The sequence below is a fragment of the Myotis nattereri genome, assembly GCF_964212035.1.
Source record: "Myotis nattereri genome assembly, chromosome: 2".
Classification (NCBI taxonomy): Eukaryota; Metazoa; Chordata; class Mammalia; order Chiroptera; family Vespertilionidae; genus Myotis; species Myotis nattereri.
In genome coordinates, this window is record NC_138076.1 from 40,182,598 (window position 1) to 40,470,955 (window position 288,358).

General features: G+C 41.5%; 3 protein-coding genes and 3 pseudogenes across 6 annotated transcripts; 4 read left to right on the forward strand and 2 right to left on the reverse strand.

The window, feature by feature from the left end:
• Positions 1–242: 242 nt before the first annotated feature.
• On the reverse strand, positions 243–187,335 carry UBAC2 (UBA domain containing 2). The gene is made up of 9 exons (XM_081115129.1): positions 187,275–187,335; positions 153,784–153,911; positions 149,925–150,044; positions 148,586–148,695; positions 73,190–73,313; positions 69,574–69,621; positions 49,223–49,468; positions 16,416–16,538; positions 243–1,425 (listed from the first exon to the last, which is right to left on the reverse strand). Exons 1-9 carry the CDS (start codon positions 187,303–187,305, stop codon positions 1,318–1,320), a joined length of 1,038 nt encoding a protein of 345 aa, XP_080971255.1. The 5' UTR covers positions 187,306–187,335; the 3' UTR covers positions 243–1,317.
• Positions 46,533–49,029, reverse strand: LOC308514660 (cap-specific mRNA (nucleoside-2'-O-)-methyltransferase 1-like; annotated as a pseudogene). The gene has a single exon. The product of its transcript is annotated as a cap-specific mRNA (nucleoside-2'-O-)-methyltransferase 1-like (transcript).
• Positions 78,822–91,864, forward strand: GPR183 (G protein-coupled receptor 183). The gene is made up of 3 exons (XM_081082458.1): positions 78,822–78,850; positions 81,618–81,780; positions 89,988–91,864. The coding sequence occupies exon 3, from the start codon at positions 90,006–90,008 to the stop codon at positions 91,089–91,091; it is 1,086 nt and encodes a 361-aa protein (XP_080938584.1). The 5' UTR covers positions 78,822–78,850; positions 81,618–81,780; positions 89,988–90,005; the 3' UTR covers positions 91,092–91,864.
• GPR18 (G protein-coupled receptor 18) lies at positions 140,598–143,067 on the forward strand. The gene has a single exon (XM_081115419.1). The coding sequence runs from the start codon at positions 141,684–141,686 to the stop codon at positions 142,785–142,787; it is 1,104 nt and encodes a 367-aa protein (XP_080971545.1). The 5' UTR covers positions 140,598–141,683; the 3' UTR covers positions 142,788–143,067.
• LOC308512799 (protein SET-like) lies at positions 180,083–180,986 on the forward strand (annotated as a pseudogene). The gene has a single exon. The product of its transcript is annotated as a protein SET-like (transcript).
• A 33,461-nt stretch (positions 187,336–220,796) lies between the features above and the next one.
• On the forward strand, positions 220,797–221,277 carry LOC308514426 (large ribosomal subunit protein uL23-like; annotated as a pseudogene). The gene has a single exon. The product of its transcript is annotated as a large ribosomal subunit protein uL23-like (transcript).
• Positions 221,278–288,358: the final 67,081 nt, after the last annotated feature.

Below are 288,358 nucleotides of genomic sequence, written 5' to 3' on the forward strand. Positions count from 1 at the left end.
GACGCGTGGGGGTCCGTCACCTCAGCCCCCTCCGAGCAGCCGACGCCCCGACAGGCCTAAGCACGGGGCCTCTCGGGCAGTCCTCCCGGCAGGAACAAAGGGCTTCTCACTGCAGAGCAGCACCCAGACCTTCTGAAGAAAGATGAGCAGTCGGGCAATTTTTTTAGGGGAGTGAGGTGGCATGTAGTATAGCCTAGAACAAAGTTTTATTTAGGTAGGTCTAATAAAAAATACCCCAAAGTAATGCACGTTAAAAACTTTATTGTAAGTATCATACATGTCCAAATTTACATCAATTTGATACATTTCTGCTCATTTTGCAGAACACAATTGTGCAATTTCCTTAAACCTTGAGCCACCTGTGTTAGGTCTCTTCAGCCTCGCCCCCTCCGGCCTCCCACCATCTCCACGGCGATGACATACCCCTCAGGTGACTGCCTGGAGCCCAGGTCCCAGTCTGCCCTGGGCCAGGAGCGCCTGCCCTATTGGCCCAGCCTGCCCACCGTTCTGTTTCCTCTCTGACCCACTCCCCCCTAACCTGGGTGGATAACTGTGGAGACTCTAAGCAAAGTTCACTCCAGGTAAGTGTCATGGAGTATTCCAGAACCTAGAGTCAATAACTGACTATCAGGAGGTGGGGAGAAGGAGTTGGGAAAAATTCCCTGGACAGGAAAGGGCTGGGCCAGGGTAGGAGTTAGTTCTCCGTGTCTCCCTCATCACCTAGGCCTGGCCAATACTGCGGGCAGCAGACAGGTACCCCTAGGAAGTGTGGCCAATGAATAGCCACTAGGGCTTGAAAACAAATTTGAGGGGAAAAAAACAGCAATGAAAAAAGTCCCTAAGGGATAACCTGACATGTCCTTTCTGAATAGCATTCCCCTTTCTCCTTTTACAGCATTTATGATGAGATATAACGTAGGATGATACCTTACAAGAAAAAGGATAATATTACAATAGCAGTAATTTCCCATCTGGAGTGCTATTCAACTGCTTGCAGACAGCTGCAATTTTAATGCATTTTAAACACATTAGGAATGAGTGATGATGCTCCAAACTAAGGAAAACACCCAATAAAAAAGTAAAGACAGAAAATACATGCTAATTTAATGGCAAACTTACTTTAGAGTACTGAAACTGATTTTCCATACCCGAACAGTAACGACCTTGAATTAGGGAGGGAGCAGCGGGACCCGCCCTTCGCCGGAGAAGATCCTCAGAACATCACTGGACGCAGGAGCCTCTGGCTGACGCGGGAGCAGGGATGGTGCCCGCTGTGGTCAGCGGCTCGGCCAGTCCCAGTGTTGTCTGCGGGGATGGTCAGTGCTGCAGCAGGAAGTTGGTGGCCACATTAAGGTCATTATTCGAAGCTCTCAGGGCTTCCAAAGCATCGCCTCTGGAAAATCCCATCTCCATGAGCCGGGCCACCTGAACAGAAACAAGACCAGAGATCGGGTGAGGCTGACGGCACTGTCCCTGGTCCACCAGCCCCAAGTGCTCTTCACGTGAAGGACTGGCTGACCCCCACACCCAGGAAAAAAAAACAACCCAAAAAACGAATTTTCGTTTCAGTGTGAAATCTGAGGTTCAACAAATCCTCACAGGCACATTTTAAAGTGCTTAGTACATAGAGCCGATAGATATGCATTCGCCCATGGAGTCCTCCTTTTAGAGATGAGGGATGGCGCACCCACGGGCCCAGCGACCTGCCAGCATGAGCAGAGGGCGGCTGGGCCCGGGGCTGGAGAGCAGGTCTGTGGAAGCAGCCACAGTTCACCACACTCCTCAGTGTCAGATCTGACTCGGGAGGAATGACGGCTCAGCTGCACGTCCTTACGCAGGTGAACAACTGTTTAGCTGGAGGCTTATTCCCGATGCTGGCGGACACCGACCATGAAAATGCCTTCCCGTTCTCGGGGTCACCCTGTGGAGCACGTCCTGTGCATGCCCACACGGTGCCAGCATTTCACATTAGTCACAGGTTTCGCTGCGTCTGGCCGGGCTCCGCAGGTGGCAGCAGCCCTGTGCGCGGAGGCGGTAGGTAAAGCCACAGGGGTAGGGAGGACAAGGCTTGCATTTTTTAAACCACAAATCCTGAATCTGTGAAAAAAGGGGTTTCCTGTTCTTTGACCTACAGGCAGTCTCCAATGTCAAAACTGGCAGAGATAATAAAGTTTATTCGTAATGGAGTTTCCCATTTAAAAATGTATGATAAAAATGTCTGTGATGCTGGAGAGCCACGAACATCTACTTTTTTGTACTTATATGAACATATACCACATCTGCAATAATATGTAGTCGAAATGATACTCCTACGAATGCTGAGATTTTCAATGTGCTCATTAGAGAGGCTTCTGTGGCCGAGTGATTAGTCACCACTGCGGTCCTCTTTCCTGTAGAAAACTGGGTGCTGGGCGCTGCCCGGGGGAAAGGAACTCCGACCCTGCTCTTTCCCTCCTTCCCTGCTGAGGGGAGTCGGTGTGTGTGGGAGCATGGGGTGGGCTGGGTGATGGGGGAGAGAGCAGGGTGTGGGAGGCCTGAGTGATGGGAGGAGAGGGAGAAGGTGCCAAGTGCAGGGTGCAGTGGGCAGCTGGCAGGGGGAGGATGGGAGAGGGGGAGGGAGTAGGGGTGAAGTGGGTGCACTTCCTCAGGAGCCTTGGGAGGGCACACAGGGGATGTGAGTTCCTCCTCAGTGGGAGTCTGGCCAGTGTTTTTCAAAATGAGACTGTGAGCCCTTGTGAGTGGGTCATGAACAGCTAGTCGGTTAAGACTAGGGCAGTGATGGTGAACCTTTTGAGCTCGGCGTGTCAACATTTTGAAAAACCCTAACTTAACTCTGGTGCCGTGTCACATATAGAAATTTTTTGATATTTGATATTTTTTTTGATAACCATAGTAAAAGACTTGTATTTTTGATATTTATTTTATACTAGGGGCCCAGTACACGAAATTCGTGCACTGGGTGTGTGTGTGTGTGTGGGGGGGGGAGTGTCCCTCACCCCAGCCTGCCCCCTCTCACATACTGGGAGCCCTCAGGAGCTGACCCCCATCACCCTCCAATTGCAGGATCGGCCCCTTGCCCAGGCCTGATGCCTCTGACAGAGGCGTCAGGCCTGGGCAGGGGACCCTCATTTCCCCCCATCACTGGTTCTGCCCCCAGCCCAGGCCTGATGTCTCTGTCCCAGGCATCAGGCCTGGGCAGGGGATCCCCAGGCCCCTCCGATTGCTGGCTCTGCCCCTTGCCCAGGCCTGATGCCTCGGCCAGAGGCGTAGACCCCCATCACCCTCCGATCACCTGATTGGCCCCTTGCCCAGGCCTGACGCCTCCGCCAGAGGTGTCAGGCCTGGACAGGGAACCCCCATCTCCCCCCGATCACTGGCTCTGGCCCCCGCCCAGGCCTGAGGCCTCTGGCCCAGGAATCATGCCTGGGCAGGGGACCCCCATTTCCCTCTGATCGCTTGCTCCACCCCCCGCCCAAGCCTGACGCCTCTGACCCAGGCTTCAGGCCTGGGCAAGGGGACCATCATATCCCCCCAATCCCCGGCTCAGCCCCCCGCCCAGGCCTGATGCCAAGGCCAGAGGAGTTGACCTTCATCACCCTCCGATCACCCATCACCGGATCGGCCCCTTGACCAGGCCTGAGGCCTCCGGCAGAGGTGTCAGGCCTGGTCAGGGGATCCCCAGCTCCCCGCGGTTGCAGGCTCCGCCCCTGCCCAGGCCTAACGCCTCTGGCCTAGGCATCCAGCCTGGGCAGTGGGGACCCGCAGTGGCAGCGGCCCCGCGATCGTGGGCTTCGCTTTAGGCCCTGGCAAGGGACCCCTAGCTCCTGGGACTGCCTGCTTCGACCGTGCCCAGCTCCCATCGCTGGCTCCACCCCTACTTCCTGCTATCACTGGCCAGGGCGGCAAAGGCACCTGATTCTCTGATCATGGCTGGGGGGCAGGGCAAAGGCGGCCCCATGGCCGCCTTTGCCCTGGCCCCCAGCTCTTAGCTCCCCCCTGGGTTTCCGATCACTGTCAGTGGCAGGGGGCTTCTTCCTGCTGTCCCTTTCGCCTCCCTGCATTGTGCCTACAGATGCAAATTAACCGCCATCTTGTTGGCAGTTAACTGCTAATCTTAGTTGGCAGTTAATTTGCATATAGCCCTGATTAGCCAATGAAAAGGGTAGCATCATACGCCAATTACCATTTTTCTCTTTTATTAGTGTAGATATTTAAATGCCATTTAACAAAGAAAAATCAACCAAAAAAATGAGTTCCCGTGTCACCTCTGACACGCGTGTCACAGGTTCGCTATCACTGGACTAGGGTTAAAGGCTGCACGCAGTGAGGGGCTTCCATAGCTTCACTTCAGCCCCTTATTCACACAGGTGAGCAGCGTGTGCGGGTCCCACGGGGGGTGTGGTCAGAAGCCTTGGACAGCTGTCTTCTAAAGGAGCGGTTGGCCTGCAGGCATGTCCAGCTCAGCTGCCCAGGGCGATGGACAGTGCGGACGGAACAGAATGGCCGGGATCTTCGAGTTTCATTTCCACTCCAGGAAAGAAGCGCCTTCCCAGAGGGTCAGGCACACTCTTCCCTCATTGGCCAGATGTGAGTTCCTCAACGGGGCTGCACCTGCCGCTCACTAGTGTCACTCATGGGGACAGCAACAGTATTGCCCTTTGGAGGAACAGAAAGCATCCCTATTCCCTTTTCTGCGTGAAGCACTTTGAGAGTCTGAGGGCTGCCCGCCTCCTCCCCTGAACCCCCTGGCGTCGCTAGGCCAGCACCCCACTCCCGGGGTGTCCCAGGCACGCGGCACCGTCTCCCACAGTCACTGGGGGTGTTTCCTGCTGGAAGGCTCTTCCCTGCGCCCCTGGCCTGGTTGCCTCCTCCTCATCCACAGGATCTCGGGGTGCTTGGCCCTTTTCCATGTCTCCAGACGGGGAGGAACCCAAGTAGAAGTCTCGTGGCCCCACTGACCTGTCCTCTCTCATGACTGTGACTGTCCCCTGTATTTACAGGGTCGACTGCCTCTCCCCACACTGTGCTCCAGGCCTGCTGAGAAGAGCCCTGGCTGTGTTTGTCCACCTGTGCCTCAGTGTCCAGCACCCTCCAGCCCAGCCTCCCCGTACATGCTGCCCGTTTCTGCCGCCTCAGAACACAGCGCCCAACCCGAGTACAGGACCCAGCATGACCTGACGGGGCCAAGGGCAGCTAGACAGACTGCTGTCTTCCTGTGACCACAGCCCTTGCTTCAGTAGCATGCGTACATATGTATAGTTGAGTGTACTCATGCCCTTTTGTATGTAGCTACATCATACTGTGGTGGCCAGTTAAGGTGGGGCCTGCTAAAAACCCTCTGGTATTTTCACATAAAATGCTCTCAAGTCAGGCCTCTCACACCCCACCTGTGAGTTTATACTTGATCTTCTGGGTTCAGGAGCATACAACGCTGTTAAATTTCCTCTGATCAATGAGGAGCCAACTCAAGCTACCTCCAGTTTAAATTCTGTGCCTACCATGTGAGTCTGCCCCTCCAGCTGGAGCTTCCCCAGATTGGATTAGCAAATCTCTGCCATTGCACTCAAGTGATCGCTGATGAAAATGCCAAGCAGGTCAGTCAAAGACAGGCCCAGAGCTCACCAGAGACCTCCCTTTCCAGTCAAGGGGCCAATCAACATCTTGTTAGAGATTTTTCATGTTTCACACCCATTTCGTATGCTTACCCAGTGCGCAGGTCACCGACTTATCTCTTAGGGTGAGGAGATACTGTCAAATGTCTTGGTGACATCCTGTGTCAACAGGATCAGTTTGGTGCCTTCAGATCACAAGGCTCTGCTCTCTTTAACGCTCACAGGCTATCTGCTTGATAATCTACTTGAGACTTCTGCCAGACATGAAACATCCCTTTTGTCAGTCAATTCCCAGAATCCACACTTTCCCCTTTCCTTGGGGCATTTCAAATGGAGCGTTACCTTGCTTTCTCCACCCCGATCAGGACTTGTGCTGAACACATGTCACCGGGGAGAAACCACCTCACTGGTCCAAGTACTCGGACTAGTTATTTCCGCTCCTGGACAGAAATAACCCTGCGTGATGCTTGTTCTGGTTCCTCCAGTTAAGAACTGCCCTTAGTGGAGTTGATGAGCCCGGTGAGGAGGTGGGCAGCTCCACCTGGCCTCCCTCTGTTACCCACAGATGCCACCGACCAGCGTGGCAAACACTACATTCTCACCTCTTTGCCGTCTTAGAGGGACAGGCTGCCTCTTTGGCACCTTGCCAGCAGGACCAAATCTACTTTTTTGGTAAATCACGATTTAAAATCATTTAAAATCGGCAGCTAATCCAGATGTGGATGACTGGCCGGCCCCACGTCCCCCAAGGCAGGGCAGCGGCAGGCCTCGGGTCTGGGCGTGTCCCAGGTCGGGGAGTGATGTGCGGGTGGGGAGAAAAGCTTTCTCTACGTGTGAGGTTTCTCCGGAGCTCCCCCTCCCTCTCACACAAACAACCACATGTGCAGGTCGCTGGCTCTTCCCAGGTCTCGCAGACACTTTCTTAGAGTCTGTGCAGTTAGAAGCCCGAAGCCTGGCTGCTGGTTCGAAGCTGGCGATCTGGCCCCATTAGCCACAGCTGGCCTCGGGGCCTGCCGAGCCTTTTAGGGCTGAGAAGACAAGCGCGATTAGAAAATTGTATTGCTGGTACTTGGACCAGATGAAGAAACTTACGAAGTAGAAACCGCGTTAGCACAGTGTTTCTTTTCAAACACTGAGTAATGACACTAAGAAAGGGTGTCTGTGAGTTTCCCCTGGTGTCCAATGCTGTGAACATCATGGAAAAATGAAACTGCACGTATGGGCTGGGGTGTGTGGATACCCATTAGCCAGAGCAGAGGAGAAGTAAAGAATGAGTAGTGTTTTCCGACTGCCCCAGCCCACAAGGCAGGGCACCACCCTCCGAGGTGGTTCAGTGGTTCACGGGGCAGATGACAAGGACGGGGCATAACCCACAGCACCGAGAGCAGCTCTCCTGGCCGGATGATAACAATTACTGCTCGCACCTTACTGTTATCTGCGCTGAGAGGCCCTTCCTGCCCAAGCCAAGTGCAATTCATTACCGTCTCTGAAATGCTTACACGAGTTTCTGTGCTCAAACAGCAAAAGAGGAAAATCAAGACCCTGTACAGGTCAGGCAGGCAAAATACAGACAAGATTCCAGGAGCTTACAATTCCTTAAAATAAAAACACAGGGTAGACTGGCAGCAGGTTGGATCTGACCCGAGGGCAAGAGGCTCATCCCGGCCACCGCGGTTGGAAGGTGGAGATGCGGTCGATCAGGGGCGGGGCTCCAGGTGGCCTCATGTTCACAGTGTGACCCCAGCTAGGGGACCAACACCTCAGCTCCCAGCTTCCTCACGTGTGTGAGAGGCCTAGAACAGTGGCTGGCGTAGCAGGTGCTCAGGGAGCAGGACCTCTTCCGATAATTATTATCCTACTGGACAGCGATGGGGCCGCGATGGGGCCGCGACGGGGCCGCGTGAAGAGCCTGCCCTCCCAGCCTCTCAGGCCTCAGTTCAGAGACTGACAAAACCACCTTTGGGTTTTGTTTTCGGCATTCACTTTAACTGCTTCCACTTCACTAGTTTTATATCCTTTGTTAGTCAAAGAACTGACGTGTCTTTTACAAAGGATCAAACACAGGCTGTTCTTGGAGAGGGCGTGGCTGGCGTGGATGGCTGGGAGGAGGCTCAGAACAGAAAGCCGCCCCTTCTGGGCTTGGGTCACTGCCATGGAGGGAGCGCCCACGCTCCCCCAGGTGACAAGGACCTGCGTAGACATGGCTGCACCGCCAAGGGCGCCACATGAGCACCCACAGCCTCGGCTAATGCAGCCACGCTTAAATACAAATGCAAGTGAATTCTGCAACCTATTTCTAGGGCTAATAGCACACAAGAATTGGCCTAAGAACCGAATGTGACGGGAACGAACGACGTCAGAGGATAGGAACAATCTCTGTAAAGGGTGAGCGTAACACCCTAAACAAAAAGCCCAGATTATGTTAGTGACTCTTAGGAACACCTTACTTTACATCGGTATAAAGTCTAGGAAATATTCCATTTGAATGATCATATAAATAATGGTATTTATAGATATCCAGTTTACCACCCTCCCCATCCAAAGCATATGTATTATTAAATATGTTAATTCACACTGAAAACCTAATCTGTTTTCTCTGCAGGCGGTTTCCTGTCATTTTAGTTCATCTGTTGTCATGAGAACCATCTGCTACCGACCTCATCAGATCTAACGTCCAAGGGAAGAGAGAGTTTCAGTGTAAAATCTCTTGGCATTATTTGACCAGAAGATAAAAATACGTCCTGATGGGTTTAAATAAAGTTGCGGAAGTACAGGAACGTCATTGATTCAATGACTACTCACAGACTGTCTCCACTGCTCTAAGTCCTGCCCTAAGGAACCACAGTCGGCTGGGTTTTGTGACTTGTGGGTTATTTTCCCTGGCAGACGTGAGCTCCGTGAGGGCTGGTACCACGTGTGCCTGGTTTCCCACCCAACAGAGCGTGGCACAGAGAAGGTGCTTGGGCATCGGTCAGAGACGGTGTGTAAGTTCAGCGATGTAAGTTCTTTAAGGAACTGACAGTTGTTGACCAATAAACACCTTGGGGACAAAATGAGAAAGCTAGTAAAACTCTGAGGTCTCTGGAGAAGATGCTAAGATAGAGACACTGTCTGACTTAAGGAAGTTAAGAGCAAGGCAAGCACACATCTCCATCAGCCCTGACAGGCAGGGTTTGCAGAGGTCTTGTATGCTAAGCTGGCAGCTGTTTTTTCCTTTCTATCATGCAAGGGCCTGACTCAAGTGCCCAGGCGTCCACCCCAGTGATGGCTATCTGGAATAATCGCATTGCCGGCCACACGACTAGATAAAGAGCCAGCTGAGTTTCCCCAACCGAAGCCCCTTTGTCTTAGACTCAGATCTTGGCTGATTTCAATAATTGACAATTTGGGCCATGTGTTTTCTTCCCCCACGCTTTAAATTCCCACTCTTATGTTTTAAATTCACCAATAAAGAGGGAGACTGTAAGACCCAGACCCCCACCCTTGACCTCCATAAAAATGAACCCCAGGCCCAAGCTCGAGCCCTTCTCTCCTCCAACCCCACCCCCACCTCTCCCTCTCTTGCTCTCTTTGTGGGCCCAGGTGTGCTGTGTAATCCCAGGTCTTGAAAGTAATAAACTTCTATTTTTTCAAAGTTTCCTAATGATTATTGCCGAGCCGAGACCAGCACAGAACAAGTCTGTTTAGAAAACTTTAAAAATACCCCATAGGAATTTTCTGAAAAGCATTTCCGTCCACATTCCTACTGTTTCAAACACAGCAAGTACCTTCCTCCTTTGCTGATGTATCCAGAAAATCTGTCTAAAACATTCTCCCCACAGAACAGCAGAATAGAGTTCACCCTGGTTTCTGGTCTAAAAACCTAAACCACCCTTTTCTCTAATTGCTTTAGAAACCAGGTGTAGTTGGGTTAATAGCCAAAACGTGTTAATGCTTTTCCTGTCTTCCACATTCACTTACTCCCCCGAATGTACCCTCTCCAATGCCTGCTTGCTCTCCCTGAGCACGTGAGTTCCTGGAGGCAAGGATCCCAGGGAATCGGACTGAAGGGATAGTGAAGGACAGCTGGGTACAGAGATTCCAGCTCCGCCTTATCACTGGGATGGAGACAGCTGTGGCGGTCCCTCCTCATGACCTGCAGGTCTATTCGCTGCCTCCCTGAGGCCCCCGTGCCACAGCCCCTAGGCGGCCAGCCTGAGGCAGAGACATCGGCCCTTGGACAGAAGTTGCACCACGGAGAGCACTGCCGCTGCCTCTGACAGTGCTCCAAAGATACTATGCTTTTCAAAGAGGTCACGCTGAGTGAGAAAAGAAACCTATAGAGATGGAGATAAGTCTGTATTAGTTTTCATTCTATTTTTTTTTTTTAATAAAAAAGAGAACATCCTCTGTGATTCGGACATGTGTTCCCTACTCTCTCAAGATAATCCGCACTTTGGCACTCTACTTGCACATCAACTGCCCTTTGAGACAAGTGCAAGAGGAGCCATTCCAGTGAGATTTACAGCGATTCCTCTTAGTGATACTCCTCGGCCTGTTTTGTTCAAACAAGACTGTGGTTTTAACTTCCCTTTAGCTAAGGGTGTCAAAAACAAGTGTATTTTTTTTTTGGTTCTTCCTTCCCAAATTTTGACTCTTGCAACTAAGTGATGCCCACCTGGAAGGTGGCCCAATCCACCCCCACACTGGGTGGCCATCGGGGACACATGAGCTCACCCTTCCCTCCCCTTTGGTTAACTGTTATGTGTTACCCATCAGGGCTCACCTCCTCTCCTACCCACTGCTGACGCAAGCTCACTGTCAGATCTCTGCGGGTCAGAGCGCTCTTCCCCATCACCTGACCGCTCTCCTCCTCAGACTGCTGTGCCCCCGCGATTGCATCAGCCGAGCCAACTGTTTCTGGTTATGGCCCTGCCCGGCCACAGCTGCCCTTTCCCTCTGCACTCTCCGGCCTGGCTCAGGGTTTGGTACTGAGAAGGCCTGGCTGCAGGCAGATGAGTGCCTTTGCTTACATCTTTCACAGTGCCCAGCAGAACAAAGCACCCCCAAAAGTTGGTTGCCACCCAATGTTCCCTTCTAAAACATTTAAACGTTGGTATTTTCTTAGAAAACACTTCTAGTCTACAAGCATTAGAGATGGAGAGGCCTGACATGGTACTGCTCTGTGGCCACCCCTTCTCTACCAGCTGCCGGGCACCGTCTCTGCGTCGGGCTCTGGGCTGGGTGGGGCAGGAGAAAGGGTGTCAGGCCTCATGGAGCTCACTGTTTATCGGGGAAAACACACAATGTGCCAGACACCAGACCAGAACCCAGCGGACTGCAGTTAGAAGTACTCAGAGCAGGAGCATAGCAGACCTCACACACACAGGTCAGCAAGGAGGCTGCTTTACAAGGTCTCCTGGAGTTTATGGGTTCTTCAGAGGCCGTGGGAAGGGAACCTTGCTGAGGGTTAGATTCCCTTACACTAAATATGTTCTGCTGCTCATCAGCTACGATGTGAAGTGTCTTGTGTGCTCTGCAGTTATTCTCTCTCACTTGGGCCAATGGATACCACAGAGGACACTACTGGTGTCCACACGACGGGTCTCCTGTATTATAAACCTACTCAGAGGTAACAAGTCTCCTCTGGGCAAGAGTCTCGTAAGCACCCGCACTATAACCTGGGCAGGGATGGGAAAGTTACATACGTGGTTATGCTTAGAATATGTCCCTTCCTCTATGTCTAGTTCATCCCCCAGGGAAACTTGGTGATGTAATTCCCTGTTTAAAACCCTGCCAGGCCTATGGCATAAAGCAGAAGTCACACACCACCTAGGGCCTCAGGGGAGCCTGTCCTGCCCCCTCCCCAGGCGGTTCCTCTGTCCCCCTCGTCACCCTCCATTACACCCTCACCCACCTGTGCTGCCCCAAATTGGATGCACTTTTCAGCACGCCACATCTTTACATATGCCTCTGCCCCCAGCCCTCCAGCACGGGAGCACTTCCATGCAGTCGACGAGCACTGTCCCCTTGCCTGGCTCCCTGCACTGGGCTCTGTACCACCCAAAGGCTATTTATCTCTGTATTTCAGAAACCTAGCCCAGTGGTTAGCCCGTGACAAGCAGATAGCAGATAATTGTTGGCTAATCAAAAGGCAGGGCAGATGTGAATGGAAGAGAGGAAGTCAACATTTGTAACAGCCCATGTACCTTCCTTTCGTGAAGTCTCAGCTTTGGTTTAATCTTGTTTAACTTCCTTGTTCAGTTTTACCTCTGTGTCCCATTAAGCATAAACTAAAAGGTCACTTTCTAAGCTTGGGGAGGAGTTGAGAGAGATCAACTTGGTAAGTTTCCCCCCCCCCCACTTTGATTAAAAAATAAAAAGTAAAGCCCGTATGACAAAATTTCATTATTTGTTAATTTTGAGTATGGGTATATAAAATTCCCTCATTGAAAAGAAAAAAGACAACAAGAGGGGAAAATAGAATAAATAAACATATGTGTATACACACATATATATATACACATAAATATTTATTTTCAAGATAATAGAAATATGACATTTTATTAAACATTTTTTATTGCATGGCACTTGAGTTTGGCATATTCTTAAAAGGGGCTGGAATAGCATCTACAAGGGGTGCTGAGCAGGCAAAGGGGCTGGGGTCTGCTGAAAAACAGTAGGACTGGACAGTGAAGAACTAAAAATCCAGAAACTGAACAACAGCAAAAGTACAAAAATGACAAAAAATTTTTGTGGCTATTACTAGATTTAATAAGGGATGCACATTCTTTCTTAGAATATTTTTTTGTTTGTTTTCAAAACATATCTTGAAATTCCTGAAGTGCTCATTTACATCAGAAAAAAATCATTTATATTTTTCTTGGTTTAGAAAATTACCAAATTTCTTAATGTAGTAAAATTATGTTATATTAAATACAGAATATGTAATACATTTAATTAAAAAATTAAGTATAAAAATGTTTTGCTAATTCGAGCTATCTTAATGTTACCAACAAATATTATTTTAGATAATGTCTAGCCTAACAAACAATTTAGAAAGTCAAATGATAAGGAAGCATATGTTAAAAACAAGCTTTCATGTAGTTACAGCTTTTCACAGCAGAGCAAGGAAGAAGTAAATGCTGTTTTAAACGGATATTCACAACATGTTAACCTCACTGTTATCATTCTGGGGGGATCAAGGAAAATGATTCATTAAAGACCCTTAAAGACTTCAATTTCACAGCCTTGTGTTATCACCTTTTGACACTTTTTTTTTACAAAGTGACAAAACTAAGAACTATCTCACCTTTAAATGACTCGTTAATGGCTGCTCTGTGAAGAATGGGATTTGAGGTTCATGAAGCAAACAGTACTAGAGCAGACCTCTATTTCCTTTTACCTGAATTTGAGAGCATCAGCTTACTTTCTGTTGTTTTTTTAAAGTTTTTATTGATTTTTAGAGAAAGAGGGAAAGGGAGAGAGAGAAACATCCATCAGCTGCCTCCTGCACATCCCGCAACCTGGGCATGTGCAATCGAACCTGCACTCTTTTGGTGCATGGGACGAAGCTCAACCAACTAAGCCACATCAGCCAGGGCTTAGCTTTCTTTTCAATATCACCATAAATATCTTACAAATGCTGTGTTATTGGGTTTTATTTTCTTAATGTGTGGATCACCTCAACTCCCATGCTTCACAGAGCAGCCGTTAACGTTAACGATATGAGGCATTTAAAGGTGAGATAGTGACAAAAAAAAAAAGTGTCAAAAAGTGATAACAAACTGTGTGGAATTGAAGTCTTTAACGTTCTTTAATGAATCATTTTCCTTGATCCCCCCAGAATGACAACACTGAGGTTAACATGTGAATATCCGTTTAAAACAGCATTTACTTCTTCCTTGCTCTGCTGTGAAAAGCTGTAACTACATGAAAGCTTGTTTTTAACATATGTGGATATCATCTTTCCAGAAACTGTCTAATGGCGGTGAAATAGGACGATGAATTAATCCACCTCTCAATCTTAGAGAGTTGCTACAGGTATCAGTCTGAACGGAGAAGCTGCCAGGGCAAGGGAAGGCTGGAGCAATTCATCAGGCACAGCCAACTGGTTTCTTTCAGAAGCATTTGTCGTGGCCTCGTCCAGGGTGGCAGTGGGAGCCCTGCCCAGGGGCCCCTTCTGGGCTCCAGAGAAAGTCCGGACACAGCTTTGCCACCGAGACTGGGTGACTTGGGTCTGACTGGTGTTTTACTTTGGGGCAGGGATGGAGGAGACGTTGCCCTGGGGGTGTGACCAGTTATGAAATGCTGACCTCGATTTGCTTTCATAAGAAAGCATCGTATGCAGAAGGAAATGTGAAAGTATTATTATTGTAATACTGAAAACTTAAATTTTTATAGATTTTTAAAAACTCTAATTTGAAATAATTTCAAACTCACAGAAATTTTTCCATGATAGGAGCGAAAACCTCTGATGACTTTTCATCCGGACTTAGCCACTGCTATTTGCCACAGGTGCCCTCTCTGTCTACACACACACATGGTCACAGTTTTCTGAGCCCTTTGAGACTAAGTTGCACACATCATGTCCCTCGACCCCTTAGTACCTGAGTGTGTATTTCACTTTCTAAGAACAAGGATATTATTTTTCCTGACCACAGTAGTATAGATACCAAATCCTAGAAACTCAACACTAATAGACAACTATTAACTAATCCACAGTCCAATTTCATGAGCCGACCCCCGATTTTCCAGCACAGAGTCCATTCCAGGATGGATCACGTATGCATTTAGTTCCCATGCCTCCCTGGTCTCCTTCAACATGGGCAGTTTGTGACGTCAGCATTGCGGAAGAACTCAGGCCGGTATTAATGGAACGTCTCTTAGACGGGGGTTGTCTGCTTTTCCTTTATGAGCAAGGTGATGTAGTTTTGTAACACACGACGGATGTGTCCTTTCCAGGCTATGCCCACAATGCTCTTTGTTCCATTACTGGTAATGTTAATTCTGATAAGGTGGTTAAGCTAGGGTCCAATTTCTCCACTGTATAGTTACTATTTTCTTTTGTAAATAATGAGTAACGTGTGGGGAGAGATTTGAGATGATATAAATAGCCTGTTCTTCATATACTGAGGGTTCTTCCCTGAATAGAGTTTAATTCTGATTATTCCACACTGTGATTTTCCTATACCATTATTTTTTCTATTTATTACTTTACGTTTTACTGAAAGGAAAAGCATTTCCCTAGCCTTTGTAGGTAGGTATGTGTGTGTGTGTGTGTATATATATATATATATATGTATATATATATGTATATGTGTATATATCTATATATATGTAGTTATCTTGTTAATATCACTATGAACTCATAGATTTTCCCCATCTCCCCCATGAATGGATTCTATTACATGCTGTCCTTATTTAATTTGGTGCTCAAATCTGATGTCTCAGGTTTGGCCAGGGGACCCCCTCAAGCTGGCTCCAGTGTCGCCGTGGCATGCCCCTCCATTACAGAGCACCCCCTTTATTCTTTGCATAAGGTGGTCCAGGTCATCTTGCACTGCCTTTCCCTGCACCTGGGACCCACCATTTCTCTAAAGAGGCTGGGCCCCATTTGTGAGCAAAAGTATTTAGAAACCAGATCTGGGCAGTGAGTGTGCTCAGTGTTCCTGGGATGCCACTGCTTCCGATTCCTTTCAGTTGACAGAGCTAAGATACATGCACATACACACATGCTTATTAAATCATACGTTTATGCTGATAACTCTAATTCCAATCCAACCCCCCAGAGTTCTTCCTTGTCTTCCCCCTGTACTATAGTTTTATTTTCCTTCTTCAAGAGTAAGATCAAGCTATTTCCTCATTTGCTCAAATATACAACATAATTTCAGAATTGCTGTACATGTACCACTATGAAAAATAAACCTACAAAGACTTTAAGATTTCTTTGCAGTTCTTTTTTTCTTTTCTATTTATTATTATTATTTTAAAAAATCCTCACCCAAAGCTATTTTTCCATTGATTTTTTTTTTTAGAGTGTGTGTGTGTGGGTGGGGGGGAGGGGAGGTGGGGAGAGAGAGAGAGAGAGAGAGAGAGAGAGAGAGAGAGAGAGAGAGACATCAATGTGAGAGAGAGACATCGATTAATTGCCTCCCTCACACACCCTGACCAGGGCTGAGGACTGAATCTATAACGCAGGCATGTGCCCTTGACAGGGAACTGAACCTGTGACTCTTTGGTCCACAAGCTGACGCTCCAACCACTGAGCCACACCAAAAAGGGCAATTCTCTTTTTCTTTAGACAGAAGGCATACTATGTTCAAAAGTTACTGAAATTAATTCCCCCCTCCCCTATGATTATGTTATTCATTTAAAATACAGTTGTATCATTCATTTCTGTTTCTTTTTAGTTTTACTGTTGTCCCAATCAATTTGCTCTTTGAATAGGTAATACATTCACCTGACTCCAAAACCACACAAAAGGGGTACTCAGAAAAGCACCACTCCCTCCCCATCCATCTGCCTTCTTCGCTCCCTCCCTCCCCTTGCAGGGAACCAACTTCAACAGTTTCTTGTATATATGAAGTATTACAGATCTTAAGATAAATGATCACAATGTATTTGTTTTTAAATCATGCCTTCCTCAAACTCATAAGACCCACAGTAGCCAATAAAAGCCCAAAGTATCTATCACTGCTACAGGTGGCATGTTAACTGCTATCAAAAAATCTCTGTATTTATATGCTGGATTTCTTTCAAGCTTAGTTCACTTAAACTGCTTGAAGTCTGAAGCATTGGTAAGTCCCAGGTGTTACTGATTACCTGTTCCTCAGAAACTTCTAGAGGAGGGGATGCTTGTTGTTCAGCCCGCCGACCTTCCTGATAGTTTATATTTCGTCGCTGACGTAAAGGAGGGAAAAGTCGATTCCAATTGATCATTCCTCCCTAAAAAGAGATCAATACACAATGGTCAGACACAGAGGGGCAGAACTGTCATAATGCTTGGGAGAGCTTTCTCTTGCAATGCTGTCACATAAATAGACTGAGAAATAAAATGTCACACTGATCTGCTGTCTGCAAGCAATCTACATCCTAAAGTATCGCACCATCCTTCAATCAATAGGGTAAAATCAATAGAATGCAGGAACACAGAGAGAAAAGAAGGTAATGAGTCCTGCCAAAGTTAGTTGTGCATTTGGCTCCAGAAGGCAGAGACGTTCCCAACTTCAGCCCCACTGCGTCCCACCTCCACTGACTCTGAGGAGCTCAGGGGCTTTCTGGGTGTGATGGAAAAGAAGGCATGGAGAGCAGGTGAATTCACTGCAGGCAACCAGAAACGGCTTCCTTCAGCAGCTCTTTAAAATGCTCCTCTTCCTCTTATTCAAGTAAAGTATGTGCATGCTCAGTGGAGGGAGACTGCAGGTGGAGATAAAACCCAGGTTGAGGGACAGGCTAGGGAATGTGAAGGCAGCCCTCACACAGGGACAAGAGGCTCAGATGCAGGATCAGAGCTGTCCTCCTGAGTGGCTCCATGGATAATTTAAGATGGATGGCAATGTCACTTCTTGCTTATTCTACGTTATCAATGAAAAGGAAACCACCATGTGAAGGAAAGCATTATATGATGCTTAAAAAAAAGCACCCACATTTTTAGCTAAATGCCAATATTTTAATGTACTGAATTAAATATCTATTTCTAGATTTAGGAAAAATTATAGACTGAGACAACCTGAAATTTTACAACAAGAATAAGTAAAATAAAAAATATTTCCACTGTGTTGCTGGCTGCAAAATGAAGCAATGGAGGCCCGAGGTGCTAGAAACAAGCTCTGGGAAGCGGCAGCAGCAGGCAAGCAAGCTACCAAGGACAGGGGTGTAAGAGTGAGCACCTCCTGCCAACCCAGAACCTCTTGGGTTGTACCACCTATTTGGGTCTGAAAGAGTTAGTCATTTTGAGCTACCTACTTACAGGCACAACCCTCAAACGGCAGCACCCTCAGTGAATGAGAGGACAAGAAAAACTAACCAAAGGCCGACCTTCCGCAGCGAGAGAGCAGGAATCGTGGCCTGCCTGAGACTTTAGAAATGAGGAATCTGGGGCACCAGTTGCACTACACATGCTCTAAGAACCCATAAAACTGGTCCTGGGATGGAGACGAATATAAGTAAGGAGCCAAGTAGAAGCAAATATAAGATTACTCTGGAGAGAGACCCTCCTACCCCAGGACGACATGTGCTTAGCAGATGTAACTCCAATGGGGAAAGATTCAGAATCCAAACCCATCACAAGCAAGAGTAGTGTGTACAATAAGTAAGAGGGTTAGATCCCCAAGAACCTAAATTTAGAACAATCTTAAAACAACTATGAAATCAGAAGTTTAAAAGTGACTAAGATACAGAGGAAGACTTAAAAAATTCATTATAAATTTTTTTTGAAAGAAAATAAGGAAATTAAAAATAAATATATTATACAAAAAATTTCTGGAGAAATACTTGCAGAATTAAATTCAAATATATTAGTGATCACAAAAATATACATGGCCAAACTCACCAACTCAAAGACTGAGATTCTGTTTTGAAATCTCTCCTATCCTATCCCCATTCCCAACAACAGACAAATTAAAATATAAAGACACAGGCAAGTTGGTGTAAAGACATGGATAAAGGAATATCAGGAAGGTACTAACCAAAGCAAGCTGATGTTGCTATATTCATGCCAAATAAGTAAGACCTCATGGACAAAAAAAGGCATTTTTTAGGGATAAAATCAATAGAATACATTGATTTTTTAAAATTTAAAATACAACAGCATCAAAATATACAAAGCAAAAATTAAGAGAACTACAAGAGAATAAAAAAATCCAGACATATTTTTAATTTTTAGCATATCTTGATAGATCAAGCAGACAAAATAATAATATAGATAATAAAGAATAAGTATTTTCTGAATAGATGTATATAGCCTGCACTCAATATTTAGAGACTATACAGTCTTTCCCATTATATGAAAAATATTTATAAAAAGTGACTGTGTAGCGAGGTGGTGTGGCTCAATGGTTGAATGTTGACCTCTGAACCAGGAGGTCAAGGTTCAATTCCCAGTCAGGGCATATGCTGGTTTACGGGCTCAATTTCCAGTGTGGGGAATGCAGGAGACGGCCTATCAATGATTCTCCCTCATCATTGATGTTTTTTATCTCTCTCTCCCTCTCCCTTCCTCTCTGAAATCAATAAAAAAATAAATAAAATATCAGACCATATTGTCTGACCATAATGCAATTAAATTAGTCACTATCAAAATTATAACATACAAAATAAAAATTCACACCAATGGAAATAAAAAATGGAAAAAATCATAATGGAAATTAAAAAATATTTAAAAGTTAATAAAATTGAGATTATTAAGTATTAAAGCTTGTGGGATATAATTAAATAGTTGATATAATTTTAAAATATTGAGCTTAAATAGAGAAAATGAAGACTGCAAATTAAAGTACATTCAATTTAAGAAGTTAGAAAAAGTAAAAATCCAAATAAATTAGAAAGAATAAAGTAGAATGTTGAGAGCAAATGTTAATAAAGTGGAAAACAAAGACAATAGAGAGAATCAATAAAACCAAATACTTGTTTAAAAAGTAAAATGAAATGGATAAATCTGGAAAGCCTGGTGAAAAGACAAAGGAGCACAGATAATACTAGGAATAATACAAAGGTTGTAATGCAGATTTTTAAAAAGTCGTAAGAATACATTATTCATACCAATAACTTTGATAAAACAGAATTTTTCTAGACTAATATGACTTATGAAAACTTACTCAAGAAGAAACAGAAATTGGTAACCATTTTTGAAAACTGTTCCAGAGCATCTGCTAAAACTGAACAAGTGTGTCTGCCTCAGCAATTCCACTTCTGGACAACAGACCTGCAAACACATGCTCACCAAAGACCTGGACTGGATGCTGCACTAGATGCATAATAAAAGAGTAAAACCACTCAAATGTTCATTAAGTAGACTGAATAAATTAAAGTATAGTCACATAATATAATACTGTACAGCAGTTAAAATGAACAAACTACAATAATACACAACAATAGGGATGAATCTCTTAAATATAATGTTGGATAAAATAAATAAAACACAAAGGACACATTTATATGATTACTTTTCCATAATGCTTACTTTTCTGTATGTTATACTTCAATAAAAAGTTATAAAGAGAAATAGAAAACCTGAGTAGACTTCTAGCCATTAATGTAATTAAAATAGTATTTAAAAATCTACCCAACAAAAATCTACAGGTGAAACTTATGAAACCTTTAATGAGTTGATATCTTATACAAATTGTCCTAGAAAAGAGAAAAAGATGGAAAACTGTCCACCTAATTTTTTGAGGCTAATATAATGTTTGTTTGTTTTTTATCCCAAAACCAGACAAGGCCATTATGAGAAAGAAAAATTATACAACAATCTGTTTTTCATTTATGAATAAATGCAATAACCCTAAATAAGATGTTAGTAAATTCTAACAATGTTAAAAAATAATCTTATCTGGTATGATGTACTATATTAGGATTTATCTCAGGAATCTTAGAAAATATAGTAATGTAATTCACACATTAACAGATTAAAGAAGAAAAATCAATTTGATAAAACTTAGCACACATTCAAGAAGAGACAAGAATCCCTATTACCACCTTTTGCATTCAACATATGACATAGCATAATAAGGCCTAAACCAACCAACATGAAAGAAAATGCAGAAGGAGGGAAAGGGAGAAAACAAAACTCATTATTCACACATGGTAACTGTCCACCTACAAGTTGAGAGGTAGTAAGAGAATCCTATATAATAAAAGGGTACTATGCAAATTGCCCCTAACAGCAGAACAATTGGGAATGACTGTTCACTCTGACACACACTGACCACCAGGGGGCAGACACTCAATGCAGGAGCTGCCCCTTGGTGATCAGTGCGCTCCCACAGGGGGAGCTCTGCTCAGCCACAAGCCAGGCTGATGGCTGCCAGCACAGCGGTGGTGGCGGGAGCCTCTCCCGCCTCCTCAGCAGCGCTAAGGATGTCTGACTGCAGCTTAGGCCTGCTCCCTGCTGGCAAGTGGACATCCCCCAAGGGCTCCTGGACTGCCAGAGGGATGTCTGACTGCCAGATTAGGCCCGTTCCCCCGGGCAGTGGGCCTAAGCCAGCAGGTGGAAATCCCCCGAGGGGTCCCAGACTGCGAGAGGGCACAGGCCGGGCGGAGGGCCCCCCCCCCGCCAGTGCACAAATTTTTGTGCACCGGGCCTCTAGTACAATATAAAAAAGACTAGGGCTCGGCTATAGGGTTAAGCCTTGGACTGACCTGTTGGCAAAGTCACAAACAAGTCCTAGCTTAGAGAGGGCCGGATCCAGCCCGCGGGCCGTAGTTTGCCCACGGCTGATCTAGACCCAGCTTATTCTTTGTCTGTCATTTCTTTATCCATTTACTGTCCTCACTCAGGCTTCTGGAACCCTTGGCTGAGCTGGCTCAGCACAAAAAGTATCAATAACATTCACCTACTGTGATCATTTAGAAAATGTAAGTACAAAAAATTACTATTTACAAACAGAAATAAAAATTATTAGGTACTTAGCAATTAAATCCAAACAAGATCTCTATGGAGAAAACAGTAAACTCTTGTTGAAGGCTATCAGAAGACCTAAATGAGTGGGAAGACCCGATATGGTATTCTATCGACACACTGCCAATTCCAGCCTAGAGCAGAAGCTGCTGGTTGACTCCTAATACCTAGCTTCCCTTTTTCTTAAAAATGGAATTTTTGGGGGTGACACATTACTACTGCATTTCTCAGCTTCCCTCCACGGACTCAGTTCTGCCAATGGTTTTGGTAGGGCATGTGAGACCCAGGAGAGGCCTTAAAGCAAGGGTGCACCCTTCCTCATGCCTTTCTCCTTCCTGGAGCTCAGGCAGCCAGCCTGGGCAGAGGTGGGAGCTTCAAGCTGAGGATAAGGCAGCAGCCAGAGAAAAGGAACCTGGGGCCCAGCAACCTCATGCTGCCACCTGCCAGCCCGGGGCTGTCAATGTCCGTACAATGTCTGTGCGAGAAGCACACTTCCCCATGTTTAAGGCTTGTTATTTTGTGTTTTCTGTCATATGGAACTAACCTAGCCCCAAGTGCTATATATTCAAAATTCAAATGTGTGTGTTTTGGTAGACTAGTTGACTTGAAGTTAAGGGTCAAAACTAGACATGAATATTTTGAAGAAGTATAATAAGGGAGGATTTTTCTCTACCACTTATTGGGACATACTGTTAAACTGTAGTAATTAAGGTAGAATGGTATTAGCACATGATAGACAAACAGTGCAAAGAAACAGGAGTCAAGGAATCAGAAGTAATAACACTTGGTACATGACGGAGGAGGCATCATAAGTCATAGAACAAGGACAGACCACCTAATGAATAGTACATAGTACTAGGACAACTGGATATAGATAGGGGAAAAGATAAAGTTAGACCTTTACTTTATGCCACATACAAAAATAAGTTTATTTAAAAATAAACTCTATAGATTAAAGACTTAAGTATGGAAAGCTAAATTGTTAAAAATTGTAGAAGACATAAGAGAATATTCTTTATGTCACTAGGATAGGAAAGCCTTTCCATAACAAAAATAACAAATAAATCATAACAACTATTACAAGTAAGAACTTTTATGTGACTGAATAATAAAGTTGGAAGACAAAGTACAGATTAAGAAAAAATGTTTGCAACATATAACTGACAAAGAATAGTATCTACAACATATAAAGAACACTTAAAAATAATGAGAAAAAAATAAGTGATTTAAGAGAAAAATGGATAATGTATATGCATAGACACTTTTTAGAAGAGGAAACCCTGAATCAATAAACATAAGAAAAGATGTTGAACCTCACTAGTAGTAGGAATGTACATTAAAACAGCAATAAGTTACTTCATACCTACAGGATTGGCAAAAATAAAAAGTCTAACAATACCAAGTTATGGGGATGAAGAAAATCGGAACTTTACATACTGTTGATGATACTATACACTGGCACAAAATTTTGGACAACCACATGTCAAGATCTAGTAAAATTATGACCCAGCATTTTCATTTCCAGGTAGCTATGAGTGCCTAATGGGGCATGTCTATAAGTAGGGAAATAAACAAGTGGTTCTGTTATATGAACAGCAAGACTCTAGATGCACATGGATAAATCTCAAAAATACAATGTTGAACAAAGAAAGTTGTCCAAGAATATGTATACACAGTAACATTTATATAAATTTAAAAATACTTAGAACAATAGTGTACTTTTTCAACTACTTAATGGATATACATTAGTAATGATTTGCCCTTCCCCAGGGGATATTTGACATTTTTGGTTTTCTTGTGTGTGTGTGTGTGTGTGTGTGTGTGTGTGTGTGTGGTGGGGGAGGGTGTGTGTGTAGGGGTGGGGGACAGGATGGTGATGCTGCGGGTATCTGTGAGTAGAGCCAAGGATGCTGCTCAGCATCCTATAAAGCACAGGATAGACCTCAAAACAAAGAATGGCCTGAGCCAAAATGTCCACAGTGTCTAGGCTGAGAAACCCTGACACACACACACATGTGGTAAAATGCAAAGGTGCGTGGGCATTAGACATGACACACCTGCTACAGGACAGTGAGAAGGGGAAGGAACCTTTGAATCTGTAACATTTCATTTCTTCAAAGGCAGTGAGAGTGAAAGAATAGGCAAAACAAAAACCCCAATTTCTCTACTCCTGTGATAGTAAAAAAGTGCTGAAAAGGCACAAAGTCACAGGAGCTCTAGGATGTTTTGACACTAACCTGCTCTTTAGGGTTAAATGTGAGCCTCTACAAACAGGAAACGTTTCCTTCACTTTGTCTTCTTCAAAAGCAATAACCACATATTTAAAAGAGGAAAAAGGAAATAGCTTGCATTTTGAACAGCCGTTTTATGAAATATCTGTTAGTTGGTAAAAAAGATTTTCAAATGAAAGAAATCTTTGTGTGAAAATAAACGCCTGGTTTTCCAACAGAGCAGGAAGCATGTGTAACACGTTATCAAGCAGAAGTTACTAGAACTCCATCACTAAAGGCTTTGGCACCGGTGGGAGGATCAGGCAGTGCCTACACCGAGAAGTGTCTGCACCACGAAGCCGGGACAGAAGAGCTCTCTAGTGGCTTTCTGGGGGCTCGCAGCTCCCACAAGAGGGTAGGAGCAAGGTGCACGGTCTATCTTGCTCACATGGGGCTCCTGATCTTCCAGGGAGAAGGCAATACACGCAGAAATAGAAGTCTGTGATAAGATAGTATATAATGAAGAAGGAAGCTGTGTGGCATCAGGTAAAGAGCTAAAAAGGCTCAGTGTGGGCATCGACCAATTGCAGCCAAACCACAGGGGCAAAACTGCAAACGATGGGCACTAAGCTGAATTTTAGAGGATGAGGATGACTTCAACAATGGAGAGGAGAACCAGGCATTTTTCTCAAACTGTTAAGACAGGGGACTGAGAATGGGTCAATACCCACTTCAAAGGTCAAAGCAATGTTAAAGAGTAATGACAGAGGGACACAGTGGTAGAGGAGACAGAATGACTGGGAACAGTCTCTAGAGCCATAAGACCTGGGTTCAAATCCCAGCTCTGCCACTTACTGTGTGTCCTTAGGCCTCAGTGCTTTAAAAACTTCTCTGAGCCTTGGTTTTCTCATCTGTAAGATGGTGATAATAACTACACTCACCTCATAAGGATATTATGAAAAATAAATAAAATAAAAAAGTAAAGACTGTCAGCTGATTTCTCAACAGAAACTATGCAGGCCAGAAGGGAGTGGCAAGAAATATTCAAAGTGATGAATAGCAAGAACCTACAACCAAGATTAGTCTACCCAGCAAAGCTATCATTTAGAAGTGAAGGTCAGATAAAGAGCTTCACATGTAAGAAAAAGCTAAAGGAGTTCATCACCATCAAACCAGTATTATATGAAATGCTGAAGGGTATTCTTTAAGAAGAGGAAGAAGAAGAAAAAGGTAAAGATAAAAATTATGAACAACAAAGTGACAACAAATACATATCAATCAAGAAGTGAATCTAGCCGAAACCGGTTTGGCTCAGTGGATAGAGCGTCGGCCTGCGGACTGAAAGGTCCCAGGTTCGATTCCGGTCAAGGGCATGTACCTGGGTTGCGGGCACATCCCCGGTGGGGGATGTGCAGGAGGCGGCTGGTAGATATTTCTCTCTCATGGATGTTTCTGACTCTCTATCTCTCTCTCTTCCTCTCTGTAAAAAATCAATAAAATGTATTTTAAAAGAAAAAAAAAAAGAAGTGAATCTAAAAATCAAGTGAATAAAGAATCTGAGGAACAGAATAAACTGGTGAATACAATAGAATCAGGGGCATAGAAAGGAAGTGGACTGACAATTCTCGGGGGAAGAGGGTGTGGGTAGTATGGGAAGAGATTGGACAAAAATCTTACACCTATGGATGAGAACAGTGGGGTAGGGTAAGGGCATGGGGAGAGGGTGGGAACTGGGTGGAGGGGAACTATGGGGAGAAAAAAGAGGAAAAACTGTAATAATCTGAACAATAAAGATTTATTAAAAAAAAAGTAAAGCATTTAAAACTGAGCTTGAACACTTCTAAAAGCGTATTCTATATTAGCTATTATTATCATCTAATATTTACATTATGCCTTACAGTGTTATTTCTTATCTTCCCAACTGAACTCGAGAATCCTGGAGGGGTACAATGGGCATAAAATTTGTATGCACTGCCCAGGTGGCTGGTACAGCTCTAAGCTCAGTGCGGCCTGGGCAGATTCCCCAGCCGAGGAGCTGTTCTGTCCAAGAGTGAGGTGGAGAACAATCACAGAGTGCGCATATGGATGTGAGGGTTTAGAGCAATTAACACTTTTTTCTCAAAGCATCCTTCCCCTATTTTTAAAAAGTTAGTCACTGGAAAAGAAGTAATCTCTGATTTTCAGTCTCTGGCTATCTGAAAGCCTTTATCAGGGTGCTAGGTTTTGAAGCGTAAGGCACGTAGGCAGGCCACCTCCACTGCACTGTCTGTGGTTGTCTGCGGACCAGGCTGGGGAGATTCTGGGGGAGGGATTGGGTTCATTACAAATGGAGTGAGACTACTGTTTAGAAATCCCTGCCTTTGGCACAGAGGAAGCGAGGCGACAACTAAACAAGGAATTACGAACCCCACTATAGATTATGGTTTTGCAATGTCTTTCACATCATGGCACAAGCAGAAAGATACACTTGTATGACACACAGGACAACCTAAACTACATGCTATCAGCCTGGCAGCTGCAAGGATCAGTATCTCAGCTCAACTGTCACCATGAGACAGTAGTTGGGAAATTCTATCCAGACCCTAAGGAAATACCTATACCTACAATGTGAGCAGTTTACAACGGGATGAGATACCACAGAGTTCAGGGGCAGAAAAAAAGATTATTTCAGTTGCACCAGTTAAGGCAAAATCGGCAGAATTATTGAGTGTCTACTAATTTACCTGGTGGTTCCTTAAGCAATGAAACTAGAATGAGAATTAAGACCACATCCCTGCCTTCTGGAAGCTCATTGTCTGGTATTCTAAGTCTCCTTCCAGGTTACCAATAACACCCTTTGCTTGATGCGATGGAGACCCCTCAGCTCTCTGCCTGACCTCTGGGGGCACTGGGCCCCACTGACCACTCCCTCCTTGACACCCCTGCCTGCACTTCTGTGGTGACATACACCTTCTTGGTCTCTCAAGCCCTCTCAGTGCCCCTCAGTGCTCCCTTCTCCTACTTGTCTTAAAATACTGGTGCTCGTAAGGTTCTGTTTAGGATTGTTCCTCTTCTACGTCCATCTCCTGTCCTTGGGTGCTCCTGCATTCCCAGGGCTTTAGTTTCCACGCATGTGCTATAGATGCCTAAACCCTCTCTCCAATCCAGGTGCTGCACTGCAGAGCCGCACACCCACTGTCTCCTGGACGCTTCTTAGTTTTCTAGAGACATCTAAAATAGAACATGTCCCAAACAAAACTCATCTTCATCCCCTCTCTCTCCCTGTGTTTCCAATCTTGGGGGATGACATGAACACCCATCCACTGCCTGAGCCATAATCGCCAGGCTCTGTTAATTAGAACTCCATCCATTTCTCTCTACCCTCACTCTCACCACCACCAAGGGTGGGGGACTTCAGAGTGAATTTCCTAAGGTATAAAACCTATCCTGTCACTCCTCTACTTAAAAACCCTTCAATGGTTCCCCATTTCCTTTTTATTATCTTAAAATATTTAGTAAATCATTAATAGTGGTCACAAACTTATTATTTGCTAATGGTGCCTTCCAAAACAGAAAAGAGTATGAGAAGAATATTGTTGTTTTCTATTTTTGACAATCTCTTCAATGTCTGCCTTAATAAAAGATAGTTGGATTCTCATATCTGCTTCTGCATTCGTTTCTGTTAGATGTTATTTTGGCTTCTGAAATACAGAAAAAAATCTAGCCACACACAAATATATAGTTAGGGGGGAAAAAAGTGGAGTACATTAAGAGCTGTTTCAGATAATTGCAGATATTCTTTTTAAAAAAAATATGTTTTTATTGATTTTTAGGGAGAGAGAAGAAGGGACAGGAAGAGATAGAAACATGGATCAGCTGCCTCCTGCATGCCCCCTACTGGGGATCGAGCTCACAACCGGGGCACGTGCCCTGATAAGGGAACTGAACTGGGGAATTCTTGGTTCATGGGTTGACACTCAACCACTGAGCCACAGCAGCCGGGCTGCAGATATTCTTTGATACTACACAAGTCCCCATTTCGGATATAATTTGAATTTCATACCATGGCCTGCAGCCTCCTGTTTACCACTCTCATGGGCTCTCTCACCACTCCCCCCTCACATTCCAGACCCTTCCTGGCAGCCTTCTCTAACCCCAAGTCTGGGGCTTCATGCTCCTCTTTCTGTGCTGTCATGTCTGTACCTCTCTAGGAGAGAACTTAGTACATACACCTCAATTGTGTGTTGGCTGGTTGGGATATCACAGCAGGCTGTAAGCTCCACAAGGGCCAAGACTAACTATCTTGCCCTCATCTGTAGACTCGGCTTCATTGCCACGTGGAATATGTAAGTACTTAAGAAATATGCAACGAATGACTAAATAATGGGCAAATGTGTAGTAAAGCATAATGCCGAGTTAAGTTCTATGAAATTCTCTTCAGCAAGGACCTCATAGTTAGTTGTGAGATGGGGACCTAGGTGGTAGGTTAATAATGAATGCTGGGGTGGAAGGGGTGGGAGGGGTGAAAGCAAGGAGGCTCAGAGAACAAAGCACATGGTTTATACATTCTTTAAGGACACGAGACACCATCTCCCTCTAACACAGGAACCAGTAGTTACAAAGAACCACTGCTGGGGGACCATGGTGGTGCCAGAGAAACGACAAATGGTAACTCGTCCTACAGAGGGTATTTGTGGTCCACTGTACTGCTTCCCAGCCTCTTGGGAAGCTCAGCTTGCAGTGTGAAAATAAATATGCTTAGTGTCACTCATCTGTCCTCTGTGTGCGGTGCGCTACCCTGGGGCCAGGTGAAGAGGGCTGTGGCAGGCAGAGAAGTGACTAACTTCCCACGGCCCGGAAAGAGCTTAGCTGAGTTGACAGTACAAAGGTACATTAAAAACTAAACACGAGCTTGCTTTGGCATCACATATACTAAAAAAACTGCAACGATACAGAGAAGATTAGCAAAAACTAAATGAAACCACTGAGGATGCTGCATGTGCTTAAGGACCGAGAGGTATCTTATTAGACTTAGAACTAATAACAAGCACTACTAATATAGAGGAAAGAAATACCACTGGAGGTGGCTGTCATCACCAAAAACTTCATGGCAAAACAACAACAACAAAAAGAACAAAACAAACAAACCTCACTATCACTGCCACACATACAAACTAGTAATCTGATCATTTATCATTTAGATAAAGAAGGAAGGTGCAATTATGAGGCTCAGAATAAATCCTAGTACACATTTGGAAAACAATTCATTGGTAATGCCTTATGAAGAAATCATCGGAGAAATGCAAATTAAAACACAATGAGTTATCACCTCAGATGACAGTCAGAATGGCTACCATCAATAAATCAACAAGTGACAAGTGGTGAGGACGTGGAGAAAAGGGAACCCTTGTGCACTGTTTGTGGGAATGCAGACAGATGCAGCCACTATGGAAAGCAGCATAGAGTTCCCTCAAAAAATTAAAAATGGAACTGCCTTATGACTCAGCAATATCATTTCTGGGACTATATCCGAAGAAACACAAAACACTAATTCAAAAGTATATATATACCTCCCCTCATGTTCATTGCAGTGTTATTTACAATAGCCAAGGTTTGAAAGCAGCCCAAGTGCTCATCAGCAGATGAGTGGATAAAAAAGTGTGGTACACACAATGGACTACTACTTACCTGTAAAAAAAGGAAATCTTACCCTTTGCAACAGCATGGAGAGTATTATGCTACGTGAAATAAGCCAGTTAGAGAAATACAAATACCGTATGATTTCATTTACATGTGGAATGAAATTAACAAAAGAAACTAACAAACAAAATAGAAACAGACTCATAGACAGAGAAAACCGACTGACAGCTGTCAGAGGGGATGGGGATTGAGGGGCTGGATGAAAAAGGTGAAGGGATTAAGCAAAACCCCCCCAAAACCTCATAGACAGACAACAGTATAGTGATTCTGAGAGGGAAAGGGGGGTGTGGAGAGGTGGAAGAGGATAAAAGGGGGGATAAATGGTGATGGAAGGAGACTTGACTTGGGCTGGTGAAAACAATACAATTTACAGATGATGTACGATAGACTTGTACATCTAGAACCTATATAATTTTATAATCAATATCACTCCAATAAATTCAATAAAAAAGAAAAAATATGAAGACTAGAAGCACAGAGGAACCTGAATCCAATCATGTCTTGTGAAGGGCCACACACCCTTACATTCGTACAGTGTTATAAAAACAGTATATTACATCTTTTTTTGGGCTACTCAGCAGCAAGCAGTCTTAGCAGGACTTAAACAAAAATCTCAGGCTAGATTTATAGCTGTTTCACTTTTTCTTTATGGTTTACCCTGCTGACCAGTTTTGGGGACTTGGGAACTGTATAACATACCACTTTCTCAGCAGAACAGAAAGCAGTTTCCACAGTAGTGAGATCAGGAGGTGAAACACATCATTTTGCCGTTTTTAGAGCCTTTGGCATGGAAGGTAGAAGTTTCCGTTGGCACTACTGCTCTCTGCCCCACCTCTTCTTCCTTTTCTTGTTCTGGTGGCTAGAGTTCTGAAGGCCATGGCTTTGCCTGTCCATTCCCTTCTTGAGTTGGGAGGTCCAAGTCTAAGGGTGCTGGTCTCCAGGCTGAACTGAGATGGCAGCGAGGAGAGGTGGGGGGAGGCATCTAGAGTGTCTACTGTCGGGAGGCTCTGAAATAGCCTAGGATGCAGGTCAGCTGCTTGGCTACTGCTGCCCCCCACGAGGAACACTTCACCTGTGTGGGAGCCAACGGATGTGTGTCTGGAGTGTTGTGTGTCTGAGTGATAACTCCTCTCGAGAGGCCTGCGACTCCTACCACAGCTGACCTTACTTCTCCTGAGATACGGTACAATTCTAACAACAGGCTAAATTAGTTTCAACTTTATGTTCAAACTCGAGACATTTTCCCTTTACTTCAACAAAGCACCTGGTGAATCTCTGTTGGGGCCGTCACAGTGGGGCAGGGGAAAACCCTGTAAAAAGAACAGCAGGATTCAAATTTGGCCTCACTCTTCACCCCGGCGACAGGCTCTGGGTAACTTTCAGCTCCCTGCGCTTTGGTGGGTGAGGACCAAGTATACTGAGATTGCCGTGCTGATCCATGGAGTGAACACCATGCCTGCTGTTTAGGAAAGGCTGGTGGACAAACCACTCTTTGAATGTTGGCCCTTTCATCCAGAGAGAGTCAGGATCTAAGATGTCTTCACCTTTTTTGGGGGGTGGCGGGTGGGGGGTTGTCTTTTAGTAAAGAATGGGACCATTGAACCTTTTCTGTGAGGAGGAGGTGAGGGGTGGTATGAGGGAGACAGTAGGCATAGGAAGATGAGACCTATCTCTTACTTTAGGCTTTTTCACTCTCTAAATTGATAGTAAACATTGAATACAAGTTATGGTAAGGACTGCACACAATAAGAACTTCAATATGGTTTCCTTGAAAATATGAATAAAACAGCATTTTTCAGTATGGGAATTATTAATTTCTGTATTACATCTTTTGTTTCTCCCCTCTTTTATCTGACAACTTTTTGGTAATTTATTTTTCCTCCTTAACCGTTTTATTTTATTTATTATTTTTCATTTCCTCACCTGAGGATTTTTAAAAAAATTTTATTTTAGAGAGAGAGGAAGGAAATGAGACACAGAGAGAGCAACATCAATTGGTTGCTTCCCACATGTATGCTGATCGGGGATTGAACACACAACTTAGGTATGTGCCCTGACCAGGAATTGAACCTGGGACCTCTCACTGAACCAGATAATACTTCAAACAATTGAGCCACACTGACCAGGGCAGTTTCCTCTTTGACTTTAGCTCTGCACAGAAATTACTAAATAAAGTAAAAATGAAAATTAGTTCTGGTACTTGTTTCCAGTATGTAGTCTGACTGAAGAGGTGAAATTTGTTATTAAAAATGAGATTGGAGATTACTCAAGGTTTCCGCTCTTTTTACATCTCCTTCCCCACAGAGGTCATCCATTTTCACGTCTTCAGGGATCACCTCTCATTCCCCTACTTGTGCTTCAACAAGCCAGTGCCGGGGCGGACTGCGACCTTCCTGTCAGTATTAGGTCAGCATTGCCCGAAAGCCTGGAGACTCTTTTGGTCTCAACTCTCTCCTTTATACCTCAAATCCAGCAATTCTGAAGAGCCACTGATTCTTCCTGTGAAGGGTGTCTGTCACTGTATGCCTTTGTCCCACTTTGAGATTAAGCTGACAGCCTCTCGGATGACATCACTTCCACGAATATTGCCCCAATTCAATCTGCACACCACCGCAGGTGAGTCTTCGTTATGAGCCCTTCCACAAAGCCAGTGCCTCAGCTGAAAATTGTACTGCATCACATCTATTGTACACTGTTTTGAAGGTCCTCCCAAACCGGCCCCATCATCAATTGTTTCTGACCTCTCCCCTTCCTGCTCCTTCCACTCACTGTGTCCCTCATGTGTTGTGGACAGTGTCTGCTCAAACTGTGCCTGTCACCCAAAATACGCTCTCCTATCTCTTCTGACCATCCGCCCCTTGCCAGTTTGAACAGGGCCCAGCTCTTGTTCTTCATCTGTAACTGGCTTCTTTCTGGACAACCCAAATCCTTATTGCTCTCCCTCCCCACCCGAGCTCAGTCAAACTGTAAAACGGGAAGCTGGACTAGATGATCTTTAAACTAATGATGATCTGCCTCTTCCTAATCAACATATTAAAGAATCTCTTGAAGCCAAGCAGTTCTCTCTCAAAAACAGATCTTTACTGTTCCAGCAGGAACTTTGCAGCCACCACCAGAGCTGCTGTGGGAGGGATTCGTAGGCAGACACTGGTCTGGACTACCTCCATCTTATACTCTCTGTACTACTCACTGGTGTTCCTGCATTGACTAAGGACTTCTAAGGAGCCTGGAGCTCCCTGAGCAACCATCCTACGAGAACTGCAACGGTGGGCAGTTTATAAATTTGGAAGGCCTATGCGGAGAAGTGAGATGCTGTGCAGTGGCCTCTCAGGCCAAAGCCCCAGACTGTGCCTGTACCTGCCACTCCCTGGCCCCGGGAATCCAGTTTCAACATGTGCGCAACACACCACTCACTGTCACTTAAAATGTATAATTTTAAAAAATCTCAGTACCGATAATCTGTGCTCTTATCTAGGACAGGAGATCACAACTCACTACTTCAGAAATTCCTGGACTCCTGCTGCTTTATTCACAAACCACGTCTATAACCCACAGCCTCAGGCTGCAGGGTCTGCACCTGGGGTTGTTCCCTAAAATTCATGGCTTCTCAAGATGATCAGAGGAATTTTCCTGAGAAATGCAGGGGTACCCCATGTGCTCTATCCTGTACTAGAATTGTTTTCAAAACCCATAGGGATGGTTCTTTTGGGGTCAGAAAACTTGTAAAATAATTATGAGGACCATTTCTCTTATATACCCTGGTTTAACATTATATCTGCTTCAGGTACATTTCTAAATTCATTCCTAGTTTTAAAAAGTGATAAGGGAAAAAAATTATAACAGGCATTAGGATTGCTTATACCTTCTAACATCTCCAAAAACCAAGCACATCATCACTTACTTGCTTTCTTAAATATCATGAGATTGTACCATACTCTTCTTTCTCATGAAGATATCAAGGTAGGATGGAAAATAGAAATGATTTTCTCGAGGTCACTTAATGAGTCAGTCTTGGAAAGGGATTAGAATTTAGACTGATCCTATCTTTGTCAAAAAGGTCAGTATGATCAACTACAAGAACACCAAAAACGTAACCATAGCTTCTGCAAAGAGGTACCGATTGAGATATACAGCTCACCTTTAATTTCACTTGAAAATAGAGTCCTAGCACCTGATTTTCATTTAGTTTGCAGATTTTTATCAACCAAGCACTAGTAACTTATTCCACACATGATACTATGCACTTCATACTTTTAAGAGAAAAGAGTCATAAAAGAGCTAGCTCTAACTGATTAGGTTGCTTTGTTGACAAGGCAGCACAGCAACTTGATGAGAACTGTTTTTAAATCAAATTGCACCAAAAAGTGAAAGAGCAGACGAAGCTAAAAAGGAAAAGTGCTGAGAAGTGTGCCACATGTTCGCATGCTGTTCTTAAAGCAGCTGGGGTAGACAGAATGTGTTTCTCTGGATTCAAGGTGGACTCCTTTGCTTCTCTCTCTCTCTCTCTCTCTCTCTCTCTCTCTCTCTCTCTCTCTCTCTCTCTCACACACACACACACACACACACACACACACACGCACATACACACAGACACACATGTACGTATACGCATAGTTTTCAGGTTCCACTTGGAATGTACTTCCTCCAGATACAATTTCTTGACCCTCATGGCTGGGTCAGGTGCTTCTTCCGGAACAGCACTTGTAATATTTACTGTAACTCCTCCCTGAGAGGAAGGACCGTGCTGTCTTGTTTATTGTGGTGCTCCCAAGAATCTGGCCAGACATTAAATATCTTTTGTGAAAAGGGCGTTAATGGAAATTATATGTTGGTGAGGTCAAGAAGTAAGAAACTTACTCAGAGATCTAGCCGGATGAAGTGGCAATGACAGAAACTGGTTCGACGGGTTGGCACCTACCAGCATAAAGGTCTACTAGGTGGGCCTTGCTATTTAAACACACTGAGGGACAATCATGCATGCTGCAGCATGGATGGACTTCAAAAGTACGATGCTAAGTGAAAGAAGCCAGTCATAAAGAACCAGATAGCGTATGGTTCCATTTATATGAAATGTCCACAATAGGCAAATCTATATAACAGAAAATAGATTAGTGGCTGCCCAGTGCTAGAGAGGTGGCAGTATTGGAGAGTGGTTGCTAATGGGTACAGTTTATTTTTATTTTATTTTAATTTTATTTTTTTCCAGTTTCTTTTTAGATAGAAAAAGGTTCTAAAATTGAATGCAGTGGTGGTTGTACAGCTCTGTGCCTATACTAAGAATCACCAAATTATATACTTTAAGTAAGTGAATTACATGTTATGTGATTTCTATCTCAAGAAAGCTATTTAGGAACCTAAAAAATACATTGAGTACCTGAGAGCACTTTTCATACACTAAAAATATTTTACTAAATTAAAAATACCTAATTTAAAACATTTGATTAATAATAGGAACTCTCATGATTTACAAGGCAGATATGACTCATAACAATGCATATGTTCAATGTTACCTAACAACTGTTGCTGGGGTGGATAAAGAGAGAAACAATTTTCACAGCCACAAAATGTTATTAAGAGAGGGTGAGAGAATATAGCTAACTCAGGTCAACCTAATACAGAGAAAATAACTGAAATACACGTATGAATAACGGTGAGCAGGTCAAACAGATGGCTCAGTGATGATCATTCAGGAAACACTGGGCCACCCAGGAAGTGAAGAGGTAACACAAAAATTAGCACCAACTGACTTCATGGCTTTGACAAAATTCCCACTTGGCTTGTACCATGCCTGATACATTCACAGTGGGTTTCAGCTTAATTCTACTTCTAAAGTAAATGGATATTTTACAGAAATACCTTATGGGGAGTTTTATCACCAAGTTTATGTGTGCTATATACAGGCATACCTCACAGATATTGGTGGTTCGGTTGAAGAGCCCTGTATAATAAAGCGAGTATCACAATAAAGAGAGTCATTATCTTTTTGCCAGTGGAGGGTCATGCCTTCAATTTGTAAAAAAATGCAACATCTGTGAAGTGCAATAAAGCGAAGCTCAATAAAATGAGGTATGCCTGTAATGCCATTATCACTGTCAACCAGCAGAGAAGACGGTGATCACACAGTAAGAGAGAATTCAGACTTCTTGGTAAAAAGCTGCTGGCTACATAATGTCCTAGAGCAGGGGGTTGGCAAAGTTTTTCTGTATAAAGTCAGATGGTAAATGTTTTAGATTTTGAAAACCAAGTGGCAAAATCAAAGCTATTATGTAGGACTTGAAGAACCACTGAAAATGTAAAAACCATTCTTAGCTTTGGGTTTGGCACACAGGCCACAGCCAACTAAAGGTTGTACGTTTTTTAAGTACAATAACCATCTGGTTAGCTTCTAAATCAGGACTCTCTCAAACCCTGATAGCCAGAACTCAGATGCCCAACGGGATAATAATCTACACTAATAAAAGTGAAAGATGCAAATTGACCATACCTCTGCAATGCCCACCAGCCAATCAGGAGTGTGTATGCAAATTAACCTGACAAAGATGGTGGCAGCCCGACCCCCCCAGCTGCTCTGGGTCTCTGGGCAGCAGGCATGGAGGCGCGGAGCAGCTGGGCGGGGCGGACGCCTGATATGAGGGGGAGGGTGGGGGTGGAGGGAGCTATAGGAGCGGCACTCTGGCCGCAGAGAAGACTGAAGGCTCTGGTTGCAGCAAAGATTCCGGCCAGAGCAAAGGCCTGGGTTCCAGGTGCTGGAGGAAAACCGGTGCCAGTAGCCAGGGGAAGGAAGGCCTATTGCACAAATCTTCGTGCAATGGGCCTCTAGTAACTAATATTTGACAGATCTTTCTGGTATATAAAGTAATTATGAAAACCCTATTAGATAGTGTAAAGATCTCTCTGGCAACCCAGGGTTGATCTCTTAACTACAATTTCCTTGCCTTTTCATTTTCATATCCTGCCACATTTCTGCTGTGAGCATATGGGTTTCTACCATGTAACGAGCAGAAGAGGCAAACATGTGCTGAAACGCTGTGGAGACTCATGCAGCAACCACTGTTCAGATGGTCATTATTCTAGGTGATTCCAAGGACTGCTCTGGAGGTCAAATGCGCAGAGGCTCTACAAAGCTTGACTGTGGCCATTTACTATCACTCAGTGAGTAAGCAGGTGCCAACTCATCTCCATGAATGTCTTGAAAACACGGAATCCTCATTATCTTCCAATTGGTCTTCTTTCTCCAGTATCATCTTTTTAACTGATTATTAAGATTATGGTCAAAGTAATCTTTCTTAAAAACAAATCTAACTCTCTTGCATAAAAGGTTTCAGTGACTCACTAGTTTATGCAGGACAAAGGGAAAAAGATCTCTTAGTGTGGCATAAGAACCCTATGTCCTGACCTCGGCGTTCTCCCCAGCCTCATCTTTCTCGGCCTCTTCCTTAAGAAAACCCTGAGCTTAGGCAAATGTCCTTCCCACACTGTGTTTGAAGCCTCTGTACTTTTCCCTCAAGGTTCCCTGGGCCTGAAATGCCTACCACAACGTGGGCCTCTTCAGGATTCCCCTCAACCACACAGGGCTTCGCCGCGTCCCTCGGGGACAGCGAGAGCTCTCTTTTTGCCGCATATGAATGACCATAGAAACCTAGCACTGAGTACTGACTCATCTACCTTCCCCCGGTGGCTGAAAACTGCCTGAAGGTCAGGGCAGTGCCACTCTCTCAGGCTGTGCACTGCAGCAGAACTAAAAGAGACAGAAATAATAAAACACACAGCTCCTGTCCTTCAAGAGGTCATATATTACTTGATGAATGAATAAAACACAAACTCTGCAAAGTTATGTAACGGTCCCGGCAGTGGAAAAATAACCCGCAGCTGCTGCAAATACCCAAATGACTCTGAGATGTCACCAACCATGCAGCCAGTAACCCAGTTAGCGAAAGAGGACTGACTCTGAAAGCAAGAAGATGTTGAGAGCAGAGTTAAAATATATCCATCACACTGCTGTACATGAATTTACAGAAGAATGAGAGAACCAGGGGTGTGAACAGAGATGAGAAATAGAAGTAAGAAACTCAGATTTCGTCACCATGAGTGCATGAGACAATCACCCAAGAGCTCCTGGGTAGTTAACTACTGTGTTCAGAAAGATCAAATCACTGTGCTTGAGGATGAACTTAAGGACCCCGTATGCTGACCTTGTCAGCGCTCTGCCCTCAAGCTCTGGATGAAGCGAGATCTATGGAGTCTCACACTGTTCATTGTCCTTTAGAGCAGTGGTTCTCAACCTTCTGGCCCTTTAAATACAGTTCCTCATGTTGTGACCCAACCATAAAATTATTTTCATTGCTACTTCATAACTGTAATGTTGCTACTGTTATGAATCGTAATGTAAATATCTGATATCCAGGATGGTCTTAGGTGACCCCTGTGAAAGGGTTGTTCGACCGCCAAAGGGGTCGCAACCCACAGGTTGAGAACCGCTGCTTTAGAGCCACGCACTCTGTACTAAGGTATATGCTACAGAGCATATTAAAAATCTTTTCAGTGCTGCAACATCATAGTTGACTTTAAAGAATGTAGAAGTGACTACACATAGCTGATCAGAAGTTGTGCTTATTCTTGCTCCACTTCCATACCATTACTTCTTAACGTGTTGTATTCCCATTGAAACTCCTCTTCAAAAGTGAACCAACTCTTGCCCTGGCTGGTGTGGCTCAACTGGTTGGAACATCATCCCATGTACCAGACGCTGTGGCTTCGATTCCTGGTCAGGGCACATGCCTAGGTTGTGGGTTTGATCCCCGGTTGGGGCACATACAGGATGCAACCGATGAACCAATGGATGTTTCTCACCTCTCTCTCACCTCTCTCCCCCCCCCCCTCTCTCTCTCTCTCTCTCCTTCTCCCCCCCTTCCTCCCTTTCTAAAATCAATCAAAAATTTTTTTAGAGTGAACCAATTCTCACTGAGTCTACTGGTCTTTTCCTAGTCATTGTCTCATCTTGGTTTTTCTGTGGGGGAGGGGTGGCATCTGAATCTATTGAACACTTATTCTTCCACTCTTCCTGAAACATTTGACTCTCCAGGCTCCCTTGCCACTGAACTTTCCTGCTTTTCTCCTCCCCCACTTCCCCAGAATTCCTTTTCTTCCTCCTCTTCGTACTCTCTAAACATGGGTCTCGGGCTGTCTTTAACAGTTTACTTTATACTTGTTCTCTCAAAGGATATCTATATACTTTCCAACCCTGACTGTTTACATGTATCCAGCTGGCCTCAGTACATTAAGTAATTCTGTAAAATATTTATTGTACACATATTTAGTCATTAATTCCTCAAATATGAGTTCCTACTATGTGCCAGGCATTGCTCACATACTGGCGGTACAAAGAAAAAAGGCTCCACCCACCCCAGGACACACTATTGGTCAAGGGGCAGGAGCAGTGAGGGCCATGAAAGAGACACCCAGGGACTGTAAGAACATACAGGAACAGATCTGACTAGAAGACTGGAGAAGGCTTCGCAGAAGAGGTGATATTTGATGTGAATACTGAAAAGTGCACAGGAGTTAGGCAAGCAAAAAGTGTGTGTGTGTGTGTGTGTGATGGGGAAGTTGGATGAGGAAGTTTGTTTCAGACAAAGAAAAGGGCAGATGTGAAGGCAAGAAGTGACAAAGGGCTATGAAAAACTGCAAATAGTTGGCACAGTTAGCCTGAGGGCTGCACATGGGGCCAGAGATGTGGCTAAAAAGCAGGAAGGGGCCTGTGTAATGAGCTGTAACTACCTTGAAAGCTAAGAGGGCATCTGAAGGATTCTAGTAGATGTGAACAATCAGATTTGTGTTTCCAATGAGATCACTCTTCGGGCTGAACTATAGGGATAGGGAGGCAGTTGTGACAATATGTTAGTAGAAATCCGGTAAGTAGAGAGGTGGTCTGAACTAAGGCAGTGGGATGAAGAGAGGGAAATGGCAGATTTACATCAAGAAGGAAGACTCTATGGTACTTAATCGGGGGAGGGGGAAAGAGGGTTATGAATGCATAAGGGAAAAGTCTAAGATTTTATGGTTGGGCCTTTGGGTAGATAATGGTGCTTCTCACCAAGGTAGAGAGTGAGAAGGAGAAGCAGATTTAGCAAAGAAATGGGAAATTTCAAGTGCCTGTGGAACACAAGTGGAGATGTCCAGTAGGCAGTGGGATATGAAGATTGGGAGCCAGGAGGGAGGGAGGTCTAGTCCAGAGACCTAAATCTGGGAGCCATGAGCCTGTTACCAGTGCTGACAGCGATGCATGGGGTGAGTCACCTGCTGGGAGATGGAGGATAGAAAGCTCAGGAGGCTGAGGAAGGAGTGGAGCTTGGGAAACAACACAGTTGAGGAGTGAACAGAGGAACTAAATGGAGAGACTGCCGTTACCCTAGTCAAGGCTTTTATACTGCTGACAGCTGGATTTAAAAACCACTTTCTACTTGTCTCTTACTCTTGCTCTCTCTCTCCATTTTCCCATCCATCTTATACGACAATATGATGAATTTGTCTGAGATAACTGTCCTGACTTTATTAGTAACTAAACCATTCTTCACTGCTTCTAGTGTCAACACCTAAATTGGTTGAGAGGCTTAAAAATATCTCCCTCTATTACATTTGCTGGGTTATTTCTCATTTCTCACTTTAAAAAATTTAAATTTTTTATTGTTTAAAGTATTACATATGTCTCCTTTTCCCCCCATTGACCTCTCCCCAGCCGTTCCCACCCCCAGCACATGCCCTCACCCCCTTACTGTGCGTGTCCATTGGTTATACTTATATGCATGCATACAAGTCCTTTGGTAGATCTCTTACCTCCCCCACTCTCTCCAGAGACACAGAAGCATCGAACAGACCGTCAAACCATTTCTCACTTTGTACCCTACCACTCGTCAGTCAGACAGGTCTCCCCGAGTTCTTTCCTTTCCAGGGCCGCCTTCTCACCTCCATGCCTTCCTCACTCTTGCTGCTCTTCTCCTCTGGGATAATTTGCTTCATTTTCTCTGCCCATCCAAATCCTGTCCACCCTTCTAGTCCTAGAAACCTCTTTTCAGGATATGGGTCCACACTGAGGGTGGTTTCTTGGATATCTTCCTGCTCTGGGTACTCTGGTCAGTATTTCGGTGTTCTCAGATGCTTATCTAATTCAAGTATATCTGCCCTACCTTCCTGAGGTTGTTTAAAGGAAAGGACATGTTTTTCACTCTTTTGTGCCCACAGAGTACCCACCAGTCTTGGTCAGAGTCTCAAGTATCGACAGACAGACTGACTATGACACTGTGACACCAGAGCCAAGTGAGGACCACAGAAGGTGGGTGACAGAGAGTGCTAAGCAGCTTCCAGGCTGAGAGATGAAATATGACAGAAAGCAGTAAAAAGAAATAGAAATACATTGAAACAACACTTCAGCATTACTTTAGAATGCTTAAAATTACAAACTGCAGATTAATCTAATGTAAGTAAATTAGTAACTGAAAGACTTTCTGATCAAATAAACTCAGGGTTCTATGATAAACATCTGAAAATCAACAGTATTTATTAATTATTTTATCCTTACCTGAGGATATGTCTATTGAACTGAGAGAGAGGAAGAGCGAGAGTAAGAGTGAGAGTGAGAGCAAGAAAGAGAGAGAGAAAGAAACATCAACTGGTTGCCTCCCATATGCACCTGACCAGGGATTGAACCCACAACCTAGGTATTATGTCTCCTGACCTGGACTCAACCCTGAACCTTTTCGTGTACAGGATGATGCTCTAACCAACGATGATCCACCAGGCAGGGCTGAAAATCAACAGTTTTTAAACAAAAAACAGATTTATTTTAAATACAATAACAGAAGTTGAGGTTGCCTACAATAAAAGATATAAGGACATTAAAAAACACAGAGAGATATTTTTAAAAACATATGGAAGATGGAAGCAGAAGTTCTAACTTTGGGTTAAACAGTTAATTTGATTGAACATTAAAATAACCTCGGCACTGAGTTTTTTTTCAGCCAACCCAAAAAACGAAAGAAAATCACCAAGGAGTTCTCCTAACTGGGAGGCAGCCTGATGAAGCATCAGGGGCAGAGGCCTTGCGGTCCAACACACCAAGTGCCAATCCTGCACTCCCATCGGCAGGTGTGTGTCCCTGGGCAAGCCAGCACCCCAAACCTCCGGGACACGAAGGAACTAACTATTATATCTCACGGCCGATGTTTGGGAATAAATGAGGGGACACCGAAGAAACAGCGTGCTCTTCACTCTCAGCAGACCAGTCAATGTCAGTAAAACCTCTGGCAGAAGTCCAGGTATGGGATTCTGAACCCCAGACCTGGTGGGGGCAAGACCCACCTTGGAAAGTGGAGGAGCCTGCCAAGCAGAGGGCAGAGCCACAGACCAAAGGGCATCGCTGCATTGTTGCGTGACTCGCATGTACTTTCCAGGGATTTTGGTCTGATTTATTTGCTCTATTTCATGGATTACTGGGCTGTACAACCTGGCAGATCCTGTGGTATTCAAAGGGTCTGCAGTGGGGAAAGACACTGTGGAATTTGCAGCAAGCCACAAGGGGAAAACCATGGGCTAGATCCTGGAGCAGGAGTGTGAAGAGAATGATACACTTTCGAAAACCTGCTGCTAGACCCTGGGGACAGGGTGTGCTTCATCCTGGGCATAAAGTAAGCATGTGGTCAGAAGTACGAGACCTACCAAGGTCTGACAGACCCAAAGAAATCCATCTCCAGATGGAAGTGGCACAGGTGAGCTGCAGAGGCAGGTATGCCAGACCATCATGTCCATCACCTCTGTTGCACCAAAACCTCTTCCTCAGTTCACACCTCCTGCTGCATGGGGGTGGGGCCCTTATGACCAAGTGGCAGAGAGGAAAATGGCCAAATTTGGTTCATAGAAGGGTTGGCTCAGTAGACGAGTGAAAGTTGAAAATGGACTGTGGCCGGCACTGCAGCTCCACTCAGGGGTGATCTTAAAAGACAGCGACGAAGGGAAATCCTCCCAATGGGCAGAGCATGGGCAGAGCATTTATTTGGTCATCCACTTGAGTGGAAAGAGAAGTAGTCTGAGGTAATGTCATATGGATTCACTGGACATGGTAAATGACTTGGTTGATTGTTCAGGGTGCTGGAAGGAGGAGGTCAAAGAGACCTCAGGAAGAGGCAATGTGGGCCTGGCTAAAGGAATGGACATGAAGCATGACATCTGTATGGGTGGTTAATGTCTACCATGGACGTCCAGCACAGAAGAGGGGGACTGAACGACTCAGCTGGTGGACACTGGCCAGCCATTGGCCACCCCAGTGCTGGCACATTAACAGAGAACCATGGTGGCAGTGGTAGAGGCTCTGCACAGGCCCTACTCTCTAAGGACAAGGTAGCTACTGACAACAGAGACCGATCCTGAACCCCAATACACCACCATCCCTCAAAGAGAACCAGCACCACTACCTGTGCGTTTGCAGAATGCTTGCTCTACTGACCAGCGTGCTAAATCATATCACACCAGACCACAAGGCCCACTTACAGCAAAGTGGGTGCATGGCAAGACTGTGGAATACATAAACCCTCTCACATACCATACAACTCAGGAACTGCCAGCTTGCCACACTAGAGAGAGAGCCATTTGAATGTGTCAGTGAAATACCAACTTGGAGATAACGCTACAAGATGGCACTCCAGGCTCTAGCATGCAGTATAAACCCTAAAAACCCTGCTGGGTCCCCAACAGCAAGAACATGCGGATCTTGGAAATAAGGACTGGAAGGAGAAGTGGCCCTGAGTACCCTCTCTCTCAGTGCCCTGTTTGGGGAATCTAGGCTTCTTACCCCTGCAACTCTAAATCCCATAGGTTTACAGAGCTTGGCTCACAGGAGGGGAGCCATTCCATCAGGAGAAAAAACAAGAATACCATTACAAGTGAAATAAGCCAGTCAATGAAAGAAAAATACCACGTGATCTCACTCATGTATGGATAATAAAGACCATTATAAACTGATGAACAAAAATAGATACAGAGGCAGAGCAGCATCGAACAGACTGTCAAACTACAGCGGGAAGGCTGGGGAGGGTTGGGGGGCGGGGGGGGGGGGTAAGAGATCAACCGAAGGACTTGTATGCATGCATATAAGCATAACCAATGGACATAAGACACTGGGGGGGAGGGGAGGCCGGGGGAATGTGAAGGGGGGTGGGGGGAAGGAGACATATGCAATACTCTTTGTAATACTTTAAGCAATAAAACAAAATTTTAAAAAAAAGAATACCATTACATTTTTGAAAATCTGCACCCAATGACTGGTTGGTGGAGGTTTAGTTTCAGCTTCTGTCTGAATTTGAGACAACTTGTAGATTGCAAACCCAGGGCTGACTGGATCTCCTTGGATGCACACCATCCCCAGGGGGCATGTCCCTTGAGAACTGCGGCGTTCTAGCACCCCCAGCAGCAGGAAGATTGAGCACTTCAGTTGCGAGGGAAGTGGGGGATCTGGGCAGCAGACCACAGCATCCACCCCCTGTGCTGCTCGGATCTTCTTGGTTTACCTAAGTTCTTGGAGCAGCTCTTCCAAGAATCCAGAGGCACTCTTTCCTCTAGAACACTTCAAGAGGAAGGATAGTAGGATAAACTACATCTCCTTCTGCCTCAGCAGGTCTCACAATCACACTGATCATCAACTCATTCCTCTACTGTTCATTGGAGAGTCCCCTCACTCTTGGCTGAAAGGCTTAGTTGGTTGGTGAAAGTGACACATACCCACACATACCCTGTGGGATCTGAGTCCCTGGTACCAGGCCCTTCTCAGACTGGGTCTGCTGCCCTTGTCCAATTACTGTAAAACTGAGCAAGGGAGTAAGTAACAACAGATGCCCTGTTGTGTCACCGGGGTGCCACACATAGTCTTCCCTCCCCCTTTTGGTGCCCACAGCTTTTCTTGATGATCAGGGTTAATTACTCCTGCGAGGATAATGACTTCTTTTCTTACCTGCTGGTATTTGGCACAAGAGCCCAAAATAACTGGTTAACTCTTGAGACCTACATCTCCAGTGGGACACCAGGAGTGTCACATCTGACTTCACTTCTTCAGACCACTGTGAGGTCTGCAGACCTACATCTCACACCCAGTGAAAGCAGGAGACACGGAGGTGGTGAGAAGAGTATCCTCTCTCATATCCCAGAGGATAAAGAAGATGGGGACAAGAAGTAAAGAGCCCAGCATACTGCATTATAAAAGTGTCAAAGAAAGAGCAGATTTGAAGTCTGAGCCTGACATACAGTGTGGGGTAAAAGTAGGTTTACAGTTGTGAGTACGTGAAACACAGCATTCACTCTTGTATTATTATTTATTAATTATTGTATTATTTTCTATACGAACAACTGTAAACCTACTTTTGCCTCACCCTGTATAGTAATCCTTGAAAGGGAAGTATGGTATCAGATTGCTTGGATACAGCAGTTTATTGTAGACAATGCTCAATATTTCCTGATGATTGATGACAAGGCTAAGAAAACACTGCATTTATTTGATTTAATTCATGGGTTGTTCCCTTGAAAAATTTCTTACCTTCACAGTCTATTTCAACCAAAGAAAATCATGAAGTTTTACATTTGCTCTTCACTCTAGAGCACATGATAAGCATTTTAACAGGAAGACACTGTGGCTTTTACAAGATTTTAAAAACAGATAAATATCATGTCTTGTTAACTAGGTTGGTGTTTCTCTAAGAAATAGTCCTTATCTAATAGAAGCGGAACAAGAATGTCCAGTTTGACCAGTCTTTTGGCTGCAGTTTACTCTTTCACCTTAAAAAAAAATCACTAAGAATGGGCACTAACAGAGACGTACATTCTATTTGGAAACTTGTCAAATATCTACACTGCAATGTACAGGAATAAAATGCAGTCTCTACCACACATACAGTCACAGAGAAGTTTACTTAGGCCACTGAGTATTTCTGAAATTTTTAAAAATATATTTTATTGATTTTTTACAGAGAGGAAGGGAGAGGGATAGAGAGTTAGGAACATCAATCAGCTGCCTCCTGCACAACCCCCACTGGGGATGTGCCTGCAACTAAAGTACATGCCCTTGAACGGAATCGAACCTGGGACCTTTTAGTCTGCAGGCCGACGCTCTATCCACTGATCCAAACCGGTTAGGGCTTTCTGAAATTTTTTTTAAAAATATGCTTATTTTTAATGATCCAAGATTTTGCAAGATACATATATACCCAGAACTGGGTGGAAATACATTATAGCAGTGCTGCTGCCAACCCGGGGGATGGAAGGTGGGGCGTGGGGAGGGGTGGGGGAAGCACAAGGGCTGGATGCTGGCTGGAGACATTCGACCACCGCAAGGTGTAGCCAATTCCGACCTGATAGGGAGCCTCAGTGCCCTATCTCCACAGAAACCAGTCTAGCACTGGGATGGGGCCCTAGGGAGCCTGTATGAATGTCTCTGGCAGGTATTTCCCATTAAAAACAACCATCAGTGCCATCCCCACCCAGAGCTACTGCTCATCGTCCCCTCTTCCCCCTCAGCCAACATCTTAGAATGGCAAAAGTGACTGTATCCCCTATGGGGAGGAAGGGTAGCAAGGTGGCTGTGGCAAATGAGGTACCCTCTGTTGCAGTGGGGCCACTGCTGCAGGGGCACAGAAAAAGGGGAGGGTGCTTCCTCCCCTTCTAGAGCTGCTCAAGATTTGGGTCAAAAGGGGATGGGGCCCAGGAAGGCCCTACCACCTCAGGAGACAGTCACATCCACTACCAGACAGTGCTACCTGCATCCTGGTGTGGTGTCCCGGCCTGCGGGACTGTCAGAGGTCTAGGCTGAGAGCTCCAGAGAAGACCAAGGCAGGGTGGGGGGACAAGACAAGAAAATCTTCTCCAACCTGGCATCAAAACAGAGCAAGTTCAAAGAAACACAACCTTGATTTGTACAGCAGGTGCTCCTGGCCAGCTCCCGACAGTGGGCTCACCCACTAAGGGTTGGCCCAGTAAAAAGATGGGCAAAGCTGGGGCATGGATACTCTCAGGGCAGTGACAGAACTCAGAAAAGTGAGTCTACAGGACACAGGAGAGAACAGCAGAGCCAAAGCCCTGCTGCTCTGACACGTCCTCCGCAGCCCCACATGCCCTGGGCCCTGACCGCACACCACGTAGGAGCAGCGTCTTTCAGGCTGAGTCCTGGCAGGGGAGACAGTTCCCAGGCAGGTCTCCGGGGAGGGAAGTCTAAAAGGTGTCCCGAAGGAACATGTGAGTGTCCTCTGATGGCCCCCGACTGAGCTCTTCAGGGGCGATGGAGAGGAGACCATCCACCCCTCATGGCCAGGCTGTGCTGCCGTATCCCTTTCGAGAGGGGCCCAGGTAGAGCACCCTAACTGAACAGCAGGGGTGTCAGTAGGAGTCAGGGTCCCCAGGCCCTCAGGTGCGGTGCGTCTGGATGAAGGAGAGGACATCCTCCTTGGATAGTTTGTCTGGGTCCTGGGGCTTCTGGGAGTCGTGTATACGGATGCCATCCCCCCACTCCCAGAAGAGCCGGCCACAGTGGCAGATGTGAAATGGGGCAATGGCGTCTGCAGGGAGCTCACAGGTAGAGATCTTGCTTTTCTTATTGTAGAAGAACTTCCTCTTAAAGCTTTGCTGAATCCCATCATCGATGGCTCGTTCACTGTCCTGATCATGTAGAGACCAGTGGGCACAAAGTGCCGCTGTCCCGTCCTGTGTAGCTGAGCTTTGGGATGCCGCTGGAGCCCTTGATGATCTTCATCTCCAACCTGACAAAAATCTTCTCCATTTCCTCCAGCCCGTACACCTGCTTCACCCTGATGGGATTCATGTCAGGTCGACTAGGCTTGGAAACAGCTTTCACAAATTTCCCAGCAAGCTGAATTCGCCGGTTGAAGTGCTGCTCCCGCACGTCGCTGCCCTTCAGCACCAGGACATCGAGGATGTGGATGGCACTCATCTTCCGCTGGGCCTTCCCCTCCCCTTTCAGCTCATGGACAATCTCCACAGAGAGCAGAGTGTCCCGGGGCAGCTCTGTCTTCAGGTCCAGCTTGACCCAGCGGTCTGACTGGCGGCCGTCCCACGTGTAGATCTGTGACTTCCCCAGGCTCAGGAGGAACGTCTGCTCACTGCCAGATACCATGCAGCGGTAGTCGAGCACTGGGCGGATCTTCTCCAAGGTTTTGGAGGTGAGCAGCGTGGGCTTATAGCTGAAGATGTCGACCTCAGTGCCCCAAATCAGCTCAAAGAACTTAGACTTCAGGTCCGAGGAGGAAGGAGCCACACGAGTCTAGTCCGGGATCCTCCAAAGACGGAGGCACTGTCTCCGGATCTCTGCCTGCCGAGGCTCACTCAGGGTGGTATCTTGAACAAAGGCACAGATTTTGGCCAGAGCTTTGATCTGCAGACTACAGTAGCTTTCATTGGACTGTATCATGTAGTCAGTAAATTCATGGTCTCCCTTGATCACCTCCAAGGGAACCACAAGGGTGACATCGGAATCGGTGTTCCGCAGCTGGTTGAGTTTAATATTGACTGAGAAAGGTACTCCTGCATGTCATCTATGCCCACCTTCAGGCCCTTGCACACCACATACCTCTCTGAGTTAGCAGGATGGCTGGTAATCGGCTTAAAGAGACATACTCGTTCAAAGCAGCAGTACAGCAGGGTAGAGGAGCCCCACGCTGAACGGTGTGAACAGGTCAAAGGTTTTACAGATGAAGTGGCCTCCTGTCCGGACAACAGAGAGCGCCATGAGAAGTTGGCAGAGCAGCAGCTGCTTGCTGAGGATCTCTCCCAAGTTCTCCTGGCCATCCATGGAGAAACTCCCATCGGCCCTCAGAAAGCGGACACCATTTCCATCTGTGTTATCCAGGACAAAATTCCGAAAAGCAGTGATGTTCTCTGGGCGGGTGATGTCTCCATCTCTATCGATCCCACCTTCACTGTAGTAAGGTTCAAAGAGTTCACTGGAGGCCGAGTAGAAGTCCTCCAGCTTAAAGTCATTCGGGCCCTTCAGAGTCATTCCAAAGCCCTTCGAATGCCACTTCTTCCTCCACAGCACATACTCCGAGAAGCCACTGGGGCCTGCACAGATGTCAGCAAAGTACAGAAGCTCCGCTTCCCGGTCCTTCACCAGTGGTTTCCCATAAGAGTCCCGTGGATTTGTAAAAATGCGATCAAACACAAAATCCATATTGGCCATCTTCATTGCCATCCTGTTCAGGAAGAAGACTCCTTGGATCATCTTGTAGGGATTGGCCCGGGTCCGAGCTCGCCACATCTCCTCCCAATCCAAGACATCAAACACACTCTTACACTGCAGCACACTGTGAAGCAGGTCTTCCCCACAAAACTCTGTTTCATCTTCAATCATCATCTTCCTCTTTCCCACAACCATCCAATCGCTCATTTCCTCAGTGTCAGGAATCTCAGTGGTACATTCTGGGAACCATGACACCTGTTCACAGGCACTGGGCTCGGGCTCATCTCGCCAGTCCACATTCAACTCCTGTTCAAAGCCCTGCAACGTCAGACCCAAGCCTCGTCGACCTTTCTGATTAGAGGCCTCCACGATGTCCTTCCGACCCTGGCCGTATTTACCCAATCCTTCACCTTCCCGGAAGCCCATCTTCGCCATAAGCTTTTGGGAGACACTGTTGTACATGGAATAGCGGGAAGAAGTTCCCTCCACAAGAGGGTCTGCTTTGAATGCTTCATCAGAGCTGAGTTGCTTCCCCTCAGTCTCACTGTCAGACCCACAGAAGCCTGTGGTAGATACTTTCGCTGCATGATTGATAGAAGAGGGAGGTTCATCATCAGATGTAGAGTTGAGGCTCAGGGCAAACTCTGCAACTCTTTTCTCCTGTTTCTTGATAGGGGCAGTGCATTTTGGATCATTTCTCCTCTTCATTGTTAACGGAGGGGAAAGGGCAAGCTGCCAGGGAGCGGAGAGGGGGGTCAGGCCACCGCTGCCGCCGGCACTACAGGGCCTGGCCCTGCTGCTGCCAGAACCGCCAGCTCCTCCCACACTTTCGTTTCCCCAGCCAGTTCCCGTGCACCGCCCAGCTTATTTCTGAGTTTTTAATGATTATTATTATGCTTACCTGCTGCTGTCTTTGTCGCCTCGCTTGTGCAAACTGGGAAAGCATCAGCTGCCGATCGAGCAGTTCCATTCTTTGCTGCCTCTGAATGTCTACTGTGGCCCCCATCCCGACTCTGGCTTCAGTGGTAGGTTCTGAAGATGAGAAGATGGGCTCAAGCGTCCAAGAACAGAACTTTGCCATCCAGCTTGGGATGTACAGCACCTGATGAACTTGTAGTATTTTGCTGTTGTAGCAGATACCGGAAATCTAAAAGAAAAAAGTCCAACTGGATTGTTTAAGTGTAATCAAAATTTAAAGAACACATTTAACATAGAAATCAATAACCACAAAATACTTCAGATGGTATTTTTCTTCATTTTAGCAGTTAGGTGATAACCAAAACTCCTACCACGTTGCAGAATAGCTGTACAAATCAACAAATAATTTAATTTGCTCAGTAAACAAGTTTGCTTTAAAAAAAAAAAAAGTTAGGAGAGAGAGGTAGCAAAATCCCAACCATTTAACACTCAAAGTACAGGTGAAATGTTTTTAAAACAATGTTTTCATTTTTTAAAAAGCCACAAAAGATCTGATTATCAAAATACTTTCACACTAACTCTGTGGTTACTCTTATTGGCATATGGCCATCAGAGAGAGATAGTGGCAGAAAACAACTCTGACGATCAATGATGTGACCCAGCCATATAATAAATTTATCAGAAAATAAAGGCAATGTAAAATTTACATAGTGTTTTAATAAATTTTTCTGTTGATTTTTTAAAATCCTTGCCAATAGTTAGCAATTACCAATCCTATTTGCAAACAAGTCTATTTTCATCTTTAAGGTAATATATGTGGCAAAAGAAGTCTAAAGATGGTCTATGGTTTTCTAGGTGAAAATGAATGAGTATGGCTATTCTTCTGTAAAATCTTCAATTTTGTGAATTTGATTCTTAGGTAAGAAGTTATTCACACCAAATTAGAGCATATTTGACAACTTTCTGTCTAGAGAAAAGTACACTTTAATGTTTTATTAATAAAATTAATTAACTAGGAAAGAATTTATCTGCAATACACCAGGCACTGTTCTAGATACTTAAGAATACAGCAGAAGACAAGATCAAGATCAAATTACCTCTTACAGAGGTAATGGTGGTCAATATGGAGAACAGACAGTAAACAAGCAAGCACACAAAGCAACTCTAAGCAAGCTCTATGAAGGAAATAAAAAAAAAGTGACTTGGAGCAGGGACTTTCTTTAGGCAGGGTGGTCAGGGAAGCTTCAGAGGAAGAAACACTTGAGTGGAGATCTTAAGGATAATGGGGTATCAGTCATTTGACGAATCAGAAGAAGACTATTTCAGTCAGCAAAACAATAAATGCAATGCAGGAATGAGTTTTGAAGAATCTATTAGAAATCTTAGTGGAGATAGCAAATGAGTAGCTGAATATACAAATCTGGAACTCAAGAGAAAAATTAGCAGAGATAAAAATTTGGGAGTCACTGGTATTTGATGGCATTAAAAGCAATGAGAACCTGTAACAGAAGAGAGAAGAGGCCCTGGCTCGGTGGCTCAGTTGGTTGGAGCATTGTGCATACACCAAAAGGTTGCAGGTTCCATTCCCAGTCAGGGCACATGCCTAGGTTGCAGATTGGATCCCTGGTCGGGATGTGTATGGGCGACACCCCATTGATGTTTCTCTCTCTTTCTTCCTCTCTCCAAATCAATAAAAACATATCCTCAGGTGACGACTGAAAAAAGAAAAAGAAGAGAGGACTTCACCTTGAATCCAGGGTACACCAATATTTTTGGGTTGAACAGAATAGGAGAAGGCAATAAAGAAAATCGAGAAGGAACAGAAGGAAAACTAGGACAGGTTAGTATCAATGAAGCTAAGAGAACAGTGTTTTAAGATGGGAATACTAGTTATCTATGTTTAATGCAGCTCAGAGTTCAAGTGAGACAGAGAGGAAAAGGACCATAGCATTTGGCAAAATGGAAGCTTCGATGACCTTGTTAGAACACTTTTGGAGCAGTGGTGGGAGCAGAGGACATACTGGAGTACGCTAAAGAGTGACTGCAGAGGACTTTTGGTCTCAAATCATATCCATGCCACTTATCTCAAAAAATGGCACAAAACAACAAAGAAATCGGAAACAGAAACAAACTTCACATTTGATGAAACTAAAAAGCGTCTGTAATCTTGACCCACATTAACAAAATGGAAAACACATTGTGTAATTGGAAACCACTTAGTATATGGGAAGAAGGGTAAATCCAAATGCCAGCAAGAGGATTCCCTGGAGCTCAGACAAGGCTCAGGCATCAGAGGCACAGGCACTGTGGAAGGCCAGAGCAAAGTGGAGGGTTTTTAACGCTGTAAGAAGCAACCCCAATTCCTCCCCATACTTAGCACAGCCCATATCTACCCTCTGTTTCCTCTGCAGCAAGAAGATAAAACCTCTGAAGGGCATGGATCAAGGAGGCTCTGAGGAGGGTAGAGCAGGCCCAGAGGGGAGGTCTAGGGCTCTCCACAGGTGAATTCCATAAGCAACAACTATAAAATACTTAGGAATAAATCTAACAAAAATATGTAAGGCCTTCATAGAGAAAACTAAAAAACTGTGTGAGACATTAAAAACACACAAAACAACCAAATTCTAGAAATAAATATAGAAATCACATCCATGAATGGGAAGGAGCAAAATTGTTAAAATACCAATTTTTACCAAATTCAATATAATTAAAAATAAAATATTAACAGGGTTTTTGTTGTTGTTATTAGAACTTAAATGCCAATCCTAAAATTCATATGGGATATTTAAGGATTAAATTCTTAAAAATATACTGCTGCGAGAAAGAAGCCACGCATAAAGATTGTATACACTATGATTCCCCTTCTGTAAATGAATGGATCTGAACTACATATCGAGTGGGAAAACTATGAAGCCAAACATGAAGGTAACCACATGTCCCAGGAGAGCAGCCACGGGAGGGATGAGCCTTGGGGGCGGGAAGTTCTTTGATCCTGTGTGGGGTTATACAGTGAGTTCACTTTATAGTGATTTGTTTGGCTTCATGACACTTGTAGTTTATGAACATTTTGGTATGGGTTACATACTACAATAAAAAGATTTAAAAATAAGAAATAAAGGATACAGAAAAGCCAAGGTAATTTTAAAGAAGCATAATAAGGCCTATTAGATTTCAAGATATGCTATAAAGTTTAAGTACTTAAAATAGTGTGGGCTCTTTGTAGAGCTACTCAAACAGGCCTAAAGGGCAAGAACACAGAAGTAGACTCTTAAGTACAGGGCACTTGGTATACAGCAGAAATGGGTAAACCAGAGGGAAAAGGATACATGAGCTACATGTAAGGATAAAGACAAACAAGGCTCCCTTCCTGACACCATACATCTCAACTCCCAATGGATTAGGGACACAAATACAGTGTAATTTACAAAACTGTAAATGTTTCCGCACAAAATACAGGAGGAACATCTTTTTGGCAATGGGGTGGGGAAGGATTTTTAAATAAAACACAGAAGGCACAAACTAAAAAAGAAAACATACTTTCATTTACTTTATAATTTAAAAGTTACAGTATGCCAAACATTACCATAAATGAAGAGACAAGCAAGAGTCTGAGAAAAGGTACTTAGAATATTTGTAGTCTACAAAGGTAGTGTTCAGAACATACAACTCTGTTCATTTATAAGAAAAAGATAATCAACCCAATTTAAAAAGCAGACAAAATGGCAATTCCAGTAGAGGAAATTCAAGTGGCCAACAAATACATGAAAAGATGTTTGTTCTCAGCTGTTTTTAGGGAAATACGATATAAAATGAATAATGTTAAATATAACAATATATAAGATTTTTCAATTTTTGGCAAAAATTGAAAAATTGTGTATCAAGTTTTGGTGAGGATGAGAACTGAGAACTCACACAGTCCTCGGGGAAGGGGAGTGCCACTGGAGAGCACCTTGACAACACAGTCCTCCCTCTGCTCCTGTAGGAGGACTGGGTCCAGGACACTTGCAGGTTGCAAAATCTGAGAATGTTCAAGTCCCATAGAAAAAATAGTGTAGGATTGGCACATAACCTACATTTGCATACAGGCCACGTTGGGTATGCCTACACGTCATTTCATTGTTGTGGATTCACTGTAGTGCTCAACAATGTTTTGATTTTCAGAACATTCTAAGACCTACCTTTCTTCCTTCCTTCCTTCCTTCCCTTCCTCCTCCTCCTCCTTCTTCCTTGCCCTCTCTCTCTCTCTCTCTCTCTCTCTCTACTTATTTATATTTTTGGTCTGTGGTTGGTTGCATCTGCAGATGCAAAACCCATGGATACAGAGGGCTGAGGGCCAACTGCACCTAGAAGAGCTGGAAGTATGCTTTAGCGAATATTCAACTGCAATGCTATCTGTAACAGCTAAGAAATGGAAATGTGTCCCCAGTAGAGAAATGGCTAAACAGTGGTTTAGTCATCTAATGGAAGACTAAATAGGACTTAAACTCAGTGTACATATACTAGTAAGTTTTTAGAAAGGTACCATCCTATATAATAAAAGGGTAATATGCAAATTGACCCTAATGGCAGAATAACCAGAACGACCGCTTGACCAGTCACTATGAGGCGCACTAACCCCTCTCGGTCCCTTTCCCTGGCTGGCAGGATCCCATTGTCTGATGGTAAACAGGGAACCAGGGTAAGTGGCAGGGAATGCAGGCAGCGCCAGGCCAAGGCTCCCGCCCCACCAGTTGCACCACACACAGAGGGCGACTTGCGGTGGGGGCGGGGGCGGGGCTGGTGAGCGGGTGGTAACGGCCAACCTCTTGGTTCCTCCCCCTGGCTAGCAGACTCCGAATGCTCAATGGCGAACAGGGACTGGGGGTGGGTGGCAGCAGGGGGCGAGGCTGGCTGTGGGCAGCCAGGAAAGATGGCCCTGATCACAGGCCAGGCCTAGGGACCATACCTGTGCATGAATTTCATGTGCCGGGCCTCTAGTATATATATATTATATTCATCTTTTTACAGAATTTCAAAACTCAAAATCTAGTATTTACTGTTTATGGGCACATATGAGTACAGACCCAAGGACAGTGGTTTCTTCAACAGCAGGATGAAGGGTTAGAGGGAAGAGGAGGTGTGTGTGAAGTAGAACTACCTATAACAAATATACCTTTTTAAAAAAAGAGAGAGGAGTAAATATGGCCTAAAAAAGTATAAATAAACTGGAGGTGAGAAAGTAGAAATTCCTTTTCTCAAGTTCTGGGTAGGGAGAAAAACAAAATGGAGCTGTAAAACGGCAACAAAATATGAAAAAAAGTGATCAGAACAGTGAGATTTGAATTAAATAAAAAATTAAATGTTTTCATTTTCATCTCAAGGTATGAATGTAACCATGATTGTGAACTTGTCCATTTCTCCCTTTAGTTCTGTTTGTTTTTAACTTCATGTATTTGGAAACTGTTCATGTATGTGGAAGCTATTAGCATATATACCATTATAATTGACCCTTTTATTGTAAAAAGTATATCTCTGTTTTTAGTAATACTCATATAGAAACCTACTCTAGTCTGATATTAACATGGCAATTTAAGCTGTTTCCATGATTTATCTTTCTTCATCCTTTTACTTTCAATCCTTCTGTCTGTGTTCAAAGTGTATCTTATAGATAGCACATAACGGTTCATATTTTAAAATCTAGTCTGACAAACACTGCCTTTTGATTGAAGTGATTAGGTATTTATATTTAAAATTCTTATCTTGATATAGTTGGTTTTGCTATTTGATTTCTATTTGTCTTATCTGTTTTTTTATTCTTCGTTCCCCCTCTTCTACTTTAAAAACTTTTTTGTGTTAAATAAATATTTTAAATTTGTTTTTTAGTAATATGAAAGCATTTTTTTCTTGTGTTTGCTCTAGGGAATTACAAAATGCATCTTTAATTTGTCACAATGTGCCTAGAGTTGATACTGAATTACTTTAAGTAAAATATATTGTAAGAATATAATTCCATTTAGCTGATGTGCTACTATTTTGTCTTACATATTATACCTATATACATAATAAATCCATCAACACAGTGTTATTTTTTGCTTTATGCAATTATGTCTTTTAAATAAATTAGGAAAAAAATAATTAAAAAGCATAGCTGCTGCTTGTACTTACAGAGTTCACAATTTAGCCCTGGCCAGTATACACCAAAAGGTTGTGGGTTTGATTCCTGGTCAGGATGTGAGAAGGAAGCAACTGATGTTTTTCTCTCTCTCTCCCTTTCTCTCTCTAAAATCAATTTAAAAAAAAAAAAGAGTTGACAGTTTAGTAGAGGTTCTTATTTTTTTTTGGGGGGGGGGAGGGGGGGAAAGGACAGGTTATAGATTTCCTCAAGAAACTGATGAAGGTTAAAAATTGTCCCTTCTCTGCCCATATCTACCCCTGCCCCCACATCATCTATATACTTACAAAATGTGCATTCAATTTTAGTCAGACTATATCCTATGAAGAATTAGAAATCCTATCCAGTAATAAACACACATTACTGCAACTTCTGGCAGGGATAAAACAGGGTTTTGGTGCTTATTTGCTTACATTTCGATCCTAAAAGCTGCTTCCTATTTGAACATACACTCTGGAAGAGGAAGAATTTTGGTTGGTTTTGATCACTATTTGGCCTCTGTGCCTAGAACAGCAGAACAGCACCTGGCACATATTAACTCCCCCATGTGTATTTGCTGGGAGAACAGCAAGTGAATAAATGCTCCACAAAGATAAATATGTTATCTTAGTTATTTTAATGGGAAATTGGAACGTTGCCTGGAGACACACTGTTTTGGTCCATATGACAAAAAGGTAGCGTTCACCTGTCTATGCCTCTGGTACCCCAGGAGGACCTCAAGTCGTGAAAAAAATGAACTGCTATTGTAAAATGTTTTAGGTACTCACAAAGTATTAAAGTAGAACGAGCTTAAAGAGTTTACCTTTCTATAAATATTTGATAATCACACCATCTTATTCAATGAGAAGATGGGATAAGAATAAGTATATTAAATTTTATCTGTTATATCTCATTACTACCAAAAGCTTCGAGATAGTATCAATTACTATCTACTACCTTACATTTACATATTACTTTTTACTTTCATTTCCATTATTTCATAAACCCTTCTCATAGTGGGAGTTCTGAATGAGAGTTTTCTAGAAATTCAAAGTTTGTGAAAAAAGAGGCTTTAAATATAGACCATCTGCTCCGATTTGCATGTCATGCTAGGAGGAGCTCTCAGGAAGCGGGTCTGGCAGGGCTTCAGTGCCGGGAAGCCCACGATCCAGCTGAGAGGCCAGGACAAGGGAAGCAGCAGTGGCAGTGGCCAGGGACAGGCAGGAGTCAGATTTAGGACGAGACACAATGAAAAGGAACAAGCGGCATGTGTCTGGGAAGGCCAGCTGGCCCCGGAACCAGAACCTCTAGCAGCAGGGATCAGGAATCCCCCCTGGGAAAGCGGGCCCTGAGGGCGGGCAACCAGGACTAGAAAGTGTCATGCGCCATGTGCAGTTGAAAGCCTGGGCCAAAGAGCCAGGCCACAGCTCTGGGTTAGAGCTAGGCGCTCCCCATAAGCCAACAGGAGAAACTATTACCTCACAAATGTCACTGAGAATGTAAAACAAGGGAATTGTTTTCTTTTAGCCATTAATAAAAGTGGACATCAATCACACACTTACTCCAGATTATCAGTCCTTTTAGACAGGGAATCATGAAATATTGCTCCTCAGGCAAATAAAGAAGTTAATTTGCTGGGTAGAAAAAATGCAAAACACTCTTTATTATAGACAGCAAACCTCACTGTCCTCTCATCTTGTTCAGTATTAGTGTGAAACCACAGCAAGCAAAGATGAGAAATCATGACCTGACAATGACTCCAGGTGTTTGTTGATCTCTTTCTCCAGCCAAGTGTGGCTGAACAAAAGCCCACAGAGCAAACTGCACTGCCAGGGTCCTGGCGTGCCACACTCCAACATTCAAGAAACCTATCATCTAATGGCCTATTAGGACAAACACAAGGGGTTGTTTTCCCAAGGGACAAAGTAATGTCTTCTCAAGACAGGGAGGAGCCAAGGGAATAAATGCTCCCTCATACCTGGACCCTTTTATACAGATTTCATTTGCACTCAAGTCCTGAGGAAACCAGATCCACTGAAGCCTCATTTATTTATTCAACACATACTTACTGAACATCTATCATGTCCCAGGTTGTGTTCTAAACACTGGGATGCAGCAGGAGCAAAAGAAAGAAAATCCCTGCTCTTATGGCCCTTACATTTTCCTATCACTCTTCTTCACGGGAAATCCTAAGAAAGAAGAAAGGAACATTGGAATATGTAGGCAAATTAGGAATGCCTGAAGCTATTTCTGCCATTTGTGATGAATTATGAAATGATTCTGTTCATGGCAAACAGGATCATATGGCTTTAGCACTTACTGGAAGAGTCTTAATATCTTGTTCTTTGTCAAGTTCAAAAGTGACCCAGATGAACTCCCTATAGCTCTCTTATCTCTTACAATATAATTTGAAGTATCCAATTAAAACACTGGATATCCTTCTGATTCTTGGGTACCTGAGTTGGAAGAGGGACAAAAGTTAGACTAATCACAGACTATTTGTTCCTAACAAATTATCTTAGAAAGCTGCTCTAAGCTTTCTTTTTTGGAAAATTATATATCAGGAAGATTTGGTTAACTGCATAAAGCAGAAAACTGCAAATGACAGTGGATTATTTACAACAGAAGCTTATTTCTCCCTCATGTTGAAAAAAGCTCCAACTATCTTAATTGCATTCCAGGCAGTAGGAAGAAAATAAGGAAGGACAAAAGGATAAAAGGCTACTACTGTAAGGGGCCTCCCCAGAAGTCTCACCAATATGTAAGTTTACAGCCTACTGGCCAAGATTTAGTTCGATGGCTATACCTAGATGCAAAGAAAACTTGGAAATAAGATGATGGTTCTGTTTCTAAGAAAAAACACACAGGGAGACAACTCAAGTCTCTAGCATATGAATTAAGCCTTAATTTGGTGCTTTTTAATATCTCTTTTAACAAGGAGACCATCCCCCTTTAAAATTATATTCATTTTAATAAGCTGATTCAACAAACTAAAAATTAAGAGGAAAATATGTTTATATTGAAACTTGTTTCTTACATTAGACTAAAAAATAATATACTAAAAATGAGTGTGAAGATCTAAAACAACTTGCATTTATGAGAATAAATTCAGTGGTGAAAAACTCAATGCTTTCTAAGACAAGTAAGGCAAGGATGTCCATTCACCATTTTTATTTAACATTGTACTACAGGTCCTACCTAGTGCAGTAAGGCAAGAAAAATAAAAGGCACAGGTTAGAAAGGAAGGAGTAAATATATGAGCAAAACATTTCCTGATAACATGGTATATAGAAAACCCTAAGGAATTCACAGAAAAGCTATCAGAAATAATAAGATTGAGCAAATTGCAGGATATAATAGCAATATCCAGATTAATTTAATTGCTATATGCTAGCAACAAACAATTGGAACAAAAATTACATAAACAAGTTTCACTTAAAATAGTATCAAGTCCACAAACCCTTTGGAATACATTTAATGAAAGAGTGCCAAAGGGAATTAAGCTCCATCTTTTAAGTTAAAGCAATTTGTGGGCATATTTTAAAGTCATCACAATGGCAATCCTTCCACTGATCTAGTTTCGATGCAATCGCAAGCAAAGTCTTAACTGTTTTTTTTTTCCTTTTCTAAAGAAATTACAAGCTGATTTAAAAATGCACATGGAGCCCTAGCCAGTTTGGCTCAGTGAATAGAGCATCAGCCTGTGGACTGAAGGGTCCCAGGTTTGATTCTGGCCAAGGGCACATGCCTGGGTTGTGAGCTCGATCCCCAGTGGGTGTGCAGGAGGTAGCCGATCAATGATTCTCTCTCATCATTGATGTTTCTATCTCTCTCCCTCTTCCTCTTCCTTCCTCTCTGAAATCAATAAAGAAATACATTTAAAAATAAAAATGCACATGGAAAGTCAATGTTCCTAAAATAGCTAAACCAGTTTTGAAAAACAGGAACAAAGTTGGAAGACTTATATACCTGAAGACTTACCATAAAGCAAAAGTACTCCCGACAGCATGATACTGGTACAAGGATAGACATATAAGTCACTAGGATAGAAAAGAAAGTCTAGAAACGGATCCTCAGTGATCAACTGACTTTCAACTAAAGTGCCAAGGTAACACAAAGGTGATAAAACAACTGGTTATCGGTACGGAAAAAATAAACCTTAACCCTTACCCAAATAAGAAGTACTCTCAGATTGGATGTTAGACCTAAATGTAATAGCAAAAACTGTTAAATTCTAGAAGACAATATAAGATAAAATCTCTGTGATGCTGGATTAGTAAAATTTTCTTTAATAAGACATCAAAAGTACAAACTCTTTAAAAAACTGAAACCCTGAATTAATCAAAATCAAAAACTTTGCTCACTGAAAGACATAGTTAAGGAAACAAACAGGCAAGTTGCATGCAGGGATAAAATTTTTACAAAATATATTCAATAAAGGGCTTATATTCAGAATATAAAGAGTTCTTTTAACTCAATTAGAAGACAAATGAAACCCAATGAACAGGTGGGTAGAAGATTTGAACAGGAGCCTCACAAAAGAGATATACAAATGATCAGGAGGCACATGAAAACATGCTCAATATCACTAGTCACTAGAAAAATTTAAATTAAAATAATAAGATACTATTACATGCCAGCCAAAGTTAAAACAATTGATAATGCCAAGTGTTGGCAAGGCTATGGAGAATTGGAACTCTCATGCATGGTGGTGGAAATGCAAAATGGTATAATCACTTTGTAAAATAATATGGTAGTACCTTATGATGCTAAACATACATTATCATATCACCTAGCAATTCTACTCATAGGTAGTTAGGTACCCAAGAGAAGGTAAAGCATATTTCTACACAAATATGTGTGTACAGATGCTATAGCAGCCTTATTTATAAAAACTTAAACTTGGAAGTAACCCAAATGTTCATCAACTGGTGAATGGATAAACAAATTGTGGCGCAACCATACCATAAATTAATACTTACAATAACAAGGAATGATGTATTAATAAAACACAGATTAATCTTAAAAACATTATGTTAAGTGGAAGAAGTAAAACACAAAAGACTTTATACTATAAAATTCCAATTATATGAAACTAGGGGCCCGGTGCATGAAATTCATGTGGGGGGGGGGGGGTGTCCCTCAGCCCAGCCTTCCCCCTCTCACATACTGGGAGCCCTTAGGGGATGTCTTAGTGACGGCTTAGACCAGCCGTGGGCAAACTACGGCCCGCGGGCCAGATTCGGCCCGTTTGAAATGAATAAAACTAAAAAAAAAGACCGTACCCTTTTATGTAATGATGTTTACTTTGAATTTATATTAGTTCACACAAACACTCCATCCATGCTTTTGTTCCGGCCCTCTGGTCCAGTTTAAGAACCCATTGTGGCCCTCGAGTCATAAAGTTTGCCCACCCCTGGCTTAGAACCACTCCCTGCTCCCCTTGGGGAGCGGGCCTAAGCCGAAGTCTGGCCTCCCTTTGTGGGACGGGAAGGCACCAGCTCCATGACCCCGCTGCTGCAGCCACTGCCAGTCACCACAGCCAGCAAGGTTTTTTTCATCAACACAGACTCCAGTCCCTTCACCATGAAAAAATGACAACTTTCTTTAGGCATTTTCAAGATATGTCTTTCATAGGATATGACATTTCTTTATTATATTTTATCCTCACCTGAGGATATGTTTCCATTGATTTTTAGAGAATGTGGAAGAGAAAGGGGAAGACAGAGAGAAACATCAAAGTGAGAGGAACACTTTGATTGGTAGCCTCCTGCATGAGTGCTGACCTGGGACCCAGCCAGGGAGGAGCCTGCAACCTAGGTACATGCCCTTGGTCAGAATTGAACCCAGACCCTGTGGTAGGCAGGCCGAGGCATTATCTACAGAACCAAACCGGCTAGGACAGGATATGATATTTCTTAGCCCCTCCAGCAGCAGACCTTCGTTTTTTTCTCCAGGAGTGAGGTGGAAAAACCCTACATCACCTTCTTGGATTCTTATTACCCAAGTTACTAAGACTATTACCAGTGGCATACAGGGAGCTTAGCCAATGAGCGGTCAGAAAAGGTGTTTCCTCTGTAGTTCACATGGATCGCCGGCTCAGCCCCTCGCCCAGGTCTGATCACTGGCTTCACCCCCCGCCCAGGCCTAACGCCTCTGGCCGAGGCTTTAGGCTTGGGAAAGGGCCTCCTGCAGCTCCGATGGCTGGCTCTGCCCCTGCCCAGGAGCCCCCTGGCTCAGGCCCTTCCTATGCTGCTCAGGGCTCACATGGGGCCTCCCTTGGAGTGACCTGGGTGCCGATGATGTTCCCGGGACACAGGCCGCTGGGCGCCTATGTATGCAAATCAACTGCCATCTTTGTTGGGTTAATTTGCATACTCTCCTGATTGGCTGGTAAGCATAGTGGAGGGATGGTCAATTTACATGTTTGTCTATTATTAGGTAAGATTGTGACATAAAGAAGATCAGGGGTTAAATGGGGAGGGCTGTGGGGTGAGAGGACAGAGAGCAAAAGGAATAAAAAAATGTTCAGGGTGAGGGGACAATTTTCTATCCTGATGTGGTGGTGGTTATACAACTGTATACAATTACAAAAATTCATCAAATCGTACCTTTAAAATTGGTGAATTTTATTGTATGTAAATAAAACTTTCATAAACAGAAAAAAATATTTTTTTCTCATTAAAAAGCAAATGTGAAGATCTAGAAAGATCTGGATATTTCTAGACACATTAATCTTTTAAATTCTATAAAAGAGGCAAGATTTTAGCAGACTAAAAACAATCTTTACCAACAAAAACTTCTGATACCTTGAAAACATTTCCAGCTAACATAAACTAACATGAGGAGACTTTTTGATAAGCTATGCTATTATTTATAAATAACGTGTATACTCCAAATAACATGTATTTATTTTACCACAGTCCTTTCCTATATATTATTATCAAGATAGAAGAGAAATATCAACACAATCAGCCCCAAAGAGAAAGAAACATTAGACACATTTTTAAAAAATCAGTTTAAAGAGATTAGTTCAAGGCTTTCCATCTCGGTAGGAAAACAATGTGAAGACCCCTGGGGAAATGCTCTATGCTGCAATTTACATGATCATCTACCAGTAACCATCTAAAACTTAAAAAGGATGGCTGTTTTCTTGACAACCTCTTCTCTATCTTTATTTCTTTTTCCTTTGACCAAGAGCACTACTGAACTAGCTAAATATATTTTAAATTATCCTTTAAACTTTCTCAAAGCCATTCTTTACTTTCTTTTTCTTATATACGACAATGAGAGAAACACTGTTGAGTTTGTTGAAGGTAAGGTTTGAGCTGCATCTTTAATCCATTAGAAGGAGGACTAGTTAAATATCTTGATGAACTTAGGAGAGAAAGTATAGCTAAAAGTAGAGGCTGCCAATGGGACAAAGTTTTCTTGGATATTGGCTGGCCCACAAAATTCATAGGGAAAGCTGTAGAAAGCTGTCATTGACATGTGTCTTTCAGCACCTCTGCGTGCTTTTAAAATTTCTTCATATCTAGGATCTCTCTCCAGAATCCTATCTCCACTGATGATCAACAGGGCCTCATCTCACTGGTATAGCAAAGGGAAGATCTAAGAACAGCTTTGTACATAAGTGTCTTGAAGTTGAAGCAGACATGGATGAGAGCCTTGAAAATTGCACTGTAGCCCTAACCGGTTTGGCTCAGTGGATAGAGCATCCGCCTGAGGACTCAAGGGTCCCAGGTTCGATTACGGTCAAGGGCATGTACCTTGGTTGCAGGCACATCCCCAGTGGGAAGTGTGCAGGAGGCAGCTGATAGCTGTTTCTCTCTCATCGATGTTTCTAACTCCTATCCCTCTCCCTTCCTCTCTGTAAAAAAATCAATAAAATATATTTAAAAAAAAGAAAAGAAAATTGCACTGGACCAGGATGAGAGCACCTGGCCTTTGGTCTTGGCTCTATCACCTATCAGTTGTGCAACCTGATCTTTAAAATGGGAAGACCCAGTTCTCTACCTCTGTAGAGATGGGAGTCAAGAACCTAGGAAGGCAGCACACCTTGAAAGCATCCTGACAATCACATAGTATCACAGTGTTTTATAAAACAGAGATTATTCTGATAATATTGAATTTTGAAACTCAACAATTATGTATAGAATTCAGACAAAATGCCAGACATTGTGCTAGGCACTAGGGATTATAAGAAATAATGTCTAACTGCTAAACTGGAGGACAGGGCTGACTCAGAAAAAACTTCAGAGTCGGGACTTAAATGAATATAATTTTTTTCTTGGAAAAGAAGGAACTTAATGATGAAAGAAGGAATAGAGTTGAAAGAAACTGTATGTGGCTATGCAAAGCTATCTCTTAGAGCACAGACACTAAATCTAGGGAATCTGCATTTGAATCCTGTCTCCACTACTTATCATCTTATATTCTTGGCAAATTACTTAAGTTCTCTGTGCCCAGTTTCTTCATCTATAAAATGGGGATAGCAGTCCCTACATCATCAGCCTTTTGTGAGAACTAATTAAGATAATATTTGTAAAGTGCTTAGAAAAGAGCTATCTTAGTCTGCTTCTTCTAGGTTATATTGTATAACAAATTATCCCAAATTTCAGTAGCTTATCACAAAGATTTATTTCTTGCTCATCTTACATGTTGACCACAGCCCTGCTGCATGTGTCTTCTTCACTCTGGGATCTGGGCTTCTATCTGGCACAAGGTTTTCTCATGGCAAAGGGAACAGAAGAATGGTGGAACCATGCAATGCCTCTTGAAACATCTGCTTAGAAAGCATTCATTCCTGCTGCCATTTTTGTGTCTAATTTAAGTCATGGAGTAAAGCTTGATACTAATGGGGCATGCAGAAGACCTGTATGGAGGGACTCAGGAGAGGGGGGCATCAAATATTTTGAACAAAGAGTATTTGAAAAAATAACATAATCCATTACAAATGCCTGGTATGTAGTGTGTTTGTTAAAGAAAGTGGTTGCACAATGGCACAGAATCCTGATATAGGACAAGATGTTTGGGAACAGTAAAACATTCAGGGTCACTAAATCATATGTATGGTACACAGAGGTGAGAGAGGTACCTGAAGAGGCCACATTTAGAAAGAATTTGAAAGGAGGCTAGGCTTTTGACTACAGGTTAAAGATGTGTTGTAGTAATAAAAGTGTTTATGGCTATATTTTATAGGGCACTTCTGTGCCAGTTTTATCAAGACATTGGTGTAACTTCATTTGTTTTCATTAAACATTTAAAAATCAAAGTCTACTAGTCATTCCCTTCCTTTGTAATCCCTGTCTAATAAAACATTCCTTGTCAGCCCTGGATTGGGTTGCAATTGCCTTGATAAGGCAGAGGACAGGTTTCTCTCAGTAGGCCAGGCTACCTGAGTTCAGGATAGGGGAAGGGGACTTGGAGAAGAAGGAAAGGCGGGGGATAGACAGAAAGTATGAGTGAATCAATGTTAGGGAGGAGGTACAATGTACTGATAAGCACTTGATTCAGTGTTGGCTTTATATATACTATTTTAGTTATAAGAAGGTGAAAGTAATCTCTAAATATGAATGTCTTCTAATAGCTTCACAAGCTCAACCAACCTCACAGCTCTAAACAGCCTTGACTTCCTTCTGCAGCGTTTGTCCTCATTTTCAATGAACTGCTAGAAATAATCTCAATCCTTAAAATTCAACTGAAACCCCTGGGCATCAGATGTGTTATCTGACCTTCTACACTGTATCCTTCTTTGGTCAACCTGGAGAAGAAATGTAAGGGAAGAAAGGATAAGTAACAGAAGAAAAGGAAGCATGAAGAGAAGAGAAAGACATGAAAAGCAAGGGAAGGCACAGAGGACCTAACATCCCATTCTCATTCACCAAGGGAGCTCCAAAACTTACTCCAAAGTAGTTCAGATTTCCACAGATTATGCTAGTCCTTAATGTGATACCTTGACTTGGAAAGCCAATCAACATAAGGTTCTGTTCGGTGCTTTTTCTTTTACAGACACCACAGGACAATGTTTTATTTTGTTGTCTGTAAAACTACTGTGGGGGGGGGGGGGAGGTAGAGAGAAAAGCAAATCATAGCCTACAAATGAGCCATTCTGACTCCTTTAAAATTGCTCATTTTCCCCTTCTCCTTCTCTGATTACAAACCTTAGTAAGACTTCTATAATCTTGCACCGTCACAAAGTTTTTTGTTTGTAAAGCTTGAAAGATCCCCACTACCTACAGAAAAAAATACAAATTCAGACCACATTCAAAGTCCTCTAGGTAATCTGGTATCAATCTATGTTTCTAATTTTATTTGGTAGGACAGATTTTTTTCCACACTAAGGGTGCTTAATCACAAGAAATAAAAGTCTAAAATATTGTACAAAACAGGTACAAACACAAGAAACGGGCAGAATGTAAAGGGATATACTGAAGGGGAGAAGCCTGGAGTCTGAGAAATATAGGCCTGTTTGTTGATTCACTCAAATATCTTGAAAGAAAATCGAATGATGAGAAATATGTGAATTGTAAGAAAAGAAAATCTGCAGAAGCAGGCCCTTTCTGTTTTAATCATGCCAAAATCAGCTCAGACTTCAGTTTTTGAGAATTAGGGTACATCCCAGTGGCAATGACTCACTATTATGATTCATAAAAATGGTAGAAAATGAAGAAGTGCAGACAAAGTCTCACTGCAGAACCACAAACAGAACTTATTTATAAAATTCAATAAGTAAGAAATATTTTCTCAAAGGAAAAAATATTAATGTGTAACAAGATTAGTGACAATAAAATATATATAAAAGAGCACCTATATTTTTGAAGGTCTCTCACCAAAGACATTAAGAACAGTTAAAATCATGGTGAGAATATGAGGGAAATAGGTGTATACTAACGTTTTTAAATTTCTTGCTTAAATGGAAATATTTCACTTGGCTGCTACAGCCAAGCTTTCCAATCACAATTTTGCAACGTTTCATGAAAACAGTAGTATTTTAAATATTAAATGTTGGTATTAAAAACCAGAATTGCCAATGAGTGCAACATAAAAACAATGTAACATAAAAGCATGTTATTAGTGATACATGTGAATAATCTCAAAGTAATCTTTAAGCAAAACTGAATGTCCTTACCTTTCCTATAAAGGAAAGGTAGCAGCTGGAATCTCTGCTGGAGTGACAGCTGTCCTCGGCAAACTAATTTATTACCGCTCCCGGTAAGTTAACCACTATTTTCCCCTCTCAACCCAGGAAAAAATTTTAGTCCTTATTTCTTTCTGTGATACCACTTAAGACAGAGTGTTGGATCACACCTAGTAAAATATGACACTGATGCAATTTATCAACCTCCTCCTCTTTTAATCAGTGGGACATTTTAAAGTTATTTATGATCATTTAAGAATAACTGACACAAGGAGCAAGAAAACATTTATGATCAGAAACATTTATGATCATTTAAGAAACATTTATGATTATTTAAGAGTAACTGACACAAGGAGCAAGAAAAACTAGCCTAACCCAAGTAATCCACCAATAACTAAAGAAAATAAGCTAAATTCAAAGCTGGCAGCTTTCCAGAAAACATAAGTAAAGTTTTTGGTTTCTATGACAGCAGATAACATATGACTTACGTTTTACACAAATGTCTTTTTTTTTAAAAAAAGCTTTCTCTCAAAAAAACAACACATAATTGCCAGATTGAAATAAAATTACTTCCTTAACACAGACAGTATGTTAAGAGAATTAATGGCTGTAATGCTAAAAGGAGAAATTCCTTCAACAGGTTTTCTAACATCCCCCCCCAAACACTGAATACCATCTGTGCATTTCTTTTTGGTAGTAAGAATTTTATTTTATTTTTAGTATTTTATTTAGTGTTAAAACCAAAAAAAAGGGAAGTCACTTGATATACATGGGGAGAGGAGAAGTCACGTTGAGCAACAGACATCTGGGACAAGCTGTGGCTTTGTGAATCTTAGACTTTGATCCTATAATCATTGGTGTGTAAACCAAATATTCACAAATAATTTTAATATCCTTTATAATTATACTTATCTAAAGTATAGCATATTATATTAAATATTTCATAATAAAATGTATTTTCCTGAAAAAAAGTCAGAAATATTCATTAAGTTCTTAACAAGCACTGATATTATGGTACATCATGAAGAAAAACTGGGTCTGATTTTTTTCACTAATATTAATCATTTGAAATAAACATAGTATCATCTGATTATGGTGGAATAATAATAAACAAGGCTGATATGAAGATTTATCAGATCTGTGTTCATGGTGAGAGGTCAATCACATTGGCTGAATTAATTACTGTAAAAAGTGAAGATTCATTTGGCTCAGAAGTATTTATTAATAGTGGGATTATTTAAATGCTAAATTTATCTGGAAATTACATTCCAAATGCTGTGTAATTCTATTTATTCTTCTGAAACAAGAGGAATTTTATGTTAAAAATTTGTTAAACTTCTGATTCTTAAAAAATTTAAAATAGCACCTTATTACCTGTTAAGCATGTGTACTGAAAAAAAAATCTGTGCCTTCACATGTGTATTTTAGATTTTAAAAAGAATAAGAGAGATGAAAAATGCAACTGCCAATTCTAGAGTATTGAATGTCACAAAATTAAACTATCTGAGGTGTCAGCTAGCTCTTAATTTAAACCAGGAGTCTGAAAACAGAATTAAAGAAAGACAATGAGATGTCTTAAAACTGAATCACATAATGAGTTATTAAAGAAGTATTTGGATAATGAGAACAAATCAATCAATAGTAAATTAACACGATAAAATAGCATACAATATGTTACTTCACAAATTCTTGAATGTTTTAGAAAAATATCCAAAACAGGAGTGAAACCATCACTACGAAGAGAAACAAAATTTATCATGAACGAAATAGTAAATTCTCATGCTGCTTTAATGATGAAAGCAATGAGCTATTTTCACAGGCTAGTTAAGTAGCTGTCAATCAAACTAGTAGTTCAAGTGGAATGACATTAGACTAGGGAGAGCCTGGCAATTGTGCCCATGGACTCATTCTGATGTCAGGCTGTCTCTAAGTCACCACAAGTCTTAAGAATACCAGGTGGCTCAGATGGTTCAAAGACCTCACAGTGGAGTTCAGTGCTGTGGTCCTAAAGCAAATCAGGTATCTGGTATCTTATGGAGAGGGAAGCAAAGTGACTTCAATACCCAGAATTTTACCTGGAAACTGTGGGGAATGAAGGATTAAGTTGTATATGAAAAGAAAAAACACAAAGGAATAATACACAGAGCATAAAGGAAGGAGAGAAGTGAGCAGGCTTAAAATAATGACACATAGCCCAAAATACCATTCATCGGAAAACCAGTTATAGTGATAAAAATCACTTAAAATGAAAATGTCTATAGTAGACTGCATAGTTATTTCCAAAGGTCTCTTTGATGTCTATATATTAGTATGAATCCATTTTGTAATTTTATTTGATGTTTCCAAGAAAGAAATTAAAACTATATTCCATATAGTTATAAACTTATATTTATATAAATTTGAGGGTTCAAATTTAAGTCATGGATGAAAAGTAAAGTTGAATTTCATGTCCTAGATGTCTCTTTAAATACCTCATAAGTAGAGTTTAAGACAAATGCAGCATGGGGATGGACGAGGTGAAGACATTCTAGCACAAAGAATGAGGACACCACTCCAATCCTCAGGCTCATTCACTTCTCCCTCTCTGGCCGCACACCCCAATGAATCTTTTGTCAGTTCCAATCCACCTGACTTTCCACTTGGCCTTGTTTTTTTCCTTTGCATGACAAAGTCTCTTAACAAAACAAGAAGAATACCTCTTATTATTTTTAGTAAACCCAACTTCTTCATTTTCTTTTTCTGTCATTTCTTTCCTACTATGAGTTCAACTAGTAATGTAATTTTAAAATAACACTGACAATAAACTCAGCTAAAACTTGCATCAAAGTTACTTTGAAAACTAAGACAAATAGGCTTCCTTCACCTCAATTGTCCATGTAATCAGCCTTTTTTTTTTTTTTTTTTTTTTTTTTTTTACCACTAAGGAAGTAGCATTGAGACAGAACCCAATATGGTTAAAAAATGTTGGAGAAAACTGAATATGACCAATAATCTAAATATGACATTTTCCCTAAAGTTTATTCAGAAAAGAGAGGGAATAGGGAGGGGAGGGAATCACACTTACAAGTCCACTTATGGCTACAATCCAGATGTAGGAACCAGAGGTGAAAAGCTATAAAAGAAAAAAAAGGCAACTAAAAATTAAATTCAATTGCCAGTCACAGCATACTAATGTTTACATAATTATAATCATAACCATTTATGTTAAGAATTACTTATATATCATAATATAAACAAATAGAAAATTAATAAATATCAATTCCATTATTTAAAAGAAAATAATATATATTAATTTTTCTCTTTTTTAACCAAGACCTCCACTCGTCATAGCTAAAATGCACTGGTTGAACCTGGACCACTCCCATGCAAAGAAAAATAAGTAAAATTTATGCATATTCTCATTTACAAATGTAGATTAGTTAAGTAAAATACCACATATAAAGGAATTATTAGAATTAACAATATAAAAATATGTAGTCACCATCCAAAGTTTGATGTTAAATGATATGCAATATTAGCTCACATAATTTTCTCATTTTAATTTCTCATCACAGCTACTCTAAATTTAGATGGGAAGATCTCAAGTATATAGGTCCATGTTCAATGCTACTCTGTGTAACTGTTGATATTCTCATCCCAGTTCCTCCAAGGAACAGCAAGCTAAGTAGTGATATCAAAGTTAATTAATGGCAAAAGTAATTAGAATTAAGCCTCATGAAATCTCTCTCCCTTTGCTTTCTAAATCATTTACATCCAAGTGTTGTGCTCAGGGTTAAAAAAAAAAAAAGTCATTAAGACATTTAAAAGGATTCCTGCAAGAAAGTAAAGATTTGTAATCTAGTGTTTGTTCACATTTAGATCTTTAGATCAGGATTTAGGTACTTCTGCTCAGACAGAAAAAGCAGGATACCCAGGTTCATTGCTGACACTGTGTTGGATGGAAACCTCAAAGTTCTACACATTTATACCAAGACACATGGAAAAAAAAGATACATAGAAAGAAGACAGACACAAAGGTAAACAATGACAAAGCACAAGTCAAAGGCCGCTGACACGCTCTGCACTTGCTAGCTTAAGTAGAAATGAACGTTGGTTGCTACTTTAAATTTAATCCCTTGATCTAAAATTTAATCCTTTGATCTACCACGAATCATTTTTCAGCTTAAATGACTGGTAGTAACAAGGATAAGAATTATTCTATTTAAAAGAAAGTATTTTTCTGTAGCTTTCTTCTAAAAATATAAAGAATAATAAAATAGTTAACACTTTCATAGCACTTCTGTGCCAAGTTGTGATCTTAATGCTTTTCATACATTAAACTTACTGAATCCTCCTAATCACCCTGAGTGGTAAGTTCTACTATTAACTCTATATTACCCATGAGAAAACGGAGAGGTTAAGTAATTTGCTCAAGGTCAAAGAGCTGGTGGGTGGTGGAGCTGTGAGTATATACCCCAGTGGTCTGGCTCAACCGCCCTGTGCTTATGATGGCTCCATTGTACTATGGCTCATACACGAGAAAGATGAATGTATCATTAATTCTGTTAATAAAAAATTATTTCCTTTGGACTCTTCAACCCCTCATTTTATTGCATTTTTAGTCCCAACTGGGTCTCTGCGTGTTTTGACAGTGTGTATGTTTTCTGACTCCTTAACTACAGGTTATCACAACTCACTTCATTTCATCCTCCCCATCCCTAGCATACAGCATTACATGACTGCCTCCCAAACCATTTGATATTTAAATAACTCTTCACAAACATTTTTCTTCTTCTGATAATGATTAAAGTCATTCATTCATCAAATGTCTGTGGCTTCAAGAAGCTGTGGTGTGGAAGACAGAAAGGAACAGAAACATGTGCAAAGTTTTAGAGGGGGGTGAGGGAGAGAGGAAATAAGAACTTTGAGAAGAAGGGGTTGATACTCACTTCCAGGGAGAGGTGGGAGTTGATACTGGATAGGCAAGAAGAACCCTGATAACATTCATGTTAAGGACTTTAGAGTTTATCAAAAAGTCACTAAGGCATCTCCACCTCTACTTTCTGATACCAACTTCTACCTCACCAAAACAAAACAAAACAAACAAAAAAACCACAAAATAATTTCAGAACACCAAAGGTGGTAGCTAGAGAGACATAAATTATTAATTAGTAAGAACCAATGGACTTAGTTCTTATTATCTGTTCAGATTACCCTAAACACTCAATACTATGATCTCTAATCTTTCAAATGACCCGGTAAGCTAGATGTTTTCCCCAGTTTACATATGGGAAAATGGGGGCTCAGAAACGTGATAGACAAAGCAAATAATTATCAGAGCAAGTAATTAAACCAAGTCACTTTGGCTCCAAAGACTTTACACAATGCTCCATTGAATTTCTACTCCATAATTAATAAAACAATGTTTTTCACCCTCAAAGATGGTCTATAACATTAGAGTTGGAAGGAACTATAGCGTCAACATGAGGCTCAGAAGACTTCTATGACTTGACCCAAGACACAGGCTAGTGAGTGACACATTAGAATTAGAACTTGGGTTTCCCGCCCCAGGCCCAGGGCTCTCTTCTATCACTGCTTTCTGCCTTCTGATGTAACACTGTAAAAAAGAAAAAAAAAAACACCCCAAAACATGTCACAGCAAATCCTAGTAACTGCAGAAATAAGCTATTACGTTATATGAATATTAGGAAGGATAGGGAGACTGTAACACTATGCAGGTTGAGAGATGAGGAATAAACACATTTCATGAGAAACGGTTGTAAAAGTGATCAAAAGAACACCCACCCCAGATGAGCCATTGATAACACATGAGAGCAGACTAGAGAAGTTAGAGGAAATGCTAAAGGTTAAAAGGGGAGGGAGGAGGGCATTTTACAGAGACACTACTATCTGGTTTGATATATGTGGGAAAAGGAATGTTATGAGTATTAACAGTGGATCAAAAGGCCAAGCTACACATGGTACCACAGAAAATAGCATAATAAAAGTTTTATATCAAAAGCTGTGAGTGCAAGAAAAGTGACAAGTACTAGTATTACAGGTAGAAAACTGAAAATCATAGGTATCAATGGGCCTGGAGCCCAGAAGAGAGTAATCAATATTTTGTGAATATTGGTAATAATAACTTTTTTCAATTTAAGTCAAATAATAAGTACCCTAATGGTCTTCATTTCAAACCATTTAGCAGGTGGTGGCATTGCTGTCATGCCTATGTGACATAGAAGTTGTAAAGCTGACAAAGCAAAGCCCAAAGCTTGGGTTGGTAAAGCATATCTGGTTTCTTCTTCAGAGCTTTATTTGAACACCATATTCAATAAATTAATTTTGACAGTGATTTTCCACTTTTCATCTTTTGACTCTTCTCATTTGTTTCCACTTCATACTATGATTTTGAGAAAATATTTATACGCAACTGTACAATTAAAATATTTTCCACTGATACGAATTACAGTGAAAGCTCTTATCAGATTCTAAAAGCTATGAAAGTATTCTAGTACCTTCTATACCTTGATGTTCTCATTCTGTAACACTTCCTTTGAACATTTGATATAGATCATAAAGCCAAACTTATGGGAAAAAACATTGTTTTCAAGGAGATCAAATGAGAAAAAGACCAAAAAAAAAGAAAAGAAAAAAAAGATCTGGTTAAAGAAATGTGAACATAAAAATGCATACTATACCTGCAGTCCCAATATATAAATCAATGTCTTGTTTGTGATGGACAACGGGCCCAGAATATGTGCCACTTGGACTCTCGGTATGGAGCAGTAAAATGGTACAAACAGAGCAAACACAGGTGCCAGGCTATGCAAACAAATAAAAAAAAATCACTATAGTATAACACTCCATTTAAAAATACCAATGGCTAATATGTATTTGATGTAACACTGATTAATTTTACTTTAGTATGAAAGCATGATCCTAGATACACATACACAATTTGCCTGCTAAATGTGCATCATATCTGAAATAATTTGCACTGTATATAATATTCTTTAAATTTAATCCTTGTCAACTATCCCAGAACTATTGCAAAAAGGTGGTTTAGCATCTACTAATTAATTGTCAGGCATTAATTGTGAGAAAATGTAAAGTTGGTCCTATGATTCTTCCCATGAATTACTTAAAATCTAATGAAAGAAAACCAAAAGCAATACACATGATAACGTGTCGTGGTTAAGTGCAAAAGCTTCATTTCAGACTTTGTCCATATATCACCACAGCACTTGACATCCCTTTCACTCCTGCCCCCTACTTTCCTCATATTCCTTCCTCATTTGTCTTAAACATTGTTTCTTGCTGGTCTCCCTATGTTTCTTCTACCACGCTTATACCCTCTCAAGGCTCCCTTATCGTCTTTTCTTCTTGCTCCAGTCTTTCCTTGTATAATCACAAGCCTCCATGGCTAGAACTAAGAAAATGAAGTGAGTCCCAGACTGTCTGCCTGTCCCCTCACCTGGGTTATGAAACTCAATTTGATACCCTCACCTGGACATATTAAAAAATCACAAGCCATGAGACTGAAAAGTCTTTGCTCTAATCCATCTCTTAACATTGTTAACAGTATTTTCTTCCCAAAACACAACTCCAATCATGCCACACACCTATTTAAAACCCTTTCTTTCACAGACCCCCCAGTATCCAAAGAGGGAAGTGAAATATTAGCATGAAGTAGCAAAGCCCTCCAATTCCAGTGTAGTTTCCCACAACTGAGTCCTCTCTGTTCCCCTAACCTGGCCCCTCCCTCTCATTCCCAGCCCCCAAAGATGCTCCCTGGGCACACTAGGCCCTTATTCATTAACATGGGTTATTCTTTCAACCTAAATGTCCTTCTCACTTTCTTGTTGAGGACACTCAACTCTTTTCAGCAATTTCTCCAGTTCCTCTTGGTGGTGAGTAGCTCTCTTCTTTGCCCTCAAAGCACCCCAGTTTCACTGTTTCAATAATCACCTGGGCACTCTGTAAGAGGCAGCAGGCCAGGTATAGGAGCTCCATCTATATCTATGAGTAAAAAGCAGTTGCTGACCTCAAGGAATTAGCTCCAGGATAGCAAACTCACATTCTTACAAGGGCTAGGCAGACAACATGAGTGAGTTTGGACACACACTAGCACCCATTCTCCATTAAACACTTGGCTTAATTACTCTGTCAATTTTTTATTTTCCCATTTTTGGGGGTGAGTGGCATCAGTATAAAGAACTATTTCTTTACCATAAGAAAACACAAGAAATACTCTTCACTTCCACAAAGAAATGTCCTCACTACACTTTTTGTAGAAACACAGGACTCTCTTGGCCTCTTGTACATTAGCTCATCATTGATAGAGATTGGGTTATTTAAAAAAATATTAAAAACAAAACAAAAGCAAATGTATACTGCAAATGTGACTAATGGCAGCAGCATCAACAGGCATACACAACAAATGCTGGGAAAACCCCAAGCAGTAAACACCCAAGTGTCAGACACTGGGTCAGGTCTGGAGACACAAAGATGCATAAGATGCAGCCTCTCTCGCATTCTTGTGAGGAGGACGACAGGGATAGGGCAGCAGAGGTATGGAGACGGCACAACGGATCCGTCATGAATGCCTCACTCGTCTGGTCCGCCTTCTAGACTGAGCATACCCCATGGCAGGGAAGGAAATGCATCCCTTGGTCCTCCCAGCATCTGGCACAGTGCTTGACAGAGCATAGGAGCTCATTAAATTAGGGGCAATGAAATTATCCTTATTCTTAAACAGCTGTTTGATACAGACTTGAACTATATAGGTTCTTTAAAAACTACCATTAGATTATTAATTCTGTGAGAAAGCATCATGTTCTATTTAGTGTTGCATACTCCCCTAGTGCCTAATATAGACCCTTATTATTTGTTGGATTAAAATAAATTAACAAAGCAATTTTAATAAGCAGAGACTTATTTAATTTAAACTGTTGTTCTCAATTCTACACAAAAGAACTGTTTGGTCTCTCCCTCTCTCTTCCCCCCCTCAATTCAAATCATCTGAACCCAAACACAGTTGACTAAGCAGCTATGCATTCTTTTCATTAAAAAGTATAAATTAGCCATTCCTGGGCTTAAAATCCTCCAGTGATTCCCCACCGTTAAGTAAAAGCCAAAGTCAGGCCTGTGTCCCACCTCAAACCTGATCTTCTACTACTTGGTCTCCCTACCACTCACTCTCGCTTATCCAGACACATGGGACCAGGGTGCACCTCACTCAAGCAGGACTAGGCATACGCGTGTGCACGCGCTCTCCTCTTCTCCTGGCCAACTTCACACAGATAAGGACATCACTTACTCCCTTCCACCCTCCATGTCTTTACTCAAATAACACATTCTCAGAAAAGCCCTCCCCAACCCCCCACTCCAGACTGCAGCCCCTGCCACACCTCACAGCCCCCTCCCCACTGGGCATGCTCTATTTCCCTTTCCCCATAGCGCCTACAACTGGTTACTCTGCTATGTGACTTGTTTCTCATCTGTCTCGCTGACTAGAATGGAAGCTCCATGAGGGCAGGGATTGCTGTCAGGTTTTTTTGCTGCTTTACCCCCACAATCTAGAACATTGCCTGGCACAAAATAGTTGCTCAATAAACATTCACGAATAAATGAATTTCTCTTTAAAATTGTAAAACCATACAGCAGAATTTGCCTTTTGCTTTAAAAAAAAAAAAAAAAGCCCCTTTCCTTGTTTTATTGTTTTTAATAGGATTAAAATACATGGTTTCATCTATATGCTCAAAACATGGCCTGTTGGTCTCTTGGCAATAATAAGAGAACTCTATTTTGGCTGCATTTGAGATCTCTCACAACAGAACATGTTCTTTAAGTTATATAAATTCTTCTGTTTACATTCAGCAATAAAGTGTAAATAGTGATGTTATAATGAAAAATCTGAAGCAGAGTTCTTGTTTGAAGTTATATTTCAATGTAAACTAAAAAAATATGGATGGGAATTTTAATGACCACAGTTTATATCTTATATACCAATAGAAGTTTTAAAATTCCTTAGAAGTTATTAATCACTGTGTAGTTTTCAATTATGACTAAATACCAGACCACCTACACCCATAATACAAAAGCACACATTTCATACCATGGTCATATAGGTTGTTTTGTAGAAATTTTCCACTGCTATTTCTATACACACAGACTTCACAAAATATCATGCTATTAGTCATTGGCCAGTTTTTCTTTTCCTTATTTTATGACAACATCTGTTCTTTATACTGTCAACAATGAATTCAACTTGACCTTTTTCACGTTGTGAATAGCTAACTTCTGGAAGCCCTATCTGGCTTAAGCATGTGAGGCTAAAGTATAGAAAAGAGGAAAACAGGTTATAAAGAGTCCATTCACTTTTCCATTAATATGTTGTTATCTACTATATACTCACAACCATACTCAACAGAACAAACAGAAACAGTGCAGGTCACAAATGTCTACCTTTCCTCTTACACAGAAAAGGACGTTTATGTATAAGAAAAAGTTGTACTTTTATAGTACAACTAAAAAAATCCTGGTAACTTTCAACAACAATAAAAATAAGGTTTGTGAACTCATGAAATTATCTTACCCTGAAACTCAATAGTATCTTGCAGGACAATTACTCTATCCCCCTCTTCTTTATATACTTGACTATTCTAATACCAAAAAAGATGTAGACCCAGTTTTCTAGGTACATTTACCTTACCTAGGTGAGTTATTTATTGTATAACAATGTTTTACTTAATAAAAATGCTTTCAAAAATTAAAAACCAACACATCCCACCAGAATGGCCTTTCAACAAATTAAAAAACTTCAAGTATTCTCCAATTCAAAGTTTAAAGGAACTATATTTTATCATATTTATCCATCAAATCATAAAATCTCTTCTTTCCCCTCATTGGATCTTTTTGAACTGGGAATTATTGTGTTGACCATTTTTAGTTCAATGATTTTTATTTCATAAATTTTGGGGTAGAGGCCCAAAGAAGTGTTCTGTTTGACAACGTTTCTCCACAGTTCTCAGCATTTTAGAGCTAGGAAGAACCTAATACGCTTCTAATTGAATAATACCTCTGAGAGGCTATTTTGACAGACTCTTAAAATAAAAGGGCCTCTGGGGTCACAGAGCCACAAATTCCCCTACCAAATGATTCAATACTCTACAGAATCTTTCAAAAGAATCATCCAGGTTACGCAAGCATCTAAATAAGAGACAGCCTAATCCATGTTTTTATGATGCTAACTTCTAGGAACTAAACTCATATTTTGATTTGAAAATTATCTCCAGTAGTTTCTTTTTATTGGCTTTCCTTCACTGGAGCTAGGAAGACTGACATATGCAACCTAAACCCTTTTCTACAATATGTCTTCCAAATGCATGATAACAGCGATCACATCCCTGCTAAGCCTAAACATTCTCAGTCTATTTAATCATTTCTCCTAAGACCTAGGATCCAGACCCCTCAGATCCCACGCAAGCTCTAAGTCATCTGTGCCCTTTGTAAAATGCTGACTGGGAATGGCCAGATTGGTCCTGGATAAGTGTAAATATCACCTCTTTTGTTTTGAGCACTATATTTTACTTAATTTAGCTTACAGATAGATAGCCATGTTACACTATTGATTTAAACAGTCAACTAAAACTAAGGTGAACAGCATAGGTCTCCTTTACCCTGTTCACAAGAGGCTCAATTTTAGCTGCAAAATCCCATCAACTTTTCCCTTGTTATTCCTGTGTCCATGCAGCCACTGATTCAGTCAAGTTAGCCTCCTGCTTAAAAACATTAACTAATCTCTGTATATATGCAAAAGAGCATCTTTCTTCCACTCACCACAGAAACTTTTCTTTCTTATAAGCTGTTGAGCAAGTTTCCAGGTAGACAAAACTGACAAAGTTGACATTCTTTTCCCCTTAAAACACTTAAAAACTCATACTTTACACAGATTATAGATATAACATCACCAGTAACTATGATTCATTGATTTTACTGATCAAGGTCTACTGCTTTAGTCTCTCTCACATAATTTTTTAAAATACATCTTTATAGAAAAATTTATAAAGTTCCACAGATATCAGCAATTCATAAATTCCAAGGGGTTTTTGGATAACTATTAAAAAAAAATCACTAACAGAAAAATTTCACTTCCCATTTTTTAAAAAAAGTGTACACGCACGCACACATGAGGTTAACTTACTATGCTCAGTCACAGGGTGACAGAAAAAAAAAAGTCACCACCATAAAAGGATGTCTGCATAATCTCTCTCAGAACAACATGCCAAGGTTAACCTACTTCAGTTTGGTCAAATCCTGACGACGACTACACAGGGGCCAGAACAAGTCACCGAGGGGTAAGTGCTACATATTTTGCTTTTGCAACAAAATCTTCTGAGTTAAGAAAAACTTTGAAAGCCTACTTAAGGTACAGGTAAAGGGAAAGAATCTACTCAATAGCAAGCTATAAACATTTCTAGCAAAAATTATGTTATTAATAGAGTTTAAACTCTAGTGACTGGCAGTTCTGACCAGCTAGTACTAAGCTAGGTGAAAGCAATGGATTGTGCCAGAAACAGCTTTGCCAAAAAATAGGCTTACTTTGCATTTCTGTGTGAACGCACAATTACAAAAGAACAGTATCAAGTAAATGTTGGCAAATAATGCCAAAACTTCAGGATGCTTTAATATGAAGGGAAAGGAACAAAGCTATTTTAAGATAAGGTATTCCTAAACTTAAATGTATTGTACATATAAAAGTTATTCAGCACAAAAAGAAGAGTTGTAACATTTTACTATTTGGCCACATATCTACATACAAAAAGTCTTTTATATACTTGTATTATTTCTTTTGATATAAACTGATGTTTTTAGTTTATAAAAACATTTTATCAATTTACTCTCTGATCAGTGGCAGTCTGGGCTTCACTGTTTCTCAGTATTTCAACTCTAAATATAAACCATTAATCTGGTAAGTAAAAAAAAAAGAATATCTGTTGTTTGCTTTATATTCATTTGATGATCAGTAATGTTAAACATGCCTCCATATATTTTTCTAGAACTTGTATGTGCTTAAAAAAAAATCACAAAACAAGGAATTATATGCAGTGTTTTGCCAATATTTATGCCAGGTTTGGAATGAAGGTAACAGGAACTTTTGACAAAATATAAACTGTGAGGAAACTTCCTCCAAAGGAGGGTGTGGTTTTGAGTTTTCTTGGGGTGTCGCTCTAAGCATAATACAGTGCAGTGGTTACGAGCCCAGCTCTGGAGTCAGGCTCAAACCTGAGCTGTGTGGCCTTAGGCAAGTCATCTGACATCTCTGGCACTAGTTGCTTCCTTTGTAAAATGTGGAGTAATACCACCGCCAAGTCCTTATAACTCTGGCTCTCATACTAACTGCTAGGAAACTGTCTGCTATCACTATTCTCCCTCCTTCTGCCCATTAAACTGCTAAAGGATGAATCCAACAGGCAAAGTTTCCTTGCCCTATCACTTCTGTGAGAAGGATTTTTTTTAACTATTTTCAGGTCTTTATGGAATATTTTACACACAGACTGAGTCTATGTATGGTTATAAATCTAACTGTGCTTACTGTCTGGACTCTGCATTTGCTAGTATTATTTCAGTGCACATTTTCTCTCTGGGGTTTAATTGTCCTTTTGGACACAACACTGCAGAGAGCACACCACTCTACAAAGCATCCTCACATACATGCTCACCTAACAAGTGGTGGTGGTAATTTCCTTTAACTGGCTTCCGAGAACTTTTCAAGAATAACATGACCAGTCGTTTAATGGAATAAATATTAACTCGGGTCACTATATGACTTTCACTCAGTTATGTATTCCATAAGCATTTATGATATCTATTATAGGACAGTTCTGAAACACTCTATGTGATGAAAATGTTGTATAAGATAAAGCCATCCTCCTTAAGAAGTTTACACTTTAAAAAAGAGCTGAGCACCCAGTAAAGGAATGTACAAATGATGCTGTTCTTCCTGCTACGGTTAAAGGCCTGCTGGAGCGGTAACAGGCCTTAGGGTGTGGTATGTGCTGAGGATGTGTAGTATCCCCCAGTCTGTTCAGTTTCTTAGCCTCCCAAGAAGTCTGCAAAATACAGGCTTCAACACAAGATGAGATAACGCATGTGAAAATCCTGTGAACACTGTAGAGATAACAAAGATCCTTATTGTGTCTTAAAAGCCCAAAGAGAAGAATAAAAACATTTTGTCAAATATCTGCAAATACTTAAAAAGTACTATAAAAATAAATTAATAACATAAAAGCTATCTTGGGTAGCCACCTTTTTCTTTCAACAGAAACTTCAGTCCAGAGGGCTTCGTAGAAATATTGTTAAAAATAGTAAAATCTAAAATCATTTCTAAAACTTTTAATTTTAAAATATGCTCCAAATTAATGAATTCTTGTATTCCAGGCAACATATTTCCCTCCCCCCGCTTCGCTTCTTGTCTCCCTAGCCCTCCTCTTCTCTCTTGCGTTAAAGTTTTGAGATCTCTTCATAGTTTACTTATTTCTACCAATAACATTAGATCATCCTGGAAATAGGAGCCGGGAAGAAAATGTATGGCACTGAGTGTGATTACTGCAGCCAAACTGCCTGGATTGATTCTGACACTTAACTCTATCTTCACAGAAGTGCACTGTGCCTGTTTCATCCATTCAAACTGATCTGTGAAAGTTTGTGAGGATTTATGTGACTTTATGTAGAGTGCCAGGGCAGTGCCTGCAGTAATCTGTGCTTACAATACTGGTTACTGTTACTAGTCAAGAGCTTACGTTAATCTAAAGAACCCTTGACGGAGCATCAAGAAAGCTGGGGTTTTACTATTCTTCTTTTTTAAAAATTGATTTTAGAGAGGAAGGAAGAGGGAGAGAGAGAAACATCGATGTGAGAGAGAAACATCAATTGGTTGCCCTCCGCATGAGCCCCGACCAGGGATGGAACCCTCAACTTGGGTATGTGCCCTGACCCTTCAGTGCATGGGATGGCACTCCAACCAACCAAGCTGCACCAGCCAGGGCTAATGGGTATTTACTGAACATCAATTATGGGTCAGCTGGAGAGACACAAAATTAACAATATGGTCTCTACTCATAGGACTTCACTGACCAGTGGGAAACAGAAAAAAAGAAGCCAAACAACGCCTGGTATTGCAAAACAGTGCCCTAGCAAGGATACCTGACTCTGCCTTCCTGCGGGTGCTGGGAGTGAGCAGGAGAGACTAAAATCAGAGAAGCTTCCAGGAGCAGCTCATTCTGAAGTAAGTCTTGAAGGAGAGCAGAAACTAAGATTACATGACAGGAGGAGAGGAGGCACCAAGACAGAAGGAAGGACGTCAAAAAGGCAGAGTTATGCGAGAATACAGGGCATCAAGGAAGTTAGTGTGGCTGGAGCCAGGGCATCAGAAGAGGGACGATGGCCAGAGACGCAGTGGGAGAGGGAAGTGGAGCTCAGTCATGAAGGAAAGTGTGTCACAACAGAGAGCTTTCCGTCTGCCACCTGAAGCACACTGTGGGAACTGCTGCAGTGGCTGCAAACAGGAGTGAGGGCTGCCTGAAGGCCGGCAGAGGTGGTGTGAGTAGTACACACAGGCAGACGACAGACATAAACATGGGTGCAGAGGAGGGTCAGGAGGCTGCAGGCACAGGAAATGCTGGCTGATTGGAGACAGTGCGGGGGGGAGGGGGGGGGGAGGGAGACACAAGAGTCCTGGCCACCTCCATGTCCCTGACTTGGCACCTGTACTGAGGGACACTAATTCTGTTTGACTCAGAGGATAAAGATGATACAAACTCAGACCTTCACTATAAAGAGCCGTTTTATATCACACAGCTAGTTATCCTGCATACAGGTCAAATCATGCCTCATGAAAACAGTATTTGTCTTCCTTACACTGAAATGATTATGGTGGGATTCTTGTTTCTTACAGTTCCTAAATGTTATGTCATAGAATTTGAGTCCTGAGAGTTACTACCTCCTTTGTCTTCATCTTTGACAATTTTCATAGCAGCCTAGTCAGTGCTAAAGTTACCAAAAGCCACACAAGGAATAAATAATCAGTAAAAGATGAAAGGAAAAATAGCTGGAACATGTAAAACCCTCGATGTGGGTGTTTAACCAAATAATTTAAGTGTCAGGCACCTTTCACTGTCCCAGCAATTCCAATGTAAACGTTTACAGAAGCTGGAGTTGGTCTTCACTGAGTGTCCACTGAGCTCAGGACACTATAAAGGCAAAAAGAACTGCAGACTGGCGACCACTGGCCTTGAAACAGTTCTCTGTGAATCATCCTGTAGATGGCCCTCTGCACACCTCAGAACCATACCATGCTGTGGGTGGCAGCTGGGTCATATTTCCACAAGCCAGAAAAAGTGAGCTCCAGGGAGGCAGGGCAGTGAGGTCCCTTCAGACACACTGACCAGGGACAACTCTCGACCATAAACACTCTGGCACGTGTTAGGTTCTTTTTGAGAGAGGACAGGCAGCTACCAGTGGGTCACCTTTCTGAACAATATTCCCTATTTCCTTCCAAAAAATGCAGCTAGGACACAGTCTTAGCTATTAATGCAGGACTCAGAGCTAGTTAGGAAAAAAAAAATCACCTAATAGCGTAGAAAGATTTATTTTACTCAGTTAACTGGGCTGTGTACTATTAAAGCAGTTGAGTAGCAGCGCTATGAATGTCAGTCCAACTTTGCCAAAGAAGTGAGTGCTGAGAGGCAGTGCCTGTGCTGGTCACAGCCTGTCTGTGCCTTGGGTTTCTTCCCCACAATCAGGAGTTGATATTTCCCACCTGTCTATTTCAGTTATTTAACTAAAAAGAAGATGAAAAAAAATCATTGGTTGAGTGCTAGACCCCAGTATGTGTGACACTGGACTGAACTCCAACGTCCCTGTTGGCTCAGCTTCAAGTTCAAGGAGGCTTTGTCAAATAATTGGCAAATACTTAGAAAACTAGGGAAAAAAGCAATGATTTCTTTCTTCCATGAGTTATGTGTGTCTTCAAGGGCACTAGACAGCCTCAGCCTGCTGTCCTGATACATCTGTGCTGGCCTATTTCCTCAGTCGACAGAATCCTTCTTATTCCAGTAACTCTGAGCCTGTGTTGGCCCCCTCCTTTTCTAGGGATCTGATTGTTCCTTACTCCAGAATATTTCCCTCAATCTTATCTCTAAAATAGCCGAAGGGCAGTTTATCAACAGAAATTAGAGAAAGAACTGGACCAAACACTCATTCTTTAACAATATTCAAATATAATTCATATATATACATGTATGTATATGTATATGTATATGTATATGTATATGTATATGTATATGTATCCACATTTCTGTGGCTCTCGTGGTTGTTTTTGAAAGTGTGCTCCTGAACTTCCTCTTTGGTGCATGCCACTGTGGACACTTTGAGTCAGAGCATCTCGATGTGTAAACATTCTTGAGCAGACTTCACCTTATAGAAAATTCACCTCCTATTTATTATCATTTCAGCATGACTTGACCCATTCAATTCATTGCTGCGGCCTGAATATAAACAAAATCACCAGAAGTTTAACCCCTTTTCATTTAAGGTGTATGATTACTAAGAGAATAAATACTGGGGGTGATGGTGACTTTTCAAGAATCTTAAAGCAAAAATTAAAGCTGGTATTCTAGCACTTACTAAATCTTTGAATATAGTGAAGGTTTATTCTGTTTCTGCCACAAATAAAAGCTAAGGAAATAATTGCCAAGCAAGTAAACTGAAATTGCATAAGGTTTCTATGTGTGCCCTGAGAAAAATCACAAAAAGGCTCCAAGTTGGTGTCTAGGGTAAATATTTCCAGAATACAGGTTACATTAGAACTTAGACAATTTTCTTAACTATTAATGAATGAGTTGAGGGTGGGTGGGTGGAGGGGCTTTTATTTTTTCCTTTCTGTGGCTAGAAAAAAACTTGCCAGTTCATGTCAACATGTCCGGTTATGCAAAAATGAGATGATAGTGTCTTAAGAAACATTAGCTACTCTATTAGTAATGAACTCAACTCTAGAGAAAAACATAAGCAAAAATACTTTGGAGGATATTTCCCTGTGGAATAACTTGTTGTTTTATGCATGTTCAGATAACAGTAAGTGAAAGGATTAATATTGTATTATAGAGACAATCCTGAGATGGTTTCCTTTGCTTATTAACAAAAGTGGCATAGATTGTTGCCCGAGTACCTGCCAGGTAGTTTAATTTCAGGAGGAAAAGGTGTTCCTCTGGTGGAACCTGAATTAAGGACCCACATCTCATGCAGCCTAGTTACTATCAGTGCCTTCAGGGCAAAGATTGCAGTCCTTATTTATGTCCCCTGGGGTGGGACATTAATGATAGCTTAGGGACCACACATATCTTCTCACTAGAAAGCATTATGAGGAAATTATAATTCTTAAAGTATTCTAAGGAAAAAATACCTAGAACAAACACTTCTTCATGCTTTTCTCTATGCCATAAAATGAAAAGTCACAGTATTTTCAAGTACAACTTGGTATATCTATCCTAAATAACATGTCAGAAGCTGTTGCCTAATAATTACGAAAATGTGAAATACTTAAAATATATTCTAAAGTAAATAAATTACAAAAAGGAAATTAGTTAGTTAATTAGTTATGAATAAAAGAGGAATGGCTAAAAGTGGGATCTGCAATCCAAAGGCTGGTAAAGGAGCACTGTAATGAAAAGAGCAAGCAGAACCCTGGTGTGTGTGAGAAGAAACCACAGCAGAGAATATTGAGAAAACACCTCAGTCAGATAATAGCACATTCTGAATATCATACATTTATCTTTCAGTTTTAGGCCCTCGGGTATTAAAAGATATCATATCTTTATTTCCAGGACCTCGCATATAGAGGCACTAAAAACACTTATTGATGAGTTAAAAAATGGAGTAAGTCAAGGTTCAGGGAGGTAATCCTAAATTCTAAGATAATTAAAGAAAAGTATAAAATAATGTCTCTGAGGGAAGATGATAATAAATTGGGAATGACTGATATAAGACTAGGATAACAATAGGCATATACATGAAAGGATTTTTCTGTCAATTTGGAAAAGGTAAAATTAACTAAAACTATAGCATTAATAATATAGATAGATGTAAGCAAGAAGTAAAGTAGTATAATAGAGTTGTTGACTAATGAAATCAACCTTCAACAGGTTAGTAAATATCCAAATAAACGTATTTCAAAACAGCCTAGATCCTTCTTTCCCTAAAAGCATTTCTGAAGCATGACATTTACATGACCAAACTATGCAAGGCCTTTCTTTGATTGACATAGGACTAGGGTGGGTAGTACGAGGCCCCTCCACAGTCTTCCATCACAGTTTATAAGGTGGTGGCCGCAGGTCTGGCTTTCCATTTGGAAAGACACCTCACATGGAAGTGGGAGCCCTGCTGTCCTGAGGAAGAATCATTCCCCTACTCAGGAGAAGCTGGGTCACGTGGTGCCCAGGCTGTTAATTTACAGGTAAAGATAGCATGAAAGCTTAGGCCACTTTGAAGGCACAACCTCTCCGCATTTCCAGGGCAGGATGAATTAGCTGCCCCTGCCAAGGATGGGAAAGAGACTTGAAGCCAAGTCATCAGAGAGAAGGATCCAGCATGACCTTAAACCTCCCTGGCACTCAGTTTCCTCACATGGAAAGTAGGTGGGTGATGGCAACACTCAGCCTGCAGGGCTAAGAGAGTTCTTGGAGACATGACTTAAAGGCAGGCACCTAAAAAAACTAATGCACAAAGCTGACTAAAGAGCATTAAAGGGCTAACTTTGAAAAGCGTGTCACAGGACAAGGTTTTCATAAAAAGAGCTGAATTAAAATGTTTTTCCCTCAGATTAAAAAACTATATTTATCTATTTACTTATTTCACAGTCATTTTCAATGATAAAATTTTAGACTACATTAAAAAAAACTTGAAAATTACTTGTACAAAATTATATTTGACATATATATCCATGCAGGGGTGTGTGTGTGTGTGTGTGTACAGTTGCTTTTCCTCCCCCCAAAGTGGTATGTTATGCAATTTGTTTCCTACTTAACATTATTCCGTCAAGAAATAGGCATGTACACTGCTATTTTCAATGGCTGCATAGTATTCCACTATATGGCTATACCATAAAATATTTAACCAACCCCCTAACGGTGGACATTTAACTTGACTGCAGATGCTCACCTTTATAATTAACATGGTGTTAAACATGCTTTGACTTAAAATGTTTTGAAACCCCTGACATTTCCAGCTCTACTGGATGCTATATTTAATTCAGTATAGAGGGTAAACACACATTTACAACTTGACAAGAAATAGCACAGTCTTCTTTGATTCTTACATTAGTGGTAACTTTCCTAGTCTCTATAATAATAATCACATGGAGAATGATGAGACTCCACAATGTATTTTTCCCTATTGTGTATTTTAAAAAGCAGTTCCCATGAACGTGCTTGGAAATATTTCTCAAAATAACATGTATCTGTTAAGATTTTCAGAAAGCAATTTTTTTTTTCATAAAAAGTAGAAAAATAAAAGAAGCTCTTGCTGCTGTTCCTAAGATGCAGCCTTTGCCTGGAATTTTCCTTTCTCCCTCGTGTCTAGTCTTAGTTCTTGGAAAGTTACTTCTCACACGAACTGGATAAAGCTTTTTTTTCTACATTTATTCCACAGTTGCAATTCCCATGACTTCCTTTTCAAGAATCACTTCACCTTTTTCTGTACAAAATACAAAGTCCATATTTATTGTTTTTTTTTCTATTTCATTAATTTCTGCAATTATTTTTATTTGTTTTTACCTTCTTTGGGCAAACTCAGTTCCTTTCTAGCTTCTTGAGCTACATATTTAACTAACCTATTTTAACCTTTTTAAAAATAAATATATTCAACGCTTTGCATCCATCTTCAATGAACTCTTTAGCCACATCCCTCAGTTTTGGCATGTAGCATTTTTGTCATTTAGTACTAAGCACTTCAAAATTTGCATTGTAATTTCTTAACCCAGGCATTCCTTAGAAATATATTTTTTAGATTCCAAATTTATCCTTTATCTTTTTATTGTGAATTTGTAATTTAGTTGCACAAGAATCACAGGAAATGTGAGCTGCCAGATGATGCTTTTTCTGGAAGTTCTGAGATCTTTCTGATGACCTTGTAACAGTCATATCTGCAAATAATGGTCATGGGCCTTCAGCACAAATTCTGTTAGCTTTGAAGTCATGTGGGTAAAGCTAAGTCCATGATCTCTTTTTTACCTGGCATATTCTTTTTTTTTTTTTGTTTATCCTCACCTGAGGATATTTTTCCATTTATTTATTTATTTGTTTTTTTGAGGGGGGTCGGGGGGGGGGGGGGAGGGAGAGGGAGAGACACAGAAAGAGAAACAGAGAAACATCAATGTGAGAGACACATGGATTAGTTGCCTCCTGCACGCACCCCAACCAGGGCCGGGGATAGAGCCTAAAACCAAAGTATGTGCCCTTGACTGGAATTGAGGCTGGGACCCTTTAGTCTGAGGGCCAACACTCTATCCACTGAGCCAAACCAGCTAGGGCTTATCTGGCATATTCTAATAAAAATGTGTTAAAATCTCACATTAAGGTTGTGAATTTGCCAACTTCTCCTTTAAATTCTGTCAAATTTTGTTGTTACATGCACAATCATGATTATTTTTACATTCTTTGTAAACTACTCTTTTAAATTTTGTAGTGACCGTCTTTATCCCTATTAATGCTGAATGTGCTTTGGATTCTATGTTTTCTGATGTTAATATTCTATTCTAGCTTTTCACACTATTTGGTGCTTGTTCTGCCAAGCTTTTCTGAATCACTTTGAGTTGTATCTCTTCTAAGTAGTACAGACCTGGATTTTTAAAAATCCAAAATGATAGTCTCTGTCTTTCAATGTGTAAGTCCAATCCATTTAAATTTGCTGTGACACATTTCTACCCTCTTATTTTGTGTTTTTTATTGACCATCTTCATTCTATCCTCCACCCCTCACCCCAAATCTCTTTTCCTGTCTTCTGTTGATTCATAAGTTCTACTTCCATTTCTGTTCCCTTTTAAAAAGTTTAGGTTGTATTTCCATATTTTAACAATTAACCTATCAACACTATGTAACACACACCTGTAACAATAGTGCAATCCTCTGGTAACCTGGTTGTCTGTTAGTATCACTGTTTCAAGATTGTTAAAAATAAGTTAGCAGAGATCCAATTCATTTAATATCACAGTCAGAGAAGCGGATTTGCAGTCAGTGCCTCAATATGGCTAGGGAGAGTCCTTTTCCTTTAACACAGAGAATCATCATCACTTGATACACTGAAAATTCCCCTTAACTTTGGTGACTTTCAGAAGAGATTCATGCACATAGATAGTACTACCAGAAAATTAATTTTCATCTAAAAATAACTTCACAGAACTTACTGCCCAACTCTTCCTTAGTTTTATGACAGCCTAGCCTCATACACAGAGTTTTATTGTAGGAGTTTTTTATTCTTCAACTCAGGACTTGAAAGTTCATCCTAACACTATTTATAACAAGAACTGGAAATAATCCAAATGTTCATCAAGGGAATAGCTAAGCAAATTATCCTGTAAAATACCCATCAAATATCTACATAAAATTTACACATATGACAGACAAATAGATTATACTTATCCAGGAACATGTTAAATGAATAGAGCAGAACACAAAATACCACAGATGTAATGCTTGCTACTATGTGTGAATGAAAGAATGTATACTACTTGCATCGTATACTACTTGCATCAATGGGGTACCTGAGAAATAATACAGTTTAAAATTAATTTGTCCCTTGAAGCAGCTTAAGTTTTTTCTCTCTCTTTTCCTTTTCTTTTTTGTCAGTTTTCTCATGTTTGTTGTGGTCATCTTCTTCATCATCTTTTTCTTTCTTTTAAGAAAACCTAACTTTTAGTTCCTAACAAAACCTTGTCTTGTTTCTCATACTTTTTTAGGTTAACACAAATCAGATCACTGTGGTAAGTTCACATTTCACTACATAAATGTGTGACTGATTTCATTTCCTGGCAGTGATATGCACTTGGGGGGTAGGGAGGGAAAGTCCATTAAAAGCAGCGTTTTATGCCCGTCTGAAATGTGGGGTGCTTTACATGAATTTATTCTTAACCAGACAATGATTCACAAAAAGAAGGGGAAAGTTCTGCCTAAAAGCTTAGTGCACTCCCCCTTGTCACAAAAAATAATTTGCCCTATTTAAATGGTTCTAGTTCCTTTCCCAGGGCTTTGCCAAAATCACCAAATTGTGAGGTAAAAACATGAATCTTATTCTGTTCTTCCTGTTACTATATATGTAACCATATTAGCAATCATAGATTTTTTAAAAGTATATGAATCTTAACATTTTTAAGTTAGATATAAAAAGGTAGTTTACATTGCTTTGGGTTAAATCTGCTTTTCATTAGACTTGTTTTTTTTCTAGAGACCTTGAACACCGCTGATGGATATAAAAATGGACACCAATTTTACTACTCCCTCTACAACTCCTCCGGAAAGTGACTGTGACCTCTACGCACACCACAACACAGCCAGGATAGTAATGCCTCTGCATTACAGCATTGTCTTTGTAATTGGGCTCGTGGGAAACTTGTTGGCCTTGGTTGTCATCATTCAAAACAGGAAGAAAATCAACTCTACCACCCTATATTCAACAAATCTGGTCATTTCTGATATACTTTTCACCACTGCTTTGCCTACACGGATAGCCTACTATGCCCTAGGCTTTGACTGGAGAATCGGCGAGGCCTTGTGTAGGATAACTGCTCTTGTGTTTTACATCAATACATATGCAGGTGTCAATTTCATGACCTGCCTGAGCATTGACCGGTTCTTTGCCGTGGTACACCCTCTGCGATACAACAAGATGAAAAGAATTGAACATGCAAAATGCATTTGCATATTTGTCTGGATTCTAGTATTTGCTCAAACACTCCCACTACTCATAAAATCTATGTCAAAGCAGGAGAGTGAAAGGACAACATGCATGGAATACCCAAACTTTGAAGAAACAAAATCTCTTCCCTGGATTCTGCTTGGTGCATGTTTCATAGGATATGTGCTTCCGCTCATAATTATTCTCATCTGCTATTCTCAAATCTGTTGCAAACTCTTTAAAACTGCCAAACAAAACCCACTAGCTGAGAAGTCTGGTATAAACAAAAAGGCTCTCAACACAATTATTTTTATAATTGTTGTATTTATTCTCTGTTTCACACCTTACCATGTAGCAATTATTCAGCACATGATTAAGAAGCTTCGTTTTCCTGATCTCCTGGAATGTAGCCAAAGACAGTCATTCCAGATTTCTCTGCACTTTACTGTATGCCTGATGAACTTTAATTGCTGCATGGACCCTTTTATATATTTCTTTGCATGTAAAGGGTACAAAAGAAAGGTTATGAAGATGCTGAAACGTCAAGTCAGTGTATCAATTTCCAGTGCTGTGAAGTCAGCCCCTGAAGAAAATTCACGTGAAATGACAGAAACTCAAATTATGATACATTCCAAGTCTTTAAATGAAAAATAAAAGGGAATTAAATCTTGGATTTATAGCAAAGTAAACTGTATGACAAACTTTGCATTACTTTTTTTATAAAGCAAAATGATTATTCAACATCCAATTAGGATTCTTCCAAATTCCTTTATTTGGGCACTATTTCCCACCTCCAACTTGGAAGTAAACTCAAGTTTTTTACAATCAAGAGAATGACATAAAGCTAGGATCTAATTTGTAAATGGAATGTGATACCAAAAGGAAGGCTATTTTAATAACTCTCAGTATAAAAGAGAAAGTTTTGTGTAAATGAAAATTTTAATCATTAACATTTCCTGCCAACAATTTGGCAAAAGAAAAAAGACTGTTAAGATTGTATATTGCCAGTGTAAAAATGTTAATATTGTAATATATTTCTTTTTTTATAACGTATTTTTTCAATTCATGTTTTGTTTTATTCTAAGACTTTATTTCCTCAATAATACAGCTTTTTGTTTTGTTCTGAGTCATAAAATTTTACTTCAAAGAACTCTTTTGGAATAAAGAACAGGATTCAACAAAATTATGAGTATGCTCTTCAGTGGTCACTGTCAACTAACAGCAAGAGTTACAAGAACACTATAATTTAGCAGTAGATAGATTTGGAAAGCAACATTATAGTGCATGATGACACTGACAGAGGCAATGAAAAGTATTGAGCTCGTCCTCCACACAGCCCGATAGTGTTTAAGGGCCACTGCTCAGGAATATGACAAGGGGTCTATGTGGAGGTACTCACTGGGAAGAGGGTCCACTTGCTAAATTCTTCTGGGAATAAAAAATATACAAATATACTTGGTTTTTCTTGGGTCTCTAGGGGATCATTTCTCTTTTTCATTCATAGATACCCTGTGCCTTTCAGTGGTCTGGGTTACCAGAAAGGGCAGGAAGGATGAGCAGCAGGTGGTAGAGTTGCTGCTTGCCTACAAAAGATAGGGAGTAAAATGCAAAATTATAAACGCAGACTTCCCAGGATTCTTTGCAAGGTTATATATTTGCTCAAGTGAGTGGCTCAGTATGAGTAGCATGACCTTTGCAAGTACAGTCACGCTGTCTGCCAGCTCAAATTTGTTTCACTCAATCCTGAAATACTGCAACACAGTATCTGTGTTAGCAATGACATCAACTGTGGTAATGGAACACAAAGAAATTAAATGCTGTATTATGAGTCATACTTTAAATTTTTATTAGGTTTTATATCCTGAAAATAGTTCAAGTTCTTATCTTACTCATTTTCAATTTTTAACCTGTAAGAAAATTAATCTTAATGGTTGATTCAACACCATTTGCTGAGTACTTTCATATTTGTATTGCATTAACTTCACAAAGAGCTGCCTGACCTTATAGCCACTGACAAAAACAGACACTGATCTTTGAAACACTTTATGGCAGCGGTTCTCAACCTGTGGGTCGCGACACCTTTGGGGGTCGAATGACCCTTTCACCGGGGTCGTCTAAGACCATCGGAAAACACATATATAATTACATATTGTTTTTGTGATTAATCACTATGCTTTAATTATGTTCAATTTGTAACAATGAAATTGGGGGTCACCACAACATGAGGAACTGTATTAAAGGGTCGCGGCATTAGGAAGGTTGAGAACCACTGCTTTATGGAGACAGGTGAGACCACATGGATGGAAGTCAGAATCTTAGGGCCTTTCCTTCATCTGTAAACTTTCCCAAGTCAAAGAAAAGAAAGAGCAACACATTAAATTTTTATGCATGCAGTCATCTGAGTTGGGTCCCCAAAGAAAAACATAGTGAAAACTGCTAAAGGAAAACCAGAAATAAAGCTTCCTTAATTCCAGAGTATCTTTATGGTATACCAGTTCTATGGCTACATTTGAGCATACACTATTGTATATATGAACCAACAAGCTGCTTCATAGAAAATGAGAGTCCTCTCAGTGCTAATGGATTCAATTCTTAAGATCCTTGAAACATAAAAGTAAATACCTATGTCACTTGATAGAGGAATTATGTATTCTTTTATCTGTTTAGTTTTCTTCCTTCTCTCTCCACTATACCACAGATCTATATAAATAACTTTATCCAATCACCAGTAGCCATATTACCAAAATGGTAAACTGTAACATATCTCCAGCTAATCTTATTTTTAAGTCTATGCTCGTGACATGCAGCTATTCGCTCTCCTTCAAAAGGCCCATACTGCCTATTTCATTCATGAAGCCACTGTTCACACATGGCCATGGGGCACCTTCCCATTGTCTTGTATAATAGGTAGGCTTTACATTTATTTCCTGTGCATTTCCCTCACAAACAGGTAAACTAGGCAAACAGGAACCGTGCTGTATAATTTTTGTATTCTGTTACAGAACAAAGGAGGTGGCCTTATTTGAAAATCACACCACCGTAAGTATTTTCTATATGAATCAGGTGATATATTATTAACAACTTTAAAAATAATAAGTAGTTAGAAAAACTTACCTAGGCAAGCTGATAGTTATATGGTAGTTAACCATATTTACCTCTTTCATAATTGTATGTTTATTTCTAAAAGACTCATTTGGTTAATTTTTTTAAAAAAACCCTCAAAACTATTTAGTTTAAATCAGTATAAATGCATTGATGCTTCAGTGGTAGCACAGAATAGTACAGATAGTATAGGATAGTACAGAGAGTAAATGTTAGATATCAGAAACAATATCAGGTATATATGAAGAGCTCAGTAATTTACAAAATAGTCCATACATTATGTAATGTCTTCCTTTACATAATCCTGTGAAACAGGATGAGTAGATAGTATTGGCCACACTTTATAAATAAACCTAAGAAAAGGCACCTGGTAAATTAGAGGCAGCATAAGGAATATAACCCTAACTCCAGAAAGAATGCAGAACCGAATCACATAGACCAAAAAAGTATTAGAAGGTTTGTTTTATTATATACCAGTAGACAGTCTATCCTTAAATAGGGCAAATAACCAACAGTAAGTAGATTATAAACTCAGCTAGGCTGTGGGTTTGTGAGGATGACGATGTCGTCTATTATATACACAGCATGACACAAAACCTGGCATACAGTAGGTTCTCAAATATCCATCTAATCAGACAGCACCTGTTTTGCACTATTACTAACAATATTCTAAAGTCCTACTGAAATATTTGAAGTTCTTCATGTCTCAATGAAGTGAAAAGAAACTCTATAAATGCTTAATTACATGTTAGAGCATATGTTATCTTCTAAGACCCTGCAATTTAAACTAGACCTATTAAAAGATAGAGTTAACTGCCCAACAAGTAGATACAGAAATATGTTCTGCTTGGAAATAATTTTATATTTCAAGAAGCAAAAGGTAGTGATGTATACCAATCAGTAAAAAGAATCAGACAATTTTAAAAGGGGAAGCACCAATCTTTAATTAGCCCTTAAAATGGTCTATTTTGGCCACTTTTACGCCCATTGTAATTTGTTATTCTTTGCAAAAGCTAAAAACATTTGCTCACTGACTATTCAGGTAAGAGTGAAAAGATGAAAGGCTGACCTGTGACAACAGGCCCATTCTTCTGACTCCTGGGAGGACTAAATGCGCTCGGAGAACTGCTGCCAATGGAAGTCTGTTTTACATTCAACTCTGAAAAACTGATCACTTTAAAGATAATCCCCAAATTTCTTTTCAACTAAAATTTCAATTAGCCAAGAAGGAACAATTATTATCCATTTACTACATGCCACTTTTTGGAACACTTGGCAGGTATTATCTCATTTAATTCTCACCACTTTAAGAGATGGGTACAATTATCTCCATTTTGCTGATGAGGAAACTAGAGTGCCAGGCCACATGGAGAGGTGGAGCCAGGAATTAAATCCAAACCATTTGACCCAGTGCTTGTAGCCTGACTTGGAAAAGGAGGGTGTCACCACATCTAGAAACATGTCCATTAAGAGGTGGCTGTATTCCTCTACTTGCTGTGGCCTCCTGTGCCTAGACATTTCCCATCACCACACTGGAACTTCGGCTCATCTTCTTTCCCCACGGGGACCCCCTCAATTCTCTGCAAACTCAAGCTTCTTTCTCTCAGTCACCCAAACCTGACCATCCTTCTCTCATCCATGGTATTTAGCCAGTGAATCTTGCTTGGGTTTTCTCCTTTTGCACTCTCTCTTGCCCATCTTTTTATTTGCCCAATATCATCATCCTAGTCCAGACGCTGGCATCACAGACATATTACTACAACTTCTTTCCCACTGGCCCCCTCAACTAGAGTGAGAAATGTTTGCCTTCCTATCAGAGGCTATACTGGAAGCAAGCAGATTAATGATAATAACAATAATAAATACTTGCTAACAATTACATGGTACAGTGCTCTAACACGTGTGTGTGTGTGTGTGTGTGTGTGTGCGCGTGCGTGTGTGTTTCTCACTCAAGCCTCACAACTCACAATAATTCTGTGAGGCTCTTACCATTACCATTTGTTTTATAGATGAGAAAATCATTCCCCAGCAAAGTTAAGTAACTTGCCCAAGGTCATGCAGCTAGTTAAGTGAGAGAGCCAGACTCTAGATTCTGGCAATTCCAGGGTCTACACTCTTAGTCATTATATTATCTCTTAAACAAGTAGAATTTATACCCAGATCCTCTGAGAGCCTTGGAAGAGACATTGGTCACTGAATACCCTCAGGTTCACTTGAGGGGCATGTGTGACTACTTTTGGCCAGTGGGTGGGAGCAAAAGTAGCATGCCACTTTTAGGCTGAAACATTAGAGAGCAGTGAGGAATATTCTATCCTGCTCTTCTCTCCTGCCACAGTGACCAGATATGTTCTAGGACCTTTGTTAGTATAGGTCCTTGAATGAGTAAATGTTGAATTCCCCATGCCTGCATCCCATCCAACTTAGTTAAGTGGTACAAAAAAGAAATACACTTATGCAGCAATTTTCGACCAGTGCGCTGCAAGAATTATTTAATTTTATTTATTTTTTCCTTTTATTGAATTTATTAGAGTGACACTGGCTAACAAAATTATACAGGTTTCAGGTGCACAATCCTACAACACATCATCTGTATACTGTAGTGTGTGTTCATCATCCCAAGTCTCCATCCAACACCTTCCCCAACTCCCCACCCTCTGGCAATCACCACTGTTGTCCATGTGCATGAATTTTTCTTGTTTTTTCTTTTTTGCTCAGTATCTTCACCCCCTTACCCAGCACCACCCGCCCCCACCCCTGACAGTTGTCAGCCTGCTCTCTACTCTGTCTCTATTTAAGCCTGTCTCTATTTTGCTTGTTAGTTCATTTTATTCATTCGATTCTACATATGAGTGAAATTATATGGTACTTGTCATCCTCGGAATGGCTTATTTCACTTAGCATAATGCTCTCCAGGTCATCCATGCTGTTGCAAAAAGTAACATTTTCCTTCCTTCCTTCCTTCCTTCCTTCCTTCCTTCCTTCCTTCCTTCCTTCCTTCCTTCCTCCCTCCCTCCCTCCCTCCCTCCCTCCCTCTCTCTCTCTCCCCTCCCTCCCTCCCTCCCTTCCTTCCTTCCTTCCTTCCTTCCTTCCTTCCTTCCTTCTTTCCTTCCTTCCTTTCTTTTTTATTATTTTTAAATATACTGTAAGTGACTTCAGAGAAGGGAAAGGGAAAGAGAGATATAGAAACATCAGTGATGAGAGAGAATCACTGATTGGCTGCCTCCTGCATACCCGACACTGGGGATCAAGCCCGCAACCTAGGCATGAGCCCCGACCGGGAATCGAACCATGACCTCCTGGTTCCTAGGTCTACGCTCAACTACTGAGCCAGGACAGCCAGGCTCTTTTTTTTTTTTTTTTTTTTTTTTTTACAGCCAAGTAGTATTCCTTTGTGTCAATGTACCAGAGCTTTTTTTATCCACTCATTTACTGATGGGCACTTGGGCTGCTTCCAAATCTTGGCTATTGTAAATAATGCTGTAATGAACATAGAGGTGCATATATTCTTTTGAATTAGTGTTTTAGGTTTCTTCACATAGATTCTTTAAAACATGCAATACCTAACTATTTAGTCAGGGGCACTGACTTCTTTTCCCTTAGCTTGTCAAATAAAATAATGACAACCAATACAACAATAGCCGTCTGATATGAATGAATCAAAATTATACCTTTTTTTTTTTGTCAGATTGGCAACAAATATATTTTTTGGTGTGCCGCAGAATTTTAGTTTTTAGTTTATGTGTGCTATGAGATGAAAAAGGTTGAAAATTGCTGCATTTATGTGTTCAGTCACTGAGATTTCTGTATTAATTTGTGGCTACAACATAAGCTAGCCTTCTGATTAATAAAGTGTTTAACCTACTTAGAATGAAACAGACCAATACACACAGTGTAAGAAAAGAAAAATGCAGACACTATACAGTTCTCCTGGCAAACAAACACATCTTCCTTAATCCCACTTTCATTGTGTCATTTCATGCTCAAGGATTGAGAACAGTTCCCCATGATCTACCACATGAAGTCCGAGTTCCTCTCCTATACTTTCAAGCCCTAGCCACCCAATTTCCCCCCGTTGCCCAACACATACTGTTCAAATTACTAGTCTAGTTGGTTTTTGTCTCTGTCCCATGAATATAACAAATATTTGGTTCTCACTGATTCCTCCATTTATTTTTACACTCACATCCCAACTGTACCGTTTTCTTTAATTCTTCTTTGACTATTCAAAGCCACTCATCTTTCTTTCCTCAACTTACTTGGCTTTTATACAGTTTTAACTTTACAATTATATCATCTTACAACAAAGGAAGAGAAAAGACACACTGGCCTGAAAACCTGTGGCCTGGTTTGGGTTTGAAAGCTAGTCAGCTATATCACCTCTGTTCAGTCTTTTAGCCTTCCTGCATTTGTGGGGGTTTTTTAATCAATGAAATAACAGTGTTATATAATATGTGAGCTCTCTGCCAACCATCGTACAGTCTATGGTCTATTATTTCGTGTGCATTACTCTTATATCCATCCACTGAAATAGAGGCTCTCCTGGGGCAGAGACCTTGCCTATTACTCTTTCGCTTCATTAGCACACTTGCTATGTAGCTTCTCGTTGCTAATAATGCTTTTTAGATGTCTTGTCTACTTAACTGAACTGCAAGCACTCATAGGCAGGAACCATATTACTCTACGTTCCACATGGTACCGACCGCAACTGACCCAAACCAAGAACTCAGATAATTTTTGATTGGCTTTTATCAGTTTTCTCAGAGTGTGAGAATATTTATTTTTAGTGTCTGTATCTTGTAAGACTTTTCCGATGCAGATTTGAGAAGAAAAAAATTGTGTCAGAATGAAACTACAATGAGGCTACAAAAATTTTTAATCTTACTCTAAAAAAGCAACATTTCGATATGTTCTTATTATTTGAGGGCAGTAATTCCATTATTTTTCCCCTTAAGTCCTACAGTGAAACAACTGCTTTTTAAAAATATACATATTACAAATATATGGGGTTTAAAAATAAATACAAACTATATTATCATGTATTAGTCTATCATATATTATAATTTGAGAGAGTAATTAAAGTATTGCATATGCTACCTCATGTATTATTGTCTATTTTTTCCCCATTAAGGGAACAAGAGCAAAGAAAAGGTCATGAGTTTGAGTGTTATTGGTTTTACTTAAAGAACAGCTGTTAAGAGGTAGGCATCATCAAAACAGATCCAGAGACACAATACCCACAAATGACGAGAAATCAAAGCAGTTCCTGTTGTTAGTCCCAACAAGCTGTACTGGCTTGCCTGAGCCATGGCCTATAACTATGCTTGTGCCCATGTACTCAGGTCTCTAAAGAGACCCAGAGAGAGGCTGGTCGGTCAGAGGCAGGGGCAGGGCTAAGGCTACTGTAGGTCTTGGTCATGTAGAATTTAGGAAGCCAATGGTAAAATGGAAAGAAAAAAAAGTGTCCCATTAGGATCCAGTTGTCAAATTATTTGACGTTTGAATGTTTGACAAAGTGTTGATAAGGCAATGGGTACATGGCAGGCATGATACTATTCTCTCTGCATTTGTGGATATATGAAAATGTCTGGATACATTTAAAAACTGAGTGTAGTCTCCAACATTCTCCCACTCTTGTTACATCAGGGACGGAAGCAGAAATTCAGGGACTGATTCACAAAGGACTGAGAGAGAGATGGCAGTGGCTATCACTTGGCTGCAAGTCCCTGTCTCTAACCAGTTAGCTGCAGCCATCCCAACCAAATGAGAAGACAGAGAAGGCACACACCTGGCCACATTCATATCTAAGCTCCCACAGCAGGGTAGTCTCAACAGACCTTCAAGAGTCCTAGTAAGAAATGGTTTTGGTAACAAAGTCACCAGCAAAGAACACAGACCAGAAATCTACATGAAAAGATTGTCAGGGTTTTTCATAACTATGTACACACACACACAGGCATAATGCTCCCTGAGTAATCAGATCTCCTAACACAAAGGGCTATTTCCTTTTCCTTAACCTGTTCCAGTTCAAATGTAAGTATCTCAGATTTAGATATACTGCTTTATATGTATATACATTTGAAGCTAAATATAGATGTTACATTCTTTTGATTACCAGCTCTGCCAGCTAAGATTCATTTATGGATAATAGAACCCTCTCAAGTTATTTTGGGCAGAAACAGATTTGACACAGAGCTGATTGCTTATAAAACTGATGGAAGGGCTAGAAGGGCAGATCCAGTCTACGCCTCCAGGAGGAGACTCCTAAAAAAACACATAAGGACTGATCTACCCAGAAGACTACTTCCTCTACCATATTTAAGACCCTAGGAAATCAGGAAGTCATTAGATCATTTCAGCAGAGTTTAGGGGCCAGGAAGCTGTCTGAACAGTAAGCCCCAGAACCCTGCTGGGTCTGCAGAACTGGGTCAACAAAATGGTATCTCATATGCTACAGCCTTGGCTCACACTGAACTCCAGCACACACAAGTTCTTCTGATTGGTGCAGCCTAGATCAGATCCAGAATTCTGATGCAACAGAGTTAAGAAGAGTGTTCCGTTTTCCAACCTCTGAATAGATCATGAGCAAGCCAATCTAAGCATATCCATCATACCACATAAAACATGAAAATACTCTACCATGTCCTGGCCAGTTTGGCTCAGTGGATAGAGCATTGGCCTGTAGACTGAAGGGTCCCAGGTTAGATTCCGGTCAGGAGCCTGTACCTTGGTTGCACGCACATCCCCAGTGGGAAATGTGCAAGAAGCAACTGATCAGTGTTTCTCTCTCATCGATGTTTCTAGTTCTCTATCCCTCTCCCTTCCTCTCTGTAAAGAAATCAATAAAATATACTAAAAAAAAAAAAAAACTCTACCAAAAGGAAGGGAAAATGCCTAATTTTAAAAAGATAAAGAAGAAACTTAACAGACATGGCAACCAAATGCAAAAACAAATGTAATTGGGCATTTTCAAAGTAATAGAAGAAATTTAAATATAGTTTTGGTAGTACCTTAGAGTAAGGAAATATAAATAATTTTGTTAGGTAAAGTAATATTATCTCTCTATATAAAACCCTAAGCAACCAGTCAACTGTTTGACCAATCTATCATTTGACTGTTTGCTATGACACGCACTGACCACTAGGGGGCAGATGCTCAACACAGGAGCTGCCCCCTGGTAGTCAGTGCACTCCCACAGTGGGAGTACTGCTCATCTGACTGACGGGCACCAGACGCTGGGCTCACGGCTGTACTTGGTGGCGCCAGCCTCCCCCACCTCCACTGCAGCACTACCGAGTGGTGAGTGGTGGCACAGTGGGGCCAAGATGAGCGGGAGTGGTGCAGGGACGGGCGTGGGTTCAGGCTCCTCCCCAGCTACCAGCCACTTTGCACACTATTACATCACCTGAGGGGTCCCAGATTGCGAGAGGGCGCAGGGCAGGCTGAGGGACCCCACCAGTGCACGAATCTGTGCACTGGGCCTCTGATGGTTATATAAGAAATGCCAGCTTACTTAAAGCATGGACTTTAAATAAAACCTTACGATGGTGAAAATGCTTCAAAATACAGTAAAAATATTTACTTTTTTTAGGGGAGTAGAAGAAAGGATAGTAATAATGTTAATTATTAGATCTATTTTCTCTTCTTTTGTGATTAAAATTTTTCATAATAAAAAGCTTTAACGGGTTATGCCAAAGAAACGTGGGAAGTACAAATTATTTTCATCTAATGCTTCATCTTCAAAACTTTAATTCTACCACATTATTAAAATAAGGTTCATCTTCTATAAAATAACTGGCTTATATCCTTTAAACTATCAAGATAATAAAAGACAGACAGAATGAGGACTGTTCCATATTAAAGAGTAAAGGGACATAACAATGTGAGATATAATTCTGGAATGGACCATAGTTTTTTCCCTTTTGCTGTGAAATAGAACATTATTTGTACAATTGCCAAATATGAATAAAATAATATATACTGATGTATTTATGGGTGAAGAAGCATACATCTACAACTTGCTCTCAAATGATTCAGGGGAAAAATATATATGGAGAGAGAGAGAGAAAACAAATGTAAAAAAAATGTTAATAATTAGGGCATCCAGGTGTGGGGTATAAGGGAGTTCTTTTGTCCTATTGTAACCTTTCTATAGCCTGAATTATTTCAAAAATTGTAAAAAGTATAAAACATAGTGGCAGCAATTGGAAGCTCTGAAGAGAAACAGGACCGTTTCTTTTGTCTGTCAAAATAAAAATTAATAATTAAATAACTGAAGGGTCATGTAGACAGTGCTTTTTCAGATACCATTCTATAGGTATTTTCCCCCGTCTGAACATCTTTGGCAGAATGTTATTATTTTGTACTTCTCATTTTAGCAGCAAAATTTGAATGCAGTCATCATGTTGTCTTTATACCCGCGCATTTACTTTTAGGAACATGTGCAAAACTGCAGTTGAAAAAATGAGTATATAGGAAGCCTTGGTTTGATAGTCTCAAATTAATTTCTAGTATAGTATACATTAGAACTAGAGTTTTCACCTAAAAAAAAAAAGGAAAGAAAGGAAGTAGCATTAAGGCTGTCTTGCACAAAAGACAATGTCTGAGCTAGGTGTCAGACAGGCATGACTTAATCTGGGCTCTGACACTTAACAGACGTGATCCTAGTGACTCAATTCTCAGAACCTCTGCTTTCTCACAAGGGACAGAGCGATATCAAGATCTACTCTTGCAAGACTGTTGTGGATGTTCATCTAAAACAGGAACATATGCAAGATAAGGTTCTATGGTACAAAATAGTTCTTCAAAATGTCCCTACCAAGATTTCTTGGGAGAAAGGGTAAATTCTGCTACCAAAAAAATCTCCAAATAAAATGTACAATATTAACATTTTATAATGCTACTCTGTATTGTTTCTCCATGCTGTTGCCAATATTAACAAACATATCCTTGGTCGAATAATTTATTTATACATAAATATTTATTAAGGGCCTACTACGAGTCAGGCACTGCTCTAGGCACCAGGATGAGAGCTGAAAATAATAGATCAAATTATCCTCATAACTTTCATTAAGTAAACAAATAATATCAGTTTAGGAGAGGGGATCATTTTGAGTGTTATTCTAGCTTTGTTCTGTGCCCTCCCAGTTATTCTCTGAACTATTTTAATAATGAACCTTCTTTCTGTTAAATAAGCCAGAGTCCATTTTATTACATCAGCTAACAAGCACGCCTGAGCTCTTGTAACTGAAAAAGCCTTTTTTCCTTTGACCTCAGATAATAAAAGCACATTAGATACTTCAGACCTCAACATATATCATATACAAAAAAATCCAACCATAAGATAGATAGGTATGAGATTACTTTTATGTGTTGTATGTTTTTCTATGGTTACTAAGACGTGGTTAGCATTTTGAAATTTTTTTCTTAGAATAATACAATGATCTGAATCTAAAATCTTTCATAAGGTGCAACTTTCCAATGATAAACAAGAACAGGAAGTGAATCTCAAACACAACCAGACACCTAGTTCCCTTCACAATTATGTTCTCTGCTGTTGTCTGCGCCTGACTTCACAACATTAAACTCCCACCATCTTATTCTAATTTAAAGTTATTAACAGTTTTGTTTCTGTTTGAATAAAACATATTTTCTATTAACTAGACATTTTGACATATACTCAAATATTTTAAGTTCTATGAGGAAGACAGCTTAAAATAAAGGAATTGAGTAGCAAAGGAACTTACAAAAGCAGAAATGAAAACAGATGTTAAACTGCTCTGAAACAAATTTTTTGCTAATAGCCTCAGCCCAAGCTATTTCAGTCTGCTACTAGAAATATTCTAATCGGTCAAAAGATCTCAACAAGCTTCATGGGTCATCAGCTCCTTCAGGGTGTGGGTTAACTCTTTTCAAGGCTGTTTCAAGGCCACCCAGCCCCGTGGATGTGTATATTATGGGATTTCAAAGACTTGCAAAAGCCTTGTTTACATCACTGGCCCTCCATCCTGGGCGATTTTGTCCTCCAGTGTCACCTGGCAATATCTGGAGACATTTTTTGTTGTCATGACTGATGGAAGGTGGGGGCACTGCTGCTGGCATCTAGTGGATAGCCAGGGACATTGCTAAACATCCTACAATGCACAGGATAGCCTCCCATGCCAAAGAACTAAGTAGGCAAAAGTGCTGACCCAGCCCTGCCTGGGTAGCTCAGCTGGTTAGAGCATTGTCCTGATACGCCAAGGTTGTGGTTTCGATCCCGGTCAGGGCACATACAGGAAACAATCCATTAATGCATAAACAAGTGTGATAACAAACCGATGTTCCTCTCTCTCCCTCCCTTTCTCTCTCTCTAAAATCAATAAATAAAAAAAGTGCTGACCCAGGTTGAGAAAACCCTGGTTTAAGTCAACTATGCCACTGCCCTTCGCACTCAAATATAAAATTGCTAATCATGTGGCTTCACATATCCTCTGACCCTTTCAAACAGGAGACATTCAATCTTCCCCCCGGGAAAAACACTCTGGCCACTGAAACTGGCACCGAAATCCCTGCAGGTGAAAAGCCTGAGTGTCTTTTCACAATTAATCAGCAATCTCCAAGGGTAAGAAACTCTGTATGCTATTTTATTTGATTCTCAAGACACTGGCCTTCACACATTACTAATACCTTGATTATACTGAGAAGCAATCTTGTTTTTAGTAATCATTCCTCAGTCAATGTCAAGTGCGTAAGTGAGGCAACAAAAGCCTCTTCCTCTCCTTACGTATCTTTTCAGGTCATAATTTTTCCTTTTCCACTTTACAGAAAATGTTGCTCAAGGTTTCTGAGCCTATTTGCTTAAAGGAGATGACAATTTGTACTGTACAGGGTTATTCTGAGTGACATCAGTACGCTGTGTGCTTACTAATTCCTAATAGATAATGTTAAACACACAGTGTTATACAACCAACTGATGGAAGTTTGAGAACTTGTTGGTTGGGAAGAGATACTCTGAGAATATAAAAATGAATGGATTACATATTTCTCTCTAGGTACAAAAGAATAACTGAAGTAACCAGCTTGTGTCAGACCAAAATTTCAATCACAGCCAGATCTCTTTTCATTACTCTGTGCTGTCTCCCAAATGCTCCATGCTGAGGGAGCTACAAAAGAGATCCTCCCTTTACAAAGCATCAAGCTGAGAGAGAGATCAGTTAGGTAAATAATTATAAAACCAAGTAATAAATGTTATATGTACATTTTTTTTAAAAACTTAAAGTGATCAGTGAGCACAAAGGAAGGAGTGATTAATTGTAGTTGGGATAGGATTTCATATAACAGAGATATTCAAGATGAGTCTTGAAGGAGAAGCAGAAGTTAGCCAAACAAAGGAAGAAAGGATGTTGCAATCAGAACTGTCTGCATGAATAAAATGAGAAAGTAAAATGACACAGGAGTGATGGGTAGTGGTGAATAATGATATTTAGCTGGTGTGTAAAGTACAAAGGGACGAGAAAGGGGAGTGATAGAAAATGAGGCTAAAAAAGTTGGTTGGGACTCAATCCAGAGATGCCTCACTAACAAGTTAAACTTCATAAATTAGCAGTAAGAAGTCACAGGTTTCTGAAGGTGTTTATATATATATATATATATATAACCCTAATATGCAAATAGACCAAACGGCGGAACAACTGAACAACTGGTCGCTATGACGTGCGCTGACCACAAGGGGGGTGCATGTGGAACATGGCGGGTATCGGCTATGGCAGGATGGTGGAGATGAGTGGGGGCGCCAGACCAAAGTGGGGTGCCAGTCACTGTCATCAGGGCGAGCCTCTGGTGGTTACTGAAAATTCTTTGCTCAGTGCTTGCACCTGCTGCCGGCACCAGCCCCGCTCGCACCCACTGCCGACGCCAGTGCAAGCAGCGGCTGCTGGCCATCATCACCCCTGAGGACTTCTCTACCTCCCCTTGCTCCTGAGGGGCAATCAGAGCAGCAGCCGCCATTCGCACCCGTTTGCACCTGCTGATGACACCGGCCCCACTCGCACCCACGGCTGGCGCTGGCCCCAATTGCTCTGTGCCATCAGCGGGTGCAAGCGGGGCCAGTGCCATCAGTGTGTGGGAGTGGCAGCGGCGGCGGTAGGAGCAGGGCTGCTGGCAGATAGGGAACTAGGAGCCACGGCGGGACCTGTGCCCACCGCAGCCTCACGGCTCACAGTTCCTTTCAAGGTGCACAAATTAGTGCACTGGGCCCTTTGTAAAGAAATAAGATCTCTGGAGTTAAAATAAGGGGTTGGGACAATGTACACAATAGCTTTGAGATGGTGACAGGGAGAATAATTAGAAGGCTATTGCAACAGTCCAAACAAAAGGAAATGAAATGGAATCAAAAGACCAATAACTTTTCATTCATTAATTTACTTTATCCGTCCATTGACCATCTCTTCACGCATCCATCCAACATGTGCCTACTATGTGGGAGCCACTATGCTAACTGGGCATGATCAGTAGGTAAGACTGGCATGGTCTCCTGCTTGCATAAAACTTATATTCTAGTGGAGGAGAAATACGTTAAACTATTTATTACACAATGGTGATAAGTACTATGAGAAAGTTCTAAGGAAATATATCACTGTGACCTAGTCTGAGGTTGGGGATGGTCAAAGAAAGCTTCTGCAAGAAGTGACCTTAAGCTTTTCCTAAAGCCCTTGAGCCAGGGTATTTATTACCTCACACCCCATATCCTAAATAAAATTTTGAGAAATTCCTCTTTCATTAGTCAACTTTACTTTGTGCAGTCACCTTTAAGTACCTATTTACTAAAATCTCTGATAGGTCTAACCAAACCAGTGGGTACTGCTGGAAGGGGCGAAGAGGACTGGGGATAAGCAGAGAAGGGTGGGAAGAAGTTAAGGGTAAGGAGAGGCAAAGAGGAGAGAAGTGGGCGGGGAAAGAAGGTGGAAGAGGAAAGCTCAAAATCTAAAGTTTTTAGCTACACAACAGAAGACTTTATAAAGAGGAACTCATTAAGGAAAGAAAGTCTAAACATTTGTTGCGATCAATACTGAGAAACAATCCTCTGCATATTAATAAACATGATGAACCATCAACCTGTCAACTTCTACTATTGCTTGCCTGGAAAGCACTCTCTTTTTTAATTTATTTTTTTATTGATTTTTAGAGAGAGAGGAAGGGTGAGGAAGACAGAGTGAAACAGCGATCAGCTGCTTCCTATACACCCAATAATGGGGATCACGCTCACAATCATGCCCTGACCGGGAACTGAACTAGCAACCTCTCAGTGCTCAGGATGATGCCCAACTAAGTCACACTGGCCCGGGAAAGGCATGCTCTTTTTAAAATGAAGTATTCTAGGTCAAAATTCCAACTCTGTCAACTGGATTTCTTCATCTCTGAGAATAAAATTTTATACTAGTAAATTAGATATAATCATACCAATTTCACAGAGTATTTTAAAAACTAAATATCAAAGGAGAAAAGATATTTAAATATCTAGTAGCTCAACTCATCGAATCTATTATTCTAAATACATTATTAATGTGATCACTTCAAATTTGGAGGCCCTGATGACTATCTTTATTTTGAGAAATATCACTTCATTTCTAAAGGCACTGATCATCATTCAGGCTGTGATAATTTATATATTGAATATTTAGCCCAATTCCAAACCATAGGGACAAAAAATTTAGAAAGCTAACTGACACTTATTGTTAACTTTGCCCACAATACCCACTTCCCTTAAAATTTCCCAACGGTTGATATTCAAGATGACCACAGATGATTATAGGTGCACTGCTACTCTCTAATCAGCACTCAGCTCTAGAGAACCTAATCCCTTAACACTTTCAAGATTAAAAATTACACCACCTCTGGGCACCAACTCTGTTGCCACAGAAACACTGTAGCCCAAATGAAAGTCTAACACAGGGCTACAACATTACGAAAGAATAACATTAAATATCTGTGACTGACTCTTTTAAATAGGTCTAAATAACCAAATTAGTTCACCAAACAATTACGGAGGCACCATGATATCTGTTTCTTAGCCTCCTAAATACTCTGTGACTAGTACTAGAAAGTTTTACCCTTTGCAATGCCAAGAGGCAGAATTAGAAGATTTAGATAAAGCAAGATCTATGTCAAACATGTAATCTGATCATCAAGAACAACTGCTGGAAGTTGGGAATTTGCAGATATTAGAACATTAAATTTCTGTAGGCGTGAGACCAAGAACACTCCTCCTTGCTTCCTCCACCGCCAGCACTCTGGCAGATTACAGAGAACAGTATATAGATGCCTCAAACATAATCTGCAAAGAAACAAAAAATGAGCATTGAAGAGATGCTCATGGTTGCTGGGAATGGGTGAAAACTGGGATGAGATACAATTGACTGAAATACTGAGAGACCTAGAAACAGGCTCATAGAAGTAAGACAAGGTAGCATAGTGAACTACAAAGTCTATTTTATTATTTTTAAGTGAGTTTATATGAGAGTATAGGACATAGTATTGCAGATGTTCTGCATAATGTCTATTCTGACTAAAAGAATACTATTTGAGTATTACCTGACATACAATTACCTTAATAAAAATATTGACTGCTAGTAGAGGTATCTGATACAATCAATGAAAAGAAAATAATTTTATTTCACAATTGTCACTGTTCTTAAAACACACACACAGTTTAAGAAAAATGTTTTTATTGATTTTAGAAAGAGAGAGGAAGGAATAGAGAGAATCATCATTCACTGCCTTCTGCACACCCCTTACTGGAGATTGAGCCCGCAACCTGGGCATATGCCCTGACCATGAATCATAATCAGTGACCTCTCGGTACATGGTACAATGCTCAACCAATTGAGCCACACTGGCCAGGGCAAAACACACACACTTTTAAAAACAATACTGTCTTGGTGGCGGATTAAGCACATGTACTTATCTCCTCCGTTCTTTCCTAAAACCTTGTAAGAATGGCATTAAAAGATTTTTTTTTAAAGGCATACCCCCACAAAGGTAAAGAAGAATTGACAATTATAAAAATTTGTCTCAGCTGGAAAGCAGGAGTAGCGTGGTAACAAACCTGGCAAACCTGAGAAAACTAAATACTAAACCAGCAATGGTGAAATCTGAGAAACAAACTGGCTAACACCCAAACTCCCCAGGGGCTAGAGGACTAGCAGTACTATATTTTTCTGGAACTGCTAAGGCACTGTAAGAGCACCGATCCCCTCCCCATATTCAGCCCACCCACTGACTAATGCTCCCCATCCCATCACTGAAAACTGGGTCTTATTATCTAGAAAAGGTAACAAGGAGTGTCTGGGGACTGGGGGACTCCTATGCACAGTTGAGAGTGCAAATATAATACTAAAGATCAAAGTTATATACTAAATGAAAGTTCATATAAGAAATGTTGAGACTCCCAGACTTATACCCTATAGGTAGTGGACTGAAAAGTATGCTCTGGGGATTCTGACAATTCATGAAGTTTAGAAAAAAAGACATAAATTTACAGATCCTGATATTGGTAATTCCTAATAAAACATCCCCATTCAGCCCCTTTCACATAATCTATTTCTTCAATCAGCTTTCGAAAAAGCTGGCTCTTAAATATAAACAGACTAGAGGCCCGGTGCACAAAAATTTGTGCACTCGGGGGGGAGAGGGGGTCCCTCAGCCCGGCCTGTGCCCTCTTGCAGTCTGGGACCCCTCGGGAGATAACGACCTGCTGGCTTAGGCCTGCTCCCGGGTGGCAGAGGGCAGGCCCAATCCCTAGGTGCAGACCCTGGTCGGGCTCAGAGCAGGGCCGATTGGGGAGTTGGGGCACCACCCCATCATGCACAGAGCAGGGCGGATCGGGAGGTTGCGATGCCACCCCTAGTCATGCTCAGGGTAGGGCTGATTGGGGGGTAGGGGCACCGTCCCCTGTCACACTCAAGGCAGGGTCGATAGGGAGGTTGTGGCGCCACCCCGTCACGCACAGAGCAGGGCCGATCAGGGGGTTGGGGTGCTGCCCCCTGTCACACACAGAGCAGGGCCCATCAGGGGGTTTGGGGCTTCGTACCCTGTCACACAAAGAGCAGGGCTGATCAGTGGGTTGAGGAGCTCCCCCCTGTCATGCACAGAGCAGGGCCCATCAGGGGGTTGGGGAGCTCCCCCCTGTCACGCACAGAGCAGGGCCGATAGGGGAGTTGGGGCACCGCCCCCTGTCACACACAGAGCAGGGGTGATCAGGGGGTTGGGGTGCTGCCACTGTCACACTCGGGGCAGGGCCAATGGGGGGGGGGGGTTTGGGTGCCACACCCTGTCACACACAGAGCCGCAGGGCAATCAGGGGGTTGGGGAGCTCCCCCCTGTCACGCACAGAGCAGGGCCGATCAGGGGGTTGAGGAGCTCCCCCCATCACGAACAGAGCAGGGCGGATAGGGAGGTTGTGGCCCCACCCCTGTCACACACAGAGCCACAGGGCGATCAGGGGGTTTGGGTGCTGCCCCCTGTCACGCTGATCCCAGTGCTGGGAGGCATATTACACTTTTACTATATAGGATAGAAGCCTGGTGCATGGGTGAGGGCCGGCTGGTTTGCCCTGAAGGGTGTCCTGGATCAGGGTGGGGGTCCCGCTTGGGTGCCTGGCCAGCCTGGGTGAGGGGATGATGGCTGTTTGCATCTGGTCACACACCCTTTAGGGTGGAGTCCCCACTGGGGTGCCTGGCCAGCCTGGGTGAGGGGCTGAGGGCCATTTTCAGGCTGGCGGGTGACTGAAGCTCCCAACCTGTCCTTTTTTCCTTTTTTTTTTATTCTGGGCCAGCTTTAGCTCTGAGGCTCGGCTCCAGCTATGAGACCTCCACTGCTGAAAGCAGGTCTGGACTTTGTTTACCTTCTGTGTCTGAAACAATGTTGCGGTCCTGCTGGCTGAAGGGGGGGGGGGTTAGCTTCTATATTTGTTACAATGTTGCTTAGAGTTGCAGCTGAGAGGCCGGCAAGGCAGGCAGGGAAGCTTGGCTTCCTCCGTCATTGAAGCAAGCAAGCCTCCCTGTTTGCGTCAGCTGCCTGGCTGCCGGCTGCCATCTTGGCTGGCAGTTAATTTGCATATCACCCTGATTAGCCAATGGGAAGGGTAGCGGTCATATGCCAATTACCATGTTTCTCTTTTATTAGATAGGATAGCCAAAGGCTCAGGGATATTTAAGGAATAATCCTAACAGTAAAAACAGAAAACAAGGGGGGAAAAAGAAACTCAGAAGAAATAAACTATTCAGGGAAATAAAAACCTTTGGGGGAGGCAGGAGAGAGTATCCTCAATATTATGAAAGATATAAGAAAAATACTGCATCCATGAAAAAGAAAAAACCCACCACAGGATGCAAAAAGAAATGAATATTCAAAAAATAAAAAAGAACCACAGGAAATTAAAAGTAGGACAGCAACAAATATTTTAAAAGAACTCAATAGAGCAGTGGTTCTCAACCTGTGGGTCGGGACCCCTTTGGGGGTCGAATGACCCTTTCACCGGGGTCGCCTAAGACCATTGGAAAACACATATATAATTACATATTGTTTTTGTGATTAATCACTATGCTTTAATTATGTTCAATTTGTAACAATGAAATTGGGGGTCACCACAACATGAGGAACTGTATTAAAGGGTCACGGCATTAGGAAGGTCGAGAACCACTGCAATAGAAGAAAAGGTGTTTAATCTCATCAGTCCTGAAGGAAATGCCAACTAAACCACAATAATAGATCACTCCACATCCACTGGAATGACTAAAAATAAAAGGACTGCTAACTCTCTTGGATCACTCCCTCTGGGGCAAGTTAGTTATCATATCATGTGAATAATCAAGCAGCTTCGCAGTGAGGAATTGAGGCTTCCGCCAACAGTAACGCGAGTGAGCCATTTTGGAAGAGAGCCTTCAGATGATTGTGGTCCCTGCTGGCATTCTGACTACAACCACAGGAGAGACTCTGGGCCAGTATCGCCCAGCTAATCCCCTCCCAACTTCCTGATCCATGAGAAAATGGGCAATACCGCCTAAAGCTAAACATATGTACACTGTACGATTCAGCTCTCAACTCCCAGGTACATACCCAACAGAAATGTGTGCATATTTACAACAAAAGATGTATTCAAGGATGTCCACAGCAACAGTATTTGTAATTGTCCCGAATAAGAAACTATCCCAATATCCATCAACGTAGGATGAATTCATACAAGACACATCACAATAATGACAAAGCATGAACTACCGAGACATGCAACATAAATGAAACCGCACTGAGAGAAAGACACTAGACATAGAAGTCTACATTTCCATTTACATGAAGTTTAAACTAAGTAAAAACAACCCAGGGTATTGAAAGTCAGGATAGACTTTGGGGAGGAAGTAGTGACTGGGAGGCAGCAAAAGTGGGTCTTTTAGGGTGTGGGTGATGTTCTATTTCTTCATCTGCATGGTGTTTAAAGGGGTGTTACCTTGTAAAAATTCAATGAGCTCTAAACTTAGAAAATGCACACTTTCCCATGTACATGTTGCACTTTAAAAAAGTTACTTTAGAAATATTAATTAGAAGAGTTGGAAGACAGAGCTTAAGAAATCTCCCAGCAAGGAGAGAGAGAGGGAGAGGGGAAGAGGGGGAGAGGGAGAGAGGGGGAGAGGGGGAGAGGGGGAGAGGGGGAGAGAGGGAGGGGGGAGAGGGGGAGAGGGGGAGAGAGGGAGGGGGGAGAGGGGGAGAGAGGGAGGGGGGAGAGGGAGAGAGGGGGAGAGGAGGAGAAGGGGAGAAGGGGAGAGGGGGAGAGGGGGAGAGGGGGAGGGAGGGAGGGGGGAGAGGGGGAGGGAGAGGGGGAGAGAGAGAGAGAGATTAAAACTAGACCTGTCAAGGAGGCTGAACATACAGATAACAGGATTTCTCACAAAAGAGAGAACCAAGAAAATGGAAGGGAATATGATTAGGAAATCAGGAAAAATTAAAAAATATATATATACAAATTTCCTGATTGACAGGGCCCACCAAGTGTACAACCAAAAGACATAAAAACACAATCTGGGCCGGCTGGCGTGTTGGTGTCGACCTATGAACCAGGAGGTTACAGTTCGATTCCCGGTCAAAGCACATGCCCAGGTGGCAGGCTTATCCCCAATGAGGGGCGTGCAAGAGGCAGCCAATCAATGATTGTCTCTCATGATTGATGTTTCTATCTCTCTCTCCCTCTCCCTCCCTCTCTGAAATCAATAAAAATATATTAACAAACAAACAAAAGACCCAAAAAACCCCCCAAAATCTGTCCAATGCATCTCATTACAAACTGTCACAAAGTATTAGCAATCAGCTCTCCACTGAATTTGTCAACAGCAAGACTGAGAAGTTGGTACTGGTGACAAGAGGTAGCTAGCATTCCCTCCACTATTTCCTCCTCTATGCCTTTCCTCTCCCTGCCCCAGGGAAATCACCATATGAAGAAACTGCTGCTTTCCAATATTGCTTATTGCTAAGAATTTGAAGGTGAATCCCCAACTAGCCTACTTGCCTGATGGAACAACAGTAAACAGGAGTAGGTAACTACTTGTTCTGTGGTGTCTGGGGTTTTCTACCCTAAGGAGCTCACTCCCCTTCTTATCTGACCTAACATGGCCAAAATAGTTTACTACACCTTAGGGCAGTGATGGCGAACCTATGACACGCGTGTCAGAGGTGACACACGAACTCATTTTTTTGGTTGATTTTTCTTTGTTAAATGGCATTTAAATATATAAAATAAATATCAAAAATATAAGTCTTTGTTTTACTATGGTTGTAAATAACAAAAAATTTCTATATGTGACACAGCATCAGAGTTAAGTTAGGGTTTTTCAAAATGCTGACATGCCGAGCTCAAAAGGTTTGCCATCACTGCCTTAGGGGAACATGAATTCAGAGTCTAAAATAACTAGACATCCTTAGAATACAATAACAACGAAAAAGAAACACTAACTGAACAATATTACTAATGAAAGTAGAATTTTTAGAGTAGCTAAACCCCAAGTTACAATATATATTAATAACGATACTAATATAAGAGACAAGAGAAATTATTAAAAATACGAAATCAGACTATGTGGAAACATTAAGTATGGAAAAGATAACAAATGGGGTACACACAGTTGAAGAATAAATTACCACGCTAGAAAAATAAACTAGGAAACTCTCCTAGAAGTCAGAATGAAAGGTTGAACAGGGAGAGGAAATGGAGGAAATATTTTTAAAGAAATAAATCACTTACAGAACACAAAAATATTTCAATCAAAGGCCTCTTAGCCATACAGTCTAGATCAGCTGTGGGCAAACTACGGCCCGCGGGCTGGATCCAGCCCGTTTGAAATGAATAAAACTATTGAAAAAAAAAAAAAGACCATACCCTTTTATGTAATGATGTTTACTTTGAATTTATATTAGTTCACACAAACACTCCATCCATGCTTTTGTTCCGGCCCTCCGGTCCAGTTTAAGAACCCATTGTGGCCCTCGAGTCAAAAAGTTTGCCCACCCCTGGTCTAGATAAAGATAACCTATATGCACACCTCTGTGGTGATATTTAAGAAAGATAAGGGGAAATTCTAGAAACATCCAAAGGCAAAGAATAAACAAATGATAAAGGAACAAGATCAACCTCAGATTTCTTAAAAACCATTGGGGGTTTAATAAGACAATGCAGTAATACCATTAAAATATTGAAGAAAAAAGAACTTTAACCTAGAATTTTTATACATTCAAGTTATTATTATTATAAATAAGTGATAGCAAATGAAAAAAAATATCTTCATGTATACAAGGAATCAGAGCTTTACCATACACAGATTAACTTTGAAAATACTTGAGGAGAAAATACTCCATTAAAAATTAAGGAGGAAATGACAGAGGGCTAAAATTAAGGATGATCATAAAGGAGAAATGGACAAATCCATAATTAGAGTTCAAGTATTTAACATTCTCATTCTGTAACTAACAGAAGTAGACAGAAAACCAGAAGGCATAAAAAATACATCAACCAACTTGACCTAATTGATATGCATAGAACATATCACCCAACATCAGAATACACTCCTTTTTAAAAATTTATTGATGAGAAAGAGAGAGAGAGAGAGAGAGAGAGAGAGAGAGAGAGAGAGAGGAAGGGGAGTGGGGGGAAGAAATGTCAGTCTGTTGTTCCACTTATTTATGCATTCATTGGTTGATTCTTGTATGTGCCCTGACAGGGGATCAAGCCAGCGACCTTGGAGTATTGCAATGATGCTCTAACCAAGTGAGCTACCCAGCCAGGGCCGCACTCCTTTTAAATGTATATAGTATACTCACTAGACTAAACTTCAACAAACTTAAAAGAATTGGAATCACACCAAATAGGTTCTCTGACTACAAAGAATTTGATTAGCAATCAGTAAGAGAAATATATTTAGGAAATACTGGAAATTAAAAAACACACTTGAAAAATTCATGAATCAAAGAGAAATGCAAAGAAATGTTAGAAAATAATTTTAATTGAAAATAAAACACAACATAAAATTGGTGGGGTGTAGCTAGAAGCAGTACTTGAAGAGAAACATATAGCATTGAATATTTATATTAGAAACGGAAGGTCTCAAATCAATGGTCGAGGCATCTATTTTAAGAAAGTCAATAAAATGATCAAATTAACTCTAAAGCATGCAGAAAGAAAGAAATAAAAATGATAAAGCAAAAAATCAATGACACTGAAAACAGAAAATAGAGAAAAATCACTGAAACTTATTTTTTCTTTTAAAGATGTCATTCTTTCTAGAGCAGTTTTAGGTTCACAACGAAATCGAAAGGAAGGTACAAAAATAACTCCCACTCATGCATAGCCTCTCCCATCATCAACATCTCCCACCAGAACATTTGTGACAATTTGATGAATACACACAGACACAACATTATCATTCAGTCCACAGTTTACACTGCTAGTCCCTTTTGATATTGTACACTTTATGGGGTTAGACAAATGTTGAATGAAATTTATCTACCATTATGGTATCATACAGAGAATATTTTCACTTATCTAAAATCCTCTGTGCTCTGCCTATTCATCTCTCCTTCCCCTCTAACCCTTCACAACCACTGACGATTTTACTGTTTCCACTGTTTTGCTTTTACCAGAATGTTTTATTGTTGAAATCATATAGTATGTAGCCTTTTCAGATTTTCTTCTTTCATTTAATAATATGCACTTAACGTTCCTCTCTGTCTTTTCATAGCTTGAAAAATAATTTCTTCTTAGCACTGAATAATATTCTAGTATCTGTATGTACCACAGTTTTGTTTATCCATTCACATGCTAAAACATATCTTGTTGCTTCCAAGATGGCAATTATAAGTAAAGCTGCTATAAACATTCATATGTATATAAACATCTTCGTGTATGTAAAACCCCCATAGTTCTCTATAGTTATTAATATGTAAGAAAAACTAAATTCATAAAGAGAGAAACCAAAAAAGAGAACTCCAAGCCCAAATGGCTTCACTGGCAAAGTCTACTAAATATCTAAGGAAGAAACCACTCTAACTCTGCTCAAACGCTTCAAGAAAATAGAAAAGAAGGCAACATGTCCCAGTTAATTTTATCAGGCCAGATTATCTTAATGCCAAAACCAAAGACATTACAAGAAAAGAAAACTATAGACCGATATCACACATAAATATAGACACAAAAAACTCTCAACAAAATTTTAACAAATCAAAAAACTGTTCACCTAAATATTCTTTGGTGTATCATCATATTCCTTTTATAATCCTAAAATGTTATTTCCTTTTAAAAATTAGCATATCAAATCTAGAAATATATAAAACGGATACTATGATACATGGAGTTTATCACAAGTATGAAAGGTTGACTTACATTTTTTAAAAAATCAATGTAATTCACCATATAAGTAAATAAGAAAAACTGTAGACCATATTAGATTAAAAAAATTATTTGACAAAGTTCATGGTATATTCATGATAAGAACTCTAGGCAAACTATAAATTAAGAGAATTTCTCAACCTGATAAAGAGTATCTAAGAAATATATTTGCTAACATGGTTAATGATGAATGTTTTCTCCCTAAGATCTGTAACAAGACAAAGATGTCAACTCCACCAAGTCATCATACCGATGTCCCTGCTAGTTCAATAAGTCAAAATAATTAATAAAAGGCATACAGATTGGAAAGGAGCAAACAAAAATGTCACTGTTTTCAGACAATATGAATATCAATAATAATCAAAGTGTAATATGCAAATTGACCGAATGACCAAACAGCAGAACGACCATCCGGACAACCACGCTATGACACGCATTAGTGCCAGGTCAGCCAAGGTGGGTGCAATGTGATTGGTTGGGGGGCCCTGCCATCACCTCACGATTGCCCCACAGAGGGAGGCCCAGGCCACCGGCCGGTGGGGCAATCAATCGAGGGGGAAAGGAGGGGGAGGGTGGTGGCAGACGTGGGCAATGCCAGGCCAAGGCAGGTGTGGGCGTGGGGTGGAGGGAAGCCCGGGTCCTGGGTGCCAGCAGCTGGAGGGAAGACGGAGTGCCAGCAGTCAGAGGGAAGCCAGTGCCAGCAGTGGGGCGAGGGGCGGGAAGAAAGGTCTACCCTTGCACAAATTTTGTGCACTGGGCCTCTAGTCTGTGTAGAAAATCCAAAGGGATCTAAGAAAACACTTCATTACAATAGCTCTGCAAGAGAGCAGAATGGTTTACGAAGGGCTGGGGAAGAGTTGGAAATGGGGAATGGTTTTTTTAAAGGATATAGTTTCAGTTTTGCAAGATGAAAATGTTCTGGAGATCTGTTGCACAACAATGTAAATATATTTAACACTATTTAACTGCACACTTAAAATGGTTAAGATGACAAATCAAAATGACAGATACCACTCAACATCCATTAGAATGGCTAAACTTTTTTGAACAATAATACTAAAAAATGACCTGAGGATTGGAGTAACTGGCTCATACATTGCTGATCATAGTGCAAATGTAACAAAAACTCTGAAAGTTTGGCAGTTTCTTAAAAAGTAAAACATATACTTACCATGCCACCTAGAAAAATGAACAGAATCTATAAATGGGAGAGTTCAATATGGTTGCCAAATGTAAGATCAACATACAAAAATCAGTAACATTTTCTTACTCCAGCAATAAAATAACACTTATGAAACATAATAAGTGAATATAAGATCGTTTGTAGTAACAAAATCTATATGGTATCTAGGACTACAAAAGGTCTGTACAAGAAAACTTTTAAATCTAATAATCATAGATGTTATAAATAAATGGAGAAATATTCCATGCTCTTGGATGGGAAAACCTAATAAAGGATCAGTTCTCCCCCAAATAAATCTATAAATTCAATGCCATCTCAAATTCCAGCTGAATTTTTAAAGATAATTAAGTCACTCTAAAAGGTATATGGAGGGATAAAAGTACATGAATAGTTAGGAACAAAAAAGTGATTTGTTGTACTAGATATTAATTAGACTAAAAAGCAAAATAATTGAAAGATATTAGAGTATGGGGATAAACGGGCCAATGGCATAGAATAGAGAGTAAAGAAGCACACACACACACACTCACAACTCACCCCCTATGGCCTTACCTTTCTGCTTGTGGCTTTATTTGCAAAAGAGATTCGATCACAGTTTCACTAGAATCAAATAAGTGTGAGGATACAGATAAAACAAGATGGCCATGAGCTGATCATTGTTGAAGCTGGGTGATATTGAAACATGGGCTCACTATAGTGCTCTCTTTACTTTTATATATGTTTAAATTTTTCCATAATAAACCCAAATTTCAGAACAAAGAAATCAAAACATGCACTGCTTCAGTGATTTCTGCACCCACCCCCACCCCCCAGGAATGGACCTAGCTTTAAGCTGCTGGGGTTGGGGGCTAGATATTTAGGCATAGTCAGAGACAGAAGACAAGCCCTCAAACTGTTAAAGGAGAAAGAGCTAGGACTGAGCCCAGATGCTCAAAGACCTCTGCTTTTTACAGAGAAAACTAAAAATATTCCATTAGTCTGCTGAAGCAGTAAAGAAATTTAGCTTACATGAAGGGCTTTGTGAAAGAAAAGTACAAACAGTCCCAGCAGACAATTAAAACCCAAGGCCTATCTTATACCTCAATTTGCGGTCAAGATTTATCCCACTTGAATGGTATGGGAGCTCTAAGGTAAGAATATAACAAAAACTAGACCACAACAACAAAAATCCCTCAGGATCCAGCAGTAAATACAAAGTCCCTCTGTGGGGATACTTTCATGAGCTAGGGGACATGGTGGCCTCAACAGCAAACAAAATCCACTGAAAATGAGTTCACAATTTAAAAAATCACAAACCACAAGAAACAACAGACTTCCCTGAAGGAGAATTTGATCATCTGAGAACTAGAAGTAATAGAAAAACGTGTAAATGTGTAAAATGATTGCATACTTTTTTAAAAGGAAAGGACCCATTATGAAAAAATAGTACAGACCAATGTATCTCCATCTCCCAAGGAATCATTAATGCAGCGGTTCTCAACCTGTGGGTCGCGAACAATGAAAATACATCCTGCATATCAGATATTTACATTACGATTCATAACAGTAGCAAAATTACAGTGATGAAGTAGCAACGAAAATAATTTTATGGTTGGGGTTCACCACAACATGAGGAACTGTATTAAAGGGTCACGGCATTAGGAAGGTTGAGAATCACTGCATTAATGGCTCTCCACTGGCCTTAAAGCGCTGTGACTTCTCTTGCGTTCTGACTCCATCTCCTACTATTCCCCCGGCTCACTCTGTTTCAGTTATCCAATTGCACTGGTCTTTGTGCTTGCAGCTCCTTATGTCGAAATACACTTCCCCCAGATCACCACATGGCACACTCCTTGATTCTTCCAGGTCTCTGTTCAAATGTCACTTGCTTACTGAGGCCATTTCCTGTCTACTTCGTAAACTGCAACCCCACTCATACATTGGTAGTCCCTTCCCTGGCTGACTGGAGGACTGGCTGGCTGATTGGTTGGGTGGTTGGTTGACTTACTTTTATGCAGCATATATCATCATTGGACATACTGTATATTATGTTATCTTGTTTACGGCTTCCCACCCCGATTATAATATAAATTCAATAATAAAGATTGTGTCCTGATCACAAGTGCGGGATCCTACAGCACAGAACAGTGCCTACCATAAAGCAGGTGCTCAATAAATATTTGTTGAATGAAGAGAGAGGAAATCAGAGGGAGTTAATCACTCTTGTAAAGTATGAGATAGAATTTTCTCATTCATTCATACATGTACGCATGCCGAAACATTTACTAAGTGGTTACCTTACATAAGAAAATGTCAAGATATTCCTTTCACCAGTGTGGAAATTCTTCTTTCTCTTCCTAAAAAATGACTAACACTGACTATTCAAAAAATAATTTACCACAAAGAATTAGTACATTTTATAAATTATTAAAAGGACACAGACAGTATAGTAAAAATCACCTTTCACAATTCAGCTTCCTGTTCCTTATTTTTATCCTTCCTTAGAACTCATATGTCCACACCATCAACCACCAATTTCTATATAACTGTGTCTAAGTATAAACTTTTGTCTCCTGCTTGCTCAGTTTACAGGATTTGAGAATATTCTACTTATTACTCATACCTGTTCCTTTTGCTATTGATATAGAAATGCTATGAAAAGCTGGTTTTGTTCAAGATGGCAGTGTACGTAAACTTGAGATTCGCCACTTCCCACAACCACATCAAAATTACAACTAAAATACAAAAAAACACCATCCAGAACTGCCTGAAATCTAGCTGAACAGAAGTCCTACAACTAGGAAATTAAAGAAGAAACATCAAGACTGATAGGAGGGACAGAGATGTGGGGCAGAATCATGGAACCAGCTGGTCCACACCCACGTGTGGTAGTTTAAAATCAGGAGGGATATATTGGTTGTGGATGTTTCCCTGAAGAGTGAGAGGTCCCAGCCCCACACCAGGCCCCCCAGCCCAGGGTTCCAGTACCAGGAAAAGAAATCCCACAACTTCTGGCTGTAAAAACCAGTGGGCATTGTGGCTGAGTGACATGGAGGCTACTGGCCCCAGGCAGTTCCTCTTAAAGGGTCCACACATGGACTTATTCACTAGGGCAGTAGCATGCAAGGAACTTGGGACATTGGGGGAGGAACTAACTTGTCTGGAATCAGGGTAAGACCTGGAGGGGCAGCTTTCTTCAAGACAGAAGTGCTGGCAGAGGCCATTGTTCCTGGGCTCTTCCCACCACAGAGTCAGCAGATGGGGCACCAAATCTGAGACTCCATCAACCTGATTCATATTTTTCACCCTGCCATGATGATTCCCCGAGACCCTCCCAAATTGCAGGTTCATCCAAACCATTTCAAGTGGCTTTTCCATAACTGGCCTCTCTTGCCTCAGACTTTGGACTTTCCTAAAATCTTTCAAACAAGCAAGAGCTGACCTCAGTGTGCCCCATACCTCTCAATATGTGGTCCCAGGACCAGCACTAGCTGCAGGTCAACTTGGTTCATAGCGTGGCCTCTCTTAGCACCTCCAAGCCCATCACAAGTAGCAGCCATCTGCAGATGGCTTTGTAGCTCATGCTGGGTAGCCTGGGCAGGGAACATGTAGTGGTTGGCTTTGAACCTCCCGGGAGGCTCCAGAGCCAGTGCACCTCATGGTCAGATTTTACCATGCTGGATTACAACCCTTCCACCACCATGAGTGAAACACTCAAGGGGCAGACTCAGTGAGCACCAAAGCCCCACTGAAGCAAGTCCTGCTCCATAGGGTTGACTCCTACACAACAGCTCTTCCATTGTAGTCACAGCCAATCCTCACAACTGATTGGCCTGAGGGGGCCAATCCCTCCCAGTTTTGCCAACATCAACCAAGGCTCAACTACAAGAGGGCAGTGTACACAGCTCACACAGGAGCCCATCTAGAGTACCCAGCTCAGGTGACTGGAGAGGCTGAGCCCCTGGGCCCTACAGGACACCTACTACACAAAGTCACTCTACCAAGTCTGGGAGACATAGCTGATCTTCCTAACACACAGAAACAGACACAAGGAAACAGCCAAAATTCAGAGACAAAGAAACATGTCACAAATGAAAGAACAGGAGAAATCTCCAAAAGAACTAAATGAAATGGAAGCAAGAAAACTACCAGATAAAGTTCAAAACAATGGTTATATGGATGTTCAAGGAACTTACTGAGATCTTCAAGGAACTCAGTGAGAACTCAACAACATAAAAAAGGACCAGTCAGAAGTGAAGGATACACTAACTGAAATAAAGTATAATTTACAGTGAATCAACAGTAGAGTAGAGGATGCCGAGAATCAAATCAGTGATTTGGAATATGAGGAAGCAAAAAACATCCAATCAGAACAACAAAAAGAAAAAAGAATCCAAAACTATGAAGACAGTGTGTAGGGAGCAGCTATAGGGTTAAGCCTCAGACTGACCTGTTGGCAAAGCCACAAACAAGTCCCAGCTTAGAGGGCACAGCTCTCATAGCATAATTAGGCTTGACCTTATGAATCTCCCTAGATCTTATCTGGGTAACTAAAGGGCTGAGGGAGATGTGATGCCAAAACAAGCGAAACTCACACGAACATTGTAACTATGGTGACCACTACCTTGTTTACCTCTGGCTATAAAATAAAGGGTCAGCTTGCTATCTGGATCTCTCTCTCTCTGTGGCCTCAGCCAGGCACAGGATGATCCACCTAGACCCAGCTTATTCTCTTTATCTGTCTTTTCTACATCCTTCGCCACAGCCCCTCAGGCTCACCAAACCCTTGGCTGAGCTGGCCCGCCACAACAGTATACGGAGCCTCTTGGACAACTGCAAGTGTACTAGCATTCACATCATGGGGGTGCTGGAAGGGGAAGAGAGAGAGCAAGAAACTGAAAACCAAATAATGATGGAAAACTTCCCCTACCTGGTGAAAGAAATAGACATACAGGTCCAGGAAGCAGACAGTCCCAAACAAGATGAACCCAAAGAGACCCACATCAAGACATAATTAAAATGCAAAATGTTAAAAGACAAAGAGAGAATCTTAAAAGTAGCAAGAGAAAAGCAGTTATGTGCAAAGGAGCATCCATATGACTGTCAGCTGATTTCTCAACAGAAACTTTGCAAGCCAGAAGAGAATGGTAAGAAATAGTCAAAGTGATTAAAAGCAAGAACCTATAACCAAAATTACTCCACCCAGCAAAGTTATCATTTAGAATTGAAGGTCAGATAAAGAGCTTCACAGACAAGAAAAAGCTAAAGGAGTTTATCACCACTAAATCAGTATTACATGAATGTTAAAGGGTCTTCTTTAAGAAAAAAGATTTAGAATAGGAACAATAAAATAGCAATAAATACATGTCTATCAACCATTGAATCTAAAAATCAAACTAAACAAGCAGAATAGAAACAGACTTATAGATACAGTGAATATTTTAACGGTTGCCAGTTGGGAGGGGGGTTGGGGGATGGGTGAAAAAGGTGAAGGGATTTAGAAGTACAAATCAGTCATAGCCCATGAACACAGTCAAAAGATAGGTGAAGGCCTGGGCTGGGGTGGGAGATGATTAGAGGGGGACAAAGAGGGGAAAATGGAGGACATCTATAATACTCTCAACAATTAAAAAAAAAAAGAAATGCTAAATGCTATTAAAATCTACCACTCAAGAGAACCTAGAAATCAACCCAAGCCATTATCCTCAATTAATAGTTGAGAATGGAGGCAAGAGCATACAATGGAGGAAAGACAGTCTCTCCAATAAATGGTGCTGGGAAAATGGACAGATACATGCAAAAAAATGAAACTAGACCACCAACTTATACCATACACAAGAATGAACTCAAAATGGATAAAAGTCATGAAACCATAAAAATCCTATAAGAAAACGTAGGCAGCAAAATATCAGACATTTTGTGTAGCAGAATTTTCATAGATGCACTAGAGGCCCAGTGCACAAAAATTTGTGCACTCGGGGAGGGTCTCTCAGCCAGGCCTGTGCCCTCTCGCAGAAGACCTGAATAGATACTTCTCCAAAGAGGACATACAAATGACCAAGAGACATGAAAACATGTTCAACATCACTAATCATCAGATAAATGCAAATTAAAACGACAAGGAGGTACCATCTCATACTTGCCAGAATGGCTATCAACAATAAATCAATAAATAGTGGCAAGGATGTGGAGAAATAGGAACCCTAGTACACTGCTGTTGGGGATGCAGACTGGTACAACCACTATGGAAAACAGTGTGACGTTTCCTCAAAAAATTAAATATGGAACTGCCATTTGACCCAGTGATCCCACTTCTAGGAATATATCCAAAGAAGCCTGAAACACCCATCAGTAAGAATATATGCACCTCTATATTCATAGTAGCACAATTTACAATAACTAAGATCTGGAAACAGCCCAAGTGTCCATCAGTATATGAGTGGATAAAACAACGGTGGTATATATACAAAATGGAATACTATGAAGCTGTAAAAATAAAGGACCTCTTAAACTTTGAGATAACACTGAGACACCTGGAGATTATTATGCCAAGTGAAATAAGCCAGACAGTGAAAGACGAGCATCACATGATCTCACTTAAATGTGGAATCTAATAAACAAAATAGATACAGAGTCATGGAAGCATATAACAGACTGAGGATCCTCAGAGGGAAGGGGAGGGATAGGGGAGGAAAGAGATCAACCAAAGAACTAATATGCAAAAGTGCATAATCCATGGACACAAACAATAGTAGGATGAAGGCCTGGGGATGGGACAGGGGTGGAGAGGAGGGGGTAAGGGGAGGGGTGGGGGATAAGGGGGACATCTGTAATACTTTCAATAATAAAGATACATTTTTTAAAAATAGTCACAAGGTATCCAAATGGTTCAAGCAAAAATTCCAATGCTTCTCTCTTATTCATTTCATTACAAAATTATTTCATTGATTGAGCCTCATTTGATAACTTTCTTAGTAAGTTCCCAGCTTTCATCAAGTTCTGCCTAATGCTGCCATCTCGTGGTTCACAGTGTAACTGCAGGCAAATCATATTGAATGGTTGATGTGCCCATTCAGAAAGAGAAAAAGAGCTGTGGAAGCTTAAATAGTCCACATTAACGTTCTATAAGAATTGTTAGCAATATATAAAAATATATAAATTATTTTTGAAACTTTACTTTATAAATGTTTCTTTATTTAGATCTTATCATCTTACCCTTATTTTAAAGTTGTCAAGATTTTTTCATTTTGCTCCTCTTTAAGGATTTATTAAGTATTCTCTAGAAGTATATACATCAAAGATTTTACAATATCCTTTGCTCATAAGAAAGCAAATCAATCATTTATACTGTGTAGAAGAAATAAAATATCTTCATTTTACATATATTGCTAGTATAATAACTACATTGCAGTGAACTATGTCCCAGTTATTTTATTTTTATTGATTTATAATCAGCATAAAACATATTAGTTCCAAGTGTGTGATAATGATTCACTATTTGTATATATTTCAAAATGATCACCACAATAAATCTTGTTAATAACCATCCCCATATATATTTAGAATTTTTTTCCTTATGATGAGAACTTTTAAAATCTACTCTCTTAACATCTTTCAAATATTCAATACAGTATTATTAGCTATAGTCACTATGCTGTACATTACATCTCTGGGAAATATTTACTTTTACTTATAGTTGGAAGTTTGTACTTTTTGACCCCTTTAACCCATTTTGCCCACCTCTGACCACCACTAATTTGTTCTCTGCATCTATAAGCTTGGTTTTGCTCTGTTTTCTTGATTTGTTTTTAAAATGTCAGATATAGTGAAATCACACAGAATTTGTCTTTCTCTGTATTACTTATTTCACTTAGCATAATGCTCTAAAGTCCGTCCATGTTGTTGCAAATGACAGGATTTCCTTAATTTTTATGACTGAATAAATATTCCAATGAGTGTATATCCTATATAATAGAGGTAATATGCAAATTGACCATCACTCCAACACAAGATGGCCACCCCCATGTGGTCAAAGATGGCCACCCCCATGTGGACACAAGATGGCCTGCAGGGGAGGGCAGTTGTGGGCAACCAAGCCTGCAGGGAAGGGCAGTTGGGGGCGACCAGGCCTGCAGGGGAGGGCAGTTGGGGGCGACCAGGCCTGCAGGGGGGGCAGTTGGGGGCGACCAGGCCTGCAGGGAAGGGCAGTTGGGGGCAACCAGGCCTGCAGGGAAGGGCAGTTGGGGGCTAACATGCCTGCAGAGGAGGGAGGGCTGTTGGGGGCGATCGGGCCGGCAGGGGAGGGCAGTTGGGGGTGACTGGGCCAGCAGGGGAGCAGTTAGGTGTCGATCAGGCTGGCAGGGGAGTGGTTAGGGGGTGATCAGGCTGGCAGGCAGAAGCGGTTAGGGGCAATCAGGCAGGCAGGCAGGCGAGCAGTTGGGAGCCAGCAGGATTGTGAGAGGGATCCCAGATTGGAGAGGGTGCAGGCGGGGCTGAGGGACACCCCCCAAGTGCATGAATTTCATGCACCGGGCCTCTAGTATATTTTATATATATATACCACATTTTCTTCATTCATCCATTGATGGACACTTATGTCCTTGTTATTTAAAAAAACAGGAAAATAAGTTCTGCTGTACTGGAACTGGGCTGCACAGCATTTCCTGGGGAAATCTGCTGGACTCAATAATTTCTCAAGTTCTCTAAGCCTTCAAGTGAATCCCAGAGTAAGGAAGAGTATAGAATCTGAGATGCTCAGGGGCTAAAGGACTTTCACGGGGATGCCATTCCTGCTGCTAACCAATGTGTGGATTTCCTAGACAACATCCCTGCCTGGCGCTTTCCCAGCCACTGCTTGCCTATCTTTAGTGTCTGAAATTCAGCACTTCCCCAGGAAATTACTTTGCCTTGAGACACAGAGTTATTCCTTACCAAGCCCCATAACTTCCTATAGCATCTCTCTGCAATCTTAATTCATCCTTGGCTATTTCCCCTCACGCCCGCCACTTTTAACTCCTCTTTCACAGAGAATTCCTTTCAGTAGTCGAAGACTATTCTCCTGCCCCATCCTCTCCCCTCCAGGATAAACACTGCCTGCTCTCAACTGTTTCTCATGCGGCAGGTCTGCATCTTGCCCCTTTCCGGATCCAGATTTGCTGCCCTGGAGTACTACCTATGGCATCCACAAGTACATTTATCAGGCAGTGGCATCATGATTCCACTTCATAGGCTTTCCTGGCTTTTCCAAACACATGACTGCCCGAACAATTCCATTGTTCAGTGCCTCCATAGCTGATTTTGAGACTGAAGAGAAAGACTCGAGGCTCTCTCTTATCAGTGTTATATATGTTGATTGCAGAACCCATAACTTCAGCCTGCTAAGCCAGCTAATGGGTTATGGCTATTGCTCTTTGAAGGCAACTGCTAGCAGTTCCTCCCAAATCCATTTCTCTGTATCTCCAGGGATCTGGCTGCCTTGCTAAGAACCCAGTCTCCCCTGTAATTAATTGTGTCTACATGACCAAGTACTTGCCAATGTATGAGCAAGAGGGACATTTACAACTTCCAAAGCACTGGTGAAAAAGCAATTCCTTATCTGAGACTTCCCTTCTAATCCCTCCATGTTGGCTGGAAGCGGAAACAATGGGAGCCAGCTTGGAGGGCACAAGTTGTGGATGACAGAGCTGCCCGGCCAGCGCAATCCTTGATGTATTCCTAGGACAGAGTCTGCCTACCCACCAGGGATATTATGAAAGAGACACAGACATCTGTGTTCTTTGAGCCACTTGTGTTCAGGATTTCTTTGTTACAGAGTGTAGCCTCTGCCATGACTAAAATACCCTCATGGCTTTTGTAATCTGCAACTTTGATAAGCAAACACGCTATATTTACAAAGTAATCACAGATAAACATTCATCAGAATAAGCAGAGAACAAAAAACCCTATAAAAAGTAAATGTTATCCTTTCATGTCATATTATTGTAATAAAAGAGAGAAACAATTTTCAGAGCATAAGAAAGAAGCACTAGTAAGTGGAAGGCTGGGAGTCGATTCTGGAAGAGAGCTTGCTTCTGCCTGCCCCACTTTATACCATCCTGGATGTAGGAAAGGTGTTGAGCAATGGAGCTAAATACTCTGCAAATTAAGTCATTGGGAAAAGGCCTTAAAGGACACTCAGATTTTGCTGAGATAAATCTATTCTATTCTACCCAAACATTTAAAAATTTAAAGCTTTTCAATTCTACCTTATCATGAGAATATGATAAATGTATGAACCTAAAACCATGCCCCCCCAAAACCTTCTGTACATCAAAGGACATAATCAGAGTAAAAAAGAAAACTATGGAATAAGAGAAAATATTTGTAAATCATACACCTTATAAGAAGTTATTAGCCAGAAAATATAAAGAACGGGAATCCTTGTACATACATTGCTGTGGGGATGTAAATGGTTTAGCCACTATGGAAAACCATATGATGGTGCTTCAAAAAATTAAAAATAAAATTACCATATGATCCAGCAATTCAACTTCTGGGTATATGCCCAAAAGAATTAAAAGCAGAGTCTCAAAGAGATATTTATATATAGATGTTCATAGCAGCATTAATCACAATAGCCAAAGGTGGAAACAATTCAAGTGTCCATCAGCAGAGGAATGGGGAATGGATAAAATATTTAAACATTTCATATCTATATTTAAATATTATTCAGCCTTAATAAGGAAGGAAATTCTGGCACATTCTATAGCATGGATAAGCCTTGAGGACATTATGCTAATTGAAAGAGGCCAATTAGAAAAGACAAACACTTATGATTCCACTTAAATGAGGTATTTAGAGTAGTCAGATTCACAGAGACAGAAAGTAGAACAGTGGATGCCAAGGGCTGGAAAGAGAAGAGTGATGAGGAACTGTTGTTTCATGGAGTATAGAGTTTCAATCTGGGAAGAGGAAAGTTCTGGAGATTGGCTGCAAAACAACATAAATGTAATTAACACTACTATAAAAGTAAGGTTAAGATGATAAACTTTATGTTGTATTTTTATCACATTAAAATTTTTTTCAAACCATATCAAATTTGTTCCAAGGTCATCTTTATGTTTAACTCTTAGTAGAATATTAGGCACAAATAAAATTTAAAGTGGAATTGTCTCAAGACCATAGCCCAGGAATATGGAGTCCTACAGTGGAAAATGATTTCCTAAAAAAAATCAGGCTGCTTCCAATGAAGGCAAAAATGGTCTATAGCCAAAATCTTTTAGAGGAATGAGGACATATTTCTACAAAATACTACAAAATACAGACATATTTAGAAAATGACAGTATTCTATCTTTCACTAATTAATAGATTTTTAAAACTTTATTTTAATCTTAACAAGACTTCCAATCAGGTAAAGAGTTCCCAGAAGGGCTAATCACCTGTAGGTGGCAGTAAAAGCACAGTGTCATGTCAAAGCAGCTTTGTCAATCTGTATGAAAACTAGATAACATACATGAGCAATCTAAAATTATTTCATGCTCAGTTGTGTAGTTCTCCTACATTAAATACACATACAACAATTGTTTATCTGGCCCAGGCACTTTCATCTGTGCCTCTACCTGGCCAACCCTATCCTATTTCTTCTTTGTCTTTCCTCTGCTTAATGTCTTTGTAATTATATCTACCTAGAAACATGGGCATTCATTTTTAGGACATGGCACAGCTTTCTTTCTTACAGAAAAAGAAACACACAGACATTAGTCAAATCAATAAGCCTCTTTATTGAGACCTTCTGTGTGAAGCTCTATGCTAGGTGCACTAAAATAAGTGAAGATGTGCTACTTCCTTGTTAATACGACAGACACAAAATGCAAAAAATAATATGAGAGATGAGAGTACTTTCAAGGGAAGAATTACAATACAACTGTAAAAGAGATAAGTCACAGATACCTCTAACTCCCAGTTCTAAAAACTTATGATTACTGCTCCTAAATAAAAAATTACATTAATGTTAAGGGATTAATTCCTATACTAGAGGCAGGATAAAGCAGACCAAGCACAAGTCCCTCTGTCCAAACACACATACCAGCAGGTTGCCCTGCAGGTATGAGGGTGGTACTACCTACTTCCTTCCCTTTCTGTTAAAATCCTATTTAGACTTCATGATTTGCTGCTGGTAAAAGCCTGTAAGATCTAAAGTCATAAACTTAACTCCGCTCAGTGCAGTTTTATTACCAAGGGAAGAAAAAAGCCCGCACAGTTTTTGTTTTCCTCTGCAGGCTGACTATAATGTTTCCAAGCTGTTCTCTGCCACCAAGAGTGACAGCTTTCCTGGGAGGGTTGTGGGAGATCAAGTGACTATGGGTGGACCATTTTGGACCCAGCCCATTCTCACAGTTGCACTTCCTGCTTACCATATATCAATGTAACGGTTAAAGGAAAAAGAGTTAAAAGTAGGTAGGCAAATTAGCTGAAACAATCTAATACCACCAGAAATGGATAAATGTCTTAAACAGATGAAGATGAACACACTGACATAAAGGTAAATTAAAAATAAGGTGAAAACATACATACTAAAGAACAACAGCACAATAAAAGACATGAACGGAGAGTGAAGACCAGGAACTAGCAGGACCCCTCAGGGCTCTGGGTACACCGAGTTTAGAAGAAGCCCAAACACCAACACACACATTCAGGGCTCCCAGGGATGAGGTTTCATTAAGTGATTCCTGAATACATTGAGGTTTCCACGCAGAAGCTGTTAGGGCAGAGTCCCAAGTCCTATCCTACAGCGCTCATCGCCAGTCCTACACAAATTCCAAGAAAGACAAAGATAAAACATGTGCTGCAATGGGAGCAGATGCTTAGAAGGGTGGGAAGCCCTTCAAGAAAGCCTCGTCCAACTTCCCATTTCTTCCAGTTGGGGGTAGTGGTGATCAAAGAAATGAACTAACTTTTTACAAAAGATAGCTCAGGTAACTAATTAGCAGCATAGGCAGAGCTTCTGTTCCTAGTCTGAAAATTCTCAGGAAAATTTTAAATATGGTGCAAAGAAAAAAGGGGACAGACAAACCAGGCAGGAGACAAGGAGAAATAATATATGGTATCTAAAACATGTATTTTACACAAGCTATAGTGCAATGATTCATAGATAAGAACTGAGACTGAATGTGTTTCAAAAAAATTACTCATGGAAATAGCTTAGAAGAAGCAGTCTTCATAAACACAGTTTTCACAAACTCAAAGCCCAAAGGTGGTTTTTACTGTTGTTTTTGTTTGTATTAACAACAACCTTTTTGAATATGAAATGTAACACATACAGAAAAGTGCAGCATGCTGGACAACCCATTTGTTTCTTCTCCCTTCTCCACCCTGCTCTGTCCCAGAGGCTGAGGGTACACAGCCCCCCTGGCTTCCACTGAGTTCTGCTAATGGGAGCCTTGGAGGAGGTTCAGGTGAGGAGGGGCCTGAGGCCAGGGTACTTATTTCCCAGGTTCTCTCCTGCAAGGCAACCTCAGGCTTATTATCCTCTTTCCATAGGGTCCCTCCTTCTAGTAACCTCTCCCTTCTTAGATCTTCCTGGGCTTGATGATGGTGGGTGCAACAAGGTTAACAGTCTTGCCAAAGGTTCCCTTTTTGTCATTAGGTTTCATTCTTTTGTCATTCGACCCTTATAAATAAGTCCTTCTTGAATTGTTCGAACTTAAGTATGCCATCGGTTATCTACTGAGGCCCTCACAGATACAAAGACAACGCATAAATATACAGCTTAGAGAATTATCACAGGACAAACACTAGAGAAAACAGCACTTGGGTCAATAGTGGAACTTGCCTGCATCCTGGAAGCTCCCCCCAGGTGCCCCCTCCTTACAAGCTCCTGCAAACCACCAAAAAGTTTTATCACCTGAGCATACGTCCCTAAACATTTTATTTGTTAGGTCTGCTTTTGAAATGCATATAAATGGAATCATACAAAATGAATTCTTTCATGGCTGGCTTTTTGCACTTACCACTATGTTGTTGCAGGTGCCTTCTATATGATTTTGTTTGGGAAAAGCATTTAATTTTGTGTCTTCTCCACAACTAATTTATCCATTCTGCAGATGCTGAACATGTGGGTTGTTACTAATTTGGAGTTATGGAAATAATGCTACCAGGAACATTCTTAACTATGTTTCCTGGTGCACAGGAACATGCATTTCTATCTAGAAGTGGAATCTGAGTCATAGGACACATATATTTTCATTGTAGTACTTAATATCCAACTATTCTTCAAATTTAAACATTCCACCAGCAATGCATAAGAGTTCCTTAGTTGCTCTATAACCAACACTTCATGCTGTCAGTCTTTTTCATTGTAGGTATTTTGGTATGTGGGTAGTAATATCTTTTCATGGTTTTAATTTTTGTCAACTTGATTACTTATGAGCATACTTACATGCTTACTAACCATTTGGATATACTCTTTTTGAGAGTTTAAAAGTCTTTGGCCTACTGAATGGAAGAGATATTCCCTGGCACCAAAATTAAATTTACAGGCTGATAGAATGCAGCTACCAAACCTTTCCTTTAATGAGGAACAGGGAAAGGATGGCCTACTTCCTCTGCAGACTTTTTGCTAAAAATGAAATTACTATTCTGATGATTCTCTATTAAGTACAACCAACTTCAATGAAAATTACTAAAACAAAGTATCCTATCTAATAATAGAGAAACATGGTAATTAGCTGTACATCCGCTACCCTTCCCATTGGCTAATCAGGTCAATATGCAAATTAACTGCCAACCAAGATGGCGGCCGGCAGCCAGGCAGCTTGAAGCAAACGGAAGGCTTGCTTGCTTCGGTGACGGAGGAATCCAACGTTCCCTGCCTGCCTTGCCGGCCTCTGAGCTTGCAGTTTAAGAAACATTGTTACAAATATAGAAGCTAAACAAAACCCCAGAAATCTACTTTCAGCCAGCCGGGCTTCAGCCAGCAGGACCGCAACATTGTTTCAATTATAGAACAAATGCAGATCCCTGCTTTCAGCCAGCTGGGATCTCAGAGCGGGAGTGAGCAGGACCGCAACAGTGTTAAAATTATAGAACCCAAACAAACCAGATACCTGCTTTCAGCAGCCGAGGCTTCAGAGCTGGAGCAAAGCCTCAGAGCTAAAGCTGGCCCAGAATAAAAAAAGAAAAGAAAAAAAGGACAGGTTGGGAGCTTCAGTCACCCGCCAGCCTGAAAACAGCCCTCAGCCCCTCACCCAGACTGGCCAGGCACCCCAGTGGGGACCCCCACACTGAAGGGGGTGTGACCAGCTGCAAATAGCCATCATCCCCTCATCCAGGATGGCCAGGCACCTCAGTGGGGACCCCCACCCTGATCCAGGACACCCTTCAGGGCAAACCAGCCGGCCCCCACCCATGCACCAGGCCTCTATCCTATATAAAAGGGTAATATGGCCGAAACCGGTTTGGCTCAGTGGATAGAGAGTCAGCCTGCGGACTGAGGGGTCCTAGGTTCAATTCAGGTCAAGGGCATGTACCTGGGTTGCGGGCACATCCCCGATTCCGGTCAAGGGCATGTACCTGGGTTGCGGGCACATCACCAGTAGGAGATGTGCAGGAGGCGGCTGATCGATGTTTCTCTCTCATCGATATTTCTAACTCTCTATCTCTCTCCCTTCCTCTCTGTAAAAAATCAATAAAATATATTTTTTTTTTAAAAAAAAGGATAATATGCCTCCCAGCACCAGGATCAGCGGAGCCATGAGGCCTCCCAGCACCGGGATCAGCATGACAGGGGGCAGCGACCAAACCCCCTGATCACCCTGCGGCTCTGTGTGTGACAGGGGGCGGGGCCACAACCTCCCTATCCGCGTGCTCTGTTCGTGACAGGGGAAGGCGCCCCAACCCCCTGATCAGCCCTGTACTGTGCCTGATAGGGAGGAGCTCCCCAACCCCCTGATCGCCCTGCGGGTCTGTGAGAGACAGGGTGTGGCGTCCCAACCCTCCGATTGGCCCTGCTCTGTGTGTCACAGGGTGCGGCACCCCAACACCACCCCCCCCACCAGCCCTGCTCTGTGTGTGACGGGGTAGAGGCATAACCTCCCCATCGACCCTGCCCTGAGTGTGATAGTGGTGGCGCCCCAACCCTCTGATCCACCCTGCTCTGTGTGTGACAGGGAGGAGCTCCTCAACCCCCTGATCGGCCCTGCTCTGTGAGTGACAGGGGGGAGCTCCCCAACCCCCTGTTCGGCCCTGCTCTATGCGTGACTAGGGGTGGCATCGCAACCTCCTGATCTGCCCTGCTCTGTGCATGACAGGGGGCAGCGCCTCAACTCCCCAATCGGCCCTGCTCTAAGCCCGACCAGGGGCTGCACCTAGGGATTGGGCCTGCCCTCTGCCACCCGGGAGCAGGCCTAAGCCAGCAGGTCATTATCTCCCGAGGGGTCCCAGACTGCGAGAGGGCACAGGCCGGGCTGAGGGACCCCCTCTCTCCCCCGAGTGCACAAATTTTTGTGCACCGGGCCTCTAGTAATACCATAATACAGATAGAGCATAACACAATCTTAGAATCTGAGAATCAAGAGTAAGTAGCCCTGGATTACAACATACATACTACTATGTTGTCCTCAACATACTTTGCTGTTGGCATAAAGATTAAATTTGATGACGCATTTAAAGCACTTAGAACTCTGCCTGACGATTATTCACCTCTGATTACCTCTGATAATACAGATAAGAGTAACTGCAGAGATAATGAAAAAATCCTAAATAACTCTTCTCAAACCAACAACCTTCAACTGCACAGACGTGTAGTTACTTCTTTGTATACAGATGACTGTACACTAAAATCCTCAATCACACACATACTAGTATACAGGTTTTGGATTTAAGTAAATCAATAACATGTGTTTCTTTAGCAATCCTGACTCTCCACAATACTTTTTTCTTCTAAACTGCTACTTCCTCACATTACCAGGTATTTTTCCCTACACACTCATATCTCTCTCTCTCTCTCTCTCTCTCTCTCTCTCTATATATATATATATATATATATATATATTTATAATTAGAGGCCCGTTGCACAAATATTTGTGCACTGGGGGTGGGGGGGTCCCTCAGCCCGACCTGTACCCTCTCGCAGTCTGGGACCCCTAAGGGGATGTCCACCTGCTGGCTTAGGCCCACTCCCCGGGGGATCGGGCCTAAGCTGGCAGTCAGACATCCCTCTTGCAGCCCGGGAGCCCTCAGGGGATGTCCACTTGCCAGCGGGGAGCAGGCCTAAGCTCCAGTCAGACATCCTTAGCGCTGCTGAGGAAGTGGGAGAGGCTCCTGCCACCACTGTGCTGGCAGCCATCAGCCTAGCTTGTGGCTGAGCAGAGCTCCCCTGTGGGAACGCACTGACCACCAGGGGGCATCTCCTGCACTGAGCGTCTGCCTCCTGGTGGTCAGTGTGTGTCATAGTGACCAGTCATTCCCAGTTTTCTGCTGTTAGGGTTAATTTGCATATTGCCCTTTTATTATATAGGATAGAAGCCTGGTGCACGGGTGGGGGCCAGCTGGTTTGCCCTGAAGGGTGTCCCGGATCAGGGTGGGGGTCCCGCTGGGGTGCCCTGCCAGCCTGGGTGAGGGGCTGATGGCTGTTTGCAGGCTGGTCAAGCCCCCCAGTGGAGACCCTCACCCCATGGGGGTGTGGCCAGCCTGGGTGAGGGGCTGATGGCTGTTTTCAGGCTGGCCACAGCCCCTTCTGGGTGGGAGAGTCCTGCTGGTGTGCCTGGCCAGCTTGGGTGAGGGGCTGATGGCTGTTTGCAAGCTGGTCAAGCCCACCAGTGGGGACCCTCACCCCATGGGAGTGTGGACAGCCTGGGTAAGGGGCTGAGGGCTGAAGGCTGGCCAAGCCCCCCAGCGGGGACCCTCACCCCATGGGGGTGTGGCCAGCCTGGATGAGGGGCTGATGGTTGTTTGCAGGCTGGCCATAGCCCCTTCAGGGTGGGGGGGGGGGGTCTCTACTGGGGTGCCTGGCCAGCCTGGGTGAGGGGCTGAAGGCCGTTTGCAGGCTGGCCACACCGTGGGCTGGAAGCAGGTATCTGGGATTTATTTATCTTTTATAATTGAAACTTTGTAGCCTTGAGTGGAGCCCAGGTTGGCTGGAATCCTGGGTTGCCCCTGGCAACCCAGGCTCCCAGATGCTCCTTGAGCAGAGTCTACAGCAGCTGGAAGCAGGTATCTGGGGCTTATTTGTCTTCTATAATTGAAACTTTGTAGCCTTGAGCAGAACTCAGGGCCAGCAGGGCAGGCAGGAAACTTGGCTTCCTCCATCGCCAGGGCAACACAAGCCTCCTGCTTGCTCCAGCTCCGTGGCCGCCGCCATCTTTGTGATGGAGTGATGGTTAATTTGCATATTACACTTTTATTAGATAGGCTATGTAATATATATTACTCTCCTTTAACTGTGAGACCAGAGTCCTCAGGAGGTGGCCATGTACATCACAATAACCAGAGAGCTCTACTCAGTCACCTGTCCTGTCCCAGAGACTCTGGATTACTAGTCAGTCAGTGAAACGTCACTGCAAATTGTTGGCCTGGGGTCCCATAGGATTTCAGTGAGTACTGGGCTGACTGCACTGCCATGCAGAAGCCTTCTCCTAAGATCCTCTAAGTAAGAGAATCTTTAATATTTTTAGGGAACTCTACTTTCATTGCTGATTTAGATCTATTTTAACTTAAATTATCTATCACTTTGCTTATCGGGGTTCATCTTGTTTGCTAATTGCCAAGGAGAAATACAAGTCAGGAAGTCAAGTGGACAGGAGGTTCATACTAACTGGGCTGTAAGATTATAGCTGTAAGTTGCTGTGGAGAGAGAAATACGTTAAAAACGGGAAATACAATTTTATCTGTGGCATACACAAATCTCTAACATAGGAGCATGTTTTCTAATGGGGATTTACTGTGTAAATCTATTAACAATATCCTTTCTAAGAAATATAAAATAGCCTTAACTAATTTAAATTTTTATATTCACTCAAACTGGGCTCAAGCACTAAAATGAAAATCCCTTAGGGCTTTTTACATCTAAACCAAAATTCAAAATAGAGCTAAAACAGGTTCTTTCATAGAATGAAGGAAAGGGAACTCTGTAGCCTCCCATAATATGAAAGATCCCTCTTTTGCAAGGTGAAAATTTTCTCTTTCACTAGATTCCAAATAAGTGAGGACATTAAAGCTTCATGAATGATCCCTAAATGAGTTAAGTTCTTCCATTTGAATAAAAATTAATGAGGTTCAAGTATTAAAGAAGCAAAATAGACACTACAAAAGTTTCATTCTTGATCCACTGTTTACTTGCTGCCAGTTTGGGAAAGATATTTTTCACTGTAATTCTTTTCCAACAAAATAATTATTGTGAAGAGCCAGGAACACAGAGAATAAGTGCTACAGGGGCATGAAGAGAAGGAGAGAAAGGTCCCGGCCCCTGTTTCCCTTGCCTAAGTCTCTACATCTGATTTGTGATTGGCAGGTCCCTCATATAACTAGTCAAAGTGTGCCTGATGCTGACACCTGGCTCAGTAATTTGTCCATGACTCTCTCCACCCTCCATTCCCTCACCTACTTTTCCAGTCACACATTCAAACAATATTTATTAAAAATCGATAATACACATACATATATATTAATGCCAGCCCTCAAGGATCTCAATTTACTACAGGATAAAAGGCAAGTAAATATGCAATAATAATACAAACACACTCCACTACAGGGATAAGTACCAAGTGCTAAGGGACCTTACAGGGGTGAATAAGCAACCCAGCTTCAAAGGTCAGAGAAAACTTCCTAGAAAAGGCATCACTGAAACTAAAACTTTAAGGATCAGTAGCAGCTGGCGAAGCCAAGAGGTGGAAGGGAATGAGTGGTAAGGAATGTCACCAGTTGGAAGAGCATGTGAAAGGTCAAGAAGAGCACACGCAGAAGGTCCCAAATGGCTACAATGGAAAGGAAGTGGGAAACGAGTAGCAGCCGAGCCATCTCAAGCTGTGCTGTGGGGACTTCCTATCTGGCCCCTTCCTTCCTTTCTCTGAGAGACTGGCAAGTCAGAGGAAAGAATCTCCCTGTGGATGACAAAGGACTCAAGTCTTAACGCAATATGCCATCAATGTATCTCTTGATTTTAGCAGCACAGGGAATACTAATCAATACTTAATATCAGAAACCTTTTCAAAGGCTAAATGAAATTAAGGTAATGACAAAATTGGATTCTATAGATAAAAGGTTCCCATCTCCTATCAAACTCACCTACACTGCATATGAAATATAACTCCATGCATAAAAAACTGATCAATGTAATTGGCAATTAACAGATCCCGTCTAGTGAATAATCAATGTAATCACCTCATAATGAGAACTTATTACAGCAAAGAGGGCAGAAAGGGGAGGAACTCAGCACCTGAAGAAGCTGAGCCTGTGGGCTGTTCTTCAGCAAGTCATGGCTTGCTGAAATGAGCTCAAATCTTCATCTGCACAAGAAATAGTTGCTTTGGTTGTTGCCTACACTTCTAAAATTCATTATTCTGACACACTATCCGAATCCAAAGTAATCACCAAAGGCATAGATTTAAATAAATTTTGTAAGTCAAAGATTTACTATAATTTTGTCTGAGGGGGAAAATAAAAACAAAAAGCATGGGCGTTCAAACTGTCTTAATAAAAATACAGTTCATTTTAGTTCATGTACTTTACAGAAGTAGACTAGTCAAGTATAACCAAATATAAAGTTAATTAAAATTTTAGGACAACCAAATGAAATTATTTCTTTTTTTAAGAAAAGAGAAAGTAAAAACTTTAATATAACTAGGCAGGCAATGATTGGATGGCTCACTTCCCTCTCCGCTGGTTTCATTTCCCTGCTTAGGTTAAAATACTCCTAACATGTAAATTACTCCACTAAAGACTGCTATAGTCCCTTCTTAGCAGTTTGCAGGGATATTTATGCAAAAGGAACTATTTTTAGACTTCTATGTGACAGAAAGGGGATATAAAGCACTGGGGACTTAAAAAAATAAAGCATTTATGTATATGGAAAGCAGAAGTAAATAACTAAGTATCCCAATTTAACCATTTAAAAATGTTTTAACAGTAAAAAGTGGATATTCTATTATTTTAGGAACTTTGTGGTAAAGGATTAACTCTGTTTAGGAGTACCTAAGTGCCAGATATTATGTTAAACTCTTGGGATTTTTCTGGTTTCAAATCCTCACAACCCTATCAAATGGGTATTATCTCTATTTTAACTGTATAGAAACTAAGTAGGAACAAAGGCTCAGAGTGGGTAGGTAACCAGACAAAGTCACACAGCTTAGAAAATAAAAAAGCTATACTATGAATCCATTCTCTCAACATCAAATCTCATACTCTTTCAATATATGATGCAGACTTGAAGCATCAAAGCAAAAAAGTGAAGATATTTTCCCCTTTTTGTATAACTCTCTTAAATGCATGGTATCATTTCAAGGGAAGTTTATGCTCAGCATAGCTTCACAAACAAATCATTTGTGAAAGAGAAAAACCACATCCAGTCAAAGCTAAAAAAGCCTTATTTCAGAGAGTACTTCCTGAAAGAGAAAAAGCAGCAACGAGTAACAACTCCTACACCAAGAAATATATTTGAGACATTTTAAAGCAACAGAAGAGCCTAAAACAAAGAAACATACCATTTTTTAAGTATATCAATTCCAGAAAGAGAAGCAACTCAAGGGTCCTTCTTTTATAGACCTGAATATACCGAAAAATGTTCCTCTCTAATACAGCCTTTTGATGGACAGGAGGTAAGTTGCATTTAATTAACTTCATCGTAGATTATCTGAAGTAATGCTGTACTTACTGAATTTCAAAATCATTGTTATATTTTAATGATAGATTACTGAAACCATGCTGGTGAAGAACCTTGAAATGAGTTATGCTGTCATCTCCCTGAATTATTATGATTTTTCATTTATTTTCAATTTTTACATTAACAGTAAATGTAATTTTGTTCAACTTAAGGAAGATGTTGAAATGATAAATCATAAGTATATTTAAGAGTCATCACTTGGTTTCAATTACAATATTTCACAATGTGTACTTCAAAGGCTTTTAAGAAAAGAAAGACCATAGATAATCATGGAATTGAAAGCTTCTTAAATGTTGACTTAAAAGCCAACTGCTTTTCAATATTTATCCAAAAATATATCTGCATGTGCAGAGCACAATCTATATTGGCAATGCCTTTAAAACACATGCATCATGCTTAATTTTTCAACCTTAAGCAAATGAATACAAGTGTTGGTGACATACAAGCAGTTTGAGCCCATTGGAGAGGGTGTTACTCAAAAAATGGTTTGTAAGTACAGAATGCATATGACAAAATTTGGGGATGAGGATGGGTGAAGTATTAGAGAAAAAAGGATGCTAAATTTCATTTACATTATAATTGCTACTATTTAAAAAATCACTGAAGATTTAGTTTTTCTATGTAGTACTCGTCTCATCTGATAGAAATTAATATTCTAGTCACATCAATATTTGGATATTTTAATACAGGTGTTTAAACATATAGAAATATATCCCAAAATCATATTTCACCTAAATATTTGGCAAACTAGCTGTAATCAGGAAGAAAGGGAGGGAGGGGGAAAGGAAGGGAGGGAGGGAAGAGAGCGGGGAGGGGGAAAACAAACTCATCAGCAAGTGTCCAAATTATTTTTAAATTATCAATAGCCCATGATGCCACCGACCACACTGCTAACCCCCACAACAGGGCTGACTTAGAGACAGCCCACTCTGCAAAGTGACATTTTTGAAGGAAACTCTTCTTACACCTCTGTATTTCAAGGCGATGCCACAAGGTTCCATTTCTTTGTAGCGACTCTATTTTTAAAATCCCTGGTGTTAGCATTGCATCATGGGTGATCGAAGTTTCACATTGTGGGGGATCCGTGACATATACAATCACTAAACTCCTTTCCATTAGAAATGAACTTTTTTTTTGGTGATGGGAATTAGTTTTTGCATACACATAAAGTTATTGAGTGATGTCTTATTAATAACCACTTGTGTTTAATATTCCCTTTTAAAATTTAATTTGACAAATAATACTTACACTTCTGTATCTCTGTAGAGTGAGGACATGAAAGTTACTATACCAACAATATCTCATTCTCAAGGTGTTGCCTTCTGTGCACCACTACAGCAGTGAGATCTACTTCAAAGACACTTGTAAACACCATCTGGAAGGCTCAGTTTTAGACACACCCAACTGTACATTAGAAACTAGCTCATCTATTGTTCTAAGAGTAAAGTTCTTAATCTGTACACCATGGCACAACACACTGCTGTCCCAAGACCTATGAAATTTATAGAGAACCTAATACTATGAAGAAGTATTTACCACTTAAAAAAACAAAACACGGTTTAATGGCCAACTAAACAAGTCTTCATTGATAAACTAGAGAGTAGTTTCTGAGGGTCACCTCATCAAGGGTTCCTTCCTTCACTCATCCATCAACTCAGTAAATGTTTACTTTTTAATAGCTACAACTTACTCAATAGGCTATGGGGATATACCAGTAAAAAGGGAAAGTTTCTGATCTCAAATGAGAATTACTGTGAATATTCAGTAGTTAACTAGTTATATGGTTCCTTTATTAGTTTTCTAACACATATTTTATAGATTAAACTTGTACTTAATGAGTTAAAATTTATTATTTGATATTATTAATCTGGATTACAAAATATTTAAACAGAATGAAGATGATTAAAAAGTGGCAAAGTAAATTGTAAGATTCAACATTCAGAATGGCCTTTTCCCAATTAGTCCTATTCAAGGAATGATAATTATAGGAGAAATAGCTACCCAATTTTAGGGAAAAAAAATCATAAAGTTTATTCCTCAGTGAGAAGAGAGATGGGCAGGGAAAGAGAAATGAGTAAGTTTGCCAGTACAAATTACAACACTCCATACCACTTTCATCGGTTAGTACAAATTGTTATTAATACCTAGGAAATGTATTTATTAATAAATATTAAGACACATATATTGACTCTACAATATAAAGTACTCCCAAAATTAGAATCCACTGCATGCTAAGTATGAGAATGCTAACATTTATTTTTCAGCCAACGGTTTTATTCCTCCTAATATTCGCAACTGTTTTACAGTTTCCAAGTGTCACGCCCACCAACTATAAGATGACCACCTCTCACAATCAAGCTCAACCTGGCTCTTCTAATAGCTCATACCCAGATGAATACAAAATTGCAGCCCTTGTCTTCTACAGCTGTATCTTCATAATTGGAGTATTTGTTAATGTCACTGCCTTATGGGTTTTCAGTTGTTCCACCAAGAAAAGAACCACTGTAACCATCTATATGATGAATGTGGCATTGCTGGACCTAATATTTATAATGAGTTTACCTTTTCGAATGTTTTATTATGCAAAAGGTGAATGGCCATTTGGCGAACACTTCTGCAAGATTCTCGGGGCACTCACAATGTTTTATCCAAGTATTGCCCTATGGCTTCTTGCTTTTATTAGTGCTGACAGATACATGGCCATTGTGCAGCCGAAATATGCCAAAGAACTTAAAAAAACATTCAAAGCCGTGCTAGCATGTGTGGGAGTCTGGATAATGACCCTGATAACCACCATCCCACTCCTCCTGCTCTATGAAGACCCTGATAAAGCCTCCAGCCCTGCCACCTGCCTCAAGATTTCTGACATCGTCCACTTAAAAGCTATTAACATATTGAACTTCACTCGACTTATATTTTTTTTCTTGATTCCTCTGTTCATCATGATTGGGTGCTACTTGGTCATTATTCATAGTCTCCTCCATGGTAGGACATCGAAGCTCAAACCAAAAGTCAAGGAGAAGTCTATTAGGATCATCATCACACTCCTGGTGCAGGTGATCGTCTGCTTCATGCCTTTCCACATCTGTTTTGCTTTCCTGATGTTGGAAGGGGATGAGAACAGTTACAATCCCTGGGGAGCCTTTACCACCTTCCTGATGAACCTCAGTACCTGTCTGGATGTGATTCTCTACTACATTGTTTCAAAACAATTTCAGGCTCGAGTCATTAGTGTCATGCTATACCGCAATTACCTTCGGAGCGTGCGCAGGAAAAGCTTCCGATCAGCTAGTTTGCGGTCACTAAGCAACATAAATAGTGACATGTTATGAGTAGTAAGTTTTTTGTCTCCAACCTCCTTAAATTCACTTTATTAATTACCCTAGAGTCAGTGGACATTTTGTATATTATCAAGTCCCTTATTTCCTGAAAAAAAAAAATAAACCTAAAAACTCTTTTGTGTGATCGTATTGTGGCAACATAATTAAATATTCTAAAGTATACTAATACATTAATTATTTTTATTTTTAAAACTTATATAGAACATTTTCATGAAGTACTAGGAGAAAACATCCAATATGTGTTTCATATTCAAGCCTTATCTAAATATACTAGTATAGTTGACTTAGCTTTTTGGATTTAATTCTATGTGCAAGTGAATCATGATGTCAAGGCAGTAGGCAAAGAAAATCCAGCTACTGTTCAAAATAATTTGATGAAAGTGTTTTCCATCTAGATATAGCTCCCTTTGGTTTAATTTATACTCAGGATTGGTGGTCCAAACACAACATTTTTTTGTTTGAAGTTAAACTTCCAGGATCTTACAAAAACAACTATGTTCATCTCATCACTGTTATTTGCTACAGAGCAAAATTAGTGGGAGCAAGCATTTGAGCGAGCCTATGGAGACCATGGCCATCAGCCCTCCTCTACTCTGAATTCATTTTCTTTTGGAAACAGGCTAACGTCATCCAATAAACACTTATTGAGAGCCTACCAAGCACCAGACTGTACTTAAGACCAATGGGGGAAACCTAACCCAAGACCCTATTTCTGACCAATAATCCAAGTTTTTTCCTGTGACATGTTTCTGCTATATGGTAAAATATCTTTCTCCAATATAAAGAGTTGCTCTTCCTATGTGATTAAACATCACATTACGAAAGAGATTGATTTTTTTTTCCAGGTCATATGTCACAGTATAAAAAGCACTAGCCAAGGACCTTCCCATTTAATTTTCCCTAATAAAGTAACAAACAAAGTAACTTCTCCATTTAAAAAGAAATGGAGCCGAAACCGGTTTGGCTCAGTGGATAGAGCGTCGGCCTGCGGACTGAAAGGTCCCGGGTTCGATTCCAGTCAAGGGCATGTACCTGGGTTGTGGGCACTTCCCCAGTGGGGGATGTGCAGGAGGCAGCTGATCGATGTTTCTCTCTCATCGATGTTTCTAACTCTCTATCTCTCTCTCTTCCTCTCTGTAAAAAATCAATAGGATACATTTTAAAAAATAAATAAATAAAAAATAAAAAGAAATGGAAATCCTATATAATAAAAGGGTAATATGCAAATCGACCGAACAATGGAATGACCGGTCACTATGATGTGCACTGACCACCAGGGGGCAGACGCTCAACGCAGGAGCTGCCCCTTGGTGGTCAGTGTGCCCCCACGGGGGGAGCGCCACTCAGCCAGAAGTCCAGAAGCTGGGCTCCCAGCTGGAGAGTGCAGCGGCGGTGGTGGGAGCCTCTCCCGCCTCCGTGGCAGCACTAAGGATGTCCTACTGCCAGCTTAGGACCACTCCCCTAAGCCATCAGTCAGTTGGACATCCCCAGAGAGCTCCTGTACTGCGAGAGGGCGCAGGCCCAAATCTCGTGCACCAGGGCCTCTATTGAACTATATAATCTGTAAAGCCTATATTCTAAATATGTACCCAAATGAGTTAATTATAACTTCCTCTCTGTTAAATCACTTTTATTATTCTTAACATAATCATCTCCCAATAGGACTTAAAATCAAATCAATGCTTTGGTTATCACTTGATTTCTATAATTAACGTGGATAAATTAATATTCTTAAAAAATAAACACAAAGGAGCCTAAAACAGCATTTTAGTACAAGAAGATCCCTTAAATCACAGGTTCTCAACCTGTGGGTCGCGACCCCTTTGGCCAGGGGTCCTCAAACTACGGCCCGCGGGCCACATGCAAATACAAATGTTGTATTTGTTCCCGTTTTGTTTTTTTACTTCAAAATAAGATATGTGCAGTGTGCATAGGAATTTGTTCATAGTTTTTTTTTAAACTATAGTCCGGCCCTCCAACGGTCTGAGGGACAGTGAACTGGCCCCCTATTTAAAAAGTTTGAGGACCCCTGCCTTTGGCGGTCGAACGACCCTTTCACAGGGGTAGCCTAAGACCATCCTGCATATCAGATATTTACTTTACAATTCATAACAGTAGCAACATTACAGTTATGAAGTAGCAACGAAAATAATCTTATGGTTAGGTCATAGCATGAGGAACTGTATTTAAAGGGCCAGAAGGTTGAGAACCACTGCCTTAGATGATCTGTTGTTTTAAATGTAAAGAAACTAAGGTCCTAAGAGGATTATAAAGCAAATTCAGTTCTCTTTTCATGTTAATCACCAGTTTTTTTTTTTAAATAATAAAAAGGAAACAAGCTTATGGGATGTAAAAATTCTCATAGCTACATAAGCTAAAGGAGTCAAGACCATATTGAGATGTAGTTTCTCAACAAAGAGAAAACTACTTGAAGTTTTTAGTTTGAATAGTCATGTAAGCAAGATACTTTAATAGATATCTTTAAATAAATACTTCTAAAACAATGGAAATAACTCCTGTTTATGTAGAGTTATGGTACGCAAATACAGTCATAAATACTCTTAAACTACATGGATTAATCTGCTCTTATGTAATTTATTAAATGGCAAGTTCTCTATAATAGCTTTTCTTAATTTGAGAGCACAAAACACAACAAAAGACTTTGTTACCACAAAGACAACGAAGTGAAAATGTATGTCATGGTTCTCACAATACAATTATAAATAATCTAAACCAATTAATTAAAAATAATTTTACTCAGCATTGTAATTAGATACATTTAAACAGGATATATAAAAAGCCAAAATTCCACTTCTCTGGAGGGATTTGATTCTGGGAAACAATGTAACATTCACATGTAAATACTAACAATTAAAAAATAATAGGTATATAAGGACAAATGTTCGATAGGCATGGGTTACTGGAAGTTCCTAATATATATAGCTTTTGTAATGTACCTATCTTTAATGTCAAAACCTTAATGGCTACTTTTTCTGAATATGACTCTAAAAAGATCAGGAAAGTAACATGGACTGGAAATAGAGTGTTGGGAAACAAAACCACAGACATTAACTGTAGTTGAAGTCATGGCAGTGGACAAGACAGCCCAGAGGAAGCACTTGAAATAAACTTGAGAAAGGAGCGTAGGCAGTAAATAAGGTCAAAAAGGACCAGGAGAGCGTAGTATGCTAGGACTCAAGGGGGCGGTTATTAAATAATGAGAGGTCAAAAGTATTTAATATGCTATTGAAAAGTCAAAGACAACTGAAAATAAGTCACTGGCTTTAGAAATTAGTTGGATACTGGTGAAATTTATTAGAGAAATTTTAGAAGTGATAAGGTTAAATAAAGGGGGGAGAGAGAGAATTAAATCCGAAGTCAAGAATTATAGAGAGGGCAGATAAATTTGACATTGATGGCCAAAAAAAAAAAAAGGTAACAAGATATTACGTGAAAAACCCTGCAAATTATAAAGCATGTTGACCAAAAAGAGAGAAGTTTCCTTTCCTGAGTTTGTGAAGCCTTGCTCTCATCAAATAAAAGATATATTTACAAAATGCAAAGTTTATTTATTTTTAAAAAATATGTTCTTATTGATTGTTAGAGAAAGAGGAGGCAGAGAAATAGGGAGACAGAAACATCATCCATCAGATGCCTCCTGCACACCCCCTACTGGGGATCAAGCCCGCAACCCAGGCATGTGCCCTGACTGCGACTCAAACAAGTGACCTTTTGGTTTCTGGGTAAACGCTCAATTGCTGAGCCACACCGGCCACAGTCACTTTATTGAATTAAAGATTTATGTTCCAAGAAGTCTGAGAAAGCTTCAAGATTCTAAAATGCCATACTCTCATGTTTCATGATTTGAAAAGGAAAAAAAAATACATTCATCATTCAGGGGAATGGATGAATTAACATTTATAGTAATTTCTTTCAAAGGGGATCTTATAACTATTGAATTTACTCAAATTTGCAACTTTTGCTATGAACCAAGATTTAAATATTCCTGCTTTAAGAATAATAAAAATATTCCCAACTTCAAAACTGAATAAATCCTCCTTATAAGAACCAGTTAACAGGATTTCATAAAGAAATAAATGTCATTCATACAAAAAAAAACTGTCATTCAACTCTGTGCAATAGCAAAAAAGGTCATCAAACAAGGGGACAATCTTATCTCATTTTAAACACGAGTTAAAAGCTATATTACTATCCATGCCCAAAGTTTATTCTGAGACAAACTCAGATGATACGTATATACTGTTCTATATAACTCAGTAGGCCTTACAGATAACTAAAAATAACTGGCCTGGATGAGAAATGTTTGAGAAAAACCTATGATTCAGTAATGTTGCTGCTTTCCTGAATCAATATGAAATCATTCCTGATAACTACACTTTTTTCCACAATAGCAGAATAGTCAACTCAACTTCTCAGTCTCATTACAATTATAATCTGTGGACCTCAACAAAAACTGCATGATAATTATGACACAAGATTTTTGTCTCCAATTATTATTCAGAATCATACATTATTAACAATATTCATGCCCACTATAAGTAAATCTCATAAAGGACAGCCACAGTGTAAATTAACAATGTAAGTGTGAAAGCTATTAGATTATTAACTGCATTTTTAAAATAGAGATCCAAAGTGAACTTGAGTCAAAATACATACAATCATCTACTAGTTCTCAAAAACACAAATTCAAAATTAAAATAAGGCTGAAGTTAGTACACACAGAACTTTAAATATCTGGTATCTTAATTTCAAAGTATCTCTCAAATGCAGTCTCCAATATATAATTCAGAGATGCTTTAAGGTCACTTATAAGTGCTAACAACTCTGCTCCTAGATACTAAATCCTACATAATAAAAGCTCAGTGACTAAATGGCGAACGACCAGAACGATCGCTTGACCAGTTGCTATGACGCACAGTGACCACAATGGGAGCGCCACTCAGCTGATCAGGATGAGCGGCTCCTCCTGCTGCAGCTGCTTGGCTGACCAGGATGAGTGGCGCTCCCACAGCAAAAGCAGCTGCTCAGCTGATGGATGAGCAGCTGCTCTCACAGTGGGATCAGCCACTCAGAGGGCAGGTCCACAGCTGCTCGGCTGACTGGGATGAGTGGCGCTCCCACAATGGGCCAATCCCCGCTGACCACGCCCCCAACCAGTGCATGAATCCCCTGCACCAGGCCTTTAGTATTTCATTAAACTAATACATGATTTTTTGTTTTGTTGTCAAAAGAAGATCAATACCATATGAAAGCATATACACTCTGAGTTAGACTGACTATTGCAAATTGGCTAAAAATAACTTATATACTGACTTTGTTTTATCTTTGGTGGAAGTATTAAACAATATCAATTTTTAAAAACATCATTCTTCAGAAGCTTAACTTAAGATAAATTAATTTTTGCCTAATCTAATCGAATTAATTAAACTTTGTATATTTGTGTTTAATTAGTTCACAAAACTACATAGACAAAATTTCCCTATAAAATAAACACATAAAACTAATTCTATCTTCAGAATTAGAACAGGAAATTCATTAAAAATTCCCTAAAACATGGGACTTCAAAGCTGAAAAAGAGCGAATGTAAAATAAATTTTGTTTCAAGAACATAATGAGAACATAAGTATACACTGGATTTTTTAATACATAAAATCAATTCTACTGTCTCTAAAAGTTTAAAATATGCTTTTAATGACTTTCATGTACAATACTACTTTAAATCAGATTTAATTAGTTGCAAAATAAGCTAGTCTTTGAGAGTTACTTACAATCCAGAAGGCAAATTCCTGGATGCAGTGATACCAAAGGAATACCACATAGCTTCAACGAGGATGAAGTCAACCAAGGCTGACAAAACCCAGGAACCCAGCAAAAAGGACTAAAAATAAAACAAAGCATTATCTAGAGGAGTCTTCTGAAAATAAATTAACATTACTTAATTAGAACCAGTTCAAATATATAACATATATATATATATATATATATATATATATATACATATATATAGTCTTTTCTAATAAAAACAAACATATATATATATATATATATATATATATATATATATATATATATATATATATATAAACTATCTATACTACTGCACATTGTCCAGGACACCATCACAGTAATAGTAACGACTGAACAGCAGGCTGTCAGGCTGCATGGGGCAACAAGGCCGACAGGAGGGTTAGTGAGGGGCCACCAAACGACTGAACAGCAGGCTGCGTGGGGCGACCAGGCTGGCAGGGGGTAATTGGGGGTGACCAGGCCAGCGGGAGGGGGCAGTTGGGGGCAACCAAGCCAGCAGAAGAGGCGGGGGGGGGGGGCGACCATGCCAGCGGGGGGGCGGGAGAGGAGTGGAGCAGTTGGGGGCAACCAGGCCAGCAGAGGGGGACAGTAAGGGGAGACCAGGCTGGTGCGAGGGGGCAGTTAGGGGCAACCAGGCCAGCGGGGGCAGGGGCAGTTAGGGGCAATCAGGCTGGCAGGCAGAGGCAGTTAAGGGTGATCAGGCTGGCAGGGGGGGCAGTTAGGGGCAATCAGGAAGGCAGGCAGGTGAGCAGTTAGGAGCCAGCGGTCCTGGATTGTGAGAGGGATCCCGGATTGGAGAGGGTGCAGGCTGGGCTGAGGGGACCCCCCCCACCAATACACAAATTTCATGCACTGGGCCTCTAGTGTGTGTGTGTGTGTGTGTGTGTGTGTGTGTGTATGTGTGTATATATATATATATATATATATATATATATATATAATCAAAATGAGAGAATAAAACTATATTGGCCAAACACATTAATAGGATGATTTAACAAGTAACATACAAACCATTAAGCAAAATAAGTAATGAGAATTTTATTAAAGTCAAAATCCTAATAAAAATTGTTAGTACCCACTCATACCTGACATTATGACCTATTACCATCATCATTATTTTATTATGCTAGTGACTTAAATTTAAATTTTTCTTTGGTTAATGTCCCTGTTCCAATTCAGATAAAGGATCATGTAATTAAAATATCACTGTTAATAATAACAAAATAAAACTATTTAAATAAAAATCAAAAAATGTTTATCTATAACCTAACAGCAAAGAGAAAATACATAAGAACTTACTGCAAATTTTCTGCTTCCATATCTTCTTTCAAATATCCTAAAATTATAAATAAGCAGACTACTGCAGAAACTATCTTTCAAATCAAGGCAAATTATTCTTCCACATATCAGCCTCCAAATCTAGATGGGGATTTAAAAAAGAACAATAAAGAGTGAGATCTGTTCAGGTTGCTCCTTAGCAAATTTGTTACATTTACTTTATACTGCTTATTTTTTAAACTGTAGGCCAAATAAAGATGCATACAGAAAAGGAAAACACATATATGTTTTTCCTAAGAAATGAGCTCTACTGTCTCCTGCTAAAATTCTTTTCATATAATGGCACAAAGGGTACTTAAAATTTTTTGATTATTATAATAAGTAATATTTATTCTCATTAAGAAAACAGAAAATTTCCTGTAAAACATCTTAAGACTATGTTTCGTACAATAAAAAAAAAATTTATATATGTGAGCTAGAATGAAAGGCTAATGTTCGTTTTTATGCTATTTAATAAAACAGGTGTAACTGAAAAGCTATTTAGGGATAAACTCAATAATATCCATTTCTAAGCTTAATTTTAATGCTCAACCTAATTCATACCAACACACATACAAGGCAACTTATGGCAACTGTTGCTAAATATTACTAGGTTTAAATTTTTTTTCAAAGTTAACTTTTAATTTACATAAATCAATTTCTCCTTGTGTGAAAAATATATAAGGAACTATACAAAGAAGAAAGAACAACTCAAAGGCTTATTTGAGACTTCTTAAATACTTTCCAGATATTTAAAGATAATCCCAATGACATTTGTAAAACATTCTGATATTATTTACCTTTCACAATTACCTTATAAGATAGGTACAAAAAATATTAACCTTTTCTTTTGTATTGTTTTTATTTTGGTAAAATTACATAAAATGAAATTTATCATTTTAACTATTTTTAGATGTATAATTCAGTGGCATTAAGAACATTCATAATGTTGTATCCTCAATCACCACTATTTCCAGAATTTTTCACAATCCCAAACAGAAACTGTATCCATTAAACAATAACTCCCCATTCTCCCCTCCCCTCAGCCCCTGGTAACCATTATTCTACTTTATGTCTCTAAGAATTTGACTATTCTAGGTACCTCATATAAGTGGAATCATACAATATTTGTCCTTTGTTGTCTGGCTTATTTACTTTACTTAGCATTATGTCTTCAAGGTTCATGTTAAAGCATGTATTAGAGCTTCATTACTTTGAATAGCTAAATAATATTACACTATATGTCTGCACTACATTTTTAAAATCCATTCATCTATTAATGGACATTTGAATTGCTTCCACCTTTAGGCTATTGTGAGGAATGCTATTATGAACACTGGTAAGATTAACTCTATTTTAAAATAAGGAGAATATGCACACAGAAAGTGTTTTACTTATCTAAGGCATATGACCTTGCCAAAAGAAATTCTTGCAAATATAAATAATCATAATATAAATGAGAATATAGACTATACCAACTGTCAAAACATTTCACTTCCGTTTCAGTTCCAACCAAGACAGTCTTTGTCATCAGTGTACTCCAAAATATGACGGCACTGGACTGGTTTAGGGCTGGCCATTAGAATTCATTTCACATGCCCATCTAACTGAAATGGGGATGGCTGCCAATAATGCTGTGTTAAGGTCACAGCTGGGTTTAAGGAGAAACAGCAACATCATCAGTTAGCAATGACCATAATGGGCACACATATGGAACACAGGTGACACCTCTAACTAAATTTCTTTTCTCCCTTAGAAATTCCATGGCTGCACCAGAATCACATTGAATCTGTAGGCCGGCATATCCGACCATCAACATGATCAAATAAGAATGCTTTGTAAACTATGTAGTGCTTTAAAATATAAGATAATTTGACTGTTACCTTTGCAAAACAAGATGCAGAAACCATGAAAAATAGCTCTAAGTCTTCTATTTCCCACATTTTAAACTCTAAAAATATATTCTGTTCAGGGCAAAGCCCTGTGAGCTACCAGGAAACTCTGGGGGATTAAGGACATTAAGACTTTACAATTATTTAAATCTAACAAATTGGGTTTATAGAATTGTTGTTTTAGTGACAAATAAAAATAGAAACCACACTTTTAAATAATTTTGTAATTTGTCCTATGCTTACAGACACAAAAACCTGTGAGCTGGTATAAAAATAAATAATTGGAGATTACTATAAGGTGCCTGCTCCTTATAAAATTGATCACTGACTTACACTCAGCAAAGCACTACTTCTGCATTCAACCTGCAACACACTAGAGGAGGGGTGGGCAAACTTTTTGACTTGAGGGCCACAATGGGTTCTTAAACTGGATCGGAGGGCCGGAACAAAAGCATGGATGGAGTGTTTATGTGAACTAATATAAATTCAAAGTAAACATCATTACATAAAAGCGTACGGTCTTTTTTTGTTGTTGTTTTATTCATTTCAAACGGGCAGCATGGCCGTAGTTTGCCCACGGCTGCAGAGGCAGGAGATCTCTGCCTTAAGTGTCAAAATGTGGGAGATTCCACACTTGCAAAAGAAAGCCCTTCACCAACTGTCCCTCCTGTCCTCATCTAATGTAACCCTGCACTAGTCTCCAACCATGCCTCCTATACAGTATTCCTAACGGTTTGAAGTACATATTGCTTTGGGAAGGAAAATGCTCTTCTCTCTCTACTGCTAATAAACTGGCATCCCTTCCTTCAGACCAAATGGAAAATTCCTATCTTTATGGCTCTCCAGAGTTATTCCATTCTATACTGGTCCCTACTTCATTTATCATCCCTGAGGATTTCATGTCACTTATGTCTTATGTATGTGTATGTTTAGATTTCCCAAGGCAGAACTGAAACTTATCTCTGTAGCTGCTCTTATAAAAGCAAAGTGAGAGCTTTTTAGGAGATTCTAGCAGGAGAGTGTGCCTATTCACATTCCTGGACAGAAGAGTGGTTGTCCTCTTTATCTTCAGAGTATAGATGCCCATACAGTGATGAAGTGGAAGGGGATGCTTGCCTACTTAGCCAGAATAACCAAATTAACCCCCCAAATCAGAAAGACGCCAACTTCAGTCCCTTACAGCAGTGGTTCTCAGCCAAATTGAGAACCACTCTATTCTTGCAACTGAACTAATACAGAATCTATACTATATTCTAACAGAAAATAACTGAAAGACCTTCACAGGAACTTGGTGAAATTAACCTGAGTGGTATTAATTACATTATTATGACATACAGGTGGATTATTGTGGATAATTAAGTATTTAGCAAAGAAAAGGTGGCAGGTTTATACACCACAATCTTCACTAATACTCCAACTCACAAATAAGACCCAGCACCAGCATGTTCTATGAAATCAGCCTATAAGTCTTGAAAAACATAGAATTCTGCTCTTCTCAGCAGCAAAAACCCAAGAGAAATCTCCTACTTGGTTTAACCACCACTATAAACGTAATTCGTAGATTCAACAATCTGTTAGAGCTGAGAGCTTAGATTATCCAATCAATATTCAAACTGATGCAAGTTTTTAAAATGTTAAGCATACATACTAATCACTAAAAACCAAATTTAACATTGCTTTTAATTCTCTTGAAATTGTAAACTGCATTTTCATGTGTAAACGGTGTAACTGAAAAGAGATAGTGTCTAGTGCTGCAATTGCTTCATTAGAATCTGCTTTGCTGAAAACATCAATAAATAAAACAAGAGAATTTGTTAATATAATATTAATGATAAATAGTATTTCTTACAAATTTAGAGGCTTTGAGGGACTAAGAGTAGCAGAAAGAAAGGCAAATCTAGGGAAAATTTGCCTTCTCCCTTCCCAAAGGCCACTGAAGCAGAGCTCACCTGAAAGTCATCCTTGACTGCTTGGAGGTCATACAGGAAGAACCTCTGACAGTGTGGCAGGAGTAGAGTCAGCAAAAGAGACAGGGCACTGGGGACCAGTAAAAGACTCTTAGATAGAGGTGCCTTGTCTAGAGGGAAAAAGAAAACCGCTTTGAGAATTATTGTTCCTAAGATTTAAAAAAACACACCAGTGAACAAAGCAAGAGAATTTACTTTTTAAAACAAAAAGAAAGTAAACTGCACAAACTCTGGAACTTAGTTCTAATTAACATATATTTCAAAACATTTACCTACAGAGGTGAGTGATCACAGGGCACTGGAAAACAAGCGGAATTTACTGGCAAGGTTTTCACTGTTAGTTGGCTCTTATGTGAGGCCAAACCAAGTTAACAGCCAGGAACTCCCATAAAATACCTTTCCGAACATGGTCACCGAAGTGCAAAGAAATAGAGAGAAGAGTATGCTTCCTATCAAATTGACCGGTTAGCTTTTGAGCATGCGCAGGATTCACATACATAAGCACATTAAAAATAATTAAAACGTGCCCTAACCGGTTTGTCTCAGTGGATAGAGCGTCGGCCTATGAACTAAAGGGTCCCAGGTTCGATTCCGGTCAAGGGCATGTACCTTGGTTACGGGCACATCCCCAGTAGGGAGTGTGCAGGAGGCAGCTGATCGATGTTTCTCTCTCATCGATGTTTCTAACTCTCCCTCTCCCTTCCTCTCTGTAAAAAATCAATAAGATATATTAAAAAACAAGAATAATTAAAATGTGGTTAAAAGTGCTAACATTACTGACTGCAGTGGCCTACTGAGATTATCCACCATGAGTATGACTGGAGCCCAAGTCGGTTTTCCATTTAGAGTCTTTTCTAAACATTATGCAGCTTTCAAATTACAACACCATTTCCACTTCCCTTCATCCATTTCAGTGAAGCATTTTAGCCCGAGGAGCCCCCCCACCCACTCTGCACCCGTTTCCAGGGACTATTTGAATATTCAGGATTTTGTACCTGTTTTGCCTTCCGAACTACATTAAAGATTTCTAAACAAAGGCCACCTGCTTTCTCTTCTCTCTACTGGCAATAAAGCCCAGCACAACCGCTTGCACCTAAGAAAGGTTCAGCTCAACAGGACAGACCACAGAAAGATATCACTGATGGAGACAATCTCAGATCGCACAAGGATCACTTTAATAGTATTCACAAGAAATTCCCTGGGAGTGAATTTACTAACTACAGTTGGTAATGAGTTTGTTTAAGTATATAAAAATAGCCCAACTGTTTCCTCTCTGATAAGGTCTTGCAACATCTAAATTGGAACCATTAGTACAGTGGTTGCATACAATCTTCATGACTGAGACACAATCAAGGCTCCACGGAATCTAAAAGCTAACAGAGCTCCCCATCCCCGAGATAAGAGGTTCCCCATGGCCTCAGTAAGTATAGGAGAAACAGTAAGTATACATCAAAGGTGTAGCAGAGCACCATGGCTGGGAGCGTAATCAACCTAAATTCTATTTCCAGCAGCTTAAGCCTCAGTTTCCCTCACTTGTAAAATGAAGGTAAGAAAAGCTACCTCAACAGTGTTGTGAGAAGTACATGAAATAGGGAAAACTGCTTCTACAACTGCAATCACATCACCCCAGGAGAATGGGCTTCCTGTAAAGGCAAGCTCCTTTATTTTTCTGACGGACCGAAGATGGAGCAGGGGTGATGTAAGGCAGCTGGAACCATGTTTTCTTCCTCAGGTTGGGCCGCCACCATTCCTTGTGAAATAGGCTTGTGCAAGGATCATCCGTGGCTGCCTCTTCCAGGCCAGCGCCTGAGTAACTCAGCATTACTGAAGAAAATCAAATCGCTAAGCTGCAAGATTTCACAGTAAGTTCATGGTCTCAAATCTCAAACTGCTAACACTCTCTACTGATCAGCAATTCTATTCCTTTTCTCTAGTAAACCTACTCATCAACTTATTTCACACCATCTCATCCTCTCTCCTCAAACCTCCCTGCTCCACACTCCCAACTTGGCTTACATGTCCCCAAGTGAATAAATGAATGACATGCTTTAGTATTTTCAGTCATTCTCTAAAATTAACAAGCACCTACTCTTGACCATGTATTATCCTAGGCCCTGGGGGATAGCAGTAAGTGATAGATAAAATCCCTCCCCTTTTGTGGTGCTTTCAGTCTAGACAAGAGAGAAAAGAAAATGCACAAACCAAGGCAACTATGCATTGTGTCAAATGGAAATAAATACTATAGAAAAATTAAGCAGGCCAGGCTGGTATGGCTCAGTGGCTGAGCATTGACTCAAGAACCATGAACCAACTGTGGTTCAATTCCTGGTCAGGGCATATGCCCGAGTTGTGGGCTTGATCCCCAGTAGGGAGTGTGCAGAAGGCAGTCGATAGATGATTCTCTCTCATCATTGATGTTTCTATCTCCCACTCCCTTCCTCTCTCTGAAAATCAATAAAAACATATTAAAAACAAAAAAGAAATGAAAATTAAGCAGGGTAAAGAGTATGGCTATATCATCCATCATAGATTACCTGGTCTCTTTTAAAATACATGATAGGACTGCCACACACCCATTCCCCCTCCCTAACTGAAGTTAGGTATGGCAACATGACTCACGTTGGCCAAATCAGTAATAGACATTACTTCCAGGCAGATACTTGAAGAGCCAGTGAATGGACTTTCCCTCTGCCAGTACTCAAGATGGTAGCCATGCTATCAGCCAGATCCTAGAGTTAAAGACGGTGTGAAGTGGACCTCCCAGGTGACTTGCCACAGAGGGATACCATCATTGAGAAACAAACCTTGTCGTTTAGGCCCCTGCTATTGTGGAGTTGCTTGCTGCTGCAACACAACTTAGTTTATCCTAGTTTAGTGGAAAACACAGTGCTAGTAGGGAAAGAGGGGTGCTATTTTACATAGGGTGGTAAAAGGCCCTTCTAATAAGGGGAGATTTGAGCAGAGACCTGTGGAAGTAGGCCAAGCAGATATCTGGGGGAGCAGTACTCCTGGCAGAGAAAACAACAAATCAAATGCTTTGAGGCAGGAACATGCTCAACATGATTAAAAAAAAAAACAGTAAGACCACCAAGGCAGCTAAAAGCAGAATAAGCACAAGGCAGACAAGTAGGATATAAGATCAAATATGTGGGAGACCAAATAGTGTAGAGCTCTGCAGGCCATCAAAAGAACTTTAATCTTTCCTCTGAGAGTGTCAGGATCAGTTTGAGGGGTTTAAAGCAGGAGTATCAAATGATCAAACATATTTGCAGAGGACCACTTTGGTTGTTAAATTGACAAGACATCACAGGAAGGGGAGTGTAGAAGAATGGAGTCAGGTAAGGAGGCTATCATGATGATCCTGGCACGATGATGGCCAGGACCAGAGTGGTTTAGGTGGAAATGGTCAAAACTGGGACATGGTTGGAAGGTACAGCAGGCAGGATTTGCTGGCTGACTGGGTGTAGAAAATGGGCAAATGGAGAAGTCAAAGATGACTCCAAAGTTTTTGTTGAGCAACTAGAAGAACTGTTGCCAGCTACTAAGATGGAAAATTCTGTCACCTTTGCCCTTACCATGCCTATAAGGTCTGAACCCGTCTTGCAAAATGCTTCCTAACCCCCATGTACCTCCATCTGCCAGGACTCCACCCCTCTACACCAGTGCTATTCAAAGTAGCCAGTTCACAAGCTGCTACCAGTCCACAGTGAAGTTTGTGTCAGAATGTGAACCAATATACTGCATCCTTCAGGGAGGAAGTCCAACTATGAAAAAAATATCATCTGAACTGAGCATATGCTCTGCTCAAATATCACATTATTTGTGAGTAGTCATGTAACTCTCTATCCCCTTTGTTCTGATTTATTTTTTCATAGCACTTATCAACAAATGCCTTATTAAATAGTGATTCATCAAATTTATCATTCAAACTGATTGTAAGATACACCATTCTTTTAGGTGTCACTAAAAAAGAAACACTGACAAATATAATTCTAAATTGTCATAAATTATAAGGTACACCCCACTTTCAGAAACACTAAAATGTGAAAAAATTCCAGTTAGAATCAAGAAATATGTTTGTGTATTGTCCATCTTTCCATCCTCAGTCCCCATCTAATCTAATAAAAGACAAACATGCAAATCGACTGTACCTTTGCTACACCTTAAGCCATGCCCACAAGCCAATCAGAGTGACTATATGCAAATTAATGCAACCAAGATGGCGGCCGGCAGCCACGGAGCTGGAGCGAGCAGGAGGCTTGGTTGCTCCAGTGATGGAGGAAGCCAAGCTTCCCGCCTGCCACAGCCAGCTCTAAGCTCCACTGAAGGCAACAAAGGTTCAATTATAGAAGGTAAATAAATCCCAGAATAAAAAAAAAAAAAGGAAAAAAGGGAGAGGCTGGGAGCTTCTGTCGCTGGGGGGCTTGGCCAGCCTGAAAGCGGCCCTCAGCCCCTCACCCAGACTGGCCAGACAACCCAGTGAGGACCCCCCACCCTAAAAGGGGTGTGGCCAGCCTGAAAACAGCCATCAGCCCCTCACCCAGGCTGGGCAGGCACCCCAGTAGGGAACCCCACCCTGAAGGGGGTGTGACCAGCTGCAAACAGCCAGCAGCCCCTCACCAGGCTGGCAGGCACCCCAGTGGGACCCCCACCCTGATCCGGGACACCCTTCAGGGCAAACCAGCCGGCCCCCATCCATACACCAGGCCTCTATCCTATATAATAAAAAGGTAATATGCAAACTGACCCTAACAGCAGAACAACTGGGAATGACTGGTCACTATGACACACACTGACCACCAGGGTCCAGACTCTCAATGCAGGAGCTGCCCCCTGGTGGTCAGTGCGCTCCCACAGGGGGAGCTCTGCTCAGCCACAAGCCAGGCTGATGGCTGCCAGTACAGTGGTGGTGGTGGGAGCCTCTCCCACCTCCTCAGCAGCACTAAGGGTGTCAGACTGCAGCTTAGGCCTGCTCCCCGCTGGCAAGTGGACATCCCCCGAGGGCTCCAGGCTGCCAGAGGGATGTCTGATTGCCAGCTTAGGCCCAATCCCCCGGGGAGCGGGCCTAAGCCAGCAGGTGGTCATCCCCCGAGGGGTCCCAGACTGTGAGGGAGCACAGGCCGGGCTGAGGGGCATCCCCCCTCCTCCCCCTGAGTGCACAAATTTTTGTGCACTGGGCCTCTAGTTAAATATAAGCTCCCTGGAGGCAGCAACTTAGTCTAGTATGTTTACTGTTGCAGCATTCCCCATGCCTATAACAGAATCTGGCCCATAGGGGCAGTTAATAAGTGTTTGTGTATTAAAAAGTGACTGATGTATAAAAGGGACTTAATAAATACTGATGGAAGAAAAGCCCAAGTGTCCAGCAATGGGTAACTAAACAAACAAAATGTGGTATATATACATTGGAACATCTATTCCCTCTTAAAAAAGAAGGAAATTGTGATACAAGCTACACTATGGATAAACATTTTGGACATTACCCTGAGAGAAATAAACCAGACACAAACAGATAAATACTGTATGACTGCACTTATATGAGGTACCTAAGTTGTCAAATTCATAGAGATAGGAAGTAGAATGGTGGTTGCTAGGGGCTGGAGAAGGGAAGAATGAGGAGTTGTTTAATGGGTAAAAATTTCAGTTTTGCAAAATGAAAAGAGTTCTAGAAGTAGATGCACAATTTAATGTCATTAAACTGTATACTTAAAATGGTTAAGACAGACACTAGCCAGTTTGGCTCAGTGGATAGAGTATAGGCCTGCAGACTGAAGGGTCAAAGGTTAGATTTCAGTTAAGAGCATGTGCCTCGGTTGCAGGCTTGATCCCTAGCCCCAGTTGGGGCACATGTGGGAGACAACCAATTGATGTTTGTCTCATGTTCATATTTCTCTGTGTGTGTGTCTCTCCCCTTCCCTTCCACTCTCACTTAAAAAAAAAAAAAATGGAAAAAATATCCTCAATTAAGGATTAACAAAAAAAAAAATGGAGGGGGGAAGAAAAAATGGTTAAGATGGTAAAATTTGTTAAGTATCTATATATATATATTGTTAAGTATCTATACATATAAAAGGCTAAGTGACAGTCCGACCATCCGGTAGGTATGATGCACGCTGACCACCAGGGGGCAGACGCTCAACGCAGGAGCTGCCAAGCTACGGTGTCTTGGCAGCAGCAGTTCTCAGGTGACACACCCTGGAACCAGAGAGAAGGGAGCCCAATTCTGGGGTGTGTCACCCAAGAACAGCCCTCTCGCAATCTGGGACCCCTTGGGGGATGTCAAAGAGCCGGTTTCAGCCCGATCCCCACAGGCCAGGGAGAAGGATCCCCACCTGCCAGAGGAACCCCGCTCACTCCACAGACGCCCTTCGAGCCACGGCACCACCCCAAGTGTGGCTGGCCAGGGAGGAACCACAGGAAGTTGGCTTCAGGTTGTGTCTGGCCTATCTCGCCCAGTCCCGCACCACCAGCCACCTTCTAATTAATTTCCTTTCAATGTGCACAAATCTGTGCACCGGTGCACTAGTCTCTATACATAAAACCCTAATATGCAAATAGACCAAACGGCAGAACAACCAAACAACCAGTCACTATGACGTGTGCTGACCACTAGGGGGCGTGCGCAGAACATGGCAGGCATCTGACACGGCAGGATAGTGGAGCAGGTGAGTGGGGGCGCCAGACCAAGGCAGGGTGCTGGTCGCTGTCATCAGGGTGAGACTCTGGTGGTTACTAAAGTTTTTTTGCTCCCATGTACCACGGTCTCGCCTGGTGCTCACACCTGCTGCCGGTGTCGGCTCTGCTCCATCAGTGAGTGCAAGCCAGGTGGGTCAGTGCGTGGAAGTGGCGGTGGGCGGTGGCGGCAGCAGGGCTGCAGGCAGACAGGGGACCAGGGCTGCGATGGGAGGGGCTGGGCAGGGGCGCGGAGGATAGGCTGAGACCCACCCCTGTGCCCAACACAGCCTCATGGCCCCCAGTTCCTTTCAAGGTGCATGAATTCATGCACTGGACCCCTAGTATTTTATAATGATTAAAAATTACGATTAAAATAAATAAAATCCTTACTGAATTAATAACTGGCCCCATTTACACAACCATTTTAATTCTGTATAGGATTAAACACACACCTAACAATATAGAGCTGATAACTTAAATTAGATAATTCTACTATTAAGTCTTCCCTCTTAAGATGAGCAAAAATCAGATCCCAAAAATTTTCAATTGATAGAAACAAAAAGAGAAACAGATAAATCTACAATATAGTTAGAGACTTCAGTGCTCCTCTTTCAGTAATTGATAATACAAGTAGACAGAAAATCGGGGTTGTGGACTGAATTGTCCCTTCCCCCTCCCCACTCCCACCCGCAAATTCATACACTGAAGAATTAATCTCCAATGAATATATTTGGAGATAAGTATTTAAAAAATTATTTAGGTTCAATTAAGATCCATAAAGGTGGGGGCCCTAATCTACACATACAGAGGAAAGAGCATGTGAATACATAGGGAGAAAATGACTATCTACAACCCAGGGAGAGAAGCAAAAAAAATAAATTTGCTAACACCTTGATCTTGAACTTCTAGTCTCCAGACCTGTAAGAAAACAAATTTCTGTTGATTAAACCACCCCATCTCTGATATGTTGTTAATGGCCATCAGTAAGAATACAGAACACTTAAAAAAACAATATCAATCAATCTGACCTGGTTGATATTTATAGAACACTCCACCCAACAACAGCAAATGACACATTTTTTAAGTGCTTATTCTCCATGGTAGACCATATTCTGAGCCATAAAACACTCCTCAATTATTTCTTTAAAAATTAAGGTCATGCCGAAACCTGTTTGGCTCAGTGGATGGAGCGTCGGCCTGCGGACTCAAAGGTCCCAGGTTCGATTCCGGTCAAGGGCATGTACCTTGGTTGCAGGCACATCCCCAGGAGGGGGTGTGCAAGAGGCAGCTGATGGATGTTTCTCTCTCATCAATGTTTCTAACTCTCTATCCCTCTCCCTTCCTCTCTGTAAAAAATCAATAAAATATTTTTTTTTAAATGGCTGAAATGGTAAATTTTATGTAGGTACTTTTTATCACTAATAAATATTTTAAAGGGATAAGATATTGGAAACAACATTTGCCCATAAAATTTGACAACTTAGATGAAGTAGACAAATTCCTTGAAAGATATAATCTACCAAAGCTCACTCAAGAAGAAACAGATAACTTGAATAGTCCTACAGAAATGAACTCATAGCTAAAATTCTTCCAACAAAGAAAACTCCAGGCCTCATGACTTCACTGGAGAATTCTATCAAGCATTTAAGAGAAAAAGAATACTAATTCTACACAAACTCTTCCATCATAGAGAAAAAGAAAGAACACCTTCCAAATCATTTTATGAGGTCAACATTACACTGATACCAAATGTAGGGCGCGGCTATAGGGTTAAGCCTCGGACTGACCTGTTGGCAAAGCCACAAACAAGTCCCAGCTTAGAGGGCACAGTCCTCTTGGCATAATTAGGCTTGACCTTATGACACTGCCTAGATCCTTCCTAGGTAGCTAATGGGCTGTGAGAGGTGCAGCAAGTGCTGCCAAAACAAGTGAAACTCACAAGAACACTGTAACTATGGTGACCACTACCTTGTTTACCTCTGGCTATAAAATAAAGGCTCAGCTTGCTGTCTGGATCTCTCTCTGTGGCCTCAGCCAGGCACAGGAAGTTCCACCTAGACCCAGCTTGTTCTCTTTGTCATTTCTTCATCCTTCACCACCCTCACTTAGGCTTGCGAACCCTTGGCTGAGCTGGCTCGGCACAACCAAAACCATACAAAGACATTGAAAGGAAACAATACACCAACATCTCTTAGGAACACAGATGAAATTTTTCTTCAACAAAACAGTAGCAAATTGAATCGCGCTATACATAAATAGGATAATACATCACGACCAAGGGAAGTTTATACCAGGAATACAAAGCAAATATATCAATGTAATTCCCTACATCAATAGAGTAAAGAAAAATGTACTGTATGACTCTATTCACACCCTGCACAATTATCTGCTTATTCTATGAAGCCAATTTTTGTCAATTCATGAGGCAAAACTTGCCACTTACTGTGTAGTCAATGATAAGCTACTGGCTGTGTAGTCAATGTTTGGCTACCTCTTTGATCTAATCTTATTAATTATGATCAACATTTACTGAGCATTTTCCAAGTGCAAAATACCATACACAGTACCATACTCCTGACACTCACACCTCAGGCCTTTACACCCGCTATTCCCTCTACCCCAAATGTTCTCCCCACATGCAGCTTGTCATGATCATTCAGTCGGCTTTTCTAATAGCATCTGAGAGTGGCTTTTACTCATGATTTTATTGCTCTGGGGCACATCATCCTGCTTATTTCAGAGCATTTTTCACTATTTGAAATTATTCTCTGTTTACTTCTTTGTCTCTCTCATCAGAACACAACAGTCTTGCTCACTGTTATATTCCCATCCTCAGAATAGCACCTGGCACATAGTACTGGAACATAGTATTTGGTGAACAAATAAATTATATGAGGTAGACACTACTTTCTCCAAATGTAAACACGAAAAAACTGCAACTCAGCCTAGGTTCCACTGAAATGGAAAGGTAAGACAAAGGGTTGGATACAGGTAGTTTACTTTGGAATGTGATCCCAGGGAGCTGAAGTGAAGGACACAGAGAGTGAAACAGGGAGGGAGTGTCAACACATGGTTTCATTAGCAGTTGGACACCGCTCTGAGTGATAGATGTTTCTGACAAGTGCTTGATCCCACGGGATTTTCTGAGAAGGCTTGTGAATGTATTCGCAGAACTATCACCCAGGGAGGACACAGGAAAGCAATTTTATCCATCATCCCTCAATAATCTAGAGTGGCCAAAGAAAAGAAGCTCCAATAGAAGGAATAGAGATATAAGCGTTACCAAACCAGACTGGTTTACACCAAACAAGGCTGGAGAAACAGATGGAATGAATGAAAGGTGAGACCGAGCACACCAAAACGCTGTCTGAAGTAATGGTGAGGAAATGGCAGAACCAAGTTCAAACCCTGAAAATTGGACCACAGATAAAACTGCTTCTCATGCTGCATTGCCACAGAACGCCATGGTCCAAAGTGATTTTCACCTGCGTGGTAGGGTTTCAAGTGAAAGACATTTTTAGTCACAAAATAGCAACCACAGAAATCAAAGTGGTACCCTGTATAACAAAAATAAATGCAACTGTGAATGGGGATATAAAAGAGTTGAAGTCTTGGGAGGGTGCAACACAGAGTGGGTATTTATTAAATGCTAAACTGATAAAAAAATTTAAAAAATATATAAATGCTCTGCCCCCAAAACAACATCTGCATCTAGGAATTTAGCCCAAATTATCATGGAGGTGTATAAATTTTTGCTACAAAAATGGTCATCACAGCCTTGTTTATGATCAGGAAAAGACTAGAAACAACATGAATGTCCAATAAGAAAATGGGTAAATTATGTTTGATCAATTAAAATAATCATCAATTTTAAGAAGTAGGTTGTAGGAATAATATTTCATGCCTTGGAAAAATGTTCCTAAATAATAAGTGCAAAATATTTCTAATATGTAATTAGGTATTCTGGTAAATTAGCAATACCTTTTTCATTACATGACACATAAACTAATTACTAAAATTCTCAAACACACCAGAAAAAAAAGATATAATTTTGATTCATTGACACCAGATGGCTATTGTTGTGTTGGCTCTATCATTTTTTTTATTTGACACCTAAGCGAAAAGAGGTCAGTGCCCCTGACTAAAGAGTCAGGTATTGCATGTTTTAAAAATTCTTGCAGCACACTGGTTAAAAATCGCTGTAGTAAATAAATAAAATGTTATATACTACTTCTTTAAAAAGTAGTATATAAATTCCTGGGTGTTTTTTTTTTAAGCACTTATAAAAATACTAGAGGCCTGGTGCACATAGTAGCTCTGATTGGCTGGTGGGCGTGGCTTAGGGTGTAGTGAAGGTATGGTCAATTAGCATCTTTGTCTTTTATTAGTGTAGATTAACTGATAATCTAAATAATCTGTTCATGGAAGATTTTAATTTTTTTATAAAAATATTTTTTAAGGATTAGAAAAATAATTTTTAGTGGACTAGTTACTAACTCAGTAATGTTACTAAATCCTTATGCACTGAAATAAGGCCAGTCACTAGCAATCTTATGACCTCGCTGTAAGTGGAACCAGAAAGTCGTTCATACATGAAGAACCCAATCAGTGATCAAATGAAAAGTTAAAAACAATTTTCATCTGCAACAGGTCCTTTTACCTTAGAAAAAGAGATGTTACAAATTTTGATAACAGACAATACATTAATCCAAAAGTAAAAATACAAAACATCCATGGCAAAGATAACATAAAACACCAAAATTTAAGACATTTCCTTTTGGGTCATCTCCCTTTTGGTATGACCAAAGTACACAGCCATCTCTGTAGCAATGAATAGCAATCAGGCTTTGGTGACTGTGTATTATCCTAAAATAATTATTACAGTATTTGTTGATTATGCCAGGCACTGTGCTAAAAAAAGCACTTTCTGTGTAATACCATCTCAGTGAATACTTACAGTAACCCTGTGGCAGCAATGAGTTATCTGCATGCTCTAGGTAAAAAATAGGCTACGAAAGGTTAACTAACTTGCCCAAGGTCACAGCTAGTTATTAGGAGGGCTGAGATTTGAATTCTGTTCTCCCTCACCCTAATGAAAAGTTTTTCTAATACATAACAGGGAAACATGATGTCTTTATATCATGGTCCATTCTAAAGGGATTTTCACCATTATTTTTTAGTATTTCACATGTATCTTTTTGGTTCCTCAAAAAAGTTAAACATAGAATTATCACATGACCCAACAAATCCATTCCTAGTTATATACCAGAGAACTGAAAATTAGATGTTCAAACAAAAACCTGAATATTCATAGCAGAATCATAATAGCCAAATAGTGGAAACAATCCAAATCAATAGGTAAGTGAATAAACAAAATGTAGTATATCCTTACAACAGAACATTATTCAGCCATAAAAGAAATTAAGTACTGATACATGTTACAATATGGATGAAACCTGAAAACATAATGCGAAGTGAAAGAAACCAGATATAAAAAGACACATATTGCACAATTCTATTTACATGAAATGTCCAGATTAGTAGTTGTCAGGGGCAGAGAGGACGAGGAAATGGCCAATGACAGCTTAGTTAGTACTAGGTTTCTTTTCGGGGATAAAAATGGTCTGGAATTACAGTGGTTGGTGATGATTGCACAACAGTGTAAATGTACTGGAAGTCAATAGTTGTATACTTTAAAATGGATAAAATGGTAAATTTTATGTCACGTGAATTTTACCTGAATAAAAATATGCATCATTTATGCAATGAAGACACTCACCACAGGTCTTGCAGAGATTAGCCACATTGGCTGTTACAGAAGCATTGCAAATGAAGATAGAAGCAGGAGGTGGGGATAGGACAAAGAAAAAGGCAGCAAACCCAGCAACAGCGCCTGTTCCCACACGTCAGCCATATAAACATATACTTGTCAAAAACCCCAGTGTGGTTCACACCACTGAGAGGAGTCACCATATCCTACCATATCGGTTTTTCTATTTCTGACTACTTAACTAGTTGTAAACTTCTCAGGGTTCCCACAAAAATGGAATGATTTGGTGTCTCATGAAATAATTTCCCTAAAGTTTTTCATCAGAAAGAGGCTAAACCAAAAATAAGTGTGGAAGTTCACAAAAGTGCAGTGACCAATGCATTGCAAGGGATACCTTCTGTTCCCACCATGATTTATTCTTCAGACCTACTAGCTCCCTAGAAAAAAAGTTAATGAAACTTATCCTCAGTGACCAAGTAGGGAGGAGGGAGTGCCTTCTGGTGATCATCTCAACGAAGACTCCCATAAAACTGCCCAGGAATCAAAAGGTCCCAAGTTTGTTTTTGTTACTTATACTCACTTCCCTATGATGTCTAAAAGTAAAATGTTCTAAGCCATCCATGAATCCGCCCTTGTTCCTAATAAACCAGGAGACTTCAATGATACTGGGCACCTGCCACACTGATGGCTCCTCACACAAATCACCAAATAACTGAGGAGAGTACTTGCCTCGTGAGGGCAGCCAATAAACACTTGTTACTAGACCAATCCTTGTAAATTATATCAGGAGTATGAACAAAAGAAAAGGCTAAGAAATTTCCAGAAGGGAAAAATGGCATGAAGGAAGAGGGCTTGCTTTGTAGATACAAAAATTTAGGGGGGGAGGATGAGCAATTGAAAACTGTAAAAGGAAGTTCTAAAACAGAGCCTAACATAAAGGCTTGTGTGCCTGCAAAAATGTGTCACCTCTGCAAATTATCAACAATGCATTGGGCACCTATACATTTATTTTGGTCCTGCAGCTATGCTGGACTCCAGTTTATCCTTCTTAGAAATATTTTATACAAACACTAGAGGCCCGGTGCACAAAAATTTGTGCACTCAGGGGGCAGGGGGATGCCTCAGCCCGGCCTGTGCCCTCTCACAGTCTGGGACCCCTCAGGGGATGACCACCTGCTGGCTTAGGCCTGCTCCCTGGGGGGATTGGGCCTAAGATGGCAATCAGACATCCCTCTGGCAGCCCGGCAGCCCTCTGGGGATGTCCACTTGCCAGTAAGGAGCAGGCCTAAACTGCAGTCGGACATCCTTAGCACTGCTGAGGAGGCGGGAGAGGCTCCCACCACCACTGCTGTACTGGCAGCCATCATCCTGGCTTGTGGCTGAGCAGAGCTCCTCCCATGTGAGAGCGCCCTGACCACCAGAGGGCAGCTCCTGCATTGAGCATCTGCCCCTGGTGGTCAGTGTGTGTCATAGTGACCAGTCATTCCCAGTCATTCTGCTGTTAGGGTCAGTTTGCATATTACCCTTTTACTATATAGGATAAAGGCCTGGTGCACGGGTGGGGGCCGGCTGGTTTGCCCTGAAGGGTGTCCCGGATCAGGGTGAGGGTCCCCACTGGGGTGCCTGGCCAGCCTGGATGAGGGGATGATGGCTGTTTGCAGCTGGTTACACCCCCTTCAGGGTGGGGTTCCCCACTGGGGTGCCTGGCCAGTCTGGGTGAGGGGCCGAGGGCCGTTTTCAGGCTGGCGGGTGACTGAAGCTCCCAGCCTCTCCTTTTTTCTTTTTTTTTAATTCTGAGATTTATATATTTTCTATGGCTGTCACTGGAACTGAGAGCCGGCTTTAGCTCTGAGGCCGGCTCCAGCTTGAGGCCTTGGCTGCTGAAAGCAAGCATCTGGGTTTGTTTGGGTTCTATAATTGAAACTCTGTTGCCACCACTGCCGCTCTAAGCTCCGAGGCCGACTGGCTGAAAGCAGCTATTTGGAGCTTGTTTAGCTTCTATAATTGCAACATTGTTTCTTAGACTGCAGCTCAGAGGCCAGCAGCGGCAGTGATGACTTCCTCCATCACTGGAGCAAGCAAGCCTCCTGTTCACTTCAGCTGCTTGGCTGCCGGCAGCCATCTTGGTTGGCAGTTAATTTGCATATTGCCCTGATTAGCCAATGGGAAGCGTTTGGGGGTATGGTCAATTTGCATTTTTCTCTTTTATTAGATAGGATTAAGTCTTTCATTTAACATAAAAAACAGTAATTGTTAAAAAGTGCTAATTAGACAAGGGATACAATTATAATGAAACTAAAGGCCCGGTGCACGAAATTCATGCACAGGGTGGGGGAGAGGGGGTGGCCTCAGCCAAGCCTGTGCCCTTTCATAGTCCAGGAGCCCTCAGGGGATGTCTGATTACATTTTTAAAAAATCACCCTGTACTTAATTTTCTTACTAACTCCTCCTTTTAAACTCCTCTCACTCTCACATTCTGTTTCTTCTTTTTATTTAACTTATTTTCTTGGCCTCACCCCATTTTAGCATCCTTCTCTTTCCTGCTTTCTTTCCTTCCCTCCCTTTGAACCTCCTGCGGACCCTCTTCTTTCCTCCCTCCTCTTCTCTCCCTTCATTCCCTGTCTGTCTCCTTCTTACTCCTCCTCCCTCCCCCCCATTCGCCTTTCCCTTGTGAGCCTTAACCCTGCCTCCCTCCCTCCTTCCCTATTATTGCCCCCCCCAACGACCACCCCCCACCGCCATGTTCACTGGTTTCTCTTTTAAACCTTCCCCTTTCCTCTCTGGGACCTGCTCCAGCCCCGCCTGAGTGCACTTTGATATTAAAGCCCCGGCCAGGCCTTCACCACCCCCAATTCCCTGGCCTCCCCACCACCGTCCTCCTCCCATTCCCTGCCTGGGATGCCCCAACTTCTAGTCAACCAAGTACACTTAATGCACCACCAACCTAACCCTGGCCAGTGTCTTTGGGGTCCAGACCTCGGGGACGAAAGAGGTACCCTCCTTAGTGTCCGACTCCACCCCAGCTAAGCTGCACCTACCCTCCCAGGACGGGGCGCCCGGCCCAGCAAGGGTGGCCAAGGCCTGTGCAGCCTGGGTGCTGCCGCTAAGCAGGAGCACCTCCGCCCAGAAGGCCTCGGACTGTTCACCCCTCCATCCTGAGACCCGCATGCGCCTCCCTGCCAATGGCCCACGCCAGGGGCCACCGCCCTCCTCCCGCGCCTGGGCGTTTCCTTCCCTTTTCCATTCCTGCATCTTTTTCTTGTTCCCTTTCTGTATTTCTGTTTCTCCTCTCGGCCTGTCTGCATGCAGGCCTACCTTCCACTCCCTCTCCTTTCTTATCCCCTCCTATCATATCCTATCCTACCTACTCTGGGCCTTGCAGCTGCCTGAGCAGGGGGCAGGGACGCAGCCTGCTGATCTGTCGTTATGTGATGGTGTCCTGACCAATTTGCATATTATCCTATTATTAGATAGATCGTAATTTTAAAAGCCAAAAGAAGAAAATTATCAATGTTGCACATAAATACAGGATAAATTATTCAACAGTAGAAACAACACTGAAAAGATGAATCAGGAAGCTTGTTGATAGTACCAAACCTATGTGATAAACTGTAAGAGGGAAAAAAAGTAATTTTAAAAGGGTAAAATGAGTGATTATTGGCAACAAAATCTGTTGTAAATTCAAGGGCCTCAATGGGCTAGGCAGGTATCAGTGAAACAGGGAAAGAAGATGGCAAAAGTGCATGATCAGTAGATTTTTTTTGTCACCTAACAATTCAGCCCTGGTGTTGCCAGATAGTCACCTCAATAGATAAGAGAAATCTAAATTTTTGTTTGAAATACTCCAACTTTAAAATGTTGGAAGGTAACTCTCCTTCCACCCCTCTACACTCACCATCAACACATAGATCAAACAAAACTTATCTGTGTGGCCTGTCAGTTTTCAAAGTCTGGCCTAGAGAATAATCACTGAGATATTTAATAGAACAATGTTAATTTAAGACAGGGCTAAGAATCGTAAGGCCAAGAGTGATGAAGTGTTGTTGGTAACAGCTTCATGAGAAGCCAGGAATGGTACTGTATGTTCAATGACCCAGTGAATCTTGAATCAACCCAAGTAGATTGACAAGTAAGGATACTATAGCTACAAAAACATCCACCAGAATATGTGAGAAAATAGGGCAGGGAGTTATCTGCTCAGCAGATGTTTAATGTAGAAGTCCTAGTCTAATTTTAAAGCTTTGATGAACTAAGGAACCTCTTCCACTCCTGTTCGATAGAAAAACATAATAAAAACAGCTTAAAATCCTTTTTAGTTTGGATGTGCACATGGCCTTTTAGCACCTAATCTGTTTGTGAGTAGAGATGCTAACCACTGGTGCTAAGCATCTCTAACCACTGGAGCTGAGATTGCCTAGTTGATGGGGAGAAAAAGCTTCACTTAAACTCTAAACACTAAAATTAATTCTGAAAGGGTTAAATAATCAAATAAAAGCAATGAAACAAAAAAGATAGCAAGATAAAATTACAATTCAAGACAGCAACCTTGTACCCCTTCCAGTCATATTGAAATAAAAGAATCCTCAAAACACCAGAGAGTCCTGGCCGGTTTGGCTCAGTGGATAGAGCGTCGGCCTGCGGACTGAAGGGTCCCAGGTTTGATTCCGGCCAAGGGCATGTACCTTGGTTGCGGGCACATCCCCAGTAGGAGGTGTGCAGGATGCAGCTGATCAATGTTTCTCTCTCATCGATGTTTCTAACTCTCAATCCCTCTCCCTTCCTCTCTGTAAAAAATCAATAAAAATATTAAAAGAAAAAAAAAACAGAGAAATGTCTCCTTCCAAATGAGTCCAGGAAACTAATAAATAAATACCAAGATCTAGGGAGGGACATGAGCAATCAGAATAATCTAAATTAGTCATTAGATTCATTAGAAATAATTATTCATTCAAATTATTTCTCAAACATCAACCATTCCCATTATAGCACAATTTTTGCTATATCCCAGTATCACCTATTCTATTCTTTAATATTTTCCTTTAAATCACCTATGATTTAGTTCAATTAACATATTATAAAGGAAGCTTTATATCACTATAGAAAGTGGAAATTGTCACTTTGTCTTCAGTAGGTGGTAACTATAAAAATAAACACACCTTATTATATTATAACTAGAGGCCCGGTGCATGAGATTCATGCATTAAGGGGGGGTGGGGGGGGCGCGGAGAGGGGCTGGTGGTCCTTCAGCCGGGCCTGCAACCCAAGCTGGCAGTCAGACATCCTTAGTGCTCCTAAAACTGCTGCTGCGCTCACCAGCTGTGAGTCCGACTTTTGGCTGAGCGGCACTCCCCATGTGGGAGCGCACTGACTACCAGGGGCAGCTCCTGCATTGAGCGTCTGCCCCCTGGTGGTCAGTGCATGTCATAGCGACCGGTTGTTCCACTGTTGGGTCGATTTGCATATTAGCCTTTTATTACCTACACTAATAAAAGAGAAACATGCTAATTGGCGTACGACTGCTACCCTTCCCATTGGCTAATCAGGGAGATATGCAAATTAACTGTCAGCCAAGATGGCGGTCGGCAGCCAGGCAGCTTGAAACTAACATGAGGCTTGCTTGCTTCAGTGATGGAGGACTCCAACGTTCCCCGCCGGCCGCTGCAGGCCTCTGAGCCTGCAGTTTCAAACACTGTAACAAATACAGACGCCCAGAAACCAGCTTTCAGCCGGCTGGGATCTCAGAGCTGGAGTTGATACAGAGTTTCGAGAACCAAAACAAACCAGATACCTGCTTTCAGGAGCGGAGGCCTAAGAGCTGGAGCCTCAGAGCTAAAGCTGGCCCAGAATAAAAAAATAAAATAAAAAAAGGAGCAGTTGGGAGCTTCAGTCCCAGCCTGAAAACAGCCCTCAGACCCTCACCCAGACTGGCCAGGCACCCCAGTGGGGACCCCCACCCTGCAGGGTGTGTGACCAGCTGCAAACAACCATCATCCCCTCATCCAGGCTGGCCAGGCAACCCAGTGGGGACCCCCACCCTGATCCAGGACACCCTTCAGGGCAAACCAGCCAGCCGCCACCCTTGCACCAGGCCTCTATTCTATATAGTAAAAGGGTAATATGCCTCCCAGCACCGGGATCAGCAGAGCCGCGAGGCCTCCCGGCACCGGGATCAGTGTGACAGGGGGCAGCGCCCAAACCCCGAATGCCCTGCGGCTCTGTGTGTGACAGGGGGCAGGGCCACAACCTATCGGCCCTGCTCTGTTCCTGACAGGGGAAGGTGCCCCAACCCCCTAATCGGCCCTGCTCTGTGGGTGATAGAGGGCGGCGCCCCAACCCCCCCGCCCCCCACGGGCCCTGCTCTGTGTGTGATGGGGTAGAGCCATAACCTCCCCATCGGCCCTGCCCTGAGTGTGACAGTGGCGGCGCCCCAACCCCCTGATGGGCCCTGCTCTGTGGGTGATAGAGGGCAGCGCCCAACCCCCTGATCCGCCCTGCTGTGTGTGTGACAGGGGGCGGTGTGCCAACTCCCCTATCGGCCCTGCTCTGTGCGTGACAGGGGGGAGCTCCTCAACCCCCTGATGGGCCCTGCTCTGTGCGTGACGGGGGGGCGGGGGCTCCCCAACCCCCTGATCGGCCCTGTTCTGTGACAGGGGGCAGTGCCCCAACCCCCTGATTGGCCCTGCTCTGTGCGTGACAGGGGGTGGCGCCACAACCTCCCCATCGACCCTGCCTTGAGTGTGACAGGGGGCGGTGCCCCAACCCCCCAATCGGCCCTACCCTGAGCATGACTGAGGGTGGCATCACAACCTCCCAATCCGCCCTGCTCTGTGCATGACGGGGTGGCGCCCCAATTCCCCAATCGGCCCTGCTCTGAGCCCAACCAGGGGCTGCACCTAGGGATTGGGCCTGCCCTCTGCCACCCGGGAGCAGGCCTAAGCCAGTAGGTCGTTATCTCCCGAGGGGTCCCAGACTGCGAGAGGGCACAGGCCAGGCTGAGGGACCCCCCCTCCCCCCCGAGTGCACAAATTTTTGTGCACCGGGCCTCTAGTATAGGATATTATTGTTGACAGAAAAATCTGGGCCTGCCTCCTATTCTGTTACAACAGGAAACTAGCTCCTTTTAGGGAGGTATTTCAGACTAGCACCAAATTGAGACTTTCTCTAATACAATCAGGATGAAAAAGAACAGAAAAGGGAGTCATTACCTTACTTTTGTTTCAATGGCACTTAATGTTGGGCCCACATCTTCTTCAAACCATCCCCAATAGTATGAGAGCTACCCCTGCACTTGTGACAGTTAGGCCAGTCAGCCCTTCCACAAACCCCCACCCACACCCCCTGACACAATCTCATATTCTTTCTCACACAAAGCCATTCGTTCAACCATCCCAGCTGAAGAAAAGACTTGGTCCCCAAAATAAAATCCAAGAAATGCTCTCCAAAGAAAGGGGACAATCTACTTATAGAGAACAGGAAGAGGGTTGGAGGACTAAGAAAAAATAAAGAGCTTGGGGCAACTTTAAACTTCTAAAGGAGATGACAACCTTGATAACATGGAATGAGGGGTGAGGAATGGGGGAGAGGATAGTAAGAAAGGTGCCCCAACCAGTTGTCCCATGCACTGAAAGGTCACCAGTTTGATTCCCAGTCAAGGCACATACCCAGGTTGTGGGTTTGATTCCTGGTCGGAGTGCATGCAGAAGGCAACAGATCGATGTTTCTCTCTCATATTGATCTCTCTCGCTCTCTCTCTCCCATCCTTTCTTTCTCTAAAAAAAAAAAAAAAAAAAAAAAAATCAATTAAAAGCATATTTTAAAAAGAAGAAGGGCAGCTTTACTCAGGAGTGAAATTCACAAGAAGGGCCAAGCCCATCGCACTTTGCCCCCGCAGGGGATTTTCACTGTCCTTGGCCCACCACCTTTCCCCCACCTCTGCACCCTATATGGAAACAAACCTATTCACATGCTCTGCAAACTTGAGAAGAATCTACAGTCAGCCCTGCCTTTTAAGGTATGAGCCTCTTGAGGACAAAAACCTACCCACAAATCAAGAGGAAACCCACACCAGCTATTTGCTAATTCAGTCTTTCTCTATACAAGAATGGCCAAGCAAGCATCAGAAAGTTGACCACCAGTGTCTTCTACACAAAAAAGTTTACTCCAGTGAGATGCCAGGGAACAAAACAAAGACGAATCCAAGAAGAAAATAATGCAAAATTCAAGAAAGAGCAGTAGTTGTGTGTGGAAAAATAGTGAAAGAATGTCACAAGAAATTGGGAGACTCCCTGAAACAGCACAGGTTTTCTGACCTAGGGCTCTGTTTTCTTCTAGGCCTCTAATCACACACCTTGGTTCTACAGTAATTAGACCATCATAATAATGTAAATATAGCTATTGTTTTGATTTTCTATAGAAAATCAACCTATGGACAAAGTATGGAAGGCTTCATTATCATTATAGAACAGATTGTAAACACACACTGCACATATGCAAATTCCTCATCTAATCTACAAAAAGAATCTATAGTTGACAAATCAATAGAGGCACAAATATATCATTTAAAGTTATAAAAGTCTTTTTTCTTCCCTGGCTGCTTGAAGATTGGCCAACATCATGAACAACACAGTAACTATCTGGACCAGGAAGTTCATAACCAACAAACTACTTCAGTGAAAACAAATGGTCACTGACGTCCTTCACCCTGAGAAAGCAACAGCACCTAAGACAGAAATTTGGCAAAAACTAGCCAAAATGTGTACGACCACACCAGATGTCATCTCTGTATTTGGATTCAGAACACATGTTGGTGGTGGCAAGACAACTGGCTTTGGCATAATCTATGATTCCTTGGATGGGGTGGGGAACCTTTTTTTCTGCCAAGGGCCATTTGGATATTTATAGCATCATTCATGGCCATACAAAGTCATCAACTTAAAAATTAGCCTGCTATATTTGGTCAAACATTTAATTAACTCACCCCTAATGCCCTGCAGGGCCAGACCAAATGATTTTGCAGGCCTTATATGGCCTGTGAGCTGGATATTCCCCACCCTTTGTTTACTAAACAAAGGCATCCACAGGAGGTCCTAGCACAGTATGCTTTGTGAATAAGGGTAGCTACTATACCTCTTTCCACTGTCATGCTACATTCAAAGGACTAAAGTGACATAAGCACTGAAAAATTAGAACAATGGCAACACAACTTATAAAGTCTTGAGAAAAATGTCTGGAAAAGATTACCATAATTTAAATGAAGGTTAAAACTTAAGCAATGTACTGCATGGTGACTATAGGTAATAATACTGTATTCTATACTTGAAATTTGCTGAGAGTAGATTTTAAATGTATTTACCACACACAAATAACTATATAAGGTGATGGATATGTTAATTCGTTTGACTGCAATAATCATTTCAAAAGTCTGCTGTAAATATATACAATTTTTTATTTGACAATTATACCTTAATGGAGGGGGGAAATACAATAAACTGTACAATACAAATTTTTGTTTAAAAATAAACATAAAACAATTTTTAATTAAAAAAAAAAACTTGCCCGACTGGCATGGCTCAGTGGTTGAGCATCAACCTATGAACCAGGAGGTCACAGTTCAATTCCCATTCAGGGCACATGCCCAGGTTACGGGTTTTCTCTCCATTGGGGGTCATGCAGGAGGCAGCCAATCAATGATTCTCTCTCATCAATGATATTTCTATCTCTCTCTCACTCTCCCTTCCTCTCAGAAATAAATAAAAATATTTTTATAAGTAAATAAATAAACTTGAGGAGACCATCACAGTACCAGTGTTACACCAAAGCACAATTGAAAAAATGCTAGAGTAAATTATCTACAAGACATTCTTTTTCAGGTTGTATCTATTATAATTCCATAGAAATGCATTTTTTAAAGTAGCTTGATTTAAGGTAGTTTCTACCTTTATTACTAAAATATATTGAGACAACTTGGGAAAAGTTGGAGAAGGAAGATAATTTGACTAATAAAGGAAGAGAAGGGGAAAAGAATATGCAAACAAAAATAACTACAGCACATTAACTACTACAAAAATATCCTAATCTATATATATAAAAGGCTAATGTGCTAAGTGTCTGAATATGTTTAAAGTATTACATATAGTATTACATACGTCTCCTTTTTCTCCCTAAAGTCATTTTTAACGAGGCCAGCCAAATGATTCTTGGCCCCCAAAACAGAAACCTACCTAAAACAAGATAATAAAATTATAGTTTCCACTAAGGTACCATGGACTATTGTATATCAAATAGAGGTTCCACACCAAATTCAGAATTTACAAAGAAAATTAATCAAAAGCAGTCACATGACTCAGACTTCTCTCAGTCAGATTATAAACATAAAAAGAGTGAATGAAACAGTGAAAGTTCTCTACAGTGAAGAGAAGACATTAACATTTGTGGAGTGAACTATCCAAGTGCTGAGAGTATGACCATGCCTTCACAGCAAGCTGAGTGAGATGCTCATAAGCCTATTCAGTGAGCTAAATATGTGATCCCTGAGGTGAGAGTACAGTGGATTTCCACCCTGAGAACTCTAGAGAGCAGAAGGAAAAGCCATGTTGATCACTGACATTAAAATGCACAACCAAGGCAAAATTCAGCAATTCCAGCAGAACAGAGGTAGGCTACATACAAGACCCAACACAAGGTCACCTTTGGTTCAGTCCAACAGTGGCCCCAAACAAGCCAAAATTACTCCAGAAGGAGGAAATTGTAGGTGGACCTAAGTTCCTAGGGGCTAAGGAAGAATCACCAAATAAAGCATACAAGCATAAAGACGCACCCCTCCAGGCAAGACAACAATGTAGGTAAACATGGTACTCACTACCTCCCACAGCCACATCAAAATTACAACTAAAATACAGAACTATCATTCAGAACCATCTGAAATCTAGCTAAACAGAAGTCCTACAACTAGGGAATTAAAGAAGAAGCACATCAAGACTGGTAGGAGTGGTGGAGATTCAGGGCAGAATTGCAGAACTGCTGGACCCACACCTATGTGTTGCAGTTTAAAATTCAAAGGGATATCTTGGCTGTGGAGGTTCCTGAGGAGCAAGGGGTCCCTGCCCCACAACAGGTCCTCTAGCCCAGGATTCCAGTGCCCCAAAGAAAAGGCCCCACAACTTCTGATTGAAGGGACTGTGGCTGAGTGACACAAAGGCTGCAGGAGTCCTAGGCAGTTCCTATTAAAGAGCCTGCACATGGACTTACTCAGACTCACTCCCTCTGAGCTCCAGCAATGGGGCAGCAACTTGAAAGGAACCTGGGACATTTGGAGAGGAATTAATTTGTCTGGCATGAGGGAGAGAGCTAGAGGGGCAGCTTTCTCCCAGACAGAAGTGCTGGCAGAGTTCCTTTGCTGAGCCCTCCTGACAGAGCTGGCAGGTGGAGCACCATATCTGAATCTCCATCAACATGGCTCATACTTTTCGCCCCACCCTGGTGATTCCTGAGGCCCTGCCCCTCCCTACTTGCAGGCTCATCCAAGCCATTTCTAGTGGCTTTTCCACTCTTGCCTCATTCTTTGGACTTTCCTAAAATATCTCAAACAAGCAGCAGCTGACCTCAGCATGCCCCATACCTCTTGATAAGTGGCCCCAAGCCATGCACTAGGGGGAGCCCTACTTGGTTCATAGCTTGGCCTCTCCTGGGCACTTCCAAGACCAATACAAGTAGCAGCCATCTGCTGATGGCTTTGTAGCTCATGCTGGATAGCCCTAGGCAGGACACCTCCTGGGTGACTTTGCACTTCCCAGGAGGCTCCAGAGCCAGTACAGCCAGTGATCAGCTTTGACCACGATGGATTACAAAGCTACCACCTCCATGAGTGACACACTCAAAGGGCGGATTCAGTGAGCACCAAAGCCCCAGTGAAGCAAGTCCTGCTCCATAGGGTTGACTCCTGCACAGCAGCTCTTCAGCTATAGTCGCAGCCAGTCCTCACAATTGATTGGCCTGGGGGGGTCAATACCTCCCAATGACGCCAACCAAGATTCAACTACAAGAGGACAGTGCACACAGCTCACATAGAGGCTCACCTGGAGTGCCCAGCTCAGGAGACTGAGAAGGCAGAGCCACTGGGCCCTACAGGACACCTACTAAACAAGGCCACTCTACCAAGTCCAGGACACACAGCTGATCTACTTAATACACAGAAACAAACATAGGGAATTAGCCAAAATGTGGAGACAAAAAAAACATGGCACAAATGAAAGAACAGAAGAAATCTCCAGAAAAAGCACTAAGTGAAATGGAAGCAAGAAAACTACCAGACATGGCGTTCAAAACAATGGTTATATGGATGTTCAAGGAACTTATTAAGAACATCAACAAAATGCCCAGGTCAGGGTGAAAATATCCTCGGGCCGAAACCGGTTTGGCTCAGTGGATAGAGCGTCGGCCTGCGGACTGAAAGGTCCCAGGTTCGATTCCGGTCAAGGGCATGTACCTTGGTTGCGGGCACATCCCCAGTGGGGAGTGTGCAGGAGGCAGCTGGTCGATGTTTCTCTCTCATCGATGTTTCTAACTCTCTATCTCTCTCCTTTCCTCTCTGTAAAAACTCAATAAAAGATATTTAAAAAAAAAGAACATCAACAACATAAAAAAGGACCAATCAGAAATGAAGGATACACTAACTGAAATAAAGTATAAGTTACAGGGAATCAACAGTAGAGAATGCCAAGAATCAAATCAAGAATTTGGAATATAAGGAAGCAAAAAAACATCTAACCAGAAGAGCAAAAATAAAAACGAGTCCCAAAATATGAAGATAGTGTAAGGAGCCTCTGGGACAACTGCAAGCATATCAAAATTCACATAATGGGGGTGCCAGGAGTAGAAGAGAGCAAGAAATTGAAAACCTATTTGAAAAAATAATGACAGAAATTGATGTTGGTGAAAGAAATAGAGACACAAGTCCAGGAAGCACAAAGTCTCAAACAAGATGAAACCAAAGAGACCCACACCAAGACACATCATAATTAAAATGCAAAATGTTAAAGTCAAAGAGAGAATGTTTAAAACAGCAAGAGAAAAGCAGTTAGTTATCTACAAGGAAGCACCCATAAAACTGTCAACTGATTTTTCAACAGAAACTTTGCAGGCCAGAAAGGAATGGCAAGAAATATTCAAAGTGATGAAAAGTAAGGACATACAACCAAGATTACTCTACCCAGTAAAGCTAGCGTTTAGAATTGAAGGGCTTCCAGACAAGGGCTTCCAGACAAGAAAAAGCTAAAGGAGTTCGTCACCACAATCAGTTTTACACAAATGTTAAGGGTCTTCTTTAAGAAGGAAAGAAAAGCCGAAACCGGTTTGGCTCAGTGGATAGAGCATTGGCCTGCGGACTGAAAGGTCCCGGGTTCAATTCCGGTCAAGGGCATGTACCTGGGTTGCGGGCACTTCCCCAGTGGGGGATGTGCAGGAGGCAGCTGATCGATGTTTCTCTCTCATCGATGTTTCTAACTCTCTATCTCTCTCCCTTCCTCTCTGCAAAAAATCAATAAAATATATTTAAAAAAAAAAAGAAGGAAAGAAAAGATAAAACATATGAACAATAAGAAGGCAATAAATACGTATCGATCAACAATTGAATCTACTAGTAAAAATCAAAATAAACGAGCAAGCCGAACACAAACAGACTCATAGATACGGAGAACAGTTTGAACAGTTGCCACAAGAGAGGGAGTTGGGGGGAGGATGAAAAAGGTGAAGGGATTTAGAAGTACAATTTAGAGTGCTCAACTCACCTTCAAGCCCAGTGACTTCCCAGCGTTCAGATCCTCGGACTTTCCTCACAGCATGGCCCCCAAACGCCAGTCCTCGCTCCCACCTCAAATGAAGAAACCAAAACTGCCTCCAGCCCCCAAGCCGGAGAAGAAGCTGACCCCTCAGGACGTGCCAAAGGGGGGAAAAGAACAGCAAGAAGCGATTGAACATACTGATGAAATACAAAATGAAATAGACAGACTCATGAACAAGCCAGTGAGAAGATTCTGAACGCAGAACAGAAATATAACAAACTCTGCCAACCATTTTTTCAGAAGAGGTCAGAATTGATTGCCAAAATCCCAAATTTTGGGGTAACAACGTTTGTCAACCATCCACAAGTGTCTGCACTGCTTGGGGAAGAGGATGAAGAGGCGCTGCATTATTTGACAAGAGTTGAAGTAACAGAATTTGAAGATATTAAATCAGGTTACAGAATAGATTTTTATTTTGATGAAAATCCTTACTTCGAAAATAAAGTTCTCTCCAAAGAATTTCATATGAATGAGAGTGGTGATCCATCTTCAAAGTCCACTGAAATCAAATGGAAACCTGGAAAGGATTTGATGAAACATTCAAGTCAAACACAGAACAGCAGGAAGAGACAGCATGAGGTTCTTTACCTGGTTTACTGACCATGCTAATGCAGGTGCCGATGAGTTAGGAGAAGTCATCAAAGATGACATTTGGCCAAATCCATTACAGTACTACTTGGTTCCTGACACGGATGATGAAGAAGGGAAAGGAGAAGAAGATGATGATGACGATAATGAAGAAGAGGAAGGGTTGGGAGATATTGATGAAGAAGGGAATGAGAATGAAGGTGAAGAAAACGAAGATGATGATGTGGGGGAAGAAGGAGAGGAAGATGAAGCAGAAGATGACTAATGAACATTGATAGATTCCAACCTTTTTTCATTTTCTCCAGTCCCTGGGAACAAGTTGTAGTCTTTTATTTTTTTCTTTTACTCCCCCCCCCCCCCCTCTTGTGCTCAGTTGCCCTGCTTTTGAGGTCTCTTTTCTCTCCTTTACACTATGGTTCTCACCTTATTTTTTTTGGGGGGGGGGGGGGGGCGGGGATGTACCTTGAGCAGATACAGTGGGAAAAGAATCTTTGCCCCTTTCTGTTCCAAATTCATTTTTATCCCTTCCTGTCTCAAGAAAAACTTAATGGAATCAACACCACCGTGCTCTGTGGGGAAAAAAGAAAAACCTTCTGCTCCCTTAGCTCTGCTGGGAGCTGGAGGTTGCTAGGCCCCTGGGTAGTAGTGCATAGAATTTTAGCTTTTTTCCTCCTTTCTCTATATATTGGGCTCAGAGATTACACTGTGTCTCTATGTGAATATGGACAATTAGCATTTACCAACATGTATCTGTCTACTTTCTTTTGTTTAAAAAATGAAAATAAAAAACTTTTAAAAGGGGGGTTACAGAAGGTCAGCAAAGGGTGGGTTTGAGATGTCTGGATGGGTTAAGTGGGCATTTTGACAACATGGCTTCTCCTTTGACATGTTTAATCATGATGTTTAACGGACGTCCTTGCAGTCTAAGATGACACTTTTAAAATAAAATTCTCTCCTAATGATGGCTTGAGCCCTGCCACTCGATGGGAGAAATCAGCAGAACCTGTAGGATCTTATTCAGAATTGACATTTCTCTACTGTAATTTTGTTCCTGTTTATTTTTAAATTTTCTTGTTTCACTGGAAAGGAAAGATGATGCTCAGGTTTTTTTTGTTTTTGTTTTTTGGGTTTTTTTAGCTTGCCAATGATGCTCAGTTTTAAACGTTAAAAGTGTACAAGTTGCTTTGTTACAATAAAACTAAATGTGTACACAAATAAAAAAAAGAAGTACAATTTAGTAGTCGTAGTGTAGTCATGGGGGCCTAAATACAGCATAGGGAATATAGTCAATGACATATTGACTATGTATGATGTCAGATGGGTATGAGATTTTTCAGAATGACCATGTACTAAGTTTTACAATGTCTAATCATTGGGGTATATACTTGAAACTAATATATTGTATATCAACAATAATTGAAAAAAAATTAATGATTAAAAAAAAAGGATTCCTCCAGGTCAGGGGAGTAGCCGGGATAGGAGTCTCTCAAGAATTTCTAAAGAGCCCACAAAACAGAGTCACCTTTAATCATGTGCCAAGCTCAAAGAGCCACATATGAATCATCCTAGTTCCTCACTATTGCTTCCTCCTCCCACTCCACCCAGTCTAAAAGCCAATAAGGTCAGAAACGGGAAATCTAAGGAATAGAGATCTAAGCAGAAGCCAATCACACACCTTTCTCTCACAGCAGGTGGTTGCCAACCAGAAGTCTTCCGGGAAAAAGTCTTACCTTTGAGTGAAGACGAAAGTGTTGATTAAAATACTAAATTGGATACTTTTAATTTTTAAAGTGAGTCTATGTTTTATAACTTCTATTACCTAAGATTACAGCTACCTGAAGGTACCCTTTGTCTTTTATTTACTACTGAATCCCAAGCACGAATGGCTGGCTCACAGGAGTGCTCATTAAATACCAGTTAAATCAATAACTTGACAAGTGAGCCAAGAATAGAGCCATGCCACAGTGGGTGACCATTAAAGAATAGCTAACTGATTGCAGAGGCTAAAGAGTGAAGGAAAGTGAAAAAGTAAAAAAAGTAAAGATCATCTTTCAAGAAGCTTGGTTGGAAGAAGAAGAAATAAAGTGGTCAACAGTGGGAAGATTCAGGATAGGATCAATGGAAGTGTTATGCTTCAGCATTTTTAAGACTCAAGGAGAAAAATCCAATTAAAAAAATTTAACTCTGGTCCTGGCCAGTGTGGCTCAGTTAGTTGGGCATCATCCTGTGCACCTAGACGTTGCTGGTTCGATTCCCGGTCAGGGCACATGCCCAGGTTGTAGGCTCGATCCCTGGTGGGGGGGCATGCAAGAGGCAGCAGATCAATGTTCCACTCTCACATCGATGATTTTCTCTCTCTCTCTCTCTCTCTCTCTCTCTTTCAAGGATCAGTAAATAAACAAAAAAATTAACTCTGATTAGGAGCTTTACACATATCAACTCTTTTAATCTTCACAACAATTCAATAATACAGAAAATATTATCTCCTTTCCATAGGTAAGGGATCAGAAATACTCTAGGAGTTTCTGAAGATCCCACTAAAGCACCCCCGGAGAAAACATTCAGCTCTAACCAGGTGTCAGGTTCATTCTCTCACAAGAGAATAAAGCATTGGTACTAGAAAATGCAACAAAGAATGAGTTAAGAATAGGTTAGGGTGAGCCTCAGTTAGGAAAAGGATGGTTCATTCTTTTATTTTATTTTATTTATTTATTTATTTACTTACTTACTTACTTACTTAATATATCTTTTTATTGATTTCAGAGAGGAAGGGAGAGGGAGAGAGAGATAGAAACATCAATGATGAGAGAGAATCATTGATCGGTTGCCTCCTGCACGCCCCACACTGGGGATCAAGCTCACAACCTGGGCATATGCCCTGACCAGGAATCGAACCATGACCTCCTGGTTCATAGGCCAGGCTCAACCACTGAGCCACACTGGCCAGTCACTTCATTCTTTTAGATTGGGGGAAAGGAATAAAGCTTGTATATCTGACAAACTCTTACTCATCCCTCAAAAATCAGCACAAGTTATCACCTACAGTGGGAAGTCTTCTAACATTTGTTAAAGTGTGGATATATGAACAAGTTAGGGAGAGGCTAGGTCCAGGTAATAGTCATTTTTTGGACGGGTTAAGAGTGAGTGGGTAGAGACTAGGAATAGTCTTGAGGACAGGGATGAAAAAGGAAGAGCATAGGGAGATGAACAAATCCCAATTAACTGAGCAATCATGCCAATGACTCAGCTCAGAATCACCATAGATTAATACGAGGTTGGGGTTTTGCTAGGTGAGCAGAGCAGGACAGCAGCACCAAGTCTCTGAGTCTTGATGAAATTAACTATAGGTTCCAGACTAGATATGAAAGGTGCCAGAAGTGAGTTGTAAACTGGAGACAGGGGATCAAGAGTTTGGCGATCAGAGTCATTGTGGTGAAAGATAGTGAAGAAGTTGTTTTATTTATAACAAAAGAGCAAATCAAAATGCCCTTCCCTGGGTTTATTGTCCTTGTGGCCCCTGCTTTCTTTAGTGCCTTGGAAATGCCCTGCTGCCCTAGCCAACTTGGCTCAGTGGCTAGACCAGGAGTGGGCAAACTTTTTGACTCGAGGGCCACAATGGGTTCTTAAACTGGACCAGAGGGCCGGAACAAAAGCATGGATGGAGTGTTTGTGTGAACTAATATAAATTCAAAGTAAACATCATTACATAAAAGGGTACGGTCTTTTTTTTTCAATAGTTTTATTCATTTCAAACGGGCCGGATCCAGCCCGCGGGCCGTAGTTTGCCCACGGCTGGGCTAGAGTGTCAGCCTGCAGACTGAAGGGTCCCAGGTTTGATTTCGGCAAGGGCACATGCCTGGGTTTCGGGCTTGATCCCCAGTAGGGGATGTGCAGAATTCTCTCTCATCATTGATGTTTCTATTTCTCTCTCCTTCTCCCTTCCTCTCTGAAATCAATAAAGAAATATTTTTTTTAAAAAAGAAAGAAAATGCCCTGCTATGCCTGTTTCGGAGTGTTTATGCTTGCAATTCCCTTTCTGCAAAATGCATGTTTTTCAACAAACTAATATAGCTGGCTCCCTCTCACCATTGGGGTCTCGGCTCAAATGTCACCTTCCCAGTCAATTTCCCTGACCACAAATGCTAAAGCAGAAGTCCACCATAACCTGTCCCTGCCATTGCCCTCTTATTTTCTTCATGGCACTTATCACTATGTGAAATCACATTGATTTATTTATTAACCTCTTTGATGTTGGTCTCCTTTATCCTGCTTACCACTGTATCCTCTGTACACAAACAGGGTGGCTTGTATGGGTACTCAACAGACACTTATTGAATGAATAAATGAACTGGGGGAGCAAATGTAACACTAAAATACCATTGCCTTACTAGTCCCACAACATGGGAAATATCCAGGTAGTAGGAAATGGCAGGGATTTTTCTCTCAAAAAGAGAATGTTGTTCACTACCCATGGGGGCAAAGGTAGGCAGATTATTCAGAGCTCTGACTTACCGAAGAGCCACACTTCTTACCTAAAGGATATCACTTCCCTCTCAGTGGGTAACCTTGCAAAGAAAGATTTTAAAGCAGGGTAACTGCTCGCACCCAGACATGCCAAAAGACCACTCTTGGAAAAACTGTGCCTAAATTCCACTTTAAGCACTGTCAACACTGGGACCAAGACTTGTTCAACATTGCATTCCCAGCATCTAGTAGTTTTTGACCCAAGGGGATACCCAGAATGTTTGTTAAATAAGCACTTAAGACATGGTCTTCTGAGGAATGGCCATCCATCCCATCAACTCTTACGCTGTGGATAAACTTATTTTAGAAACAGGGCAAGACAGCTAAGGAGCCTTTGGCCTAGGTCTCTCCCTGAGCGGCAGTTTGGTTCCTAGAATTCAATACTCATCCATCCTGTGCCACGGGTAATCAAGTATTACTTTCCCCCAGAGTCACCATGTATCAAATTGATGCATACTTGGCCAATATAGTGGTTAATACAGTATAGTAACCAATAATGGACTTCACTTGCCTCTTTAATTTTGTATATGTATTTTGGTCAGCAAGGAAGGGTAGCTCAAAATACTGAAAGAACTAAAATTGAAGAATTCCACCATTAATTTTTGTATCCACCAGTGTGCGGCTCACCGTGGGACCCCAGGAAAATCACATCACCCTCTTGACTCTCAGTTTCATCAACAGTCATAATGTTCTTTATCCAAAGGGTAGTTTGGAGAAAATTAGTTAGCTAATACTTCGTTGCAATGTACTCTGAGGCCAATGCTTGAAAGATCCCATAAATCAAATTAACTATGAAACAAGGGAAACCATAATTAAGCCCACTTCCAAAACCTGAGACTCTGAGGAGTGAGAAACATTTAAAATTATGCCTGTGGCTCTGACACTAACTCACTCTCACGCTAAGACATGTATTCTCAAAAAAAAAAAAAAGATTCCTAACATTAACAACGGACCCTTACTATTCGGAAATGTCACCTGCCCTGGCAAGATGAACTTGACATGTATAAAATGATGCAGTGCTAACGGTGACAAGCAATTGCAGAAGGACACCTGCGCCAACAGTTCACTGCTGCTGTCTCCGTGCCTCACCTCAGTGCGGTTTAGTTAACATTCAGGCCGCCTTACCAAACGCCAAGCCATTAACCCAGTGGTTCTCAACCTTCTGGCCCTTTAAATACAGTTCCTCATGTTGTGACCCAAGCATAAAATGATTTTCGTGGCTACTTCATCACTGTCATGTTGCTGCCGTTATGAATCGTCATGTAAATATCTGATATGCAGGATGGGCTTAGGGGACTCCTGTGAAAGGGTCGTTCGACCGCCAAAGGGGTCGCGACCCACAGGTTGAGAACCGCTGCATTAGCCTATTTCAGTGAGACCTGGTTTAACAGACTCTCGGTGCCGCTCAGCCCTCCCCCTGCCGACCCCCGCGGACACTCCGGGAAAACATCACAGCCACATCCAGCCGCAAGGTCCACGCCTTCCTCCCGCACGACTCCCGAACTTCCTTCCACTTTTAAAAGTACTTTAGTCCGCTTTTGTTTACTAAAAACTCTTAGCGAGACCGAGGAGAGGCAGCGAGGGAACACTGACAAGTCGGTTCCTGGGCCAGCGGTTGGCACTGACATCAGGGGGCGAGCCAGTTGGTCCCGCTTGAGCCTCAATGAATGGAGCAAAGGTGACGAGGAAGGGAAGGGGGCGGCTCCCACCATCGCCTCCACCTGGGCCGCCTCTCCGTCCGGCCTGACACACGCCCGGCGGAGGGCAGGGGCCGGGTCGGGACACCCCCGCACCCCGGCCGGCCGCCGGCAGCCCCGGCGCACCTGAGCATCGCACCTGGGGCGCGGAGGCGGGGGGCCCGGCCGGCGGCGGGGCGAAGTCACCGCTCGCCTCTCCAAGCCGAAGTGAGGGCGACGCCTCCCACGGGGCCAGGAACCAGCAAGGTGCGGGCGCCGGCACGGAGGGTCGGCCCCCAAACCTCCAGCAACCCCGAGGGCCCCCGCTGCCTCCAGCCTCCTCAGGGAGGTGCGCAGGGGGGCGCGAAGGGGACAGCCAGGATGGCGGCGGCCGGTACTCACAGAGCCCACTGGAGCCGGTGCTGCTGAACATGGTCCCGCCGGACCCGGAGCCCCCGCGGGGGGACCAGGGGGAGGGGAAGCCGAGGTGGAGAGACTGGCGACCGCGCAGGCGCACTCCCGGCGGGGGCGGCGAATCCGGCCGCTGGATTCCACTCCGGGGCCTGCTGCGTACAGCGCATGCGCGGCCCGTGAGGCGCTCCGCTCCGTCCTCCCTGCTCCCTTCCTGCCGGCGAGGGGAAGTGCGTCCGCAGAGCTGGGGTCCGCCTCTCCAGGTTTTCTCGATGGCTGTGGGCGCCCTTTGGAAAACGAACGGGATGGCGTGGGAGGGGCGAAGGTGTAACTCCCGGGAGCCGCCCACTAGTGCTCACCTCTGCCTTCCTGCCCGCCGGGTGGGTCCGCCAGGGCAGCGGGTTCCCCGTGACCTCTACCCTCGGCCTGGACGGGACGCCCGGGGTGTTCTGCGCATGCTCAGCCTTTCCTAGGAAGCTCCCCAAAGCTCTTCCAGTTCGCAATTATTTTTAAGTGTTCGAGTGACCCCAAGACCCAAAGGTTTGAGAACTGCTGTAATTGTTCATAAAGCGCTCTGAAGTTTTAAACAGGCAAAGAAAAAAAAGACATTTATTCATGTTCAATTCTGCAAACATTCTTTCTTTTTCACTTTTTAAATTATGGGGTGGGGCCACAACATTAGTAACAAAGAAACAGAATTTCCGGAGTATGAGGCCCAGAAATCAGGATTTTAAAGAGTCCCAGGTGATTCTAATGTGCAGCCAAAGTTGAGAACCACAGGACTAGATAGTGCCAAACCCTACCCCAGACCTATTAAATCGCCATTTAACAAGCCCCCCAGCTGACTTGTATGCACATTAGGTGTCTGAGAACCACTAGTACAGTGATTCTTAACAGGGAGCAATTTTGCCTACAGGGGACACACCAATGTTTGAAGATAGTTTGGTCTTGGGAGAGAGGGCTGCTATTGGTATCTAATGGGCAGAGGCCAGGGATGCTGCAAATATCCTGCAATACACAGGGCAGCCTCCCACAATGAAGAATTCTCTTACCCAGAAGGTCAACCTTACACTAGTGTAATTCATCCAACCTTTATCATGCAGTCCCGGATCTCTTAGTGTATGTCATTTTTATTGTCCTTACCTATAGGTCCACCTTGTCTTTTCTATAATTGTGTTATGAAGAATTAATCCTATCAGTTACTGGGAATCATCGTTTACCTTGCTCTGTCTTGTTGAATCTGCTTTCTACATTGAGGTAATAGTGGTAGCTTATAAGGGTGAATGAACCCTTAACAAGAAGGGAACGTTATCTTACAAAATGTATCCCATTTTTAGTTTCTTGGGGTGAAGGCATTGCCTTCCTTTAATAAAACAAAGCACAGCATCTCTAAGGTTTTGGCACAAGAAGAAAAATCTCCAGGTGAGTCCTGGGAGAAGGTTGCTGACCAACACCCTTGACAAGTGCCTTTCTTGTATATTTAACCCTTCCTTTAGCACAGTGTTCCTTTCATATAGCAGAGATAGACTAGAATTTTTCCTAAACATTACTAAGTAGTAGAGGGATCAACAACAACAAAAATAAGAATCACAAACATCCAAAGTATCAAGTTCTGAACAGATGACAGCTATTGTGCCTAAAGTTTATTGGCCACTTCCTTTTCCACATTCTGACTGAAGGCCTCCTTTCTAAAGACCCAGGAATTCTATCAGCAATCTTTTAGACTAGGAATCAGTAGATAATGACTAGGGTTGATGGTCAATCCTTGGATAAAATAGCCTTCATACTGCTTCAAATGCACTTTCAGCATATAATATCTGTGAAACTAATATTTATGAGACAATAGGTCTGGAAGCTTTTTAAAGGGCAGTTACACATTTTTACTGATTCAATAATATTCATAATAGATGTTTACTGAACAGGGGACATTTTGGAAATTCTTGAGTAGTTTTGATTGTCACAATGAGTTGAGCGATACTACATGGTGTCTAGTGATGCCAGACACAATCCTTTTACAAAAATAGAATTGTTCTCTTTCCTAACCAGCTTTTGAGTCTCCCACCTTATGTTTCTTATGTATGTAATAGCCTGTTTATATTTGAGCCTAAAACCAATTCCATTTTATGTGTAAACATGTGTGCTTTGCAGAGTTTTAATTCACTCTGAATTTTCCAGGGATACAACTATTATACTGTTTTAGTTATTTGAAACTTAAGAGTTGTTCACCAATTCTAAAAAACATACCATCTACATTAACACCGTTCATTACATTTGAGTCCCCAATATCAGTATACATTATGGCTGGTGCATTCTTAGTGATTCTACATCTTTCATAAAGATGTACTAATTTAGCCCTTATTTTTAAAATACTATATATAATGTTAAATATTAAGAAAAGGTGTTGAGCAATACCAACAACAAAAACAAATCCAGTGAAAAATAGGCATACATCACATAAACAAATTGAAAGACAAAAATCACATGATCATATCAATAGATGCAGAAAAAGCATTCGACAAAATCCAACACCTATTTTTGATAAAAACTCCCAGCAAAAAGAATAGAGGGAGCATATCTTAATATGATAAAGGCCATATATTGAAGCATGGTGGCAACCATGCTTGGTGGGAATTGCTGTCTAATATTTTAACCCTGTTGACTTGGCTTCTGTCATTATTTGCTTGCCAAAATAATAGAAAAGTTATTTTGATTTTCTGAATTATATAAATCAGCCCGTTTGATTGAATACCCTATTGATTGTAATTTGAATACCTCATTGGTTGTGGTCATACTGGTTTTAGAAAACACATTCCTCTGTACCTGGAGACCAGGACTGCATAATTACTCTAAATTGCCCCAGTGGCTCCAGATAATGTGTTTCCGTTGACTCAGTGGTCCCAAGACCCAAAACTAAAATTAATCTTTGTAGATAACTAATCGACTCAATCTAGCTTCTGTAACAAACTGCTTTTTTGCAAACCAGGTTCCTCATTCCAAATCCTGAGATGTAATCAATACCTTTGTGATTTTTGCCTATGTAAATCTGGTGTTGCGGTCATTTAACCACTACAAGATTTGGAGAGCACAATGCCCCCTCGTAGTCCCAGATTTGAAATAAATGTGACTCCTTAATTCGACTTCTTAAGGCGTCCTTGTGTGATTCGCGGGGTATATTACAACAATATGACAAACCTACAGTGAACATCACACTCAATGTGCAAAAACCAAAACCATTTCCCCTAAGAACAGGAACAAGATAGGGATGTCTGCTTTCACCACTCTTATTCAACATAGTACTGGAAGTACTAGCCACATTAATCAGACATGAAGAAGAAGAAATAAAAGGCATCTAAATTGGAAAGGAGAAAGTAAAACTCTCATTTGCAGATGATATTGGACATAGAATACCCTAACGACTCCACAAAAAAAAAAAAAAAAAAAACGAATAGACTTAATAAATGCATTTGGCAGGATAGTGGAATACAATATCAACACCCAAAGAATTGATGGCTTTTTTATATGCCAATAATGAAGTCTCAGAAAAAGAAATGAAATAAACAAATCCCATTTACCATTGCAACAAAAAAATTAAGAAACTTAGGAATAAACTTAACCAAGGAGGCAAAAGACTGTACTCCGAAAACTATAGGACATTGAAAAAAGAGATAGAAGAAGGTATAAACAAGTGGAAGAATATACTGTGTGCATTGACTGGCAAAATCAACATCACCAAAATGTCCATACTACCCAAGGCAATCTACAGAGTCAATGTAATCCCTGTTAAAATACCAACAACATATTTCACATATCTGGAACAAATACTCCAAAAATTTATATGGAATCAAAAGAAAAACAAAGTTGAAGGATTCACAATACCAGATTTCAAGTTATACTACAAAGCCACTGTAATCAAAACATACTGGCATAACAACAGATATGGAGATCAATTCAACAAAATAGAGAACCCAGAAATCAACCCAAGCTATTATGCTCAATTAATATTTGACAGAGGAGGCCACAGCATACAATGGAGTCAAGAGAGTTTCTTCAATAAATGGTGTTGGGGAAATTGGACAGATACATGCAAAAAAAAATGAAACTAGACCACCAACTTAAACCATACACAAAAATAAACTCAAAATGAATAAAAGACTTAAATGTAAGTTGTGAAACCATAAAAATCCCAGAAAAAAAACATAGGCATCAAAATATCAGACATCTCTTGCAGCAATATGTTAACGAATGTATATCCTAGGGCAAAAGAAACTAAGGAGAAAATAAACAAATGGGACTACATCAAAAAAAGCTTCTGCACTGCAAAAGAAACCATCAACAAAACGAAAAGGGAGCCCACTGTATGGGAGGCAATGATACATCTGATAAAAGGTTAATATACAAAATATATAAGGAACTCATACAACTTAACAAAAGGAAGACAAACAATCCAATTAAAAAATGGGCAAAGGGGACAACCAAGATGGCGGCATAGGTTAACGCCTGGAGTTTGCTGCTTTGAACAACTACTTCAAAAGTGAAACCAAAAAACGGAAGGGACATCACCCAGAACCACAGGAACGCTGGCTGAGTGGAGGTCCTACAACTAGGAGGAAAGAGAAACGCATACGGACACTCAGAGGAAGCGCAGTGCTGAAGTCAAATTCTGAGGTGTGGAGTGCGCGGAGAGGGCTGGCAGCGGAGGGCGCGGTTGGCGTTTTCAATCAGGAGGGAGTCGCAGACTCTGAGCTCCAGATCCGGGCGAGTCTTTAGGGACCCAGACTCAAACGGGAGAAGCGGGACTGTCTGGCTTCGGTCAGAGCGAGTGCAGCTTTCTCTCCGAGGTTTGCAGCGGCTGCTGGGACTCAGAGAGGCAGAGCCCCTGGGGACAGGACTGAGAGCCGCCATAACTGCTCTCTCTGGCCCACCCTGTTGATCCTGTGCGACCCGCCCCGCCCAAACCCTGCACAGAGGCATTTGCCAGATAGCCTCAGGCAAAGGCTAGATTAGCACCTCCCTAGAGGACAGAAGTTCTCTCACTGCAGACACAGCTGATTCTCACAGCCACTTGGCCTGGAGGTCAAACCCTCCCTGGAATTAGCTACAACAATCAAGGTTTATAAGACTGCACACAAAGACCACTAGGGGGTGCACCAAGGAAGCATAACAAAATGCGGAGACAAAGAAACAGGACAAAATTGTCAATGGAAGATATAGAGTTCAGAACCACACTTTTAAGGTCTCTCAAGAACTGTTTAGAAGCCGCCGATAAACTTAATGAGATCTACAAGAAAACTAATGAGACCCTCGATCTTATATTGGGGAACCAACTAGAAATTAAGCATACACTGACTGAAATAACGAATATTATACAGACTCCCGACAGCAGACCAGAGGAGCGCAAGAATCAAGTCAATGATTTGAAATGCGAGGAAGCAAAAAACACCCAACCGGAAAAGCAAAATGAAAAAAGAATCCAAAAATGTGAGGATAGTGTAAGGAGCCTCTGGGACAGCTTCAAGCGTACCAACATCAGAATTATAGGGGTGCCAGAAGATGAGAGAGAGCAAGATATTGAAAACCTATTTGAAGGAATAATGACAGAAAACTTCCCCCACCTGGTGAAAGAAATGGACTTACAGGTCCAAGAAGCGCGGAGAACCCCAAACAAAAGGAATCCAAAGAGGACCACACCAAGACACATCATAATTAAAATGCCAAGAGCAAAAGATAAAGAGAGAATCTTAAAAACAGCAAGAGAAAGAAACTCAGTTACCTACAAGGGAATACCTATACGACTGTCAGCTGATTTCTCAACAGAAACTTTGCAGGCCAGAAGGGAGTGGCAAGAAATATTCAAAGTGATGAATACCAAGAACCTACAACCAAGATTACTTTATCCAGCAAAGCTATCATTCAGAATTGAAGGTCAGATAAAGTGCTTCACAGATAAGGAAAAGCTAAAGGAGTTCATCACCACCAAACCAGGATTATATGAAATGCTGAAAGGTATCCTTTAAGAAGAGGAAGAGGAAGAAAAAGGTAAAGATACAAATTATGAACAACAAATATGCATCTATCAACAAGTGAATCTAAGAATCAAGTGAATAAATAATCTGATGAACAGAATTAACTGTTGATTATAATAGAATCAGGGACATAGAAAGGGAATGGACTGACTATTCTTGGGGGGGGAAGGGGTGGGGGAGATGCGGGAAGAGACTGGACAAAAATCGTGCACCTATGGATGAGGACAGTGGGTGGGGAGTGAAGGCGGAGGGTGGGGCGGGAACTGGGAGGAGGGGAGTTATTGGAGGGAAAAAAAGAGGAACAAATGTAATAATCTGAACAATAAAGATTTAATTAAAAGGAAAAAAAATGGGCAAAGGTCCTAAATAGACACTTCTCCAAAGAGGACATACAGATGGCCAAGAGACATATGAAAAAATGCTCAAAGTCACCGATCATCAGATACATGCAAATTAAAATGACAATGAGGTATCACCTCACACCTGTCAGAATGGCTACCATCAACAAATGACAAGTGCTAGTGAGGATGTGGAGAAAACGGAACCCTAGTACACTGATGGTGGGAATGCAGACTGGTGCAGCCATTATGGAAAACAGTATGGAGTTTCCTCAAAAAATGAAATATGGAACTTCCATTTGACCCAGTGATCACACTTCTAGGAATATATCCTAAGAAACATCAGTCAGAAAGAATGTATGCACCCCTGTGTTCATAGCAACACAATTTACAATAGCTAATATCTGGAAACAGCCCAAGTGCCTATCAGTAGATGAGTGGATAAAAAAAGCTGTGGTACATTTATACCATGGGATACTATGCAGCAGTAAAAAGAAGAATCTCTTACCCTTCGAGACAGCATGGAAGGATCTGGAGAGTTTCATGCTAAGTGAAATAAGTCAGTCAGTGAAAGACAAGTATCACATGATTGCACACATATGTGGAATCTAAGTAACAAAGTAAACTGATGAACGGAGTAGATCCAGAGACATGGAGTCATGGAACAGAGTGTGGAATCTCGGAGGGAAGGCGGGAGAGGGTGGGTGGGTGGGAGGTAATCAACCAAGGATCTTGCATGCATATATGCATAGCCCATGGACACAGACAATGGGTTTGTGAGAGCCTGGGGTGGGGAGTGGGGGCGGGCTGGATGGGGTCAATGGGGGTAAAAAGGGGACATATGTAATACTTTCAACAATAAATAATTATTTAAAAAAAATAAAGTAAATGGGCAGGGGACCTGAACAGACATACCTCTCCCAAGAAGATATATAAATAGACAACAGATGTATAAAAAGATGCTCAACTTTACTACCTTTTAGGGAAATGAAAATCAAAACTATAATGAGATACAACCTTACACCTGCTAGAATGGCTATTATCAATAAGACAAGTAATAATAAGTGTTGGAGAGGTTGTGGAGAAAAAGGAACCCTCATACACTGCTGGTAGGATATAAAACTGAAAGCAATGAATTAACAAACAGGAAAAACAAACAGAAACTCATAGACACAAACAACAGTATGGTGGTTACCAGAGGGAGCAGGGTGGGCGAAGTAAAGAGAAAGGTAAAGCCCTAGCTGGTTTGGCTCAGTGTGTAGAGCGTCGGCCTGCAGACTGAAGGGTCCCAGGTTTGATTCTGGTCAAAGGCACACACCTAGGTTGCTGGCTTGGTCCAACATGCAGGAGGCAGCCAATCAATGATTCCCTCTCATCATTGATGTTTCTCTCTTCCTCTCCCTTCCTTTCTGAAATAAACAAAAATATTAAAAATAAAAAGGTAAAGAAGCTCAAATATATGGTGATGAAAAGAGACTTGACTTTAAGTGGTGAACACACAATGCAATATACAGGTGATGTATTATAGAATTGTATACTTGAAGCCTATATAATCTTATTAACCAATGTCAGCCCAATAAATTTAATAAAATTAAAAAAGAAAAGATGTTGAGAACATTCAGTTGGATATTTGAAAGTATCCATACTGACAAAGTGTTTTCTTAATTCATCTAGATTAAATGAATATTTCATTTAAAAAGATAGAGTTTGCAAAGGTAGAAACTTCAGAGATTTGAGGAAAGTTTGAAAATCATAGTACTTTCCCTGAAACGTTCCTTTTAAATCAAATCTGAAGGGCATAAGGTATCATTTTGTATAAAATAGTACAAATAATAGCAGTCAAATCCAAACAATAGCAGAGAAAATTTTACCAGCTGTAAAAGAGGTTACTATTACAATAGTAAGAGAGTTAAGTGTTTTCTTCTATTCTGTTGAGCATTCACATTGTATGAGAAATCCAAGGAGGTAGAAAATAGGCTATGAAATGATCTGCAATTAGAAGAATGTTTGTTGCAAATGAATGCAAGTAACCTGTACATACAATAATGAACTTTGCTGACCACAAATGTAAAATTCATGGGAATAAAACATTGAGCATAAAATTGGTTTCCATATGTACAGACAATGGATACTAAGAGTTGTGAAAGTGTGAAATTATTAAAATAATTTTACAGGAAAACTTTTTCTATATCACCATGCAACAGATGGAGCAGCAACCATGGTTAGCTAGTGACAAGAGTAACAACAGCCATGTTTGCAACTCATTAAATTATACATTAACACCCTCAGTCACCAAAAATTTTAGCGCAAAGCCCACAAATCAATGAATAATATCAGTACTACTAATAAAATTAAAATGTATGCATTTTATAAAAGATCATTTTGTAATCTTTGCTGTGACTTTAAAAGGGGTTTGCCTTATCCTACATATGGAATTTAAATAGCATTCCAAAGAAAATAGTTTTTAAATATTTAATGTATTCTTAATACTAACATGCAACATTTGTTTCAATCAATAAAAATTAAATAGTGATAGCAAAGTATTATGAAGTGATTTGATACATATTCCACATGTATTAGAAATGTCAAATGAAGTCCTTAAATTGCAAGCAAATGATATTGATATTATTAAAGAAGGATTATCGTGAGATTTTTCAGCAAATTTGCATCATTTCAAGAGCTTTCTTGGCCAGAATTTTTACAGTTGTTTTATCTGTAGCAGTTAAAATTAGATGTAAATTACTGGTTTTGTATTATATTGCTAATCCTGATGCTATTTAAAAACATACAGCAATTAGATTTAAAGATCAGTATGGATTTATAATATCAGATTAGGTGATTAATACACTTGAAAATTATGCAACATATTAGTCAATGTTTGCAGGAAATGTTAATTGGGATAAAACATGATTTGGGCAACAAAATGTATCATTTAATCTAAGTACAAAAAGTTTTTAATTTGGCTAAGATTTTCATTCATCTTTCTTTAACATGGGAGCTACATTATTTAGTACTAGAGACCCAGTGCACAAAATTTGTGCATGGGGGTGGAGGGGTCCCTCAGCTAGGCCTGCACCCTCTCACAATCTGAGACACCTGCGGGATCGGGCCTAAACCAGCAGTTGGACATCCCTCTTGCAATCCGGGACTGCTGGCTCCTAACCTCTGGCCTGCCTGCCTACCTCATCACCCCTAACCACTTGTCTGACTGCCGGATCGCCCCTAACTACCTTCTGCCTGCCTGCCTGATCACCCCTAACAGCCTCTGCCTGCCTGCCTGATCACCCCTAATTGTCTCTGCCTCAGCCCCTGCCACTGCGGCTTCATCCAGAAGGACATCCGGAATGACGTCTGGAAGGTCGTTTGGCTGTCCGGTCTAATTAGTATATTAAGCTTTTATTATTATAGACAGTATTTCCAACTGCATATTTTGTGAATAGGATTTACTGCAGTGAAGCAATTCCTACAAAACCAACAAAATGTAACAGAACATTTGAGATTTCTTTTATCAGAATCAGAACCTCATTAAATCTCATCAATCAAAAATTTAAAAATATTTCAGATTATCATCATATGTTTTAGTTTGGGTCTCCCCAAAAGCATACTCTAAGACAAAGTTTCAAGTTTTCTAGGAGTGGTCCTAAGAAAGACCAGTGTGAGAATGGAGAAGTGAGACAGGGAAAGGAAAGATGGAAGACAGGAAAGCTGAATTGTCAAACAGATGCAGTGCTAACTGAGGGTAACTGGAGCCAGTGCCCAGCATCATCCCACCAGAGGGCAAGGCAGCTGGAGTATATGTACACTGGCTCCTATCAATCACTGAAGGTTACCCCCAAGCAGTACAATTTCCCATCACTTTCAGCCCCCAATGTGCGTGGACAGAGACTCTGGTAGCAGGGCAAGCCCACAGGCAAAGAGCTGCATTTGGGAAGTATGCCCTGACTCAGGGGATAAGGCAGGACGCTGACAGTATCGCCTGCACCACCCTCCCTATGGTTTTCATAGCACAGTGAGAAGGCTATGCTGAGAAAATTACATGTGGGGATTATGGTTTGGGGATTTTTTTAGAGAAGTGATGGGGCTGGTTTGCATTTTGTTGTTCAGTCTTCCTTCAGGACCCACCTTAGAAGCCCATCACATCATTTCTCTAGGGCTTTTTCTTCTGATTCATCTCTGTTTCCTATCACATGTCAAAGGATGTGGTCTCCAGGGTCTGTGTTCTAGAGATGAGGCATATGTGGTGGGATTTCAGAACAGAAGATCTGTTTTCTGACAAACTTTATCACTACCCCTTTAAAACATGGGGAAGTATTTTTAAACCACTCAGCTGGAGCCTGTCACATTTATGAGACAGTCACACTTCCCCATCTTCTTCACCCTGACCATCTGCTCTTTCTTGGAGGCTAAGTTAAAGTTACTTCTCTTTCTCATGTCACATACAAACATGTCTGGTATGTTGGTACAACACATGCACTCACTCATCCTACACTAGTTTGTATTCTGGTCTTTCATTTTTCCATACATTCTTTGTGGCATCACTTCAGATCTTCTTACTGGTTTTATGTACAAACTGATATATATGTATAGGTGCATGCATGCATTGTCTCCTAGTGTAGTCTAAACACCTTACAGATCAAAATATGTATTATTTTAAAATAAATTTATTTTCTTTGTTTCTTTATACCAAAGTAAGGGTGTTATATTGCTTATTTAAATTATGTATAGCATATTTTCTTTGAGTTTCATTTAGGATATTAGAGGCAGAATTAAAGAATATCTATACTAATAAAAGGGTAATATGCTAATTAGACTGGGAGACCTTCCGGACATCCTTCCGGACAAAGCCATGGTGGTGGGGCTGAGACAGAGGCAGTTAGGGGGAATCAGGCCAGGAGGGGAGGGCAGTTGGGGGTTATCAGGCTGGGGGGGGGCAGTTTGGGGCAATCAGGCCAGCAGGGGGGACAGTTGGGGGCAAGCAAGCCAGCAGGGGTGGGGGGGGAGTGGGGAGTTGGGGTTGAGCAGGCTGGCAGTGGAGGGCAGTTGGGGGTGAGCAGGCCGGCAAGGGGGGGCAGGGAGACAAGGAAAGGAAAGATGGAAGACAGGAAAGCTGGGGATGAGCAGGTCAGCTCTGGGGGGGAAAGTTGGGAGCAAGCAGGCCAGTAGGCAGGCAGGTGAGCAGTTAGGAGCCATGGTCCTGGACTATGAGAGGGATGTTCAACTGCCGGTTTAGGCCCAATCCCACAGATTGGGCTTAAACCAGCAGTCAGACATCCCCCAAGGGGTCCCAGATTGGAGAAGGTGCAGGCCGGGCTGAGGGTCACCCCCACCCTGTGCAAGAATTTCGTGCACCGGGTCACTAGTTTGTTATAAAAAGGAGAATTGGGTCTCCTAGGATTGAGAACCATTAGACTAGATAACATGCCATTTATGCGTTCATAGATTTGACAAACTGTAATTGAGTTCTGAATAGCTTAATGAAAATAAAGACAATGCAATCTTAGATAATCTTCAGAATTACATATCAGATATATAAGACATTTTCTTATACTTTGTTTTAGGCATATGATATATAAATAGGAGATACAGAAGCTTTTAATTATCTCAATATGGGCATACATATGTCCATAACACTGATCATTGCTTAGAATATTTATAATTGCACACAAATAGAATTATTCCATCCCTTATTCATTTTTATTTCCCAAGAGTAATTTTGATCAAGTGGACAGGATCTTGCTATCGTAATGAAAGTGGAATGGATTCCTAGCCTTCCAGTGTGACATGTCAATACCACATTCCTCATTTCCTAACCCTTACATATTGTTTAAACAAATTGAATACACCTCATAGTAGAGGATAGTGGATGTAATACTACTAGTTTGTGTTCCTCCAAAGAAAGATTTGGGTGCAAATCCCATCTCTCTATTTGAGAGGTGATCCCAGGAAGCACAGTGAGGAACTAGGGAAGTGAGACAGGAAAGAGAGTGGTCAGAAAAGAGTGGGTTACAGCTGTGGGCACCTAGTGTTACTGGACAGGGGCCAGCCTGCTGCAGGTCTGTCTTGGGTCAGCCTCTAGAGCAGTGGTTCTCAACCTTCCTAATGCCGCGACCCTTTAATATAGTTCCTCATGTTGTGGTGACCCCCCACCATAAAATTATTTTCGTTGCTACTTCATAACTGTAACTTTGCTACTGTTATGAATCGTAATGTAAATATTTGATATGCAGGATGCATTTTCATTGTTACAAATTGAACATAATTAAAGCATAGTGATTAATCACAAAAACAATATGTAATTATATATGTGTTTTCCGATGGTCTTAGGCGAACCCCGTGAAAGGGTCATTCAACCTCCAAAGGGGTCTCGACCCACAGGTTGAGAACCGCTGCCCTAGAGTATGGGTCCTTGACTTCGTGTAGGAAAGATTTCACAAGACAAGTCCAGGTGGGTTTGAGAGTACATTTAGTAATGCTGGGGACAGTGAAACAAAGAAGAAATCAGGGTAGGAGAAACAGCAGCGGTGCTCTGCTTTGGCTCTCTAGAAATGTTATAGAAGTGAGCCAAGGCAGGGCTGCAGTTAGCTCACTGGGAAGTGAAGGTCACAGTGACAGAAATGAGCTAAAGTGGGGCTGCTTTAGCTCACCAGGAAGTCAGAGGAAAGGGGGTCTTAGAGACAGGAACAGGGGTGAGCACAGGTTGAGCTGCCACTCTCCACTGGTTGCAAGTCTCTTGGAGACCCTTAGACATAAAAAGTTCATGCCCAGAAAGGGGCATGGGTGTGCTCTAAAGTGAGCCCAACAATGAGTCTTTGTTCTGAGGGCTTTTAATCCTTTTTTTTTTTTTTCCCCTGCAGGTGAGAATCTTAGGGGAGGTTTTCAGTAAAATATTCATTAGCTTTCCAGATGCATTTTTAATATGCTGACGCATCAAAGTGAGCATATAGAGGAGTTTTGGATTATCCTTTGGTCTGTTTTACTGTTTTACTTTTATCCTTGGTCTGCCTGGTTTTAATGGAGTTTTTGTTATTTGTTCCCAACTTCATCTGTCCTTGGATTTAGTTGGCACACATGGCATTAATATTGTCTTTGTTCTCTATTCTCCCAGGCCAGGGTGATTTAAGCTACGTATATTCTGGTTAGGGAGGAGGGTATACACCATTTGCTCTCAAGTGTCCTTGGTTATGGGAGATAAGGTCTTGCAAGCTGCCCGAACTGTTTGGTCTTGTTTAATTTTCTTGTCTCAGTATCCCCATTCCACTTGCCCAGGAATTTTCCTAACTTCATACTGTCCTGCTGCACTAGAGCCCTCTAAGAGACTGAGCAGAACACACCTCAAAACTATCTCACCAATGGGCAAGGAAGCTGAGCTATTTGCCCACCAACTTCCTTCCCTCCTTGGATGAAGGCTGCTTCTGGGTGTTCCAACCCCCACTGCCCTGCACTTCCGCATCCAAAGAAAGCCCTCAGGCAGTGGGGTGGTAGTATGAAAATTGTCCTGCAAAAGCGAGGTGACCTCCAGGGTTGGTGAAGAGAGCATGGTTGGGACACCAGCAGCATCTGCTGAAAGTGGAAAGAAAGAATTGAGTCCAAATTGCCAAGTCCTCTTGTCCTCTTACACCTGGTCCCAGGGAAGGACATTTTTGTGGGACCAGCATTTTCCTCCTTCTGATGGATGTGGCTAGCCATCAATGCTATGTAAGTGACTTCTTTTGGACATGACAAAACAGAAAGGATATGCTTTAAGAAGACCTCAACTGAAGAAGAGGGAATTCTGCCAGCAGATGGCCTTCAGAATCAACGGCAATATCAGCTCTTCCCCTAGTCTCCAGCCTGCTGGTCAACCCTGCAGATTTTGGACTGCAAGCCCCCATAATCACATAAGCCAGTTCCATAAAGCTAATCTATAGATAGATAGATATGGAGAGGTAGATAATCATATAGTAAATATATAGTTATACATTCTCCTGATTCTATTTCTCTGGAGAACCCTAATACACCATCCCATCCCCTTCCACGGACCAACCACCTGCCTGAGAATGCCAGATTCATCAGCTCCCTCGCAGACAGATGGTCCTTGTCCCGTTGCCATGTGCCCTGACAGACACTCCCTGTTGCCGCTTGTACCACTCCCCAGATCCTGTGTGCAGCCTGCCTGATTATACTTGCCCTTGGCCTTTTACAGTGGTCACTCAGATCTGGTTCTGGAACATGAGACCTCTGTATTAGTCATGTTTGTTTATTTTCTATACTTTATGGTGCTTTCACATCCTGGGGCCTGGAGAGACTGCAGAGTTAGCTAATTTCTAGAGATAGTAAACAACTTGCCTGTGAACATGCCTTTCATATATAGATCAACCAATCCTTTATCTAACTCTCAAACACCAAGCCAGTATTCCTCTGCCCTGAATCACTCAGGGCCAGGTCCCAGACAACTAGAGACCACCCTTATAGCTCAGATCCCGTGGAAATTATTCAAACTATTTAATCCTTAACTTGCTTAAATTTGTCTACCCTTCCTCGCTCACTCAATCCTGCAGAAACCACAATAAAGGCTCTGGGCCATGATCTCACCTCACTTCTGCCTCCTGACTTCCCTGGTGCTTCCCCATATGACCCTGTGTGGCCTGACCTGCTTCCTCGTCTTGGGAACTATAGTTAATAAACTTTTCTTCATAGACAATTGTCTCCACGTTTCTCACCATACCTGATTGAAACAAATCCCAGGTACAATTCAAGACAACTCCATCTCCCTCCCTACCTTCTCACCCTCCACTCGCCTTCCCCTACCAAGTACGGACAAAGGATTTCCAAAAGCATTGTAAAATAAATTATGTTCTGGGATAGACTCAGAAAGTCTGCTGGTAGAGCTGCATAAACAAGGGGATTTAATATTCTCCTTTATGTTGTTTCAGTGACAAATGTATAAAAACTGAGGTTGGTTCAACAGTGAGGTGATTGTTCTGATTTGGCAATTATTTATGTCCTTACACCGGCTGGAAGTGGAGTATTTATTTATAAGAAAATTATTCAGCAATGGGAGCCCATCAGTGGCCAAAAAGAAATGAAAGAATAACCACCTGGGTTTTCTGAACCAGCTGATAGCAGTCTGTCCTCATGTGCAGGCCAAGGAGGTTTTACCCTGTGCACACATGCCAGGCTGACAGACTGGCACTCAGGTGGACCCTGCATGAGGAAGCCAGACTCCAAGGAGGAAGGTACACCCACAGTAGTGGTGGGATCCTGACACTGACCTTGGACAGTCCCTGAGACCATATGTCCCTGTGGCTGAGAAATGTTTAATAAACCACTGCCTTTGTGCTCCTACCATTCTGCCAGCAAAAACATGCCCTTTGTTGGTTACAACCCTGATCTCTGGTGCTCATGGCCCTATTTTATTCCCTTATGGTTGCTCGATGTAATATTCTTAACCAAACCCGCTCTACCAGTTACTAGAACATCTGTTTAATATTCTCCTGATTTGTCATTCTCTTTGAAGTGAGTTTTTCAAATACTGTCAGCCCCTTGTCTCCAGATTAAATATTGCTGTAACTTTTCAATCCTTTTTTATTTTTACTAGAAGCCCAGTGCACGAATTTGTGCATGGGTGGGGTCTGGCCGGCTGCCCTCCCCCCTCCCCATGGGGGCCCATCGGGCTGAGCTGGTGGGGGGGGGGAGGGGCTGAGGGCATGTTGGGGGCCAATCGGGGGCCAGGCCGGCCAGAGTGGAGGGGCCGATCGGGGCCCAGATCAGGCTGGTTGGCTGCTGCAGTGTGTGTCATAGCCACCAGTCGTTCCAGTCTTTCTGGTTGTTCTGCCCTTCAGGTCGCTGGGCTTTTATATATAGAGATTCTATTTTTGAATACTCTCCACTTTTCCATATTATTCTTACACCATGGAGTTTAAGTGGTATATACATAGAGGCATTAAATATCATTAATCATAATATATTTGTGAAAATAACTGACAACGTCAAATCTCTTACTCCAGATTTCCTAAAGGAAAGGAAAAGAGACACTAACAGAATCTGCCAACAAAGCCAAGAGTTGGATTGATAAGGAAAACAACCCCCCTGGATTTTTAAGATTAAAAGTATCATTTTAAAAAGTATTCCAATAAGTTCACAGCAGAACAACATTTCCCCCAATAGTTGATATCAATTCCAGCTAACAGCTCATCATGCCAGTTACGAACAGGCAAAGGCCTTTATCAACAATTCTATTTAAAAGAAATGATTCATATACTATTACCATATATTATATGTTTGTTATCACCTTAAAATGTGAACACAAATGTGCTGTGTACATAAAATATAAATAGGTAATTGTCTTCGGCGTCTTTTATGGCACCTTGAACTATTGTTAGAATTAAACAACTCTAGGCATCTGTTTAACTTCTGGGAGAGCCAGGGTAGTGTAGTGTGGTGGTGAAGTGCTCAGAGCCTGGAGTCTGGCTTCAAATCCCAGTTCTGTTCTCCATAGTGTAGACTTCCAAGTAGGTCTGCCTGACTCCTGGGTACCTCATTTCCTCATCCATAAACAGGGAATGACAGTAATAATAATACTGCCTCTAGGGGTCTTTTGAGCATTAAATTAGTTAATTCATCTTTTTAAAAAAGACACTAAGGCCCTAGCTGGTTTTGCTCAGTGGATAGAGCATCCGCCTATGGACGAGTTTGATTCCGGTCAAGGGCACATGCCCAGGTTTTGGGCTCTAGGGATGTGCAGGAGGCAACGGATCAATGATTCTCTCTCATCATTGATGTTTCTATCTGTCTCTCCCTCTCCCTTCCTCTAGTGTCGTATATATATGACACTAAGAACAAGTCCTGCCCATAGTAAGTTCTTGCTTTTATTATTATCATTTTAGCAATTATACTCTGATCATTGGCAAGGAGGCTAAAGCAGTTCTCAAAATCAAGTCTGTCTATTTGTGCCAGAACACTCAAGAGACAGTTTGTTCCTAAAGTAATGATTAGAAATGAAGAACCAGAAGAGTGATCGTGCAATTTGATGAAGGACACGGAATACAGTTTCTGGCTTAGTTCCACCAGATGCTGATTCCCAGGAGCTGAGCTACGGCCTCCATAGTGTCCCCAGGGTATGCTGAAGCACGGGGGAGGGACGATTCATTCTCTTCCTTTCTCCTTGAAGAGTGGATCTTTGTTCTGTTTATCACTGCAGCTACTCTCACTGGCCTGAGATTCGGATGGGCTATCACTGAAGGAAGCAGGCTGGGTATAAGCAATCAACAGACATACTTAGCTGGCATGTCAATCATCCAGTAATATCCTCCCACTTACACAAATAAATGTGTTCTCTCCCAGTTTTTGAAAATACAGGATTGCTTAATTACTCTTTCATTTTCCCACTTTGGATAGTGACCCAGATACAGAAAACTGGTTGTTGTTGTTTTTCCTATAAAAAGTCAACAATACAGGCATAACAGCAGCCCCTAAAGTGTTAGGGACAATAAGGAGTGGTAGAGAATGTATTGAACTGATCAGCACACATCCTATCTGAAGAGTGGAGCCACCTCACAGGAATGTCAGGAGGTATTGGAGGATATAGAAATGCAGCCCAGAGCTTTGGGCTTGAATGAAGAATTTGGCTCACACTGATGTATGTAGATCAATCAAAATAATGCCCAAGGAAGGCTCACTCCACAGCTCATGGAGTGCCATTAACATTGCAAATTGAACACAATATCAATGGTGTCTCCGGAGTTGTGCAATACAGTGGCATGGGTCCAAACCACAGTAAGTCAGGAGTCTCTATGTGCCTGAGCAGATTCTCTAAGACACTGTTTTTTAGACTTTAGTTTGCACAAAACTACTAAGGTGCTTGTTTAGATTGCATTACCTGGGATTCTGAGGGGAAGCTCAGGAGTTTACATTTTTTTAAAAAACAAACTTTTTTTCATATGATCAATGCCTGTAAACAGCACCACTTTGATTACAATGGATGTAGTGTTGTAATAAACTGTTTAATGGAGCTGATGTGAAAAGCTGTTCAAGTTAATTGATGCTTACACCTCAGGGAAAGTCTTGTGTTAGGCAATATCTAAAGATAATGTTACTATGACATTTATACTATCCTCTAAAAAGCATTGCAATAGCCTTTCTGGATATGCATCAATCTAATCTTGCATTCAGTGAATTAAACATACTAACTAAGAAAAAGCAAGAATAAAACCCAAACATTTTTAGTAAACTGTATTTTTTAGAAAAGTTTTCAATTTACAGAGAAATTGAGAAGATAATACCAAGAGTTCCCATAAACCCTACCCCTAGTTTTTCTTGTTATCAACATCTCATCTATAATAATAAAAAAGCATAATATGCTAATTGGACCAGACATCCTTCCGGACGGCCTTCTGGGACAAAGCCAGGACTGCTTTGGGATCAAGGCAGCTGCCTCGGCTTCGAGGGAGGGATCCAGGCAGCCACTGTGGCTGAGAAGGCCTACTCGTGCACAAATTTTGTGCATCGGGTCTCTAGTAGTATTATATTTTCCAGTTAATAAACCAATACTGGCCCATTATTATTAATTAAAGTCCATACTTGATTCAGATTTCCTTAGTTTATACCTGCTGTCCTCTTTCTGTTTGGGGATCCCACATTGGGCACCACATTGCATTTTATGTCTTGTCATGTCTATAGGCTCCTCTTGGCTGTGACAGTTTCTCAGACCTTCCTGGCTTTTGAGGAATCCCGGTCAGATATTGTGTAGATTTTGTAGGGTATTCCTTTATCGGAACTTGTCTGACGTTTTTCTTGAGATTACAGGTTGTTGGAAGACCACAGAGGTAAAATACCATTTTCATCACATCATATCAAATGTGCATACTATCAACCCGACTCATCACTGCTCATGTTGACCTTGAATTCCTGGCTCAGGCAGTGTTAGTCAGATTTCTTTCCTGTAAAATGACTGCCCCCCCCCCCGCCCTCCCCATACTGTCCTCTGTGAAAGGAAGCCACTAGGTGCAGCCCATGACTGAGGGGAGCTATGTCCTCTCAGGACAGGGTATCTATATAAATTACTTGGAGGTCTTCTGCACAGGAGGTTTGTGTCCCATGTACTTATTCAATGACTCATTTCTATCAGTATGGACTCATGTATATTTATTTTATACTTTGGGTTATAACTTAATATGTACTACTTTTTTCTTGCTCAACTTGTCCCAGTTTGGGCACTGGGTGCTCTTTCACTTGGCTCCTGTGTCTTTGACATACTCCATCAATGTGAGCTTTGCATCAGCATTTTAACAAGCTCCCCAAGCAATTCTAAGGAATGCTGTGAAAAATGTGACCTGGGGAGTGCTGTGAGCTCCGCTAACTACAGATTCCCTGCCCATTCATTGATTCCTTCAGCAAGCAGGTGAAGAGTGACTTCTGCCTATTTTATCCATTCAGCAAATACTGAGTGGCACTTCCTGCCAGGCACTGTGCTTGAGGCTGGGAATGCAGAGCTATTCCGGAAATTCAGACTTGGGGATGTTTATGCTATGGGGGAAATATGGATGTGGTTAACACAGTGGTTCTCAACCTTCCTCATGTTGTGACCCAACCATAAAATTACTTTCGTTGCTACTTCATAACTGTAATGTGGCTACTGTTATGAATCGTAATGTAAATATCTGATATGCAAGATGGTCTTAGGCCACCCCTGTGAAAGGGTCGTTCGACCGCCAAAGGGGTCGCGACCCACAGTTGAGAACCGCTGGGTTAACAGGAAGGAGGAAAAGATGTCCCTACCAATCCATTAACCTGTATTTTGTCAGCTCCCCAGAGACAATAGAAAAGAGCATGTGAAACATTGGGAAAGGATATGTATAAGGGACAGAACAGGGTCTCAGAAGATATGGGGGGGAAGGGGATGGACTCAAAACCACCTATGGAAGATTTGGAATTACACAGGGAGAAAATGTTTTATTATTTCAGACTGAAGAAAATCAAATTGGCTATAAACATTTTTATAATTTGGGTGGTAGGAAGGCATGTTTATGGTCACCTATAACAGCTTTAATTTTAGGGATAAAACTGGAGGCCAGGTCATCCTTGCTAGAGTGGGGGGACTGGGGTTAAACATGCTGCCTAGGAGAACAGTAAAGGGTTGAAATGGTGGTGTATCAGTTAGAATTCGTCCAGGAGACAAAACCACAGCAATAACTTGAAAAGAGAGAACTAAATATAAAGAACTATTAACTGCATGAGAGTTAGGAGAGAATTGCAGCCCAGCCGGTGTTGCTCAGTAGTTGAGCATCAACCTATGAACCGAGAGGTCATGGTTCAATTCCTGGTCAAGGCACATGCCCAGGTTGTGGGCTCAATCCTCAGTGTGAGGCGTGCAGAAGGCAGCCAATCAATGATTTTTTCTCACCATTGATGTTTCTATCTCTCTATCCCTCTCCCTTCCTCTCTGAAATAAAATTTTTAAAAAGATATTTAAAAAGAGAGAGAATTACAAAATAGCACAGAGGAAACAGCTACCCCCCTCTCAAGCTGGGCAAACAAGGCCAGTGTCTGGAATTATTGAAACTTACAACTTAGAAGAGTGGTCGCATGGGCGTGGAGCCCAGACCTCTGAGGGGGGCTGCGGGCGGACTAGTGATGGCCGGGAGCGATGAAACCGTCTCTACAACTGAAAACAGGATTCAGCTGCTGCTACAGGAAGGCCTTGCCCCTCTTGGGTGAAGAGGCATTGCTGGGGGTGTTGCTCAGAAGAACCACAAGAGGAAAGGAGGTTGCAGCCTTCCTGTGACATCCCTCATTGACAGAGCCCAACATGGGGTTTGCAGGGTCTCAGCCCAGCATGACAAAGCTAAATAGAGAAGCATGGGTTTGGAGCTGAGAGGCAGAGACTGTCATGGGGACTACACAAAGCCCTCAACTGTGTGAGTGACATTTAGAGACTGTATACACATGTGTGTCTCTGTACTGGCTGAATTTGCTTTCCTCCCTTTCTGTTCTCTTAGGCCCTTGCCCTACTGCAGGTTTTGCCTCATTCCAGGAATCAGCCACTGGTTTCTTTGGTGGCTTAACCTCCTCCAGAAATACTCGATGGACTACCTGGTTCAAAAGAAACTAAACAAGGGTTACAAGTGTCCATGGAAGGATGAGAGGATAAATAAAATGTGATATATACATATGATGAGATATTGTTTGGCTTTAAAAATGAAGGAAATTCTGGCACATGCTACAATATGCATGAACCTTAAGGATATTATGACAAATGAAATGAGCCAGTCACAAAAAGACAGAGACTACATAATTCCACTTATAAGAGATACCCAGAGTAGTCAAATTCATAGAAAGTGGAATGGTAGTTGCCAAGGGCTAGGGGAGGGAAGAATGGGGAGTTATTTAATGGGCACAGAGGTTCAGTTTTACAAAATGAAAAGTGTTCTGTGGATGGATGGTGGTGATGTTTGCACAACAATATTTGAGCGTCAACTCATGAACCAAGAAGTCGCTGGTTCAATTCTTGGTCAGGACACATGCCTGGGTTTTAGCTCAATCCCCAGTGTGTGTGTGTGTGTGTGTGTGTGGTGTGTGTGTGTTGGGGCGGAGGGGCGGTGCAGGAGGCAGCCAATCAGTGATGTTTCTCTCTCATTAATGTTTCTATCTATCCCTCTCCCTTCCTCTCTTTAAAAATCAATAAAAACATATTTTTAAATGGCTAAGATGGTGAATTATATATAATGTGTATTTTACCATAATTTAAACATTTTTAAAGGAACTAAACAAAAGTTATAGGTGGAGGATATGGGTGGGCGACCCCTAGCCTGATGTGTCACATCTCCATGTTCCCATAGTGATTCATCCCTCAACTCACCTTCATGAGCAGCAGTTTCCAGGCTTTGCTTCATAAGTTCCACTGCATTTGTGACCTTTTTTTCTCTGCTGCACTCCCCCCCCCCCCCCAAGATGTATATGTATGTGCAGGGGCAGCCTTACCCTCTAGTTTTCCTGTGAATAATACATGATTTCAGTGGGTGATAGTGATAGCTCATAGTAATTGAATATTTCCAATATGTCAGGCACATGTATTAATCACAACAAAACTCTGTTGTAAATAGTGTTCTCATCTCCATTTTATAGTTGAGGAAACTAAAGCTCAGAGGGGTTGTGCCTAACGTTTATCTGCAAAGTGGAGAAGCTAGGACAGATCTGGCTCCGACTCAGAGCCCCTGCCCTTAAGTTCCGTACTCCACCGCCCCCTAGTGGATCCTCTAGTCTTGCCTGGTCTCACCAACACAGGACTCGGGTAGAGGCCCCCACTTCTTTCCCACTCAGCAAGAAGTCATTTCACAGTCGTGCAGCCCTGGCACCACACTGGCTGTATCGCGGCAAGTGGTAGCAGTGGCTGGGTTTTGCTGCACGCCTATGATTCTCACCTCCCAGCAGCATCCTTGGTGCCTTCCAAGGCTTGTGCAGGATTAACGTGTGTTGGTTACAACAGCCCTGTCACTCTCTGCAGGGGCATCTCTGATAGATGTAAGAGCTCTCCTAAGCCTCTCTGACTGTATTGATCCTTTGAATGGTGAAGAAACTCCTGGATTTCTATTTCCCAGCTACATGAGTATTGGGGTAAACAACTCTCCCAGTTTCTCTACTGATCTGAGTGGTCTCTGTGGGGTTCTAAGTGTGGGATCTATTCATGAGAAGTGCCTTTTCTATACCACAGAGGGCACTGCGGATGTCTTCAGGATTTCTGGCAGCTAGTGTGGGTGTACCGGGTGATGCGGATATATTTTGTTGTTGGATCCAGGACTCAGCTGAAGTTCACACATTGCATTTGACCGTTATGTTTGTTCAATCTCTTTTAATCTAGAGCAATTTCCCCTGCCCTCACGTTTTTGTGCTGTGTTTTTTTGTTTGTTTGGTTTTGTGTTTTTTGGTCACATGGGACTTTTTGGAAGATTCCAGATGAGTTAAGATCGTCTTCCATGCCGAATTTGTCTGGGAGTTTCTTCATGATTAGAACCGGGTTAAGAAATTTTGGCAAGATTCCTTTCTAGATGATGTTTTGTACTTCTTATTGACTCATAGTAGGAGGCACATAAAACCTCACCTGGGAATTGCAGAGTCAACAAATATATGTTGAGTGTGTTGTGTGGTATGCTGAGCACTCTGCTATGCAACGAAGACACCTGGGACCCACCGGTACCAGTGTGAGATGAAGAGATAAGGAAAGCAGAAGTCCAGGCTTATCAATGGGGAATAGATTCGCCTACACATAACAGAAAACTCAACTCACAGTAGCTGTGCCAAATAGAAGGAGGTTCATATTTCCTTGCATAGCCACAAGTCAGGAGACAAGCAGTCCAGAGCTGATATGATAGCCCCACCATATTCAGGGCCTCTTTTCTCTACCTGCCATCATTAAGGTACATGGTTCCTGCCCCTCAGACATTGTGATCCCTTCCAAGCTGGAAGGAAAGGGGGCATGTCCAGTGACTCTGCACCCCTTTGAATGAGCGTTTCCAGAGGCAGCACCCAGTGATTCCGCTCACATCTCATTGGTTAGGACTGTGTCACACGGTCAATCCATATGCAAGGCTGTGTGGGAAATACAGTTGTTGGGAACATTGTTCTCCTTAACAAAAACAGGGTTCCGTTAGTGAGGAAGAAGGGGAGAATGGATATCAGGTAGGCAATTGACAGTCTTTGCCATGGAGGATAAGGCGGATTTTTAATGCCTGGAGAGACATTTTTTTTATGAAAAGTTAATTGCAGAATTTCCTAGATTTTTTCTTATGACAATAAAAAGAAAAGAAAACCCAGGATAATTTTAGCAGCAATTAACCTGAATTCACATGGGAGTGCTTTGCCCTGCAAAGAACCAGCTTTAGCAAAGGTGCCCAGCCCAGATTTTCGGCTGAGAATTCTGCTCCCACACCCCTCTCTGTCTGAAAACATCATTACCACCCTCACCCCGTCCCTGGTGATCTCTTCCCTATTTCAAAAGAGGCACAACTAGAGGACGCCTTGAAGGAACACGACCAGATACACGCTGGGGCTGAGAAATGACCTGTCCCTCAGTGCAGGAGGGTGGGCCAAACTCATGTCACATTTCTTTCCTCTCTCTGCCTCAGAGGCAGAAAAATGCTATGGTTTCTAACCTATGACATGAAACACACACACACACACACACACACACACACACATACACACACACAAAAACAAAAACCTAGCACACAGGTCCCCACACTTCAAACCCCCCACTAACAGAACAAGAATAGAAACTTTAGAACAATAATTTCACATAGACTGACCTTGTTTCATTTTAGGGCACTGGAACAGATTCTAGTCAGATGAATTTGAGGCAACACAGATAAAGGATCTGACTGCAAGAACTATACTAAAACAATCCTTTTAAAATACCATAAAGCTAGCAAAATGTTTCCAGTGCCCCAAAACTGGTTTGGGGGATGCAGAATTGTTTGTTCAAGGCAGTGGATTTTAAATAGAAGAAGCCACTTCCAAATTAGATTGAAATACAGTGGATTTGGTATCTCTATATATACTAGTATATAAAAGGCTACGATGCAGTGTCCCCTCAGGAGCTCCACCAGAATGGGAGTTCGATTGCTCGCTATGACTGTGCTGACCACCAGGGGGCAGCGCAGAACATGGTGGGCGACCAGAGGCAGCAGCGGAGTACTGAGGGAGCGAAGGAAGCAGGAGGTGGGGAGGCAGGGAGGTGGGGAACCTGACCAGCCCTGATCGCTGGCCAGGCCTAGGGATCCTACCGATACACGAATTTTGTGCACCAGGCCTCTAGTTAAAAATAAAAGATTCAGCCCTGGTTAGGTGGCTTAGTTAATTGAAGCATTGTCTCATGCACCAAAAAGGTTGCAGGTTTGATTCCTGGTCAGAACACATACCCAGGCTGTGTTGGGTCCCCAGGCGGGGGTGTCCTGAAGGCAACCAATAGATGTTTCTCTCTCACATCAATGTTCCTCTCTCTCTCTTTCTGTCTCTCTCTCCCCTAAAATCAATAAACAGCCTCAGGTGAGAATTTATATATAAGTAAGTAAGTAAGTAAGTAAATAAATAAATAAATAAATAAGATTCAGGCGACCAATGTATAATTTCAAATACTTAAAGCCATTAGAAAGATAATGCCTCTTCTACCTGTATGTATAGAGCACTCCTTTCCTAAATATCCCCTCTCCATTCTTTGTTTCTTGTAGCTGTTGTTTTCAGCAGCATTTCTCATTGTCTCTCTTTGATCACATTTTCTTGAACTCTCCACAGTTTTTCTCGCCACAGTTTTTCCTAGTTTAGACCTCGTTTGTTTCTCTTGATTTCCAGGTTCAATGTTTTCTCCCATTTGGACGTTTCCAGTGTAAGGAAGTACCAGTGCTACCAAGGTTTAGTACTAGAATTAGAATTTGGTGCATCAGGATAGCTGATCTAAGAGCATTAATTCTATCTTTTGAGTATTCCCTAACCCAGGGGTGGTCTCTCACATGGTCAGGTGACTTCATGCAATGTTTGGCACTTAGTATGTGTTCACTACTGTTAGAAACTATTATTGTTGAGACAGACCGGACCTAGCAAGACTTTACAGGATGCCAGAGGAGAGGAACAGGCAACTAACCATGGAGAATATGAGGACTATGAATAAGCCTGTCTTAGAAATAAAACTCTAATGCCACCATAGCTTTCCTTTTGTCTTCACGGCTCATGGTCCATTCCCTTTGCACATGGCATCCCAAAGAAAGAGTACTCCTGGCCTGTCTCCCTAGATGGTCCCAGCTGATTTCTCATCACCAGGTTCCTCCTGGACACCTTTACCTCTTCATAATTAAACCCAAAAGGAAAGGCCTCTTTTTGTCATTCAGGGCCTCCCTTCAGATTCTAGTTTCTGGTTGGAAAGATACACTTTTCTCCTAGGTATTTTACATCATTAAAGGATTCACCTTTCCCCCCTATTTTTCATTCTCAGGTGTGGTTCCTAAGTATAGAGATGGTTGGATCCAGCTCTAGTATTGGTCAAATTTTACAACATCTTGACCACATGACATAAATGGAGTACCAATATAACTTGCACCTATACAATAAAAGAAGGGTGGCTCTTCATAACCAACCTCGCACTTCACCATGAAGTATAATATTTATACCTGCCTTCCAAGTTGACTGAGATTGGGTTGAGAACATGTCCACTAACTTGTCCTCAGGACCTCAAATTCATGGAGTCACACATGTTTGAGGGAGGAGACACGTAGATATTCCAACTCAGAACTTCAACTATGGAATTGAATTAAAGTGCCAAAGTTTCCCCAAAGGGAGCCATGTGAACTTGCTAACTTCTTATACTTCAGTGTGATTTTGTTGTCTGATATCAGATTCTAAAAGGTTGAGTCTGAGAAGAGAATCTGAAGAAAAAGGAGAGAGGACCACAAGGACAAAAGAAGAATCAAAGGGTGGCTCCTGGAAACAATGTGTCTGCTCCATAATGTTGTCTTTATCCCTGTCCTAAGATCTCAGGGATGGTATTGATGTCTTCCACATCACCAATATCACGATGAAAGTCTGTGTGCTCTATTCTCTTGCATGAAGACTACTGCTCACCCAGCCTTGGTGCTACCACTAGTCTATGAATTATATCAATATACAATTTTTGTACTCTTTTTAAAAATAGTTTTTATTGATTTCAGAGAGGAAGGGAGAGGGAGAGAAAGATAGAAACATCAATGATGAGAGAGAATCATTGATCGGCTGCCTCCTGCATGCCCCACACTGGGGACTGAGCCTGCAATCCGGGCATGTGCCCTTGGCCAGAATCAAACCTGAAACCCTTCAGTCTGCAGGCCAATGTTATATCCACTGAGCCAAACCAGCTAGGGCAATTTTTGTACTCTTGTCTAAGGTCAACTTCTCCATTTTTGAACTATAACTCATCATCTCAACTATTCAAGAATATATGAAATTTTCACTTGTTTCTCCTGAAACAACTATTTTCACTTCCTATTAGATCTTCAAAATATATCCTGTCCAAAAATAGGTATCTTTTTATTACCCTTTTGTGTTCATATTATTTTGTCTCTTCCCTTTTACAAAAAATCTCAGAATTGGTGGTACTTGCTGTGTCCATTTCTTAACTCCTAATTCTCTTCTTAACCCACTAGAAGCAGGCTTTTCACTCCTGACTCAGTGAAACTGTGCTCATTAGGATAATCAATGACCTCTACCTAGAGAGATTCAATGGTCAGTCCTTGTCCTTAGCATAAGTAACCTCTTGGCACCTTTAGACAGTCAATTATTCCCATCTTTAAAAAAAATAATATGACATTATTCATACATTCAAAAGATATAGCACGGCCAGCATATCTCAGTGGTCGAGCATCAACCTATGAACCAAAAGGTCACAGGTTTGATTCCTGGTAGGGCACATGTCTGGGTTACGAGCTCAATCCCTAATAGGGGGCTTGCAGGAGCCAACTGATCAAATATTCTCTCTGATCATTGATGTTTCTATCTCTCCCTCTCCCTTCCACTCTGAAATCAATAAAATATACATTTTTAAAAAGATGTAAATATTAATATAATAAATACCAGTTGTACCCATCAGTCAAGTTAAAAAGTAGAACATTTCCACAGAAACTCTCATGTGTCTTTCTCTGATCGCTTGTCCCTTCCTACTTCCTGGATGTAACTACTCTCTTGAATTTTGTGCTTATCATTCCCTTGCCATCTTGCCTTGTTCCACTATATATGTGTAATCTCTAACAATGAATTATTTAGTTTTCATTTTATGAACTTTATATAAATGATAACACAGTGGACATATCCTTGTAACCTTTCTCTCTCGACATTATTTTTATGAGATTTACCTTTGATGTTACTTGTAACCATAGTTTCTTTTCACTGCTGTGCAGCGGTATTCTTTTATATGCCTGTATTAGTTATCTACGGCTGCATAACAAACTACTCCAAAACTTAGCAGCTCAAAACAATGATAAACAGTTTCTATGGGTCAGCAACTTGGGAGAGGTTTAGCTGAGTTGTTCGAGCTCAGGGTCTCCCATGAGTTTACAGTCATGATGTTGACTAAGCATGCAGTCCTCTGAAGGCTTGCGGGCTGAATAATTTGTTTCCATTATGTCTCACTCACAAGACTGAGAATTGGTGCTGGCTGTTGGAAGGAGGTCTTGGTTCCTTGCCATGTGGCTATCCCCACAGCACTGCTTGAGTATACTTACAGCATGGCAGCTGGCTTCTTATAGAGAGAGTTATCCAAGACAGCGAGGCAGAAGTCATGCTGACTTTTATGACCTAGCCTTGGAAGTCACCTAACATCATTTCTAAATTGTTCTATTGGTTACACAGTTCAGCTCTGTTCGGTGTGGGAGGGGACTACACAAAGTACATAAATACCAAAACTTGACCCCAGTGGCCATCTTGGAGGCTGGCTACCACATGACTATATCACAATTTATTGATCTATTCTCATGTTCATGACATTAATGTTATTTCTTTCCTTTTTTGCTATTATAAACAACTAGAGGCCTGGCGCACGAAATTCATGCACTCAGGTGGGGGGGGCGGGGGGAGTCCCTCAACCCGGCTTGTGCCCTCTCACAGTCCCGGAGCCCCGCGATTGACCACACCAAAGAGGTAGGCCCTGCCTACCTGACTGGGGCTCTGCGATGGATCACCCCCACAGAGGGAAGCCCTGCCCACCAGCTGCAGCCTGCTGGTCGGTGGCCTGGGCCTCCCTCTTTGGAGTGATCATGGAGTCCCTCAATTGATCAAATGCCCTGCTGGCTGGTGGCCTGGGCCTCCCTCTGCAGGGCGATCTGGGGCAATGGCCAGGCCCCCTACCAATCGCATTGCACCTGCCTTGGTTGGCCTGGTGTCAGTGACTGTCATAGCGTGGTTGTCCGGAAGGTCATCCTGAAGGTTGTTCAGATGGTCATTCTGCTGTTTGGTCATTCAGGCGATTTGCATATTATGTTTTTATTATTATAAATGCTTCTATGATCATTCTTTTTCAGACTTCCTGATGCACATGATCAAAAGTTTCTCTGGAAATCAATTATCAGACCACAGGGTTTGTGGATCTTCAAATGTAATTAAATAACAACAAAATTGACTCAAAATGGTTGTACCAATTTATACTCCTACCAGCAATAAACAATGTTTCCCTTGCTCTATATCCTTGTCAATGCTTGATATTGTCATATTTTTAAATGTATGCCAATCTGGTAGGTGTAAAATGATATCTTTTGCAGATTTAAATTTGCATTTTTTCCAAATTTCTAAATGAGGTTGAACATATTTTCCTATGTTTATTGTCTATTCAGGCTTCCCCTAATAAAAAAATGCCTATTTATGTCGTCTGCCCATTTTTCTATTGGGTTATGTGACTTATCAATCTGTAGGAGTTCTTTATATTTCTGAATTATTAAGAAGCTCTGCTGATTATATATACTGGAAATGTCTTCTCTCAGTGTGTGCTTTTTTTGTTATTTTTTTCTAAATATATTTTATTGATTTATTTTTACAGAGAGGAAGGGAGAGGGATAGAGAGTTAGAAACATCAATGAGAGAGAAACATCCATCAACTGCCTCCTGCACACCCCTTGCTGGGGATGTGCCCGCAACCAAGGTACATGCCCTTGACAGGAATCGAACCTGGGACCCTTCAGTCCACAGGCCGACGCTCTATCCACTGAGCCAAACCAGTTAGGGCTATGTTATTTTTTAATACTGTTCTTTAATGAAGAGAAATTTAAAATGTATTCGTTTTTTTCTTTGTGGTATGTGCTATTTATGTCCTTTTCAAAGACATACTTCCATTGACTGATGTCATAAAAATATCTACATATATATGTTTTTCAAAAACGTTTAAAGTTCTGCTTTCATCCGTAGGACTTCAGTCTAAGTGGAGCCTGTTTTGTAATGTAGGGAAGGTGGGGATTTCTTTATAATGCTTGTTTTTGTGTGGATAAGCACTTGCTCAGGCCCCCTTTGTACAGCACTTCCTTCACCTGGCTTCAGGGCCATCACGCTCCAGGTTTTCCTCCCACCTGATTCGTTGCTTTTTTTTGGTCTCTATTGCTGGCTCTTCTTCCTCTTTGAACCCTAAATGATGAAGTGATTTGGGGGTGCCTCTCTTCTCTTGTCTATCTAGTTTCTCTCAACATTTTCTCTCTAGTGATCTCATCCAAATCCATGGTGGTGAATAACATTCATAGGCTGAACACTCCACGTTCATATCTTTATCCCCTCCCATATTCCCACATGGTTCACTCCCTCCCATCTCTCAGGGCTCCCATAAAATGTCACCTCCACAGAGGGGCCTTCCCTGACCATACTATGTAAAACAGCAGCCCCTGTAACTCTCTATACATCTACCTTGCTTTAGTTTATATCACAGCATCATCAGTCACCTCTTGACCTTCTATTAAAAACTATTATATTTATATTGCCTGCTTAGAACTAGAATATATGTAATAATTCACGGACTTTGAACTATTTGCTGATACATCTAACTGAGTAAGAACAGTGTCTGGCTTACAATATTATTGATGCATAATAAACATGTCTAGTAAAAGAAGCAATGATAACTGTCATTTAATATAGTGTTTCATAGCTTATATAGATCCTTTATATACAATCATGTTTCAGTTTAATACTAAGAGGTGTGATTTTGCCTGCATTTGTGAACATCAGAGCAATAACATCTCCTTTAGAGGCCTCTTAAAATTTTTTACCAAGAACCCTTAATTTTATTCCCAGTTCTATGCATTATGAGGTGTATAACTTCTCTTAGATGATTTTGGGCCATGCAACCTGTCACTTAGTTCACATAAAAGGAATGTAGTTCTGGGAAAGTAACAAGCAATTCAAATTCATTAGAATGTTAGTCTAAAAAAAATCCAGGGCTATTTAAACTAGTGGTTCTCAATCATTTCTTTTCAACCAAAATACATAACCATGGGCTACTTGGATTTTTATACAACCATAAACATTTTTGCTGGAAGCAAAATATTATAAAACATTCTTATTCACCACAACTATCAGCAACTAACACTCAGAATCACAGTCCACATTTACATACGGTGTTACCTAGTAGACATGGTCTTTGCATCTGGTCGCTCCAGGAGATGTACAGACAACAATATCCAGACCTCTGTCTGTATTGCATTAAGCCAGTTAGTCTATGTAGCTAAGTCCATAAAAATATACATTTAGCAAATTTGAGTAGCTGGCAAAATTCATTCATTTACTAGGTCTACTGAGGATTTTTGAGCTTAATACTTGAGAATTTGGTCACTTGTGTCAAATGACTAGTTTGCACTCTGACTCATTCCACAACACAAATAGAATGAATTTGTTCATATCTCTCCCTGAGGAGACAAGAAGAGAACTTGATGTTAAAATAGATTTCTGATTCTCTGGGAATTTGGTGGACTGATTATGTCATTGAAAGTTATGGCCCCGTGTGCTGACAGTTCATAATCTCCAAGCCCATGTTCAAGAAAATGTGGGAAAGATTCCAGGCACTTTGTGAGAGTGTGTGTGTATCGGGGGGTGGCGGTTGGTGAGGTTCTAAGGCCTGCTAATAGGGCTGGTGAAGACAGGAGTGACAAACTGTAAAGCAGTGAACCCTGGAAAGTCAATGCCTGTTATCAGCAACAGAGCTAACTGTCCTCATGGAAATCTCCTGCTAAGGTCATTAGACTGATTGACACTGATTGAAAGTGAAACAAAACTAAATCAAGAGGAGGGGCTTGCCTGGGGCACTAAAAGAGCACAACGCCAATGTCGGACAGATCCAAGAGCAGCAGCTGTGTCCAGGTAGGTGTCACCTATAGAGTCTTAGCAATTCCATCAGAATGTAAGAGGTGTGATGTATATAATTCAGGAGAAGCTCACTGGAATAACCTACAATAGCTAAATCTAATTGGCTTCACAGAAAGAAGTCACAATCCAATATAGATTGGGGTCAGGCAAGGGGTTTAGGCTTCATTCATCTAGTGACCCTTCTATCCTCTAGAACCCTGGAGTCCTCAGAAGATTCTCTGCATCCAGCCAACAGACAAGGCAAGAGGGACACATGGAGAATCTAGGAAGGATTAGGGGCCACATCTGGAAATGCCACACATTACTTCTCTCCACCTTTTATTTGCCAAGACTAGTTTATGAACACCCCTAGACCACAGGGACCTGGCAGGTACAGTCAGGCTGTGTGACCAGGAAGGAGAGGAAAGCTTGATACTGGTGAACACTAGCAGCCTCTGTTACAAACAACTCATAAAAGAATGAAGTTCGGTTTTGAAAACAAATGTGTTCAATTTAAGAAAAGCCAACACAGGACTGACCTTCAAAGCAGGTTCTATGAGACGCCATGTTTTTAATTCAAGTAGTGCTGTCTGTTTTAAAAAATGTTCTTTAGACCAATTCTCTTGGAATTTCCTTCAGAGACAGCACAGAAGCTCATTTTTTCATAGTCACCCTGGTTTAAACCAGTTCACAAAGGATTGAATTTATCCATCATTTGAATACTATTGATACCCTTCAATTCAATATTTGATTCTAAAGAAAACGCCCTGAATTGCTTAGATCTTACACAAGCAGAAAGTATAACTAAAATAATTCTCACCCGGCCAGCGTGGCTAAGTGGTTGAGCATCTGAGGTCATGGTTTGATTCCCTGTCAGGGCACATGCCTGGGTTGTGGGCTCGATCCCCAGTATGGGGAGTGCAGGAGGTAGCTGATCAATGATTCTCATCATTAATGTTTCTGTCTCTCCCTCTCCCTTCCTCTCTGAAAGCAATAAAAATATATTTAAAAATAAATAAATAAAATAATTCTTGCAAGGTCTGAATGAACAAAGATAGATTAATCTTCCCAGGTGTATTCTCATTCTTTAAAAGGGGACCTGTGGAGTGACATCAGCAAAATGGCTGAATAAGAGTTTTCTACTGTTGACCCTGAGAAGGAAAATATGTGCCAGGGAGGACTCCTCCTGGTTAATTGCATTCAAAATCATAACCAGAGTCTAGCAGCCATTACTAAAGGCCTCTCACACACGTAGTGCATTTCAGAGAAAAGCCACAGACTGAGCTGCAGCCTCCTACACTGTGCTCCTGTCAGCTGAGCTGACCTTTATAAAAAAGTTGCTGAGCCTTTTTACGAAGATGGCGCCGAAAGCTAAGAAGGAAGCCCCTGCCCCACCCAAAGCCAAAGCCAAAGCAAAGGCTTTGAAGGCAAAGAAAGCAGTGTTGAAAGGCGTCCACAGCCACACAAAAAAAGAAGATCCACACGTCACCCACTTTCCGACGGCCAAAGACACTAAGGCTCCCGAGGCAGCCTAAATACCCTCGGAAGAGCGCACCCAGGAGAAACAAGCTTGACCACTACGCCATCACCAAATTCCCCCTGACTACCGAGTCAGCCATGAAGAAGATGGAAGACAATAATACACTAGTGTTCATTATGGATGTCAAGGCCAACAAGCACCAGATCAAACAGGCTGTGAAGAAGCTCTATGACATTGATGTGGCCAAGGTCAACACCCTGATCAGGCCTGATGGCAAGAAGAAGGCATATGTTCGACTGGCTCCTGACTATGAGGCTTTGGATGTTGCCAACAAAATTGGAATCATCTAAACTGAATCCAGCTGCCTAATTCTAAATATAAAAATGTTACACTGAAAAAAAAAAAGTTGCTGAAATCTGGCGATATCTGTAATACTATCAACAATTTTAAAAAACCCCCCTTTAAGTACACACACACAAAAAGTTGCTGGCATCAACTTTCAACTAATGAGGTGAGCCCTGTCCTATCCAATTGGAACTGCATAGCAATACCCTATTTGCATCCATCTTTATTGACCAACCAGAGCAGCTCCATAATGACTAATCAGAACATGCAATTCCAACCAATTAGGACAGTGCTATTTGGACCAATCAGATTGTGCAAATTTGGATTCCTCATTTGCATAAAATGAGCCAATCAAGGGTCAGGGCAGGACTTTATGCAAATTGGTCTCACCTTTGTCTCAGTGGAGCACACTTTCAGTTTCCATCAGAAGCTATATTTCCCCAGTTTGCAAACTGTTTACCTGAATAAACTTTCTTCTCTTCCTGCACCCCAGGTTGGAGACTCCTGTTGATATTAGATTGGTGGCAGCAAACTTTTGTTGACACTACTGTCTTTCCTCTAAATTTTGATGGTCTCCCACAGGCGAGAGTATATTTTTGGAAGTCCAGGAGTACCATAGAGAAGTTCCAGCACATCATTGGGGTGTAGGGGTGGCAATGGAGGGAAGGTGGGGGACTGAATGCATTGAAGATGGTAAGAGGAACAGTTTCATTTTATCCTTGTCACCCTGTCCACAATGCCGTACAGCTGGGTGCCAAGAGAGACCCTTTCTGCTGGTGATTTCTCCTGAAGAAAGTGAGGATGTGTGCGTGAGCACCTGGCTTCTCCAGCTGTGCGGGACACCCCCAAAGAGGACCACCTGTTTCTCACCCCATCCACAATACTGAGGTGTGCTGCATGGCTCAGGAGGGGAGGGGCTGGGTGAACAGCAGCCAGTGCTGTTGCAGGGCATCGAAGGACACAGATTCTACTAATTGCTTTTCAGATTCAATCAGGAAGCCTGCCCATGAGCCACTGGGCTACCTTGCCTGCAGATCCATGCAGATACTGTAGTAGTGGCAAGTAGACCTTTTAAAGTACAGTGGGGCCTTGACTTACGAGTTTAATTCCTTCCTAGACCAAGCTCGTTAAGGAGCTCATTGACTCAAATTACTCTATCAACTCAATGCAAAAAATCAGCCGAGAGACAGCTGGTATCTCAAAAAACTCGTTAGTCCGGACACTTGTAAGTCAAGTCCCCACTGTACAAGCAGAAATAGAAAAAAACACTGGCCTTCAAGTCTGAAAACCAAGGGTGGGTTTTGCCCCAAGACAAGCCAGTAGCCACATCTGTGAAATGAGAACTAACCATTTTCCTATATAAAAGGTATTTTCCTTTTTATATCAACACAGCAGAAGCAGGAAGCTTCTAGATCAATCGTCCTAAAACTGCTTCCAGTCATGTTCTCTCATGTACAAACACCTTCAAGGGTTTTCCTTGTCTCAGTATCTGAGGGATTCTCAGAATCTAAGGTCTCCATGCTCCTCCCCCAACCAGCCTTCCCAGGCTAACTTCCAAGAACTCTCCTGCCACCATCTTGAGTTCCCAACAAACCTGAAAATCTGGTTCCTGCACTCACTCCTCACTCTCTGCAGCTGTGCTCTCCCCACTCCCTCCACCTAGAATGTTTCTCACCTCCCTCTGTCATATTTGCAAGTGGAAATCTTGGCCATTCTTCAAGGTCCAAAATAAATACCTCTTCTTCTGTGAAATTTCCCCTGACCTATATGAATCTCTATATTCTTGGGCACCTTCTCTAAGTGAAATACTTTGGTTTTTTAGTGTAATTGTTTTCTCCCCTCCCCCTAGAAGAATTCATCTTTCTTTCAATGGTGTATATATCTCCTTCACCGTTCTGTTCCCCCATATAGCCTTGTAAGATGACTTTTACCTTATAAAAATACACTAAATATTTATTACATATGCATGGGCTTAAGATCAAGCAAATTAAAGACATTAACATTGCCAAATTAAAAAACAACTTTTATTAAGCACTTCACTATGTACTAGACCCTGTCTTAAGAGCTTTTTATGCATTATATAATTGTCATGTAGATAGTTCTATATAAATAATACTTATATATATTTTTCAGTTTGCTTGGCTATTTTATAATAATTTTGTATTTGGCTACTTTAACAATTCACTAATTTGTAAGATATAAGCTCCAAAATTAAGTAAAGTTTCAGGAGAAATGAAGTATAGCTTTTCTATTTAGGTAGAGTGATGTTTAGGAATTTCATATTTTTTAATTAAAAAAGATTTTGATTTAAAGTACATTGGTAGTTAAAATATCAGTGCATATTAGTCAAAATGATGGGAGGGCAACAATTAATAAAATCAAAGAATGTATTACTTGTAGATTGTGTGCATCACAACAACAATTAAAAAAAACACACGTATTTTTTCTCCTTAGGTCATGACTACTCACTATTTTTTTTTTTTAAGTACTAGTCTTTAAGAAGAAATTGTAGAGAATCCCTGCTCTGTGAGAAGAATTCTTTTCCTGCCCTACATGCTTCCCATTGCTAACACAGGGCACAGGTCAAATTTTTGACCCCTTATCCTTAAGAGCATTCCCTTAATCACATTCTTCCTAATTCTGTCAGTAAGTCAGAAAATGGACTTATAGGGTGGAGAGGTTGGTGGGCTGGATAAAAGAAGGCAAAGGGATTAAGCAGAACACACACACACACACACACACACACACACACACACACACACCACATAGACACAGATAACAGTGTGGTGATAGCCAGAGAGAAAGGATGGTAGCAGGTAGGTGGGGGTGGGTAAAGGGGGTGATATGGATGGAAAGAGACTTTGCTTGGGGCGATGGACACACAATGCAGTGTGCAGATGATGTACACTTGAACACTGAATGATTTTGTGGACCAATATCACCCCAATAAATTCAACTTAAAAAAAAGAAAATAGACTTATATTTTATCATGAAAACCACTGCAATACTCCTTGAAGCTGTTGATTTTTATAGTCAGTCAGGCCTAATCATCAAGCTCATTGTCTGGTCATTGCCAAGGAGGTGGTGTAACCCCCCGAATCACTCATTATAGCTAAGTTTCTGCAGTAAATATTTTTTTATTATGGTAAAATAAATGTAAAATAAAACTTAACATTATAACTATTTTAATGGCATTTCAGTGGCATAAAATATGTTCATTTTGTTGTGCAACCATCACTACCATTATCTCCAGAACATTTTCTTCGTTTCAAGCTCTGTACCCATTAAACAATAATTCCCCATTTCTCCCCTCCCCATAGCCCCCTACAGCCACCATTCAACTTTCTGGCTTTATGAATTTGATTATTCTAGATATCTCAAATAAATAGAATCAAGCACAAAATATTTTAAAATAATCTATTTTAAAAATTCATGTATTATATGTCTTAATACATGAAGTTTATATATGAAGTCTTAATACATCTAAGTTTGCTTAGATTAAGCAAACTGGCTACTTTATTCAAAAGCCTAAATAAATCTTTTTCCAGCCCCATCAAGATGGGATTGCAGAGAAGAAATCAGTTAACTTGTATGTGTATCAAAACTCTTCATCACCCTGGCCGGGTGGCTCAATTAGTTAGAGCATAGTCCTAACACACCAAGGTTGTAGGTTTCATTCCCGGTTGGGACAGATACAAGAGTCAACTGATGAATGCTTGAGTGAGTAGATCAGCAAATCAATGTTTCTCTCTCTCTCCCTTCCTTTCTCTCTCAAGTCAATAAATTTTTTTTTAATTAAAAATTAAAAATAAATAAACGGTTCTTCCTGTAAAAACAACACCTCTTCATCAACATGGGTTAGTGCCATTGGGAGTCTGAAGATGTTTCACTTCTCAGGTGTAGGGAAATACCCCAAGAATTCTGGCATTTCTCCAATCTCTAGAAAAGGAGAAGCCCAAGCTTTTCTATTGTTAAAGTGAAATACTTTGGTCTTGGTTCTTTCCAGTACCTATGAGAGAATATCTGCTGGAAGGAGCACACGTTTTATTTGTTTGTTTGTCTTGTTTTTGTTTTTTGTTTTTTTTTACATCAAATCAAATGGCTAAAGTTAACTGGTTAAAAATTTCAGAATTCTTTTAGAGGTAGTTTAGTTTTACTAAAAAAATGATTGATTTTAGTTTGATTTGAAAATGTGTAACAATTGTATACATGTTCCATTTTAGCTTCCAAATGTAAATTTAGGCAAATGGAGCTATTTGCTTTGGCTCAAATACCTTTTTTTCTTCAGTGTTGAAAAGGAAAATATGACACAGAGTAATATTCGAAACTTCATGAGCATAGACAGCCTCTCAGCTTGGCTCCCCTTTGACCTCTGCAGCCCTGTGGCAGAACCAGGCTTCCTGCAGTTGTAACTGGCAGCCCCTGACTAAGCTACCCCCAGCACTTCCCACTTTCTACCCTGAAAAGTGTCTACTTGGCACAAAATTATATGCAACCTGTGGGTATGGAGGTATTCTGATTAATTTTATGTGTCCACTTGGCTGGGCCGTGGTACCCAGTAAAATAAAGATACTGTACTTAATCTCAGAACATATACATTACAAAATAGTGAATTATTAAAAATTATACATAAAATAGTCAATTATAAAATAACCAAGCAAACAGGGGAAAAAGTATGTTATTTATATAAAACTACCTACATAAAAATGATGTAAGTAATGGTCAAACATTATTCTGGATGTTTCTATGAAGATTTTTTTATGAGATTAACATTTAAATCAGTGGATTTTCAGTAAAGCAGATCGCTCTCCCTAATATGAGTGGGCCTCATCTAATCAGTTGAAGGCCTTAAGAGAGAAAGACTAACTCTCCTCTGAGCATGAGGCATTCTGACAGAAGATGGCCCTGGGACTCAAACTACAACTCTTCCCTGAATCGTTAGCCTGCCAGATATTTCAGCAGGTTTTGGACTCACTAAGTCTTCACAATTGTGTGAGCCAATTCTCTAAAATCAATCTATCTATCTATCTATCTATCTATCTATCTATCTATCTATCTATCATCTATCTAATTAGCAGACATTTGATCCTGTCCAAAACATCCGTTGAGACATTTGGTCCATGCCAAAAGGTCCTTGATATTTGGTGGGAAAAATAATAGGAAGGACACAGGTTTGGGAGGGGAGATCCTGAGTTAAGTTTTGGATGACCCTTGTCCTCTACTATCTGTCTCTTCCTGAGCTTTATTCCCTCAGACTCATGATGATCTATTTATAAACCCTTTACCTCTGATTACTTTAGTTTCCTTTCTCTGCATGACTCCTACTTTCCAATTTCCTTCCTAAGCAAGACCATAGCGATAAGCCAGGGGCTGTCTTGCTCAGTGTGGTCTTCATCACTCCGCTATGCTCCCAACACTGCAATCTGCCGGAGACCACGTGTCCTGTTGACCTACGGTAGGCTGGGCTGCTTCTTTTCGTCACTAGTCACGTGGCTGCTAATAAACTTAATCGTACTCACATATTCCTGCATGTCAGGAAGGAAAATAGACTTCATGAGAATAATGATGGGCAAAATGATAGCAAAAGAGTTAACAATTCACCCCAGTAGCTGAACTAAACTGTTAGATGGCAGCTGCTCTCTGGCATGTTCCAATAATTTTACTGTCAAAGGCGTATATGAAAAAAAAAAAAGAGAGATTGGCCTAGCTGGCCTAGCCAGCATGGTTCAGTGGTTGAGCACTGACCTATGAACCAGGAGGTCACAATTCCATTCCAGGTCAGGGCACATGCCTGGGTTGTGGGCTCTATTCCCAGTAGGGGGCATGCAGGAGGCAGCCAATCAATGATTCTCTCTCATCATTGATGTTTCTATCTCTCTATTCCTCTCCCCTTCCTCTGTCTCTAAAAAAAAAAAAAAAAAAAAAAAAAAATCAATAAAAACATATTTTAAAAAAGAGATTGAAACAGATTTTCAGAAATTTCCTTGAGATTGGCTTAAATTTCCAGAGGAGATCATCCCACAACATTGTTTTATTTTGTTTTTCTCTTTCAATAAGATTTTCTTCCCATTATCTGCCAACACCCATTAGGTTGCATAGAAGTATTAATCATCTGTGTGGAATTTTAAATTTTCAAAGTCTCTTAAAAAATCAACCCTCCACCTCCATCAACTGAGCTCACAGACCATGGCCCGTTGGACATGTACAAACTGGTCTGATTTTTGTTTGTTTGTTTGCTATTGGGCTCCCAGGCCACGTCACTAAACTGATTAGACTCATCAGTTAAATTGTAAATGCAGGACAAACTAGTCAGACTTATTTAAATCAATTCATACACAGAGGTGTGTCAGTATTTCCCATTTATAGCATAACTTGTGTTCCAGTTCCTGAAAGAGGTCACAAGCAGACATTGGGTGAGACAATGACCTTGCAGGTATTATGTTAGCTCTCTTGGGCTCTAAGTCACTACCTATGAATATATGCAACATAGAAATGACAGTTTCTGACATGTTGACTATATGGCTTGACTCAGCATTTCACTTTGATGGAAAGAATCTTAGTAGACAATGAGTGGACGTTATGAAACTAGGCACGTAGAAGCATGTTTATAAAACAAGTTAGAGTTGTTACTCCTAAGATCTTGCCCATTTCAATCAATTCTATCATTGTCCACCTGGTTACTCAGGCCAAAAGTCTCAAAGTCATCATCTATTTTCCTCCCCTTACCCTCCCCACCCCCACTACCGTGTTTAATACATCAGCTAAGCTCTAGCTGCACAATATCTATATCCGGAAACTTACATCTTATCACCACATCCACTAGCATCACTCTAACCCACCCTCCTACCTTGAGAATTGCAATAGTCCAGGGGTGGGCAACCCCTGGCACGCGTGCCAAACATGGCACGCCAGTAACTTTTGCTCGCATGCGAAACCCTCTCTTATAATCTTCCATTTACAATTTTTTTCTTAATATCAACCTTTTTATTTTTCAGATAAATTCAGTGTAGGTGCATCTTAGATAAATAAATAATTTTACATAACAAGTTATCTTAAAGACCATAGACATGGATTGACGAGAGAGGGGAAGAGCAATTTCTATGCCTCTGCCTTAACTCTCCCTGCCTTCCTAGATCCGACCAGTGTTTTGGTTTCATCCACATACGCTTGTGAATCTTTGTTCTCAGTGATGAATTTTTTTAAGTCTCGTAATAGTAGATGATGAAAAGTAGAAATGAATGAAAGACGGATGAAAGTAGTAGCTTGTGCATCTCTCTGAAGGCCACGAAATATAAACCTGATGTAAAATCTCTGTCATCAGTGATGCAGCAGCAAAAGTCCCACTGATAATATCAAACGGAGTCATAAAGTTTTCTGTCGGACTATCAGTGTACATGTATACATTAAAAAATAAATGTATTTTTCATCATCATATACTGTATTTTTGTCGCTCGAATGAATTTTATTATTTCTTTAAGGTTCTTCACATATGTACACCTTAAGAGATATCAAGTAGGCGTAACATGTTCTCAAAAAATTAGGGTTGGCACGCAGAAGAATTTTGAGTCAGAGATTTTGCTGGTTTTGGCACGCACTCACAAAAAGTTTGCCCACCTTAACAATAGTCTCTCCTACCTTATTGGTAGATTTAACCATTGGTCACAGGTTCTAGACCAACCTGAGGAACTTTGCCTGTAGGCAAGTGGGATCCAGTAAGTAAAAGGTTGTTTTTCATAAAAGTGCATGCAGTATATGTTTGTTGAAATCAAAAGCATCGCAAAGAAGGAAAGAATAAAATGGTAAAAAGGGAGCAAGGAAATCAAAGAAGAGCGATAACATCATCCAACATGTTAAATGATCTAGTTTGTAATATCTAAAACCTCTCTCTCTCTCTCTCTCTCTCTCTCTCTCACACACACACACACACACACACACACACACACACAAACACACACACGCCTTTTGCACACATTCCCTATCTTCCTCAACACATCATCTAACTTCTCTTGACTTTCCACCAAGAAGTCTGGTTTAAATGACCTGGAGTTGCCTCCTACTCGTTGGGTTAGTTTATTTGATCACTTACCTGATCCTTACCTGGTACCCACTTGCTCATCACAGCTCCTCCACACTCTAAGCTCAGAAGCATTTAACGCCCAGTATACTCTAAGGTTTGAAAATTATGTGCTGGCCCTGACCCTTTAAAGAAAATTAGAATTGACTTTAAAAACAAACAAACAAACAAAGTTTGTTCCTTTTTACTTAGTCTTTTCAATCTTTTCCCCATAGAACATTTTTAAAAGTATATTTTTATTGCCTTTTTTTTTTTGAGAGAGAGAGAGAGAGAGAAGGAGAGAGAGAGAGAGGGCGGGGGAGGGATAGAGAGATGGAAACATTGATGAGAGAGAAATATTAATTGGCTGCCTCCTGCACTCCCCGCACTGGGGATTGAGCCTGCAACCCGGGCATGTGCCCTGACCTGGAATAGAACCTGCGACCTGTTGGTTCATGGGTCAATGCTCAATCACTGAGCAACATCAGCCAGGCCCCATAGAACTTTCCCAGTGAATTTCTAAGTTGGTTAAAATCTACTTAACCAAATTCTGTGTTCTTCACAGGACTGGTTTTTCTCTTCCTTACTCCTTCACTGCTTTGGATATGAGAGCAAAGGGTCAAACAGCAATTAAAAAGTAAAGTAAATACACTTAATACCTCTTTCCTCTTATTAAACTCTGTCGCACCTCTTCGTTTCTCCCCCACTTCCCCTTTCATATTGGCTAGAAGAGCTCTCCTGCATTTTAGCTGCCAAAGCTCTGACTTCTGGGGCTTTCGTTTCGAGTCACAGTCATTCTGAGTTTTCCAGCATTACGTCTGTCTTCTGAGAGGGGGTAGGAGGGAGTAAGGGGTTGATGGCAGCAGCTCTGCTCTCCTCAGGCCAGTGTGTCACATATTTACACTCCGAGCCTCCTCTGGCTTGAGAGCCAGGAGAACCTAAAGTTTCGATGAGCTTTATACAATCAGACTGAGCACTGGCAAAAAGTCCATGCACAGTTCCTTGGGGATGAGGGATTTTTTTGTTCCAGATGAACCAGACTTGTTTTTCTCCCTTTGAAAATGTTGTAAACCACAAAACAACAATAGAAATAGGTGTCCCAAACTGTTATTTGATACACTAATCTGTTACCTTTAGGTTCCCTACTCCGCTTGTTAATATTTTAGTGAGTGTCCGCTAATCAAATCAGGAAATATTTGGTTTTTAATGATGGACAATTTATCGTCAGTCTCCTGGTGGTCAGCTTTCATTTTCAATCTAATGGTTTATTTATTTAGACATTGGCTGCTTTGACCATTTGTATATTTTGTTTGTGACTCATGTCTCCAAGGCTCCATTCTTTTGAAATGCTGAGGCACAAATAAGGACAGTTATATAATCAAATGCTGATTTGATAGCAGGCACAATGGGCATCAGCCATTAACCATGCATTCAAAGATCAGATAGCAAGAAAGACAGAAAATAGATTGAAAGAAGAAGTGAACAGAGACTCAGGCACCTGAGGGACAATAACTAATGATCTAACGTTCTTGGTCACTGGAGTCCCCAATGAGAGACAGCGCACCAATGAGAGCTGGAGAGTAATTTCTAGTGTTTTGAGAAGCCTTTAGGAGGTGCAGTAGCTTATACCACCCATCAGGACAGGGCCAAACACCCTTTGTAACCACTCTTCCTCCTTCTCTGCCTTATTCCCATTCCCCTCCCTGCTGCTTCCCCATGAACATATCAGCATAGAAAATCTGACTACTTTCTAGCAAACCCATATCTTTTTACTTTTCTGTAAACCTGTTACTTGGTTTTTTTTTCTTCTACTCATGCTTTTTGAGGGTTTTTTTCCTCTCATGATTTCGATTACTTTATACATTTGTTCTGTCTTGTAAGCCTTTTTCCTGCTTGTCTTTCTTGCCACCACATTGGATCCTAACCATGACTATTTAATCTTTTAATAATTTAGTTTCAAATGTATTTTTTAAAAGAACTTTAAATTTTATTTTTCAATTACAGGTTATACTTAATATTATTTTGTATTAGTTCTGATGAACACCATAGTGGTTAGATAGTCATGCACTTTTGCATGACTATAGTTGTTACAATATCATTGACTATATTCCCTATGGATGTACTTCACACCCCCGTGACTATTTTATAACTACCTATTTGTACTTCTTAATCCCCTCACCTTTTTCACTCAGTCCTTCAACTCCCTTCTGCTCTGGTAACCAGCACTCTGTTTCCTGTGTCTATGAGTCTGTTTCAATTTTGTTTGTTTATTTATTTTGTTCTTTAGATTCCACACATAAGTGAAATCACATAGTATTTGTCTTTCTCTAACTGACTTATTTCACTTAGCATATTACCCTCTAGCTCCATCCATGCTGTTGCAATCGTAAGATTGCATTCTTTTTCATGGGTGAGTAATATTCTATTATATATATTCTATCACTACTTTTTTTTAATCTTCACCGGAGGATATGTTTTTAATGGACTATTAGAGAGAGACAGAGAAACATTGATGTGAGAAACATTGATTTGTTGCCTCCCGCACTTGCCCTAACTAGCTAGGATCAAACCTGCAACACAGGTATGTGCCCTAACTGGGAATGGAACCCACACCCTTTTGGTGTACAGATAATGCTTCAACCAACTGAGCCGCCTGGCCAGGGCTGTATTTTCTTATCCACTCATGTATTGATAAGCACTTCAACTGCTTCAAAAACTTAAGAGTTGTAAGTAACGCTACAATGAACATAGAGGGGCTTATATTCTTTTGAATTAGTGTTTTGGGTTTCTTTGAATACCCAGCAGTGGAATCTCTGGGTTACAAGGCAGTTCCATTTCTAAATTTTTGAGGACCCTCCATACTGTTTTTCATAGTGGCTGCACCACTCTGCATTTTCATCAACAGTGTACAAGGGTTCTTTTTTTCCCCACATCCTCACCAACCCTTGTTGTTTATGGATTTATTGATAATAGCCATTCTGACAGGTGTGAGGTGATACCTCATTGTGGTTTTCATTTGCATTTCTGTGATGTTGAGCAACTTTTCATATTGGCCATCTGTATGTCTTCTTTCCAGAAGTGTCTGTTCAGATCTTCTGCCAACTTTATCATTGGGTGTTTTTTCCCCCTGGTATTAAGTTGTCTGAGTTCTTTATAATTTTGGATATAAAATCCTTAGTAGGTATATCTTGGGTGAATATCTTCTTGTATTCAGTAGGTTGTCTTTTAGTTTTGTTGATGGTTTCTTTTGCTGTGCAAAAACTTTTTAGTTTGACAGAGTCCCACTGGTTTATTTTTCTTTTGTTTCCCTTGCCCAAGGAGTCATAACAGGAAAAATATTGCTAAGAGAAATGTCAGAGATCATACTGCCTAGATTTTCTTCTAGGAGTTTTATGGTTTTGAGTCTTTAATCTATTTTGAATTTATCCCTGCATGTGGTGTAAGAAGGTGGTCTAGTTTCATTTTTTTCATATATCTGTCTAATTTTCTCAATGCCATTTATTAAATAGATTATCTTTACCCCATTTTATGTTCTTGCCTCCATTGTCAAATATTATTTGACCATTTATGTATGGGTTTATTTCTGGGCTCTCTCTTCTATTCTATTAATTTTTATGTCTGGTTTTATGCCAATACCATGCTGTGTGTTGTTTTTTTTTGTTTGTTTGTTTTTTACAATATTGATTTGAGAGAGAGAAACATGAACTTGTTGTTCCACTTATTTATACATTCATTGATTGATTCTTGTATGTGCCCTGACCAACAATGGAACTTGCAACCTTTGAGTATTGGTATGATGCTCTAACCAACTGAGCTATCCAGCCAAGGTCAGTACCATGCTGTTTTGATTACTATGGCCTTATAGTATAGTTTGATATCAGGTAATATAACACCTCCAGCTTTGTTTTTCTTTTTTTTTTTTTTCCAAGATTGCTGTAGCTATTTGGGGTCTTTTGTGGTTCCATATACATTTTTGGATTACTTGTTCTAGTTCTGTGAAATATGGCCATTGGTATTTTGATATGAATTGCATTGAATTTATAGATTGCTCTGGGTAGAATGTACATGTAAATAATGTTAATTACTTGTATCCTAAGAACGGCATATGGTTCCATTTATTTGTATCTCCATTTGCATGAAATATCTTTTTGTCCCCTTTACTTTAGTCTGTGTGTATCTTTTGTTCTGAGGTGGTTCTCTTGTAGCATATACTAGTATATGGGTCCTGGATTGGAGCTTTACATCCATTTACATTTAAAGTTATTATGATAGGTTGTCATTTTATTCTTTACAACTGTGTTTCTCTTTGTCCTTCTTCTTAAAGAAATCCTTTAAACATTTCTCATAATACTGGTTTGGTGTTAGTAAGCTCTTTTAGCTTTTTCTTGTTTGGGAAGCTCTTTATTTTTCCTTCAATTGTAAATGATAGCCTGGCAGGGTAAAGTGATCTTGGTTGTAGGTCCTTGGTTTTTATCACTTTGAAAATTTCATGCCAATTTCATGCCTTGAATGTTTCTTTTGAGAAATCAGCTGACAGTTTTATGGGATCTCCCTTGTAGGTAATCGTCTTTCTCTTGCTGCTCCTAAGATTCTCTCTTTGTCTTTAACAACTGGCATTTCAATCATGATATGTCGTGGTGTGGGCCTCTGGTGTTATCTTGTTTGGGACTACCCGCACATCCTGGTCTTGTGTGTCTATTTCCTTCACCAGGTTAGGGAATTTATCAGTCATTATTTTTTCAAATAGGTTCTCAACCCCTTGCTCTCTCTCTTCTCCTTCTGGTGGGTGCTGTTGCATTCGATGTTGTCCCAGATGTTCCTTAAACTATTCTCATTTTTTTTAAAATTCTTTTTTCTTTTGCTGCTCTGATTGGATGTTTTCTGCTACCTTGTCTTACAAATCACTGATTCAGTCTTCTGCTTTATCTAACCTGCTGCTGATTCCTTCTAGTGTATTTTTCAATTCAGATATTTTATTCTTCATTTTTGACTAGCTCTTTTTTTTATGAATTCTTTGTTCTTTTTTATGTTAACTATCTCTTTGTATAAGTTCTCACTGAGTTCTATTCTTCCCCTAAATTCCGTGGGCATCATTATAATCATTGTTTTGAACTCAGTACCTGGTAGCTTGCTAGCCTTCATTTAATTTAGTTCTTTCTCTGAGGGTTTCTCCTGTTCTTTCCTTTGGGGTGTGTTTATTTGTCTCCCCATTTGGCTGCCTCTCTGTATTTGTTTCTGTGTATTAGGTAGATCTCCTATACCTCCCAGTCTGGTATAGTGGCCTTATATAGTAGGTGTTCTGTGAGCTCATTGGCACAGTCTCCCTGATCACCTCAGCTAGGTGTTCCAGAAATGTACCTTGTGTGGGTTATGTGAATCCTTTTGGTATAGCTGAGGCTTGATTGCTGTTGGCCTATCTTTGGATCCTACCCCAATGTATGTTCTGCGGTTTGTGGGATGACACCACAAAGAGTAATTCAGCCCAGAAGGGTCTGATGCCTACTGAAATCTCCTTTAGTGTGTGCTGCTTGTGTTGTTAATTGGGTTGTGCTCTGATGTGGTCTGAAACCCATTACCAGGTGTGTTGGTTCTGGGGCCTTTTGGAGAGCACTCTGATGCAGGTGATTGTCAGGTGCTGCCTATGACCAGCCCCAGGTTATCTGTTTGGAGCTACAAAGTAATGCACAGTTTGTGGCTGCCTCTGCTGGGCCTGGGAGAATGTAGGAAAACCTGCGCACCAAGGCTGGCTTCTACCAGCACTGAGCCTGGGTGCAGGTCAGCAAAAGACCCATGATCCACCTCTGCCTGCCGACTGCCTGTTAGGTTCAGTCACGGAAAGAGCCTTTAGTGGTACATGGATTGTGAGTTGTGTGTAGTAGGTTCTCAGTGAGTACCCAGGTAGGGCTAGTGGTGTTCATCGGATTCATACATATTTAAGCTCGGTGTCAGTGCTGGGTCAGTTTCAGGGTACGCCAAGGCCAGCCACCACCTGCCCGGTGCATACGGACTTTTGTGGTGAGGCAGGGCCTCAGGGTGAGGCCAGCAGAGTTCATCAGGCCTATACAGACCAAGATTTGGCTGTGTGAAGGGCGGGCTCTGCGCTGGAATGTGGCACCTGTCAGGCATGCAAGGGGAACATGGCTCCTGCCCTGGAGCCACACGGTGCAGTCTCTTCTTGAGTCTGTCCAGACCTTCTCGAGAGTCTTCCGAAAGAGCCTGCACTGCTAGTCCAGGCTTGTCACAGTCAGCTGACAACACTGCAGAGCTGGAGGTGGCAGGGCGGAGCCATCAGGAGTTGAAAAGGTGGGGATAGCGGGTTTCCCTTGGCGGGGCTAATGGATCTCCTGTGGAGGTTTGCAAGAGAAGAGGGAGGGGAAATGGCCCCCACCCCAGGGCCACACAACTCAGTCTCTGACACCCATGAGTTCTCTCTCCCTCAAGAGCCCTCCAAGAAAGTCTACCCGACAGGCCTAGGAATCTGACTCCTCCTCAAGCGTGAGCTTGGCAGGGCGGGGCCACGGGGAGTGTGAGGCTAGGTCAGTTCTCCAAGCTAATGCAGTATGGAGGGGAGTGCTCAACGCAGAAAAGGGGGCATCTGTGGGAGAACTAAACACAGGGACCCTGGCCGCTGCTCCCTCAGCTCTCTCTCTGAAGCCATACAACCCCGTTTTTCCCTGCAGGACTCCAGTCTGCTCCGATTGGCCCTTCCTCTGCTGGAGCCCAGGGTGAGTGGCCACACAGGAGACTTTGTGTGTCAGCTTTGTAAGAGGGCACCTGGGTTTCTAGGAGACCCCCATCTCTCCCGGGTTGACAGAATCCCAGCTGGTCTTCACTCTGGTCTGTTGCTCCAGGCTGGGGAGCCTGGCATGGGGTTGAGACCCACACACCTCAGGAGGAATCTTCGCAGCTGAGCTGTCTCTCCAGATGCTCAACAATCATGTGTGGGTGCGGGGCTACTGCTTTTCAGGTCTCCACCTTTCATACTAGCCTCAATGTGGCTTCTTTTGTAAATCCTTGGGTAGAAGACTTCTGTTCAGCTACTCTTCTGTTGGTTATACAGGTTGAGTGTTCTAGAATTTAGTTGTAATTCCAGTTTGGACCTGGGGGGAGGTGAGTCTAACTTCCTACTCTGCAGCCATCTTGGAGCCTCCTCTGTATTTTTCTCAAATTGTTTTTAGTTCCAGAAAGTCTGTGTGTGTGTTGTGATTAAATCTTACGTGCTCTTCTTATACTTTACTTCAAGTTTTTGTCTGTCCCTTCCAACAACTTTCCCCCCTAAATTCATATTACAAATACTCTGGGTGATGGAAGATGATTTGACTTTGAATGGTGGGCACACAGTGCAATATACAAATCTTATAACTTAGAAATCCACACCTGAAACCTCTATGGTCCTATTAACCAATGTCACCCCAATGAATTTAAAAGGAAATAAAAGGGGAAAAAGTACTCTAACAGTTGTTTCTCTCTGGAGGTTTCGGGGGAGAATTCATGTCCATGTTTTCTCCAGATTGTAGGGCCTGTAGTCCTTGACTCGTGGCGCTATCTTTATCTTCAAAACACTCACTCTAACCTCGGTTTCTCTGACTGACTGTCTTGCCTCCCTCTTATAAGGATCTTTGTAATCATGTCGGCCCCATCTGGATAGTCCAAAATATTCTCCTATTTTAAGACTTGTAACTTAATAATATCTCAGTATCCCTTTGGCCCTGTAACATAACATATTCCCAGGTTTCAAGGCTTAGGATGTGGACATCTTTGGGGGAGGGTTATTATTCTGTTTACCACATTACTTAAATTGAAGTCATTCTTTGAATGACAAAAGCAAGACAATGCTTGCCCCATGGGACTGTATTATAGCACTTAACATGTCATCAGTTCTCTATTGAGACATTGGGAGAAAGGCTCCCTGACCACTTTGGTTCTCAGCTAAATGGGTTTAGGTTTTCAGCCTCAGCAGTAAAGACATATTTGTCTCCTTCTCTAGCCTTTTTTTTTTTTTTTTTTTTTTTTGCAGTGGTTTAAATACTTTTATTGAGAAACTTCATGGGGTTTTTGATAAGTGTCCACAAAGGACACAAGAAACCATAACCTAAAATTTTTAGGTATAAATGTGTTAATTAAGGCAAATATTTGTGAGGGATCATGTGCTGGGCAAGACTGAAATTTTTTACTATTCTACTTGATCACCAATTGCTTCTATAATGATCTCTCTCTCTGACATGAACCATTCTTCCATGAAATGCTTTTCCAGCTTCAGGAAGACCAGTAGATTCTTCTGGAGTTACCCATTCACTCAAGGGTCTATGATGGTTAACTTCATGTGTCAACTTGCCTAGGCCACAGTGTTCAGATATTCAGGCCGTTAAAGGCTAATGTAGATATTGCCTTGAAGTTATTTTCTAGGTGAGAATAACATTTAAATCAGTAGACTTTGAGTAAAGCAGAGTACCCTCCATAATGTGTGTGGGTCTCATCTAATCAGTTGAAGGTCTTAAGAGAAAAAACTGAGATTCCCCAAGAAAGAGGGAATTCTGCTTCCAGATGGCCTTCACTTAAGTTTCAACACCAACTCTTCATGGGTCTCCAGCTTGCTGGCCTGCCCTGCAGGTTTTGGATTTGCCAGCACCCCCCCCCGACCCCCGACCCCCCCCCCACACACACACACATCTGTATGAGCCAATCCCTTAAAAGTCAATCTGTCTATCCCTCTCTCAATATATATTAACACACACATTTTATTGGTTCCATTTCTCTGTAGAACCCTACTGTTATGGGTCCATAGATCTTCACAAGCCAAACCCACTCCAAGGCTTCTCTGATTTTTCTCCAGGATTTGGCCATTGGTCCCATAGCTCCTCTCTGATCCAGTGAGGCAAAGTCCTGGGCTGAATAAGAGAAGGTGGCAGAGGCCAAGGCTCTCCTCTCACCTTCTAGATTCCCCCTGAGTTGATTGGAGTTGGGAAGGGAGTAGAACATGGGGATATTTAAGACAGCTTTTTCTCAAAATTTTTGTCAGGATTCTTTTTGAAAAATAAAGTATGTTTTATTGATATATTTTTCTGTTTAGCAACAGAGAGGAAGGGAGAGGTAGAGAGAGAGAGAGAAGCATTGATGAGAGAGAGAAACATCAATCTGTTGCCTCCTGCATGCCCCCCCACTGGGGATCAAGCCCATAACCCAGGCATGTACCTTGACCAGGAATCAAACCGGCAACTTCTGGGTGCATGGGATGATGCTCAGCCAACTGAACCACACTGGCCAGGGCTTCAGGATTCTTTTTTAACCTGCTTTTATAGTCCAGAGTTTTACTAGCTTCCCAAAATTTTACCATTCTCTAATTTGATAACTATGCATCTTATGTCTTTATCTAAGACATTGATAAATACATAAAATAGATCAAAGCCAAAGATGCATCCCAGAAACCAACTCTTTAGGAGCCCCACCTCTTTTTCATTTAATCCCTCCTTTTACCAAGGCCCTATTTTTAAATAATAAATTTACTTTTGTTCTCATTCTCCTTTGAGGAACTTGGAGGCCTTTTCATCATGGGTCTCAGTTTTAAAAAGAGGGGTACCACTTTTCCCTTTGCTTTTTAGAAATCAAAGTTTTTCTTCTTGGAGATTACTTATAACATGGTCTGCCAGATCCCCTGCCTCTATACCTGTCCCTGCGGTCTAATAAACTAACATTCTTCCCTCTCCCCCAGCCCACACACAAGGTCAGTAAACAGCTCCCCCCACCCTTGGGGCCAGCTGTGTCCTTAGCTGCAGGGACTTCAAAGTGTATATCAGCAGGTAAGTCCTGATTGAGTCTACCGTGTCATGGGTTTTCTTACGCCTTGGTTCTCCTAGTGGCTGATCACCTCCACACCCTGCCTTGCCATACTTAGTATTCAGTTCCGCTGTCTCTTGACTTCCAAGATTCCTTTTGTAGCCCAACAAATGACTGCTGCTTTTATTTATTTTTTTAAAGGTATGTTTTTATTGGTTTTAGAGAGAGAGGAAGGGAGAGTGAGAGAGAAGCATTGATGAGAGGGAAACATAGATTGGCAGCCTCCTGCATGCCCCCTAGTGGGGATCCAGCTCACAACCTGGGCATGTGCTCTGACCAGAAATCGAACCATTGACTTCTCAGTGCATAGGACGATGCTTAACCAACTGAGCTACACTGACCAGAGCAATGACTGCTGCTTTTAGTCAGTCACGTGGCTGCTAGGCATTGCTACCTGTCTGTGTTACCCTCTCCCTTCTGCTATGCCTCAGTGGTCTGCAAACACCAACATACTACTTTCTGGACTTGGGAAGTGCTGAGCACTGCCCAGTTCATTGGCAGCCACAGTCCTCTCACCAGGTGGTATGCTGTCTGACTCTCTCTAAGCATCTGTCTTTGCCCCATGAGCATGTCTAGACTCCACACGCAGACTCCTCCTGGACTGTCCTGTCCCATCCCATCCGCTCTCTCCCTAAGCTCCTGTCTGATAGAAGGGTGTGGAGTTCAGAGACTTCCCAGCAGGGCAGCTCCGTGGAGAGGAGGACCTCATTTTGCATGTGCTCAACTATATTGATCTCATAGTTATGAAAACGAATCTGATGTTGCTCAACCATATTAAACTCTTACTTGTTATAGGGGGAGATAAACTGATTTTCACATTCTCATTTTACTTCCAAAATTATATAATTTTATCAAGCTCCCCTTCACAAATGTCTCTTATGTAGCTCATTGCCACAAGCTTTTGTTCTCTTATAAAAATATATCAGGAAGATGTGAGAGTGTGAAACTGTGATGAAAAGCCCATGTTGGCTTGAGCATGTAAGAAGAGTGGTCAGGAACGTTTTCCTCCAGCTCTCCTAAGACAGTAGCCGGAGAGTCCTCAGCACATTCTTTTTATGGTTTTTGTGACTCATTTCCTCATTTGTAGCACAGACATACTAATGCAGTGCCAACCAACCATGAAAGAGTGTTATGAGAATTCTGGTCATAGAGTAATTAAAATTTTATTTCATATACCATTTTGACCTTATGTATTTCTATTCTAATACTTTTGGATTTGAATATCTTATATTATTTTTGGCTTTGCTGGCTGTGACTAGAAGCTCTGAACTATATAGACCATGATGGGAAATCTCCCTACACAGTACCCCGGACTGCAGTGCCCATAAAAGGCAATGTGCTGGCTCGAGAAATTAAATTTCATACCTAACCTGTGATGCTTGTCTTCCCCTTTCCTGAGAGCACATTGGCACATCTGAAAGCACCTTGGCACAGAGAGGAGAAAAGTCTCTTTTTTCACAGGTTTTCATCTTACAGCTCCTTTTCCAGTTCTCCTAATTGGACAGACATTTATTTCTATGCAGGCAGATTATTGCTCCTGGAAGAATTCTTCATGGTCATATAGTGTAGCCTCTCTCCCAGTGCAGAAATCCCATCTACAACATTGACAGATGACTTGCCAAGGATTAATTATTTATTTGTTGAGTGCCTACTGTGTGCTTTGACACTGTGCCAGGCCTCACACATTGGCAGACCCTGAGATAAAGATTCACGTTCAAGTAGTTTATTTGAGAGAGGGTCCCAGGAAACACTGGAATGAATCATGGGCATAAGTCAGGGAAGGGATGAAAGGCAACAAAGCGTTCATTATCAAGCAAGTCACCATTGTGGACGAAGAGAGCTCAGTCGTAGTGGGGAACTCTCAAAACCATGGCTCCGAATTAATCCAGCCAAGGGGCAATTCTCCATTGGTTCAGGGTGCTTCCAGGGTAATTCAATGTGTGACATTCCTGGTTTCCCCATGCGGGGGCACGGTGTTCCCAAGGCCAGAGAAAGCCTTCAAGTGGAGATTTTCAGGACTCAGCTTAAGCAGCCTTTGATTTTGGAAATGAATCCAAAAGGAACATCTGCTATAGTAGGAAGAATTAAGACCCTCCCCCCCCCCCCCTCTTTTAACCTGAAGGAGGGAATATGACATTCATTCCTTAAATCCAGTAGTATCCAAGGGGGAGGAGTCCACGTGAACAGGGGAAAAACACTGCAGCAATGGAGGTGACAAGTTTGAGGGAGTATGTAGAAAACCTGAGTCATAATGGGGTGAAGATGAACAGTGACAACAACAATTCCAGGTGACATCAGGCTACGAGTAGTCGCTAGTGGCCCCAATGATGAAATTGTCAGGAATGACATAGAAATGCCAGTCTTCTGCAGCTGTCTGGCTGAAGTATATAGATGTTCCTTTAGGGAGAAAAACCTGACACAGAGCCAAACCTGGGTAAAGAGGTTAGAAGGAAATAGGCGAGCTGGGCAGGGCTTCCAGCTCTTCCTCCTTTAGGGAAAGCTAGATGAAAATACGTGTCATGGACCCGGGCAGAAGGGCCAGCAGGCCAGGCTAATCAGGGGCATGGAGGGTGCAAGGCTTGGACTGCAACATTTTCACTAGACCTGGCACTCTTTAACACCAGTTATTTAGGGCAATGCAAGGGATGCCAAGCCTGGCCCAAGCCCACCTGCTTGCAGTGAGGAGTAACTAATATTCAGCGGGACTATAGATTGTTTGGATTATGAGAGGTGTACGGGCCGAACTCATTCAAAGTCAGAAATCATTAAGGGGTGCTTCTGGCTGCTGTGGCTGGTGGGGATGACTTTCCAAGATAAGGCAGCTTGGAGGGAAGCACTCCAGTTTTTAGGACTTTTTTTTTTTTTTTTTTCTGGATTGGACTGACATGTACCTCCCTTGAACTTTTCCTTGGTCCTAATGCTGTCATTTGAAATTCCTTGATCAGTCCAAGAAGGTTTTTGTCAATGTAGTGCCTTGCCCATGGCAGCCAATAAAAGCTCCCATTCGGGTCGGTGCTTGTGCTTTGTGAGATATTAGGAAGGTTATGACAAAACCGTTGTGGCTAATATCCCCTCCCCTCGTTTGGGCGAGACTGCTCTACTCCACATATTTCCAGGGAAAGCAACTCTGCCACGGACACACGTAGGGCTTTACCGCCAGCCTCCTGTCTCTAATCTACTTGCCATTCCAGGCTCACGGTTCAAGGCGCTGCTCAAACAGCAATGTCTTTCCCCTTTTCTTTTGGTCTGTCATTATAGGCCATCACTGGGATTTCTTCTCATTGCGATGCTCAGCCTCCTGCAGAATTGTAAAGGCACTCAACATTTGTTCGGTTTGTCTCTCATTGAAAGAAACATATTTTGCTACCCTGTCAACCTATGGGTCGAGAAGGGCTTTGATTCATTTTATGTTGTCTGAAACTTAAAGCTTTAGATTTAAGAATGAATGACAATGATGCACACATATTGGGAAGTCTGCCTGGGGTCACTTCGGCAAGTTTGTATAAATGATACTCTTACATCCTAATTAGGATGTGAAACATTGCTCCTTTTATTTATTTATTTATTTATTTATTTATTTATTTATTTATTTATTTAATTGATTCCAGAGAGAGGAAGGGACAGGGAGAGAGAGATAGAAACATCGATGAGAGAAAAACATCGATCAACTGCCTTCTGCATGCCCCCTACTGGGGATTGACCCCACAACCCGGGCATGTGCCCTAAGCACCTGGGATTGAACCATCAACCTCCATGGGTTGATGCTCAACCAACTGAGCCACCCTGACTGGGCGAAACATTGCCCCTTTTAAAACTGAATCAAGACCTCTGCTTTGTAGAACCATCCAACTACTGACAAGAGATAATTAGATTAACCTAGAAGTTATAGAAGGGAATTGAAAAGTTTGGCTAAAAGACCTTGTGTCTTTTGAGCTAAATATTTTCTATTTCATTTTAATTACGTTTATGAATTTTTGAGAAAAAATGAAAAAATTTAAACCTAGAAAATTTGCATATACACACAAATCCTCCTTCAATTTAAGTATAAATAAATAGAGAAACACTTTCTCTATTTCTTTACCTTAATATCATTTCCCTGAATCTGACTGTATGTGTATTCAATGGGACTGTTAGAGTTGCCAAAGGAGAAACACACAAGGCCAAAAACAGTGAAGAATTATGAATTTATTAGGTCATCTGGAAAACCAGATGGGCTGAGCCCCAAAATGGTGCCAGCCCCCAAAGACGGGGAGTCAGAGGTTTTTAAAGGACTCTAGGCGGGCTTTTTCTGGATGGAGAATTCTCTGCGCACGTCCGGATTCTGGGAAAGTCCAGAGGGGAGAGATAATGGTCTTAGCAAGTGGAATGTGGTCTAAGCAAGTAGAATGTCCATTGTGAAGTGGCCTAAAGGTCAATTCCCAGGGGAGGGGGTATCGATTCAATTATTTGATCAAACCTAACAGTGACTATATTTTTTTAGTAAATGATCTTTTTTCTTTTCCCATTTTTATTTTTTTAAATTTTTTTTTTTATATTTTATTGATTTTTTACAGAGAGGAAGGGAGAGGGATAGAGAGTCAGAAACATCCATGAGAGAGAAACATCCATCAGCTGCCTCCTGCACATCCCCCACTGGGGATGTGCCTGCAACCAAGGTACATGCCCTTGACCAGAATCGAACCTGAGACTCCTCAGTCCACAGGCCAACGCTCTAGCCACTGAGCCAAACTGGTCAGGGCTCTTTTCCCATTTTTATTGGGAACTCCATTTCCATTCATTTCCAACTTACCAAAGAAGGAACCATTTTTAAAGTTAGGTTAAAATATATTTTTCCTTTCTCTTGATCCTTCTTAATAACTGACTTAAAAGTAGGTTATGTCCTACTTCTAGAAGAGAGCCTATGTATGGCAAGGAATACATGAAAGGGGGTGGGAAAAAAGTCATTTTTCATTATCTATATTCTAAAATATTGAAAATATCAAAGCTGAAATTATCCCTATACAGGATAATTTTGCTTCCTTTAGAGTTGTGTGGATTTATGGTGAAACTTAAATCCTAGAGAAAATGTAATGACTGTTTAAAAGGAAAAACAAATGTTTCAAAAACATAAACAGAGTAAACTATGGTAGATTTATAAATGAGGTCAAAAAGAAAGAATATGAAACATCTGTTGCTAATATGCCTTTAGTGCATTTAGTAAAAGTTTCCCAATTAAATAGATCTAAACTTTTAAAACTTGCTCTCTGAACTTTCACTGGTAGGCAGAAGGGGGAAAGACCAGACATCTCAGCAAACCATTCTTATCTCATCATTTTTCTGACTCTTTTTGTGTAAGATAAGATTTTTCTTTGACCACGAGGTCAAATACATGTTTAGATTTTCTAAAGCAGGAGTTTCGACTGAGGTTTCTGGGGTTGAGGCCTGGAATGGAGTCATCACAGAGGTGGAAAGAATGTTAATGCATGTATTAACCCTAAATGACTTACAGACATCAGTTTCTTAATTCTTCCACACAATCTTATAAAACAGGTATCATCCTTATTTTACAGATAAGGAAAGGTGAGTCTTAGCGAGATCAAGCAACTTGCTGAAAGTGGAGCTGGAATTCAAGCAGAGGTCAGCCTGTCTCTAAAGCTAAAGTACCAAGTGACTCCCATTTAGGATTAATCAAGCTGATAGAAATAAAGGTGGAGAAAAGAATAAGAAAATAGAGTTTAAAATGGGGCCTTTTCCTCAGAGGCCTTAGTGATTGGATTGGGGAGTTAAAATTTGAGGTAGGAGATAGGATGACAATTGAAGTAAATCATTAGGCTAGGTTTCAATACTGTATAAGGCTGGCGTTGGAGTTAGAGTTTTGAGGTTGGGACAGCCTTTTTATTTGAGACTGAAAGAAAGTTTAGATTCAGAGTGGAAGTTGCATTAAACACTGGGAAGGCATTGGAACACAGCCCTGTTAACTAAACGTCCTTGATGACAAGAATCACCTGGGCAATTGTTGGACTACAAATTCGGGTCTCACTCAGACCTGCTGAATGCCTGGCTCCTGGGGAAAGAGATACAGATCACAAAGGAACCCAGCATGGAGTCTGTCATCAGGAAAGTAGGGAGAGGCCAGGCATTGATCACAGCTCAGGCTTTCCATTAGGATCATGTGGAGAGCTCTTTGTAAATACTGATGCCTGGGCCCTACCCCTCAATTAAATCATAATCTCGGGGCGGGGGGGGGGGGGGGGGGGAGGGGTGGTGGGGGCGGGGCAGGGGGAGAGGGGGTGGTGGTGGTGGTGGTGTAGTATGTTTAAAAATTTCCCCAGGTGAATGGTTTCCCTGAAGCCAGGGTTGAAATAGCAGATATATGGTTTGAGGTGAAAATAGTTAACTCTCTTTTCTGAATTCAACAACCTTTTTATTGGCAATTTTTGCATACCGATTTATTAATATTTGTATACATGATTTTACAATAACACTGGAACCTTGAAGGGCAGAGACTTATTAACTGTATCACCTACATATTTAGCACTGTGATATTGAGTAAATAGATATTGCTCTGTGCATATAGGTATTCAAAGGACATCCTTGGTAATTCTGCTCAAGGACAAGAAATATACCATGTGCACTACATGCAAATTCACCCAATGAAAGGCACTTTCCTCTCTATTTGTTTTATGAATTATCAAGACTCACTCAATGCTAAGCAGCTTATTCATTGATTGGAGTTTGGGGAGCCTTGGCTGTCCAAGTCATTATCTTATCCACAGGCCATTCCTGGCACCAGCCCTTTCTAAGCAGCTCCTGCCTTGACCTTTCCTGAACCCAGGCTGGCCCTCAGTGACTTGCCTGATCAATAGAACGTGGCCTTTGGGACTTCCAATGCTAGATTGTAGGAATTCTTGCAGCTGTGTTCTGGAGCTCTGGGATCCTTCATGGAGCCCTGAGCTGCCATGTATGAGACCAACGTGCTCCAGAGAATACAAAGAGAGTCCCTGAGATTACATGAAAAGGGAGATGCCTGACCAGCCCCCAAAGCACTTCTGGACAAGAGGAGCGTCAAAAGATTTAAAGGCCTCTTTAATCCAGCAATGCACATCATTTAAAAAATATCACTATGATTCTCTAGCTATAGTGTAAAGAAAAAGAAAAGTTAAACAATTTATAATAAACTAATATCTGTTTCAATATTTTAATGCCTCAGGTAAAGCACAAAGTAATAGTCAGAAAAAAGAATGTACGTGTCTGAAGAATCGCTGGAGAATACAAAACTACAAATGCAGGCTCATATGGGTGTGTTTTGCTGGCCAACAGCCCAACCCAAATGCCATGGGTAGTGCTGCCTTTGGTGACTTTAGAAGATGATGAACACATTTCTATATAGTTCTAAACAAGATCAAAAACAATACCTCCTGATTTTACACATTAGGTGCATTCCTGGAAAATTCAGTATATTTTAAAACAGTATAAAAATGCCGTGTGCTTAGGCATTCTGGTCCTAGGTGAGATGGAGAAAGCATATTCTACCCTGTCTCTCACTAAATGCAGCTACAAAATCTGTGTGGTGCAGTTATTTGAGGACTCTGAAGAGTAAATGGAGCAGATGAATTGAGAAAGAAGACCAGAATTTGTACTACCAATGAAGTGGAAGTGAATAGGAATATTTTTGGCCCCTCCTGTATCTTCCATACCTGGATTTCAGGAAGTCTGAAAGCTGGAAGTGGGTCCCAGTCATGGACTTAAAGAGCTCTCCTGGTTGACGTGACTAGAAAGGGAACTCCTAATCATCAGAATTTGGCAGGAGCTTGCCTGTCTTCCCCTCCCCTCCCCTCCCCTCCCCTCCCCTCCCCTCCCCTCCCCTCCCCTTCCCTTCCTTTTCTTTTCTTTTCTTTTCTCCCTCCCCCACCCCCATTTTCTTGAGTCCTAATTCCCAAGCAATCCCAGTCTTTGCTGCAGCAGTAGGAGTCTGCAGGTATCTAAAACTCTAGGACAGCGAGACTTCCTTTTTTAATCAGAGGAGCTGTGAGCTCAAGAGGGGGTACAAGTTTCCAATGTTTTTCCTCTCTCTGTCTCCCACCTCTTGGTCCTGGACATGGACACTGTTCTGAGAAGTGTGCAGCAGACTTGGGGTAAATATTTTTAAATAACATATTGGACAAAGGATTTATATCCAGAATATGTAAAGAACTTTCAAAACACAATAGTAAGAAAACAACCCAACTTGGAAATGCACCAGAGACTTGAGCAATTCATTAAAAAGGATATATGCAGATGGCAAAAAGTATATGAAAAAGATGTTTAAAGCCATTAGCCATTAGAATAATGTTCCCCATTTTATAGAAACAGCATTCAGTCTTAAGCATAATGTTAGATGGAAGTATTTTGTAGATATTCTTTACAAGTTGAGGAGGTTTCCATCTATTTCTATTTTTCTGAGAGTGTTTTTTAAAATCATGAATAGGTGTTGAATTTTGTCACTTTTTTGTGTCAGTTGGTATTATCATTTGATTTTTTCTTTATTTTGTTAATATGATAAATTATATTGATAATTTTTCAAATATTGAACCAGTCTTGCACTCTTATAATAAACCTCTCTTGGTCATAGTGGCTTAGTCTTTTCATACAATGTTTAATAAACTTTGCTATTATTCTTAAATGTTTCTTACACCAACATTCATGAGGGATAGTGATCTTTAGTTTTCTTTTTTTGCAATGTGTTTGTCCTTGTGACAATACCACACAGTCTTGTTTGGCATAAGGACAGACAAGCACATTACAAAAATAAAATAAAAAATCTTGTAACTTCCTAGTAAGTTTTGAAATTAAAAAATGTGAGTTCTTTAACTTTGTTGCTTTCAAGATTATTTTAGATATTTTGGGGCCCTTGAATTTCCATATGAAATTAGAATCAGCTTTTCAATTTCTGAAAAAACAGTAACTAGAATTTAGATAGGTATTGTGTTGAATCTGCAGGGTCATTTGTTTTTTAAGGCCTATAAATTCAGAATGATTTTTAGATTTTGAAATTTTTGAAATGCTGTTAGAAGAATAGTATTTTATGTCAAGTGAAAATTATATACAATTCAGATTTCCAAGCGTATAAAGTGTTATTGGAACAGAGTCATGCTCATTAATTAGCATATTGTCTATGGCTGTTTTAGCAATACAATGACAGAGTTGCAACAGAGACCATATGGTCCACAAAATCGTAAAATATTTACTACATGGTCCTTTACAAGAAAAGTTATATTACAGCAAAGACTGAAAATTGCTGCCTGAAGATTCTAGAAAAATCGATCCTAGGACTATGACCTTGGGATGGAATTTCCCATTCCTATTCCAAGGGGTTTTCTTGAGCTATGTTTAGACCTGATGGTACCTGGCCTTTACTTTTTTTCCCTCCTGTGTTATGTAAAAGCAGAAGGAGAGAGGCATGGACTATATGCAAAAAAGGAGAAAGGTGACAAGATGAAAGATGAGCCCTGGCTGGTGTTCTCAGTGGTTAGAGCAGGCGTGGGCAAACTACGGCCCGCGGGCCGTATCCGGCCCGTTTGAAATGAATAAAACTAAAAAAAAAAAAGACCGTACCCTTTTATGTAATGATCTTTACTTTGAATTTATATTAGTTCACACAAACACTCCATCCATGCTTTTGTTCTGGCCCTCTGGTCCAGTTTAAGAACCCATTGTGGCCCTCGAGTCAAAAAGTTTGCCCAGCCCTGGGTTAGAGCGTTGGCCTGCACACCCAAGAGTCACTGGTTTGGTCAAGGGTTGGAGGTTCAATCCCCGGCCTGGGTCAGGTGTGTGTGGAAGGTAACCAGTTGATGAATCTCTCTCACATTAATCTCTCTCTCTCTCTCTCTCTCTCTCTCTCTCTCTCTCTCTCTCTCTCTTTCTTCCCTTCAATGCTCTCTAAAAATCAATGGAAAAATATCCTCAGGTAAGGATTAACAACAAAAGATGAACACTGTGGACATTAATAGAGCAATATAGAATTCAAATGTTAGAATTGGAGGAACCTTAACTATCTTCTCAATTTTATAGTTGAGGACAATGTGACTTAGGAAGTCTTTTCCCAAATTATAGTATCTGATTTCCAGTCTTATAGCCTTTTGACTATCTTGTCTATCTTAAGACAGTTATATAAAACACACACTTATAGTCTAATGAATGCTATCCTATTCATTTCTAGAGTTAGTTCACATTAGTAAAAATAAGTTTATTCATCTTTCTCCAGAAACTGTTCAGGGCCTCAACTCAGCAGACTTGATGTTAAAGCTTAACAAGAGAGCATGGGTGGACCTAGAGGGAATTACGTTAAGTTAAATAAGTCAGTCAGAGAAAGACAAATACTTTATAATTTCACCTACCAAAATAAACACATAGACAAAATTGAAACAGACTCATAGACACAGATAACAGATGGATGGTTGCCAGAGGGGAAAATTTGGGGGCTGGGTGAAAAAGGCAAAGGGATTAAGAAGTAAAAATTGGTAGTTAAAAAATAGCCACAGAGATGTAAAGCACAGCATAGGGAATATGGTCAGTAATACTGTACCTGAGGGAGGGAGGGGCTGGGGGAGGTAGAAGAGGGTAAAGGAGGGATAAATGGTGATGGAAGGAGACAACTTGGGGTAGAGGACACACAATACAATATACAGATGCTGTATTATAGAATCATACAATCATTCATCAGGTTAATGAAATCTATAACCCTAATACATTCAATTAAAAATAAATAAATACATAAACAAGTGAATACTATTGTAACACCTATGTATGGTGCCAGGTGGGTACTGGAAATACTGGGGAGAGACACTTTGTAAAGTATATGATTATCTAACTACTCTGCTGTAGACCTGAGATGAATACAAAATAATATTGAATGTAAACCGTAATTGACTAACAACATAAAAAAAAGAAATGAAAATGAAAACAGCACGCCAGGATTTGTAGGATGCTGTTAAAGCATGCTGGGGGACATTTACAGCACTACACTCCTATGTTAGAAAAAGAGAATGGTCTCAAGTTAGTGATCTCAGCTTTCATCTTAAGAAACTGGACAAATTAGAGCAAATTAAACTTAACATAAGAGAGGAGAGAAAATAATAAAGATCAGATCAAACATAAGTGAAATTTGATACAACAATAACAACTAAAACAGAGGAAAAGTCAAAGAAGTCAAATACTGCTGGCTCTTTGAGAGGATCAATACAATTGGTAAACATCTAGCAAGGCTTATCAGGAAAAAAAGAGAGAAAATACAAACGCCTAACAACAAAATTGAAAAAAGTTATATCACTACAAATTCCATTGATTCTAGCAGGATAATACATATTATAAACAAACGTATGTCCATAAATTCGACAACTTAGACACAAATGACCAAAACTCCACCAATTATTAGATTGAAACCTTCAAGAAGTTCACTGAAGTATCTAAGCTTTGGTTTCTTTGTCTGCAAAATGGTAGAATTATTGTGAGGAGAAAATGCACATGAAATTCTTAGCTGCTGTTATCATCATCATCATCATCATGAGGTTGATACTAGGAAGAAACAATGTGATTCACAATCAGCTACTGTAGGAGCTGGTTGATTTGGTAAACTGCTGTCTTTGGATCCTGATCTTGTTCAGTCTTATCTTTAAAAATTCTCCTGCTCACTAGAGACTACTTACTGGTGCCTTGTCCATTGAAAAGCTGACCAGCCCTAGCCTCCTTGGCTCAGTGGATAGAGCGGCAGCCTGCAGACTGAGGGGTCCCAGGTTCCATTTCTGTCAAGGGCACATGCCTGGGTTGTGGGCTCCATCCCCAGTAAGGGGCGTGCAGGAGGCAGCTGATCAATGATTTGCATCATTGATGTTTCTCTCCTTTCCTCTCTGAAAGCAATAAAAATATATTTAACAACAACAATAAATGCTGACCAATCATTATCAATAAATTGTTCTGATAAAAAATTAAAATTAAAACAATAAATAAAAGTGCAAAATAATTTTAAAAATAAGAGTTCTATGAGCAGGCTACTGTTTGAAATGATCATTTCGTAGTATTGAGAGTGCAAGTCTATTTTACATATGCTAAAAACTGTAATCATGAGGTGCTGATATTGCATCTGACAGTTTGAATATCACCTCATTTTAGAGCCTCACGCTCCTGAGTCTTCAGCTCACTCATGTGATATCAAAGATACACGGAAAGGCAAAGAGTGGCCGAAAATAGAGATCATATTTGGGGCATCCTAAGTTGTATTGTTATTTTCATTGGTCAAAATAGATTTTTCTTTGTGTGAACTAAAGGGGCGGGCGTGCGGGGTACGGGGTTGTATTTCCATTGACTGTCACCCACCGACCCGCTCCCACGGGCACATTGGCCACCGCGGCTCTGGGTCAATGTAGATCTGAGCTGAGACTGCACCCTGGGAGGCTGAGAGGAATTTGGCAGCAGCCAAAGGAGGGCCTGAGAAGGAGGAACATTTCCGTCAGGTTAATGAAATCTGTCAGCAGCCGCAGGGCTCCAGAGCATGATTTCCCAGAATGCAAGAGGAGTGGAAAGGCAGCCAGCAAGAGGAGGAGGAGGGATAGGAAGAAAGGAAGAAGTCTTCCTGACACCCAATTATGGCAGGAGTAGGAGGAGTTTGACAGGAGGCAGTCATAAAACAGTAAAATTAACGTATGGCTCAACAATTGGCAAACTGCTGGCCTGGTTCTCTGGACATTATTTCTAGGGTGCAGCTCTATTGGGGCTGGAGGCAGAAGTGGGTTTGCCTAATTCTGAAGGCCCAGGTGTGCACTGCTCTTTCCAATGCGTTGGAAGGAGTCCTAGTCATGTACTCATATGGTCTTACATTTTTAAAAAATTATGGAAGCAGGGTATTTTAACTGCAGGCTGTTAAGCCCACAGTGTCTTTCCATCTCAATCTCCTTCATGGACAGTTTTGAGATTTGCTAAAGGAAAGTTAAGTTGGGAAGATACCATATTAACTGCAATTTATTTTTTTTTAACATTTTTATTGATTTCAGAAAGGAAGGGAGAGGGGGAGGGAGAGCTAGAAACATCAACGATGAGAGAATCATTGATCGGCTGCCTCCTGCACGCCCCCCACTAGGGATCAAGCCCACAACCCAGGCATATGCCTTTGACTGGAATCGAACCTGTGATCCTTCAGTCCGCAGGCCAACGCTCCATCCACTGAGCTATGCAGGCTAGCACTTAACTGCAATATAGAAAGATGTTTTGGAACATTTCAATGAAATAATGAGAAACTATAACTATTTAAATGTACATAAAAGTAGCTTATTTTCCATTTCTTAAAATTAATGGAAACAAAACAGTTAAGAGGAGTGATGGTCAGTAGAAGCTTTCTGGGATCAGAAGGAAAACATAACACAAAACTTTCAGATCATACGAAAACCAGTCATTCACTATGCAGAAGGGACATTCTATCAGGAGAAATAGATGGTATTTGGATTGTTTGAAAACTGTGAATTGTAATCACTAACTGGAAAAGAATTTTAAGTTCTTATGAATTAAACAGGAAATATTGACATTGATAAGAACATAAAACTCTTAATACTCCAACACAACGAGGATGTCAGTGACAAACTGGCTATTGAATACTGCCAGTTGGAAGACATTGACAACAAACTTTAAAATGCACTGAAATATTACAGCTCTTTTATGAAAGAAACTTCTTGGAAATTTGACAAAATCCAAGAAAGTTTTACAAGACATTACTAACAACTTATTGCAAAGTTAAAAGAAACTTTTCTAAGTTATTAATAAAAATTCAATTAAGGGTGCTTAAAGAAAGACTGAATTTTCTTTCTATTCCTTCTATTAAAAATATTACAAAAATCATTGTCTTGAAAAGACTATCAGGGTGTATGCCAACAAAAATTGTAGGAAAAAAGGCATTTTATAGATGCACTAATGGCCCAGAACACGAAATTCATGCACGGGTACGATTCCTAGGCCTGGCCTGAGATCAGGGTCATCTTCCCCAGCTGCCCACAGCTGGCCCTGTCCCCCACTGCCACCCACCCCTGGTTCCCCATTTGCCATCAGGTGATTGGTGCCTGATGGCCAGAGGAAGGGACTGAGAGGTTGGCTGTTTCTGCCAGCTTGCTGACCCTGCCCCTGCTGCGAGTGGCCATCAGGTGATCAGAGCCTGCCTGCCAGGGAAAGGGACCAAGAGGTGGTCAGTGCACCTCATAGTGACTGGTCCAGCGGTTGTTCTGCTGTTAGGGTCAATTTGCATATTACCCTTTTATTATATAGGATTTGTCTTTTTGTGATTGGCTTATTTCACTTAATATAATGTCCTCAAAGTCCATCCATGTTATTGCATGTGTCCAATTTCTTTCTTTTTTAAAGCTGCATAATATTCCATTGTATGTATAGAATACATTCTGCTTATTCATTCATCTATCATTGGACACTTGAGTTGTTTCCACCCCTTGGCTATTGTGAATAATACTGATAAGAACATGGGTGTACAAATATCTCTTTGAAACTCTGCTTTCAATTATTTTGTACATATACCAAGATGTGGAACTACTAGATCATATGGTAGTTCAACTTTTAATTTTTAAAGGCCCCACCATACTGGTTTTTTTTTTTTTCTACTGCAACTGCACTACTCTCACCAACAGTACACAGGATTCCAATTTTTTCACATCCTTTGCAACATTTGTTATTTCCCGGATTTTTTTTTTGGGGGGGGGGGGGATGAGGGGAGGAGGAGGAAGAGGAGCCATTTTAATGGGTGTGAAACCTTAATATATTTTTAAGATATGGCTGGGGATTTGGTTTTGCTGGGCAAGCACATAGTATCACTGAATCAATCCCCCTCTTTTCATTTATTTATTGATTTGAGAGAGAGAGAGAAACATCGATTTACTGTTCCACTTGTTTATGCACTCATCAGTTGTTTCTTGTATGTGCCCTGACTGGGGATTGAGCCTGCAATCTTGGCACATCTGGAACATGCTCTAGCCAACTGAGCTACCTGGCCAGGGCCTCAATTATTCTCTTCATGACTACTTCCATGCTCATAGTTAGAACACAGGGGGCAGATGCTCAATGCAGGAGCTGTCGAGCAGCAGTGACTTGGCAGCAGTGGTTCTTGGGTGATGCATCCCGAAACCAGAGAGGAAGGAGCCCGATTCCACCTTTGGCCATGGGTTATATTGTTGCTGGGGCACTGTTGGCCCTGAATCTAATTTCTTGCACACTTGCGTTTGTGTTCCACACCAAGTATGACAACAACTTTGCAGAACTTTGCAGAGTGCCCTCTTGCACTCCAGGACCCCTTGGGGGATGTGGGAGAGCTGGTTTCAGCCCAATCCTTTATTTTTGAGACCTTCCCCAGCCATACTACTTACATTTTAATCCGCCTCATCCAAAATAAATCATAGTCCCTTCCTGGCTTAGTTATCTTAACTCTTGCTTTTGTCAAAATACGTTTTGCTTATTTGACTTTGTATGGATTGTCTTCTGCACCTGAAGGTAAGCTGCACAAAGAAAACTGATCTTTTAAAAATCATGCTATATCTTCTGTACAAAGAATTGTGTCTAGTGCATAGTGGATTCTCAGTAAATATTTGTTGACTGAATAAATTTGTGTCAATTAACAGAAGATGAGGATAAATTTAATGTTTTACAGAGTTGAGTATTTCCTAATGCTCTCTCTAAATGTCATTTTAAGAACATTCCTTATGTGAAAGATAATAGAATGTTTTCAATTTGTACTTTGATGTTAGAAAAAGACAGATCATTCTAAATTATCTAAGCAATATTTCAATGACTGAGAAAAGAATAGAGTCAAAATAGGATAAAAGGAAAAAATCTGAAGCAAGAAATATCACGTGGTTGCCCTGTTCTCTGTCCCCAGATCACTTACTTAAAAAACAATCTTTATAATTTAATATAATCCTTTTACTAACAATGTCTTACGTTTTGTTTATATATTACAGTTTATTCCTTTACTTTAATGGCAAATTTCATTTATTCCGAAGGGCTGTTGATGCAGCTGGAGTTTTGTCTCTGCCTGTTGGATGCCAGAAGTATTGAGAATGGGTATCTAACCAACTTGCCTGCAGTTTTTCAGAGAGAACAGATTAGGACAGAAAGCCTGGTTATGACACCAATAGCTCAGGGACTGTTTTACTTCTTCCATGCACTCATGATACAGCATAATGAGGGAAGAATTTGCATGTTTAGAAATTTATCTATACTAATAATAGAGGAATATGCAAATTATCTGGGACACCATCACAGTAACAACCAAATAGCAGGCTGCGTGGGGTGACCAGGCCGGCGGTGGGGGGCGGGGAGGGGCAGTTGGGGGCTACCAGGCCAGCAGGGGGCAGTAAGGGGTGACCAGGCTGGCTTGGGGGGCAGTAAGGGGTGACCAGGCCAGGAGGGGACAGTTGGAGTGAACAGGCCAGCAGGCAGAGGCAGCTAGGGGTGATCAGGCAGGCAGGCAGGTGAGCAGTTAGGAGCCAGCAGTCCCAGATTGTGAGAGGATTGGGCCTAAACTGGCAGTCGGACATCCCCCGAGGGGTCCCGGATTGGAGAGGGTGCAGGCTGGGCTGAGGGGACCCCCCTCCCATGCACAGATTTTGTGCATCGGGCCTTTAGTAAAGAGATAAACTACATAGGAACCTAAATTGTCATTTGGTTTATTTCTGGGTAAAATAAAAGTGATACCAAATGAAAAACTTGGGATGGAAAAAAGAATGGTAAACAAATAAACTAATAAATATGTGAGCATATCTAACCAAATAGTGACTATATCAAACAAAAATAGCAATGCCTAATTTGTGGGGCTTAAATCAACCCTGAATATAAAAAGCAGAATGGTATTTATCAGGGTAGTGCTGACCAGTCATCTTATATCTTTTCTGTGCATTGTTTGGTTATGAGTTCTGTCCATTTTCCTATCGAGTGTTTGGTTTTCTTTCCCCTTAAATTTTAAAGGTCAATTGGAGGATTCCCCCCCCCCCCAACTATTTATCTAACCCCCCCCCCGCCCCGCCCCCTTTTGCTTTCTCCCCACTCCCTAATCTATCACCAGTGAATTTCATGTAACCCAGCCCCAACTCTTAACTCCCGGGGCCTTCCCTGCTAATGAGTCCAGCCTGGGCCTTGGCTTCCTGGGCACCTGGGTTGACAGGAGCCAGTAACTGGGTTGTCATGCCCATATTCTAGATGCCAAAACTGAGGCTTAGAGAGGGAAGCAGAGGTCCCTACTCCCAGCTCACCTCCCCCTCAACTCAGCTCAAAGTTGGCTCACCCAACTGCTGCCTGTTTGCCGTGGTGTTGGAGGAGGAGGAGCCAGCTGGAGGATTTTTAAGGGTCTGCAGTTTGCCCTACTGCTGGAAATGGATGTCTAAATGCTTGCCACTCACATAGTGTGGTCTGTGGACCAGCACCACCTGCATTTGTGAAAAGTTTGACATCACTGGGGAGCTTGATAAAACTGCAGAATTTTGGGCACCACGCCTGACATTCTGAATCAGAACTTGCATTTTAACAGGATCTCCAGATGATTTATACGCCTTATAAAGTTTGAGAGGCCCTGGTCTCAATGATCGCTTAAAGGCCTCATATTTCATCTCTTCTAGGAATCTCTTCTGACTAAAATAGAAGTGAAAGTGGGGCTTATATTCCTCCAATACTATTAACCCTAAATGGTGTCTGTAAACTTGTGTGTTAGATTAATTGCATACCTTTCCCCAGATGCCTTATTTTGAAGAAAAGGTTGTGTCTTCTATTGATGTTAGTAACATTTTAAAAAGCTTGCTTTCTAAAATAAATTAACCAATGTTCTTAGAAAACAGATACTGTGAAACATGTAGAAAATGAAGTACAGTGTAATGGTTCCTCAAAAAAAATTAAACATAAAATTACCATATGATCCAGCAACTCCTCTTCTGAGTATATACCAAAACAACTGAAAGCAGAGACCCGAACAAACATTTGCACACCCATGTTTATAACAACAGCCATGTTATTCACAATGGCCAAAAGGGGAAACCCAAGTGTCCATTGATGGATGAATTGATAAAAAAAGAATGTGGTGTGTGGACACAATGGAATATTGTTCAGCCTTAAAAGGAGGAAATTCCAACAAATGCTAAGTGAAATAAGCTATACACAAAAAGAATTATATTGTATGATTCCATTTACATGAGGTACCTAGAGTAGTCAAATTCATAGAGATAGAAAATAGAATGGTGGTTGCCAGGACTGAGGAAAGGGGGAGTCATTGTTTAATGGGTAGAGAATTTCAGTTTGGGATGATGAAAAAAGTTCTAGAGATGGATGTTAATAATGGTTGCACAACAATACGAATGTACTTAATGCCACTGAAATGTATACTTAAAAATGGTTAAAATAGTAAACCTTACATTACATGTATTTTACCACAATAAAAACCCCAAGTCTATTTACCATTAGCTTGTAAGAAACTTCAGAATTTTATTATTATACATTTTTATCTCTAGTAATGCCTTGTATACAACAGAGTTCATCTTTTTTATAGGTTTAACTTTCATAGGAAAAAATGAGGTATAAAATTAATAGATGCTTATTTTAAATTTGCAATTAATGTAAGGATAAAATAAAGCATGAAAGCCTCCTCTGCACTTCCTTGGATGCTACAATCCATAGGCCTAACTAATCTTTACAGGTTACTTTATATTTATGCTAAAAACAGATGTACTCTTTCAAGATATGCCTGGAAAAGATTTTATACTAATTATGTATCATTAAGACACATATAAATCCTATAGCAGTGATGGCGAACTTATGACATGCATGTCAGAGGTGACACGTGAACTCATTTTTTGGTTGATTTTTCTTCGTTAAATGGCATTTAAATATATAAAATCAATATAAAAAATATAAGTCTTTGTTTTACTATGGTTGCAAATATCAAAAAATTTCTATATGTGACACGGCACCAAAGTTAGGGTTTTTCAAAATGCTGACATGCTGAGCTCAAAAGGTTCGCCATCACTGTCCTATAGCAACCCAAACAAGAAAACAATGCAGTAAGTGGCTATTTAAACATACATAATATTTGAACTACAAATATTTGAGCATAGTGCAGTCATTTATATGCATATTTTCAAAACAGGCTGCAATTGTATCTCATCTCCACTACCTACTGGTCTCATCCTCAACTAAAGGAAAACTTTCTTGTTATAGTTTTGGGAAAACCAAGACTGGATTACTCCTCAAGCTAAAGTGGATGGATGTACGTATCTTTGAACACACCTTACACACTAACCATTCCTATTCCACTAAGCGCCTGTGCCTGGAGCTGCTGCTCCTTCTGTGAAGGTGTGACTGCCTCTCTCCAGGAATAAGAACTCCCACAATTCCAGGTGGGGATTTAAAAAAATAGTCTTTGGTAAGTGTATTGGTTTCCAAAGGTTGCTGTAATAAAGTACCACAAACTGGGTGACTTAGAACAACAGAATTTATTCTCTTACAGTTCAAAATCACGTGTCAGCACAGGGCCATACTTTCTCCAAAGGCTCGAGGAGAGAATCCTTTGTCTGGTTCAGCTTCTGGTGTTTGCCAGCAATCCCTGGTGTTCTTTGACTTGTAGATGCATCATACCAATCTCTGCCTTTGTTACCACATGGCCTTCTCCCTGTGTGTCTATGTCTGTGTCTCTTCTCATAAGGACACCAGTTATATTGGTCCAGTATAAACTCATTTTAACTTGGTATCTGCAAAGACCTTATTTGCAAATAAGAGCCTATTCACAGGTACCAGGGCTAGTACTTCAATATGTATTTTGAGGGGATACAATTCAACCCATAACAGTAGGACCAAGTTTCTGTTGAAACTTAAACATGAGAAATGTTCCATTTGTTAACAGCACACTTTTACCAGGAAGGAGGGTCTCAACTCTAGGTCGCTGGGAACATCAGTCTTTCCGGGCTTAGTTTACATTTCCATGCCTCCTTCTTTGACTGCAAGAGCTTGAGTTGGTTAGACACTGCCAGTGACTCCTGTCAGCACCTTCAATGCCAGCCCCAGCTTTCTGAATGAAAATCTGCCCATCCTAGAATATAACGAGCCAGCTAGCAAGCACAGCATTTAGAGCTGGTAGAGATGAGGATGAAATGAGAAGGTTGGAGCCGATCAATGATTCTCTCTCATCATTGATGTTTCTATCTCTCTCTCCCTCTCCCTTCCTCTCTGAAGTAAACGGGGGGAAAAAAAAGAAAGAAAAAAGAAAAAAGAAGGTTGTGGAGCTCTTCACTTTTCACTTATTTGTGCTCTTTTCTTAAACAAAACAAAACAAAGGGAAAGGCCCTGACCAGGTAAGTGTGATCGGGGTCCGTCAAGGCTGTGGGTCTGATCCCGGTCAGAGTACATATAAGAAACAACCAATGAATGCATGAACAAGTGAAACAACAAATCAATGTTTCTCTCTCTCTCAAATCAGTAAATAAAAAAATTAAAAACAAACCACAATAGCTAAAATTTAAAAACAAAAAAGAAAACCCACAACCTTGTGTGCTTTTTGTTGTTGTTGATATATATATATATATATATATATATATATATACATATATATATACATATATATATATATATATATATATATATATATATATATATATAATATGAGAGTATCTATCTATCTATCTAGATAGATACTGATTAGTGACCCAAGTTAGCATAGTGGATAAAGGTTTGTGCCGTTTGGGACTTCTTCAGAAGTTAGAAACTCAAAGGGAAATCTTAATTTAGAATTCTCAGACTAGCATCTGGCAGTTCTGGTAAGAAGTGAGCTAACGTACACCAGTGTAGCTCAGAGGTGTAAAGTTGGGGTGTGGCTGGTCATACAAAACAGCACAGGGTCCCCATGAAAGGCAGGGTGGGGCTGGCCCGTACCTCCCTATACTATTGGGGTCACCCAATCTACTCTTGGAACAGAAGAGGCCTGGGAACCAGGGGTGGGGAACATTGGGCCCGAGGGCTGTATGAGGCCCACAAAATCATGTGGTCTGGCCCTGCCAATGCATTAGGGATGAGTTAATTAAATGTTTGATCAAATATAGCAGGATTTTTCTTGAAATATTAATGTTTAAATAGATTTATTGGGTATATTGTAAAAAATAATAATTAAGAAAAACAACACCCCCCCCCCCCCCCCAAATATAGCAGGCTAATTTGTAAGTTGGTAATTTTGGATGGCTTGTGAATGATGTTATGAATATCCAAATGGCCCTTGGCAAAAAATGGCTCCCCACTCCTGCTCTAGGCCATTGCCTGATTTCATAGCGGAAATAGGTTACTGTGTGATTGTTTTTGATATCCACACATTATTTGCTTTGTTTATCTCTCAGTCTGTCAGGCTCACTCAGTGCCACATTCTTCGTTCCAATTCACTAGGAAAACAGTCCAATCCAGCAATCGCTTATTGAGTGCTGATTGCATGCCTGACTTTCAGTCTTATTATGTGCCAGACCTGCCCATTAAGTTCTGAATGGCGGTGTTTTGTTTCAAGCACTGGATTGGCAGTTTTCTCTACCACTTTAAGATTCCGCTTTAGGCCAGTGTTTGGTTTTCTGGCAGGGTGGGACGCAATGGGGCCTCCCTCCACGCAGTGACAGCGGCTACGAGGCCCCTGGACACTCGGGCGGGAGGAGCGGCCAGGATTCCCCTGAACGCCGGGTGCGAGCTGCCACCGCGCGCGCCCCGTAAGCCGATCTGGCAGGTAAAAAGCTGTCCATCAGCAGGGGTGGGCGCGGCCTGCGCAGACTGGCCAATCATCAGAACCACTCTTAAAGAGGTTCCCTGCCCCGGATCCGCCCAAACCCAAACCCAAATCCAAACCCAGTCCACTGAGCATGCGCCTAGGGCACTGCGCAAATTTTCCCTTCCAGTGCACCTCCTACGCGGCGGGGTCAGGGTTAGGCTGCTGAGTGTCCTCAAAAAAGGGGGAAAAAGGAGGAAAGGCGGTGGGTGCCTTTTGGGATGGCAATGCGGCAAGGGCTATGTGAAGAACATCCTCAGAGTGGGAGCTGTCGCTAGCAGCAGTCAGCTCTTGGGTCACGTTGGGTTCGCAGACCCGGCGCTTCAGGGTTTCCTGGGCCCCGCGCTTTGCAGCCTGGACAGGCCACGGAGGGGCGGCAGAGGCGCATCGTGTCATTTAAGCCTCTTGCAGATTATTGGCCTTCGGTTATAGAAGAAATAGGAGAGGTTCAGAAGTTCTGATCCCGTCCAAGGTGACGCAGCAGGTCGCCCTGGCCGGCGGAGGTCTGCGTGACTCGGTAGCAATTGTCCCGGCCTACGACGTCCTCATCCCGGGGTGCGCCTTAGGCTCCCCAGGCTGCCCACGGTTCGCTCGACGCCTCGGGGGTGAAATGGTGGATTTAGGCCGAGGAGCGCCACCAGAGGTGCCTGGGACGCTCCGTCCGGCTCCCCACCACCACAGCTTTGGATGGCCCAGTGTTCCCTGGGTGCTGCAAAAAGGCCACTTTCCTGAAACTTCCGATTCCCCAAGGCGCACAGGGGGGCGTGGTGCCCCCCGAACCTGGACCCTGAGGCTGACTGCAGTTCCCAGGACGCTGGGGGGCTCCACGGGCAGGGATCCCAGAGTCCCAGGGCACAATTCCTGTTCCCGCGTCTTCGCCCTTCTCCAGCGTGTGCGGCCCTTGCCTTGGGTGGTTGGGCGTGCGGCTTGGGGAGCATCGGACCTGAAAGGAGGCGCCCCCTGAGGTCCCCACCTGCCCCGCAGGCGGCCCGCACGGCTCGCTACCTGCGTCCAGCTGCCTCGCTCCCGCGCCGTGCCTTGCGGGCCGGACAGCCCTGCGGGGCCCGCCCGCCCCGCCGCGCCCGCCCCTCCTCCGTCCGCCCCGCCCCACGCCGCGCCGGACACCCCGCCCCGAGGAGGCGGCCCGGCGAGCGGCCGCGGAGGGAGGCTGGTGGCATGGGGGAGCCGCTGTCGCTGCGGCCACAGGCACGGGGACCCAGCTCAGGCGCTGCTCCGGACGTGGGGAGCTGCGGACGCCGAGGGGGTCGCCTGGGAGCGTGACGGGGCGCGGAGGGAGCGGCCGGGGGAAGCAGGCAGCGGCGCTGGGAGCCTCGGGCGGGCGGGCGGGCGGGGCGCCCCGGGCGCACCTGGCGGCGGCGCGGCCCGGCCGGACCTCGGGAGCTGGCGCGGCGGCGGCGGCGAGGATGTCGCAGCTGTCTCTGCCCCCCGCCTCGGCGGAGACTCGGAAGTTCACCCGGGCGCTGAGTAAGCCGGGCACCGCGGCCGAGCTGCGGCAGAGCGTGTCGGAGGTCGTGCGCGGCTCGGTGGTCCTGGTGAGTGCGGGGCGAGGGGCGCGGGGACGCGAGGACGCGGGAGGTGGGCGGGCGGCGATCCCCTCCACGCTCCTCTAAGTGGGTCGGGCTGAGTTGGAGCTGCCGACCCTGCTGGGTCTTAAGATTAAGATGTGGTGGGAAAGGGGGCGGGGGCGTCGGACGGGGGAGAAGGGACGGTACTGGAGGGGCGGTAACTTCCAGACCCCACCCTGTGTCCGGGGGTCCTCTCCCACTGCTGTCCCTTCCCTGGGGGGGAGATCGCCACTCCCTCCCCCCTACCCCCCGGGCAGTTTACCTCCTCTGCCACCTGGGAAATGACTCTCCTTCCCCCAGACCCCAGCCCTCCCACACCCACTTTTCCCTCGGCATGTGGAGGGGCTTGGCACCTGTAGCCTGGAGGGGCGCGGGGCCGTGGAGATGGGGGCTTTCTTTTCCAGTCCGCAACCCAGGGTTGGAGATGGCCCTGCGGACCCTTGGGATGGGCCGGACTCCAGTAGGGAAGGGGCTCTTCATCCTTTTCTCCATCCCCTTCTTGTAGCCGGCATCCTGACGTTTGGCCTCTTCTTATGAAGGGATAGGGGGCGTGATGGGAAGGAACCCTTGGTAATTTCAGTTTCGTGTAAATTACTACGAAGTTTGAAGCAAGCAACTCCGAGATTAACCTGGCTGTAGCAGAAGGTCTTTAGAGAACAGGTGCGTGGATGTGAGGGAGATGAAGTTTTAAATCACCTTCCACAGGCAGGGCTGGTCCTGCTGTATCTGGAAATGCAGTCTGCCGGATCACTTGCGTGGTTCGGGAGAGGAGCGACGTTTGAGCAGCAATGTGCAGTCCGGGGCAGCTGGAAACTTTTAATAGCAACTTGTCTTGTCACTTTTGTTTGTTTTCTTGAAAGGGGCTTGTTTGTGGGTGGGTGCCTTGTGGTGTTGGTTGGAACAATGCAAGAAGATGGGCCTTGGAAGTGATTCTCTGGACTTTGTGGCTCTGTGTGTGGGGTATTATCAGGATGGAGTGCCAGGTTCCTAACACAGGGGCTGGGGCATCTTTTTGATGGCAGATAGATCCCTTTCCTGGGCAGACCCAGGATGACATGGATGATGTTTGCGGAGATTGGAGATGAAGTTTCGCTGATAGCCAGATTCAGCTTGCTTGGTTTGATTTTTCTCTCAATTGCTAGCTCTGCCAACTCACTCCAGATTCTGCAAACTCCCATTTGTTCGATAATAAATAAGGATTGCTTTTTTTCTGTTTTACTGCAGTTGATCTGCTGATGGTAAGGAGCAGAGCAGGAGTTGGCAAAAGACCATGACCTGGCATCTCATCCATAATCGGAACTAACTTCTGTTGCTTTGGCTTTTAAGTAGGATGTCTGCATCTTCCCAACTTCAGCCAAAATGTATATGTTAAGGATAAAGCCCACAAACATCTGTGGCACCTTTTCTGTTTTCACACGAGACTTAGTTCTTTAAACTGTGGGCTACTGTCCGCTTCAGGGATCTGAGGCAAAAGAAGAGTAAATGAAACATGACTGTGCCATAATTTTCAAAGTGCTGAAGGCCAGGATTGAAGAGGAGGTATTAGTTTAATAAGCCATTAGGTTGAGCACAGAAGTGCCAACAGAGATACAACACTGCTAATTATTGATGTTCCACAGTCCTTGAATATCTGCTCTTCCTTTTGAAGGATGGCCTACTGATAGTGACTTAGTGCTCATACCTGTGTGTGACATACTTCTACTGTGTTACCTTATGACACTTTTAATAATAGATCAGTTTTCCCTGGATACCCTCAAGCATGAACAGCCAGAACCCTGGCTGTTGTCTCAGTCCCTAGGGTTGTTTATCTGTGATCACTTGTCTGATGAAACAAACGTAAAATGCAGAAAAGTAGGTGAGCCTATTCTGGTGAGTGCAAGACTCCCCCTGAAAGGGAAATGCATTGTAATGGTTCTGCATTGCAGAAGGAGGAATTTGGGGTAGCTTACAGATACTAAAAATTACCCATAAACCTCACTTCCCTCCCCCCATGCCAGGTACTCTGCCTCCCTCTTGCTACTCCCCAGTGTCTGCCAGGAAGCTACAGCAGGTGCATCTGCTGCACAGGCTCTGGCTCAGCTATGCTAGGAGGATCTAAGAAAGTAATTCTCATCCATGCAGGAAGCGGAGCCACAACCAAGCCAGGCTTTGGAATCCTGTGGTCCATTGATCTATGCTTGGATGGAAATATTACTCTGCTCTGTCTTTGACGACTTGTGTCAGCGCTAATACAATGCCTCCAGCATAATAAACACTCATTAAATATTCTTAACTAGCTGACTAATAAAGCAGTTTTGCAGATGGACTAAAAGAAAAAACGAACAGGATATCGATTTAACTAGCTCTTCCCATGCTTCTAGTATTGATGAGTGGCTGGTAGTGAGTTTAGAAACAACAAAATTAAATAGTTCAGTGGGTTATAAAGGCTGCCTTTTAACAAACAGACTTTAAAATGTAAAAGTGAGATATGCTCATAAACTTTTCATTGCTTCATAGCTTATTTTTTATATGTTTAGGTTGTGGACTTTAAAAAATGGTTTTACATGAACTTATTTGAAAATAAACAAAAAGTGGTGAGAATAGTATAATGAACCCTCATGTTCTATCACCCAGATTCAGTAATTATGAAGATTTGCCAGCCGGATCAGCGTAGCTCAGTGGTTGAGCATATACCTATGAACCAGGAGGTCATGGTTCGATTCCTCGTCAGGACACATACGTGGGTTGCAGGCTCAATCCACAGTAGGGGGTGGGCAGGAAGCAGCTGATCAATGATTCTCTCTCATCATTGATATTTCTCTCTCTCTCTTTCTCTCCTTCTTCTCCGAAATCAATAAAAATATATTTTAAAAAAGATTTGGCAGACTTGTTTCAGCTGTTCCTTTTCTTTCTTTTTCTTTTTCTTTTTTTGTGTGATTGTGAGTTCCAAGCCTCCTGTCCTTTCACCCCTATGTGCGTAGTATGTATTATTAAAAATAGGGATATTTTCTTACATAATTACATAGTGCCATTATGATAAAGTTAATAATCTATTGATACACTATTCATTTTTCCAGATTGTTTAAGAAACTACTAATTTTTGTTTGTTTGTTTGTTTGTTTTAATCCTTACCCGAGGATATTTTTCCATTGATCTTTTAGAGAGAGTGGAAGGGAGAGGGAAAGACAGAGAGAAACATCAATGTGAGTGAGAGAAACGCATCGATTGGTTGCCTCCTGTATGTGCCCTGACTAGGGCCCTGGCCAAGGAGGAGCCTGCAACCAAGGTATGTGCCCCTGACTGAAATTGAACCCGGGACCCTTTGGTCTGCAGGCCGATGCACTATCCTCTGAGCCACACCAGCTATTGTGAAACTACTAATTTGATTAGTAGTTTGTTCTAATCAGGCTCCAACATGGTTTGCAGACCTTTTCAAATATGGTTTATTCTTTTGCGAGCCTTAGAATGATTTATAATGGAGTGAACCTCCGGTGGGGCCAAGAGTCTCAGGTTTTAATCCCAGAGATTTGGTAGTTCAGAGCATAGGCTCTGGAGACACAACTCCTGGGTTGTAATCCCAGCTCTACCTGTTACCAGCTATGCAGTGTTAGGCATATAGCTTAACTTTGTGCTCAGTTTCCTCATCTTTAGAGTAGAGATAATAATGGTACTTAATTTATAGGGCTATTGGAAGATTAAATGAGCAATATAGGTGAAGCTTTTAGTGCTTGGCATATGCTCTTCCAGCTACTTAAGTCACCTTGTGCTATTGCCTAACTTCTCTGAACCTCAGGGCTCCCGTTCTATTAGACAGGGGGCTTTACAGAATTGTTTCTAGGGTTCCTTTCCCCACTAACCGGCTGCTTCTATAAGAGTAGAAGATGTACTACTAGTAACATTCCAGTAATATTTACTGCGGGAAAGGTAATTTATGATTTTGGGTAATGAAAGAAGAATCTTTACAGATCCCAGAATGAGCTTTCCATGATTTAAAATCATCAGGAGGGCAGCATGCTCAAAATATGCAAGCTCAGAATAAAAACTAGAATTAATTCCCAGAGCAGAGTTGAGTTGTGACTGCTTTTGGAGCTCCTGAAGGCATTTTACCTTGGGTCTCTCAATGTATTAAAGATAGCATCAGAATGGCCTAGATATAACAGTATACCCCTCAAGGCCTAAAAATATCCTTTCTCTGTAAGATTTAAGTATTGTGACACAGCTCTTTTCGTTCGTTTGCCGACTGTATGCACTTGGGGTATTGATGCCCAAGTCATCTGGCTGCCGGCTTCCGTACCGATCTTATCTCAGTATGTTCAGTTTCAAACTCTCCTTCCATGGCAAGCCCCTGCCGGGATCTAACAATATGGAATGGAATGAAACAAAATGAAATGGAACCAAGTCAGGTCATTACTAAGTTTTCCTTTGTGTTACTGGAGGAGGATGGACAGAAGGTGTGGAATGATAATCTCTCAGAGTATGTGCTTGGGCCTTCCTCACCCTCCCAGTTCAGTCAGCTCAAGATTCCAGTATTATCTGAGGTAATGTGAGACCCGAGTGGTGTTCTTTGAAATGCTCTGGTAACATAAAACCTCATTTTGGCTGTAATTTTAAATCAGATATGTTAGTAAATCAGCAACTGAACTGGCCTGAGCTTCACCTCACTGTCTTTCTCCACCCTCTGGTGGAGTCCGAACAAACAGAAATATCCCCAAATACAGGAAGCAGGGTGGAGGCCCATCTCCAACTAGATAATCAACAACAGGTTCTATTTCTTTGGCTTCTAGTCTTTTTGAATACTAGGAGATGGGAGGGCCTTGAATTTGAAAAGGGAAGGAAGGAATTGTGAAATCTTTATCCACATTTATTGAGTGCCTGCTTTGTGCTAGGATTCTTTGCTGGGTGCTAAAGATATGCTATTTTGTTAGAGCAGGCCCTTGACCTGTCAGGTTTATGATCTAAACAGGGAGAAAGGTCCGTCATCTATAAAAAGATGGAGCAAATTTAAAGGGTCAAATGGTTGCTTCCGAAAATTGAGGGAGATGAAATGACAGAACTGGTGTATAGGGAAAGGATTTATGAAGAGTTGAATTGTACCTGGAAGATACAGACATAAGAAGGACTTTTTTTTTTAAATTGTTTTATTGCTTAAAGTATTACAAAGAGTATTACATATATCTCCTTTCTTTTTTCCCGCCCTTGACAATCCCCTGGCCTCCCCTACCCCCCAGTGTCTTATGTCCATTGGTTATGCTTATATGCAGGCATACAAGTCCTTCGGTTGATCTCCTACCCCCCACCCTCCTGCCCCCCAACCCTCCCCGGCCTTCCCGCTGCAGTTTGACAATCTGTTTGAGGCAGCTCTGCCTCTGTATCTATCATTGTTCATAAGTTTATAATGGTCTTTATTATCCATGAATGAGTGAGATCATGTGGTATTTTTCCTTCATTGACTGGCTTATTTCACTTAGCATAATGCTCTCCAGTTCCATCCATGACGTTGCAAATGGTAAGAGTTCCTTCCTTTTTAGAGCAGCATAGTATTCCATCGTGTAGATGTACCACAGTTTTCTAATCCATTCATCTACTGATGGGCACTTAGGCTGTTTCCAGATCTTAGCTATGGTGAATTGTGCTGCTATGAACATAGGGGTGCATATATCCTTTCTGATTGGTGTTTCTGGTTTCTTGGGATATATTCCTAGAAGAGGGATCACAGGGTCAAATGGGAGTTCCATTTTTAGTTTTTTGAGGTAACTCCATACTGTCTTCCATAGTGGCTGCACCAGTCTGCATTCCCACCAGCAGTGCACGAGTGTTCCTTTTTCTCCACATCCTCTCCAGCACTTGTCGTTTGTTGATTTGTTGATGATAGCCATTCTGACAGGTGTGAGATGGTACCTCATTGTTGTTTTGATTTGCATCTCTCGTATAATTAGTGACTTTGAGCATGTTTTCATATGTCTCTTGGCTTTCTGAATGTCCTCTTTTGAAAGGTGTCTTTAGGTCCTTTGCCCATTTTTGGATTGGATTGTTTATCTTCCTTTTGTTAAGTTGTATGAGTTCCCTATAAATTTTGGAGATTAGGCCCTTATCAGATATGACATTGGCAAATATGTTTTCCCACACAGTGGGCTTTCCTATTGTTTTGTTGATGGTTTCTTTGCTGTGCAGAAGCTTTTTATTTTGATGTAGTCCCATTTGTTCATTTTCTCCTTAGTTTCAAGTGCCCTAGGAGCTATATCAGTGAAGAAATTACTTCGGCATATGTCTGAGATTTTGTTGCCTTTGGATTCTTCTAGAATTTTTATGGTTTCCCATCGTACATTTAAGTCCTTTATCCATTTTATTTTTGTGTATGGTGTAAGTTGGTGGTCTAGTTTCATTTTCTTACATGTAGCTGTCCAATTTTCTCAACATCATTTATTGAAGAGGCTATCTTGGCTCCATTGTATGTTCTTGCCTCCTTTGTCAAATATTAATTGAGCATATTGGTTCGGGCCGATTTCTGGGCTCTCTATTCTATTCCATTGATCTATATGAAGAAGGACTTTTTTTTTTCCAGAAAAGAATGAGAGACTGAGTAATGCTTAGGATGCCCAGGTAGGCAAAGGGGAAGGAAAGCAGCTTGGACAAAGAGGGGCAAGTTTTAGGAAAGAGGTAGAGAAGTTTTGAGAAATACAGTTGCCAATTTTGGGAGCAATTTCTATGATAGGCTGAGAACACATAAAATATTTTTTCTTGTCTTTGTGAAATCTGTTTTAGGAAAGAGGCTCAAACCACCCTATGAACATATGTTTCTTAGAGTGATCTTCCGCTCAGTGTAATCTTGGGGTAAATGTGATAGTTTTGTGTCATGCAGGCCCAAGGACAGGATAGAGATCTGTGGTATGGAAGAGAAAACCCAGAAATATCTCTGTGTGTAAGCATTTAGGGGGTATCATGGGAGGAGTCAAATATAGTGGGTGTACCATTCAGTAAATGATGTTGTACAACAACAGTGTTGGAGCCCCATCTTAAATCATGTACTGAAATAAATTATAACTAAAGGTAACAGTTACGTACAAAACAAATAACAGGAACAGCATAAATCATGGGTGAATAACCATGTAAGGTTGAAGAAGGATTTTTAAAGTATGAAATGAAGGGGAAAAAAACCAGTTTGGCCTGGGCTTGGGAGGTGAGCCGTGGCTTTGCCACTGATGAGCTAAGACCTCTGAGCAAGTTACTTCAACTAAGCCTTAGTTTGTGCATTTGAGAATTGGGATTGTTAGGTATTATTATCTTAGAGAGTTTTTTTTTTTTAAAAAATGATTAAATAAGGTAATGCATGTAAAGTGCTTATTAGTAAGTGCTCAACAAATGTAAGCTTGTATTATGCTAATAAAGGAAAACTGATCTTGACTAAATATATCTGGAGCCCACAGTAACTGAGTACTTGCTATGTCATAGAATATGTGTTATGGCTTTACACATGGGAAGGTAAGTCATCCACAGGTCACACAGCTGTAAGTGGAGGGTCTGGGTCTTGAACCTGGGCACTGTGGCTTCAGACCGTGTGTTCTTAATCTCTGCCTACTGCCTTCGCATGTAAACAAACCTCTGTTCTGTGTGTCACAAGTACCATAAATGTAAAAGTTAAACAATAGGCGTAGAAACAGTATTTGTACTCTGTTTATTATATCTGTATCTCAGTCATAGTATTAAGTTTCTAAAATTATATAGAGTTCTTGAAATTTAATTAAAAAAAACATACTCCAGCAGAAAAATGGGAAAGGGCACTAATAAGGCAGTTCCTTGAAAAAAGGAATACAATTAGCCAATAAAGAGCCAGAAAGAAGTGCAGTCTTGCTAATAAATAAAGAAACATGAATTAAAATAAAGTGCCATTTAGTCTGGTAATTTGAAAATTTGCAAAGATAGAAAAGATATTTGCAAGCGTGGGTGAACTGGGCACACTTATTTGCAGGGCTATACCATTCCACAACTCCAGGGGCCCCATTTGCATAGTATTTTATGAGAATCCTGTCTCCTATATATTATAAGATGGTGAATGATAATAACCTTTTTGCAGTTGATCTATATGTATCAAGAACTTTGAGAAGCTCCTATTCTTTGGCCCAATACGTACATTTGTGGGAATGTCTCCTAAAGACTAGCCTGAAATGTGTATAAAGTGTCTTAAGTCACAGTGCTGACTATTCAGGGCAGAAAATGTAAAATGCTGACCAACTGCAAACTATCTAAAGGTCTTAACGTAGTTTAAAAAAATTGTGGAATGTGGACCATTTGTGATACCATTAAATTTTGTTTTAGAAGAAGAATGACTTAAGAGAATTCTTTCTTTACTGCCGGAAGCCGGTCCATCCTTCCTGCTTGACACAGTCGCTGCAGGATAGAAACATCTGCACAGCATATGTTTCAAGGGACCTGGCGTATATAGCATACTGGTCTTAATATGTTTGCTCCCCTTAGCGCTGTGTGTTTTAACCAAGGTCACCTCTCCGAGAAAGGTTGTTTCCCCAGGTAGGAACTTTTCCCTGAAGTCAGGGAGGGGATGCCTCTCCTAGAAAGGTTGTTTCCCCAGGTAGGAATTTTTCCCTGAAGTTAGGGAGGGGATGAAACTCCTTAACTAAGTGCCAGGCGGGTAGTTAATCACTACAAACAATCATGCTTAAGCTACATAATCTTTACTCCCTGGAATGGAGATAAGAAACACCCTAACCTTTGTAATAGAAATTGACAGGATTAAAATCAACTGGTATAAATACAGATGTAACAAAACAATAAACAGCAGAACCTCTCTGGAGATCAAGACCAGAACTTGGCTGGAGATCCTGGCTAGGCTGCTGATCAACTGAACGCTGTCTCCGTGTTATTCCTTCTTCGCCGACTCCGTCCACACCTTTGGGGACCCCTGGACCCGCTGGGGTTGGACCCCGGCACTTTACAGTATTGGAAGGCTGGGACTTGGACCTGGCTGCCTGGGTTCTGTTAAGTCTTTGTTACTAACCACTGTGCGACCTTCAGTTGCAACCCTGCAGCCTGGCTTCTGCCCTTTGGGTAGGCTGGCTTCTCAGTCCTCCTTGAATTTGTCTTCAAAACGTCTGCAGCACTTGATACTGGTCAGTACTCCTCCATCCCCTTCTGTGGCTTTCCTTCCTCTTTTGTTTTCTTTACTCTGTCCTCCTGCTGCACTCACCACCCAAGGGCTTTCCTAAAGGGTCTCTTCTCTACCAGTAGTTCATAGAATTTAATCTCCCTTCACTTTGAACACCTTTTTTTTTGCAATTTCTAGATCTTTATCTCAGTTCTGATTTTTCTCCCAGCTCAGATCTGGTTTTCTGCTAACCTGCCCGATGTGTAGTTGGTTGTCCTACCAGTTCTTTACCTTCAGCATCTGTGAAGCACAAGTTGTCACTTTTTATTCCCAAACCAGCCACCTTTTTTCATTCTTGCATCATTTTCATGGTCACCAACTTTGAATCTCGAATTCCTCCTTTATCTCTTCTGTTCATCTCCTTGCCTCCCTCATTCCATCATCACTACAACCATTATGTCCTATGTCTGCATCAGTCAGTATGGGCTGATGACTTCCTAATCTCAGTGGCTCATAATAGAAAGGTTTTATTCTGACCTCCCCCCCCACCCCCCCCGCCACTCTTCCTTTCCATTGAGGGTGGCTGGGGACCATGTTGTCCATGTCCTGGATCCTGGGTTGATGAAACGGCCACCATCTTGAATGTAGTGGGTCCTTGTTGAGGGAAAGAGTGTGGGGACTCCCTCATAAGCTCTTAGTTTCCACTTCTGCTTATGTGCCATTGGCTAAAGCAAGTCTCATGGCTATACTTTAGGCAAAGCGGGGGAAGTACAGCCCCCCTCTGTATGCCTGGAAGGAGAGAGAACTCTGGCGAGTAGCACTCATGACTGCTGCAACCTGCAAGTCCCCCCCCTCTGTCTCCTGCCCTTACTTTGGTCCTTGTAGTAGTAGAGGATAGGGTTGCCCATCTGATCTCTGCTGCCATTCTTACTCTGTCCTTAAGGCTTCAATTCTGAATCCTTAAATACACTGGTGCTTCCCACTGCCCTTGGAGTGGAAGCATCTTCCCTTGGACAGTAAGGTGTTCTCTTCCTTGGGCACCACCCTGTCATTGCTCACTGGCCCCACTTTAACATGCTCTGGAGTCTCTCATACCCCAGTCTAGGCCTTTGGCAGAAGCTCTTACCTCTGCCTGGGGTAATCACCTCCTGACCAGCCTCATCATCTGGCAGGCCACTCCCCTTGGTCTCTGGAACTGTACTAACATGGCCTTGCCTATCTACTCAAACCCAAACATGCCCTGCCTGCTCTTTTTATTTGCAGCACTTAGCATGTTTATGTATTTCTTTGTATATGCATTTGTCAGTGTGTATTTCCCCCACTGGAATGTTTGTTCACCATGATTTCTTCAGTGTCTGGCTCAATAAATATTTTGTGGATGAATGAATGCATCCTGAAGACTCTACCTTACATGTTTCTGTTTTTCATCCTTTTTTGATTCCGCAATGTCCCTAATTTCTCTCCTCTACACCATTTCTATTTACTTCATTCAATCCTATCTCTCTCTGCCAGATTAATTTTCCTAACGCACAGGTTCCATTATGTCATTAATTTTTCATTGCCACCTGATAAATTGGTGATATTCTCGCACCTATCACTTTGGCACTGGCCTTGTGTTTGCAATAGTTTAGAAAAGGCTGGTCAGGTTGTCAGTATATCTGCATAATCTTTGCATAATTTTTGAAAACAGCCACACATTTTTGACTCAAGTAATGTTAATTTCCTTTTTTAGGACCATTTGTTTTCACAACTCTCTGGAAATCCAGTATGTAAAAGAACACTGCTCTATCTCTTCTGTTAGGTATTTAGTAACTCATTAATTTCGGGGGGGGGGGGGGCGGGACTACAAGTAAAACAAATATACAAATAATAAAAACTATTGGAGCTGCCTTTTATTCATTTAAACCATATGTTTGCAAACCATCAAGTAGCACTTGCTTGGATAGTGAAGTTGTTTTTATTTCTTTTACATTTTTGTCACTTTCTCTCTCATGGACTTCTTGGGTCCTTATCAGTGAATTGGTAGGAAGGTCCTTATCTGATCAGAATTCTGTAATGCCAAATGGTTTGTTTGAATCTCCCTGCCGCTCTTTTCTTTGAAGTTGGCAGGGATAATCCAATTAAGATAGTGCTTGAGTGTGTCTACTTGGGAGGCTGGGTCAGTGCATGTGCATGTGTTTAGAGACATGCCCACTTATTTATTATCCACTGACATTTATTGAATGTTAATCTGAAAGCAGATGTCTGAATTAACTAAGGGTCTCCACTGACCAGTTGAAGTTTATTCTCCAACTCTTATGTAATTAGAGAGTCACTTACTCTGTTTTCAGAAAATACGTTGTCTCAAGAGAAAATACATTTTCCGTCATGTGGTTATAGTAATGTTTTAAGGAAGGATGTTTACCATGCTAAGTTAAAAAATTATAAACAGTATGTACAGACTGATTCATGTTAAAAAAAAAAGTATAAGCAGTATTTTGTTGATGAAAAAGTTTTGTGATTTTACAGATGCTATAGTAAACGATTCTTTTTTGTTTCAGGAATACATTAAATATCAAATGTTTACTTCCTGAATTCTCAAACATAGAAAATATGGTGATATAACCATGTTTCTGTTAGTAAGCGTTATTTTCTTGCTAGGAATGACAATAGGGTATAGTTGATAAGAACTTGCTCTCAGGCCGAAACCGGTTTGGCTCAGTGGCTAGAGCGTCGGTCTGCGGACTGAAGGGTCCCGGGTTTGATTCCGGTCAAGGGCATGTACCTGGGTTGTGGGCACACCCCCAGTAGGAGATGTGCAGGAGGCAGCTGATTGATGTCTCTCTCATCGATGTTTCTAACTCTCTATCCCTCTACCTTCCTCTCTGTAAAAAATCAATAAAATATATTTACAAAAAAAAAAAAAAGAACTTGCTCTCAGGAGGTTCTAAACCTTGCTCTTCTGAGAAAGCTCTTCACCCTGAAAATGAAAATTGTAGTAGCACTTATCTCATAGATCTGTGTGATAATTACATGAGCAGATGCATATAAAGCACTTAGACAAGGGCCTGACACACAGTAAATACCCAGGAAGTGCCAGCTTTTGTTATTTATGAATACCATACAACCCTTATAAGTCCTGCTTTGAGAGGATTTATGACATGGAAAAATTATAATGTTGGGTGAAAAAGACACTTAGTATTTGGAAATATGTATGATCACAATTGTGTAAAAAATAATGTGTGTTAAGAAAAATGTTGGAAGGGAATACATGAAAGGGTAGGCATATGATTTTCCCTTACATAGTCTAATAGTTTCTAACTAGAAGCCTGGTGCACAAATTTATGCACGGGTGGGTTCTGGCCAGCCCACCCCAATCCAGGCCCTCAGGCCCGGGGGAGGGGACGTGGGAGGTTGGCCAGCCAGCACCGCCCCCTGGTCAAACTCCTGGTCAAACTTCCAGTCAAACTCCTGGTCGAGAGGACAATTTGCATATTAGCCTTTTATTATATAGGATATTATATAGGATTGTTTTACTTGTAAAAGAAGTGAATGGATAATAACCTACCAAGAAAAAGAAAACTGGATATAGAAGGGTAATTTTGGCATATAAGACATTTACATTAGTACTCTTTGAAAATTACACTTGTATGTCTTAGGTGTGTTTCTTAATGTCAGATGTGTTCCTAAGTGGGACATACACATGCATCTTGATTGCAAAAATATTGTCAACTAGTTAGGAGCCCTGCTCATTAAATGCTCGTAGAGGAAGGAAGTCCATGTGAAATAATGAAACTTTGCATTTGACAGTTTTATAAAAATTCTTTAAAAAAAATCTTGCTTGAGCCTCTGGAAAATCTGGTCAAACAGGGATAGTCCCCCCCCCCCCCCCCCCATTTTTCAACTCACTTAAGGTCACCTGGCTAATAGTTAACATTTCCTCCCCATTCAGATGGCTGGGATTGTCTAAAAGATAATTTAAAAATTTAATTTCTTGGAAATTAAAGCACTTTTCTGGAAAGTACCATGAATTCTCTGGGTTGATTGAAATTTGTAACGTGGAAATGAAATCATGCTGTTTAGAGGTGAAAGGTATCTTTAGAGGCCATTTGGTTCAGTTTTTTAATTTTGCAGATGAGGAAGTAGCATCTTTAATTTGTCTGTGGTCATACAGCTAGTTAGTATTACAGACAAGAACAAAATCTAGTTTACTGACTCCTGGTCCAATGTATTTTCCACTGACCACAGGAAATAATTGAATTGACTTTGTTTACACTTGCACTTTTCATCAAGTATTTTTACAGACCATGGTAATCAGATAATATCAGACTATGAAACATCTATTTGCACCATGGATCTCCTCCCTGGTTATATATTTCATTAGGCCTAGGCCAGTTTGTAGGTGAAATTGAAATACATTTTCCCACAAAGCCAAAAAGGAATTCTATAGTTCTATTTAAGGGGTATTAGGTGGGAAGAGAGAAAGAAATAAAAAGCAAGAATTACAGGATTAAAAAATATCTCAATATAAACTTACTGAAGAAGGAAGAATTAATTTAGTAATCAAATAAGTTATTTAAAGGATGGAAAAATCAAGATTTTATATATACTTTGGTTAAAATAATTATGTGGCTTGAGAGAAAACCTTCCCAAGCCTATTAACCTAAAATTCTTTAATGTAGAATAAACTGTTAATCTATTTCATTTTACCTTGCAAGCTGCTTTGCCTTGGCTAAAGTAAATATTCTGCTATAAATGGCAATTTTGTTCAAATTGTATTATTACAGAAAGAGTTGCATTTCTAAGATTGTTTAGAGAATTGATTTAAGCTGTCATTTTAACATATTGCTGTTTTCTTAAGTAGAAAGCAGAGTTCCTATGGTGATAGCAGAGGTGCCATAATATTTATAGTATATTAGATTCATTTGTAAACTGTTATACTAGCTAGAATTTACAGGATATTTAATCTGTTAGGTGAACTTTTTTTCTTCCCAGGCCTTTCAATATGTTCATTTATCCATTTTTATATTCTTTATTCTTTTAAGAAAACCTTCCGAGAGAATGCTAATAATTTTTTTTTTCTAAAAGATCAGAAGTAACTGCTGTTACATGATTTTTTTTTTCTTTCAACTGAAGACTATGTGTGCTCAACTGACTTTTTTTAAGGTAATTTTGTGAAAAACCCAATTAATATATCAAGTTTTAAAAGGAACTTAAACCTCTTAAAATTGAGAGGGCAAAGGTTCCTGGCATTGTGTTAGTTTCTCTTGGAATAGGTAATATATTGGGCAGACTTGAGTAAACACATTGGTGTTGAGATTTTCATAATGTGTAAGAGGTAGCCTGGGAGAGGAGTGATGACCAGTCGTAGATGATGGTTTCTTGAATTGAGGACAGTCACATTTTATAAGTCAGATATCCAGGTCTGGAGTTTCAAAGCTGGGGAGGAGGAGGTTGAAGATTATGGGCTCTGGAGACCCCACTGGATGGGTGGTGGGGATAGGCTCCTTTGGTGTAGATATTATGGGGACTTCTATTTGAGGAAGGGGGTTTCAGAACAGCTTCTAGGACTCGAGGTAATCACAGATGTCTTTTTTTCCATGGTTTCAATAAATTGTCAAACAGAAGGCTCACTTCTGTCTTCACAATATGGAGTCGTGGTGTTTGGCTGTCCTCTACTCTGAGACATAAGCCCCACATTAGCCCTACCCACAAACTGCTAGCATATTCCAGTGAGCAGTACATTTCCTGGTAAGAGAGCTGGGTTCTGCCTGGGGTGCCTACTCCATTGTGGTGTTGGCCTGGTGCCTGGGTTGTGTCACCTGTACAGTTGGGGAGGCCTTGACCAGCCCAGAGTGGATTTAAGCTACTTCTTTCTGACCAAATCCTTTGGTTTGTAGGAGGCCTGGTGCTGCCCTGGAGCTTGTTTCCATCAGCAGTGACCTCTGAGAGGGGAGGGCACAGGCCAGAGGCCAGATGGAGCCCAGTCTTCTCTGCTCCAACTTCCCTGTGATCTTCTTCCACATTATCAGGCCGGTGTTGTGCCTGGGAGTCTTCTGAGGATTCAGTGTTCTCTTGTTTAACTTTAGGCAGGATCTTAGCAGGTCTTGAGACATTTTTGAGTTCTTATTAATGACATTACCAATAAAAATGCAGTGTTATTGCAATGTTTTAAAGCTTCCATGCTTCAGTATTCAGTAGCTTCCCAGTTGTCATTGGTCATTCATTTACTCTAACGCTTAAGGACAAACATTTGGTTAGGACATAGATCTTGTCCTCAAGGAGCATGTAATCTAGAGGGAAAAAGGAGCATATATGGGACCCAGGGAGCCTTTGGGTTGGGTCCTCTGTGAGAGTCCCCTACCTCTTGGTTCTTTTGCATCCTTGCAGGCAGAAGGAAGGTGTGACCAATGCTTACCAAGTTCATAGGAGGGTGCTGAGACTAAGGTCAGCTTTCTGGGAAGTAGAAACATACCCGGACCTCCACATCTATTACTCTGCTTCCGTGAGACCAGGAAACCATGTGCTGGTTCATTGTAGGAGTAATGATAGAATATTTTTCTCATGAAGATACTGGATAGGGATAAAGGAAACTGACTTCAGTGATAAGAGTGCAATGAAGATTGTGGTTCAGGGCTCAAAAGAATAGTCTAGAAAGTTGGAGGGAAGGCTTTTTATTTTCATGGTAATGTAGCTAATAACATTCGACAGAGACTTAAAATTAAGATTTTTAGTTATATGCATGTACTTTACTTTCAAATTAATTAGGGAATAACGGGGCATTTAAAAGATTTATTTCTCTTGGCATCTAGAATATGTCCCCTAGTGCAAAGACCCTCAAATTTGCAAAGATTTAAATCTCAATTATGTCCTTAATTAACCCTAGAAGTAACATATGAAATGTATGTTAAATAATGTAGTATCATGCTAGCATTTTAAACTAATATCAAATAATATGCAGTATATTATTGTAGTTCTTTATATACTATATTTGAGGGTACAACAACTATAAAACCTCTGATTTCTTCAGAGCTGAAAATGAAACTGATTTTTGTGAGGCTCCAATTTAAAAATAACCTGAATTAATTATGATAACTGTGTGAGAAAAGAAAATTACTTTTTTTTATGTAAAATCATCAGTGACTTTAAGCTCCACAGAACACAGATTTGCATGGTGTTATTTCCTGGGTTTTTAAGTGAATGTAAAAGATACCGAATACTTTAGCATGGGGGTTTTTATAAGCAAGGTGACATCCTGATGATTGCAGGTAGGCTAATGACAGCATAACTGAGGTACTGGCCATGCTTCTAGAAAAGCATCGCTTTTCAAGTGCCAAGAAACATCTTCATTCGTAAATACTAAAACTGGTTCTTATGTAACAGTTCATGTATTTGATTGAGGCTTGATTTTTGCTTAGTTTTTATCTCTTTTTATTTATTGATTTGAGAGAGAGAGACAGAGAGAGAGACATCGATTTGTTATTCCACTTATTTATGCATTCATTGGTTGATTCTTGTATGTGACCTGACAGGATATCAAACCCACAACCTTGGTGTTTTGGGATGGTGCTCTAACCAACTGAACTACCCTGTTTTCAGTTTTATCTTTTTTTAACTTCCTGCCAGTAAACACATGTGTGGGTCATGTTAATAATCCTATGGGAAAAGAAACAAGCAAGTATTTGATTGACAAATAAATATGCAAGCATGTGTATTTTATAGATGTGAGAACATCTATATTGTACATCTGTACATTTGTAATATACATTGCAAAATAAGCTTTATACACATTTACATAGAAGACAGTGTCATTGGAGAGTTATAAGTAAAGTGTTAAAGGGACCTACGGATAGAGAGTGCCTTCTGTCCAGGGAATCAGAAACAGTTTAATGAAGGAGATGGCATTTTGAGTTGAAAACAGACTTGAGAGATAACAAGTGTTTTAGATAGAGGGACCTGTGTGACCCAAAGCCCGGAGGAAGGAAATTATGGGGTGTATCTGGGGAATAAAGTGTAGGAAGAGTTAGGGGTACACAGATCTGGGTTATCCATGGAGAGGGAGGGTAGACAAGGGCCAGGTTGTGGAGTGTTAACTTTGTGTTGTGGGTTTTTGAGCTGGAAGGCGCCTAAATCAGAGCTTTGCTGTGGAAATATGGTGACTGTGTTGTTGGAGCCTAGTGGCTGGGGCATTGATGGGGGCAGAGAGCTGGGTGTTTAGATTTTGGGTAGAAAACCTTTGCCATAGTCTAGGCAGCAGTTAATAAGGAGGACGTCATGAAGTAAAGAAGTTGTGCATAAGAAGTGTTTTGGGATAACCGGGATGGGTACTTGAACCTGATTAAATTAGATTATTTATTTGATAAAGATTTATCAATAATTGTTCATCCCCCCCCCCCCCCCCACACACACACACCCTGATGAGGTTGGTGTTTCCTGGCTAGGTGAGATTGAAAAGCTGGAGGTATGAAATACAGCCTTTGGTTTCAGCCCTGCAAGACCTGGAAGGTGGTGATAAAGAAATCTGAGAACAGCCACCCTGGTTACCAGGCCTTGAGAGTAAATTTATCTGGTCTTCAGCTTTCAGATAAACCGTTGCAGACAGATTAGAATCTTATCTCCCATTATAAACCACCACCAGAGAAAGATTAGCAGTGAGTTGCTAGGGACCTTCATTTTTTAGAGAGTGTTTAGGGTAGAGCAGGCAGCTTTAAAAATCATCTCTCTAGTCCTCTTTAAAATAGTCATGATCGGTGTGTGCTAAACCCTGAAGCCCCATCAGCTGCTTTCTCCACCACTGTCTTCAAGGCTGCCCCTCTGACTTCATATCGATTTTTTAGGATGAACTTTCCTCTCTCTCCTTTTTAAGGGAAAAATTAAAGAAGCCTTTAAAATAGTAGGTTCATAAACAATTATTTAGAGATAAGAGAGCTAGGTAATTAATTTTGTTACCTTTTTGTGTGCACATTTCTATAGTGTACTTGTTTGAGGTAAGAGAAAATACATGTGACTGCTTCGTACAATAGGAGCCCCAGTTCATTTTTGGATGTGAGCTCCTTTAACATTGTCAAGTACAAGCTAAGCCACTACATGGATCGATAAATTACAGATAGAAAAGTGTTCGCAGTTTTCCTCCTCTTGGATTTCTTTGCCACAAATCACTCTTCTTTGGAATTCTGTCTTCCTTTGATATTGAAATGCTGTTATTATTGCCAGATTATTAATCAGTGTGGTGATCATGGTAATAATGATAACTATGTTTTCATGTCTTTCTCTTTCACTGTTTTCCCATCCAGCTTCCTACTCTAGTCGTCCCTCAGAAGAATGAGACCCTGATGCTGCTCTTCTGCCACCTTTCCGAGAGTTTAGCTACTACCTTTATTTCAAGGGCTCATCCCCATGTCTTTATTTCCAGCCTTGACTAAGACATTTGTGAGGGTCGGGAGAAAGCCAGTTGGTGAAAGAATATGATGAGTAAAGAGGGAGGACGATAAATGAGAATTTCCCCCAATGGGAGCAGATCTACAGGTCTTAGTGGAAGCCTTCAGAGTAGAGAAGCACAGCAGAAAGTGAAGATGTGAAGGTGTGGAACCTCCAGTTCTTGCCGTATGGCAGTGCTGCACAATGTAAAATCCATGCACAGGGGTTTGTGAACTGTGTGTAACTGACCTATGATGACATGCGTACAGAAATTGAGGATAAGAATTTAGAAATCTTTAACAATTTGAGAGGGCAACTTTAAGTCTGCTGAATCTAATAATAATTTGGGACTTACATTTTATGTCTTTATTTATTATTAGTTGTTGTTGTTCTTATTTTGTATTTTATACAAGTATTGGCCCGCAGGGGATTGTGGGAAGAAGTGGACCTTCACCACAAGTAGTTTGAAAAGGCCTGTTATAGGGTTGTGGAGGTGGTAACTTTATTTGAAGTGGTTGGTTTGGGTAGCTCTTAAGGGAAAGGAGGCCCTAGTGAGATGGAGTCTGGTGAGTTGAAGGAGTTGGGGGTGGAGGACAGTGTTTGGACATGTGGTGCCCACACCGAGGTGAGGCCCAGCCCCAGCATTTGGTAGGAATGTATATATAGTAGTTCCCTTTACCCGTGGGCCATACATCCCAAGACTTCCAGTGGATGCCTGAAACCATGGATAGTACCAAACCGTATATACTATTTTTTTCTTATACATACATACCTTTTTTATTTAAAGGAAGCACTTTATGGCTTCTCTTTGGCATTTCCAAATTTCCAGCAGCACTACACTTGTGCTTGGGGGCCATCTATAAAAGAGTAAGCGGCCGTCTGACTGTCCAACCGGTAGCTATGATTCGCACTGACGCAGGGGGCAGATGCTCAACGCAGGAGCTGCTGAGCTGCTGTAACTTGGAAGCTGCAGTTCTCGGGCGACGCACCCGGAACCAGAGAGGAGGGAGCCCGATTCCTTTGTGCATCACCTGAGAACCACAGCCTCCCAATCCGGGACCCCTTGGGATGTTGGAGAGCCGGTTTCGGCCTGATCCCCATAGGCCAGGCTGAGGGACCCCACCGGTGCACAAATCCATGCACTGGGCCTCTAGTTATTAAAGAAAATAGGGGTTACTTGAACACAGCATGGCAATGCCACGATAGTTGATCTGATAACCTAGATGGTTGCTCAGTGACTAATGGTTAGGGAGTGTATACACACAGCGTGGAGACACTGGCAGAGGGAGGAGTCACATCCCAGGCAGGTGGAGTGGGACAGCACAAGATTTCATCACTCTACTCATTACGGTGCACAATTTAAAACTTATGAATTGTTTGTTTCTGGAATTTTCCCATTTACCATTTCTGGACCTCATTGGGTAACCAAAACTGCAGAAAGAAAGCAGAACTGCAGATAAGGAGGGAACCCCTGTATTGCCCGGCTGGCAGGACCTTCTAGGCTGGAAGCGATTCCCTGAGGTCTGAGTAGGGGTTTCTGGATCATCTCTAGTAGTGCTTGTTTATTTTTTAATCCTCACCTGAGGATATTTTTTCGCATTGCTTTTCAGAGAGAGTGGAAGGGAGGGGAAAGAGAGAAACATCGATGTGAGAGAGATACATCGACATGTCTCCCGTACATGTCCTGATTGGGGGTGGGGAGTGAACCCACAGCCCAGGTACATGCCTTTGATGGGGGATCGAACCTGTGACCCTTTGGTGCGTGGGGTGATGCTCTAACCACCGAACCCCACTGGCCAGGGCTCTAGTACTATTGTTTTGACTCACTAGACATGCTACGGTATCACATCTTTGTGTGCCCTGAGCTTGCTTTCATCTTTGATTTGTCCCTGCGCTTTCCTACTTTGACTCTGCCTAGACATATTGCACAAGCCTTAATGGTGATTCTTTTCTTGTGTTTCTCAAACCCTTAAATTTCTTTCAACATGAAGAAAGTTTCCCTTTGTTGATAGTTTTCCTGAACCTCTTGGATTCTAAGCCATGTACCTTTCCATTGGCCTGAACTCTATCACTCGTCTGACAATGAACGATTTTTCTTTCTGTGAAAAGTGATGTCATGAAGGATACTCAGCAGATATTATCACCAGCAGAGCAGATTCTGGACCCTGGACTGGCAACTTCATAATTCTATCTTTCCCTTCAAAACGACAGGATATTAAACCACTGGGCTGGCGCTATCCTTGGCTGCCTGCCAGAGGAATATTTGGGGAAAGAATGGACCAGCTTTTGTTTCTCTTGCTTTCTCTGTAGCCTTGGGGTGGGTTCTGAGGGGGATGTTTTTCCTTGCAGGACTAACCCATTTGGTATTGAGAAAGCAGGAAAGCGAGTTTTCCTGTTACGAGTAGTGAACAAAAAGCAAGCAGCGGATGGCCATATCCTGTTGGAAAAGGCTTGGGGGAGTGAATGCAGACAAATGCACCTCATTTTTTCTGTGTCTTTAAGGAATAGGAGGAGATGGAGAGGAAATCAATCACTTTGCAGGCCAAGTCAAAGTTTCCTATTATTTATGATGCTTAATAAGAAGGTTATGTTTATTCTTTGTGATTTAAAAACTTGTCAGACTCAAAGATGTATAGCATATGACAAATTAGAAAACCAAAACAGTTTTTTTTTGTTTCCCATGAGGTCATTTTAAGTTTGCCTGGGATGGGGCAATGAACTGTAAAAGTAAATGTAAACTCTATCCAAGTTTTATTTACTTTTAAGTTTAAAAATCACTTAAAATGGCAAATTCTTGTTGAGTTAGATTTATAAGATGGCTGTCATACTAGTATACTCTTAGGGGATCATTTCTTGGTACTTTCAAAAAAGAGCTAACTTTTTCCTCTCTTATTACAAGAGCAATATGTGTTTATTATAGGAAATTAGAAAACACATACAGTCAATTTAACAGATTGGGAATGGGCTGGAAAGCCATGGAAATGGAAATTAGAGCCATGTGGTGAAGGAGGGAAAACCAGTATCTTCTCTGGGAGCAGTGGGGATGGGGACAGAGACAGGGAACATCTTCCTAGAACCCCCAGGGAGGTTGTCCTGCCTGCATGCCATACCTTCAGTGATGACTTCATACCCTTTAAGGCTGGCTTCCCTAGTCTGCTACGGGTCTAGATATGACCATTTCAAGGTTGTTTAGAATTAGAAAACTAAAGTCCAGTTAACTCACTGCATTTTACCTCTTATCAGTCAAGGAGAAGGAGTGCTAAATGAGATTCTCTGAAGAGACAGATTTACTAGTATATCCGTGAGTGGGGTGTGTGTGTGTGTGTGTGTGTGTGTGTGTGTGTGTGTGAGAGAGAGAGAGAGAGAGAGAGAGCGAGAGAGAATCTTTGAGAACTTTGGGTATAAGGGAGATAAAGAATATATTAACTATATTAAAGAGAAGATGAAGAAGAGTAAAACAAATTTTTGAGGAGGGCAGGGGAGGAGGAGGAAATGTACATTCCACTGAATTGTGTCAGTAAACATCACCAAGCAGCTGTCAGAGGTTACACTTTCAATCAATTTTACCTCATAGAGTGAGAGAAATCCTTATAAGGCTTAAATTGTCTTGGGCTTTCTTTTATGTGTGAAAACATATTTATCACTAAATCCACCAGCCATTTTGTTATGAGTAATATAGGATTAACATGTCAAATGGAAAGTGTAGAAGCTTGATCTGGATAATCTGTTGATTTTGGTAACTTGTTAAATAACAGATACTCATTGAGTACTGTTACATACCACCACTGGGCCAGAACCTGGCTATAGAACTGTCGATTGGACACCTCACAGACCTTAAAGTCTGATCAGAACATGAGTAGATAATCAGTTCCAATATAGTGGGAGAAGAGCTCCAAAAAGAGACATGTAGGGTTTCCTGTGATAACATGGGCGAGGCACCGACTCTGGATCAGAGGGAGTGACATCTGGGCTGAGAACTGATGGATAAGAGGAAATGAGTCAGATAAAAGTGGATACGCTCTTCTAGTCATAGGAAGTAGCATGTGTAAAGGCTTGCAGGCAAGAAAAAGCATGGAATCACCCAGGAACTAAGAGCTGGTCAGTGTGGCTCTGAGGAGGTTAGCTGGGGCCCAACATGAAGGGTCTTCTAGGGCATGTTAATATGTGTGAACTTAGGGGTTCAGCAAAAATGCAGGGCATAAGATCACGATACATAAATCAGTAGTCTTTCTATACACTAGCAATGAACAAACAAAATAAAATTAAGAACAATTCCATTTACAATACCATCAAAAAGGATAAAATACTTAAGGCTAAATTTAACAAAAGAAGTACAATACGGGTATACCAAAAAATATTAAAAGAAATGAAAGAATACTAAATAAGTGGAAAATGTCCAATATTCAGGGACATTAAGATGGCAGTACTCCCAAATCTATCTATAGATTTAACATAATTTCTATCAAAATTTTAGCTCCCTTTTTTGTGGGTATCGACAAGATGACCCTAAAATTCATATGAACATGCAGGGAACCAGAATAGCAAAAACAATGTTGAAAAAGAACAAAGTTGGAGGACTTAAATTTCCTGATTTCAAAACTTATTTCAGGGCTATAGTAATAAAAAAATGTGATACTGGCATAAGATGGAGATATATACATATTAGAGGCCCAGTGCATAAAAATTTGTGCACTCGGGGGGGGGAAGGGGTCCCTCAGCCCGGCCTGTGCCCTCTCGCAGTCTGGGACCCCTCGGGGGATGACCATCTGCTGGCTTAGGCCTGCTCCCCGGGGGATTGGGCCTAAGTTGGCAATCAGACATCCCTCTGGCAGCCCAGCAGCCCTCGGGGGATGTCCACTTGCCAGCGGGGAGCAGACCTAAGCTGCAGTTGGACATCCTTAGCGCTGCTGAGGAGGCAGGAGAGGCTCCCACCACCACCGCTGTACTGGCAGCCATAAGCCTTGTGGCTGAGCAGAACTCCCCCATGTGGGAGCGCACTGACCACCAGATGGCAGCTCCTGCATTGAGCGTCTGTCCCCTGGTGGTCGGTGGGGGTCCCGCTGGGGTGCCTGGCCAGCCTGAGTGAGGGGCTGATGGCTGTTTGCAGCTGGTCACACCCCTTCAGGGTGGGAGTCCCCACTGGGGTGCCTGGCCAGCCTGGTTGAGGGGCTGATGGCTGTTTGCAGCTGGCCACACCCCCTTCAGTATGGGGATCCCCACTGGGGTGCCTGGCCAGTCTGGGTGAGGGACTGAGGGCTGTTTTCAGGCTGGCCGGTGACTGAAGCTCCCAGCCTCACCTTTTTTTCTTTTTTTTTTTTTTTATTCTGGGATTTATTTACCTTCTATAATTGAAACTTTGTTGCCGTCACTGGAGCTGAGAGCCAGGCTCCTGCTCGCTCCAGCTCTGAGGCCACGGCCTGCTGAAAGCAGGTATCTGGGGTTTGTTTAGCTTCTATAATTGAAACATTGTTGCTTTCGGGCTCAGAGCTGGGCCGCGGCAGGCAGGGAACCTTGGCTTCCTCCATCACTGGAGCAAGCAATCCTCCTGCTCGCTTCAGCTGCGTGGCTGCCGGCCGCCATCTTGGTTGGGTTAATTTGCATATCCCGCTGATTAGCCAATGGGAGGCGTAGCGAAGGTATGGGCAATTACCATGTTTGTCTATTATTAGATAGGATTATCAGTGGACTAGAATTGAGAGTCCAGAAATAAATTCATATATCTATAGCCAATTGATTTTCAATAAGAGTGCCAAGATCATTGAATGGGTATAGAAAAGTCTTTTCAACAAATAGTGCCGGGACAACTGGATATCCATATGCAAAAGAATGAAGTTGGATCCTTATATCATACCATGTATAAAATCTAACTCAAAATTGATCATAGATCTAAATGTAAGACCTAAAAGTGTAAAACTCTTTGAAAAAGAATGTGTGTGTGTATTTTTATAACCTTGTATTGATTGGGCCAGGGTTTGTTAGATATGCTACCAACAGTAGTATAACAACAGTGTAAACTTTTGTGTTTCAAAGAACACAATGAAGAAAATGAAAAGACAACCCACAGAAGGGGAGAAAAAATTTGCAAATCATATATCTGATAAACAGAATGTATAAATAACTGTTACAACTCATTAATTAAAAATGAGCAAAGAATCTAAACATTTCTTTAAAGAAAATGTGCAAGTGGATCTGCTCAACATCATTTGTCATCAGGGAAGTGTGATTCAAAACCACAATGAGACACCACTTCACACCCACTAGGATGGCTACTATATAAATACAGGCATATCTGTTATTGTCATGTTGGTAAGGATGTGGAGAGATTTGAGCTCTCATACATTGCCAGTTGGAATGTAAAAATTCTGTAGACACTTTGGAAAACAGTTTGGCAGTTCTTCAAAAAGCTAAATATAGAGTTACTCTATAACCCAGTAGTTTTACTCCTGGGTATATAAGTAAGAGAATTGAGAATATATGTTCACACAAAAACTTGTACATGGATGTATTAATCAGGATTCTCCAGAGAAACAGAACCAGCAGGATATATATGTATAGGTATCCCGGAGGGCGGGTGTCAGGGAAGCTAAGGGAAGAGTGTTTCAAAGTGAGGAAGTGTCCAGGGTGTCCTAAGCTTTGAGGGGTGAGAGATGCAAAGTGTCATTGAATTCACCAACAAATGGTGCCTTAGGTAAAGGCCATGAATAATGCAGACATGGCCCCAGAGCTGAGCTTGTTTGGGGATGCCCCATGTGACCCTCGGGTTCCCCGAAGGTGGAGTTCTTGTGCTGATGGGCAGCACCAGCCAGCATGTTTTCCTTGGCTCTCCCCCCTCCGATGGTGTTGCCTCATAGCACAATATGTGCTTCCACAGCCTTCTCTGTGGAATTGCCCCTGAGTGCTTGACCAGGGTCTGAGGGGGGAACCCTGGTGAGTGGCCCAGGCAAATGGGGCACGTACAGCTTGGAGGGGGAGGGGAGATGCAGCATTAGGCCAGAGGACCTCAGGGCCCCTGAAACAAGCAGATGTCCCATCTGGTTCTGCACTTGGCCTAGTAGAGCCCAACACTTCATGGTCCCCACACTGTTTATGTCAAGATATGGACTGCTGTGTGGTGGGTCTGAATCACTGAGGTGCTGGGTTTTTGAAGTTGGGGTCTTACATATTTTCTTGACTTGTTGGTCATGCTCAGTTTTTAGAGCAATACTTTATAAACACTTGGAAGTAATAGCCACCTTCACCCCACCCCTGGTTTTGGCACATTCTTTTGCCTTTTGAAATATTGTCTAGTAAAAGTTACGCAATTCTCTTAGAACTGTAAATCTAGGTCTCATCAGTTTTCGGCATAACAAAGTTACAGTGAATTGTCTGG

Bases quoted from the DNA above. Each gene is read 5' to 3' on its own strand.
- GPR18 (XM_081115419.1), top strand. From the start codon at position 141,684: ATGCTAAGTATGAGAATGCTAACATTTATTTTTCAGCCAACGGTTTTA.
- UBAC2 (XM_081115129.1), bottom strand. From the start codon at position 187,305: ATGTTCAGCAGCACCGGCTCCAGTGGGCTCT. The intron at 16,539-49,222 runs GTAAGCATAATA...ATCTCTTTTTAG, and splicing joins GGCGACAAAGACAGCAGCAG to GGAGGAATGATCAATTGGAA. The intron at 1,426-16,415 runs GTAATCAGTAAC...GTTTCTGTTCAG, and splicing joins TAGAAGTTTCTGAGGAACAG to GTGGCCCGGCTCATGGAGAT.
- GPR183 (XM_081082458.1), top strand. From the start codon at position 90,006: ATGGATATAAAAATGGACACCAATTTTACTACTCCCTCTACAACTCCT.